At 32.6% G+C, this 256261-nt stretch overlaps 5 protein-coding genes across 6 annotated transcripts; 3 read left to right on the top strand and 2 right to left on the bottom strand.

Moving 5' to 3' along the window:
* Positions 1-9082: 9082 nt before the first annotated feature.
* LOC126883870 (uncharacterized) lies at positions 9083-93692 on the top strand. Its single transcript, XM_050649548.1, has 4 exons — positions 9083-9161; positions 60406-60693; positions 75697-76152; positions 80353-93692. The coding sequence occupies exons 2-4, from the start codon at positions 60412-60414 to the stop codon at positions 80581-80583; spliced, it is 969 nt and encodes a 322-aa protein (XP_050505505.1). The 5' UTR covers positions 9083-9161; positions 60406-60411; the 3' UTR covers positions 80584-93692.
* Positions 93693-100134: 6442 nt separating this feature from the next.
* Positions 100135-101442, bottom strand: LOC126883618 (uncharacterized). Its single transcript, XM_050649271.1, has one exon. It carries the CDS (start codon positions 101440-101442, stop codon positions 100135-100137), a length of 1308 nt encoding a protein of 435 aa, XP_050505228.1.
* Positions 101443-116283: 14841 nt separating this feature from the next.
* LOC126883869 (aldo-keto reductase family 1 member C15-like) lies at positions 116284-179330 on the top strand. 2 transcript variants are annotated; one of them, XM_050649547.1, is made up of 6 exons: positions 116284-116452; positions 152576-152920; positions 161436-161683; positions 166783-167046; positions 173839-173915; positions 179250-179330. In XM_050649547.1, exons 1-5 carry the CDS (start codon positions 116324-116326, stop codon positions 173894-173896), a joined length of 1044 nt encoding a protein of 347 aa, XP_050505504.1. In that variant the 5' UTR covers positions 116284-116323; the 3' UTR covers positions 173897-173915; positions 179250-179330. The 2 variants fall into 2 exon arrangements, with proteins under 2 accessions (XP_050505504.1, XP_050505503.1); XM_050649546.1 differs by lacking the exon at positions 179250-179330 and having other exon boundaries at positions 173839-173978.
* A 3701-nt stretch (positions 179331-183031) lies between these two features.
* On the top strand, positions 183032-223001 carry LOC126883871 (prostaglandin F synthase 1-like). Its single transcript, XM_050649549.1, has 5 exons — positions 183032-183274; positions 209951-210295; positions 220839-221086; positions 221432-221695; positions 222895-223001. Exons 1-5 carry the CDS (start codon positions 183245-183247, stop codon positions 222938-222940), a joined length of 933 nt encoding a protein of 310 aa, XP_050505506.1. The 5' UTR covers positions 183032-183244; the 3' UTR covers positions 222941-223001.
* An 8406-nt stretch (positions 223002-231407) lies between these two features.
* LOC126883868 (zinc finger MYM-type protein 1-like) lies at positions 231408-234343 on the bottom strand. The gene is made up of 2 exons (XM_050649545.1): positions 233695-234343; positions 231408-233193 (listed from the first exon to the last, which is right to left on the bottom strand). The coding sequence occupies exons 1-2, from the start codon at positions 233942-233944 to the stop codon at positions 232079-232081; spliced, it is 1365 nt and encodes a 454-aa protein (XP_050505502.1). The 5' UTR covers positions 233945-234343; the 3' UTR covers positions 231408-232078.
* Positions 234344-256261: the final 21918 nt, after the last annotated feature.

A 256261-nucleotide genomic window follows, 5' to 3' on the forward strand; every position in this document is an offset into this window, starting at 1 on the left:
AGTTGATCCAAGTGCATTAGCAGATCGAAGAGCTAAGTGGAAAGTAATTCTGTGTCTTTCTCTTGTTCTACACTCAACTGGAATTTGTTTATTTATTCTGTGAATATATTATTGAATCCTTGTATTATGTTAGATACATTCTTTTTATTTTATTTCTCAATATGTATTTTTATATTTTATTTTAAAATAAATGAGTATGAGTTTCCCTCCTTTTAAATAAATGTTTATTTGACAAACCTTTCCTGACCAATTATAAAGTTAATTATGCATGTAAACAGCAATATGCAATATACTATTTATGCAGATGACATTGTCTTAATAAGAAAAAACTGAAGTTGGTTAGGAACTTGAGTGAAGCAAGAAAAATGCACGTCTATAAACGAAACCAGAACAAAATATTATATTGAAATGTGTGGAGAGATAAAATAGAATAAATTTGTCACACTAAAAACAGGAACAAACGCATACATAATTCTGGACCTCTGAGGTAAACTACACTATGTCATTTCGAGCAACTGTGTTTGCAACAAAGTTTAGAACACTTAGGATGTTAATAAAGATCTGATATATCCCATAATTGGTTGAAAGTCAATATGACCATATTTTAATGATAATATATTACCAATTTGTATAATCCAACTAATAAAATAAGTGGAACTTGTTTAAAATAACACCATGTCGACATGGTGTAGTTTACCTCCGAGGTCCAGAATTGAAAATGCCAGTATTTGGCATTTCAATACAAGTATTTGGGAGTGACAATAATTGATAAATATAGAAGAAGAAATAGAAAAGATACTTCTAAACGGAAGCATGGCAGAGGAATATCAGAGATTGAACTAACCTCAGCGTTGAATAGATATTTCATATTGCAAAAGATAGAGAACCGTTTAAAGAAGTGATTGCCAACCTTTGTTAGAACACAGCACAATAAGAAGAAAAGGAAGCAGAACAATGGTATAAGATTGAAGTCAATCTTATACCATTGTCAAGTATGTAGGGCAGCTATAATTCAAATATGTAGGTATATGAAACAGGCATTTGACCAGTGGCTTCGTATGATTGTGACAATTGGACAATAAATAAGAAAGATGAAATGAAAGTAGACATCTAGAAAAGAAAAGTATTGTAAGAAATTTTTAGTGGATTAAGGCACCAGAGTTTTATTTGCTCAGTAAGAAATAAAGGAGGTCTCCCAGTGTTTTCTCTATGTACATACTTTGAATAATATTTCATTAGTACCCATTACTCCCCACCAAGAATAAAGTAATATCACAGTATTTTGTTATACTGGGGTAATATTTACAAATATATACTTTTGTGTTGTTATTTGGGTAAGATTGTTAATATTTTATATCAATATTGTTTTTGTTGCTTGGTACAAAATCCTTCTAATAATTTAAGTTTATCTGACTCATTCATATTGACAAAGGACGATTTTATTGAAAGATAGTTTATTCGATTACATAAAATCAAATTTAACTTAAGAATATCCGTCAGAAAAATCATAGCATGTGATTTGTCTTTAAAAATTTAAACATCAACGTGACTTATTCCCACGGAAATTGTAAATAACATTTTATATTAAGTTCCAATGTCATGGTTTGTTCGTTAGTTCTTTGTTTTGTAGTTTTAAGTCTGATGAAGTATATAAACAGAAGAAAGCTGACACTATTATAGGTTTGTTCTAGCAAACAGTCAAACTAGTCAGAAACCGTCAACAAACAGTTGGTCAGTGAGAAAACATAATACAATCACCAGTGCTATCCCCTCTACTCGCGGTGGTCCACTATTCACTGATGGTTTCAAATCGTTTGAAACTGATGCTAGAACAAACCTAATAAAACGGTAGGTACATACTATGAAGCACCCAAGTTTTTCCTTCCTTTCAGTGAGAAATAAAGGGTATCTCCTAGTGTTTTCTCTATGTTCTTTGAATATTTGATTAGTACCCATTACTCCCCAATAAAAATAAAGTAATATCACACTATTTTGTCATTTTTAGTGGGGTAATATTAATATCCACAAATAGCATTGACATTTAGAATTTAAAACAGTTTCATGTTTTCAATATCATAAATTTATCTTGAATACCTACATTAACTCAAAAATAAAAATAGATACATATTAGGTATATTTATATTAACATAAGTATAAACAGAACATTATTTACATGTAGGTACCTACATAAAACCATTGTTTTGTACAATAGATCCAAATGCACAATGTACATACAATGCAATCATTTATCACAAACACAAATAATAATGAAAACTTGAAAACTATAAGAGATTACGGATATACCGATTACCAATAACCTCTGAAATAATAGCACATTATTGAATTAGAAAAAATAAAAATGTTATCTTCCCACCCATATAATAAATTTTATTGATCTTGAGCATTTAAATAATTTATTTTTAAAAAACAAATTATGTAAATAAAAATATTGCAAAGATAATTGACGGAAAGACAGAATCTGCATTTTATTTGGTGTCCTATGTCAAATTTAACTAAAATTCCCTAGATTTCAATGCTTGAGCACAACCTTAGCCGAGAAAACCCGAAGTATCGTTTATGAAACAGAACGAAAACTTGAGTATGACGCTGCCGTAAGGTCGACTTGGCTGAGCACGGCCTCAAGTATGGCTTGAGTACCGACATAGCCACCTTTACTTTACAAGCCATGAAGTTGAAACTTGGCAACATCTAAGCGTAGACCGGTTAATTCTGACAGTTCTCATTTATTTTTAAATGTTTTTAAATAATATTCACTGTATTTACAGAAAAACTCAAACATTTTACAATATTTAGTGCTCCAAATTATAAAGCATATTAAAAGGTATGTATTAAGATGATTTTAGTTCAATATAATCTATTTTTATATAATATATTTTATAGTATAATATATTTTTATATAAACTTACGTGCATATAGAAATGCGTCCACTTAGAAGTGTATAAATTGGATGAACCAACCCAGTTATATATTTGTGGATATGTGGCTCATCAAATTCATAAAAGTAAAAACTATTGTGAACATTTCAAACAGCTTGTTTTCTGCAATAAAGGAGAGACAACTGGAGCAGATTACTACGATTATTTGCAGAGAGATGGTTTGTGCTTAGCAACAGACTCAGTAAAATTTATTTACCTATTATCATCTTTGCTCAACATTCGAATTTATTATAAATAGTCCCAATCTTGAAAAATTATTTTTGCAGCACAATTGTCACCTGAAGCTGTTATCATGTTTGGTAATGAAAAGTTTACAACATGAAGGCTTTCATTTAAATTTTGAATTTGAGTGTGAATGTGGGGAAAATGCCTTCAAAGTTTATTCTGCTATTATAAAAATTATGTGTAATATTGATTTAAATAATTATACAAAAAACAAAAATAGCAGCCATCAAAGTGATGAATTTTCAAAAAAGTATAAAAAGAAAAGTAATACTAAGGGGAATAACAAAAAAATAAAGTTATCGACTCTAAACCCCAACACTTCACATCAAACCATGTGAGAAATTGTTGTTATAGTTATTTCTAGCGATATTTGTATATCATTTAAAATAAGATATTATTTATTTAAAATAAAGTATTTTACACATATTCTTGTTATTGGTTTTTTTCGTATAATAATAATAATAATATATTAAAACCCAACTATAGACTCTGGTTTTCTTAATAACATTCTGTTTTTTTATTATTTCGCTTATGTTGGATAATAAAAAAAGTTAGCTACTTTAATAATTAGACTTTTTCTAAATAAGTGCGAAAAACTTTAAAGGGAAAGGAACAAAATGCAAAATTTTGACGCCTGTCAAAATTTTCAGTGTATTTTAAATGCAATCATTTTTTTCGAATCCTGAGAAAACTAATAAGTATTTTTGAAAAATTTAAACGCTGAATGAAAGATTACTTTATTACCGAGGGCCGAAAGTTCCTTAGAATGAATGAAAAGTTGTTTTTGAATGACATATTTGAAACTAAAAATTACACTAAATTTTCTTAATTTTTCGCCCCTGTAACTTATTAAAATAAACATAGAAGTTTTCAGTGACTTTCGGCCCTCGGTCCTAACGTACTCTTTCATTCTGCGTTTAAATTTTTGAAAAATACTCATTAGTTTTCTTAGGATTTGAAAAAAAATAATCCCATGTATATTCTTGTTATTGGTTTTTTTTTGTATAATAAACGTTACTTACAAGGAAGTACTTTTAATTTTATTTTGTACAAACTTCTAATTAATAATATTTTCTTGTTCGACTCAAAAAATACTATAAATTTTACCAGAATTTCTACTTTAAAATTGTGTTTTCAAAAGCGGTAGTCCGAAAGTCGGACTACGCACGTCATCAATTGCGATGTTGCCTTTTTCTCTTCATGGCTTGTTAAGTAAAGGTGGCTATGGTACCGACTATGAATACGGGCATAAACCAATATAACCTTAAAATGTTGATAATCGCTGATGAAATGTTCATTTGGTAGGTAATCGGGCAAGATCTTCGTGTGCATTCGGTGACTTTCGTCTCGATAGCGATGCGTTCTCACGTATTGTCGAAGCGAAGATCGGTGGAATATGCGCATTTTATCAATGAAATTCGATATTTTTAAGATATTCCAGAAGCCGCTATAGATAAAATGTTTTAACGACCTATTAATCATCCATAATTACTCAACGGATATTAGTACAGTTAAAATAATTAAGACGATAACCGGACAACATTGATTTAATGAGTAAAATTTAGTTTTTTTTTATTTTAATGACAAAAAAAGCAAGCCCATTAGCAGAACCCAATTAAAAATTATTTTGCACATCATATTTGAAACATTATTTGGTTGAAAAATCTCATTTCTGTTGGCAAAAAAAATATATTAATTTGTTTGGACTAAATTAACGTTGTGCTTATCTTAAAAAGGATATGTTAGTATCAACATTCGCACAGTGTTGCCAAACTGAATTTTGTTATTTTGGGTGTAAATTTTTTCCACGGATCTCCGAGGGTACTATACGTATCAGAACGTTACTTTAGGTAATACGCATCGAGATAGGGGAGTTCAACCATTAATGCGCAAGCGTACATGTCAAAAAGATGCGTTACGTTTACGTATTTGTGTGCACAAAAACTCCCTATTATTTTCTTACGTCTCCAGTCCGTTTCTTACGTCTCTGTTGCGTCTACGTCTACGCTACGTCAAACTATAAATCCAACTTTTTAAGATTTGTTGCTGGTAGCCTGGGCCCTGGGGCCTGATTCTAATTCATTTCGACAGTCGCAATTTCATTTCGACACCGCCATGACAGCCGGAGAGTATAGCGATTCTTGGGGATATTAACCTTATCATGTTGAGACTGCTCAGAATTTGGGTTGGCGCTTCGGTTTCTTGGATTTTGGATTTTGTTGATAGTCTGGGAAAATTATCGACAAAATACCATTTTTGGGAAAAATTATTTACCAGCTATTTTATTGCTAAAATCGAATCTTAAGATTGCATATATTAGTAATATGGGGTATGACAAGTCCGCAGAAAGTGTGTTATTTTATTTATAAACAAATTAGCACTCCTAAATCTTCTTTTTTTTTTTTCAATTAGTGGTCTGTAACTCCTATAATTTTTCCTTTGAGCCAAAAACACTCAAATAAAAATTCACCGTAATTTAGTTCTGCACAAAGTTATTTTTTTTCCGATTTCCTTCAACAAAAATTTTACTCAGAAAATCCGAGTTTTCCCAAAAAATCTGCCATTTTCAATTAAAATTTTAGGGAAGTAGCTAATTATTTATCAATAATTAAATAATTGAAGACATGAAAGATTTATTATAGTAGATTATACAGAGGGGCTAAATTATGGAATAAATTCATTTCTTTAAAACGGACGATTTTGGAGCAAAATCCCGAAAGAGGTCGATTTTTATTTTTAAATTACAATTTTTTGGCATATATTTCATACTAGTGACGTCATCCATCTGAGCGTGATGACGTAATCGATAATTTTGTTAATGGGAATAGGGGTCGTGTGGTAGGTCATTTGAAAGGGGTAGGTCATATTTATTTTTAAATTACAATTTTTTGGCATATATTTCATACTAGTGACGTCATCCATCTGAGCGTGATGACGTAATCGATAATTTTGTTAATGGGAATAGGGGTCGTGTGGTAGGTCATTTGAAAGGGCGTTTAATTCTCTATTCAGTAATATAAACATTAATATCATTAGGTATTTATACAGGGTTGCCAAAAAAAATTTTGAATTAAATTAATTGGCGCAAAAAGAAGAATGTATGTAATTTATTTAACTCAAAATACATTGTACTGCTGTCAGAAAATAGAAAAAAAGGTTTATTTCACAAATAAACATTTCTTTTCGCTTAACCCTTAAGTACTAACATCTTAAATCAATGGCGCAAACACTAACTAACCGCCTGACAGACGGGTTTCACATTTTACTGGTTATTTTTCTTTTGTTAAATATTATAATGCAAAAAAATATTTCGATGACTTACTGAAAGTATTACTTATCTAAAAAACACAGTAATTGATCTAGTTTTTCTGTATTTATTAAAATACAAAACATTATAACAAGAATGGAAGGATTGTCTGTGCGACTTTTTATTCCTGAAAAAAAGTGTGATAAAAATGAAACAAATTAAAGAATCTTGATAAAAATTTATAATCGAGTTAAACAAAGAGTAATAAACACGAAAATAAAAAAAAATTTTAAAAATATTAAAACAAAAAAAAACTGACATGCACTAAAATTTGTACAGTGTAGCAATGGTAGTCAGTGGCAACATTTTCATCACAAATTGATCCCACTTCGCTTACGTCGTCTTCTACAGTCGGAAAAATGAAAGAATACCCATGGACGAACATATAAAACACGCTGTATTTTCCTGTCACCGTGTCACAAAGAAAATTGTCCAGTGCAAGTACATGTAACAATAATTATTACATGTACTTGCGCTGGCCAATTTTTTGTGTGACACGGTGACAGGAAAATACAGCGTGTTTTATATGTTCGTTCATGGGTATTCTTTCATTTTTCCTACTGTACCTCATCAAGTCATTTCAAAAGAGTTTCCTCATAGTCTTTATCCCCTTATTTGAACTTTTTGACGAACTGGGGCACATTATGTTTAATGACGAACTGGGCACAAACACTAACACCCCGTCTATTAGACGGAAATCACACTTTGAGTCTAAATATCTTTCGAATAACAACCTGCAGCAAATTGCCGAATTCAATACTAGTAAATAATAACCCAACTTGAAAAGTCATAAACGGATGACCTTCAAATTTTTCTAGGAAGGGAAATATCCCACTTTCAACAAACGATGCCGTCTGAGAGACGGTGTGTTAGTACTTAAGGGTTAAATTAAATCACAAACAGCCTCCTTCCTACCTATTGGCAGTTTGAACTTTTAATTTAAGCTAAAAGCAATGTTTATTTGCAAAATAAACATTTTTTTCTATTTTCTGACAGCAATAGAATGTATTTTGAGTTAAATAAATTACATGCATTCTTCTTCTTGCGTCAATTAATTTAATTCAAAATTTTTTTTGGCCTCCCTGTATAAATAATGATATTAATGTTTATAATACTGAATAGAGCATTGAACGCCTTTGTAAATGAGCTACAACACGAACCCATATTCCTATTTAAAAAAATAATTACGTCATCACGCTCGGATGGATGACGTCACTAGTTTGAAATATATGCCAAAAAATTTAATTTAAAAATAAAAATCGACCTGTTTCGGGATTTTTCTCTAAAATCGTCCATTTTAGAGAAAATGAATTTATTCCATAATTTAGCCCCTCTCTGTATATCAGGAGACCGGCGACAATCTAACCAATAGTTTAGCAATAATTAAAATGTAATTAAAAAATTTCGGTCGAAATAATAACCAGAAAGATTATGATGCACCAGAATAACTATGATTTTCATATACAAAAGCACTATACCTATTCAACGTACCTTACAGGATTGAAATTGGACCATTTGAGCGGTCTCAAGAATGTTATAAAGAAACAATTTTTTGGCTTATAAACAAATAGAACCCCTCAGAAAATATTAGATTAAATTAAATTAAGTTAACGCTGTTGAAAAGAGCACGGCTTCTGTGTCCTTTTCGAAGAAAAACAAATTGAATTGCGAGGAGTGATTCCAGGTATAACCGGTCAAATTTGACCGGCATTTGCGACAGAGTTATAAACAACAGGATTTTAATCTTTGAACCATTAGATACCTTTTAATTCCGGTCCTCTTTGTACATACAAATTTTCATATCTTCAAGACACTCATAACAAAAAAGATTTATGTCACTGTCACCAAATTATTTAATTATTGATAAATAATTACTTCCCTCAAATTTTAGTTGAAAATTAAAGATTTTGTTTGGAAAACCCGAATTTTCCGAAGAAAATTTCCGTCGAAGGAAATTGGAATAAATTATCAATGTGCAGAATTAAATTACTGTCAATTTTTATGTGAGTGTTTTGGTTTAAAGTTAAAATTTTCGGAGTTATAGAGCAATAATAAAAAAAAAAGATTTCGGAGTGCTAATTTGTTTATAAACAAAATAGCACACTTTCTGTGGACTTTGCACAGCTATATTACTAATATAGGAAATCTTAAGATTTGATTTCAGCATGTCCAGCAATAAAATAGCTGGTAATTAATTTTCCTTGTTTTTTACTAATTTTCCCAGATTATTACCTCACATCTTTCATTGAGTTGATGATTCATGTTGTGGACATTCTCAATTATTATATTTCTAATTTAATACTATTCTATCTAATTCCTCAAAACAAGCAAATTTCAATTAAACCCAGCTATATTATAATACCTTTTGATTTAGTTTTCCTTGCAAGAAATAAACAAAACACATCTAAACTAAACCTAACCTCGCTTTTGGCCATTCATTCATCTCCGTGTCAAATAATTTCGACAGTCGCCATATTGAAAGCGACTTGTTTTTGGTCGAAATTTGATTTAGAATCAGTAGTTTTAGTTGGTAGCATGGTTGGTAGTAGTGAGTGACGAATGACAGTATGACTCATTGACAATTGACACTGACAGTTTGCCAGGTGCAGGGGAGAGGTGAACAGCCAGCACTCGCGCAGGAGAGAAATGAGAAGAAATCAAACTCAAAGAAAGTAAGTTCGTTAGTGTAAAGTGTCCCTTGAAGGTGCAGATTAATTGCAGGAAAATTAAATTTGGTGTAAGTAATTTTATTCTATAATTTGACCATTATTGAGAAAAGGAGGATTCTATTAATACAATATTGTTCTTTACGAATATTGCTGAATTGCAATAAATATCTTATTTCTTAATGTTTTAAAACTTTATGAATGTTCCTGGAGGGAGGGATAGAGTTCCTTTACAAAGAAATTATCATTTTCTATAACATTTAAGTTTTTTTTTGATATATAAACTTCAAATTTGGAAGATATAGGTAATTATTGAGCAAGACACAAGACAATGAAGCAGACATCCTTGATAAAAATTTCATGTCTGTAAAAATCCTATTATCCTCTTCTCTTGCCACACTAGTACCTACCAACTACAAAGTACCTATAATTGTTCCACTTTCACCTGCAAAATTAACCTTGAGACAGACAAGTGATACAACTAACAAAAAGCTGGGTAAATGTGCAAAACACTTAAATATCACTTTGTTTGATTCACTTTATATTTATTATATTTATATTATGGATGTGAAAGTTGTGCAATAAATAGGTACTTTTTAAATGGAAATAACCCAGGGTAATGGGTTTTCTCATATCAATGGCTTAGTGTGAAAACCTAGTATCTCAATTTTTTTTCGAAAATGACATTTTGGTGGTTTTAGTTTGAAAACCTTGTATCTCACCATTTACAACTGTTAGAAAAAATCCAAATACAGTAGACTATTTTCTACAGCCGAAAAAAGAAACCACATATATCAATTGCTCTCTTGATTTAGTGTGAATACCAGGTATATATAACCAAGAATTTTGTACTTAATTTGAAGTGTTTGTTTGAGAGATTCTACTTGGAGAAGTATTTTTTGTGAACAACAAAATGTAGTCCGGCATGTAGAAACATTTTATGAACCTTAAATCAAAAGATTTGTATTGTATCCACCTAATATCTGAAGGTGTGCAATAAGCTATGAAAAATGAAAACCTCGTAAATAATAATAAACAAAACCTCATTTAAGATGAAAAACACGTATATCAAGATATACGAGGTTATCATAGTTACTTGGGCAAAGACTCTATATACTGGAAGGATATTTACGTGTTTTTCATAGTTAATATTTGTATTTCCAATTTAATAGCGATATTTAACACTTTTAGCTCTGGGCCAATATCAGATATTTGTCTCAATGTGCTCGACTTAAAAATACATAACGTAATTTTTGTTTTTATATTATATTATGCTGAAAATCAGTTTTTTGCCTCTCCTGTAAAATTGTCATTTAATGAGATACGAGGTTTTCACACTAAGCCATCGATATGCATGTTTTTATCAATATTACTTTAAAAAATATGAATTGCTGCACTCTTGTAGTGTTTAAAATCAATGTCCAACAAATATTTTTTTTATTTTCAATAGCATGTTGAAGTAAAACTAACAATATATAAGAAAGTAAGGTAAAGAAACTAGTTTATAGATACATCAAAATTTTCAAAACTTTGAAAGTAAGTTGAAAAGTGACAGAATTGTTTCAATAAATAAAAAAAGAATGTGTATGTACTTTGTTGGCACATAGTCTGGGCTGATTATCAGAGAATAGGTCATTTTTGGGAAAAGTTTTTTACCAGCAATTTTATTGCTGGAATCGAAGCTTATGATTATATATATTAATAATATAGGTATGCAAAGTCCGCAGATAGTGTGCTACTTTTTTATTAACAAAATGGCGCCCCCAAATCGTGTTTTTTTTCAATTTTTGCTCCATAACTCCGAACATTTGAACTTTACACCAAAAACACGCTAATAAAAATTCACCGAAATTAAATTCTGCATAAAGACATGTTTTTCCTGATCTGCTCCGACGAAAATTTTCCTTGGAAAATGCGGGTTTTTTTTTCCCAACAAAATCTTTAAATTTCAAATAAAGTTTTAGATAAGTCATTATCTACCAATAATTAAATAACTTGGTGACATAAAAGCTTTCTTGGTTTAGATTATAGTTCCAGAAGCCGCTGAAAATTAAACGAATATTTTAGCAACAATTCAATTGTTAATTAATAATTTACAGTCGCAATAATAACCAAAATAATTGATACACTAATCAAACTTTGAAATCTGATAAAGATGAGATGCCTATTTAATATTTTGTCAACAAAATATAAATTTTTAATTTTTTTGAATAATCTTTAAATGTTAAAAAAAAATAGTTATAAACAAATTAACGTTTCTCAGAAAGTTTTTATTATATTCTAATTTTAAAAAATATGTAAAATCCGTATTTCGAAGATCTTGAAAATGAATGCTTTAAAACTTTTTTGCAACTATTTGCAAAAAAGTTATGAAACAGCAAAATAAACATATGATTCCTACGTTGTTTATAATGTTTTTTAATTCTTTCAAAGCGTAAAAGTGAGTTTAAAGTACAAGCTAATTACTTACAAAAAATATCGATTATTAGTTTAATATTTATATTTTAATTGAAGATAATAGATATTTTTTTTGTAATTTACACGCGTGAAAGTAGACTAATACAGTACTGTAGCAAAAATTTTCACTCGAAACGACGACCGCACGCGACGTGCACTAGTTAATAAATAAAATTATCTATTATAACCTGTCCACCGCTCTGTATCAAGCCTACTTTCGCGCTAAAAGTTACAAAAAAACATTTTTAATCTTTGATTAAAATATAAGCATTGAACTAATGTTTGGTATTTTTTGAGAGTAATTAGTTTGTACCATAAACTCACTTTTAAGCTTTGAAACAATTAAAACAAATTTTAAACAATGGAGTAATTGTATGTTTACTTTGCTGTTTCATAACTTTTTTGCAAATGGTTGGAAACAATTTTTAAAGCATTAATTTTCAAGTCCTGATCTTGCCATTGAATGTTCTTAATATTGACTTAAGAGCTGCCGTGAACAATTTTGGTGAAATATTGTCTCCTTGTCTTACTCCTCGACCTAAACCTGAATTTTTCTGTCTTTGTGTAGTTGTATAGGTGATGTAGTGTTCTCATATATGTTTTTGATTAGAGATGTGTACCTGTAATCTATTTGGCTTTGCTTTAGGACTTCCAGTACTGTTTCAAACTCTATAGAAGCAAAAGCATTCTTGTAATCGACAAATGCAAGAACCAGTGCTATGTTGTACTCGATGCATTTTTCAATTATTAATATCTTTATTGTATGCAAATGATCATCTGTGCCATATCCTGCTCTGAAACCTGCCTGTTCATTGGGTTGATAGAAATCAAGTTTAGGTATTAGTCTCTTCTTATTAGGTACTAGTATCTAGTAGTATATTAATTATTTCCCATTAAAAATAGTTAATTACAAAAATGCCACAAGAAAATAGCTTCAGAACAACATTAGAACACTTCAGAACCAGCCAATCACAAGAAGAGTTCCCAGATACAGTCAATCTTTTTTCCCAAAACACAGAACCTTCTAGATCAGTTAAGTTTCTTGGTCTTCATATTGACCAGAACTTGAATTGGGGAGAACAAATAAAAAATGCGACAAAAAAACTAAATAGAGCCTGCTACTCATTAAGAGTTTTGAAAAACTATCTAGACCAGGGAATCTTACTATCGGTATATTATGCAAACTTTTATTCTCTTATGCGATATGGAATAGTCTTCTGGGGTGCTTCGGTGGATAGCTCAACTGTCTTCATAGTCCAAAAAAAGGCAGTCAGGGTGATCCTAGGACTAAAGGCGAGAGAATCCTGTAGAGGCCGATTCAAATCACTCAATATACTCACTTTCTCAGCTATCTATATATATGAAAGTATTATGTTTCTCTTTAAAAATTTTACTTTATTTTATCACCTGCTACCAAATCATGAATATAACACAAGAAGCCTTAATTTGAATATTCCACTTCACAGATTGTCCCTAACAGAGAGAAGTCCTTTGTATGTGTGCGTTAAATTTTACAATAGTCTACCATCTGACATTCAACGGGAAACAAGCTATAAAGCTTTTAAAAAAACGTTAACACCTGGTTAACATTGAGCCGTATACTGTGGTGGAGTACCTGGCCGATCAGCCTTGATCAGCATATATGTAATTTATATTGTTTGTATATTTTAGTGTATTGTTAATATATCTTTTTAATATGTGATTGTTAGTAATGTGACGTTATTTGCTCAATTATGTTAAAAATTTATGCAAATAAAAATTTACTCTACTCTACTCTACTCTATTAGTCTCTTCGTTAACATTATGTGTAAATACAGTAGAACCCCGCAAATCCGAACCCCGCTAATCCGAACTTTCGGCAAATCTTAACCAACGGAAAGTGAACAAAATTTAAAAATTTAAGACAAAAACTTAAAAACATGTTTACTATACAGAGTAAAACCAGATAATTGAACAATGTAGGATTAATAGGACTCTGACATTTAAAATTTCATAAAAATAAATACGTACTTCAATATGTAGTGCATGCCTATAAAGGTTAAACATAAACCTACTTCGGTTCCCTCGTAGTCAATTTGAGTCCAAAAATATTGTCCACACTCTTGTGAGAACGTTTTGCGACTCAAAATCAATGACAATGAAAGATTGAATTACTGGGTTAGGCTAAATTTCGGATAATCTGAACTTTTCGGAATCCGAACAGGCTATCCCCCCAATTAGTTCGGATTTTCGGGGTTCTACTGTAGGCTATAATTTTCTAATTTAGTAATATCACCTTTTTGTCTAATGTAACTATCACTCCATTATTCCAGTCTTTTGGTGGTAGGCAGTTGCCTGCCACCTCTTATAACATAATGACCTAGTTACCTTTTGACCCACTTACCACATGTGGGAGTCATATGTTGCCCTAGGGCCGTGTCTTTAGGAATTTTATCCATCCTTTGGATTTTTCAATGTGTTCATTTATATGACTTGTCTGTTTTTTGAAAGGCTTTGACCTTTGTATTTTTTGGTTGGCTCACCATGTTCTTGTAACACTGATGATGCTCTTGTTACAGAACGAAAACGTTTTGTTTATATGTTTGTAGCCTTTAGGGCTTTTTAAACTAATATACCTTTTACCAAGAGGAAAATTTTTTATTAAATTTCATTTATATTTGGTATGTCATCAATAATTTTTTAATATTTAACATTAATCAGCCTTGAAGAATGTTTATAAGCAACATGCTCCAAACAATGCAGTTGTTTACCTCTACCTGTAAACAAGCCATATATTTATATCTTTAGAATGTATAGGTTTGATAAATCCTTGCCACATATTATGAATAACAACCTGATAATACTTATGATTTAACAACACTGTTAATCAAATTTGGTTTATTACCACTGATCTGTCTAAATAAAAACAAGATTATTGTTATTTTGATCATTTATACTTGAACATGGTCTCCTTCTTTGCTTAACCTTCATCGGACGGGCCTCAAAACACTACACAAAAGGCGGGCCGGGGCTTGAACGGACTCCATTCTTATAATGCGTGAACTATGCCTACATAAAAAAATTTTAACAATAACACATTATTTTTATGGAATTGAACATTTATTAGACTAAACATACACTACAAAATACATTATACTGATTGATACTAATAGAATAAATAACAATTATATACATGCACTCTATTGGGACCGTGCAAGTTCGGAAAAGCGACACCTATTTCTACGCTCTGCACTTTTATTCGCACTTTTGATTATATTTGCCAATCATACGGTCCTGGTTACTGGATAATTTTCAAGGCCATAGTCCAAAAAAAAATAATAAGAAAAAATAAGATGTAGGTTATGCTGTTTAAACGTAAACAATTGTATGTAGTAAATAAAATTAGTTATTAAAATGCAGAACTGCAAGCAAAATACAATTAATTAAATTTACCTTTATATAATAATTGCATATCATATCAATATTGTAAACAATATATAATTTTTCTTCTTAAATGACAATAGGTATGAAATGTACGTCAATTTGACAATTTCAATTGACAATATGAATTATTTAAGAAAGTTGCAATATTTCTCCGCTATTGGCGCACGATCGTTTCGCGTATCCGTTCCAAGTACTTGCACACCGCGAATACCTATACTATTTGTACAATGTATACAAACTGTCTCTGATTTCGCGTGTTTTCTTCTTATTACGCCGTCTCCTTTCGAAGGTTGTCGATCCAGTCCAAATGAAAATTGTAGTTTTGGAAACTGCAGCACGAAAAATGTCTGCAGAGGAGCGGTCAAACCATCTTCTGAGGTCTTTCAGCCACGTGTTTTGGCGTCTTTCTACTGATATTTTGCCCTGTACTTGGCATACAAATGTACGTTTATTGGTGCCTTTAAGAATACCTAACTTTTAGTTTTGGAAACGTTTAAGTGTAAACCAAACATTTCGCTATGACGATCTACCGCATTTATTATAGTTTGTAGTTCTTGTGCGTTGCTTGCTATTAGGACGGTGTCATCGGCGTACGCGATGTTGTCTATGCTGGTTCCGATAATCTTGATTCCATCTTGGACCTGGTGTAATGCTTCTCTGAATATAGACTCCGAATACAGATTAAATAATAACGGTGGTAAGACACAACCCTGTCGCACTCCTCGTCGTATTTGTATATCTTCGGATGTTGTGTGCTCTATTTCAATTGTTGCTGTTTGTAGCATGTTTTGGGCATACAAAATGATTACACTTTACGCACATTTTACTGGTTTTTCTGTAGTTGCATCTACAGCACAAATGGCACTGCCTTTTTGTATTTTTTTTTGTTCTAACTGAGCTCAGCACTCAGTAATGTCCAAAAGTTCTGGGAATACGTCTGCCATATGATGCTTTTTAATATTTTGGTTCTAGCACACAATAATTACGATACATAAGAATAACTTTGATATGTGTATAAAAAGACACTGTACCTATCTAATGTACTTTACGGAATTAAAATTGGACTATTTAACCGGCCTCAGGAATATTTTAAAATTATAAACAATTTTTTGGCTTATAAACAAATAGAATATCTCGGTAAATAATAAATTAAATTAAATCTTGAAAACGGTATTGGAAAAAAAGCTGCAAGACGGTTCTTTTAAAAGAAAAAACGTTTAATTGGGATGAGTGGTTCCTGAGATACAACCGGTCAAAGTTGACCGGCGTTTATGGCAAAGATATAAACAATAGGATCATAATTTTCGAACCATTACGTTTTTATTTTTGTCCTCTTTCTCCACACCAATTTTCATATCTTTAAAATACTCATAACTTATATTATTATAATAAAAACTATCGATATTACGAGTGAAAATTGCCAACAATAGCAAAATTCCAATCAAAAATTAGGTTGGAGAAAATTTAATCTCAAAGTTCAAAATCGGTATACGTTAAAAAATTGCATTTTCTCGGCTTCCCATGGAGCAATTTTCTTCATTCTTTTTTTGTTCCCAAGTAACTCGAGTAGAGACATCCAACTAACGCATTATTAAAATGTCAAAGTTGCTTTTGTTTTGTTATAATAAATTAATTTATTTATTATAACAAAATTGTTTAATTTGTTTAAATAAAGATTGTTTAAATAACTGTACAGCTTTCAAATGAGAATATTTGTGTTTTTAACGTTAAAAGGTACACTTGTAGTAAGTTTATCTAAAAAAAGTCTTCAACTGGAAAAAATATCTAGTTTTTTTTCTTATAAATAAATTAATTTATTATAATAAAACAAAATCAAGATTGACATTTAATAATGCGTTAGTTATATGGCTCTACTCGAGTTACTTGGAAACAAAAAAAGAATGAAGAAAATTGCTCCATGGGAAGCCGAGAAAATGCATTTTTGAAGTTACACTTCTTTAGGCGCGATTGAGATTGAGGGTGAATTTATATTGATCTGCGCGCATGCGCACACCGACAGTATGGTATTAGTCGTTATAAGGGCTCTGATTGGGTGTTGAAATGATCTGCTGTCAATAATAAATAATTGTTCAATATGAAGGTAAACAAATGTATAATATATTAGTTTTATTGTTGTGAGGACAGAAACAAAAAAGTTTATAATTGTAGTGACTTTTAAATAGTTTTTAAAGCAACAGGTACGTAATAATTGTAAATGTATCATAGGTACCTACCTATTTGAACCTACCAAAATACATAGTATGTAATACTTTTATTTACATAATTTGATTACCATCAAAATTTCTATCAATATTCACCTAATATATTGTTTTCTTACTCTATGTTTTGTTGTATTTTTTCAATTCTAAATCATTTCAATTCAAAATCAAAATAATTTGATTGATGTAATTCAAAAATGTCGAAAAGTTTAATCCGTTTAGTTAGTCGATCTTCGCACATAATGACACGTTGTCTCCGTGGCGAAGCGTTTAATGCGAATGAACCCCAATACAACGCCAATACCAACCGCGCTGGTGTTAAACAATCAGTTTAATATTTAAATAAAATATAAATAAAAAGTATATTAATTTCGTTTATAATCATATAATCATATAATAGAAGTATAACTTCTTACGTGTGTACAAAGTACACACACATTATTTTTTTTTAATGTATACCGATTTTGAACTTTGAGATAACATTTTCTTCAACCTAATTTTTGAGTGAAATTTTGCTATTTTTGGCAATTTTGACTCGTAATATCGATAGTTTTTATTATAATAATATATATGTTATGTGTATTTTAAAGATATGAAAATTGGTGTGGAGAAAGAGGACAAAAATAAAAAGGTAATGGTTCGAAAATTATGATCCTATTGTTTATATCTTTGCCATAAATGCCGGTCAACTTTGACCGGTTGTATCTCAGGAACCACTCACCCCAATTAAATGTTTTTTCTTTTAAAAGAAGCGTCTTGCAGCTTTTTTTCCAATATCGTTTTCATGATTTAATTTAATTTATTTTTTCCGTAGATATTCTATTTGTTTATAAGCCAAAAAATTGTTTATAATTTTAAAATATTCCTGAGGCCGCTCAAATAGTCCCATTTTAATTCCGTTAAGTACATTAGATAGGTACAGTGTCTTTTTATACAAAAATCAAAGTTATTCTTATGTATCATAATTATTGCGGTTATTATAGCGACCGTAAATTTTTAATTAACAATTCAATTGTTGCTAAACTGTTCATTCAATTTCGATCGGCTTGAATCTTGTATATTACTAAGTTATTTAATTATTGATAAACAATTACTTATTTAAATTTTTGGGTGGGTTGTGATTGCGCGCAGCGGTCAAATACCTCCTGGGGTACTCTACACTCTAATACCCGAAAGTTAGGTTTGGACCGAAGGGTTAGGTCTTCCTCCTTCCTGACCGCTGCGCGCAATTGCAATCTGCCCAAAATTTTAGTAGAAAAATAAAAATTTTGTTGGAAAAACCCGCATTTTCCGGGGAAAATCGGGAAAAACACGGCTCTATGTAGAATTTAATTACGGTGAATTTTTATTTGAGTGTTTTTGGGTGTAAAGTTAAAATATTTTGAGTTATAGAGCAAAAATTAATAAAAAAAATACGATTTTCGGGCGCCATTTTGTTTATAAATAAAGTAGCACACTATCTGCGGACTTTGTATACCTATATTATTAATATATACAGTCATAAGATTCGATTCCAGCAATAAAATTGCTGGTTTGTAAATAACTTTTCCTTGTATTTTGCTAATTAGCCCAGAGTATAAGTATTTATTCGTTTTGTGGGACAATCCGTATATACGAATCGGCTACTAATTCAGTGAGGTAAATTATTTATTTTAATCTTTTCGTGAAAAAACCTTGTTAAGTTTTTTGTTTTGTAACTACTTGCCTACTCGTATTATTTTTAAAAGACAATTAATAGTCGCTTACAACTCTCTCTTCGAAAAGTGTATAGAAAATACCGTTTCTCGCAAGTTAATTCCACATCCAACTCAGAAATAGCAGTACGAAGAATAGGCAGGCTTGCTGAAGATTCTGCAACGCAACGCGGCTTCTGCAACGCAACGCGACTGAGACTGAGAACGAGGTAGATTTGTTTTTTGCATTTCTGAATAACTCGATCGATGTTAGTTCAAACCATTGGCGTAAATTTTGAAGCCTTCTTCTTCCGGGTCTGCGTTTGCTCTCTATTTTACCCTGTATTATCAGTTGGGGTACATATGGTATTTATCGTGTCTCATAATATGAATGAGGTATTCTTCCGATTCTAATCGTAAAAAAGATTTCTTTTTGTTTTCCCATTCGGTGCAATACAAGCAAGCAATAGTGATTTAACCCAGCCTGAGACTTGCTCACCACTAGAGAATGACATTCTGGTGATACAATGGACGGCCGGAGTGATGACGTAGAAGTGTCATTTTTTATTGACATCATATGCAGGGCACAAAATATCCATGATATTTATATAAATATCAAAATATTGGATATATATGATATATATCCGATATATATCCAAAATGTGATATTTATATGATATGTTGGAAAACATTTCAATGGAGAAACTAAATTGATTAAAATAAGACCCTAACGGTAGAATGTATCAATATAAAAGATATATTTATACTTTAAATAAAAAATACAAAAATATAAACGTACGTATGGTACTATGTTACATAAACAGAAAACAAAATGATACGAGTATCCAAGTAACAACTAAATTAACTAAAGTATTGAAAACATTAACTTAAACATATAGGTATTTCTATTTTTCCAAAATAACTTAAAATTCTGAACATTTAAAAAACACAATCAAAATTTAGAAAATTAATTAAGATGATGCTTCAACATCGGAAGTGTCTGAATCAAAACCAGTAAACACCTAAACCAAGACTTGATTCTGCTTCTTCATTTTCCCTTCTTCCAGTTTCTTGTTCAGGCCAAATCCATTCCAAATTGTCATGTTTTTGGTATGAAGAACAGTTTAAATATTTAAACGTGAATACAAGTTTAGCAGCCTTTTCGGTTCCTAAATTATTTCGTAATTTGGAATGCACAAGTCCAAAGCTTGAAAAGCACCTTTCAATGCTTGCCGTTGAGGCTACTGCTGTAAGTAATTGGTTAATTCGTTCGAGAAATATGTTTTTTTCAGGCCAAACAGATTCAGCGATTGGAACAGACTTCCACCATAATAATGGAGATGTTTTTTTGAAATTGGGACCATACATGAAAGACGGAAACGGTTTAGACTTCGAAGTTAGGGCCATTACAAACGGAACAAAATCTGTGTTGATTGAATTTAAATATTCATAAGCCTGTTCTTTTTGTTCGGCAGTAAGTCTTTCTCCCAAAAAGCGATGGTCCAGTAAGTTTGCCAAAAAATGAGGCGAACCTAGAGCCATATTCCTCCTTTTGTTGTTCTTAATTTGAATTGGTTGATCTTGATTGATTTGAATTCCTGTTAGAAGGCAAGTCAACGCACTTGCGACGTTGCCGCTTTTTAACCTTCTTATGTAAAAATTAGTACGAAATTAAATACTGATATATATCACGATATATATAATATAAATATCATGATATATATCAGTGGATATATATCCTCGCGCCCTGATCATATGCCATGTCAGATTTTTCCAAACCTTTCCAAACAAACGTTGTTTAGTGTGGCAAATTTGTATTTTTTATTATTTTTTCAGTTTTTACAGAGAATATTTCCGTTTTTTGCAATATGTAACTATGGTTATAGTTACTACAACAATTTTACAAGGTTGTGTAAATAATAAAGCATGATGTTTTATATAAATATCAATAAAATGTATGTATGGGTGAAGTAAGGTTAGAATTTATTTGATTTTTAGAAATTTTAGATTCTATATTTTATTTTATTTTTTATAGATTTTATACTAATTTAAAAAGTCTTGAGATTCGGCAAAACCTTACTTTTCAACGTGTTTACAATCTTTGTTTGAAAGTGATCATAACACTGAATATAGCCGCAGTTGGCCGTGACGTCACACTCCGGCCGTCTATTCAGGCATATCCCATGTAAGCAGGAATCACTCCACCCCGCTCCAATGCTCCAGACCATCCACTTCTCCCCCGATAGCACTCTGATGCGCTATAGGGGCTCTCAATCAGAAAAGTGCTTATCATATGGTAGTCTTGGGTACACGGACTCCCACATGAAATCCTACCCCGGTCAATGCAGGCCAGCGTGAGGCGCTCTATTCCCGCTATCTCTAACGGCGCAATACCTCTACGTTGGTGGTGTGGCTCGTCCAAGATATTTTGAGGATTCGTCGGTACACCCACATTTCGAATGTTAACATTATAATTATTAAAAAAAAACTCTCAAACATGAAGTAAAAACCACTTCTATGTAATTGGTATATTTATTGAAAATTTTAAAAGTCCCAATGGATTGAAAAAATGTGTCCAATTCAGAACGTTTTCGGACCTATCGGTCCATCATCAATGAATCTAAAATAGCATAAGTAATCCCACTAATAAAATTGAAAGATGGTTGAAATTTTAAAAGTTGAAAAATGTGGTTATAATTACTTACTCACTTATAACCACATTTTTTAACTTTTAAAATTTAAACCATTACTTATTCTATTTTAGATTCACTGATGATGGACCGATAGGTCCGAAAACGTTCTGAATTGGACACATTTTTTCAATCCATTGGGACTTTTAAAATTTTCAATAAATATACCAATTACATAGAAGTGGTTTTTACTTCATGTTTGAGTTTTTTAACTATATGGTATACAGCCAACCTAGGGAACTACCCTTTTTAGATTATAATAATTATTAACATACTAAATTACATATCCAATAATTTTAATCCATTAAACAGACCAATGCAGTTCGACCTTATGTCAGATCCTCTATATTCTACACCTACACTCACCGGCACAAAATTCCGCCTCCCAAAATTTTTGATTAAGTTTGACAATCTATAACTTTATTATTTGTACTCCGATTTTCAACCACCCACATTTCGAATGTTCACATTATACTTATTGTTAACATACTAAATTACATATCCAATAATTTTAATCCATTAAACAGACCAGTGCATTTCGACCTTATATCGGATCCTCTATATTCTACACCTACACTCAACGGCACAAAATTCCGCTTCCCAAAATTTTTTATTAAGTTTGACAATCTATAACTTTATTATTATTTGCACTCCGATTTTCAAGATTCTTGCATCAGTTTGTAGGTACATGTCTGTATTGATGTCGTTTGTTATTATTCCGGTAACAAAACAGTTTTGCTTAGATGGCATTATAGTCTGGGCTGATTCTCGGAGAATAGGCCATTTTTGGGAAAAGTTGTTTACCAGCAATTTTATTGCTGGAATCGAATGTTATGATTGTATATATTAATAATATAGATATGCAAAGTCCGCAGATAGTGTGCTACTTTTTTTATAAACAAAATGGCGCCCGAAAATCGTGTTTTTTTCAGTTTTTGCTCTATAACTCCAAAGATTTTAACTTTAGACCAAAAACACTCAAATAAAAATTCACCGCAATTAAATTCTGCATAGAGACGTGTTTTTTCTGATTTACTTCGACGAAAACTTTCCCCGGAAAAAGCGGGTATTTCCAACAAAATCTTTAATTTTCAACTAAACTTTTAGATAAGTAGTTGTTAATCAATAATTAAATAACTAGGTAACGTAAAAGCCCTTTCCGTACATATTATAATTCCAGAAGCTAATGGAAATTGAATGAACAGTTTAGCAAGAATTGAAATGTTAATTGAAAATTTACGGTCGCTATAATAACGACAATAATTACGATGCGTAAGAATAACTATGATTTTTTCATAAAAAGACACTATACCTATCTAATGTACTTTACAGAATTGAAATAGGACTATTTAAGCGGCCTCAGTAATATTTTAAAATTATAAACAATTTTTTGGCTTATAAACAAATAGAATATCTCAGGAAATATTAAACTAAATTAAATTGTGAAAACGGTATTCGAAAGTCAGCGGCAGGACGCTTCTTTTAAAAGAAAAAACGTTTAACTATGACGAGTGGTTCCTGAGATACAATTGGTCAAAGTTGACCGAAATTTACGGCAAAGATATAAACAATAGGATCATAATTTTCAAACCATCACCTTTTTATTTTTGTCCCCTTTCTACACACCAATTTTCATACCTTTAAAATCCTCATAACATATATTATTATAATAAAAACTATCGATAATACGTGTGAAAATTGCCAAAAATAGCAAAATTCCAATCAAAAATTAGGTTGGAGAAAATGTAACCCTCAAAGTTCAAAATCGGTATACGTTAAAAAAAATGCATTTTCTCGGCTTCCCATGGAACAATTTCCTTCATTCTTTTTTTGTTCCCAAGTAACTCGAGTAGAGCCATCGAACTAACGCATTATTAAATGTCAAACTTGCTTTTGTTTTGTTATAATAAATTAATTTATTTATTATAACACAATATTCTAATTTGTTTAAATAAAAATTGTTTAAATAATTATACAGCTTTCAAATGAGAATATTTATGTTTTTAACTTTAAAAGGTACACTTGTAGTAAGTTTATCTAAAAAAAAGCCTACAACTGGAAAAATATGTAATTTTCTGTTCTTATAAATAAATTAATATATTATAACAAAACAAAAGCAAGTTTGACATTTAATAATGCGTTAGTTCGATGGCTCCACTCGAGTTATTAGGGAACAAAAAAAGAATGAAGGAAATTGCTTCATGGGAAGCCGAGAAAATGCATTTTGTTAACGTATACCGATTTTGAACTTTGAGGGTTACATTTTCTCCAACCTAATTTTTGATTGGAATTTTGCTATTTTTGGCAATTTTCACACGTATTATCGATAGTTTTTATTATAATAATATATGTTATGAGGATTTTAAAGATATGAAAATTGGTGTGGAGAAAGAGGACAAAAATAAAAAGGTGATGGTTTGAAAATTATGATCCTATTGTTTATATCTTTGCCGTAAATTCTGGTCAACTTTGACCGGTTGTATCTCAGGAATCACTTGTCAAAATTACGTTTTTTCTTTTAAAAGAAGCGTCCTGCTGCTGTCTTTCGAATACCGTTTTCACAATTTAATTTAGTTTAATATTTCCCGAGATATTCTATTTGTTTATAAACCAAAAAATTGTTTATAATTTTAAAATATTTCTGAGGCCGCCTAAATAGTCCAATTTGAATTCTGTAAAGTACATTAGATAGGTATAGTATCTTTTTATGAAAAAATCATAGTTATTCTTATACATCATAATTATTGTCGTTATTATAGCGACCGTAAATTTTTAATTAATATTTTAATTGTTGCTAAACTGTTCATTCAATTTCCATAGGCTTCTGGAATTATAATATATACGGAAAGTGCTTTTAAGTTACCAAGTTATTTAATTATTGATTAACAACTACTTATCTAAAAGTTTAGTTGAAAATTAAAGATTTTGTTGGAAAAACCCGCTTTTTCCGGGGAAAGTTTTCGTCGAAGTAATTCGGAAAAACACGTCTCTATGCAGAATTTAATTGCGGTGAATTTTTATTGGGCTGTTTTTGGTCTTAAGTTAAAATCTTTGGAGTTATAGAGCAAAAATTGAAAAAAACACGACTTTCGGGCGCCATTTTGTTTATAAAAAAAGTAGCACACTATCTGCGGACTTTGCATATCTATATTATTAATACATATAATAATAAGATTCGATTCCAGCAATAAAATTGCTGGTAAATAACTTTTCCTTGTATTTTGCTAATTAGTCCAGAGTATTATACGGAGGTGAATGGAAGCGTTGTTTTTTCTCCTAACTTAAAAAATTATGTGAAAAAATTAAGGGGATGATTTTGTTTCATACCCCTTTTGTATTATCCTGGAGGTATCACTAAGGTTTTGTTTTTTGAATTATCCGGATATCTCTTTTCTTGTAAGAGCTGTAAATAAAAACACTGCTTTGAAGGTTTATTTAATTAAACATATCAAACGCACTAAAATTAACAAAACAAAACAAAATTAACAACAAAACAAAACAATTCAATAGCGAGTATGTCCACCTCTTGCAGCAACGACTGCTCGCAATAGCAATTGCACTGCTAGCATCGAATAAAGATGTGTATCATTGCCTGGGGAATAGCCCGATATTCCTCTACTAGGGCCATAACTGTACCAAATTTTCTGGAGGCCTAGGATGACGGCGAATAGCTTTTTTAATTCATCCCATAAATGCTCAATATGATTGAGATCTGGGCTGCATGCGGGCCATTCTAATCTTATCAATCTAACCTCTACTTTATGGGTCAATCAGTGTTTTTATTTACAAAAAATGGTACAGCTCTTACAAGAAAAGCGATATTCGGATAATTCAAAAAACAAAATTTTATTGATGCCTCCGGGATAATTTGACAGGACTATGAAACAAAATCAGCTCTTCCATTTTTCCACAGAATTTTTTAAAATTAGGAGAAAATACAACGCTTTCATTCACTCCTGTATAATGCCATGCAAGCAAAATCTTTTTGTTACCGGAATAATACCAAACTATATCAATACATGTACCTACAAACTGGTGCACATGGAACTGGAAAAACGGAGCACAAATAATAAAGTTATACATTGTCAAATTTAATCAAAAATATTGGGTGTCGGAATTTTGTGCCGGTGAGTGTATATTATTATAAAAGTAGAAACGCATCTATTCAACGGCATAGTAATTTCACTGATAACATCCTTTTTTTACCAGCAAAGCTACTTGAGATAAGTAAAAAGGGCTCACAAGTGCCATTTTATCCTATGATTTATGATTTATCCTTTTGAGTTTTATTTGTAGGTTGACCTATTTTTTACCTACTTTTGAGTGATGACACATTAAATGCCTTTCTGCCTTTCCAACCGTTTTTAATTTTAATCCATGTTGTGAGGCCGATTTCGAATGAAAAAATTTCTCTTTTTCGGTTTCTTTGCGGATTCCTGTTCAAAAATGTCCCCTTTAAACAAATCTGAAGGGTGCCGGCCGGAATTTTTGGGCAGAAATTGTTTAAATAATTGTTTTAAACAAACTCAAAAGATAGCCGTTTTTGCTCCCGAAATTTTTTAGATTTTTTAGGTCATAAAAAAAAAGAATTTTTTGTGAGACAAACCCACATTTTTGTCTCGAAATCGGTGACGAAATTGCCAAATAAAGGCGCATAGTACAGGCCAGATATTATTGGTGCCCCCTTTTCAAGTAATGAGTGAATATCTGTTGCATCTTAAAAAAACACGTTATCACTGTTGAAATATCAACATAGGTACTTCTTTGTTTCTCCGCGTATACATACTTAAATTATACAAAAGCATATTTTGCTGACCACAATAATTTTGACCAACCAACTGTCAAACAACAGTTATTATTTTATATTATTTTATACAATGAACAATAGGTAATAGTATCCTTCTTTGATAATGCAATTTTTTGTCGGCATCTACGAAACCCACACACGAGTTGCTCGGTTAATTGCAAAGCAGATTATGTTTTACCTTTTCGGTAAGCTATCAGTGATAAAAGAAAAAATTTAAAATCTTTATTTTATCAATCGCCGAGCAGATAACACAAAATTCATAGTTAAATAATACACTTTCGCATTTTACACTTAAGATAAAGTCTCTATACCCTGTTTTTATACTATGGTTTGTTTTTTGAACCAGGAAGAGTAAACTAAGAAGACATATTCAATATTCACATCCAAGAAAGTCACTAGAAAAATCACCAAATACATCTTCTTTTTTGGTTGATCATATGGACGTTTGATATTCGGTGGTAATTCATACATACATTATAATTATTAGTGTGACAAACTCCAATTCAGTCCAATTCGGGACAAGGCTGAAAAAATACCAGAAATCCGGGACTTTTCAATAAAAACCGGGCCATTTTTTTTGTCAGAACTTCAATATCATCATTTTATTGATTATTTAACATTTTTATGTTGTCAATGATATTTTTGATAGGATTAAGCCACAATTGGCAGTAATAATTACATTTTTCTTAGTTTTTTTTTAAATCCGGAAATCGGTCTCAAAAAAGGAAAAATCAACTGATGTTCAATTTTCATGTAAATAGGTATTATAACCTTAGGTTAATATAAAAATGTAAGTGTCATACAATTGTGGCTTCTTCTTCTTTTGGTGCCTATCCGTATCGAATATTGGTGATCATTCTGCCTATAATTATTTTATTAACAGATGCTTTAAATAGATTAGTTGTTGTGGTGGAGAACCATTTCTTCTGGTTCTTTAACCATGATATTCTTCTTCTCGCTATACCTTGCTTTCCGACTACTTTGCCTTGAAGGATTATTTTCAGTAATCTGTATTTATTTACGTTTCTCGTTATGTGCCTGAGATATTCTATCTCTTTTTAAATGTAAACATCACTTCTCTTTCTTTCCCCATTCTCATTATTAATTTGCTTAACAATGAGAAAAAAACCTCTAATTCTTAGAAGAATACATAATGTACTAAAAATTTCAAAATAAAATTATTTTACCAAAACGTTGAAAATTCGGATGGCCCGGAAGCCTTGTCCGGGACGCCGGGACACTATCTACTTCGTAATTCGGGCCATGTCCCGGATTTTTCGGGCTAGTTGGTCACACTAATTATAATATATTATACTAATACGTCGCTAAAAAGTTCTAAAAACAACTGTTTTTTATACAAAAGTAGACTAAAAATCTAAAAATTAAAGGAATAACGCAGAAAACACAAAAAATCGTCGATATAACTTAATTAACCTGTGAAGTGCCAGTAGTCAAAATTTCACAAATGTCATTAGTGTCAATTTCATAACAGTGGAGTAAACTTGCCTGAGGTTGGACCAATTACAAACAAGCATTAGACGCGGTAAATTTGAATTACTCCTCTTGGTTTAGAAACAGACCATAGGAGGAGTAATTAAAATTTACTGCGGCGCTATGCTTGTTTGTAATTGGTCCAACATCAGGCAAGTTTACTCCACGGTTCTTAGACATTACTACGGTTGCCTAAATCGACTAACCAATAAACATTAAGGGTGAGATTACGTCACGAGAGTTTACTGTCATTTGAATCGTAATATGATTTTTTTCGAATCCTGAGAAAACCAAGTATTTTAGAAAAAATTAAACGCAGGATGCAAGATTACATTATTACCGAGAGCGGAAAGCCCCTTAGAATAAACAAGCAGATTCTATTGAATGAAATATTTGAAATTAAATATCACACTTCTCTTTTATTTTCAGCCCTGTAACTTATTAAAATAAACATTATAGAAGTTTTCAGGGACTTTCAGCCCTCGGTAATAATGTAGTCTTTCATTCTGAGTTTAAATTTTTTTAAAATATTTATTAGTTTTCTCAGGATTCGAAAAAAATGAATACAATTAAAACACATTGATTGAAATCTGTATTGGAAATCTGTATAACTGTTAAAAATGGTCTACGTAATTAAACATATTCCAAAATTTTGTAAAAATGTAATACATTTTAGTTTTCAGCCCAAACTTAGGCAACACACAATGCAATAATGTTCACATTTTTAAACTGTCAATATTTTTATTTTATCATCTATTGTTTAAAAACAATACAGTTGATAAGATACCCTCAGTTGCGGAGAAAGGATTAATAATAAAGATTTTTTTATTCAGTCAATGGTGTGAGCACTGTCAGTTAAATAGTAACGTGTGGCCTTACTTTTACACGCATACCTATTGTGGCAAATGTATCATATTTTTCAAAATTTTGGAATGCATTTAAATCGTAGAACAATTTTAACTTTTGATTTTAATACAGATTTTAATTCTCTACAAGTATTCTCTCATGACTTTTGATGTAAAATAATTAGGAAAGCAGGAATTCAACAATTCAGAATTTTACATTGAGTTTCCTATGGCCCTTTTTACGATTCACCACCCGGTATAAGATAAAATGTGTACTATTTGTCTAATTATTTCATAATAACACAAATAATACACATACAATAACACAGGTTCAATGATCGAAAATAATTTAAAAATATGGGAATGTAAACTCTTGTGACGTAAAGTCAAAAATATAAGTCTCCCCACCACCGTCGGACAAGACAACCGTAATAAAGTCTAATAACCGTGAGTTTACTCCACTGTTATGAAATTTTGACACTATTGGCATTTAATAGGTTAACCCTGGAATGCTACCTTACAAAATGGCGAATGGATTTAGTGTCCGCAGTCATATAAACCCAAACAAACAACAACAATACCTTACAAACAAGGTTGGAGTACAAGTATATCCCAACCTTGTTTGTAAGTTACACCAATTTGCAGTAGTGGGCGTGACAAATATGAAAATAAACTTGTGGATAATAATATTATCATAAAATATTTTTGTATACAAAATAAATTCCTAACATGTTATCTTAAGATTGTTTTTGTCATAACTTCTAAACCATACGTATATAAATATTTTAGGTCGAGGTCGATTTTATTTGTGGTACCAATGTACCCCGATGTAGCAGATTGAGTTTAGAAAATAAGTGTAGCAATCCAGGGTTAATTAAGTTATATCGGCGATTTTTTTTTGTTTTCTGCATTATTCCTTTAATTTTTGTATTTTTCTTCTTCTTAAGGTGCCATCTCCTCTAAGGAGGTTGGCAATCATCATAGCTATTTTAATTTTTGAGGCAGTAGCTCTAAATAGTTGTTTTGAGCTGCATCCAAACCATTCTCTCAGGTTCTTCAGCCATGAAATTCGTCTTCTTCCGATGCTTCTTCTGCCATCTATCTTTCCTTGCATTATGAGTCGCAGGATGCCATACTTCTCGCCCCGCATCACATGTCCGAGATACTGTAGTTTTCTTTCTTTAATTGTAAGTTCAACTTCCTTTTCTTTACCTATTCTTCTTAGTACCTCGTTGTTCGTAACTATCTACCAAGGAAACCCTCATAATTCTTCTATAGGTCCACATTTCAAAGGCGTTAAGTCGTCTCAAGATAAGTCCGGAAATAGATAAAATTACTAATTCTAAGCAACTTTTGTTCTATAAAGTTTTTTCACCAAGTTAATACCTACTTTTCGAGTTATTTGCGAGTGAATATGTTAATTTTTCAACAAAATAACCACGTTTTCAGACGTTTTTTCGCAAATAACTCAAAAAGTAAGTATTTGGTCGAAAAAAAATTCTTATCAAAAATATATAACACGAAAAAAAGTAAAAAACATGGTGTATATATTAGGTCACTATACCTAGCAGAAGCAGAGTTATAGCTAATGAAAAATAGGTTCATATTCGTCAAATTCCAAATCGAATATTTTAAAGTGCAAGTAATAACCAAAAAACGAAGCACTTATTTGGGGAAAACTTATTTTCACTTTTTAAAGTGTTTAAAAAAATGCTTATTTTTGTTTAAAAAAAATTTAGCATCAAAAGTAAACAAGTTACTCTCAAAATAAAGTTGGTCCCTTTTTTTGGTAAGAAATCGGGAACATCACCCCCTAATTAGCATTTCAAATGAACTTAATTGCTACCACTTCACAAGTTTTTTACTCGCGTATGTATTGTACATAATATGATCTGTAAGTTTCATTGGTTCAAAGTGCCTATTTTTGAAAGAGCTGTAGTTAAAAGGGCTTGAACGACTCACTTATCACGAGTGTATGCAAATTTAGAAACACCGAATCTTAACCAATTTTTGTCTTATAGAAAAACAAAAGAATACAAAATATTCAGAAAAGTAAAGCCGACTTTTTTTATTGTTTAAGATTTTTGATATATCATAACAATTTTTAAGTTATTTTGAAAAAAAGCATTTTTGTAACAAATGTAACAAGAATATAAGAACTTGTGTTGGAGTGGAAGTAAAGGGAAAGATAAACTCCAACAGAAGTAAGGAACAAGAAAATAAATTAAATATGTATAAATAATGATAATGATGATGAAGTTGAAGAAAGGGGAATTAAAAGGGATAGAAGTAGAAGTGGCAAGAGACAGAGGCAAACTGAATCTAGTGGCTAGCAAGAGATGCAAGAGAACGACAACTTGACACTCAAGGATGGATACGGCTCGTTTGCGTGCCTGTCGAAAAACCAAGGTCAAGGTAGATAATGATGATGACTAGAAAAGGTAAATATTAAGATAAGAATAATGTACTGAAAATGAATAAAGATGAATACCTGCTAAAGAAGAACAAATTGAATAAACCTAAAAAATCATGGGCGCCAAGAAAATGATCTTTGATCACTCTCCCAGGTATCTTACACTGCTGTCAAATATTAAATATAATAAATATAGGAGTAAATGTAAATATAAAGGAAATAAGAATAAATGATATGCAAAATAAATAAACATTTATTAAAATTAACTACCAGATTTTTAACAATCTCTGAGTTAAATCAAATTGAATATAATGTGACTCTAAAATGACAAAGTTATACAAACATTTAAAAAAATGCATTTTTTTCAAAATTAAATTTTTTAAAAATTTTACTTTAAAACCAAATTTTTTAAAAATTTTACTTTAAAACTAAATTTTTTCAAAAAAAGCACTTTGAATCGATGAAACTTACAGATCATATAAACACAACATAAGTAAAGTAACTTGTGAAGCGGTAATGATTAATTTCATTTAAGTTGCTAATTGGGGGGTGATCTTCCTGATTCTTTTTTGCCAAAACAAAAGGGACCAACTTTATTTTGAGCGTAACTTGGTTACATTTTATGCTTGAAATTTTGTTTATAAAAACAGAAATAAAGCTTTTTTTAAACACTTTAAAAAAGTTGAAATGTTTTTTCCTGAAGAATTCACATTGAATTATTCTATTTGGAATTTTTCGAATATGAACCTATTTTTCATTAGCTATAACTCTGCTCTTGCTAGGTAAAGAGACCTAATATATACACCGTTTTTTTTTCACTTTTTTATAGGCTATAGTTTTGCTAATGATGAACATATTCACTCGCAAATAACTCGAAATGTATTGATTTGGTGAAAAAACTCTATAGAACGAAAGTTGCTTAAAATTAGTCAGTTTATCCATTTCGGGACTTATCTTGGACATATATTTTTTCACCCCCGAGATGGGGTGAAACTCACCCCCCAGGGCAGAAGCACACATCGGCACCATATCACTTTTTTTCTTTGACATGTTAGCTATGCATACGCCAAATTTCATGTCAATCCAAGCGGTTCTTTAAAATTTACAGCAAAAACCGTGAAAGAATGTACTAAATAATAATTTTATATTTTCAAAATTAAAAATATGAAAAAACCTTGTTCTACAAGGAGAATATTCCAATACTTAGCGAATAAGGAATAATTTGTTTACTGATTTCAATTATTACATTTGGAAAATTACAATATTATTATTTGTGTCGAAAAACAATACTCTAAATAAGTTTATACAGAGTGAATAATAAGTTTTTAGTGCAAACAATATTAGATATATGTACAACAATATAATATACATATTTTAAAGATTCACTTATATATCGCCGTCCCGAAAAAACAATGACGTAACTGAAAATTTTGCCAATTCCTATTACTATTTATTGCGTAATTTTGACATTCAAGATAATGTGTACTGATAATACAAAAACGACAGAACTGTAACTATGTGCTGAGCCGCTATAGGGTAGTTACTAGGGTGGGTCGAAAAACAATAATGTTTCATTTTTTAATCGCTATACCGCGGAAAACTTGCCTTTGGGGTATATAAGTAAAATGCAAAATAAAATAAAGTTATATATTGAACCCCCAGCTAGCGCATCACACTTAAAATTTAGTTTTTTTCAGAAATCAAGACATTTTTCAATAATTTTTACAATTTTTAGCCAATAATATTTGAACGTGCTATAGTGAAAACTGTTTAGTTAATAGTTTAAAAAATAGGAAATAAATTTGAAACAGACAATATCTTTTAATTTGCCGTAGCGCAAAATACTCAAAAATTGTTAAAATTGACATATTAGCACCTTAAAAGAAGGTGTGGTCTAGTATGTTGTGTTGGGTGTTATTAGCACAATCCATTTTTTGTTCTTTTACTTTACACTCCATTTAATTGGAATATAATTATTATAGTGTGTTTAAAGTTATAAAGGATATAAATAAAACAACTTATAATTTTAATAACATATTTAATTGAAACAAAAAAGAAACCAAATTATAGCCAAACAATGTCAACAAATTAAATGAAATTTGACTTTAGAAATAGTCTTTTACTCACTATTTCTGAGTGGGTACGTTGACGCTGCGCTTGCTGTCAAACTTTGGCATTGAAGCTCTGGATGCTACGGCAGATCTTATGAAACCATCTCATTACTTAGCACCGACGACTTTTTAGATGCGTCAGTCACTAACTTGACGCAGCGTTTCAGCTTGAGTATGACATGGAAATTTTCCAAAGTTCCAATCCTGGGGTGTTTCACCAGCAGAGATTTTAGCCCAAACTTCATTATCAGGGGCTCTCCGTAACAGTGATGGTGTCAGTCGCATGAAAGGTTATTTTTGGAGGTGGAAAAACCCTAATTGTTTCTGTTTCTGTAGCTAACATCCTTGCTTTGATTATTCTTCGGAATCCTAATTGTCTTATGTGTTTCCTTTCATCCACTCTTATCCTCAGTAGCAAATTTTCTGGGTGGGAAAAATGTATTTCTTTCGATTACAGGATCAACTACTTTAATCAAATTCTCTGGTAGAAATCTGGCTGATTTGATAGCCTCAAAAACGTATTCAGATCCATCTGTTATGTGTTTGCTGTACTTTATTTTGAACCATACAGGCATGTATGATTTAAAAATAAAGGATACTAACAATTTATGTTCAACCGAAGACGTTTCCACACTTACATACAGTCTCAAAACTCTGTTAGCTGTAGTCAACTATCGAGAGTGGGAAAGTGGACCCGGTTCTCGAACAGATAAGTCCACAGGGCAGTTGCCTGACTTTATCGCACAACTTTTGCCTAGAAGATACTATTCATCTTTACTCAAAAGATTGCGATTAACTAGTCCTCCTAGTGGTTAGGAACGAGATGGTTTCATAAGATCTGCCGTAGCATCCAGAGTTTCGATGCCAAAGTTTGACAGCAAGTGCAGATTCAACGTACCCACTCAGAAATAATGAGTATAAGTCTCTTCCTAAAGTCCAAATTTCATTTAATTTGTGGACATTGTGTGGCTACAATTTGGTTTCTTTTTTGTTTCAATTAAACATGTTATTATTAAGTTGTTTTATTTATATCCTTTATAACTTTAAACATACTATAATAATTATATTTTAATTAAATGGGGTGTAAAATAAAAGAACAACAAATGGATTGTGCTATTAACACCCAACACAACATAGTAGACCACACCTTCTTTTAAGGTGCTAATATGTGAATTTTCACAATTTTTTAGTATTTTGCGCTACCGCAAATTAAAAGATATTGTCTATTTCAAATTTATTTTCTATTTTTTAAACTATCAACTAAATAGTTTTCACTATAGCACGTTTAAATATTATTGGCTAAAGATTGTAAAAATAATTGAAAAATGTCTTGATTTCTGAAAAAAACTAAATTTTAAGTATGATGCGCTAGCTGGGGGTTCAATATTTAACTTTATTTTACTTTGCATTTTACTTATATACCCCAAAGGCAAATTTTCCGCGGTATAGCGATTACAAAATGAAACATTATTGTTTTTCGACCCACCCTAGTAGTTACGTCGTTATTGAAATACGGGCCAATTTTGACCCTGTTTCAGATGCACAATGACGCAATTGTAGATGGGGTTGAAAATGGGGGATTAAATTAAGATAATGAAATTCGAACCGACAGGGATGAAAATAAAAGCTATCGCTGTGATAATAAATAAACGCAATACTAAATATTTAAAAATCGTTTTTTCGTACAGAATAATTTTAAGATTCATAATGGCGCATCAGTAGATAATGTTGAAAATGGGGGTATTAAATTAAGATAATGAAATTCGAATTAATAGGGATTATAAATTTAATAATATCACAAACGTAATATTGATTATCCCCCAGATCCGAAAGCAAACGTCGCCACCACTGGACCTGTCATAGGAAACATAACTGATTTGTTACTTATTTGTGTATAAAAAAGTTCCTAAATTCAGTGTTAAGTGGATCTTGAAGAAAGGGTGCCAAGTAATAAAATTTTACGACTTTTCGTCTGGGGTGTAAGATTTGAAATATTGTAGTATATAAAACTCACTATACACTTTTCAGAATTCTATAGTTTGAATCCTTTGAATATCTTTTTATTTAGCCTGGACTCCTGGACAACTAATGGCCATTGGCATGGTACAGTGGATTTCTTCAATGTGGTACCTAGGGTAATGTGTAGTGTCTGTCTTGAGTAAATGTCTTGTTACTTAGCAAACTCGACGTCATTGTCTTTGCAAAGAGACGCTAATTGTATCTGAACCTCTGCGGTCCCTCCGGTGAGTACCGATTCCACAAGGACGGAAACTATTTTCATTTATTGCTTTTTAATAAATGAAAAATTCTCCACCCAGGTGAGATTTGAACTCACGCAATGAAATTGTTTTAATGCAACTTTAAAAAGTAGATTAATAAAAACAGATAGATTCTTCTACTTGATGAGTTTTTCCATGAACATAATACAATATGTACATCATAATAATAATTATTGTATATTTTGAAGTTAATGAATTTGTCTCCATAAAGAAGTAAGACCTTGGGATATGAAAGAAATAAATAACAAAAAGTGAATTATAGTTCGAAATTTTACAACTAAAACAAATTATTTAACCTCTAACGCAATGAAAACTGCGAATTTACACAATAATTCTTTTAAATAATTGATGGATTCGACCGCTACTTGATGGAAGTTCATTTTATCTCACAATAAAACACTGAAAACTTTTGTTTTCTATACTTCCACAAAATTTATTATTTACAACTATGTGACTACAGCTGTTTCGGCAGAGTGCCTTTCTCAAGTGATATAATTTACAATGTGTTTGCCTTTTTAAGTCTCTAACTGAAGAGGTTGAGGAGTGGGGAGCTGTTTGTCTCGAGTTGGTCATTCAGAATTATATCTGTATTTTTCAGTTTATTAATTTCCATAGATTCTAAAAAAGATAGCTTAAGGCCTTTATTTTGGATATGCAGAATTTGAAACTCTTCATTGAAAGAATGATTATGATCTAGAAGGTGAAGTGCGTATGTAGAAGTGTCTGTTTTTCTATTGTTGAAAGCCCTTTTGTGTTCTGCTATCCGTTTGTCAAAAGTTCTGCCAGTTTGACCGATGTACGTTTTCGGACAGTCACCACAAGTTAGTTTGTACACACCACTCTGTAGTTGCTTTCTCTTTCGGCTTTTATTGTTCTTAATATATTTGCTTAAGTTGTTGTTAGTTCTGAAAGCTGGTATTATTCCTTTCTTTTTTATGTATCTGGCTATTTTTGTTGTTATCTTGCCAGTATATGTGAGAGAGCAGAAGGTACTGGGTTCTTTCTGTGGTGGTGGATACACTAATTTCAGGGCTTTCGTATGGAGTTTTTGATTTAAAATTTTGTTAACTGTTTGTTCGTTATAGCCGTTGTTTACTGCTATTTGTTTGTTTAATGATGTTTAGTTCTATCTCGAAGTTATTTTTTGTCATGGGAATTTCTGTCAGTCTATGTATCATGCTATGCTTATTTGTGTTGTGTAGGATGGGATGATGCATTGTGTATAGTTGTGTCAGTATGGGTAGGTTTATGATATACGGAGAACTCATGTTTGTTGTGTAGTAATCGTTACATCTAGAAAGTTTATGGAATTATTCTGTTCTGTTTCTATTGTAAACTCAATATTACTATGAAGTGAATTAATGTATGATAGAAATTGGTCAAGTTGTCTGTTAGTTCCTGTAAAGCATACTAATATATCATCCACGTATCTCCACCAATATAAGAACTGTTTAAATACGGGATGTTTAGAAATTGTTGTTTCAAGTTGGTTCATAAATACATCTGATAGTAATGGGCTTAGCTTAGAGGATTACCCATAATAAGTTCTGCACTGTTGTTTGTGTATATTTGATTATTGAATTCAAAATAGTCTTGATTTATGCAAATTTCAAGGAGGTGTAAAATTTCAGATGCAATGATCTAATTTGTACTATTATGGTCTAAAAGATTTTTAACTAAAACAAAAGTTTCTGTAGGAGGAACACTAGGAAAAAGATTTTTTACGTCAAATGACGTAACAATGACGTTCAATTGCCCAACAACTCCAGACTAATTTCATTTCACTAATTTTCATAACTCCAATTTTAACCAGTTTATTTATGTTCTTCAAGATTTTCAATTAGATACTTATATCAAACTTCAAAGTATAGATACCGTTGTGAAAGTGTACGATAGAAAAGTGATATTGAGAAAAACCTTAAAGATAATAATTTGAAATAACTACAAAATAACGACCTCACCAATTTTGAATTTATAAAAAATATATCAAATATGTTTTAAGAAAAGTAACGGGGCAGTTATAGCAATTACATATTTACTCTAATGTATGTATTCAATGGAATATGTATAACAACAATGAAATATAACATAACAATGAAACGGTGTTTTCTTGAATTATTACCACGTTGCATTTTTAAAAGTCATCCCAATTAGATGTAGATGTGCAAGAACGTCTAATAAGAAATATACTTTTAAACGAATGATTTGTCAACAGTGTCCAGATTTTAAGGTATAATAATTACTTATTTAATGACGGCTTAAAATCGCCTGGGAGTGAATTCAAACATTACCTTTTACGTAGTCAGGTAATATTCATATTTTGGGAGTGAACTCAACTCGTCCCAAAAGGATAGTACACTCACAGTCGGTACTAATAATTACTAATCCATAAAATCTATGGAATTTCCGCATTATTACAATTAGAATTCATTTTATATGACATAAAAGGCTGGCTGGGGTATTAGGACATCCCAGGTTATAAAACCAAAGTTTAATTTTAGGTCACATTGAACTTGTGATTTCATTGAGATTTTCGGTTCCCTCCCCCTAGAATAGAATAGAATAGAAATATGCTTTATTGTCACTGAAAATTATACAAATTTTATGGACAAAGTTCGATTTCTCCTTCTGGTTAGTAGACCAGTCTCCTCATAGTCCTCATAGCGCTGGTAAACATTTTAAACTGCACATAGACTTCTAACAATTCGGACATCTTGGATTTTAAATCACCCTATGTAACGCACAGCCGGCACAGCTGAATGTGGCTGAATTTTTATGTTTGTGCATCACAGTGTTGCCATGCTGTTTTCTATATATTTCTTTCATAATTTCAATCAATGTTAAATGTACCTACAAGAATAATAGAATAATAACATTTACTTCTTCGTCATTATACTAGGTATAATGACAAATGAGGTGTCAAATTAAAGCTTATAATCCAAGGATAGTACTAAAGGTAAGAAATTAGACCTAGGTTGTCTGTCCGTCTGTCTGTCTGACCGCGAATATAACTCCTCCGTTATTATACCAGGTAGAATGACAAATGAGGTGTCAAATGAAAGCTTATAATCCAAGGATGGTACTGAAGGTGAGAAATTTGACATAGGTTGTCTGTCCGCCTGTCCGTCCGACCGCGAATATAACTCCTTCGTCACTATACCAGGTAGAATGACAAATAAGGTGTCAAATGAAAGCTTATAATACAAGGATGGTACTAAAGGTGAGCAATTTGACATAGGCTGTCTGTCCGCCTGTCCGTCCAACCACGAATATAACTCATCCGTCACTATAGCAGGTAGAATGACAAATGATGTGTCAAATGAAAGCTTATAATACAAGGATCGTACTAAAGGTGAGAAATTTGACATAGGCTGTCTGTCCGTCTGTCCGTCCGACCGCGAGTATAACTCATCCGTCACTATACCAGGTAAAATGACAAATGAGGTGTCAACTGAAAGTTTATAATCCAAGGATAGTAGTAAAGGTAAGAAATTAGACCTAGGTTGTCTGTCCGTCTGTCTGTCTGTCCGCGAATATAACTCCTCCGTCACTATACCAGGTCGGACGAACAGGCGGACAGACAGCCTATGTCAAACTTCTCATCTTTAGTACCATCCTTGGATTATAAGCTTTTATTTGACACCTCATTTGTCATTATATCTGGTACAGTGACGAAGGAATCATGTACGCGGTCGGACAGACAGACGGTCAGACAGCCTAAGTTAAATTTCTCACCTTTAGTACCATCCTTGGATAAGCTTTCATTTGACACCTCATTTGTCATTCTACCTGGTATAATGACGGAGGAGTTGAGTTTGCAAACAGACGGACGGACGGACAGACGGACGTGGACAATTCAATGTTTTCACATTTTTTCAAAATTGGTGAAAACAACAAAATAATAAACTTTACTTAATTGGTGTTTCAAAACTACTTACTTTTAACACATTAGGTACACAATATTACAAGGTTTCTAGCAAGTTAAACGTCACAATGATTTAAAATAATCAAGTAAAAACCTATATATACATAACATATTAGAACATACCTAAAATACACAAAAATGATAAATTTCACACACAAATATAATATCACAAAAAATTGTAACGTGATAGTATGAAAAAATAGAGGATACGGCAACGATTCATTGCCAATATCTACACAGACATATTAGGGTGCTTTAATATCCAAGATGTCCAACAAGGACATCTTGTAGTTTCACGTTGTCTGCAGCCATTTTGTATTAATGGTACAATTCTTGCATTTTAGCTCGCTTAGTGCACATTATGCGTTTTGACCGGATGCGGTGGAAACCCATCCGTTTCCAACGCAACCGGACCGACCTGTCACACTATGAGTTAGTCTGGTGCAGTTTGTAACCGAGTAAAGGTACGATTCCGAAAGTGGCTGCAGACCGTAAACCGCAGACTGCAGCGACAGTGTCGTCTGCGCTCAGATCAATTCCGAGCAGAACTGCACTGCATCTACATAATAGCGACAACAGCATTGCACGATGGGAATTTATAATAGTATAATATTAAAAGTCGTATAAGTAGGATGTCAGACGCAATGAACAACGATGAATTAATGTTATATCTTTTGATGGAAGAAGAAGATGAGGACGATCTTTTACTTTTGCATTATAAAAGAAAAAGGAAGTCAATTAGGTCTCTGTTTAAAAATAGACAATTTGCAGGAAGCTTGCGTCGGAGATAACTGAATATTTTGCTACAAAATTAATTAAATGCTCTTCTTCTTCATTTGAAATACTCATTTTCAAAAGAAATTCAATTCTTTTCACTTTTCAGTCAATTTGGAAACACCAAAAATACATGTTGTCGCTCTGCGGTCGGCGACACTACTGGTTCTATTCTGGTGCAGTACTGCGGTCTGCGTGCAGTGGCGATGTTCTGCGTGCGGCGGCGACAGTGCCGCTCTACTCGACATACAGCTCATAAGAAACCACAAATACTATTGACTGTAATACATACAACTCTTGACATTACATTTGAGGAAGCAAACAATATAGCGCCATCTAGTGGTGTGCGGTGATAACCAGAGCAATCTAACCTTACATGTATAAAATTGCTTTATTATTGTTTTTGTATAAGTGTTTGAAGGTTGAACTATTTTTATTTTAAACAACTCTTGACATTACATTTGAGGAAGCAAACAATATAGCGCCATCTAGTGGTGTGCGGTGATAGCCAGAGCAATCTAACCTTACATGTATAAAATTGCTTTATTATTGTTTTTGTATAAGTGTTTGAAGGTTGAACTATTTTTATTTTAATTTAATTTGGCAAAATTAGCTCGTTATTCAAAAATTTATAAAATTAAATTTGAATGTTTACGTCAAATTTTACATTTTCAAAACGTAGTTTCACTTCAAGCCGACAGTGGCGCTAGCGCGCTAGTGGCAACGTGCTTCCAGATTTCTGTGGGAGTTAGATGTATTACAGTCAATAGTATGTATTTGGAAACCATATGAACCAGTAGGTCTGTCGCTGCGGTCTGCGATTTGCAGTTTGCGGTCTTGTTCGGAATCGTCCCTTTACGATGTCTTAAAACGCATCCGTTTCCAACGCAACCGGACCGACCTGTCACACTATGCGTTTTGACTGGATGCGGTGGAAACGCATCCGGTCAAAACGCATAATGTGGCATCGCACTTAGATCAGTGGCGACGCGTGACTTTTTCTGAAGTGTTACCAAAACCAGATGCAAAAAATCTTATTTAAAAAAATGAAGATATGGCTAAATGTATATATACACTCACCGGCGCAAAATTCCGCCACCCAAAATTTTTGATTAAGTTTGACAATCTATAACTTTATTATTTATACTTCGATTTTCAAGATTCTTGCACGAGTTTGTAGGTACATGTATTGATGTCAATTGCTATTATTCCGGTAACAAAAATTTTTTGCTTAGATGGCATTATACGGGGGTGAATATAAGCGTTGTTTTTTCTCCTAACTTTAAAAAATTCTGTGGAAAAATTGGAGGGCTGATTTTGTTTCATACTCCTTTTGTATTATCCTGGAGGTATCACTAAGGTCTTATTTTTTGAATTATCTGAATATCTCTTTTCTTGTAAGAGCTGAAATTAAAAACACTGCTTTGAAGGTTTATTTAATTAAAAATATCAAACGCACTAAAATTAAAAAAACAAAACAAATTTAACAGCAAAACAAAACAATTCAATAGCGGTTATGTCCACTTCTTGCAGCAACGACTGCTCGCAATCTGTTTAGCATCTAATAAAGATGTGTTTTCCTTGCCTGGGGAATAGCCCGATATTCCTGTACCAGGGCCATAACTGTACCAAATTTTCTGGAGGCCTAGGATGACCGAAAATAGCTTTTTTTATTCATCCCATAAATGCTCAATATGATTGAGATCTGGGCTGCATGCGGGCCATTCTAATCTTATCAATCCAACCTCAATTGTATGAGTCAATCAGTGTTTTTATTTACAACAAATGGTACAGCTCTTACAAGAAAAAAGATATTCGGATAATTCAAAAAACAGAATGTTGGTAATGCCTCCGGGAAAATATGACAGGACTATGAAACAAAATCAGCTATTCCATTTTTCCACAGAATTTTTTAAAATAAGGAGCAAATACAACGCTTCTTTTCACCCCTGTACAATGACATGCAAGCAAAATTTTTTGTTACCGGAATAATACCAAACAATATGAATACATGTACCTACAAATTGGTGCAAGAATCTTGAAAATCGGAGCACAAATAATAAAGTTATACATTTTCAAACTTATTCAAAAATTTTGGGTGGCGGAATTTTGTGCCGGTGAGTGTAGCTTCAATAATATCATTTTGTATATCACTTAAAACTCTCGAAAAAACAGATGTTTCTAGGTGTTGACAAAATTTTTGATCTTTTTTGGCAATTAATGTTAACAATTCCCTGTAATTGCCTCGATTGTCAGAGTCGTCGCACTCAAAATGACCACGAAACGCTAGTTCTTGTTTGGCCCAAAAACATACAGTATCTATTATAAGTAAGGACCTATCTATTTTTTAACAAACTCATTATGTTTAGCAATATTTGCTTTAAAAGCTTGGTTAGGAGAACTTTTGATTTTTGTTTTGCCAAACTGAATCAAATTGGGTATACACCTTACATGTAGGTAACGGAGAAATTTCATGTCTCCTTTTTAAAAATCTAACACTATTTAAATCGTGAACCTGGTCCAACCATTTTTCTGTAGAAACCAGAAGACATGGCCAACAATACAGTATATTTTTCTTGCAACCATAATATAACCAAGGATTTTCACTGTACCAACTAAATTTACTACTTTTGTTGATTCCTTTTTTAAATTGTTTAAAATAGGTCTTTTATTTTTAATCTTATTTTTTTCTTCAAAATTATACAAGGAGAATTATTTTCAAGTAGTTGATCGATTAAGAAGTGACACTCATCCATGGTTAACAGCACGCACACTTTTTATAGGTACCTACTGTCACCAATTTTAAATATGGTAACAGCGCTACTGATACACAGCGCGCTTAGGCCGTCGCTTCTTCAAAATTTTCAGTCACTAGCCGGTCCCGAGCGCCAGCGTGGGTATATAACCATTGTAACCGGAAATGAGTCTGGTAACAGAGTATAATAAAGTGCAACTGAGTCACATAAACTCGCCAATATTTTCGTGTTTACGAGTAGTTGGCTATTTACTGAGTTAGGTACTATTACCACATAATATAATAATTTTCTATTGGTAAAAATATTGGTAAATAGAATTATTCATCGTTATAAAATATTTATTTGCAAGATTTTTAACTGTTACCAATGGTAACAGTGGTTACATGGACGCTTCGCCAGTGACTTAGATAGATATACACGATCAACAATACACCGTATCCGATAGGTTTTACACCAAAAAAATAACACTTTATTTAAAAATTGGCAATTATTTGTAAAGGTTCCACTAAAGCAGTGGTTTTCAATGTTTTTGAGCCATGTACCACCAAAATGCTTATAATTATTTTTGGTACCACCTAACTGAAGTATCTATGGAGGTAGGTAATTTAATTAACTACAAATATGCTGGATTTTCACTGTGGTTTCGCGTTTTGTGTACCACCGCATCTAATGAAATGTACCACCAGTGGTACATGTACCACAGATTGAGAACCCCTGCACTAAAGGACTAGAGAGAGTGAATGTAGATTTTTCATAAAAAAGTCGTAAACGTCGTAAATACGGTCACAGTACGTGACTTAACTGATGCATAATAACAAATGATACATCATTTCTCGGAAAGCATATCAGCGCTTACTAAGAAACCGATACAACTGCAAACAAATTACTATTACCTCAAAACACAAAATGGGTCAAAACATACTCCAGCCAGTCAGATGAAGGTTAATCAACTTTCTATTTAATAAGAAATTTATGTGCGATTGAAAATTATTTTTTGTTAAATATTTGCGAACCTATACTAAAATCAAAATAAAGATGCACTACGACGGTTAAACTGCAAAACCTCGTAAGTCAATTTTATGTAAATTAGAGGAGAGACGAAAAACATTTTGCCTTCTTTAAGTAAGATTCAATTTATTCGTTTTGTGTGTGTAGGGTTCTTTTTAGGTAACGATTCCATTACCATTAAGTAAAATTCAGTAATATTGTTTTTTTTGTCTAATAGCGACTTACGAGGTTTTGTTACTTAAAATCTTACAAACTATCATTGAAATTACGAGGTTTTTTTTAGATGTTGCTAGTAAATACCATTAAATTTAAATATTGACTTACAAGCTTTCGTAGTTTAAAAGATATGTAAAAGCATAAACCAACAAAGTATAAAAGTAATAATGGACCAAAAATCGACTTCCGAGGTTTTGCAGTTTAACCGTCGACTAGTCACTAGAAATAAACAAACCAAGACACATTGCCAGTCAGCAGAAATCGGCTGAGTGGTTGTATCCAGCCGTGATAGGGAAAGCTTAGTAAATTTCTCAGCGGCTGGCTTCCAGCGGTGACGTCTGACAGCTACTGCTGGCTCAGCTGTCCAGCCGCTGTGGTCGTCCGAACGCACCCATTGAATGTTAAAAGGAGCACTCTCTCAAATCATGATTTACAATGAATAAATATGGTTCCATGACATCTCGCAACGCGACAGTTCGTAACCGGACAGTTGGTTACGGACAATTCGTAAAAGCGACAGTTCGTAACGGCGACACTTCGTAACGGCAATAGTTCGTAACTATACAAATTCGTAACGGACAATTTGTAACGTCCAAATGAAATTATTCTGTTTTTTGTATATGTCCAAAAAATGGAATTTTTATTTTATTTTTAAATTATTCTTGTTATTAACGTGGAAACTAAATGTTATTACAGTTACAGATGAAATTATGTTTATCAATTTAACGAATCAGCATCAGAATAAACATTTTTAAGGCATTTCATATTTCGTGTTTCAGAATATAATAAAAGTACTTAAACCAAGTATGTATTAAAGTATTACAAGCCATCCCTCTTATCAACTATAACCGTTGATTGAATGCCCCAAAGCTATTACCAACCACAAGGTTTATTGTAGTAACAGGTAATTATAATCATTCCTTTACAAAATGTTTATTTAAAAAGTTTGGAATGTCTAAAGACGGTTGTCAGATTAATGATTTCAAGAATTAAGTACTTCATTATTCCTTGGTCTAGGCATATGCAAATAAATAAGAGGAATAAACTTTTAAGAATATTGTTAAAAGTTTGTATGTATTTAAATATTTGTTTGTGTTTAAAGACTTTTACTTACTATACTCTGAAACATGAAATATAAAATGTGTTAAACATGTGTATCCCCGTACTGATTCGTTAAATTGATAAACATAATTTCAATTATAACTACTGTAATAACAGTTAGTTTCCACGTTAACAAAAATAAACAGAATAATTCAATTTGGACGTTACGAGTTGGTCGTTACGAATTTGTATAGTTACGAACTCTCGCCGTTACCAAGTGTCGCCGTTACGAACTGTCGCTGTTACGAATTGTCCGTTAGGCTACGGCTCCACGGGCGAGAAATTGACGCTAGCAGTAGCAGTAAAATGAACTTAAGGGTCCGCGGAACTGAATAGGAATAGCCGAACTGTACCGACTACAGAACTTGTGCGTAGTCGGTTCAGTTCGGCTATTCCCTTTCCGTTCCGTGGAACCTTAAGTTCATTTTACTGCACTGCTAGCGTCAATTTCTCGCCCGTGGAGCCGTAGCCTTACCAACTGTCCGGTTACGAACTGTTGCGTTACGAGGTGTCTGGTCACGAATAAATATACATTCTATAAATCATTTTTAAAACATTTTTTATTTTTGATTTTTGTAATTATTTATTCGTTTTGGGGGACAATCCGTATAGTATATTATACGAGTCTGCTACTAATTCAGTGAAGTAAATGATTCGTTTTTATCTTTTCGTGAAAGAACCTTACAAGTTTTTTGTTTTGTAACTACTTGTCTACTCGTATCATTTTAAAAAGACAATAATAATTAATAGTCTCCTTACAACTCTCTCCGAAATGTGTCCGGTTTCTCGAAAGTTAATTCGACATCCTCTCAGAAATAGCAGCAGGAGGAAAGAGCAGGCCTGCTGAAGATTTTGCACCGAGAATTGACGAGGTAGGAAATCGTTCATTGCAAATTACTTTAAGGTCCGTCTTTTTTTACTGTTATTTTGTTTAATTTTTCCTATTGTAATTACTTCATTTTAAAGCTTACTAAGTTAAACTTTCGTATAATATAGATTTATAGACCAGGGCGCATCTGTAAAAATATTAGTACATTTGGACGTTGAGAGGTGACTCAAATTTTTTTGCAGAAATTGATTGAAAATAACTCAAATAATTATATTTGAGTTATCCTCCCTCTCAAAAAGGTCCGGAACATTGTTTAAATAATCAAAATGTCAAAAAATGAAAGAAAAATTCGATTTTTTTCTTCGTTTTTTGATTATAACTTTAAAAGTATTCATTTCCGAGAAAAAAGTTGTACTGACATAAAAGTTGCGTAATTAAATTTCGTACAATATATAATTGGTTAAAAATTTAAAAAGTAGTCAACCTTGTTGCAAAATAGCAATAATTGCGAAAAAACCATACAAAAACAAGTATTCGCATTTTACGTTTTTCAACCATTTATTCTACACTTAGGACCTTCATATTTCACCCACAAAAACTTTATGATACAGTAAAACAATATTGTAAATTTCATTAAGATCGGTTCAATAGATTTTGCAAAATAAATTTTGCAATCCAGCTTTCGCAAAAAAATCATTTTTTGAAAATGTTACAGGACTGAAAACCAGATAGCAAGTTGAAATTTTTTTGCTTATAGAAGTGTACTGTACCTTTCATTTGCAATTTGCAAAACTCAAATCGATTAACTACCACGGCGTTAGGAATTTTTTTAAATAAACATTAATTATTGGTGCTACGCGCAGGACAGCGGATAGTTTGCTCTGATTGGGCATTCCAATGACCTTTGATAATGATTAAAACATTTTAATTTTTATTACATTTCGATATAAATAAATTTGTTTATTGCAAAATAAAAACACATACTCTATCTTTTGAAATAACACTTTTTTAGCAAAAACTTTCTTTGTTCGTATATTTTAACTTAGAGAATAAAAGTTTATTATTTTTAAACATATGCAATTGTTTAAACAATATTTCACAAACAATAATAAAATTAGTTTGATTTTTGTGGAATTATTAACCCTTAACTACAGACATCCCAATATTACCACGTAACTACAGATCCCCGGTATTTTTTGCCGGTCATTATAAAATAGAGTCAAAATATAAAGTTAGTAATAAAAAACAAAAAAATATGCATTATGTGTTTTTGTGGAGTCTCTAGATATGGGAAAAATGGTAAAATGAGTGATTTTAATAATATAATACAAGATTTTTAAAGAATAATTTGTTACATGAGAATTTTGGTGACATTTTTGGTTTATAGAAACAAACGGCCATAAATGCTATGGACAAAAATTTAGACTTTTTTTTTAACAAATAAACGTAACATAGAATGAATAGAAACGTAACATAGAATAGAAACGTAACAAAGGAAACATAAAAAAGCATTTACGAAAATTTTTACATCCATGAGAAAAAATCTGCAAGGGGTAAAATTATCACAGAATTAAATGGCAATTCCATTTTTGCAAAGTGGTCTCAAAATTTTTATCATCAAATTTAACCTTCATTGAAGGTCCAGGATGACTTCCACAGTCCATTTCTTTACTTTTTTCCTAAAAACACAAAAAAATAATATAAACATTTCAGATTTACAAATATAGTACTCATACAGTGCGGTGGAATAAGTGTTGCCCCCCCCCTGTTAACTTGTTTATTTTAAGAATATAAGCAAAACGCTCGGACAGGTCGATTTTTAAACTAACCACAGTATATTATAGCATCAACGTTTCGAACTTTACGCGATCCCTCTTCAGGTGACAGCCATAACTTTGATTTTTTTAAAAGGGAAAGTACATCATGTGACACCTCATTTAAAAACTCTTAAAATACTGATTTCAAAAATGTATAATACTTTATTCCTGTTTGAGAGCGTAGGCGCAAAATTTCGGTCGAATTCTTTCTAAATGCAATAATTTTTTTCAAATCCTGAAAAAACTAATAAATATTTTTGAAAAATTTAAACGCAGAATGAAATATTCTGCGAAGTATTCTCGATGGTCCAAAGTCCCTGAGAACTCCTATAATGTTTATTTTAATAAGTCACAGTGGTGAAAAAAAGAGAAAATTTAGTGTGATTTTTAATTCCAAATATATATCATTCAAAAGAAATTTTTTGTTTATTCTAAGGGACTGTCAGCCCTCGGTAATAATATAATCTTTCATTCTGCGTTTAAATTTTTCAAAAATACTTATTAGTTTTCTCAGAATTCGAAAAAAATTAATGCGTTTAAAAAGTGTTCGACCGAAATTTTGCGCCTACGATCTCAAAAAGGATTAAAGTATTATGCATTTTTGAAATCAGTATTTCAAAAGCAGTTAAATGAGGTGTCACATGATGTACTTTACCATTTAAAAAAATCAAAGTTATGGCTGTCACCTGAAGAGGGATCGCGTAAAGTTCGAAACGTTGATGCTATAATATACTGTGGTTAGTTTAAAAATCGACCTGTCCGAGCGTTTTGCTTATATTCTTAAAATAAACAAGTTAACAGGGAGGGGCAACACTTATTCCACCGCACTGTATAAAAATACTTACTTAAAACAGACATCCGGTAATTTTAATCCGGTTAAGATTTTTGATGTGTGATAGAAAAGAAAATATTGACAATACACACTACACGCTTTGACTAGCATTGTTATACAAACTACCCGAGAGGTACAGAGACACATGAACTTGTAAGTGGTGAGGTTACCATGAAATCCACATTTTGGGAATGCCCGCCGGTAAAAAATACCGGATTTCTGTAGTTAAGGGTTAAAATACAACAATATAGAGTAAGAAAATAATATATTAGATAGAGATTGGAAGACATTTTGGTGGAAATCAACTTGTGTGAATCGAACACCGCTGTCCTGCGCGTAACACCAAAAATTAATGTTTATTTAAAAAATTTCCTGACGCCGTGGTAATTAATCGATTTTAATTTTGCAAATTGCAAATGAAAGCACAAGCACATAAAAGTACACTTCTATAAGCAAAAAAAATTCAACTTGATATCTGCTTTATTTTCAGTCCTGCAACATTAAAAAAAATGAATTGTTTTGCGAATTGCAAAATTTATTTTGCAAAATCTATTAAACCGATCTTAATGAAATTTACAGTGTTGTTTTACTATATCATAAAGTTTTCCTGGGTAAAATATGAAGGTCCTAGGTGTAGTATAAATGGTTGAAAAACGTAAAATGCGAATACTTGTTTTTGTATGAATTTTTTCGCAATTATTGCTATTTTGCAACAAGGGTGACTATTTTTTAAATTTTTAACCAACTCTATATTGTAGGAAATTTAATTACGCAACTTTTATTTCAGTACAACTTTTCTCAGAAATTAATAGTTTTAAAGTTATAATCAAAAAACCAATAAAAAAGTCGAATTTTTCCTTCATATTTTGACATTTTAATTATTTAAACAATGTTCCGGACCATTTTGAGTGGGAGGATAACTCAAATATTATTATTTGAGTTATTTTCAAGCAATTTCTGCAAAAAAATTGAGTCACCTCTCAACGTCCATCTCAAAACAGATGCGCCCTGGACTATTATTGATCCGTTACGACCCGAATAGAACATCTTCTTCTTCCTTCTTGTACGTAGGCTTTAAAGCCAGTTTCTTCTTCAGTATTAGCCCCCTAAATTGTTTAAATTATCGCACCATCGTTTTCATGGTCTAACAACACTTTTTCGTCCATTTGGTGACTTATCTCGTGCTATTCGTACTATCCTATCGTCTACCATTCTACTAATGTGTTCGTTCCACTCCTGTTTCCGTTTTGTCACCCATCCATTTATGTCTTCTACATTGCATGATCTTATGTTTTCGCTTCTCTCTCTATCCAAAAAAGACTTTTCCCTGATATTCGTCGAAGTATTTTCATGTTTGTTGTTTCTAGTAGTCATCTCGTATTTAGTTGTCAGGTCTTGTCTCCGCCGTATATGTCAAATATGTAGGTCTAATTGCTGCTTTATAGATTCTTGCTTTTGTGTCCTGTCTTAGATGTTTGTTCTTCCAGATTGTGTCATTAAGAGATCCCGCCGCTTTAATTGCTTTTAAGCTTTGTTGTCGTCCTTCCTCTTCAACATCTCCGTAATTAGTTATAATCTATTCCCAGATATCTAAATTTTGCTTACTGTTTCATTATTTCCCCATCAATTTCGATTTTACATCGTAGTGGGTATTTAGATGTTGTCATACATTTGGTTTGTTCTGCTGAGATTATCATATTTATTTCTTGGCTGTTGTATTGAAGATGCGTGATCTTTGGAGATCGTCTTCTGTCTCGGGGATTAATGCGGCGTCGTCTGCATAACATAATATTTGGATTTCTTTGTTCCCCATTCTGTAACCATGACCTTTACGTACCTACTGCTTGTATTATTTTGATAATAATTTGACCCATTTTGAAAATTTTTTTTGTATTTTCCATTTTCTAAGAAGGTAATATAGTCAGGGAAAGTTTCTTTTAGACCTGAATTGTTTGAATTTATTGTCATACCTTGCTAATTTTTACAAAGATCAAAATCAAATTCAGGTCATTTAACCTTCCGATGACCAACCTTTTTTTTGTACGGATGACCAACGGGGGTAATAAATGACACCAAGTAAAAAATGACAATTGACAAAAAATTAAGTTGTTTTAAGAAATAAAATAATGTATTTGTAATGTACAACTGAACAAAAACAGGAATCATCATTCTGAACTTATAACATGACAAAATAAAAAAAATTCACGCTAGGAGCAACTGTCTATCAATACGCAATCTTCTTTTTCTTCTTTGATTTAGTAGAAATTTTGAGTTGGCATGGGACAAATACAACAACTAAACTTTTTTTCAACGACATTAAACTTTTTTCTCTTAGAGGCAACACGCAGGTTTGTCAAAATGACAGTGACTATTTCTCTATGTTGCCTAATCAGCTATTAGTTATAATCTCTTCGATTTGTTATAGATATAAGATATAATCAATTTTAGTATACAGTTCAAATGTGACAGAAAATCTAGGCATGGGATAAAAAAGTTTATTTGAAGAGAGTTTATTTTTTTCTTCTTAATGGCGGTAGAGGCTCGTTTTTGTAATATTTTATTTAATTATAGAGTAATTTCCACATGCTAACACATTTCTCAAATTGGGCTCTGTACCGCTATTCTTTACTATATTATGAATATGTGTGCCAAATATCCCAACAATATATTCAAAATTACAGCTGCAATCTTGGAATGCGTTTTCCGTTTTGAGGACGCGTTGATATAGCCTCTTAAGCAACTCGTGTATTTTTAATTGGAGTAATTTTCGTGCAATTGAAGGTTATGTTCTATTAAATATTTGCGAACCTAGAGATCTTTGCGTAAAAAAGAAACTCTCGGACAACCCATAAGTACAGGGCCCCCGTAAGGGCTCCTGGCGCCTGTGTGCAAAAAAGGATTTTGTCGCCCCTTAAGGCATTTTGGTTCATGTTTATTTATTTATTTCTTTGAAGGTATGTTATATTTTGGTAGGTGCTTGAAATAAGGCAAAAAACTGAACTTTAGAAGTCATAATAAGTTTTAATCGGTTTTCCCCGAAAAGTGCTTCATTTTTAAAATATTTCACTTAGAAATATTCGACTTGCAATTTAACGAATAAGAATGTACTTTTCATCAGCTTCAATTTTGAATTTACTAGATCTATAGACTTCATGAATATAGGTACAATATTTTTCGTTTTTTTATAAGCTACATTTTTGATAGCAATATTTTCCGATAAAATACTCAGTTTTTGAGTTATCTGCAAAAAAACCGCCTAAAAGGTGTTTTTTATTTTGTTGAAAACTAAATATTTTCACTCGCAAGTAACTCGGAAAAGTATTGATTTAGTTACAAAAAACTCTATATAGAACAAAAGTTGCTTAGAATTTTAGTCAGTTTTAGTAAATTTATCCATTTCCGGACTTATTTTAAACCTATATTTTTTCGCACCCCGAAAAGGGGTAACCTAAATCCAAATTTTCATACAATTACCTTGTGACCCTAAAAATTACACGGTATCGCCATATTTCACTGGGCTATAGGTACAACAGAAAAATAAAAAATAGCTCTTAATTGTAGTAGCGATATTTTCCGAGACTTTGCTTTTGCTTTTGCAAATGCATTAATTACATCGCTAAAATTTATACCATCAAAAATTTCTTATTCAATTGCTAATATTGCTAGCTCAGGCAATCTTTCTTGAAGAATTGCCGTTAAATGATTTTTAACATTGAAAAAGATCCCTCGCCAAAAGCTACAGATTAGGAAATGTCAAAAGAATTCTTAGTGAAATGCATACGTTTGAAACGGTGGAGATTAAAATTGTTTTCAAATATAATATATGGTAATATATTTAAATGGTCAGTATCACCAAGTAATGAAAATAACTTTAACGCTTTATTTTCAAAACAAATGATTGGAGTCTATATCCTTATTATCCTGATCTGTCAGTCGTTCTTCAAGAACAAAACAACGTTTTAAAAGATCGCTGTCACTTAATTTAAATATGTTTCATGTATATTTATAGATAATAGATACCTAATCCTATTTAATTCCTCAACTTTTGTTTTACAATGATTTTTTTGCAATTTTTTTTCTTCAATTTGTGACCCTGGGTTTTGACACCCCCAAAGGATGGCGCCCGTGTACATTGCACACTTTGCACATATGGTAGCGGGGGCCCTGCATAAGTAACACGTACTCTTGATTCTTGATTTCAACTTATTAACCTCCCCATTCCTCCGCCGTAAAGCGTCGTTTACAGTCGAGCCCCCACATGTCGACATCGCAATTGCATCACATGACCTCATCCGATTTTTTAAAATGTTCTTTCTGGATTTTTTTAAATTAACTATCTATATAAAACTGTATGTATGTATGTATGTATTATAATGTAGCTAATTATTATCTACATACTTTTTTAACTAATTCACTCCACAACTCAGCCTTATATTGACAAAAAAACAAGACTTATCAAAGTATATTTTCTTAACTGCATCAAATAGATCTTCCCTCCATCGTGAAGAGGAGAGGTCCAGGGCGCATCTGTGTTGAGATGGACGTTGAGAGGTGACTCAAATTTTTTTGCAGAAATTGCTTGAAAATAACTCAAATAATAATATTTGAGTTATCCTCCCTCTCCAAATTGTCCGGAACATTGTTTAAATAATCAAAATGTCAAAATATGAAGGAATAAATCGATTTTTTTCTTCGTTTTTTGATTATAACTTTAAAACTATTCATTTCTGAGAAAAGTTGTACTGAAATAAAAGTTGCGTAATTAAATTTCCTACGATATAGAATTGGTTAAAAATTTAAAAAATAGTCACCCTTGTTACAAAATAGCAATAATTGCGAAAAAAAAACCATACAAAAACAAGTATTCGCATTTTACGTTTTTCAACCATTTATGCTGTACTCTTGGTAAATATGGAGATTTAACACATATCTTATTAGAATGTGAAAACCAACAGAGAAATATTGCATATTTTTATGAAGACTTACGAAAACTAAATGTCTGTTTCCCATTTCACTTAAATGAACTAATTTTCTCTGGAAACGTAGAAATATTTAATTGTATTTATCGGTTAATTAAAAAATGTAAATATAAACTTTAAACAATATAATGTACTAACCATAGAATTAATATGAAACTTGTAAGCAATCTGCAAACACATCAATAATGTAATAAATCTTATAATACGAAAAAAAAAGAAACAAAAAAAGAAGAAAAAAAAATAAACAAAAAAAATTAACATAAAGAAGAAAAAAACAATAAAAATTTAAAATTTATATATCAAAAAATAATATAATGAAATTAAAAAAACGACCACAAATAAAAAATGAAAAAGAAAAAAAATCAAGTCAAACTTTTTAATTTAATTTACTACTAACTCGAACTCTGTTTGTAGATCTGTGAATACAAATTCCAAAATAGTCTGGTCAATTGGCTATGCCAAGGCCATAAAAAAACCATTTATGCTACACTTAGGGCCTTCATATTTTACCCAGAAAAACTTTATGATATAGTAAAACAACACTGTAAATTTCATTAAGATCGGTTTAATAGATTTTGCAATCCAGCTTTCGCAAAAAAAAATTATTTTTTTTAAATGTTGCAGGACTGAAAATAAAGCAGATAGCAAGTTGAATTTTTTTTGCTTATAGAAGTGTACTGTACCTTTTATTTGCAATTTGCAAAATTAAAATCGATTAATTACCACGGCGTCAGGAAATTTTTTAAATAAACAATAATTTTTGGTGCTAGGCGCAGGACAGCGGTGTTTGATTCACACAAGTTGATTTCCACCAAAATTTCTTCCAATCTTTATCTAATATATTATTGTCTTACTCTATATTTTGTTGTATTTTAATATTTTAATTCCACAAAAATCAAACTAATTTTATTATTGTTTATGAAATATTGTTTAAACAATTGCATATGTTTAAAAATAATAAACTTTTATTCTCTTAAGTTAAAATATATGAACAAAGAAAGTTTTTGCTAAAAAAAGTGTTATTTCAAAGGATAGAGTATGTGTTTTTATTTTGCAATAAACAAATTTATTTATTTATATCGAAATGTAATAAAAATTAAAATGTTTCAATCATTATCAAAGGTCATTGGAATGCCCAATCAGAGCAAACTATCCGCTGTCCTGCGCGTAGCACCAATAATTAATGTCCATTTAAAAAAATTCCTGACGCCGTGGTAGTTAATCGATTTTAATTTTGCAAATTGCAAATAAAAGGTACATTACACTTCTATACGCAAAAAAATTCAACTTGCTATCTGCTTTATTTTCAGTCCTGTAACATTTTGAAAAAATGAATTTTTTTTGCGAAAGCTGGATTGCAAAATTTATTTTGCAAAATCTATTGAACTGATCTTAATGAAATTTACAGTATTGTTTTACTGTATCATAAAGTTTTTCTGGGTGAAATATGAAGGTCCTAAGTGTAGCATAAATGGCTGAAAAACGTAAAATGCGAATACTTGTTTTTGTATGGTTTTTTTCGCAATTATTGCTATTTTGCAACAAGGGTGACTATTTTTTAAATTTTGAACCAATTCTATATCTATTGTAGGAAATTTAATTACGCAACTTTTATGTCAGTACAACTTTTCTCGGAAATGAATACCTTTAAAGTTATAATCAAAAACCGAAGAAAAAAATCGATTTTTTCCTTCATTTTTTGACATTTTGATTATTTAAACATGAATGAAAAATGAGCATGGAGAAAACTGAATACCTTGTAGTCGGAGGTGATACTGAAGACTTAGAATTAGAAGGGGAATACATAAAAGGATGTGATGAATTTAAATATCTAGGTTCAATTTTTGACAAAAACTCCACATGCGATCAAGATATAGAATATCGAATAAGCCAAGGAAGAAAAGCTATAAAACAGCTAAATGGCATTTGGTGGAGTACAGGACTGCAAAATCAGACAAAGAAAAAAATCTACCAAACTATCGTGGAAGGAATTGTCCTGTACAACTCGGAAGTGTGGGAAGTAAAAGACCGACAAAATAAAAGACTTCAAGCTTTAGAAATGGACGCGCTTAGAAGAAGCTGCAGAATATCTAAACTGCAGCATATCCCAAACGAAGAAATAAAAGAAAGAATGGAAGTAGAAAAGGATATTATAGACAGAATAGAACAAAAAAGATTAATATGGTACGGGCATGTCCAGAGAATGGGACCAACAAGATGGCCCAAGAAAATGATCCAGTATGTACCACCCGAGAGAAGAAAAAGAGGCAGACCGAAGAGAACATGGATACAAGATGTAGAGAAAGCAATGAACAGTAGACAACTCAACGAGGAAGATATTCGTGACCGAAAAGCATGGCGAATAGGATGCGGGAAACGGCGAATGCTGTAGAACACCCGATATATATATGATTATTTAAACAATGTTCCGGATCTTTTTGAGAGGGAGGATAACTCAAATATTATTATTTGAGATATTTTCAAGCAATTTCTGCAAAAAAATTTGAGTCACCTCTCAACGTCCAAATGTACTAATATTTTTACAGATGCGCCCTGGTCTACATTGAGTTGTAGAGACAAATGAAAAAAAAATCAAATTAATAGATCTTGATGCTTATTTTGTTTTGATTTCGATGCCATTTTTTTATTAAGTATAAACACGATGTATTTAAATACTAACTAATATACACAATATTTTATTTCTATTCCTTCTTCATAAAATTTTTTCACACAGTAAATTTAATGCAGTAAATAAATGAACTAAACTATAATAGTTTAATATTTATTGTTTCCAGAATGTAGAATTTGATACCTGTTGAAGTGTTCATGTTTAAAAAAGTCTCTTAATTCAGCGTGAAGTGGCTCTTGAAGAAACGAGGGTGTCAAGTTCGAGTTATTAAATTTTATGACTTTTCGTCTGGGATGTAAACAGTAACGTGTAGTTTGTAGATATTTTAAAAAATTAACATAAATCTTTGCATCGGTATCCAATTTTTTTTTGTGAATTAATTGAGACAAAAGAAGAATATATTATTTATTAAATTTAAAACACGTTTTACTGCTGTCAGAAAACAGAACGTAACAGAGAGTCAACTAAATGTAAGACCAAATACTTACCATGTTGGGATAATGTCATGAGGCTTTTTCCTGGTTTTTACTAATGATTTACTATGAGATCATTAGCCCGAGAATTTTACTGTCATCATTGCACGTGGTTGTCCTTTTGACAAATAACATGCTATGATTATCTTCAAATGAACTATCATGACTATCATCTTTAAATAAAATCGTCCCAGAAACGCAACTCATAGATATTAGGGTGGATCGAAAAAAACTTTTTTTCTTATTTCAGATCGCTATAGTGCGCAAAAGTTGCCATTGGTATAGACTTGAAAGAAGCACTAATTATTATTTTTTTATTAATTTGTCTTCCGGTCGCGCAATGCCATCGAAGTTAGCAAAAATTGTTAAAAACCTTAATTTTTCAAAATTTTTTTAAACAGGCCAGATGGTTTTAATTGCGTTCCTATTCGCGGTGTGCAAGTACTTGGAAAGGGAAACGAGAAACGACCGTGCGCGAGTCGCGGAGAAATATTGCAACTATCTTAAATAATTCATATTGTCAATTGAAATTGTCAAATTGACGTATATTTCATACCTTCTGTCATTGACTCAGAAAAATTATATATTGCTCCACAATATTGATATGATATGCAATTATTATATAAAGGTAAATTTAATTAATTGTATTTTGCTTGCAGTACTGCATTTTAATAACGGATTTTATTTACTACATACAATTGTTTACGTTTGCTAAACATAACCTGCATCTTATTTTTTTCTTCTTATTATTTTTTTGGACTATGGTCTTGACAATTATCCAGCAACCAGGACTAATATAATTGGCCAATATAATTAAAAGTGCGAATAAAAGTACAGAGCGTAGAAATAGAGGTCGCTTTGCCGAACTTGCACGGTCCCAATACCATGAATTAACTACTAAAAGTATGTAAAATCAATATAAATGCACTTATTATACATTTTTTTCATATCTTCCGGTCGCGCAACGTAATACAAAATGAGTAAAATTAGTAGTTTTTCCAAAATTTCAAAGTTTTACTGTTTAGTACAATTTAATCATACGACTTTTAGAGATGCTACAGTTTAATTCAATTACAATAATATATTTAAAATCCAAGCATCTAAGATACATTTTGATATTTAATTGGAATTAGGTCGCGCAGCTTCTTCAAAAACAGCAGACTACCGAGAGGCGAGGCGAAAGTGACGAATGCCAGCGAAGCTTGCGCAGCCACAAATAGAGATACATGTGGGAAGACCTCTACAATGGAGTATTTGTCTTCTCCATTACAACGAACTGCCATTCCGCCACTTTTTCCAACACTTAGATGGAAATACAACAGGCACTATAGGATATCCGGACCGATTGGAAAGGCCCTACCTGATTGTGAAAGACTACCAGTTGTTGTTGATTTTAATCGTTGGCATCGCTGAGCGGTGCAATAATGTGGTTCTAATATAGCCGTCTCTGGAACTGTGTCCACACACTTTACTTGAAGCTACGGTCACTAACTTAACGCATCTTTCAACTGCCTGTGTATGGTATGGCAAAGTATCTATATAAATGCCATTCCGCCACTTTTTACAACACTTAGATGGAAATACAACAGGCACTATAGGATATCCGGACCGATTGGAAAGGCCCTACCTGATTGTGAAAGACTACCAGTTGTTGTTGATTTTAATCGTTGGCATCGCTGAGCGGTGCAATAATACGGTTCTAATATAGCCGTCTCTGGAACTGTGTCCACACACTTTACTTGAAGCTACGGTCACTAACTTAACGCATCTTTCAACTGCCTGTGTGTGGCATGGCAAAGTATCTATACTCATAACAGGCTTGAAGTCATTGCTCACATACTGTTTTGACGTCATCATTAGTCAATGTTCTTAGCAGTAGAGGGGAGTCAGTGTACTGGTGTTCCATTTGATAATTTCGTAATACTATTTAGCTTCAAAGTTTAAGTTTGATGGTTTAAAGATTCTGATAGAATCACTTTCAGATATTGCTTGCTTTTCCTTCATGATACGCCTAAAGCCCAGCTCTCGGATATGGTTTCTGTCATCAGTTACCATAGCCAAAAGTAAATTTTCGGGATGGGCAAAGTAAGCATTCCGTTGTAAAACGGGATCAACAACTTGAAGAAGCTCTTCTGGTAAGTACCTTGAATATTCAATGATTTTGTAATCATGTCTAGGCCCATCTGTGAATTTGTGGTTTATTTTTGTGGCAAACCACATATGCATATTATAACATTTGAGAATGAATGTGACAATCTCTCTCAGATTTTCAGAAGGGTTGGACACACTGATGTAGAAACGCAAAACTCGGTTTGCAGTAGTAAGCCATCTTGAATGTGAGTTGGGATAGGTTCACGTACCCACTACGAAGTCTTCTGAACAATGTCTTGACTTGATGACTTCTGATATCTCAAGCAAGTACAATTATTGGTGCTTGCTAAGAATACGCTTATCAACTTTTGGAATATCACAATCAATAGGATTAAAATCAATAAGTGGTAGTCTTTCACAATCAGGTAGTGCCTTTCCAATTGGTCAGGAATATCCTATTGGGCCTGTTGTATTTTCATCTAAGTGTTGGAAAAGTTGGTGGAATGGCAGTTAGTTGTAATGGAGAAGACAAATACTCCATTGTAGAGGTATTCCAACATGTATCTTTATTTGTGGCAGCGCGCGCTTCGCTGGCATTCGTCACTTTCGCCTCGTCTCTCGGTAGTCTGCTGTTTTTGACGAAGCTGCGCAACCGAATTCCACTTGAATATCAAAATTTATCTTATATGCTTGGATTTTAAATATATTATTGTAATTAAATTAAACTAAAAGTCGTATGAATAAATTGTACCAAACAGTCAAACTTTGAAATTTTGCAAAAACTAGTAATTTTACTCATTTTGTATTATGTTGCGCGACCGGAAGATATGAAACATATGTATAATAAGTGCATTTATATTGATTTTACATACTTTTAGTAGTTAATTCATGGTATAGGAACGTAATTAAAACCATCTGGCCTATTAAAAAAATATATGAAAAATTAAGTTTTTTTACAATTTTTGCTAATGTCGATGGCATTGCGCGACCTGAAGACAAATTAATAAAAAAAATAATAATTCGTGCTTTTTTCAAGTCTATACCAATGGCAACTTTTGTGCACTATAGCGATCTGAAATAAAAAAAAAGTTTTTTTCTAACCACCCTAATAGATATACCTATCATTTTAAATTGATCTACTTGAAAATGTAAAATATATGTCTGAATAATTCTCAATAATTGTATGAATGACTCAGAAGATTAAATTATTAGAAGAATTTTGTTACCAAGTAACAAAAACAAAATTTGTTTAATTTATTAATGAAGTCGAAACGTCAAATAAATTTAATATCAAACTTAAATTGTGACATATTCCCAAATAAAATAGCAAATTTCAACTATTGTTGTTTGTTTGGGTTTATATGACTGCAGACATTAACAAATTTAAACTAAAACATTTTTTTTGCTTTTAGATAACCATGGCTGGCGACGATCTTGATGCAATCCTCCGCCAGTGTTCCGAAGTAACTTTGCCAGAAAACGATGTCGACATACGAACTCCACCTACACTACAACAGCACTTGAACCATTTTAGTGTTAAGCGTCCTACTAGTGTCTTTGAAGACGCAGAAAACATATATGATGGTGTTACTCGCTTTACTTCGGGCAGAGGCCGTGCGCAACGGACTATATATAACCCAGGCCTTAACGATAGAGTGAGTGTGGAAAGTGATGACTATTTGCGAGACTCCATAAGAAAGGTAATTATGCTTTTTAACATTATCAAATTTTTCAGTTCGAAAGTTGCATGTGACAAGTTTGACATTTCTGTATGCAATTCCAGACTTCTTCTTCTTTCTTCACTTTTGGCATGCTCACTAGGCATACTTTGGCATTTGGCAGGAATTCCAGACTTTTACAGATGGTTCTTTTAGTATGGTATAACTAGACCCAAACCCAGACATCCAAAGTGAAAGTTATCCTCCAACACCAAATTGTTCCACAATATGGTCCACATAATGTTCAGAAAAAAGTCACACCATTTTAAGCGTCGGGTTTGGGGGGGAGAGGGGGGAGAAATCGGTAAATTCGTAGTTTTTACGTTTATCGTAAATATTTCTAAAACTATACGATTTAGCATAAACAACCTTCTATACAAAAATGTTCTACATTAAATTTGAAACAAAAAAGGTTCTATGCATAATCCTTCTAAAATGAACGGTTTCAAAGTTACGGAGGTAGTATAATATAATTGGTCCAAAAAGAGGCCTAACCTAAACATCCAAAGTAAAAGTTTTCCTCCAACACCAAATTGTTCTATATGGTCCACATATTGTTCAGTAAAAAGTTACATCATTTTGAGCGTCCGGTTTGGGGGGGAGATGGGGGAGAAGTCAGTAAATTAGTAGTTTTTTTAAGTTTTTCGTCAATATTTCTAAAACTATGTTTTAGCGTAAACAATTTTCTATACAAAAATGTTCTACATAAAATTTAAAACAAAAGAGGTCCTATACATAATTGTTATAAAATCAACGGTTCCAGAGGTACGCATGGTGAAAAGTGGAGGTTTTCGATACGTTTTATATTTTTTGGGCAATTTCCTACTGATTTTCTTTAACAGGATTGGGTTTTATAAATCAAATTTGCTATTTCAGTGGCCGATGGTATGTTAGTGATAAGCCCTTGAAGACACGTTAACCTCGGCACCCAAAATCATCATCAATTGCACAAAAAATATAAAAAGTATCGAAAACCTCCACTTTTCACCCTCCGTAACTCTGGAACCGTTGATTTTATAGCAATTATGTATAGGACCTTTTTTGTTTTAAAATGTATGTATGACTTCTCCCCCATCTTCCCCCCAAACCGGATGCTCAAAATGGTGTAACTTTTTACTGAACAATATGTGGACCATATAGAACAATTTGGTGTTAAAGGAAAACTTTTATTTTTGATGTCTGGGTTAGGCCTTTTTGGGGACATCTTGGATTTTAAAGCACCCTATGTAACGCACAACCGGCACAGATGAATGTGGCTGTTTGTGCATCACAGTGTTGCCATGCTGTTTTCTATATATTTCTTAGAATAATAGAATAATAACATTTACTTCTCCGTCATTATACTAGGTATAATGACAAATGAGGTGTCAAATTAAAGCTTATAATCCAAGGATAGTACTAAAGGTAAGAAATTAGACCTAGGTTGTCTGTCTGTCTGACCGCGAATATAACTCCTCCGTTACTATACCAGGTAGAATGACAAATGAGGTGTCAAATGAAAGCTTATACTCCAAGGATGGTACTGAAGGTGAGAAATTTGACATAGGTTGTCTGTCCGCCTGTCCGTCCGACCGCGAATATAACGCCTTCGTCACTATACCAGGTAGAATGACAAATGAGGTGTCAAATGAAAGCTTATAATACAAGGATGGTACTAAAGGTGAGAAATTTGACATAGGCTGTCTGTCCGCCTGTCCGTCTAACCACGAATATAACTCATCCGTCACTATAGCTGGTCTGTCTGTCCGCGAATATAACTCCTTTGTCACTATACCAGGTCGGACGGACAGGCGGACAGACAGCCTTTGTCAAACTTCTCATCTTTAGTATCATCCTTGGATTATAAGCTTTCATTTGACACCTCATTTGTTTATCTACCTGGTACAGTGACGAAGGAATCATATACGGGGTCGGACAGACAGACGGACAGACAGCCTAGGTTAAATTTCTCACCTTTAGTACCACCCTTGGATAAGCTTTCATTTGACACCTCATTTGTCATTCTACCTGGTATAATGACGGAGGAGTTGAGTTTGCAAACAGACAGACAAGACGGACGGACGGACAGACGGACGTGGACAATTCAGTGTTTTCACATTTTTTCAAAATTGGTGAAAACAACAACATAATAAACTTTACTTAATTGGTGTTTCAAAACTACTTACTTTTAACACATTAGGTACACAATATTACAAGGTTTCTAGCAAGTTAAACGTCACAATGATTTAAAATAATCAAGTAAAAACCTATATATACATAACATATTAGAACATACCTAAAATACACAAAAATGATACATTTCACACACAAATATAATATCACAAAAAATTGTAACGTGATAGTATGAAAAAATAGAGGATCGGGTCGGATTCAATGCCAATATCTACACAGACATAATAGGGTGCTTTAATATCCAAGATGTACCTTTTTGGACCAATTATAGTAATTATACTATACTACCTCCATAACTTTGAAACCGTTCATTTTGGAAGGAATATGCATTGGACCTTTTTATTTCAAATTTAATGTAGAACATTTTTGTATAGAAGGTTGTTTATGCTAAACCGCATAGTTTTAGAAATATTGATGAAAAACGCAAAAAACTACGAATTTACCGATTTCTCCCCCCTCTCCCCCCAAACCCGACGCTCAAAATGGTGTGACTTTTTTCTGAACATTATGTGGACCATATAGAACAATTTGGTGTTGGAGGAGAACTTTCACTTTGGATGTCTGGGTTATGCCATCTTTTGGATCAATCTTATCATACTATTTAGATCCCGAGTCAAGGACAGTAGGTTTGGGGGTACACATACCTTTAATCCTTTAATCATTTATAACTATGCATCCAGATTACATGAGCACACTCAAATATGCACTGCAGAAATTATTGCAATTAGGCAGTATCTGTTTGTATTGAAAAAAATATTAAAGAAACAATAATTTTTTCAGATGCTAAAAGTGCTATCCAAAAATTACATAACACCACCTGGGGGACAAACAACCATATTGTAAACCTAACTAAAAGACTCATTATTGAGTCAATGGAAGCAGGATTTAATATAATCTTAGCTTGGATCCCAGGCCATACTGGAGTAAAGGGGAATACAGAGGCTGAATAGATTGGCAAATATAGGCAAGACTTTAAATGTTCCTACAGACATTAAAATAGATAAATTTGACCTTTTGCCTTTTATTAAACAAAAAATTGTAAATGAGTTTAAAGTTGAATGGACAAAACAGTTTAAAACTAAAGGGAAATGGTATCAACAATGCCAAAGTGATTTTTCTATAAACCCTTGGTTTCACAAATTCACATTTGTGGATCGAAGGCACTTGACATCAATTATTAGAATGCGAACGGGCCATTATTGCCACACACCAGACCATTTGTTTAAAATCAATTGTAGTGATACTCCTTTTTGTGAATGTGGACAAATAGGAAGTATAACGTATAACTCATATGTTACTTGAATGCCCAATTAACAAAACAAATCAATTTGACCTGTATCAGGAACTTAATAATATAGGAAGTCCAACCCCTATTTCAATACAAAATCTCCTACATAATATTAATGACCAAACCTTAAAAAAGATCAATCAATTTTTAACAATATTTCAAATTAAAATATAAAATAATTTTTTGAAAATCATATCACAATGAATTTAAAAACGGGAATATGGAAAAATTCAGACCCTTTGAAAAGAGGATTCCCTTCCAATTACAGTCTAAATACGAGGACTGGCCAAGTACCTAAGAGGTGGAGGCCTTCTTCTTCTTAACGTGCCCTATCAAGTCCCCTTGACGTTGGCGATTAACATGGCGAAACTGTTTCTGTCTCGAGCTATTCTAAATAGGTGTTCTGCTTTCTTTATTCCTGTCAACTCCCGGATATTCTTCAACCAAGAGGCCTGCTTTCTACCAATTCCTCTGCGTCCTTCGATTTTACCCATCATAATAAGTTGAAGAATATTATACCGGTCTCCCCTTACTACATGTCCAAAATAGGCCATCTTTCTATATTTTATGTTATCAAGCAGCTCGCGGGTAGCATTTGCTCTCTTAAGGACTGCCACATTTGTCAGCATAGCCGTCCATGGTATTTTCAGTATATGTCTGTGCAGCCACATTTCAAAGGCCTCCAAACGGTTAATGGTGGATATTTCTAATGTCCATGCTTCGACACCATACAAGAGGACTGACCAAATGTAGCATTTAATCATGCGCTTTCGAAGGTGAAGTTGCAAGGTATCATTACAGAAGAATGACCTACCTCATTTTTAAAAATGTCGTGCGTGCTATCTCGATTCTACATTTTATCTCTTTATCTGGATCTAGTTGTTCAGTAATATGGCAACCAAGATATTTAAAACTGGGTACTCTTTGAATTATATGACCATCAACATATAGGTCTGGATCCCGCGTATGAAAAAAAAGTTGATTAATAGCAAGCTCAAAATTTGTTAATAGCTTAAGGGTGTCTAGTCGGATAAACTTTGATATATTGGAACACTGAAACAGGGGCAGTTTTAATTGTGGAACAGGTTAAAAATTTGGAACGGTCACACCACGAAAACGGCACATTTATTTTGTCCGACACAACAGACTTAAACTCTCCGAACAGAGATTAAACTCTCATGCAAAAGTCAGACTGCTATTTATCACCTGTCATAATTCCTGTCATTTGACATATTCTACATGTTCCACTCATTAAAACGCCCATCTGGTGATAAATAGCAGTCTAATTTTTGCATGAGAGTTTAATCTCTGTTCGGAGAGTTTAAGTCTGTTCTGTCGGACAAAATACATGTGCCGTTTTCGTAGTGTGACCGTTCCAAATTTTGAACCTGTTCCACAACTAAAACTGCCCCTGTTCCAGTGTTCCCATATGTCTGTTCTGTCGGACAAAATACATGTGCCGTTTTCGTGGTGTGACCGTTCCAAATTTTGAACCTGTTCCACAACTAAAACTGCCCCTGTTCCAGTGTTCCCATATATCAAAGTTTATCCGACTAGACACCCTTAAGCTATTAACAAATTTTCAGCTTGCTATTAATCAACTTTTTTTTCATACGCGGGATCCAGACCTAATATAACCGTGAATCTTGATGGGCCAAACGGCTAAATACCATGTATTTTGTTTTTGAACAGTTTATATTTAGACCAAACTCTCTTCCCACTGTGTCAATGGCATTTAAAAGGTGTTGTAATTCATTCATATCATCACTTAAAATAACTGTATCGGTACTGTATAGGTGGAGGTCATGAAACTAAAAGAAGAAGAAGAAGACTTTTTAAGTAAACTAAAAGTCAAACAATTAGGCATGCTCGTCATAGATTTAATGACATCATAACCCACCTGTACAAACTTGACGGCAAACAAATTTAACAAATTTTTCCTCATACAGAGTGATTGATTAGTAGGGTAAAGCTCAATAGCTCCGCTATAGTAATAGATAGCAATAAAAGTTAATAACAAAAATTTTAGCCACTTTTGAGCTTCACATTACAAAATTAGTTAGAATGTTACAGGGTGTTAGATAACACACTGGCAGACCAAACATATGTTTTTTTAAATGGAACACCCTATATTTTATTTTAAATTCTAAATCCTGTTAACTTCTCCATCACAAAAATATAAAGGTTTGTTATGTTATTCAGGGTATTTACAAAGTTACATATAACCAATTTTATATGAAAATCGTAACAAGTTCAACTCCCTGTATAAATAAAAATAAGCAAAACAACAATGGTTTATTAATGCCATATTTTTTAACGTATTGTCAAAATTTTCAAGAATGGTCGATATTGCTAATTTTCTTTATATCAAATACAGGGTGAGTCAAAACGCAAGTACATTATTTTCTCAGTAATTTTAAATGGAACACCCTGTATTTTATATCACTATTGAAAAGTACCATTACCGTACTTTAATTTTTAGATAACATTCCCTATGTCTAAATTTATTAGTTTTTGAGATATTTTCATTTTTCAATGGACCAGTAGCAGCATGGCCACCCAAATCACCAGAATTTAATAAACTGGACTGATTTTTTTGGGGTTACGTTAATAATTAAGTTTATAAAATACCTCCAATAACAAGGGATGAGATGAAAAATAGAATACAAAGTGTATTTCGATGTGTTAATTTACAAATGCTCCGTAGAGTAAGTAGCTCATTCAATGATCGTTTTTAGGCGTACATAAATGTGTTAGGAGATAATTTTGAACACCTTATGTAATTAAATATTAAAAATATTTTATTAAAGTAGCTGCTAATTTTTTCAAACATGTTTTTTGCAAAATGTATTACTGATAAATTATGTTTCGTTCTTTATTTGTTACATTGTTACATTTACATACAAAAGTAGTGTTTAATTGTCTTCACAAAATATTGTATTTTGTGTTTGTGTGTTTTTTTGTAAAATTTATTACTAATTTTCTTTGTTTATTTGTTGCATTTACATAAAAAGATAGTTTTTAATTGTTTCAAAAATGTTGCATGTAGTGGTTGTGTTTTTGTTTGTAAAATGTATTACTAATAAATTATTTTTATTTCTTTATTTGCTACAGTGTTACATTGATTATCGTATTGATAATCGGTAATCTTCAATTGTCAGTTGAGTCATGGCTTACTTAAAATTTAGATAAATTTAAACATCTAAAATAATTTGCTCTGAAAAATGAAAATATCTCGAAAACGGGATAAATTTGGGCATAGGGAATGTTATATAAAAATTAAAGTACGTTAATTTTACGTTTTAATAATGATATAAAATACAGGGTGTTCCATTTAACATTACTGAGAAAATAATGTACTTGCGTTTTGACTCACCCTGTATTTGATATAAAGAAAATTAGCAATATCAATAATTCTTAAAAATTTTGACAATAAATAAAAAAATATGGCATTAATAAACCATTGCTGTTGTGCTTATTTTTATTTATACAGGGAGTTGAACTTGTTACGATTTTCATACAAAATTGGTTATAACTTTGTAAATACCCTGTATAACATTACAAACCTTTATATTTTTGTGATCGAGAAGTTAACAGGATTTCGAATATAAAATAAAATGTAGGGTGTTCCATTTAAAAAAACATATGTTTGGTCTGCCACTATGTTATCGAACACCCTGTAACATTCTAACTAATTTTGTAATGTGAAGCTCAAAGGTGGCTAAAATTTTTGATATTCATGCCTATTCTGTAACTCATTTCGATGATAGAAGTCAGTAAAATCGAATAGAAGTGACCAAGTCGAATAGAAATAGTCCAAATCCGTATTCCATAACTACTTCGGAATCTCTACAATCGTAATGTGAATAGAAATCACTTCGACAGCATTTACCCTGTCGAGATGAGATTTCGAATATCGGAGTTGTGGTTGACGCAAGCGCATTTTGTTTTGTTTTGACGTTTATATTTTATATATAAAAATAATTAATTACATACTACTTATTTATAATTATTTATAGTATTTGTACCTTTTTTAGCTGCTTAATTTTTAGTCTGTGGTGTTATTTGTTTAGAGAACTATATATATTTCATTTAGACATGTTGTACGAGTATGAATAATTGGACCTAACCTTATTTATTTGCTACTTGGCGTCTGATGAATGTTTCCCATTCACATTGTTGCCATATTTTGTTCGCATATTTCTTGTACAATTGCAATCAATGGTATAATGCACAAGAATAGCATACGATAGACTTCTTATGCGTTAATTGATAAATAAATATTATACCAGTATACTTGTATATTTATCAGTCAACGCTCATAGTCTGAACAAATTATAGAAAAGATGCCATTTTTGGGAAAAGCTGTTTAGCAGTTATTTCAACTGGAATCGAATCTTAAAGATTGCATATTATTAGTAATATCAATTTTAAATAATTTATTAATAATAATGAATTAATAACATCAATTTAAATATCTTTGATTTAAAAGCATTTATACTTCTTATCTTCACTTATCTTTTTATTTATCAGTTTATCTTCTTTTTTATATCAATTTTAATTAACTTTAATTTAAAACCATTTATCCTCTTTTGAGCTTTTTGCATCCAGTATTTACACGAATATTTTATTTACTTCTCAAAACTTTGAGGATAGTATGAAGAAAGTATGAAAACATTGAGGAAATGGCAACGGTGTCATATTTCAAATAACAAAATAGGTCACAGAACACAATTTCGCTGGTTACTGCGCGGTTGCCACCTCCTCAGAACCGCGTGAAATAGAAGTCAGAGATTTCGATTACGATATGAGTTACAGAATACCGATCCAAACACAAAAATGACGCGATAGATATCAAACATTCCGATTTTGGGTAATTACGATTCGACTTGGTCATTTCTATTCGATTTGTTAAAAGTTACAGAATAGGGCTGATTAACTTTTATTGCTATCTATTACTATAGCGGAGCTATTGAGCTTTACTCTACTAATCAATCACCCTGTATATTAGTTTATATAGTACGCATGGGCACGATCTGATCAAGAAATAGCTGAAACTCTAGCAGTTCACTTATCTGACATGTTCAAAGCTGATCCTAGAACTACAGAGGACGAGATAAATGATATTACGATTCACCCTATTAAATGTACTCTCCAATAAAAACACTTCCTCCAAACGAAAAAACGAGATACAGCAACTAAATCCACGTAAAGCACCTGGGTACGAACTAATAACAGGAGAAGTATTAAAACACCTTCCCCATAAAGCTATAGTCCTACTTACAACACTATTCAATTGCATCCTAGTACTATCCTATTTTCCTATTATCTGGAAACATGCAGAAATCATGATATATACTAAAACCTACCAAGCCCCCTCAAGAACTCTCTTCCTACCGACACATCAGTCTACTACCCATCCCGGTTAAATTCTTTGAAAGGCTGTTATTAAGCAGAATCAAGAACATCTGCTGCCAGAACATATTCCAACTCACCAATTTGGCTTTCGTGAGAACCATTCGACAACACAAGTTCATAGGATAGGTAATGAAATTGCAAGAAACCTCGAAGAAAATAAATGTGGCAACGCCGTATTTCTCGACATCTCCCAGGCTTTCGATATAGTATGGCACCCTGGACTGCTCTTTAAATTAAAAAATACTCTATCAAGTAACTACTACCTCATACTCAGATCATATCTATCCAATAGAAACTTCTCCGTTAGAGATGGTAGTGCTGAATCCACCATTTGTAGCATCGAATCGGGGGTCCCACAAGGCAGCGTTTTGGGTCCTCTACTTTTCATAATTTTCACAGCGGATTTACGAGAAACACACAATACTACAATTGCATCCTTTGCAACTGACGTAGCTGTATTATCAACTAGTGAGAATCCAGTAGATGTCTCTTCTCATCTCCAAACCCACGTGAACCTAGTCGCAATACGTTACAATCAATGGAGAATTAAAATAAATGAACGAAAGTCAGTAAAAGTAACATTTATCACCCGCCGGGAAATCTGTCCTCCACTCACACTTAACAATACACATCCCCGGCAGCACAGAAGTGAAATACCTTGGATTGTATATCGACCAAAGGCTAACATGGAATAAACACATCCAAATGAAACGCAGGCAGTTGGATCTCAAGTTCAGACAAATGTACTGGTTCCTTGGTAAGACATCCAAATTGTCATTAAATAACAAATTACTTTTATACAAAACCATATTAGTCCAAGTAATGAAGCTTAAAATAGGACAAAACCTCTCAATTTTTACAGAATGGATCGATTTGCGTGAAAATTTAAGAATAAGTAGTGGATAGTCCAAGGATCAAAATCTATATGATGCCGAAAGGCGCTTTTACCATGGGGGTGGTTGCCACCCCATCTCGGAGGTGGAAATGTTTTATTATATTTCGACCACAAAAGTTGGTAAAAACATTAATTATAAACAAAAACGTTCTATACATTTTTTTGATAAAATCAATAGTTCAATCGAAAGTGTTAGTTTTATATCTTAAAAGTCAATGTTTTTAATAAGTTTTCTGCTAACAACTCCAAAAGTTTTCGTTTTATCAAAACAACTTTACCTAACAAAAATGTACCTTTTAAAAAAATAAACAACCGTATTTTTTAATTGTCTTTAAGACCAATAGTAATCGAGCTATAGTTTATTATATGTTGGCTCTTCTTCGTCAAATGCTAAATATTTTAGTTTCAATGTCAAAAGCCGGGAAAACTATGCATTTTTCGAGGATAAAAAGTCTAGCGGAAAAATTAAGTGATTTACTTATAACGAAAATAATGTTTCCAGCAAAGTGATCGGAAGCACCCTCCTAATCACCACCCTAATTAAAATCAGTCATTGACCTTATTTGGTCTTCTTTATTTATGTATTATTAATAGGTTCTAGAAGTTTGACCGGCTGAGAATAATTAGTTTTAAAAAAATGGAGTTAAAAGCGAATAACGAATTTTTTTAATTTTGAAAAAAATGGCATTTTCTTCAGAATAGAAAGATTAGCATCGGAGATACGAAACAAATGTTTAAATATGAAATTATATCTTATTTAATTCCCAAGAACCTGGTTTGCAAAAATTTTTCTACGGCAAAAATTGCGTGAGCTATTGACAATTAAAACTGGTAATAACATGCAAAAACCACATTTACCATCCCTTTCAAAGTCACCTCTTTTTGCGAATGGGGATTTTAAAAAGACTTAGTATTAATAAGCTTATAGATCTTGTAAAAACCTACAAAATTCTTTTTTACCAAACTTTCTAAGATAAAAAATAAAAAGTTACGGTTAAAAAATCAATATATATTTTTGAAAAAAAAAAAGAAGAAATCTAATTGTAAGCATAATAATGTAAGTTAGCGGAGTTTTTAGTCATTGGCCTTATTCATTCTTCTTTATTTATGTATTATTAATAGATTCTAGAAGTTTGACTGGCTTAGAATGATTAGTTCTAAAAAAACCTGGAGTTAAAAGCGAATAACGAATTTTTGTAGTTTGGTAAAGAAAGATTTTTTCTTCAGAATAGAAAGATTAGCATCAGAGATACGAAAAAATGTTTAAATATGAAATTGTAGGTTATTTTATTCCCAAGAACTTGGTTTGATAAAATTTGTTCTACGACAAAAATTGAGTGAATGGTAATTGAGTATTATCGACAAACATTGATTTTTTCGATATAAACGTAACACTTTCGATAGCGAATAAATCAAAAACTATTAATTTTATCAAAAATATGTATAGAACATTTTTTGCTTAGAATTAACGTTTTTATCAACTTTTGCTGTCAAAATATAATAAAAAATTTCAGGATTACCATGGAGGTGGCAACCACCCCCATGGTAAAAGCCACTTTCGGCATCATATAGATTTTGATCCTTGGACTATCCACTACTTATTCTCAAATTTTCAAGCAACTCGATCCGTTCTGTAAAAATTGCGAGGTGAAAAGCTCGCTTCCCAGTCCTGTCGCCAGTAGGGGTACAACGGCCTCCTTAATTCAGATGGACTTACCCAAGTTTTCTTTATGTATTTTGACCCGTAGAACACGAATATTTTGGGTAACAGTCGATCCGGATGTCGATAAGATTGTTATAAACAAAGAACTTGAGGAATCAAATAACAGCGATTTTTCGCAAAACAAAACATTTTTTTGTATATTTTGAGTCATTCTAAGCAAAAAATGTTTTTACAAGTTTTTTCGTAGGATGCATAGTTTTCGACATAAACGCGCTTGAACTTTCAAAAAATCGAAAAATTGCAATTTTTGAACCCGAATAACTTTTAATTGAAAAACAAAATAGCAATTCTGCTTACTGCATTTGAAAGTTCAAGTCAAATTCTATCGGCTTTGATTATTTTCATTGCTAAAAAATATTTTTGAAGTTATACTTCTTTAGGCACGATTGAGATTGAGGGTGAATTTATATTGATCTGCGCACATGCGCACACCGACAGTATGGTATTAGTCGTTATACGGGTTCTGATTGGGTGTTGAAATGATCTGTCAATAATAAATAATTGTTCAATATGAAGGTAAACAAATGTATAATATATTAGTTTTATTGTGAGGACAGAAACAAAAAAATTTATAATTGTAGTGACTTTTAAATAGTTTTTAAAGCAACAGGTACGTAATAATTTTAAATGTATTATAGGTATCTACCTAATTGGGTGTTGAAATGATCTGTCAATAATAAATAATTGTTCAATATGAAGGTAAACAAATGTATAATATATTAGTTTTATTGTGAGGACAGAAACAAAAAAATTTATAATTGTAGTGACTTTTAAATAGTTTTTAAAGCAACAGGTACGTAATAATTTTAAATGTATTATAGGTATCTACCTATTTGAACCTACCAAAATACATAGTATGTAATACTTTTATTTACATAATTTGATTACCATCAAAATTTCTATCAATATTCACCTAATATATTGTTTTCTTACTCTATGTTTTGTTGTATTTTTTCAATTCTAAATCATTTCAATTCAAAATTCAAAAATGTCAAAAGTTTAATCCTTTTAGTTAGTCGATCTTCGCACATAATGACACGTTGTCTCCGTGGCGAAGCGTTTAATGCAAATGAACCCCAATACAACGCCAATACCAACCGCGCTGATAAGTTGGTTCGAATCCCAATAGAAACTTTTATCTTTTTATTTTTTTTTATACATTTTATGATTGTAAGTATATTTATTATATAATTTTATTTTCAGAAAATACGTATTTAGTTAAAAAGAATTCCGATAATTAATGTTCAGAAATCATTTGTGGCATTTTTAATGTGTTTGTGTGTGTTTTATTCTTTTATTATTTTAATTTTTGGCACTGTTTTAATAAAAATGTTCGAGAAGTAGTAAGTATAAATTAGTTTAATATTTAAATAAAATATAAATAAAAAGTATATTAATTTCGTTTATAATCATATAATCATATAATAGAAGTATAACTTCTTACAGGCGTACAAAGTACACACACATTCTTTTTTTTATTGTTAAACAAAGCTATAAACACATAGTGATTGAATGATGTTTTCAATGTATTTTTAATTTGAAATCGAATGAGTAGGCGCGCATACAGAATTTCTACGTATATTACTTACATTAAAACGCATGCATTTGGCACGGGAAACACTATGTGTTTATAGCTTTGCTTGACAAATAAAAACTTAATTTTTGGCAATGCAAATAATCAAAACCGATAGAATTTGACTTGAACTTTCAAATGCAGTAAGCATAGTTGCTATTTTATTTTTTAATCAAAAGTTATTCCGGTTCAAAAATTGCACTTTTTCGATTTTTTGAAAGTTCAACCGCGTTTATCTCGAAAACGATGCATACGAAAAAACTTGTAAGACCATTTTTGCTGAGAATCGCCCAAAAAATACAAAAAAATGTTTTGTTTTGCGAAAAATCGCTGCTATGTAATTCCTCAAGTTCTTTGTTTATAACAATCTTATCTACATCCGGATCAACTGTTACCCAAAAAATTCGTGTTCTACGGATCAAAATACATAAAAAAAACTTGGGTAAGTCCATCTGAATTAAGGAGGCCGTTGTACCCCCCCTGGCGACAGGACTATCCTGGACCATATTGAAATCAATTTGGATGTACGGTATCCATATCTGGGGAGGCGCTAAATTAAGTTTTAAAATCCTGCCCATGTTAGTCTTGCTCTCCTAGTAATTTCCGCACTTTGGTTCCCTTTGTCAAATTTCAGGATTTGGCCTAGTGATAGGCCCAAGCGGGGATTTTTGCAGTTACTCGAGCGCGTCATATCACATGAGGAGAAACCTTGTACCCTGAAAGTGTACGTCTACCATATATTGGCTCTTAATGCAGAGGAGTTCGTTAAGGGGGGGCCGAAAGAAAAATCTATCCTTAGAAATACTCGAAATCGTCAGATTAAGATAAGGTAAGTTAAGTAGATGCAAAATAGTGTATATTTGAAAAATCTGACGATTTGAGCCACTTGGCACAAGGAAATGGGTTTCACCAAAGTTTCACCAGAAAAAAGCGAATATTTCGCGAAATGAATGATAGATCAAAAAACTAAAAAATACGTACTCAATATTTTTCAAAAATCTATCGAATGATACCAAACAAGACTTCCCACGGAGAGGGGTGGGTGTAAATTTAATATTTTAAATACGAATCCCGCGATATTTCGCGAAATGAACATCAGATCGAAAAACTGAAAAATAGACTTATTCAATATTTTTGAAAAATCTATCGATTCGGTGTTACTTTAAAATCTTAAATGGGAGCCCCTATTTTTTATTGCAGTTTTGGATTTCTTACGTACAAATAAGTAACTTTTTTTTTCGAGACATTTTTTCGAATTATGGATAGATGGCGCTATAATCTAAAAAAACGATTGTTGGAAATGAAAAATTAAATTAAAAATGCAAAGTCCTCACTAAAATGGAAAACTTTACTTAACTTTTTTTGGTTTTAGGACCTACTCTTCACAACCCAATAGGTTCTCAAAGCGCTCGAGTGACTGCACATTTAGCATACTTGGCTCCCTTACCATAGGTAGATATATTCCTGGACTTTTTATATCTCACTGCCATTTATAGTTATACGTCTGGGGTCATCTGTGTTTGTCATCATTTTTGTTTTTCTGATATTCATTTTTAGGCCGACAGGGAGCTGCCTGCGAGTTCCTCCATCATAATTTGAAGTTCCTCGAATGAGCTCGCTATAGTCACAATTTTGTCAGCGAATCTGCGGTGGGTGGTGTAGCTTGTTGCCATTAACGTTAATGCCATATGTTGACCAAGTTGTAGTTTTGAAGACGTCTTCTAGGGCTAAGTTAAAAAGCTTTGGCGATATTACGTCTTATTGTCTCACTCCTCTCTTAATGGGGATGGGATTTGTATTTTCGTCTAGTTGTACTATCATAGTTGCATTTTCATATATATCTATTATTTATTATAAATTATAAATTAAACTAATAAAAAAAGGTTATTAGCATTCACCAACGAATTTCATTTCAGGCTTTTCCACTTGGCTATTCAAACGAGTTTATAGAAAAAAAATGGAACAAGCAATCCAATCAAACACCATCCCCTGTTTTACCCGTTGACGTACAATTTTGTGATATTCAAGGGGAAGATTCTGAGAGTTCTGAAAAATCCGTAAGTCCTGTAAAACGAAATGTCTCGAGTCCCATCAAGAGTCCTATCAAACAGGCGGCCGAGGAGAAGAAACCTCCACCTCTTAGTGTTATTCTTGGTAAAAAAAATAAGTCGGATAAGTCAGAAGTTAAGGAGAAGGAGGTAGATCAGAAGAAAGAAGAAAAAAATAAGTCGGAAGTTAAGAAGGTAGACAAGAAGAAAAAAGAAAAAAATAAATCAGATAAGTCAGAAGTGAAAAAGGTAGATCAGAAGAAGAAAGAAGAACATGGACAGGATGTGAACTCTAATCTTAATCCTGATGCGCCAGAATTTAAGGTCAGTACTTTTTTTCTAGAGTACATATTTTAACATTCTTCCATGGTACCAATCTTTCTAATATAGTACCTACCTACCAAAATATTGCAGTAAACTTTAATCTTAAACTTATTACAAAGTCATTTGTGTTTGAATGGTATGGTTAAGTTTTCGGCCCAGGTAAAAATTAACAAATTTTAATCTATTCTACTTTTACTTATTATACTTTCTATTCAGTATTTCCACCTCTTCAAATTTTGGCCCGATCAAGGAACACAAAATTTTACGAAAACCTCCAAAAAAATAAAGGAAGGATGAAAATTTGGGAATAGGTAGTTGAAATTGTCTATTATTATATAAGAAAAAGTTTACAATTCTATATCCCCTCCATTTTACAAAATTTGGGAAATACGGGGTGAAAAATATTTTCTCAGGAGTGAAAAAATGTACGTTCAAAATAGGCCCGGAATTGGATAAACTGACTAATTCTAAGCAACTTTTGTTCTGTAGAGTTTTTTCACTAAGTTAATACTTTTCGAGTTATTTGCGAGTGAATATGTTCATTTTTAACGTTGTTCTGAAGCTATTTCCTTGTGGCATTTTTATAATTAAGTATTTTCTATGGGAAATAAGCCACAATTTTACTAAAAAATGAATTTATTAACGTTTCGAAGCCCAAATCGGGTTTCGTTGTCAAAATACAAAATACTATTAAAATAAACAAAAATGTTGTTGCTAAGTAAAAAAATTCTTCTAATAATTTATTTAATCTGACTCATTTATATTGGCATTCAGACGTATATTATACATTTTAAAGTAGAAGACTTTAAAATGATATCGCCAATATTTATAAGTTGCGTTCCTGGGACTACTTTTTTAAAAGATAGTTCATTCGATTACATGAAATCAATCCCAACTCAAGAATATCCGTCGCAAAAAAATCATAGCATGTGATCTGTCTTTAAAAAGACAACCAAATGTAACGATGACAGTAAAATTCTCGCGTTAGAGATTCCATAGTAACTCACGAGGGAAAACCAGGAAAAAAACCTCGTGATACTATCCCGATAAGTCAATAACATATCGAGTTAGTACAAATTTTATATTTTAGTATTACTTATTGTATATCTATGTATTATTAATATTATTTATAATTTATTAAAGTCAGAATTTGGTATTAGTTTTTTGAAGGTAGGTAAATTAAATGTAAGACTTAACGAAAAGTACTTACGATGTTGGGATAGTATCACGAGGTTTTTTTTCCTGGTTTTCCCTCGTGATTTACTATGGAATCTCTAACGCGAGAATTTTACTGTCATCGTTACATTTGGTTGTCTTTTTAAAGACAGATCACATGCTATGATTTTTTTGCGACGGATATTCTTGAGTTGGGATTGATTTCATGTAATCGAATGAACTATCTTTTAGTAAAGTCGTCCCAGGAACACAACTCATAAATATTGGCGATATCATTTTAAAGCCTTCTACTTTAAAATGTATAATATGCGTCTGAATTGCCAATATAAATGAGTCAGATTAAATAAATTCTTAGAAGAATTTTTTTACTTAGCAACAACATTTTTGTTTATTTTAATAGTATTTTGTATTTTGACAACGAAACCCGATTTGGGCTTCGAAACTTTAATAAATTCATTTTTTAGTAAAATTGTGGCTTACTTCCCATAGAAAATACTTTATTCCTTTTTAACAAAAAAAAAACATGTTTTTGGACGGTTATTCGCAGATAATTCAAAAAGTAAGTATTCTAGCGAAAAAATATTCTTAGTAAAAATATAGCTTATAAAAATTTGAAAAAAAAAGGTGTACGCGTGAGGTTTGCAGACCCAGTATAAGCAGAGTTGTAGCTAATCAAAAGTAGGTTCTTCTTCGTCAAATTCCAAATCGAATATTCCAATGTGAAATAACCAAAAAAACAGAGCATTTTAAAAAAGGTTTATTTTTGTTTTTTAAAAAAACTTCTAACAATAAAAATAAGTAAGTTACAAGTTACACTCCGCTCAAAATATTGTTGGTCTCTTTTATTTTTTGGTACAAAAATCGCGAAAATCACCCCCTAATTAGCTTCCCAAATAAAATTAATCGTTACCGCTTCACAAGTTACTTTACTTATCTATTGTTGATATTATCTATAAGTTTCATTGGTTCAAGTGCTCACTTTTAAAAAAATGGGTTTAAAATAAAACATTTTTTTTAAATTTGAAAAAAAAATGGAATTGTTCATGGAATTAACTTAAAAATTATTAGTAACACCAAAAATCTTAATGTACGTTTTGCTTTTCTGAATATTTTTGCTGTTTTGTTTTCTTGTTAGACAAAAATTGTGACATAGACAAATAACTTGTGAAGTGGTAATGTTAAAATGTATATGTGATGCTAATTAGGGGGTGATTTTCGCGATTTTTTTACCAAAAAATAAAAGGAACCAACAATATTTTGAGCGTAATTCACTTACTTTTAATGGTACAAGTTTTTTTACAAAATAAAAATAAAACACTTTAAAAAAGTTAAAATGAATTTTCCCCTAAAAGTGCTCCGTTTTTGGGTTATTTCACGAAGAAGAACCTACTTTTCAGTAGCTGCAACTCTGCTTCTACTGGGTCTACAGACTCATGTATACACCATTTTTTTCATTTTTTTATGGGCTATATTTTTGCTAAGAATATTTTTTTCGCTAAAATACTTACTTTTTGATTTATCTCCGAAAAACCGTCCAAAAACATGTTTTATTTTGTTAAACATGAACATATTCACTCGGAAATAACTCGAAAAGTATTGACTTAGTGAAAAAACTATAGAAGAAAAGTTTTTTAGAATTATCCATTTTATTCAATTCCGGTCTTATTTTGAATGTTTTTTTTTTCATCTTCAAGAGGGGGTATTCCCTCCATTTTTGTAAAATGGAGGGGATGTAGAATTGTAAACTTTTTCTTATATAATAATAGACAATTTCAACTATCTATTCCCAAATTTTCATCCTTCCTTTATTTTTTTTTTTTGGTCAGATTGTTCTTTGATCGGGCTAATATGGTTCCGTTTATGGTTATATTTAGGTATATTCTTCTTCTTCTTCTTCTTTAGTTTATTGGCCTCCACCTACTTTTTGTCGTATGTCATTATAATAATATATACCAGTTTGTTGAGATTGGAGTTTGATATAGTTATTGAAGGAAAGGAAAGAAGGCTTACTATGGAAAATAAAACCATTTTGTAAAAGTACAAATTTTCTATGAATAGTTCAAACTCAAAAACACTTGTAACGTCACATAACTGTACTTTCTACTGACGTTTATAATGTCTAATTTAAAATTATATATAATTTTGTTTACTTTGTTGGTTAAGAATGTAAACATATAACCCGATGACGTCATCTACACGTTTTGGGCTGGCTGGTATAATTTGAATTTTTAATCGTCTTTAGGGGCCAAACGAAAGACAAACAAAACTTTTTTATCTTTGATACATGTTTTAAATTATGTTCAGTTGTGATTTATAACATTTTTTTCAAATTTAAAATTTTATGCAAGTTCCCTATTGAAACAGTCACCAGATCACCACCAGTTCTGTCAGGGTTACAATGTCACGCCTAACTACGATAAATCCAAAATGCATAGACACCAAGTTGGATACAACCCTATTCATAACACACCAACTCGCATACAGTCGGAAAAATGAAAGAATACCCATGAACGATCACATCAATCACTTATTTTGTATTTGCTGTCTTTTTCTATAATAAACGTTTGTTATTTATAGAAAAAGACAGCAAATACAAAATAAGTGATTGATGTGATCGTTCATGGGTATTCTTTCATTTTTCCGACTGTACATATTAAGAAAAATAAATATACATATTGAAGAATATATTTAGAAATTGAATTAATGATGTTATGCTACTATACATCATACATAATATAATAGCATGGCATCATTAAATCAATTTCTAAATATATTCTTCCATATATTTATTTTTCTTAATATGTATGCGAGTTGGTGTGTTAAGAATAGGATCGTATCCAACTTGGTGTCTATGCATTTTGGATTTATAGTTACGCGTGACGTTACGACCCTGACAGAAATGGTGGTGACGTCTGGTGACTGTCTCAACTAGAATCAAACAAATTTATTCATTGCGATGACCAACTATTCTTTTTTAAAAAATGCTAATACGGTCGCTCTTTCTTATATTGTATTTGTTTTTAGTTCAATTTTTGTAGCAGTCCAATAAAGATTAATGGGACATCACCTACTCATCAACGTCATTCTCCCGCCAAAAGTGGAAGTGACAAAGAGAATGGCGAAATTGCGCGTAATTATATAGTCAAGCATGACTTTTATGGGGACTGCGACCCTTACAGATTTTTTGCGTACGACATAGATGAACCGCCTTTTAATATAAGCTCGGATGAAGATTTCCCGGCGTTAAATTCCTAACGAGATTTTATCTTTTGACTCAAATTGTTATAGAAGCTATGATTTCCTAACAAAAAATGGGGGGATATAAAATTTTGACGCTTATCAGAGCTGTTAAGTTGGCAAATAATTTTGGCACCTGTGTACTTCACAAAAAGTCTATGTGTCTAGTGCTATTCAAACCATACTGTATGAAGGTTTTAATCAAAAGCATTGAGCATTTCTTTATTGTGAAATTCAAGACGTTCAAAACTTGCCTGTATCACTTGACAGTTATTCTGCGATTTTTCAGTAATTTGTCTGCGATGCTCACTGCACTTGTGGGAAGCAGATACTTGATTGCGATACAATTTCTTTAGGGAATCATAGCTTTGTGGCCCTTTTAAATAGTGAAAGAGTATTATGTCACATATAAAACACCTACCAATGATCTTGCCGTTCACACCAGAATTTACTTTTACTGGTGTTTGTGATATTCGCCATGTGATTATTAAATTGTATAATATACAATACGTTAAGTTTTCGATTAGATATAAACCACTGAAGAAAGCGCTAAAATCGGCAACATTGCTTATTTCACTAGCGTTGATTAATCGCCGAATGACGGCGGAGGACTGAGTGACGCATGCAGTGTTTCCATTTATGTTCATATTTCTCTGGCTGCTGTGATTAACGTTTTCTCATTTTGTCTCCTAGTCTTGTACATTTTATGTGTAGGTAGAGTTGCCAAATCCTGCTTAAGGTGTGCTGGCTATAAACATGACTACATTGAAGAAGTAGTAGAAATAATCTACATACAGTTGAGTCCAGGGTTTTTTACCCGTGCGTCATCATTTAAAGCGTACGAAATAAGTCAGAAATTTACTAAACGCAACAGCAAGTGACAGTAAGTAGCTACTGCTCCGATCACGGGTTAAAATTTGACGTTAACAAATAAATAGAATGTCAAATGTAAGTTTTGATTTAAAATTTTGTGCAGAATTACAACTAAATTTGAAGTAGCTTAATAAATCTAACAATAAAACACTGAAGACGTTTGTTTTCTATACTTCCACAAAATTTATTACAACTATGTGACTACAGGTGTTTCGGCAGAGTGCCTTTCTCAAGTGATTTAGTTTACAATGGTTTGCCTATTTAAAGTGTTTAACTGAAGAGGTTGAGGAGTGGGGAGCTGTTTGTCTCGAGTTGGTCATTCAGAATTATATCTGTATTTTTCAATTTATTAGTTTCCATAGATTCCAATAAAGATAGCTTAAGGCCTTTATTTTGAATATGCAGAATTTGAAACTGTTCATTCAGTGCAGGACTTATTATGGGTAATCCTCTAAGCCCATTGCTCTCATATACAGTACGTAAATCGTTCTGCTGGACATAGGGAATATACATTGAGATCATTGTGGCAACTGCGCTAACCTGTTAGTTGAAACTTCTGTTCGAGTACGAGTTTCTGGTGCAATAGAGCTGTTAGAACGAATATAATGAGTGATTTTGAATGCAAGGCAGTCCATAAATAAATCAAAAACAAAGATTATGACTGATGAATTAATAATTTTACTTTAATTTTTAAAATATCTTTTATTTAAAAATTAATTTCCAAATTAAACAGACACAGTTTTCCCATTAGGTCAAAAACAGTTCTACTACAATGTCATGTTTTGACATTTATTTGTGTCACCCGAAATTAATTGTCAATTTTGAGGTTAATGCCCCTTAATGCTAACAACTATATTGTCATTGAGAGAGCGAAGTTGCCACAATTATCTTAATATAATACAATGTGTGTATTTAGGTATCTAAATATATACAATGTATGTTCCCTATGTCTAGCTGAACGATTTACGCACTGTATATTTATGAACCATCTTGAAACAACAATTTCTAAACATCCCGTATTTAAACAGTTCTTATATTGGTGGAGATACGTGGATGATATACTAGTATGCTTTACAGGAACTAACAGGCAACTTGACCAATTTCTATCATACATTAATTCACTTCATAGTAACATTTGAGTTCACAATAGAAACAGAACAGAATAAGTCCATAAACTTTCTAGACGTAACAATTACCAGACTACACAAACAAACATGAGTTCACCGTATATCATAAACCTACCCATACCGACACAACTATACACAATTCATCATCCCATCCTACACAACACAAACTAGCAGCCTACCATAGCATGATACATAGACTGACAGAAATTCCCATGTCAAAAAGTAACTTCGAGATAGAACTGAACATCATTAAACAAATAGCAGTAAACAATGGCTATAACGAACAAACAATTAACAAAATTTTAAACCAAAAACTCCTTAAGAAAGCCCTGAAATTAGTTTATCCACCACCACAGAAAGAACCCAGTACCTTCTGCTCTATCACATATACTGGCAAGATAACAACAAAAATAGCCAGATACATAAAAAAGACAGGAATAACACCAGCTTTCAGAACTAACAACAACTTAAGCAAATATATTAAGAACAATAATGAGCCGAAAGAGAAAACAACTACAGAGTACAACTACAGAGTGTTTACAAACTAACTTGTGGTGACTGTCCGAAAACTTACATCGGTCAAACTGGCAGAACTTTTGACAAACGGATAGCAGAACACAAAAGGGCTTTCAACAATAGAAAAACAGACACTTCTACATACGCACTTCACCTTCTAGATCATAATCATTCTTTTAATGAACAGTTTCAAATTCTGATAGAACTCAAATCAAATTCAGAAATTAATAAATTGAAAAATACAGATATAATTCTGAATGACCAACTCGAGACAAACAGCTCCCCACTCCTCAACCTTTTCAGTTAAAGACTTTTAAATAGGCAAACCATTGTAAACTAAATCACTTGAGAAAGGCACTCTGCCGAAACAGCTGTAGTCACATAGTTGTAATAAATTTTGTGGAAGTATAGAAAACAAACGTTTTCAGTGTTTTATTGTTAGATAAAATGAACTTCCATCAAGTAACGGTCGAATCCATCAATAGCTTAATAAATGCTTTTAATATCATTAGTGATTAATAAATAAATAAAAAATTTATAAAAAAAGTTGAATAACATATTTTCTTTTTGTCATTTCATTCACTTAACGAAAACTTAACACAACCATTCCTTAACTACTGTCACTTAACTAAACTTAACAACATAAATTACACTTACCATAAAATTTCAAACTCCAATATAAAATTAGTTTTGAAAAAATTTTTTTGTGCAATACAAAGAACTTCAAAATGCAAAAATTCGACAAAAAAAACAAGCAAAAAATTCAACAGACTGACAGCCACAAACGTAAACAAACCAGAAACGTCACAAATTGTACTTAAAATCTGAAAACATTCCTAATCGTCTTTTTTGTACCTATCTCTTTTCAATATACTGAGTCTAGAGCGTTCATAAAAATAACATGTCTTTTTACTTAATAACAGGCGGTAGCTGGTTTGTCATTAGTTTCATGCGTGGAAGAGAATGATGCTAGATAAAAAGTATATGTTTTATCTCGCCAGGTATTAATGACGGACGGGTAAAAAACCACGGACTCAAGTGTAGAAATAATCTGCGTGCAGTGATGATTGAATGAACTTAGTATTGTCAAGACCTGAGTCTCCTACAAAATGATTGTTTAAGAAAATACAAAAAGTAAGTTAAAATATTTTGTAAATGTTTGTTTAACAATCCAGCGACCAGAGAAAATTATTATTAACAATGAGTTTTAGATTAGAAAAAGTTTATTTCTAAGTATTTCTATGTTTATGATATGAAGTATTCAATATATTTTATTCAAAATCTTTATATTCATTTTTTAAAATGATTTGAAATAGTTTACGCGGTTTATAAAGTAAGGTAAGGTTAGGTAGGAAACCAGAACGTTGAGCCAGTGTTCCCAACCTTTGAAAGTGGGATTATTTTGTCAGGGCCATAAAATTGTAAATATGAAAAAAATATAGTAGATGAGAAAAAATAATGGTCTTCAAATTGGTTTGAAAAAATTTAAATTACTATTAATTTGAGTTTTTACCGGTACACAAGTATGTAATTTAAAAACATAATATCAAATATATAGTTCACTAGTTACCATCACATTATCACAGTCGAGGTTTATATACACTACTCAACAATTGAAGTGGATAATTTTAAAATTCCTAAAATTAACATAAAACTATTTTTAAAATAATTGCCTGTACTATACTCTATATGCTATCTTTATTGCCAATATTTTTTGCATGTGGTTTTTTCTCCCTATTCTTATCGGCCCTTATCTAGTACAAAGAGAGAAATGTTGTTCCAAACATGAATATATCATTCGTATAAAAGTGCTTGTATTGGCTTTACCAGTTGTCAATAAGTCAAGAAATCTATTTATCACAAAAACATTATGCCGCAAAGACGTTTAGAACTAGTGCAGCTCGAGCAATTAGTTCGTTGGATCCAACAAGGCATAACTCAACAAGAGGTTGCTATGAGGCTAAATGTGTCGCAAAGTGTGATAAGTCGTGCATGGAATCGGTATGTAGCAAGTGGATCTGCAACATACAGGCATGGAGGAGGAAGAGAACGATCTAAAACTCGTCGGCAAGACCGTTTTGTAGTTCTGACGGCAAGAAGAAACCCAACATTCACGGCTTCCAGAATTAACAGTATCTTCAGGCATGCTACTGGACGAGCGATTTCCAGTCAAACTGTCAGAAGACAGTTACATGCATCCAATTTAAGGGCTAGACGGCGCGCTACCCATCCACGACTAACTAGGGAGCAGCGTGCATGCAGATATAGCTGGGCGATGGAACACTATCAGTGGAATTTCGAAAATTTGAGGAATTGTCTCTTTACTGACGAGTCCAGATTTCGTTTGTATACTAATGATGGCCGAATATTGGTGTGGAGGGAAAGAGGACAGCGTTACAATGAAAATCTGAGAGTCCCAACCACTCTTTTTGGAGGTGGATCCGTTTGCGTGTGGGGAGGCATATGTTTTGACGGTCGCACGGACTTAGTCGTCTTAATTAATGAGACAACGACTGCTAGACGATATCGAGTTCCATTTTTTGGTGCAATAGGCGAACAATTTGTTCTGATTGATGATAATGCTCGCCCTCACCGTGCGAGAATTGTCAACGAGTGTATAGAAGCTCATGGCATTACAAGAATGGAGTGGCCACCGTGTTCACCTGATATGAATTGCATTGAACATGTTTGGGCCGAAATGTCTAGGCAACAAAACAGGCTCCTTCAACCGCCCCAAACCTTAGATCAGTTGGCCAATACATTACGCGCGATTTGGGAACGTATACCGCAGCAGTTCATCAATAATTTAATAAGAGATCTTCCAAATAGAGTTAGAGCGCTAAGGCGACACAGAGGTGGACCCACACACTATTAATTTTTCTTTTCGGGATATTAGAAATTGAGCAGGAATAGAAATTTTAGGTTGTTAATTTTACAATTTTTGTTTATTTTCTATTTTTTTTTTCTTAAAGAATTTCTTTCTTTCGGTTCATCTGTATGAAAATACGAAGTAAAAATAAATCTTTATTTATATCACTCCATTTTTCTATTTGACCTTATGAACAAAAAATAAAATACACATTTTCTTAATATCCACTTCAATTTTTGAGAAGTGTACTTTAGTTTTATGGGAAGTGCTGAGTATATGTAGAGGATGAATTACTGTTACAAACAAAATCTGACGTCCACAATTTCAGCGACGTCGATATTTCATTATTTTTTGTTTTGGATTGAATGGATTGAATTATGCGAATATTATTGGAAATATTTACGAACATGCGACAATTGTGAACCTTCTGTGCATTACTGAGAAGGTAAAAATTGGAGATACCTTGTCGCTAAAACTATTTATAACAGTCATGGAGTACGCATTAAACGATTAGAGTAAGACTCAAAGGGTATTAGCATCGATGGAAAGATATTAAATGATCTCCGATATGCTTATGACATTGTTCTCATAATAGACGATTTAGGAGAAGCTGAGTTATGTTACAACTACCCACAATAACCCGTAAGGTATAGCAGGAAACCATAATAATCTGCACAGACAGCAGACAGGCGCTAGTAACCATGAATAGACCACGTGTCATATCAGGGCTAGTAATGAAATGTCATGAGTCACTAGCCCAAGCTTCGGATGGTAACAACATGATCCTGAGGTGGGTTAAAGGACACAACGGAAATAAAGGCAACCGCATTGCTGACCAGCTAGCTAAGAAGGCAGCAAGCCTAAGAATCTTAGGACTTGGTGGTCTTTTTGGCTGGTCAACTGCAACAGTCGCGGAACAATCGACACAAATGTCACTCCCACACGCAAACCGTGAAAAGATGGGAAGAAGGGCCAGGCTGTAGACTTGCCAAGGTAACACTAAGGAACCTTGGGAAGACTCAAAGATATAATCCATTTTCTGTATAATAGAGAACTCTCCCTAGATATCAAAACTACTGAAAATATCTACCAAAACAACAAAATAGAAGTCACAATAGATGGATAACTTACAGAACCTATAGATAAGGTAGCGGAATAAGACAGGGAGACTCTAACAATAAAACACTGAAAACGTTTGTTTTCTATACTTCCAGAGGTTGAGGAGTGGGGAGCTGTTTGTCTCGAATTGGTCATTCAGAATTATCAAGCTCGAGACAAACAGCTCCCCACTCCTCAACCTCTTCAGTTAAAGACTTTAAATAGGCAAACACATAGTAAACTAAATCACTTGAGAAAGGCACTCTGTCGAAACAGCTGTAGTCACATAGTTGTAATAAATTTTGTGGAAGTATAGAAAACAAACGTTTTCAGTGTTTTATTGTTAGATAAAATGAACTTCCATCAAGTAGCGGTCGAATCCATCAATTTTACAGGGAGACTCATTTGAGTTCTATGCTCTTTAATTTAATCATGGATGAGATCATCAAAAACGTCAACAAAGGAAGAGGATATAGAATGGGAAACAAAGAAGTAAACATACTCTGCTATGCCGATGACGCAATATTGATAGCCCAAGATGAAGATACTGCAAAGATTAGTCTATAGATTTAACATAAGAGCAAAAGAATTCAATATGAATATTTCATCTCAGAAAACTAAAACAATAGTAATCAATAAAGAACCAATCAGATGTAAAATAGAAATTGATGGTATCAGTATTGGACAAGTAATAGAAGTAAAATACCTTGGAATTACATTGTCAAGTTACGGAGACCTGGACAAAGAAGTGAGAAATCAAGTACATAAAGCAAACCGACATATTAACACTGAGATGAAGTCAAGAATTTATAAAGCCAGTGTAAGACCAATAATGCATATGCATCAGAAACAAGACCCGATACAGCCACAACGCAAAGACTACTGGAAACGGCAGAGATGAGAGTACTGAGAAGAATTACAGGAAATACGCTGAGAGATCGAAAGAGGAGTGAAGACATTAGAAGACAATGTAACGTACAGTGTATAAACGGATGGACACTATATTGTAAATAGAAAAAAATAATTGAATAACCACCTAACCAGAATGGGGGAAATACGTGTGGTCAAAATCATCATATCATGCAACCTCTTCTGTCCACTGCTCGACATAGGTATCTCCGATTTTTCGCCACACTCATGGGCTCTGTGCGTCTTGCTGCCATTTCTTGGATATTCGTTTAATGTCGTCCATCCAGCGTGTTGGTGGCCGTCCTCTGCTGCGTTTGTCTTCTCTTGGGCGCCAGTCAATTAGTTTTCTGGTTCATCGTGAGTCTTTTAGTCTCGCTATGTGACCTGCCCACTCCCATTTCAGCTTGGCTTTACGTTCGACGACATCAGTGATACAAAATAGCAAGAGATAAATCACCAATCGGTAGAAGAAGTATCGGCCGGCCGCGCAAAAGATAGAGTGACAAACTTCCATAGAGATATCAATTCCCCAATGAACAAGCAGAATTGCTTAAAAAGAGGAAGAAGAGGGAGAAGAAGAAAAATTAAGAAGAACACAACGAAAGATGGAGAGGTCAATGCTTGGAATAAGCTTAAGAAATAGAGTAAGAAACGAGGAAGTTCGTAGACGAACCGGAGTCGAAGATATTATCGAACGTATTACAAGGCAAAAAGGGAGATGGGCGGGATATCTTGCAAGAATGAAGGACGACAGATGGACAAAACAATTGCTTAAGTGGAGACCACGGGCAGACAAGCGAAGCCGAGAAAGACCCCCAACGCGATGGAACGACGACCTCGAAAGAATTGTGGCCAATTGGATGAAATTGATTATTCAATAATTGATTACACGTTTTACTCAACCAACATTTTTGTCTTGAATTTAGCAAATATTTCAATAGCTATTTACTATAACCTTTTTTTAAGAAAAGTCTAGGGGGTTATAATATATGGAATTATTTAATAATTTTTAAACCTTTTTATTTAATAATATTACATAGTCATATAGTTCTGAGGTATATTTCAAATGCGTGGTTGTGCAGGAAGTGTATAAAACAAATGTAAATATGTAATAGGCCCTTTTTTGACAATAATATCCACTGGTTTGACTCTGGTTCGCCTATTATGAATTTAGTTTAAAGCAGTTTAAAAATCATTTTAATAAGCACCTCAATAATACTGGAAACAAGTTAGTTAAAATAAACTTTTTAGTGTATATAGAGGTAAAATAAGTTATTTAAAAAATGAGAGAATAAGTTACATTTTTTTATATATATTATAAATTATTGCAAACAGAACGGCCGGATTACAATAAATTTGAAACTTTACCAAACTCCTAACATTGTCATTAGATATGGTTGGTGAAAATTCTCGAAGCATACCTTACATATGTGACATATACTTTTTCACTCATAATTTTTGCTATTATTTTATGTAAACGCTTTCACTCCTGATCATAACCTTAAAATATTTTAAAATTGAACCAGTTAGATTCCCATGAGAAATCATTCTATAGTTAGCACCAAAATGCGGGAGATCTGTTAATTTAAATTTGTTCATAGTATATTTGTCCGCAATACCTGAGGACTATGTTTGTCCGCAACAGTTGCGGACTATATTTGTCCGCAATAGTGTTGACATGACATCAGGAGTGAACGGGTCAACAAACTTGTTAATTACTACCATAAACCATTTATCAAAACAATTATACATTATAGATTTCTTTTAACGTCCGGAAAAATGAGATTTATTCTAGAGTCCATCTAAGTTTTCTTTATACTACTCCTAGTCTGAGGCAGCCAAAGATTTTTTTGTTAATATATTTAAATTATTTATATTTTTTTGTATTTTTCTGAGCTTATAGCTCAATTGTTTGAAGATTTGTAGCATGAGGCTGGGAATACAAATGCCAGTACCTATATATTGGAAGAGTAACTTACTGGCGGCGCATTTGTAATTTTTTTATTGTTTCTGAGGCCTTTCTTCAAAAACAGTCAAAAGAGACTAGTCAAACTAAGACTGAAAATATTCCTAACGCAATAATATTGTTCTGAAGCTATTGCCTTGTGGCATCGTATGCAATTTACTATTTTATTCAGGAATACACAATTTAAGTTTGAACTCAAATTTATTTGACGTTTCGATTTCTATTTCGGAAATCGTTGTTTTGTATCAAAATACAAAACAATAAATTAACAAATTTTGCTTTTGTTGCTTGGTAAATATTGGCAATATTATTCCAAAGTCATCTACTTTAAAATAAATTAAAAAAATTAAAATAGATGTCTGAACTATCAATATGAATGAGTCAGATAAAATTAAATTAGAAAAATTTGTTTACCAAGCAAATAAAAATTGTTTAATTTATTAAGGTTTTGCATTTTGATAATGACTTCTGAATTGGAAATTGAACCGTCAAAAACATGAAACTAATGGAAATCATAGAGAGTTCTCAATATACAAGAATAGCAATGAAAACAATGAGGAAATACGGAATATGGAAGAGAGATGGAAAACATTGAGAGATACGTTATGGAACACTGCAAAACAAGTATGGGGAATAAGAAAGACTCGGGAAGAATAATAAAAGAACTGGTTGGTGGAATAAGGAAATAAAGCAAGCAGTAAAATAGAAGAAAGAAATGTGGAAACGATACATAAACACAAATGAAGAATGAGACAGAAACGAGTACAAAAGACAAAGAAATATAGTGAAAGAACTAGTAAAGGACGCAAAGATGAAGAGCTGGAAGGAATTCGGTGAAGAATTGAACCAAGGTTTTGGAAATAACAATAATCAGTTTTGGAATAAAATAAGAAGCATGAAAGGAACAAAAAGGAAACAAATAAATGGGATTAGAAATGAGCGAAATGAATTGAAAACAAACATACAAGACATACTAACCATATGGAATAAGCACTATAAAGAAAAAGTCGAGGCAAGGAACCAACAAAATGTGGAGAAAGGACAGCAAGATAGAGAACAGGATAGGGAAATGATTATCGAAAGATATTGAAGAATGATTGGCAAGAATAAAGATTGGAAAAGCGGGAGGTGCCGATGACATAGATCCGGAGATGATAGATCACGGAGACGTGGGAGAAAAAGGCAAAGCGGAATGTGATAACTATAGGGTCATATGCTTATCATCAGTGAAGAAGAAAAAGCAGTTTTTAGGAAGGAAAGAGGAACAACAGATAATATGTACATACTGAGAAATATAATTGAAAGAAAAAACGAAATAGGAGAAGACTGCTTTTGATTCTATAAATAGAGAAATAATATGGCCAGTAATGGAAGACCTGCAAATCCCGCAAAAGATAATAAGCATGGCAAAAAGTACAATTAGAAACGTACTCGCGAAAGTACAAATAAACGGAAACATATCGCCAATAATTAACTTACGGAGGGGAATAAAACAAGGACACAGTCTCAGCCCAGTTTTATTCATATTAGTAATGGATAGAGTAATGGAGAGCGCCAAAAGAACTTCAAGGCAATTACAGTCAACAATAGGGTATAGGAATTTAGTACCAGTGAGAATGGAGGTTTTATTCTATGCAGATGATCTAGTAATAACATCAGAAATTGTGGCTTATTCCCAAATAAAATAGTAAACTATAATAAATTGAAGTATTCATAATAAATATGGGTACTACACAAGAAGCAATTATATGGACCAGTTAAGTACATGTTTACAGATTGTATAATAGAGAAAGAAATCAGTAAATTATAGCCGAAGAGCAAATTGGAGACATTTCTAAACTTTAAAAACTGTTTAGTTAATTTATCTTGATTTAAACGTGTTTAAAGTAGAGACTACAAAATTATTAATGCATGGTTGCACTAACAAATCTTAAGTTCCAGTTTAGCCCAGCTCAGCTTGTAGATTAATTTTTGATTTTTATCTAAGCACGTCTTAACTGAGACGAAGTTTAAGATGCAATCCACGTAAAAATCCATTTTGGCAAGCTCAAAATTGATCTAAGACTCGATGGTGCAACGCGTAAGTTTAGTAATCTGAGCTTAAGGCACGTCTCAAGCTTAAGATCTGTTCATGCAACCAGGCATTAGTCGCATTAAATATTTAATATTTAATAATGAAATATGTACTATCGTAATTTATAACAAAAACGTTATTTAAAAAAAATAACTTAACTGAATTCATCATTGACATCACACGAATTGTCTTAGAATATAAGGAGCATACTCTCAATATTTCAGATAATCTGTTAATCAGATTGACATTTATTTAGTTATTGACAATATTTGCAAATAGAAGTTAACTGCAAGTTAATCAAAACAACTCAAATTTTATCAGCATAGCCAAAAATTATTTCTTGATACTGTTTACAAAAATTAAAGAATATAACAATTGTACAAGATGTAATAATGAGTTTTGGACATGCTACAACTGCTGCCTACTCCTCACAGCACATATTCGATAAGGTGTTCCCTAATGACACTTTTTAGTGTATTTAACAAAATGTAATACTAACTATGATATTACTTATGCCTGGTTGCATCAACAAATCTTAAGCTCCGGCTTAGTCCAGCTCAGCTTATAGATCTATAATTTTCGCACGTCTTAACTGAGACGAAGTTTAAGATGCAATCCATTGTGGCAAGCTGAAAATTGATATAAGACTAACGCCTGGTTGCACCAACATATCTTAAATTTAAGACGTGCCTTAAGTCAGCTTACGAAACATACTCGTTACACCATTGAGTCTTTGAGCAATTTTCAGCTTGCGAAAATGGATTGCCACGTGGATTTCACCTTAAACTTCTTCTCAGTTAAGACGTGCTTGGATAAAAATGGAAAATTATATATCTATAAGCTGAGCTGGGCTAAGCTGGAGCTTAAGATTTGTTGGTGGAACCAGGCATTAATGGTTCAACGCATATGTTTAGTAAGCTGAGCTTAAAGCACGTTTTAAGCTTAAGATATGTTGGTGCAACCAGGCATTAGACTTTTAAAATTATTTGCTTTTCGAATCCTGCAAACCGATTTAAGTATTTTCTTTACAATTATGAAATACTTGCCTATAATGTGTTTCAAACGTTAGAATCAGTGTGCAAGCGGGTTTGCCATATGTCGCCCATTCTGTGAATTATCATAAATAAATCCTCCTTTTGTATTTCACAGCAGTTAACAGCGATAATCCTCTACAAGGCCCTGCCTAATTCTACCTTTCAAGGCCGCTGCCGTGAAGGGCGGCAACGGGTGTCAGGAAAATTGTCATTTGGTTTGCATGGCCCTATCCTTCGTACACTGAATCGCATGTCTGAAATACGCTGTAGAATTGAGTAGTTATTGTATAGTTTTAAGGCATTCTTTTTATTGCTATGTAAATGCTAAACGCTAAATCGGTAAAACACTTTCTTAATCGAGTATTATAATGAGGGTGTTGTTTTAACATCTTGTACGAGTCACTTCTTTTTATTGTCGCGGTGTTTACTGTGTTGTTTTAGTCAATATAAACACATGGTAGATATGTCAGTTTACCACAACTTTTGATAAATGGTTCAATTTAATTTTATTAGGGCCAAATTTGTAGTCAAATACAAAATGCCATAATCGTCACACTATCAACTACCTTTAATGACAAAGGTTTAGACATAAGTAATTTAGATAGGAAACTTAGATTATAGTTTTGTAATTTGGGATTTGAATAAATTTGATTTTTTAATATTTCTTTTGTTTTTTTTTCGTCTATCAAACTGTATCGGCATATGCCGATGACGTGGACCTAGTTGCCCGCACAACACGCAAACTAGAAGAAATGTATACCACCTTCTCAAATGCCTCAAAAAATATGGGCCTGACAGTAAACGAGGAGAAAACTAAGATGGTGGCACCCAACAATAGAGCCATAAACATCGGTCACCAATTCTCTGTTGATAACTCTACCTTTGAAGTGGTGGACAAATTCACATACTTAGGCTCCCTGATCACCAAGGAAAACGTCATGACAGAAGAAATCAAGCGAAGGATAATCCTAGCGAACAAATGCTATTTTGGACTGCGTAGACATATGAGAAGCAGAAACTTAAGCCAACAAACAAAAATAACCATATACAAAACCCTTATACAACCAGTGTTGACATATGGATCGGAGACATGGACCATCTCCAAGGCAGATGAAAACCTTCTGCTTATATTTGAACGAAGGATCCTGAGAGGCATATTCGGTGGCATCTGTGAAAATGGTATTTGGAGGAGGAGGTACAACTACGAGGTATACCACAGATATAAACATATATTTGGTGGAAAAGACGTGTATCTCTTATAAGAATAGGACGACTAAGATATGCAGGACATCTAGCAAGATCACAGCATAACAACCCTCCTAGAAGAATCCTTATGTCACAACCTGTGGGAAGTAGAAATAGGGGTAGGCCAAAACTTAGATGGAAAGATGGTGTATATGAGGATGGGAGAAAAATAGGCGCAGCAAACTGGCAATGGATAGGACTGACTGGCGTAATAGACTTGGGAAGGTCGAGGCTCTTTCATAGGGCTGTAGCACCATTGATGATGATGATCAAACTGTACTATAGCCATACTGAAATTGAACAAATGTGGATTTCATGTGACGAGATACTGGACTACTAGGAAAACACAAAAGGATTTAACCAGATTATTACTATTAACTATTACTCAAATGACCAGATTATTACTAAGGTTCTCCCTCAGTCTAAAGAAGTAAAGGACGTTTGTAAATTACTAAAGAACGAAAAGCGCCAGGTCCAAATCTAGTAGAACTAATAAAAAACGAAATAGATACGCCATAAGCTCGTAGATAGAGGGGATAATTAAAAATTCGCGAGCGCCAGTAGTGACAAGTATGTAAGCTTTTACTGGAAATTTGACATAAATGTCAAAGTGATTAATTGAAAACATTAAAATTAAAAACAATAGCTTATAGATCTATAATTATATTAATAGGAGATAATATTAGTTGGTCAAAGCTGTGGTGTATATGTTTACCTTTAATATACTTACGTTTTAAATACTGAATTTAAGTTTTTTTGATATTTCGTAATATGTAATTATAAATTAATCTAAGCGCCATCTACACGATAATTGTGAAAGTATCCGAAGTAAGAAATTAATATTTCATTATTAATATGTAGAACGTTAAAATGATTAGCAAAATCTTTAAAAAATCGATTACAATTTAATTACTTTTTTGCGCTGTAAATATTAAGCGATACCAAATAAATAATAAATTTAAAAATTACCGGTGAAAGTTGCATTAGTAATCCGCTAGGAGCGACACCAGCGAAGCTCAGAGCGTATACTCTCAAAGATCTGGTTGATTTTGTCAGAATGGGAAATCTAATAACACCAGAATTTGAGATATCAAAAGGACTAAAACAAAGATGTCTGTGACCAAAATTGTTCAAAATATAATTGGAAAGAACACTATCTTGGAAAAGGACATGCCCAAATATGGGCACACCTTTGGAAGACGACGAGCCAATTTTATATACAATATCATTTGCAGACGATTATTGTAGCATACGATATAGACGATCTAGGTTAAATAGTATACAGAGTGATTGATTAGTGGGGCTCAATAGATCCGCTTTAGTAATAGATAGCAATAAAAGTTATTAACAAAAATTGTAGCCAACTTTGAGCTTCACGTTACAAAATTAGGATGTTCGATAAACCATAAGTAAAACATAAGTGGCAAACCAAACTTATGTTTTTTTAAATGGAACACCCAATATTTTATTTGATATTCGAAATCTTGTTAAATTTTCAATCGCAAAAATATAAAGGTTTGTTATATTATACAGGGTATTTACAAAGTTATAACCAATTTTATATGAAAATCGTAACAAGTTCGACTACCTGTATAAATAAGAATTACCACAACAGCAATGGTTTATTGATGCCATATTTTTTTATGTATTGTCAAAATTTTCAAAAATAATTGATATTGCTAATTTTATTTATATCAAATACAGGGTGAGTCAAAACGCAAGTACATTATTTTCTCAGTAAATTTAAATGGAACACCCTGTATTTTATATCACTATTGAAAAGTACCATTATCGTACTTTAATTTTTAGACAAGAATAAAAAACCGCTAAACGCCGTAAAAATGAGTGGCGCATACAATATTCCAGCTACAAAACAGCTAATATGAATATTACCTGGCGCGAAAATGTATTTCATTTTGTTGGAAAATAAAATTATAGTTTTATTTTAAAAGATGTTTCCATAATATTTGCTAAATTTGAAGTAAAACACACTGTGCGATCTTTGATGTTACGATCTCAAATAGGGGCTGATTCTTTGTTTTCTAAAGGAGTTTTGACACCGGTTCAATAAAAAAACTTAAACATGAGCAAAAAAGGAATAAAATGATGAATTAAATGAGGCGCAAAGAGGTCCACTTACCAATTCAATCCCTGCATTTGGTCTTCAAGAGGGCCCTCACCTGCATTTACCACTGCACCAAGTCCGTACACAAAAAAAGCCTTACAAGCTAGGCTGTTACACCGGCAAACTAGCGAGCCGTTGGTTGAGTGGCAACTTACGAGCTGTTGATTGTAGAACAACTTGCGAGCCATTGATTGTAGAGGCACTAGCTTCTCTTACTTTTGACGAACACTACTAGGCTCCAGTTTTTGCACTCATTAAAGCAAACCTCTTTTCTATCGCGATAAAAGGCAAAATAACTAGAGTTGGGACTATTTGCCTTCCTCGTGTAAATAAGTTAATTCAAATTTAAATGAAAATACGACAAATACAAGCTAATAAACAAAAAAAAATAACTTAAATCATGGCACTTTGGAATAAATCCCAAAAAAAAATTAAACAATATCATACTAATAACAAGATCAACAAAAAAACTAAGGAATTATTTAGATAGGCAGAGGACACAGCTTGACCAGGGGGCGTCGAAGAATTCCTTTTGTGGTCTTAACATCCGCAACTCTTATAATTTTATCCTGTCCCGGAAATACTTGGGATATTCGTCCCAAACGCCATTGCGACGGAGGGATATTATCATCCTTTATAAGGACCATCGTTCCTAGTTCGATAGGTTTTAAATTATCGGATGAAGTCCATTTACTGCGCTGATGCAAAGTATGCAAATATTCTTTGCTCCAGCGTTCCCAAAAAGTTTTATGCATTTGATTTATTAACTTCCATCTCATCAAATGAGATGCAGGAATATACGCTCCATCAAGAGGTTCAAACACAGCCGAAAGAGGTTCTAGATTTAAAAAATGACCCGGCGTTAGAACTGACAAATCATTAGGATCAGAACTTATAGGGGTCAAGGGCCTAGAATTAAGATACGATTCAATCTGAATTACGACCGTGTTTAGTTCCTCATATGACAAGATCTGATCGCCTATAACGCGAGCTAGGTGCGTCTTTACTGACTTTATTCCCGCCTCCCATAAACCGCCAAAGTGGGCAGCAGATGCAGCATTAAAATGGAAGGAAATATTTTCATTTGAAGCAGCATTTTTCATGAGGTTAAGGTATTTAGCAGCGCCAACAAAATTACTGCCACGATCAGAATATAAATTATCAACCCTACCACGACGAGCTATGAAACGCTGCAAAGCAGAGAGAAAAGTCTCACTCGATAAATCACTAGCTAACTCTAAATGAAGAGCTTTGGTGGCCATGCAAACAAAGAGGCAAAGATACACCTTACAAGATTTAGCTCCTCGATAGCGATTCATCACAACATAAAACGGTCCACCAAAATCCATACCTGAATTCAGGAAGGGTTTAACCTGGGAAATTCTAACTAGGGGTAAGTTACCCATTGGAGGTTGGTAATTTCTAGGATTGGGCCTCCAACACTGTATACATTTTGACAAAACCGAGCGTATAGCACGCTTAGGAGACAAAATCCAAAATGACTGGGCAAGCAAAAAACTAACTGTACGCAGGCCAGCATGACAGTATCGTTTATGGTAATAATCAATCAGCAAATAAGTTAATGGACTTTCGCGAGGTAGGATGTAAGGAAATTTCTTATCAATCGAAACAGACAAATATCTAAGACGACTGCCAACCCGTAATACTCCTTGATCATCGATAAAGCAGGACAACTTTCGCAAAGGTTTGGAAAAAACATTTCCCTCGAACTCCCTTTCAAAATATCGATGTTGAGTATATTTAACTAGCATAATCAACGACGTATAAAGTTCCTTTGAACTTAAGGGACCTTCTCTCTTATCATTGGGGAATTTTGAATTCCAAGCAAACCTCAAGATCCAAGCTATAGGTCGTCGTATAAACGAGAAATCGGAAATGTCATTCAATAGATTCTCAAGAAGATTATCATCATTAACACAAGCCAAAGTTACCGTACGCTCCTCATCAAGCATTTCAGCACACTCAGAAAAGCAACAGGAAGCGTCTGGAATGGGATCGGTGTTATACAAAAACTCAGGACCTGCAAACCAATGAGATTGCTCCAACATTAGAGCAGGTAAAACACCTCTGGAAGCCAAATCAGCGGGATTCTGAGCAGAAGGAACATAAAACCAACTATTAGGAGAAAGGCGTTCCTGTATATATGAAACCCGGTTAGAAACAAAAGTTTTCCAACGATGAGGAGAGGATTTTATCCAACTTAGAGCTACCTGAGAATCGGACCAAGCTACAAATTTTGCGATTTTAAGTTTAGGATCTAATACTCTGACTACAAACTGCATGAGTTTAGATAGTAGAACTGCAGCGGACAGCTCCAAACGTGGAATGCTTACAGTTCTTACGGGAGCCACTTTTGACTTCGCGCAAACAAAAAAGACACAAACCTGACCATCTGGTAGAACAAAACGGAAATAAATAACAGCGGCATAACCCTTTTCACTACTGTCACAAAACCCATGTACCTCACAACAAATATACCTGGACACGAACATGCACCTAGGTATTTCAAGCTGTGCAAGGGATAACAGTTGTTCCTTATACTGGTTCCAAACTTTACAAATTGAGTCTGGAGGAGAGTCATCCCAGTCGATTCCGGACAACCATAAACGTTGGATAAGGTGCTTCGTGAACAAAGTCATGGGAGCTAGAAACCCTACAGGATCAAACACTCGGGCCAATTCAGACAACATACTTCTCTTAGTACAAGATTTGTCCAGAGCGGTCACTTCAAAAGAAAAACAATCCAACTGTGCATTCCATACAAGTCCAAGGATTTTTAGAGGTGACGAACAACTAGTATCATCAAAAGAAATAGGTTTCTTACCAATATGCGACTCCGGTAAACCTTCTAATAATCGCATATCATTGCTCGACCACTTACGCAATTCAAACTGACCTCGAGATAACAAGGATATCAACTCATTCCGAAGATCTAGCGCAATTTCTAAGGTATCACCACCACAAACTATATCGTCAACATAAGTACTCGTACGCAAAACTTCAGCGGCAAGGGGAAACTCTCTACCTTCATCTTCACTCAGCTGCAACAAAGTCCTTAAAGCAAGAAAAGGAGCTGATGATACACCATAAGTAACTGTTAATAACCGAAATTCCTGTAACTCTTCATTAGGAGAGAATCTAAAAACAATCCTCTGATAATCACAATGACTTTTCTCAAGTCGTATCTGCCTATACATCTGCTTAATATCTGTGGATAAGACATATTTATGAAGTCGAAAACCCAATAAAATAGTTAAAATATCTTGTTGTAGTTTCTTTCCAGTAAACAAGCACTGATTAAGAGAATTCTGATTTCCAATTCGAGCAGAAGCATTAAATACAACTCGCAACTTGGTAGTCAAACTATCAGGTTTTAATACAGCATGGTGAGGAATATAGTAACAAGATAATGGACGAGAAGTTTCTGACACAAGCTCCATATGATGCAAATCCAAATAATCTTTCATAAAGGTACAATATTCCTGATAAACACTAGGATTTTTCAAAAGCCTTTTTTCTAAGGAAAGAAAACGATTTACAGCTAACTCAAACATTCCTGGAAAAATAGGAGATAATTCCCTGAAAGGTAGAGCAACGGTATAACGACCAGAGCCGTCTCGACAAACATTCTCAACAAAATTTTTCTCACAAAGAATATCTTCAGGAGCTGAACATTCTACTTCAGGAACAGTTTCTAAACTCCAAAACTGCTTTACAGACTCCTCCAACGAAACCATTTGATCCACACGTGACAAAACAACGAGGTGGCAGATGTCATAGCAACCGAACTACAGGGACCCATAAGGACATAGCCAAAAACGGTATTAAGAGCATCAGGCATACCTCTAGGAGTTTGAACTTTACCTTCTAATAATAACTGAGAAAAGATATCAGCTCCAAGCAATAAGTCCACCTTACCAGATAGATGAAACAGAGGATCTGCCAACTTTAAATTAGCAATATAAGACCAATGCTCACCATCCAAACTGACAACGGGTAGGTCCTCACAAATTTTTGGCAACACAAACGCCTCACAATTAAAAATAGGATCCACTCTATCCACAGGTTTTATCTGAAGATCAACTCGACCAACCACTGTACTTTTTATAGCACCAATACCTTGTACCGATAAGGTAGCAGAAGAATGTCTAATACCTAACTGACGAATACAAGACTGAGATACAAAAGAGGTCATGCTGCCCCCATCAATTAAAGCTCGAACAGGTTGATACAATCCACAACCATCCATAATTTCTACCACAGCAGTAGCTAACAAAACGCTCGAGTTTTTTGAGGCAATACTACCTAATGATGCAGCGTGTGAGCTCAATGTTCCAGTATTAACCTGAGCATCAGAAGAAGCAGTAGTCGGAGCGGCAGCAACAAAAGTAGCGCCGTGAGTGGCAATTTCAGAACTTTTAAAATGTAAAAGACTATGGTGGGATGAATTACAATGACCACAACGAGAGGTGACACTACAACTACGAGAATCGTGTTTTTCTAAACATTTAAAACAAAGACGCATTCTCTTACAAGCGTTGTACCGTTCATAAGGAGATTTATTTAAAAATAAAGAACAATCTTTTAAATGGTGATCGGCAGAACATAACAAACAAGTCGTCGCATTAGGCTTCGAAAAAAAACTATAGCGATTATTGACTTTAGAACCATTTTTATTTGCATTGTGTTTAGAAGGCGATTTATTTTTTCTATTAGAATCCTTGGGAGAACAAGGCGACAACAAGGATGAGTCAAACGAAATGCATTGACTTTCTAGGAAATCAGATAATTGAATAAACGTAGGCATTTCACTAGACCCATGTAATAATTCAAAACGTTGGTGAGTCTCCTCGTCAAGCTTGGTGAGAATTTTGTAAGCTAACACAAAATCCGAAATTTTATAACCCAAATTTTCTAAAGCTGATAAATTTTCCAAAAAGGTATCAATTAAATTACTATAACTATCAGAATTCCTAAACATAGTTGCGGGAGCTTCTTCAATTTTGCACCGATGTGCCATTGCACGCAAACGTTTATTTAAATACCTATTTTTTAATTTATCATAAATCCTAACATAATTTTCTCTAGCTAAAGGCAAGGATTTAGCTAACCTTAAAGGAGGCCCTTCTAAACTTTGAATCCACTACGTTAATTTTTCCGTATCATCAACGTTAGGTCTACGGTGCACAAGCGCATCGAACAAGTCAAAAAAAGTAATTGCTGACGTAAAATCACCGGAAAATTTAACTAATTCTAACTACGGCAAGCGAACATTACTAGGAGGTTTTACTGCATTCGAAGCGGCGATATTTTGCTCATTTTTTTGACTATTATCATCATTTTCAAAGAGATCCGCGAAATTAGCCTTGATCTGATAATAATCATTCAAAAATTGGGAACGAATAATGTCCTCAGAATCTAATTGAGCATCCCTAGGTTCAGAGTTCAAAAGATTTGTAACGATGTTTTGATGATTTTTATTAAAACTCTCCAAAACATCGTCTAACTCTGAGTACCGAACACGAAAAAGCGACTGCTTATGAACCTCTGTAAGAGAAGAATTGGATAAACGCAATAACGTTTCTAAATCGTTCATTGCCATTCTCCTTTGAAACGTATATTTTTTCAATTTATCAGCCATTATGGAGAAAAAAGAATAAAAATTTATTTAACGTAATCAACGATAAAATTAAAAATACAAATAATCAACGATCCCCTGGTCAAGCTGCCACTGGCATAAAGAGAACGCAATTTTAACTATAAATAAATTCAAATAGCTAATATTTTACAAGTTTAATGACCTAAACAATTAAACTTAATAAATTTATCAAAAAACAAGAATCCTTATCAAGCTGCCGTAAAGGCGAGGACTTTAAAATTTGAAAACTCACAAAATTCTGTGTATTGAATACCTGAAAACCATTCAAGGTCAACCAATTGACATTACCTGCTAGAAAAGAAAAGAAGCAAAAACTGTACGCAATGTTTTTTGTGCGTTATTTCAAAATGCAAATTTTATTATCTTATTCAAAATTAATTGTTAACAAGCAATTTTGTATACAAGCGAGGAAAAACAAGCCACCCCAACAATAATTGAACAATTAATTATAAAAGCAATAAAGTTTAAATTCTTTAAAAAACCGACTATCAAAACACAATATCCACGTTCGAAGTGACCAAAATGTGCGATCTTTGATGTTACGATCTCAAATAGGGGCTGATTCTTTGTTTTCTAAAGGAGTTTTGACACCGGTTCAATAAAAAAACTTAAACATGAGCAAAAAAGGAATAAAATGATGAATTAAATGAGGCGCAAAGAGGTCCACTTACCAATTCAATCCCTGCATTTGGTCTTCAAGAGGGCCCTCACCTGCATTTACCACTGCAATAAGTCCGTACACAAAAAAAGCCTTACAAGCTAGGCTGTTACACCGGCAAACTAGCGAGCCGTTGGTTGAGTGGCAACTTACGAGCTGTTGATTGTAGAACAACTTGCGAGCCATTGATTGTAGAGGCACTAGCTTCTCTTACTTTTGACGAACACTACTAGGCTCCAGTTTTTGCACTCATTAAAGCAAACCTCTTTTCTATCGCGATAAAAGGCAAAATAACTAGAGTTGGGACTATTTGCCTTCCTCGTGTAAATAAGTTAATTCAAATTTAAATGAAAATACAACACACACAGTCCGTTTTAAGCATCGATCGAGTGTAGGTCTTATCAGTGCGAGAACGGTAATTAAGTTTTGTTTATAGTTTTTTCGATTGCGACGAATGGTGATTCGGATGGGAAATGTTACCCCCCTGATAGGGGGAAAACTATTGTCATAAGTGAAGTGGATATGGAATGTAGCGGAAATGGAAAAAGCGACGAAACAGGTGGTATTGAAAAAATAATAAATCAAAAAAATAAATATAGTTCAACGGATCGAGGTCCATATTTTGTGTTTGTGCAAAGTCGAGATATGAACATTGGTAAGTATCACAAAACTTCTACAGCTAGGGTGATTTTACAGGCAGAACCGGATATTAAGGATAACATTCTAAATATTTCTGTAACTGGTAAAAATAAGGTTAAAGTCGAATTAAATTCATATTGTAGTGCCAATAAATTAGTTGAATCTAAAGTATTTGAGGAAAAAAATTACGAGGCTTATATACCCACTTTCTTTACATACAAAAAAGGTGTAATAAAAAGTATTGACAAAGATATCGAAGACGATGATTTATTAAACATAATTAAACCTAAATATGGAAAAAGCTTTAAAATTTATGAAGTAAGAAGAATAAAACGGAAGATAAATGGTGAGTTGCATCCTAAAACGGCAGTTATTGTTACTTTTAAGGGACAGATGATTCCTAAACAGGTAGTAATAGAAAAAATTATCTACGATGTAGACATATATGTTCCAAGGGTAATTCAATGCAGACAGTGCATGATGTACGGCCACGTAAATTTTCAATGTAGGGGTAAAATTCGCTGCGGGAAATGCGGCAATGAGCACGAAACAAATTCTTGTAATTCTCAGCTGATATCATGCATTTTATGCAAAGGAAATCATGATGCAACAGATAGGAAAAATTGTGAAGAATTTCACGTTACTATGGGCGTTACTTCAAAATGCAAATTTTATTATCTTATTCAAAATTAATTGTTAACAAGCAATTTTGTATACAAGCGAGGAAAAACAAGCCACCCCAACAATAATTGAACAATTAATTATAAAAGCAATAAAGTTTAAATTCTTTAAAAAACCGACTATCAAAACACAATATCCACGTTCGAAGTGACCAAAATGTGCGATCTTTGATGTTACGATCTCAAATAGGGGCTGATTCTTTGTTTTCTAAAGGAGTTTTGACACCGGTTCAATAAAAAAACTTAAACATGAGCAAAAAAGGAATAAAATGATGAATTAAATGAGGCGCAAAGAGGTCCACTTACCAATTCAATCCCTGCATTTGGTCTTCAAGAGGGCCCTCACCTGCATTTACCACTGCAATAAGTCCGTACACAAAAAAAGCCTTACAAGCTAGGCTGTTACACCGGCAAACTAGCGAGCCGTTGGTTGAGTGGCAACTTACGAGCTGTTGATTGTAGAACAACTTGCGAGCCATTGATTGTAGAGGCACTAGCTTCTCTTACTTTTGACGAACACTACTAGGCTCCAGTTTTTGCACTCATTAAAGCAAACCTCTTTTCTATCGCGATAAAAGGCAAAATAACTAGAGTTGGGACTATTTGCCTTCCTCGTGTAAATAAGTTAATTCAAATTTAAATGAAAATACAACACACACAGTCCGTTTTAAGCATCGATCGAGTGTAGGTCTTATCAGTGCGAGAACGGTAATTAAGTTTTGTTTATAGTTTTTTCGATTGCGACGAATGGTGATTCGGATGGGAAATGTTACCCCCCTGATAGGGGGAAAACTATTGTCATAAGTGAAGTGGATATGGAATGTAGCGGAAATGGAAAAAGCGACGAAACAGGTGGTATTGAAAAAATAATAAATCAAAAAAATAAATATAGTTCAACGGATCGAGGTCCATATTTTGTGTTTGTGCAAAGTCGAGATATGAACATTGGTACGTATCACAAAACTTCTACAGCTAGGGTGATTTTACAGGCAGAACCGGATATTAAGGATAACATTCTAAATATTTCTGTAACTGGTAAAAATAAGGTTAAAGTCGAATTAAATTCATATTGTAGTGCCAATAAATTAGTTGAATCTAAAGTATTTGAGGAAAAAAATTACGAGGCTTATATACCCACTTTCTTTACATACAAAAAAGGTGTAATAAAAAGTATTGACAAAGATATCGAAGACGATGATTTATTAAACATAATTAAACCTAAATATGGAAAAAGCTTTAAAATTTATGAAGTAAGAAGAATAAAACGGAAGATAAATGGTGAGTTGCATCCTAAAACGGCAGTTATTGTTACTTTTAAGGGACAGATGATTCCTAAACAGGTAGTAATAGAAAAAATTATCTACGATGTAGACATATATGTTCCAAGGGTAATTCAATGCAGACAGTGCATGATGTACGGCCACGTAAATTTTCAATGTAGGGGTAAAATTCGCTGCGGGAAATGCGGCAATGAGCACGAAACAAATTCTTGTAATTCTCAGCTGATATCATGCATTTTATGCAAAGGAAATCATGATGCAACAGATAGGAAAAATTGTGAAGAATTTCATCGTCATAAACAAACCAAAACATATATGGCCACAGAAAATTTATCCTATAGTGAGGCTAATAAAAAATTTGATCACAGTTACGCAACGGTGACAAAGAATGTAAATAAAAGCACTCATTACTCAGTACCAGTTAAACGTAGAAAAAATCTAGAAAGTTATCCTAATTATCCCCGTTCAGGATATTCTGACGAGCATAAGGAGATTCTTTCATCTCCGTCAACTAGTAGTCAACCGGTATATCAAAATTATAGAAATATTCCCAACTATTCCCAACCAACAATTAGCTTAAGTTCAAATAACTCTAAAATAAACTCTGTTTGTGATATGATTATAAGCACTTTTAAAACTGTATTGAGGAATAACTCAATTACTTTGGACAATATAAAAATGTTTGACGATTTTAAAAATAATTTAAGTCGTATTCTCGCAGACAATGAATAAGTTCAAAATTGTACAGTGGAACGCTAGGTCCATTATACACAATAAATGTCATTTTGGTTAAACGTGGTTAAAAAAAAATAATATTAATTTCAGTGGTTATAATAATATATATTTCGGAGAGATCGCGGGGACGGTTATGGAGGTTTAGCTATTTTAACAAAAAATTATACTCAGTTTACAGGACATCCCAATCCTCATAAAATCCATCAGGTTATGAGTATGTCAATACCAGTCAAATTAAAATCAAATAAAGTGCTTAATATATATTCAGTGTATGCAAAACCCAATTTAAATGTATCAGAGAGCGAATGGATTTTTTTAAGAGTTTAAGCACATCATTTTTGGTTGCAGGAGACTTTAATTGTCATCATAATGCATGGGGTTGTGATCAGAATGATAGGGCTGGGCTCAATCTCTTAACAGCAATAGAAGACTGTGGGTTATGTTTTTTAAATAATGGGGCCGAAACTATAATATCTGGGTTACACACTAGAAATAAATCAGCTGTGGACATAACTATAACTTCCAGCGACATATCTTCTGGTTTTGATTGGAACGTAAAAAATGTATCTCTAGGTTCTGACCATTTTCCTATAATAATTGAAAGCGATCTTGATAATATAACAATAGTTAATGAGAGAACCCGATGGAACGTGAACGAGGAGACTTTAATTGTCATCATAATGCATGGGGTTGTGATCAGAATGATAGGGCTGGGCTCAATCTCTTAACAGCAATAGAAGACTGTGGGTTATGTTTTTTAAATAATGGGGCCGAAACTATAATATCTGGGTTACACACTAGAAATAAATCAGCTGTGGACATAACTATAACTTCCAGCGACATATCTTCTTGTTTTGATTGGAACGTAAAAAATGTATCTCTAGGTTCTGACCATTTTCCTATAATAACTGAAAGCGATCTTGATAATATAGCAATAGTTAATGAGAGAACCCGATGGAACGTGAACAGAGCAGATTGGTCGTTATTTTCTTCTATTCTTGAAACTACTGAAATTAAAGATATAAATACGGATGATAATATTAATTATATATTTATATAATACATTAATTAATATAATGAATGATGCTTGTGAATTATCAATACCTAAGAAAAAAAATTACGATCAATAGTAAATTTAATAAAAAATGGTGGAACCTAGAATGTGCACAAACTATAAAACTTCAACAAGAAGCTTTTTTAGAATTTAAACGAAATAGTACATATGAAAATTATATAAAATATCAAAAAGCAGAGGCAATTAAGAAAAAACAATATTGAAAAGTAAAAAAGCTTCTTGGCGAGAATTTTGTAGTAAATTAAATAAAAATACTCCAGTCCAAGAAATTTGGAAAGAAATTTAAAAAATCAAAAAAACTTATAATCTCCCAAAGAATCAAGTAAAGAAAGATAATTGGACTGAAGAATTTTTAAACAAATTAGCTCCTTACATATAAATGATGTAAACCTTCCTAAAAAAATTAAAAATAATAATTCAAGTTTGTTAAATGAATTTACCCTAAAAGAATTAGAATATAGTTTAAAGTGTCATAAGAATACTGCTCCTGGCTTAGACAATGTCCATTATATTATGCTGTACTATTTACCAAGGTGCCAGAAAATGAGATTGTTAAATATAATTAATTTAATATGGATAAAATCTGAATTTTCCGGATTCGTGGAAAAATTTTGTAATTATACCTATTTTAAAACTAAATAGAGATATACATAGACTCTGCGGATTAATATGGAGGAATTTCGTTAGGATCGTGTATTTTAAAAACATTCGAACGGATGGTAAAGAGAAGACTCGAATTCTGGTTAGAGAAAAATAACAAAATTAGTGATACACAATATGGGTTTCGTAAACTAAGATCAACATTAGAAAATATAGCTAACCTTATTCTAGATATTAATATATCCTTTTCTGAACGTAAATCCCTGGTATCTGTATTCATAGATGTAGAAGCGGCATATGATATTATCAAATTAAATATCCTTTACCAACAAATGGAGAGAATAGGAATACCCAGTGAATTTGGTAAAAAAATAATACAATTATACTCAAATAGGAATCTACAACTTCAAATCAACAATTAATTATTGGATCCAAGAGTTTCTAATGTTGGATTACCGGAAGGAAGCATCCTTAGTCCTCTACTAATACTAAGACTACATGTATACCTCAGACTTACATAAAAAAATTAATAAAAGAGGAAACGTTCTACAGTTTGCTGACGATGTGTGTATGTATATATCTAAAGTTGAAATCGATCAAGGTATCAACATAATGAGTGAAATGTTTTCAACAATAGAAGATTATTACTTTAACATAGGACTCAACATCTCTACAAAAAAACTCAAGCATGTATATTCTCCAAAAAACAGAGACTATAATACCACAATTTATAGTGTTCGATAACGTTAATTTTGAGGTCAATCATCCATTAATTATTTGGGTATGGTAATAGATAGGAAGTTATTATGGAAAGAACACATAGACCGCTTACTAACAAAAACAGAAAAAGGACTAAATGCAATAAGATCAGTGTGTCATACAAGTTGGGGTTCTGATCCTAATGTTACGCTTACCTTTTATAAAGCTTATATTCGATCAATAATATACTATGGGTCAATTTTTTATAGTCAAGCAGCGAATACTCACCTGCAAAAATTAGATACGCTAGTAAATAAAGTCTTAAGAATCAGTATAGGTGCACTTAAGAGTACACCCATTTCAAATTTAAATGTAGAATGTAATGAACCTCCACTAAATTTTAGAAGAGAATACTTAACTGAGAAGTTTTTATTAAAAATGTTTGCAAAAAAAAGTCCTATAGTACAAATATGCTTTGACCTCAGTATTTGTGATCTAGTCAAGGAATATTGGCAAAAAAGCCTACAATACCTATTATCGAATCATACAAATACGTAAGCATACAACATAGTAAGGACATTTCCAGTTCGAGAGAATTACCATGTAGGACACTTGGACACTAGTAGGACACTAGTAACACTTGGACAACATAAAGGTAGGTTATCTTAGAGACTACTCAGAATTTCCACAATGTATCCGGAATAGCATGTTCCAAGCTGACAAAAAATATATGTTTCCTAATTATTCATATATTTATTCGGATGCATCTAAATCAGATCTAAAGGTTACATCTGCCTTTTACGATCCAGATCGGAAATTTAGTACAGTAGGTAGTAGATCTAGAAATTAACACTTCGATATACACCGCTGAATTAATAGCAATATTAGAAGCACTTAAATATTTTATACTAGTAATTTGACAGGAACTAAAGCTAATTACGTCATATTCTCTGATAGTAAAAGTTCAATACAAAAAATTTAAAATAGCTTTTACTATAATAATATTGGATTTAACTATGTATTGTCTGAAATTATAAATCTGGTGGGTACAATAAAATTAAGAGGATCTAATATAATGTTTTGTTGGATAAAAGCTCATTGTGGATTCTTAAACAATGAAATAGTAGACAAAATTGCCAAATATAATGAAACATCTAAAGAATCAGAATATAAATGTGTAATTGAGGATCTAATTTCTCATTTAAGGAAAAAATGATCAATTCATGGCAAACAATGTACAATTTGTCCAACAAGGGATTATATTATAAAGGCGTGAAACCAAGAATACAGTTCTCTACGTGGTTTAAAAACTCAAATTTCAATAAAGACATGATTAGGATACTATCTAGAATAAGATTCAACCATGCTCTGTCTCCGTTACATAAATTTAAAATTAATTTAGCTGAAACTCCACTTTGCAAATGTGGCGAAGAAGGCTCAATTAAGCATTTAGTTTTAAATTGCTCATTAAATACACGTTGCATAAACCAATTTATAAAAAAATATATGAGTATATCAATAGTGAAATAATTCCTATTATGCTACCTTTTTATATTTATAAAATTTAATAAAATCCAACAACTTGCATATATATGAAATAATTTTTCGCCACATACGTGAAATGAAATTGAATTTGTAAATGGAAAAATTTATTTAAATTGTAAAACGTTAGTGATATAAGTCCTTTAATAACCCAACCTTATGCTATCCTTTTCTTTCCCGTAATAAAAAATATTAAAAAAAAAATAAAATAAAAATAAAAAAAATAATATATAATAAATAAAAAAAAATATATCGCTACCTACATTCTAATACCACGTATGAGGATTTTTAGGCGAAACGAGTTAGAGGTTGATTCTGAGTATATTGTTCCGCTCTACGGCTCTACTGAATAATTCTAATCCCAAATACGAGAAAACATTATTTCTCGTACTTGGGATTAGAATGATTTTAAAAAGTAAAAAGATTAGTTTTAAAAAAAGATGTTTAAAAGAAAATAATTTTTTCCTAACTGTAATGAAAATTAAGAAGAAACTCCTGCGGCAATTAATCACAAATAAGCGGCTGATTTTTTGGTATAGGTTTTATTTAAGGGCAATTGCCCATTTTTTAATTACATGGTGTTACATTTTAAAAAACCCCTTTTTATACCATCTGAACTGCTTATGCTAGGCTAGAGTAGCCTAGAGAGTAGATTATCCATGTACTGGTGTTATTTACAAATTTTTTATAATGCACCCCCATTTTTTTCCGGAACCACCACCAAAAAAGAAGAATTAAGAAAGAAAGTGATTTTCTTTAATAAATTCCTTTTTATATATCATTTTGTGCACGTTCTTATTACCCATGCATGGACACCAAAAGCGATTTCTTAATGCAACCCCTGTAGCCAAAAAAAAATAAATAAAGGGGGGTTGAAAACATTTTTTTTTGCTTTTTGACCCATATGGGCATATGCTCCATCAATAGGGTTTTTCATAAATCTATATGATTATTGCAACATCCCTGCGGAAACTACCCCTATCCATTTTGACGATTTTCTCATTACATATGCATTTTTTTAAAACAAAACGTATACAGAATTAAAGACCACTATTTTTTCTACAAATAAGGTTCTATGCATTTTTTTCGTATAAGCAACCGTTACGACACAGTGGCGGCGTAAACCTCAGAAATGTTTTGGCGGGCTCCAGTTTTTGGTTTTTTTTTTCGTCACGTATTCATTTTATGGATAAAGTACTTATGGAAAATAAAAGAACACATTGTCTGCTACACATTATGACGTATGCATATTTTATTTTCTTTGCACCCTTATGCCACAGTGGTGGCCCAAAATCAATTTTTGATTATTTTCTTTAATAATTCTCCTTTTTTTTTGGGGTGGTTCCGGGGAAAATATGGGGGTGCATTATACAAATTTGTAAATAACTCTAGTACGTGGATAATCGCTGAAAGTTTTTTTACTCTAGCATAGGCGGTTCAGATGGTATAAAAAGGGGTTTTTTAAAATGTAACACCCTGTAATTAAAAAATTTGCAATTGCCCTTAAATGAAACGTATACCAAAAAATCAGGCACTTATTTGTGAATAATTGCCGCAGGGTTTCTTCTTAATTTTCATTACAGTTAGGGACAAATAATTTTTTTTAAAAACATCTTTTTTAAAAATGTGTCAACCCCTGCTAAACGCTGGGTGATAGACATATGCTGTCGGGAAATAAATAGTAGGAAATATAGTCCTCTTCATTTTACTATTAAGTAAATTTTTTGCAAAAAGCACAGGAAGGGCTACGTTTCGCAAAAACCACAAATTACCCCCTTTAAAGGGATGAAAATGGGGGTTCCGGGGCGAAATTTGTTAAGAAAAAGTTAGTCTCATAATAAGCACCCCTTGATATACCAGAAAAAAAAATAAAACCGGACTTGTGTCCATTTTGCGAGGTTCAACCTATGGGTCCTACACTAGAAGCCCGACTCAGGACATTCGAAAGAAAGATACCTATTGAGAAAAGTATATGGCCCGGTGCAAGAGGAATACGACACATGGAGAATCAGGACGTAAGTTAATGTTAAGTTAACATGACGACGAGGTTAATGAGTTGAATGAAGGGTATAATATTGTATAATTTGTGAAAAATCAAAGACTGTCATAGCTAGGACATGTCCAGAGACAAGAAGATGCAAAACAGCAAAGAACATATCGTCGTTGTGCGGGTAAAATCTGCTATGTACATTTTTTGGTGAAATTGAGTTATGAGCACAGAAATTCTCAAAATTGAATTCTTAACACATTAGTATAATCTGCTGTAGGCTATGAATATAATTAACCAAGTTATAAACATTTGGTTAAAATCTGCTATGTGTTCAGGTGAGGTAAAATCTGCTATGTGCTAAAATTGCATATAACCGAAATTGCTCTTTGTAAAAGTTGAGCGACTACGTGCACTTAACAGATTTTAACTTTATTAAATTCTCCGCTGTAACTATATTTTAGGCACTTTTATATTAAAAATATGACTATACTGATCCAAATTGGACGCCAATCATAGCCACTTCTGCCCAAGTACACTCGCGTCCAAATTCTGCTTCTATATACATGGGGGAAACAACTTCGGTCAATGAGCCCCCAGACACACCAGCTGTCGACAAGCTTGAGAATACAATTGCGGTCTATCAGTCCCAGGACACGACTGCTGTCAATCAACCTAAACACACGCTTACGGTAAACCAACCCCTGGACACAGCTGTGGTCGAACAGCCCCAGGACACACCTACGGTCGACCAACCCCATGACATAGCTGCGGTCGACCAAACTGAGGAATCCATTACTAGGTTATCCAGGAAAAAAGCACCAGCTTATAAAAGACGGACAGCTAAAAAGAATCTATTGATGGGAAAAACGTACATTGGTTTCGAGAAAAATGAAGAAGGAAAGATAACTCAGGCAGTAGAAAGACAGGAGAGAGGTGTACTGCCAAGATGTAAACATGACGATGTTCAACAGAAAACAAAAAGAACTCATTTATGTGTCCAAATAACAGACGACAAAAGAAAACAGATTAACATTATGTTTTGGAATTTAACAAGTTGGGAGGCAAAAAGAGTTTTCGTACAAAGTAATGTTGACATACACTCTCCGAAACAAATAAAAATAGGTAATCAAAACAATGTTGAACCGAAGAAAGCCTGTTCACGTGATTTCCATTTAAAATCACCTTCGTCAGGCAATCGAATCTTTGTGTGTCGAACGTTTTTTCTAAACACACTTAATCTTGGTCGTGATACATTTTTAAGATGGACGGCACCAGCAAACACTACAGGCACAAACGATGTAACAGACCCAGCTGTAGAAGAAGAAAGTAATCCTGTATCAAAATCAGAAATTAATCATAAAAATGTTGAGAGATGGATTGAACTCTTACCGATAGTTCCAAGTCATTATTGCAGGAGACAGACAGAATATCAGTATGTTGAAAGTAATTTTAAATCATACAATAATATGCACAAAATCTACAAACACTGGTGTGTAGAAAATAATATTAATTCAGTGTCACATAAGATTATGTGCCAAATATTAAAAAAAAAAGAAAATCTCCATACATCTTCCTCGCAAAGACCGATGCAACAAGTGTGTTGAGTTTGAAAATGTAAATGTAAGCAAGTCCAAGTATGACCTTCACATTGTAATGAGGAATGAAGCACGTGAAGCCAAGGCAGCTGCAAAAGAGTCGGCTTCAGAAACAAGACTTGTAGTAACGATGGATTTGCAGTGTGTTCTATTGAGTCCAAAACTGCTCGCATCTCTTGCTTACTATAGGCATAAACTTTAGTTGCATAATTTTACATTATATAACCTAAAATCAAGAGATGTATTCATGTACGTATGGCACGAAGCCGATGGCCAGGTATCATCAAACGAATTTACGCCATATATTGTGGACTTCATTCGTAACTGTCCGCGTAGTTATACAGAGTTCGTTTTGGTATCCGATCGTTGCAATTATCAGAACCGAAACAAAGTTTTGTGCAGTGCTCTAAGTGATCTGGCCAAAGAATTAAAAGTCACAATTGAGCAGCTCATACTTGACTATGATGGAAGTAGACTCGACTCACTCGACACTGGAATCTGTGTTCATAGCTTCAATATGGACGCCATCTCGCTATGTAAAACTAATGAATTCAGCACGACCGCGTCAGACTTATGTTGTGAATCAAGTACATTACGAATTTTTTTTAAACTATGAAAGTGTCCCATCAAATTTCAACAGCATAAGACCGGGGAAGTCTGTAGGAGATCCACGAGTTGTCGACATACGAGCACTCAAATGCACTCCTGATGGGTGTGTATACTTTAAACTTCGACATCCTGAGGACTATGCTTTGGCGCCACAAAGACGCCCTAACACACTCTTCAACCCTATTCCTAAGCTTTATGATAGTCCACGAACTATTGACAAGCAAAAATATGATAATTTGCAAGATCTCAAAAGATTTATAGACCGGGAAAGTCATGCATTCTATGACAGTTTGACACACAAATAAGTTCAAACTAAACTACAAAATGTTTCAGTAAATTTAATGTTTCGTTTAGAAGCTTCCATTTTTGTTTCTGTTTTTTTTTTAATTCACAATAAACATAGTTGAATATTCATTTGTTTTATTTGTAAATCGATAATAAAAGAAAAAATTATTTGAACATGTTAGGCAAAATCTGCTATTTACTAAAATCTCCCAAGTAAAATCTGCTATGTAATTTTTTTTTCACAAAAACAAAAATAACTCTCAGTGCCTATTTCAGACTTAGTAAAATACGTTTTTCTACAACCACTATTCAAAGTGCACTTTTCTGCACGGTTTTATGTTAGCAAACTTGATATTTTCTCACAGTATAAGATATTTGACATTAGTGTGCAGAAAAGTGACGTTTCTATGCCGCAAAGTGACGTTTCTGTGCCGCAAAGTTCTTTTCTGCACAGTTGACTACCTCATTCTGAGTAACGTTATATTCTGTTTACATCCGTGGACTACCGCATTCTGAGTAACGTTATATTCTGTTTACATCCGTGGTTAAACTTTAGACAAATATATAACCTATAAGACAATTATTATATTTAACTATAGCATAGAAACTAAATTATGGATGTTACAACTGTTTTATTTTACAATTTTATTCTTATTAAACATTTTATAATTATCAAATAACCAATAAGGATTTAGCAACCTGTGCAAGAGACGTCGAATGAAGTAGGTTTTGTTTAAATCCGTGACTGCATAAATATAATGTCAATAATGTGTAATAATTGTTTAAATTTAAACAAATTAAGGCAGTGCATTAATTTTTTAACTGATTTCTGTGCAATTTATTTAGGTATAATAAATTTAAATTGATTAGTAGGTATTAATTAAATACAGTTTAAAATTTATCACATAGGTACCTATTATAATTAATCGTCGTTTGGAAATTGTGATTTTTATTTTTAGGAAAAACTGTGCTTGTAGAAAAAGTATAGTGTGAAACACGTGCAGAAAGGTAATTTCTCACTCGTTTGAATTGCGGCACTCGCTTGCGCTCGTACCGCAACTTTTCAAACTCGTGAGAAATTAGTACCTTTCTGCACTTGTTGCACAATATACTATTTTACATTAACCATATGATTATTTTACATATATCTTCCATAAACAACTATCTTACACAACGTACCATTTTCAAACAAAACAGTTTTATGTCTCCCCTGTAAAATTTAGTTTTCTACACATAGCAGATTTTGCTCGCGCAAGGACGATATTCCAATGGAAGACGAAAAAAAAGGAAGACCCAGAACGAGATGGTTGGATGACGTGGAAGACAACCTCAAAACCATGAATATAAGACAATGGAGAAGAAGGGCACAAGAGTGATCTGAATAAAAGGACATAGCTAGACTATAGACAGGCAAAGATCCATCCAGGGCTATGATGCCAAAAGAAGAAGAAGAAGAAGAAATGAATAGGTACAATAAATATAACTCACAGGTGCATATCATATCCTATAATCATTTAACCACTTCATTTCTCTCAAAATATCACTAACAAAAGGTTTTTACGCATTACTGGTTATATTACATATTCAAAACAATTATCTAGTTATTTTTACAAGAAATTAATCTGTTTAAAATTGTACCATTGCGTACGGTTTGTTCTGTAAGTAACATTTAGGTGATATTTAATATATTATTATCCAAAATAATGATACGATTAAAGTGATATCCTCAATCGTTCCGAAAATTAATAGCTTTGCAATCTAGCCTTGATCAAGTCGTTTATAAAAGAACAAATAAATAGAAAAAGGAACATTCTAATTTGTAGGTACTATTAAATCTTTGATCGAATCTACAAAAATGAAGATCCGCTTATTTTGTTATTTTGTACCATGTTTCTTATATGTCGGAATGGTACATTCATCGGTCCCATATATGACCATGACCGGAGGAGTTAAGATGCCGGCCATTGGCTATGGAACATTTTTGGTAAGTTCTACAATTTCAGTTTATGTTTTTTTAAATATTTATTCATAAAACTTTTTTTTAATTTATTTTTTATTTATTTGTAAAGCTCTGCAGATCACGTAGGGTTAGGGTAGTATTACATACAGGGTGTTAGTAAATAAGTATGAAAAACTTTAAGGGATAAATCTATATGAAAAAATAATGGCAGTTTGCTCTATAAGCGTATGTCCGCAAATGCTTTGTTTCCGAGATACAGGGTGTTGAAATTTTTATTGCAAACTGCCAATTTTTTTATTGCTCTAAGACCGGTTGAGATATGAAAATTACGTTTGGTGGGTTTCAAGAGGTAGTTCATTTTTTTGCAAACAAATAACAATTTCATATTCATCATTGGCGCGCCTACGGGTAATGGTCTGAATTTAAAAGAAAATGAGATATTTCAAATTAAAAATTATTTTTGTATTCCACGTTTAATTTATGAAAAAGAACCTTTCTTGTATTTTTTTCCTATGGTGCACCGTTTTTATGCGAAAAAATAAAACATCTTCGAGCGTATTTTTCATTTCTTAATATTTATACATTATCAAGAACTCTCCAATATAATAATACCAAAGTAGAACAAATCACTTTTGACTTTTGTAGACGTCAAATACAGTCATCTAAAAAACAGCTCCTGAAAATTACTATTTAAATAGCGAAATAACATATTTTGGGCTTGTAAAACTCGATCTATTACATCCTTAATAGTTTTTTATTGCCAGTGACCAAGAAAAACCTAGAAGTTAATTGTATTTGAATCTATTTTACCCCATTTGGTGTTTCCGTTTGGAGACGTCAATTAGAAGCGACAAAGTGTTCAATTATTAAAAACTTTAAAATTTAATATGGACTATGCAGGGAGACCTCCAGATAAACCTCCAGATATTAACAGGATGGATCAAGATGATAATATAGAGAAAAGTGACATCAATATAAATAACACATGGGACGGTAAATCAAAAAATAAAGGAGAAACTGTAAGTAATAAATCTGATAATTCTACAGACAATATAAGAGAACATTTCCTATATCAGAGCAGTGACGTAGGACCTTTCCATGCATATATAGAAAATAATACTCCGAACTTTAAAGGTCAGCTTAATGCTATCAAAATTGGCGACATTATACTCTCTAAATTTTCGAATTTAGATAACAAAATTACTAGTATTGATTCAATAGGCAAGAATAGAATTAGAATTAAATTTAAAGATTACCAATCAGCCAATTTTTTAATCAATCAAAAAGCTTGCTCATTGTTTACAAACAACAATTTAGATGTTTACGTTCCGAAGTTTATACTCCATAGACAGGGTATAATTAGGGACATAGATATAGAATTTTCAGAAGAATATATCAAAAATAAAATTAAACAATATGATATGCACTGTAAGTTCGAAGTAGTTTCGGTTAGAAGAATAAATAGAAAGGTAGAGAAACATATCGAAGAAAAAACAATAATAGACAAAGTTCCAACAAAATCATGTATTGTTAATTTTAAAGCACAAACTCTTCCTAAATATATCACAATTAACAAAGTGATCAAAGACGTTGAACCCTATGTTCAAAAAGTTCTATTATGTTTCTCTTGTCTCCGTTTTGGACACCTTGGATTTAATTGTAAAGCACGTCCCAGGTGCAACAAATGTCATGATTTCCATAATACAAAAGATTGTACAGTAAATGAATATACTCCAACTTGTTTCAGCTGTCAAGGTAATCATTTGACTACACACCTAAGTTCATGTCCTGAATTTTCTAGACAGAAACAAATTAAGAATACGATGTCATCATTAAATCTAAATTTCTTTGATGCATGTAAACAAATTCCGAAAGTTTCATATGCCAATATTGCTGCCAGAAATAGCAGTTCTTCCTTACCAACCAATTCTAATCAGAATGAGCAATCTTATCAAGTAATTCCAAATCAATCAGCTTCATCATCAAAGAAATTCTCCTCACAAATGTTCTTCAGCAGTAATAACCCAGAAAAAATAAATTTTAAGCGACACCGGCCAAGTTCTCCCAATCCTTTGGAATCAGCTAGAAAAGAAATACTTTCTCAAGAAAATATTCCTAGACAAAAAGGTGGTATTTATAATACGTCTAAATATACAGAGCATACAAATACAACAAACTTGCAAACACAAGGAGTACCATCACAATTAAATAATGTAATTTTAGAATTGGTTCTTAATATAATTAGTTCATTAAAACTCACTGAAAATTTAGACAAATCAAAAACAGAGATTACACAACATATTAATAAATATTTAAGTACGGCAGCGATCTCACAAGAAGACTTACTATTTCAAACATCATGTCAGACACAACTAACCCTATAAACTTTTTACAATGGAACTGTCGCTCAGCAGTTTCTAATAAACCAAATTTAGAAGCCTTACTTATTCAAAAAAATGTATATGTGGCCATGTTATCAGAAACATGGTTTAAACCAGAAAAATTTTATAACTTCTCAGGATATAATTGTTTTAGATCTGATCGCCCTGATGGGTACGGAGGCACAGCAATTTTAATTAAAAATAAAATAATTACAGAAGAGATAAATTTATTGGATAATTATAATTTTACTTATAATTGCATAGCTGTTAAACTTTCATGTATCAAGAAACCTATACATATAATATCCGTATATAAAGAACCAGGTATTAGAGTAACGGTTGAAGAATTGGTCAATTTTTTTCAACACATTCCTTCTCCATTCATCATTGGTGGAGACTTCAACGCTCACAACATGGCATGGGGTTACGAAAATAATGATACTCACGGTAAAGTTTTTTTTTAAATGATGGTTCTCCAACTCTTGCACTAACTTCCAGCCCATCAGCAATCGATATAACAATATGTACCCAGGACATTGTATCTAAATTAACTTGGTCTGTTATTCAAGATCCACATGGTTCTGATCATCTACCCTTGATCATCGCCTTGGAAAACTCGGAACAAGCAATACAACCTGGTGACAATACACACAAAAGATGGAATTTGCATAAAGCAGATTGGAATTTGTATTCATCGAACTTTTATTCGGGAAAACAACCACAAACTTATGAAGAATTAGTTGCCGAAATAAACCGATGCGCAACCATTTCAATTCCAAAATCATACAACAATAACAAATATCCTACAAACAAGCTACCAAAACCATGGTGGGATAATAACTGCGAATCAGCTGCAAATAACCGCAAAACAGCATATAGACGTTATAAAACAAATCCTAATCTTCACAATATAATTTAATACAAAAAATTAGATGCCTTAGCAAAGAAAACTTTTAAAATTAGAAAAAAACAAACTTGGATAAATTACTGCGAAAGCTTAAACTCCAACACTCTAATCAGCGACGTCTGGAAGAAAGTAAATCGCTACAAAAACCGAAAGCAGTCCAATCAACTTCCGATAAACACCGAAGCTGCATGGATAGAAGATTTCCATTTCAAGATTTCACCTCCTTGGGTTCCAAGTCAAATAAATGAAGCTACAGTTACCGTACCCAGAGAAAACTTCAATCTAGAGAAACCATTTGAATTATGGGAATTAAATCATGGACTCAAGCAAAATAATAGTTCATCTCCAGGGATGGACTGTATATCATATTCTATGCTATATTTTCTACCTACAGAACACAAACTATCATTACTACAAATTTTTAACACTATATGGCAAAACAAAAATTTAATTCCCAAAGCATGGAAGGACTATATTGTATTACCTATAAAAAAACCAGGAAAGCCAGATAACAAAGTTGAATCTTACAGACCTATATCTTTAAGTTCCTGTATACTAAAAACTCTAGAGAGATTAATCAAAAATCGGCTTGAATACTGGCTTGAGTCCGAAGATATCCTTCCCAAATCTCAGTACGGCTTTCGAAAATCCAGATCTACACAAGATGCTCTCACTTCCCTAGTCTCTTCTTTGCAGGTCAATTTTACAAATCAGGCGTCGACAGCTGCAGCATTTATAGATGTAACTTCAGCGTTTGATAACATCAATTTAGACATTCTTTATAAAAAATTAGTAGATCTTGGAATGCCAGTTAAAATTTCAAATTTCATTGTATCCGTACAAGAATAGATGGACTTACTTAAAAATAAACGAGAACCTTTTACCACCAAGGTTAACGAGTATAGGTATACCACAGGGTAGTATTTTAAGTCCACTTCTTTTTTCATTGTACAATATAGATTTAGAACACATAGTACCTCCACACTCTAATATTTTACAATTTGCAGATGATGTTGTGTTGTACACCTCGCATTCTTCTCTAGACATTTGTAGACGTCAACATTGTGAATTTACATTAGATTGTGTAAAAAATGATTACCATTCTCTAGGTTTATCCATATCAACGACAAAGACTGAAATTTGTTTTTTCTCCAAAAAACGCCAAATTCCTCAAGGCACCTTCAAATTAGGTAGAATAGAATTTCCGATAAAAAATTGTGTTAAATATCTTGGGACGTATTTGGATCGTAAATTGTTATGGAAGGATCAAATTCATTATATTATAAAGAAATCAGAAAATTCTATGAATATCCTTAGAGCTTTTTGTAGAACCGGTTGGGGAGCTGACCCCAATATTGCATTGCTATTCTATCGCTCAATGATTCGACCAATTTTCGACTATAGTTGTCATTTATATGGGTCTGCGTCAACAGGATATCTTAATAAAGTTGAAATCCAAAGGAATAAATGTTTGAGACTCTGTCTCGGTTACTTAAAATCTACTCCTATTACTATTATTGAGATTGAAGCTAAGGAACCACCACTTACTCTACGTAGACAGTTTTGTACAGATAAGTTTGTAGCTAGAGCTATTTCAAAAAACGTCAGCTACTTAAGGACTATTCGTAACTTGAATATATTAGATTTAAGCCACAAATATTGGTGTACTAAAAAAACCCCCATATACGTTGAAAGCTATAGAAAATTGACAATGTATGAACACCAAATATACAAAAATAAAATACCTCCAATTTACACTAAACCTCCTGAAACTCTCTTTTCCAAGATAACACAAACAAATTACATGGATTCAAACCTTCCAGGCAGTATTATCAATAAAATAATTAAAGACAAGTGGCCTATGTTTCAATATATTTTTACTGACGGCTCCAAAATTCAAAATAGAACCGGAAGTGCAATATATCACTGGAATTCTGAATACAAAGAATCATGCCGATTGCCTAATGAAGCTTCAATATATACTGCCGAATTATCAGCTTTATTACTTGCGCTAAAATATATAGCCTCTGTTGGTATGGACAATTATATCATTTTCACCGATTGTAGAAGTATTGTGGACAAACTCACTTCTATCCAATCGACAAAGAGTCTAAACCACATTGAGATATAAATTAAGAGTCTATATTTTGATATTACTTCCTCGGGCAGTTCAATTATTATTTGTTGGGTTAAAGGACATTCTGGAATATTTGGAAATGAAGAAGTCGACAAATTAGCTAAATCTGCAGCTTTAACCAAACGAAACATAAACAACATACTTCTACCAGTAACCGATATAGATAATATCAGTAAAAACCATTGCAAACAAAATTGGCAACGTGTATATAACCAAAGTACAACGGGAATAAATTTTAGAAATTGCCAACCACTAATTCCCAATGAGAGATGGTTTAAACAAGAATCAAATAGGCTATTTATAAAAACAATAAACAGAATGAGGTCAAATCACGCACTCACCCCAGCATACAAACACAGCATAGGTATCAGTGATAACCCATATTGCGCCTGTGGTGGAATGGGAGATCTACAGCACCTAATATTGGAGTGTGGACAGTACAGACAAAATATTAAAGTGATGTATGAAAAGTTAATTGATCTAAATTGTCCTTTACCTGTCAATTTAAACGAAATTCTTTTTCCAAAAAATAAGCAGACGTTAAAATGTCTTTACGAATATGTAACGTCCTGTAATTTTAAATTTTAAATAGGCTTAGATAATAAAATTATAAAATTGTAAAAATATCACACAAAATTGAAAAACGTATTCATTAATATATTATAACACCCTGTAAATTTAGATAATAAGTAGGCTTAGATATTAACTTAAAATTGTTATTGTAATACCATACAAAAAAAAAAACAAATAGTCTGGCTAATTGGCTATGTCAAAGCCATTAATAAAAAAAAAGTAGAACAATAACAGAAAATATTACTAAAAAGATTTTAACTAGGTGCAAAACTACAACAAATGTTCAAAATTACCATCAAATTAAAAATCGTTTTTGAATTCCTCGTTCAATTTACGACAAAAAATCATTCCTATCTTTTTTTAATATGCGGTGCCCTTTTTAGAGAAAAAAATAAAACATCTTAACGTTTACAAATTATTTGAGGTAGATTCCATATGCATAGAAACTTATTTCAAATACTTTGTAAACGTTAAGATATTTTATTTTTTTGCATAAAAACGGCGCCTCATATGAAAAAAGACAAAAACGATTTTCTGTCGTAAATTGAACGAGGAATTCAAAAAAGATTTTTAATTTGACATATCTCAGTGGCGTACTATTTTTTTCTTTAAAAAATTCGGACCATTACCCGTACGCGCGCCAATGGTGAATATAAAATTACTCTGTTACCTTTAAAGGAGGTCATTTTGAACATTTGTTGTAGCCTTGCACATACAGTAGAACCCTGCAAATCCTAACCCCGATAATCCGAACGTTCGGCAAATCCGAACCAACAGAAAGTGAAAAAAATTTAAAAATTCAAGAGAAATACTTAAAAACATGTTTATTATACAGAGTAAAACCAGAATATTGAATAATGTAGGATTAATAGGACTTCAACATTTAGAACTTAAAAATGAATACATACTTTATATATAGTGCTTAAAACGGTTAAACAGAAACTTACGTTGATTTTCTTGTAGTCAACTTGAGTCCAAAAATATTGTTCTAACTTTTGCGAGATGCACTGTACGCATTTCATTGACCCTGAACGCAGCACAGTTCTGCTCCACGTAAGGTAGATCCACATCCAAAGCTTTAGTGACATCTGCATGTGACACTGGATCTGGCAGGGAAACTTCTTCCTCGCTTTCTTCATGTTTATTAGGATTGCCTTCAGGTTGAACCAAGTTTACAATCTCTTCATTCATAAATTCTTGGTGTCCATTTAGTCCATTCGTTCACGGTTTTTGCTCTAAATTTTAAAGAACCGCTTGGATTGACATGAAATTTGGCATACATATAGCTTACATGTCAAAGAAAAAAAGTGATATTGTGCCGATGTGTGCTTTTGGCCTGGGGGTGACTTTCACCCCCTCTTTGGGGTGAAAAAATATATGTCCAAAATAAGTCCGGAAATGGGTAAACTGACTAATTTTAAGTAACTTTTGTTCTATAGAGCTTTTTCGCCAAGTCAACACTTCGAGTTATTTGCGAGTGAATATGTTCATTTTTCAACAAAATAACCACATTTTTAGACGGTTTTTCGCAAATAACTCAAAAAGTAAGTATTATGTAGAAAAAAACGTTCTTAGTAAAAATATAGCCTATAAAAAAGTAAAAAAAATGGTGTATGCGTTAAGTTTCTGGATCTCATAGAACCAGAGTTATAGCCAATGAAAAATAGATTCATATTCACCAAATTTCAAATAGAATATTTCGACTTGAAATATCCACAAAATTAAGCACTTTTTGGGGAAAACCTATTATAACTTTTTTAAAGTGTTTAAAAAGGGCTTTATTTCTGTTTTTACAAAAAATTTCTAGCAATAAATTTAAGCAAGGTACGCTCAAAATAAAGTTGGTCCCTTTTGTTTTTGCAAAAAAAATCGGGAAGACCACCCCCTAATTAGCAACTTAAATGAAATTAATCGTTACCGCTCCACAAGTTATTTTACTTATGTTGTGTTTATATAATCTGTAAGTTTCATCGATTCAAAATGCTTATTTTTGAAAAAATTTGGTTTCAAAGTAAAATTTTTAAAAGTTTAAATTTTGAAAAATATGCTTTTTTTCAAAATAACTTAAAAATTGTTACAGATACCAAAAATCTCGAAAAACAAAAAAAGTCAGATTTGCTTTTCTGAATATCATGTGTTTTTTTGTTTTTCTGTTAGACAAAAATTGATTAAGATTTGGTGTTTCTAAATGTGCATACATTCGTGATCATTGACTCGTTCAACCCCTTTTAACTACAGCCCTTTCAATAATAAGGACTTTAAACCGATGAAACTTACAGATCATATAAACAATATATACACGAGTCAAGAAACTTGTGAAGTCGATTAAGTTCATTTAAGATACTAATTAGGGGGTGATTTTCTCGATTTCTTTACCAAAACCAAAAGGGACTAACTTTATTTTGAGCGTAACTTTTGATGCTAGAAATTTTTTTTATAAAACAAAAATGAAGCTTTTTTTAAACTCTTTAAATAAGTTCTAATGAGTTTTCCCCGAAATGTGCTTCATTTTTGGTTATTTCACGTTAAAGTATTCCATTTGGAATTTGACGAATATGAACCTATTTTTCATTAGCTATAACTCTGCTTCTACTAGGTGTAGAGACGTGATATATACACCATTTTTTAAAAAATTTTACAGGCTATATTTTTGCTAAGAATGTTTTTTCGACAAAATACTTACTATTTGAGTTATTGGCGAAAAACCGTCTAAAAGCGTGGTTATTTTGTTGAAAAAATGAACATATTCACTGCCAAATAACTCGAAAAGTATTGACTTAGTGAAAAAACTCTATAGAGCAAAAGTTACTTAAAATAAGCCAGTTTATCCATTTCCTGACTTTTTTTGGACGAATATTTTTCCACCTCCAAGAGGGGGTGAAAACCACCCCGAAGCAAAAGCACATATCGGCACAATATCACTTTTTTTCTTTGACTTGTTAGCTATGTGTCAAATTTCATGGCAATCCAAGAGTTTCTTTAAAATTTAGAGGTTTTGCAATATTTTACCGTTAAAGAACGGACTAATTGTCGTCAGCTTAAATCCATTCTGTAATTGCACTTTCTTCTTCGTTTTCACATCCTGGAAGTTATTATACAACTTCTACGAGGTCATCTTGCAATGGAGCTTGGAAAAATAGAGAGTAAGACAAGTGCAGCGACTCAAAATCAATGACAACTAAAGATTTGAATTAATAGTTAGACTAACTTTCGGATAATCCGAACTTTTCGGAATCAGAACAGGCTGTCCCCCCAATTAGTTCGGATTTGCGGGGTTCTATTGTATTTAAAATCTTTTTAGAAATATTTTCTGTTATTGTTCTAGTTTGGCATTATTATATTGTAGAGGTCTTGATAATGTATTACGAAATGAAAAATACGCGCGAAGATGTTTTATTTTTTTTGCATAAAAACGGTGCACCATATGAAAAAAGATAAAGGTTTTTTATCATAAATTAAACGTCGAATACAAAACTAATTTTTAATTTGAAATATCTCAGTGGCGTACTATTTTTTCTTTAAAAAACTTCAGACCATTACCCGTAGGCGCGCCAATGATGAATATAAAATTGTTATTTAATAAAATAAAAATGTATACCATTTTTATTCAGTTGCAATGCGAAGGCAAAACAATCTTATTTTTCACTTAGAATACGGAGCGCAGTCCAGCACTCTGAATCGACGATTTTCGACTCTTATTGGAGTCATCATCGGAGAAGCGTAGGCCTGCTGCTCTCTGCTCGAAGTGACCAAACCATGAAAGTTTATCCCCACATTGCAACTGACCTGTATGGATTAGGTGATTAGCGTCATCTGGCGATTGAAAGGTAAAGTTTTCAATCCTAATAGCAACATTAATAATATTGAAAAATATTAAAAATATTACTAAAAGATTTTTAAATTGAAAACTTATAAACCAATCTTTACCTTTTAAAATTGTTATTTGTTTGTCAAAAAATGCACAATACTACCTCTTAAAACACACCAAATTTAATTTTCGTAGCTTAAAAGGTCTTAGAGCAATAAAAAATTAGCAGTTTGAAAGAAAAAATTTCAACACCCCGTATCTTGGAAACAAAGCATTTGCGGACATACGTTTATAGAGCAAACTGTCATTATTTTTTTATGTAGAACCCCTTAAAGTTTTTCATACTTATCTACTATCACCCTGTAGGTATATTGAATACAATTACACTTTTTACTTCTACCTCATTTTGTTTCCTTTTCAGGAGTCATTTCGGGAGTCATTTCGCCATTCATTCCTGCCCATCCTGTCTTCTTTACACAACCCTTTCTCTCTCAAGTCCTATGCCTAACAGTCTCTCCATCTTCTCGGGTTTCCTCTACTTCTCTTTCCATAAATTTCTAGTCATGTCGCTCTATTCTTTGTTCCACATACTTTTCATTTGTATGTCTGACGTAACCAAACCATCGCAGTCTCTGGTATTGTGTATTTAATCTTTTTTAAAACTTTAGTCACTCCGGCTCTTCACCTAATCAAGTCGTTACTGATCTTTTCCCTTTGACTCTTACCTAACATCCACCGTAACATTTTCATTTCAGCTACCTCCATCTTCTTTTCCCGAGTCTTCTTTCTTTCTGAGTCCACCTCCTTACAATAACGCTGGCCTCACCACACAGTTGTAATATCTCTCCTTTCAGCCTTTCCCCGATTTTTCGATCCTAGAACACCCTGCTCACTCGCGTCCAGTTAAAACAACCAGCCTGTACAGGGTTTCTAATTATATTTTCCTTAATTATTTATTTAACCTACTTATTTTCCTTAATTTCGGGAATACAAAAAAAGTTTCAAATAAAAGTTGTATTATTTTATCTGTATCGACCAACAGTGTAGCAACAGACCAAATTTTGTATACAGGGAGTGCCCAATAAAATGCATCTTCAATATTTCAAATGGGACACCCTGTATTTTTTTATAGTTTTGAGTAGCCCTGCATTTCCTGATTACAAATATATAACATAGTGTAGCATTAGTTTTGTTCTATAATGGCGTATGGTACTATTAAAAAAAATCTCTTGCCTTAATGGCGCGTTTATTAATTAGTCCAGAAAGCCACTGCGCATCTGCTAGGAAAAATATTCTAATTCGGATTTTTTGCACAATCTTACTAAAAAAGGACTCCTTTTAACAAATTTGCATGTTGCCAGGACCAAAAGGTGGTCAAAAATTTTTTAAACGTTTTTTTTTTTGTTTTTTTCCTATAATTATTTTTTTTTGCATGGAAAAAAGTTTTTTTTAGGTTTTTTGGATCATTCCAAACAGAAAAGGTCTTTAGTGACTTTTCTCTAAAGATGATAGTTTTTGACATATAAGCGATTAAAAATTGAAAAATTGCGAAATCGGCCATTTTTAACCCTCAAAAAATATGTGAAAAACTGAAAATTTTATTGTTACCAAGGTAGGTAGATATTCTTTAAACATCGATTGATGAAATCCCGAAGAGTTTTTTTCAATACAATATTCAAAACTAGTTTGTTTTTTAATTCATAATCAAGCGTGCGCGACACTATTTTCCACCGACAGTATGGTGCAAATGAAAACAATTAATTTGTTATTTCGTAAACTTTAAGGAAAAATCCCGAAACAGGTCGATTTTTATTTTTAAGTTATGATATTGTGGCGTATATTGTATACTAGTGACGTCATCCGTCTGGGCGTGATGACGTCATCGATGATATTTTTAAATGAGAATAGGGGTCGTGTGGTAGCTCATTTGAAAGGTTCTTCAATTCTCTATTCAGTAATGTAAACATTTACATAATTATTTATACAGGGTGTCCTTCTACTTCTTTTTTTGTCAAATAATTTAATTTAATAAAAATTTTTTGGACACCCTTTATAAATAATTATGTAAATGTTTCTATTACTGAATAGAGAATTGAAGAACCTTTCAAATGAGCTACCACACGACCCCTATTCTTATTTAAAAAAATCATCGATTACGTCATCACGCCCAGATGGATGACGTCACTAGTATACCATATATGCCACAATATCATAACTTAAAAATAAAAATCGACCTGTTTCGGGATTTTTCCTTAAAGTCGCCGGTTTACGAAATAACGAATTTATTCCTTTCATTTGCACCATACTGTCGGTGGAAAATAGTGTCGCGCACGCTTGATTAGCAATTAAAAAACAAAGGAGTTTTGAATATTGTATTGCAAAAAACTCTTCGGGATTTCATCAATCGATGTTTAAAGAATATCTAGCTACCTTGGCAACATTAAAGTTTTCAGTTTTTCATATAGTTTTTGAGGGTTAAAAATGGCCGATTTCGCAATTTTTCAATTTTTAATCGCTTATATGTCAAAAACTATCATTTTTAGAGAAAAGTCACTAAAGACCTTTTCTGTTTGGAATGATCCAAAAAACCTAAAAAAACTTTTTTCCATGCAAAAAAAATAATTTTAGGCAAAAAACAAAAAAAAAAAACGTTTAAAAAATTTTTGACCACCTTTTGGTACTGGCAACATGCAAATTTGTTAAAAGGAGTCCTTTTTGAGTAAGATTGTGCAAAAAATTCGAATTAGAATATTTTTCCTAGCGGATGCGCAGTGGCTTTCTGGACTAAATACATTATTAATAATGTATTAATACATGTATCCAGAACTGGTGCCAGTCGCACTGGAACGACAGTGCTGGCATGGTAGTGGCATCATGTAAACGCTATTTTGTTCCAGTCCAGCGCTGTCTGCCAGCGCTGTCTCAAATAGAAAGGTGCTCTATTTTTCATGCCACTGGCATTCCAGTGAGACTGGCGCCAGTTACTGGATACGTGTACGTGTAAACGTTACTTGATTGTGTGTTTTTGAACTTTAAAAATCATCATTTTTTGTTTTTTTTTCATTTTTAAATTGTTTATAAGTTGAAAACGATAAACTTTAGAGAAAAATTACAATAAACCTTTTTTATTCAGAATGATTAAAAAAACCGAAAAAAAATTTGTCCGGGCAGATGAAATTTATTTATACAATTTGTTTAAAAACAATTGTTGTTTAAATAAATTAGAACCACTTCTGCTGGTATTATGTTTTAAGGCGAAATAAGTTAAATACAAAGTTATCAATTAATAATCACAAAAAAAAAATAAAAATATTAAAGCTATTTCACTAACGCAAAAACTAGTTCATCTCTGTCTCGCTACGATAACGCACTGAAGATAACTACATGTTTTTAGCAATGCCCGATATCATTGTTTCGTTCGTAGATCGACGTCACTAGATTACGTCAGGTCCACGACATCATGAATTACCAATACTATACTATACTAAGATAAGAAAATATATATATATATATATATATATATATATATATATATATATATATATATATATATATATATATATATATATATATATATATATATATATATACAGTGATGAGCTTGCTAATAACCGGCAGAATAGCACAAAAGATGGAAAACGTATGAGACGTTGTGAGATAAAAAGGAATGAAACTAGTCGAGCTGGGAAATTTAGCGATATTAACCTATTAATTTACATTCTATTGATTGTTTCCCACCTTTAGACGTATAAGAGGAGTATGTCAACTGCAGTTGTCACTGTCAGAGTGGCAGTTGCCAAACTCGTTCGATACGTGTAAAGGTGGGAAACAATAAATATAATGTAAATTTAAAGGTTAATATCGCTAAATTTCCCAGCTCGTCTAGTTTCATTTCTCTTTATCACACAACGTAATACGTTTTCCATCTTTTGTGCTATTTTGCCGGTTATTAGCGCGCTCATCACTGTATATATATATATATATATATATATATATATATATATATATATATATATATATATATATATATTAAATAAGCGAGTACAACTATAAACATAGAAAAGAAAAATCATTGGCAAATAACTCGCAATGTGAATGTGAATACAAAATTAACAATATAAAAAGATGTAATGCAACTGCAGACACGTGTTTCTGACTCATTAGTCGTCATCAGTACAGTATACCCAAGTTAGAAGAATAATAGTTTAACTTGGAAAAAGATCACTACAGGAGCAATACTACCATTTGTGACAACAATGTCAGAAGACCCTGCCTTTCAGGGCGACGACCAACACAGTCACGGAGGTAAAGCTACCTGAGGAAAGAAAAGCCAAAACTTTATAAAATAAAGGATGTTAAGTAAGCGAGTACAACTATAAACATAGAAAAGAAAAATTATTGGCAAATAACTCGCAATGTGAATGTGAATACAAAATTAACAATATAAAAAGATGTAATGCAACTGCAGACACGTGTTTCTGACTCATTAGTCATCATCAGTACAGTATACCCAAGTTAGAAGAATAATAGTTTAACTTGGAAAAAGATCACTACAGGAGCAATACTACCATTTGTGACAACAATGTCAGAAGACCCTGCCTTTCAGGGCGACGACCAACACAGTCACGGAGGTAAAGCTACCTGAGGAAAGAAAAGCCAAAACTTTATAAAATAAAGGATGTTAAGTAAGCGAGTACAACTATAAACATAGAAAAGAAAAATTATTGGCAAATAACTCGCAATGTGAATGTGAATACAAAATTAACAATATAAAAAGATGTAATGCAACTGCAGACACGTGTTTCTGACTCATTAGTCGTCATCAGTACAATATAGCCAAGTTAGAAGAATAATAGTTTAACTTGGAAAAAGATCACTACAGGAGCAATATTACCATTTGTGACAACAATGTCAGAAGACCCTGCCTTTCAGGGCGACGACCAACACAGTCACGGAGGTAAAGCTACCTGAGGAAAGAAAAGCCAAAACTTTATAAAATAAAGAATGTTAAGTAAGCGAGTACAACTATAAACATAGAAAAGAAAAATCATTGGCAAATAACTCGCAATGTGAATGTGAATACAACATTAACAATATAAAAAGATGTAATGCAACTGCAGACACGTGTTTCTGACTCATTAGTCGTCATCAGTACAGTATAGCCAAGTTAGAAGAATAATAGTTTAACTTGGAAAAAGATCACTACAGGAGCAATATTACCATTTGTGACAACAATGTCAGAAGACCCTGCCTTTCAGGGCGACGACCAACACAGTCACGGAGGTAAAGCTACCTGAGGAAAGAAAAGCCAAAACTTTATAAAATAAAGGATGTTAAGTAAGCGAGTACAACTATAAACATAGAAAAGAAAAATCATTGGCAAATAACTCGCAATGTGAATGTGAATACAAAATTAACAATATAAAAAGATGTAATGCAACTGCAGACACGTGTTTCTGACTCATTAGTCGTCATCAGTACAGTATAGCCAAGTTAGAAGAATAATAGTTTAACTTGGAAAAAGATCACTACAGGAGCAATATTACCATTTGTGACAACAATGTCAGAAGACCCTGCCTTTCAGGGCGACGACCAACACAGTCACGGAGGTAAAGCTACCTGAGGAAGAAAACTATAGTTGTACTCGCTTACTTAACATCCTTTATTTTATAAAGTTTTGGCTTTTCTTTCCTCAGGTAGCTTTACCTCCGTGACTGTGTTGGTCGTCGCCCTGAAAGGCAGGGTCTTCTGACATTGTTGTCGCAAATGGTAATATTGCTCCTGTAGTGATCTTTTTCCAAGTTAAACTATTATTCTTCTAACTTGGCTATACTGTACTGATGACGACTAATGAGTCAGAAACACGTGTCTGCAGTTGCATTACATCTTTTTATATTGTTAATTTTGTATTCACATTCACATTGTAAGTTATTTGCCAATGATTTTTCTTTTCTATGTTTATAGTTGTACTCGCTTACTTAACATTCTTTATTTTATAAAGTTTTGGCTTTTCTTTCCTCAGGTAGCTTTACCTCCGTGACTGTGTTGGTCGTCGCCCTGAAAGGCAGGGTCTTCTGACATTGTTGTCACAAATGGTAATATTGCTCCTGTAGTGATCTTTTTCCAAGTTAAACTATTATTCTTCTAACTTGGCTATACTGTACTGATGACGACTAATGAGTCAGAAACACGTGTCTGCAGTTGCATTACATCTTTTTATATTGTTAATTTTGTATTCACATTCACATTGCGAGTTATTTGCCAATGATTTTTCTTTTCTATGTTTATAGTTGTACTCGCTTACTTAACATCCTTTATTTTATAAAGTTTTGGCTTTTCTTTCCTCAGGTAGCTTTACCTCCGTGACTGTGTTGGTCGTCGCCCTGAAAGGCAGGGTCTTCTGACATTGTTGTCACAAATGGTAATATTGTTCCTGTAGTGATCTTTTTCCAAGTTAAACTATTATTCTACTAACTTGGCTATACTGTACTGATGACGACTAATGAGTCAGAAACACGTGTCTGCAGTTGCATTACATCTTTTTATATTGTTAATTTTGTATTCACATTCACATTACGAGTTATTTGCCAATGATTTTTCTTTTCTATGTTTATAGTTGTACTCGCTTACTTAACATCCTTTATTTTATAAAGTTTTGGCTTTTCTTTCCTCAGGTAGCTTTACTTCCGTGACTGTGTTGGTCGTCGCCCTGAAAGGCAGGGTCTTCTGACATTGTTGTCACAAATGGTAATATTGCTCCTGTAGTGATCTTTTTCTAAGTTAAACTATTATTCTTTTAACTTGGCTATACTGTACTGATGACGACTAATGAGTCAGAAACACGTGTCTGCAGTTGCATTACATCTTTTTATATTGTTAATTTTGTATTCACATTCACATTGCGAGTTATTTGCCAATGATTTTTCTTTTCTATATATATATATATATATATATATATATATATATATATATATATATATATATATATATATATATATATATATATATATATATATATATTGATGTGATCTTGATTATTGATATGAGATAATATTCTTATATGTCATTTAATTTAATCAATGCTTTAATAATAATCTAATTAATTTACCAGATCACATATCAATATGTTTTCAATCTCAGGGCGAATTATAAAATTAATTACTTACTCTCGTGGCTTCTAAGTATTTCTCAATAGTTCCTAATCGGGATAGGAAAGAAAAGAGTAAAATAATACACACATACGGGTTACAATTATAATCAAAATATTGTTTATTTTATTTAAATGGCAATCACTGCTTACTATTGGCTAGATCTTATTTTTCTTAAACATAACATTTACAAATGGGAATCTTATTTCCTTTTGGTTTCCAATTGAAAGTTTTTATTAACATTTAACTATTAGGATTTATTAGCAACATTTCTATTTAAGTTTGATGAAGCTTTTCTGATATTATTTATCATGTTCTTCAATTTATAATGTGGTATTTAATACGAAAAACCCATACATTCATATCCAAACAAATGAGACTGACCTTTTTCTGGTGAACTGAGAATGTCTTCACACAAGACCCGTTTCCTGCTATCCTTGGCTGCGATCAAAACCTCGTCCTGGCTTTCAGTAATGTTCTCCTTTGAAAACTAGCTCGTATAGCTCTCGTACCTGCTTCTGTCGTGATGCTGTATTCTACCTTTTTCGAAACTGCAATCAGCTACCGGGACACTCTTGGCTCAAGGAGGTTCTTTTACTCTCAACCTGGCCTACCTCTCGTTCCACGATAGATACTCCACACTCACGGAACTACACCGGCTTTCTCACTCTCCGTACACTACCGTCTACTACTGGACTTCACTTCTCGACAGCTCAAAACATTCTGATCTCTATTTGTCATTCATTCCCCTACTTTCTAAATATCCCTTCCAGATTCACAAATCAACCTTCCACCACCAACTCTCATTCGCAGTCTTCCTCAAAACCAATTTTTAATCTTTCTAAATATGCTTAATGGATTTCAAAGAAAATAGTTAATTCCCATTCTAAAATTACTTTCTACTATTTACAAAATTTAATGACCTATTCTCTATTTCCACTAAGTCTTATTTAGCATCGGCTAATGATCGAACCTTCCGCGAACAACGATAATGACCTATTATCGATTTCACTTGAGTTTTATTTAGCATAGACTAATGATCGAACCTTCCGCGAACAACGATAATGGTACGCGCCATTCACTTTGTTATTTTTCTAATCACTTCTTAAAATTAAATATAACAATTTGTTGTATACAGGTTGTTCTAAATTTATATGCCCGTGGTTGAGAAAATTGAAAATATTTTATATTAAATTGAATTCTGTTTATAATTATCAAAATTTAATCTTCATATCAAATAGACATATAACAATATATATATATATATATATATATATATATATATATATATATATATATATATATATATATATATATATATATATATATATATACATCCTTCGTACAAAGTCAGTCCATTAGACAAAACAGTTATCCCGAGCCATCGATTTCTGATAGAGTTAGAGGAGTATATCTTTCAAATTTAAACTTAGGTGATATGTGACGTAATGAATTATGAAATATATACTTGACATAGTTTGCAAATAAAAGATTTGTAGAAAAAAAATATATCACCTAAAAATTTCTAACAATCCTGAGCCGATAGCAGATTCATACAAACCCAGTCCATCTTTATACTCCAATAGGTATCCATACGGTAATTCCCGAGCCAGGCAGTGTTGCCGTAATATTAAAACGCGTAAAAAGTGCAGACTTTTAAATCATTTTACATTTGGCCGTTTTCGTCTACAAAATCAACTTCACAGTCTCGTCTACAAATTTCACGCCTAGAAATTTTAAATACAACGTACTTAGTTGAAATGGGAAGTAAAAGTTACGAGATTTAAATTAGAACTTGTTCGAGTTACGAGATTTAAATCATAAATTTACTTTTATATACGGGTCATTCCATTTCAAATCACTCAATTTTGGAGCAAAAAAAATTTTGGACCTCCGATTTGTCTGGAAATTGGTATATAGCTTCTGCGGGACGTAAAAATAAGATATTTAAGGTCAAAAAATCTTCTTATTTTTTTCTCAAAATGTTATTTTATGCGATTTTACAGTGATTTGATGTTAATTTATACAAATTTGCATTTTTTATCGTAAAGTATCAATGGAAAACATAATATTTTTGATATATTGATTTTCCATATCAATGGAAAACATTATATGGCATTATAACAAGTTACTTTGATTCAAAACAAGCTTTTGATCAAATTTTATAGCGTAGAAAACGTTAGAATACCGTTTTTTACATTTTTATCCATTCCCAAAATACATCATAATCGATTTGGCTGAAAATTTGCCAACAGATAGACAAAGCATGAAACTTTAGGTGATGAGAAGGATTTGAATTATATTACAATACCAAAAAAGGCACATGCAATATTATAGTCAAAAATATAGGCTTCTACTGTAAGTACAATTAACTCAAAAATATCGACCTGACGACAAAAATTGTTAAAAAGAAATTGTAATAATTGTAAATACGATTTATTTGGAACAATTTCAGGTCCTCCCATTTTTGTCGAAAAGTTAAAAATGGCGGAGATATTGAGCAAAACAGGTTCTCCTTTAAAATCAAGATGGCGGCTAACGTAACAGAAGAATTCATTCGTGATTTAAATTTAGGCTACTATTGACTCTCCTAAAGATCAGAAAAATAAAATTTTGGGCAGCTCGGCATTCAAGGTCAAATGCTATCCCGACTAGACTAATATATACTTTTGAATCTGATATTACTGCATGTAACTTTTTTGGTATTGTAATATAATTCAAATCCTTCTAACCACTTAAAGTCCTATCTTTTGGCTATCCGTGGGCAAATTTTCAGCCAAATTGATGATGATGTATTTTGGAAATGGAGGAAAATGTAAAAACCGGTATTTTACCGTTTTTTACACTATAAAATTTGATCAAAAACTTGTTTTGATTCAAAATAACTTGTTATAATGCCATATAATGACATTTTTGAGTCCTTTCTATTAAAATATTATGTTTTTCATTGATACTTTACGACAGAAAATGCAAATTTGTTTAAATAAACACCAAATCACTGTAAAATCGCATAAAATAACATTTTGAGAAAAAAGAAGAAGAAGATTTTTTGACCTTAAATATCTTATGTTTACGTCCCGCAGAAGCTATATACCAATTTTCAGACAAATCGGAGATCCAAAATTTTTTGCCTGAGTGATTTGACATGGAATGTACCATACTGATTTTGTGAAGCATACATCTATATTCGTTTAAATACATGGTTTTCTTACTTTTTGCAGGAAAAGTACGACTTTGCTCACTACAATCAGGTCAGAAAAAGTATACTTTCGGTAAAGGTTGAGGGACAATTTTTTTTCATATATTATGTAAAGTTTGCTACCTACTAAATAAACTTAAAAAACACCCTGCTAGTTTTCACAATCATAAACTTGTCAGGATGATAAGTTTCACAATTAAAACTTCCCCTGTTCCAGTGTTCCCATACATCAAAGTTTGTCCGACTAAACACCGTTAAGCTATTAACAAATGTTCAGCATGTTATTAATCAACTTTTTTTTGGCACGCGGGATCCAGTCCTAAAAATTTATTTAAATATAAACAAATACAAGAAAGTCTAACATTGTGGATATTTAAACATCTCGGAAATTATGAAACGTAAGAACAACTGTTTCAATAAATTTTTGTGAATTGTAAATAAGATATGTACCTCCTACCTACAGTTATTTGCTTATTCACATTTTCACAATGGGATTTGTCGGACTTCATTCACTTAAAATTTCACAATAGGTATTATTACCCATGTTTACGATCCCGACTTAGCCATAAAAAATATCGGTACCTATCCTATGAATCACTTCCTTTAGTTTAGTCCTTTAATAATTTCATAGTTGGAATTATTATACATATTGTGTTATTTTGTACCTAAATAGTTTGTTTTTACAATTGGAATAATAAACAAAAGATCAGCATTTCTTATGTTAAATAATGTTAGTATAAGAATACATAAAATACAACCATGAATATCTGAATAAGTCATTCAATAACTTCTAAAAAATTTAATATAATGTGACTAAATATAGTTTTGTCCAATAAATATCTCCCATTATCGTCAAAAGGTACTTTTAAATGTTTTAACTTTATTCTGCGATTTTGCTTCTTCTTCTTTAAGTGCCGTCTACCAATCGGTGCGGTGGTTTTGATATCATCATCATTCTCTTTACTCTATCTACCGCTGCGCTGAAGAGTTCTACAGAACTGCATTTAAACCAGTTCCTTAAAAATTCTTCAACCATGACACTTCCGTTCTTCCAATACTCATTCTGCCTCTTATCTTTTCCTGTAATATCAGTCTTAGCATTTCATATCGCTGTCTCTTCATTACCTGTCCCAGATATTATAAATTTCTTATTTTTATTGTGTACATTATTTCGCATTATTTGCCAAATTCTCGCAATACTTCCGTGTTCGTTTTCTTCTGTGTCCATGCTATTCTAGGCATCCTTCTGTAACACCACATTTCAAATGACTGTAGCTTATTTATATGTTCTTGCTTTAATGTTCAACTTTTAAGTCCATATTGCTGTATCGAGAACACGTAGCATCTCAAAGCTCCTACTCTCAGTTCCAATCCAAGGTCTTTGTTGCAGAAAACTGTTTTCATTTTTACAAACGCACTTCTTGCTATTTCTATCCTGGTCCTTATTTCTGTTGTTTGTTGTTTTGTCATTATTCTATAAAATCCAGGTTCCTAGGTATTTGTATGTATCGACCATTTCTTCTTCTTCTAAAAGTGCCTATCTTCTGGAGATGTTGGCGACCACATTGACCCATCGTATTCTATTTACGGCAGCTCGAAATAGATCAGTTGACATTAGACCAGTCCACTTCCTAAGATTGGCCAGCCAGGATATACGTCTACGTCCAGGGCCTCTCCTGCCCTCAATCTTGCCTTGTAGAATCAACTGCAGCAGTCGGTATTTTTCATTACGCATAATGTGACCGAAGTAAGCCAATTTTCTGTTCTTTACGGTGTTAATTATTTCTTTGTCTTTTCCTAGCCTCTGGAGAATAGTTATATTAGTTGTGTGGTGTATATATGAGACCCTCAACATACGTCGGTAACACCACATTTCAAACGCCTCTAACCGTTTTATGGTATCTTCTGTCAGGCTCCAGCTTTCAACTCCGTATAGGAGGACACTAAAGACGTAACATCTAAGAATTCTTATGCGTATATTGATACTTAAAGACAAGTTGCAGAGAACTTTCTTAAGACTGTTAAAAGAGCTTCTGGCTTTTTCAATACGAGTTTTTATTTCGTAGCTATGATCCCAAGTATCCTTAATGTTGCAGCCCAGGTAGCATATTTTCTGTACTCTCTCTAGGGGTGTATTGTTTACTGTAATTTGGGCGTTTATGTTGGTGTTTTTACTAATGATCATTATTTTTGTCTTCTTACAGTTTAATTTTAGGCCGTATTTGTTACATGCTTCTACAACATTATCCATGATCCTTTGGAGCCCCTGCGCACTATCTGCCAGCAATACTGTATCGTCTGCATATCTAATATTATTTATAAGTTGTCCATTTACTGCAATACCATCTTCGGATTCGTCCAAGGCCTCTCTAAAGATGTTTTCAGAGTGTATGTTAAATAATGTTGGTAACAGTATGCAACCCTGTCTGACTCCTTTTTCAACCGTGAAGATTTCGGACAGTTCATTTTCGAATCGAACTGTTGCTTTTTGTTGGAAATATAAGTTTGAAACGAGTCTTATATCCTTACCATCGAGTCCTGATGTTTTTAGGATATCGATTAGTTTTCCATGTGGGACTTTATCAAATGCCTTCTCGAAATCTATGAAACATGCATACACATCGCAATTGACATCCCTGGCTCTCTGTATTAGAACTTGCAAGCTGAAAAGTGCTTCCCTCGTTCCGAGTCCTGATCTAAATCCAAATTGAACTTCACTCAGCTGTTCTTCTAATTTGGTGTATATGCGCGAGTGAATGATACTAAGGAGTACTTTAAGTACAAGGCTCATCAAACTAATTAATCTATGTTCTTCACATTTTCTAGCGTTGGCTTTTTTGGGAAGTGGAATGAATATTGATAGTAGCCAGTCTTTTGGTAAGTAACCAATCTGTATGTTGTTGAATAACTTCGTAAGAGCTGTAATTTGTTGTGCCTCTAATAGCTTTAAAATTTCACCATGCACCTCATCAGGTCCTGGTGATTTCCCATCTTTAATCCGCTTAATGGCCATAGTTACTTCTTCGTTTGTTATTTCTGGGCCGTAGGGATTGTCTATTTTATACGGACTTCGTGCAGCATCTTCGAATAATTCTTGCATATATTCTTTCCACCTTCTTAATTTATCTTCAATTGTAGTCAAAATTTGACCTTAAACGTCTACGACTATGTATATTTGGGATATGCACCATTTCTATCGGCGCATCTCCCAAATGAATGTTTGGTTGTATGTTTTCTTAGTTAGTATCATGTATTTTGTCTTTTTTGTATTCATTTTTAGTCCATTTTCTTCACAGAAACTGTTTGTTTTGTTTAGTAGTAGTTGGAGTTGTTCAGCAGAGCTTGCTATGATAATTACAGTATCATCTGCAAATCTTATGTTGTTAATAGATCTCCCGTTTGGTATTATTCCTTCACTATGAGAAAGTAATGCTTTTTCAAAAATGGCTTCACTATATACATTAAAGAGTAATGGAGACATAACACATCCCTGCTTAACTTCTCTCCTGATTTCAATTTCTGGACCGGGTTTGTATCTATTACAATTTATGCTCTTTGATTCCTGTAAAGGTTTGTTACTATTCGGAAGTCCCTTTGGTCTATGTTTTTTGTCTTTATAATTTGTACTAATTGTTCATGTCTTACTTTTTCAAATGCTTTCTCAAAATCAACGTAACAAACATGCACATCCACATTCATATCTATACATCTTTGAGCTAACACATTAAAAGCAAATAACACCTCTCTGATTCTAGTCATTATTAGATTATTTATTTTAGATTATTATTTTTAAAAAGACAGCCCTTTATCGAATGTTAATTTGGTTTTACCGATATTTTTGAAAGTAAAAGTAATATCTTGAGTTAAATATGGGTGAGCACAAAAAATACACCCTTGATAAAACTTGCTACTAAAGGTCTCTATATAATTTCTCGTTAGTAGGAACATAAAACTTAAAGCCTTCGAGATGTGGCTATACAGGCGAATCCTAAGGATATCATGGACTGACAAAATAACCAACGAGACCGTATTACGAAGAGTGGGCAAAGAAAGAGAACTGATGTATACCATTAAAAGGAGAAAGTTAGAATATCTCGGACACATAATGAGAAAGGGCACCAAATACAGATTACTGAAGGTAATCCTTCAAGATAAAGTATTCGGAAAGCGAGGAATTGGGAGAAGAAGAATATCATGGTTAAAGAACCTGAGGAAATGGTTCTCCACAACAACAACTAATCTATTTAAAGCATCAGTTAATAAAATAATTATAGCCAGAATGATCGCCAATATTCGAAACGAATAGGCACTAAAAGAAGAAGAAGGAACATAATCCATATAATTAACTACGTATAATTACATAATCGACATAATTATCCGCCAATGAGGAGGCTGAAAAGAAGAATGTGGAGAAAATCGACAAATCTGAATTACTGGTTTTTACTCGTATTTTAATTTTGATGTACATTGTAATTTTGTTGTAAGGTTTGTAAATTGTTTATATTAATATTTTAGAAGATGGTGTGTTAATTAAGCATAACATAAGATTCTTAAGTTTAATCCATTTGCAACAACTCTCAATAAATATATTAGCTATTTTCGAGGTGAACATTTTTTACCCCCCCCCCTTGGGCATACATGGAACCTAAAAAATGTTGGGCGTTGAAGGGTTAGAGCAAATGCCGTATTGGAGAGTATTGTGTACAAAACGAGCACAGAAACACTCCTCGCATAATATTACACTATCTTCACATTACATATTATAACACAAGGGCTTCACACTATACTGGTTTTGGCCGATAGTAGAAAATACAACGATAGGTATCAAGGAAGACTTTATTAGACTGTAAAATACCGCAAAACAAATAGGCCTCCGAATAAATAAGAATAATACAAAATTTATGGCTATAATACGAACGGAACAGTGAGACAGAATATTAGAGTAAAACGTTACAATGGACCAGTACAACTTTAAAAGGGTTCATTAGTTTAAACATTTGGGAGCTACGATCAGCTCTATCAACATCATTACTCATAAACAGATATTAAAGACAAGATACAAAGTGCAAATCGTTGCTGGTTTGCGTTACAAAAAATAATAAAATCCAAAAATGTATCCGGCTGTACAAAATAAGAATCTACCGTTCGGGCCTATAATGACGTATGCCTGTGAAACATGGACAATGACAAAACAATACGAGAACTGCTTAAAAATCACAGAAAGAAGAATTCTTACAGGAATATATGGAGCAGTTAAAGATGACACCAGAGAACTGTACAAAGTGGGAACCTACCAGCACTTATATGACTAACCAGATATAGTTAAAATAATAAAGTCACAAAGATCGGTCGGACATGACAAGAGACGAGAGCATTGTATCGCCACATTCTCAACATTTTACAAGAATTAATTACTTTTCCAAACTATAATCTACGTTAAAATTAAGACAGCCAATTTGTCTGTAAAAAAGTGACAAAAAACAAAAGAAAATATACCTTATACGACATTATAAAACAAAATAAAAATATCTCAAAATATCTCTACATTAGTTTCTTAATTTTGTTCTCTTTAAAATTTGGAACTCAATTAAAGAATATTGTTCTTTCTACTATAATTTACAATAAATATACATTTTATGAAAATCTGTTATGTATTCCAAATAACCAGAATCCATTTAAAATTAAGAACGACAAATTTATCATTGTATTGTCACTCCCTCGGGTCGACCGTTTCAATAATATCCTTTTTTTACCTGAGGTGACACGAAACGATATACTGTATTGATAGTTACAACCAACGCTGTTGCCACTTCTGTTGGTTCGGAATTGCTAATTTTAAGACATATATACAAATAGATGCAACAGCGCTTGTATATAATTTTAGGCGGAATTAGTTGGAACTAACAAAACAATCCTTCGTACAATGTGGAGCCACTTGACTTCAGTTTTGCCTTGCACTTTTTGACTATATGTGGCTCAAATATAGGCATGTTGGTATCATTTACAGTAGATAATGCCATACTCTTTCATTTTCTTCCGCAATAGTCAACAAAATATGCAAATTGATGTAGAAAACTGCGAGAAACAATCCGGAGCCACGTATATGGTCTCACATTGTTTCACTGGTCTGACATTGTTCATTCATTTACCTATTACTGGACTGACTTTGTATGGAAGCGGAATATATATATATATATATATATATATATATATATATATATATATATATATATATATATATATATATATATATAGCAATTCTATTTGTTCAACCATTCCCACTGCTCCCAACCAAATATACTCTTTTTAAACCTGCTAACATTTAGTCCTCTCTCTTCAATAGCCCTCCTCCAACCAACCCTCCAACATCTCCTCCAACATTTCTTTGCTCTCATCCACCAACACGATCAGCAAAGAGTATTGACCAGGGAGCCCCCTCAATTACCTTCTCTGTCAGTACATCCATAACAAGATTAAACAGGTAGGAAATAGTCCGACACAAGGCCTTACTTTTTGTATGCTCCCTCAAAGATACATATCATTCACGAGCCTTGCGTACTCCTCAGGAACCCTTCTCTTTCAGACATCTCCATTGCTCTTGCGTAAAAACTGTATCGTAAGCCTTCTCAAGTTCTATAAAAATACCAAATGTGACATATGTTCTTTAATTCAATATCAATATAGTACCTACCTAACTTTCTTTATTCTATATAAATAATTCTATATAAATATAATTCTATATAAACAATTTCTATGGCTTTAATACAAATAAATGCTAAATGCCCTAATAAATTAAGAGTCAAGGAACTCTCAAAAATCCAGGGCAGGATAAGTGTAGGAAGAAGAAGAATCTCATGGTTGCGTAACTTGAGGGAGTGGTACGGATGCACATCATCCGGACTAATCAGAGCAGCAGCATCTAAGATCAGAATAGCCATGATGATTACCAACCTCCGTCGCGGAGATGGCACGTAAAGAAGACGAACTCTCAAACAAAGATAATATGGCAACTTAGGAGATCGGATTTGAGAGGCGACACCACAAATACCAAGGATGCGTTACCCCCACGCAGTGGCGGATCTATCATTGTTAAAATTGGCTAAATTTCTATAAATGAATGTTTTTATAATCTTTATATATAATTAAAAAAAAATGAAATCACTTGGTTTGAGAAGCGGGGCCGATCGCCCCCCCCCCCATCGCCCCTCCCTGGATCCGCCACTGCCCCCTCGGTCGTGACAGTACTATGGGAATTGAAGAGTAGAATGCGGGCACGATGATTAGATGTGCAAAAAAAACCCTTTAACAATAGAAAAATATTTTAATAGAATGTTTAAATGCATTAGGACAATATGCATTCAAGACTTACCAACGCGTGATTTTTGTTTTTCATTACTCAATACAGTTAAATTGACATCACACCGTCCATTTCGACGATAATCTTAGAAATGACTTAAAATCGTAGGTATTTGACAATTTATAGGTTCAGATAGTAATTGAAAAGTATTCCAAATGGGTGCTTAAAAAATGATTGTAGTTCGAGATAATAATTACAACCAGACGTTTTCAATTATAAGAGAGAAATTTGAAAATAGTGTGTGTCTAGGCAATAAAAACTGTCTATATACTTGAAACTCTCAAACTAAACATAATTTATTTATTTAGCGTATGGCTTATGTACATCACAGAATATATTTAGATTTATGCATTATACAATGCATCACAAACAGATGTCCAGTTTTTTATATATTCGATTGACCCTTCGGTTGCCATTACAAAGTCTATAGGGTCGCCTGTATATGCTCTGCGTGGGCAGTTCTGAACAATGTGACTGATCGTCTGTCTTGCAGCGCCGCAGTGACAAGAAGGCGAGGGGAGTTTACCCCATCTGTAGAGGGAGTCTGCGTATCTTCCACAGTTTGTTCGAATTCGATTAAGGGCTGCCCAAATCTTACGGGGACGTTCAAATTCTCCAGGTTTTCCTATGATGTCCGGTAAACTATGGTAATGCGGATCTGTCCTACTTTCCCAATCTTCTCTCCATCGGGCATTTAAGTCAAAGTTGGATTGCTGCAGCGCTTGAGCAGATTGTAGAGGGGGTAACCTGGATCGGAGACGGTTTCCAAGAATATCGGGGATGTTGTTGTGGACTAGAAGCTGGCGGCTGTCCATTATTTTGTTATATTCTTTAACCAATGCATGTTCGCGACGTAGGTTGGGTGGTGCTATATTACTAAGGGTAGGTAGCCACATTGTAGGGGTGGGCTTAATTGTGCCTGTTATCATACTCATAGCACGGTTTAGTTGGGTGTCGACCAGGTGGGTATGCCTGCTATTTAGCCACACTGGTACACAGTATTCTGCCACCGGATATATCAGGCCAAGAGCAGAGGATCTTACAGTTGATGTTGTGGACCATCATGTAGTGCCGCAGAGTTTTTGTATTATATTGTTGCGTGTTTTCAATTTTGCTGCTGTTTTCGTCAGGTGTTCTCTGAATGTGAGCGTTCTATCTAGAGTAACCCCAAGGTATTTCGAGTATTTATTGTGTTTTAACAGCTTGTTATTAAAATACACTCGCAATTCTCTGTTTGCCAGCTTGTTGTTGAGATGAAAAGCTGATACTTCAGTTTTTGTAGTACTTGGTTGTAGTCTCCACTTCTTAAGGTATTCGCTAAGGATGGATAAGTCATTCGTGAGAGTGATTTCTGTAGTTTCTAAAGATTGGTGGCTCGTTGCAAGGGTCCAGTCGTCAGCATATCCAAACTTCCGAGATTCGGTTTCAGGCATGTCAGCAATATAGAGGCTGAAAAGTAAAGGGACAAGGACAGAACCCTGTGGAAGACCATTGCTAACTTTCATCTGTCTACTCGTCTCCTTTCCCATTATACCTGGAAGGCTCTGTTTGTCAGCATGTTGTCAATGAGGTTTATTATCTTTCTGCAGGGGATAATACGGGCCAGTTTATATATTAATCCCTGTCTCCAAACAGTATCATAGCCTGCTGGTAGATCTATAAATACTGTTGCTGTCTTTTGTTTATTTTGAAAACTACCTTCTATAAAAGTTGTTCATGACAGCACTTGGTCCGTACAGCTTCGATGAGGGCGGAAGCCAGCTTGTTCAATGGTGACATTTTCTAGTATCCTGTGACTAATTCTGTTGAGGAGAAGCTTTTCTAATAGTTTTTATACCATGCTGAGTAGAGCTATGGGGCGGTAGTTTTCTGGCTTATCGTTTGATTTGCCCGGTTTCGGAATTGCAATTATCTTTGTTCGCTTAAGTGAGAAAGGAATGTTACCTGACTGAAGTATATCATTAAAGAACATTGCAAGCCACTGTTTTGTGTATGCACCACTGTGTATCAAGAACTCTGCATGGATACCATCCCATCAAACCCAGGTGCTTTATCTGATTTCATTTCTTTCAGCGCATGTGTGATTTCAGAAATAAGTATTCTTGCTGAATATTCGGAGTTCGTTCTGTTCATTTGTTTTAATGCCCTTAAGTCTCTTTTCACGTTGGTAGTATGTGTTCGATCTCGTGGAGCTCTGGATAGAGATACTATATGGGATGCAACCTTGTTAGGAGACATTTTAGACTCTCTGGATTCCAGCTGGTTAGCTCCTCCAATTTTCCGCAGCAGGGACCATGCCTGCCGGCTTGATTTTTTGAAGTCAAGGTTTTCGACAGTCTTTATCCATTTTTGGCGTCTAGCTGTATCGATGTTGTGTAAAAGCTCGTCGGCTATTTCTCGGTCACCACTTTCGAGAAACTTAGCGTATAAGTCTTCACATGTTTCAGTCCATCCGGGCACATATTCTTTGCGATACCCCCTAGGAATGGTTTCCTTGGCAGCGCTTATTACTGCACCCACAAACCTCTCATAATGTTTGCTGGTTGGAGGGACCCAGCTCAAGGTCCGGTCTAGTTGTTCAGAAAACTTCTTCCAGTTTGCTTTTCTAAGATTCCACCTGGGTCGAGGATATGATCTAATTATTGGAATTGATATTCCGATGGTGATAAGCACAGGGCAATGTTGAGTATGTGGGAAGTCTGCAAGGACACTTCTCGCAGTTGTTAGTGGTCTGTCATTGGTATCTTTTGAGACAAAACATAGGCCTGGGTTATATTCTTTTCTCCATGCAGCTGATTTAAATGTTCCTCTATCTTTGGCATCAAAAACTAGATATGTGTTTTGCTCTTCGGACCATTCTACTAGTGCCTCCCCATTTTCATCGTTTGTGGTGTACTTCCACATTTAGTGGTGGCTGTTGAAGTCGCCGATGTATATAGTAGGAAGTGGATGAGTCTTTAGCACTTCTGGGTTCCATGTAGTGGCTGGAGGTTTGTATATGTTAACTACGGTAATCTCTCCAATTTTGGTGACTACTTCATGTATATTATTTTCATTGGAAGCAGAAAGCAGGAAACCATTTTCTATATTGCAGCGAATGTAGGTTGCGACGCCGTAATGCTTATCATAAGTGGCTCCCGGTAAATCGTAGCCAGGTATCTTTCCCCTTAAATCAAGCTGGACTTTGTCTTCAGTATGGGTCTCTTGTATGGCAACCAGGTCAATGTCGTTATCGTGTAGGATTTTTTGCAACACTTGGAATTTTGCCTTGCTTATGCCCTCGATGTTAAGGTGACAGACTCGAATACACGGTCCGAGATCTCTAGTCAGTTGGTTATGAGAAGAACCTTTATTTGTTCCCATCGTATGTTTACGTATAGATAAGATTTCTGTTTGTGATCTGTGATGTTGGCAGGATTTTTTTTTTGTTTTTCGTTCGTCTGCCGCCAAATTTTGCTAGTTAATTTAGCGTTACTCAGGGTGCACCACATGGAGGCGAACTAGCATTACACCCCAACCATTACACCCGAACTACCATTACACTAAATATAAAACTTAAAGAGTTGTGTATAGGTCTGAGTTGTGTATAAAGAGCACAGCTGTGTATAGGTCTGACCAAAATTTTAAATTTAAGAAAAATATAATGCTTATCATCATCATCATCATCATCATTGGCTCTACACTGCATGGTGGGCTTTGGTCTGTTCTAGAATCAGGTTCCATTCTTTCCTATCCGTGGCCTTAGTTTTACAATTTCGTACTCTTAACACTCGTAAGTCGTCTTCAACCTGGTCCTTACATCATGCTCCGGGCTTGCCTCTTCTCCTCACTCAATGTGGGATTTGGTTATAAGTAAATGTGTTTCGACGGCTCCATCTCGTTCATTCTAAGTGCCCAAGCCACCGCAGACTGTTTATTTTGATGGACTTACTAATACTAGGTTCACCATAAAAGCGGTAAAACTCAAAATTATAGAGTCTACGCCATAATCCGTTTCCCTGTACTAGGCCTGGATCCCGCGTACCAAAGAAAAGTTTATTAATATCAAGCTGAAAATTTGTTAATAGCTTAACGGTGTCTAGTCGGACAAACTTTGATGTACGGGAACACTGGAACAGGGGAAGTTTTAATTGTGGAACAGGTTACAGGTTTTGAACGTCAGACTACGAAAACGTTCCCTGTATTTTGTCGGACAGAACTTCCAATTGATTTATTACCCTTTCATTAAACTCTCATGCAAAAATTAGACTGCTATTTACCACCTATATAATTCCTGTCATTTGACATGTTCTACGTGTCGGACTTATTAAAATGCCCAATGTATTTGTCGGACAAACATTTTTTCATATGTATTATATAAAGTTTGCTATTTAATGAATTTAAAAACAACCTGCTAGTTTTCACAATCATAAACTTGTCAGGATGACACATTCGACAATTAAAACTTCCCTTGTTCCAGTGTTCCCATACATCACAGTTTGTCCGACTAGACAACGTTAAGCTATTAACAAATTTTCAGCTTGATATTAATTACCTTTTTTTGGTACGCGGCATCCAGGCCTATACGTCTTTATAAATATTATGTCTGATGATTTTACGTTCAAAAGAGCCTAATAGTCGAGGAAATAAAGCATTTTGGCTCGCAATTTTTTCGTCCAGCATGGATTTACTTGAAATTTTCACAGAAGGTAGGGAATAGTCCAAGGATCATTTTCTATATCATGCTGCTGTACGCTAAAACCTTGGGGCAGTTGCCACCCCATCTCGGGGGTGGGAATTTTTATTACATTTTAACCATGTAAATCGATGTAAAAAGTAATTTTAAGAAAAAAATGTTTTTTACATTTTTTTTCGTAAAACTAATATTTTTCGAGATATTCGTGGTTGAAAGTAACAGTTTTTCAACGGAACAATCGACTTTTTTAAAGGTTTTTTTGAGAATAACTCGAAAAATAAGCATTTAATCAAAAAAACTATAGATATCAAAATTGTATCTTTTAGTAACACAAACATAACTGTTTTTCTACAATATTTTTACGACCAATACAAACCGAGATACGGCATGTTAAAGGTTAGCTTTTTTCGTAAAACGCATAATTTGAAATAATGAAAGCCAAATAACGGGAAAACTTTGCATTTTACAGGAAAACTTACATGATATTTTTTCAAGCATACAATAAGATCTTTCAAAAAAAATAATAAAAAGTTTCTAGCATAAATATTGAGCAACTTATGATAAAAAAAAAGTCGGTACCTATTTTTCTCTACGAAAAAAACAGTCAAAACAACCCCCTAACTACCCTCGTAACTAAAAATTGGTCTTCGCCTTTCTGTAATTCCTTTTATATGTATATTATGAATACACTCAAGAAGTGTGACCTATTTAAAAGGCCTAATTTTAGAAAAATTGGAGCTTAAAGAAAAATTGATTTTTTGCAATTTTGCATTTTTTATCATTTTCTTCAAAATATCTCGGAAAATACTGGAGATACGAAAAAAATGATAGATTACTAAATTGTAGCTTTTTTAATAGATAAAATTTTCTTATGAGTAGATTTTCATTACAGTGAATAGTTAGCGAGATATAGCTGTTTAAAACATCTATTTACGAACAAGCACCCCCTTATTCGAGCCCTTTAAACCCACCTCAATTAAAGATTAAGGAATCTTACTAAATTTAATTTACACAGTCTTATTACTCTTCAAAAATCCTACAAAACTATTATTGAAAAAACTTTTTATCGCCAAAAATGAAGGAGCTATATTTATAAAACTAATTTTTTTTTCGAAAAATTCGATATCTATTAAATTGTCTACTTATAAAAATTGCAATGTTATTACGGGTGGTTTTTAAGGGTTGAAATATTATGATATTATATCCTAAAGCATAAAACAATCATTATTTAACCAGTCAAAACCAAATTTTACCTATATTAAAGTTTACAATGTTTTTATATAATTTTTGACAATCAGGGTAGTTTACACCCCTAAAAATAATCAACGCCCTTGAGCATGATATAGAAAATGAAGTACAGGGTAAGATGATCCTAACCCCAAATTTTTATGTAAATTGATGCAAGCCGAAATTATTCTTTTAGGATAAGTAAACTTTTCATATATAGCTCCAACAAGGGTGGTTTTAAGGGTTGAAATATTGTGATATTATATCTTAAAGTACAAAACAATCATTATGTAACTAATAAGAAGCAAATGTTGACAATATTAAAGTTTAAAATGTTATTTTATATTTTTTTACAATAGGGATGTTCACTAATTTTTAAATATAGTTAAATTCAATAGATTACAAGGTATATAAAAACGTAACAATCATAAAACTGTTTAAAAATGTATATTTTTTAAGATAAATGAGTTCATAATGTTGATTTTCTTGGAGGCTAGAAAAACGGTACCCTGCAGCGAGGCTACGGTCTGTGACGTCAGCAGTCGTAACGTCTTTGATCGACGACTAGTTTTGTATACTTATTTACTCAGTGTATTTGAATGTGCGCAATTTATTACGTATTTAATTATTAAAAATAAAGCCAAATAAGTGGTGTTTTGGTCCTGGGTGTGTAAATACATCAAAAAACAGTTCTGACAAGATTTTTATTACCGTTCCAGCCAATTTAAAACAGAAAAAGAAATGGTTTGTTGCAGCTAGAACTTAAAATAACTAACTTAAAGAACTAACTTAATAAAATAAACATTATAGAAGTTTTCCAGAGACTTTCGGCCCTTGGTAATAATGTAATTGTTCTTTCTGCATTTACATTTTTCAAAAATACTTATTAGTTTTCTCAGGATTCGAAAAAAATGAATGAATTTAAATAGCATTGGACCAAGATTTTTCACTTACCCCCTTAAAGAGTAAATGAAAAAGTTTCGGGACCTCAAATTTGTATTCCTTAAACTGGGATATTTCTAAAAACGGGATTCTAATAATACATACAGTAAAAGTAAACCTTGAAATAACTACATGTGGATGTAGGTATGACTTTATATTATATTAAAATCATTAATAATTTAGTGAAAAGATTGGTTGAAATGAAAATGTATAATACCCAAGTTCAAAAATATTTTTTACCTTGGAACAGTTGTCAACTCGAAATACGAAACAACCGAAATAAGATCTAGAGTTGAAAAGGACATAGCAACATTTAACAACATGCATGAGAAATATTTTCACCCATTGCGACATAATATCTCTCCCACTAAAAATGCGGCTGCTAAAATGTTATTATTTCCGGTCTTGCTATATGGCGCAGAGGCCTGGACAATAATGGAAACATTAATGAAAAAGCTAGAGGCATTCGAGATGTGGGTGTACCCACGTATCCTCAAAATATCCTGGGCGACCCACACCAACGTACAGGTATTGCGTCGAATGGGAAAACAAAAAGAAATCTCTTTTTACAATTAAGAAACGAAATCTTAAATATTTCGGTCATATCATGAGGCATGATAAATATCGTATACTCCAACTGATAACGCAAGGTAAAATAGAGAGCAAACGCGGACCCGGAAGAAAAGACACTCATGACTTAAAAACTTACGCCAATGATTTGGACAAAAATCGATCGAGTTATTCAGAAACGCCTCAAATGAAATTAAAATTGCCATGATGATAGCCAACGTCCACAACGGACAAGGCACATGAAGAAGAATGAAAATATTTTTAATACACCTAACCAAGGTAAAGTAATAACCAGCCAATGTATGTATACAATATGCATGCGTACAATGCATGCATACAACTTTCTCTATTTTTTTTTGTGGAGTATTAAGCATTTATTTTTTTAGCTTAAAGAAGACATGGAAAATTATATGGTATATACACTCAGTAAAGCTGTGGTAGATTTATTTTTTTACAAGATGCCAATAAATCATACACCATTGTTACATCTACACTACAGTCGGTAGTTTATACGAATCGGCTTTCTGAAAACCTTCTTCCATTTTATTTGTTTATTTTTGTAAAACCCAAAATATGTCCTTACAAACAGTCTATCCACTTTAAACTAAACAAATTCACTATAAAACTCCACTTTAACCCTGATAAAACAAGAAGAGAACAAAATAAAATGATCTGAAACGTCAAACAGATAATCAGTAACACTATGAGAATGGCGAGCGCTTGGGGTATGCAACTAGTGACGTCAGGCCAATAGAGAAGCGTTCTTGAAATTTAAAATAATGCTAGATTTCTAATAAAGATTTTTTATAGAAAGGCTTTTTCAATTTTGTTGAAATTTTGGACAATTATTCCTAGGGTGTTTCTTAATCGTTTTACATGTTTGAAATGACTTTTTAATTTTTTGTGAACATCCCTATTAAGGGTTGTTCTCACTCTTAAAAAACCAAAAGCGTACAACGGCTCAATATAGAAAATGAACTAGAGGGTGAAATGAGCCTAATCCCAAATTTTTGTACAAATCGATACTGGACGAAAAAATTGCGAGGTTTTGCCATTTTTCCAGCTTCATTTCCTCGACTATAACCGTTCTTCATCACTTTTTGTCATAGTCCACTTTTATGATTTGTAAGTGAGTTTGATTAGAGTTCTGCATATCAAATATAATGCTACAATTGTATGTAATTAATAGAATTCTTAATGATATAATGTGTATGTGATTGCAGATGATGAACGAAACAGTGTTAATAAACGCTCTAAACGAAGCGTTGAAAGTAGGCTACCGTCATATCGACACGGCACAATTTTATATGAACGAACATGTGGTTGGGAAAGTCCTCAAGGAATGGTTAACTTCAGGGAAGTTGAAAAGGGAAGAGTTATTTGTCACGACGAAACTGCATATAATTAATGAGTTTCCCAATAAAGTAGAATCTTCTTTAAAGGAATCTTTACAAAAGCTGAATCTAGATTATGTTGATCTCTTTCTGATTCATTTTCCAATCGCTGTGGATCTAACGAAAGAAGGAGGTTTTAATCCCAGGCCGACCGATCTAGTTGGAGTGTGGAAGGTAAGTGATAGTTTATTAGTCTATATTATTCAGTAGCAGATCTAAACATTTGCCTTAGGGGGGAACTTCCAATAAAACACCCAACGAAAAGACGTATAAAAGATAAACGCAAAGACATAAACAATAACAAAAATTTCGTTAATTTTCCTAACGTGTTTATTGGATTGACATTTGTCTGTCTATGGTTTAAGTGGATGTAAGTAGATATAGAACAGGGGACCAACCGCGAAATTTTGAAATACATATTAGTTTCTGTCCTTAAATAGATTTACACAATACCCCTGCACCCAGGTCCAGAATATAAATCTTAAATAATACCCCTAGCGCCATCTATTGACGAAAGGTCTATGTTCTTGTACAGTTTCGCGAAATAGTAATTTTAGAACAAAGATCCACAGTTTTTAGACCACGTTTTAGTGATTTCGAAATAATCTGAAAGTTTATAAGAATGTCTCGTAGAAAACAAATATGTATTAAATCTTTTAAAAGCCTCTGATAGTACGTTCTTTAACGGTAAAATATTGCAAAACCTCTAAGTTTTAAAGAACCGCTTGGATTGACATGAAATTTGGCATACACATAGCTAACAAGTCAAAGAAAAAAAGTGATATTGTGCCGATATGTGCTTCTGCCTCGGGGGTGGTGTTCACCCCCTCTTGGGGGTGAAAAAATATTCGTCCAAAGTAAGTTCGGAAATAAATAAACTGACTAATTTTAAGTAACTTTTGTTCTATAGAGTTTTTTCACTAAGTCAATACTTTTCGAGTTATTTGCCACTTAGTCCAGAAAGCCACTGCGCATCCGCTAGGAAAAATATTCTAATTCGGATTTGTTGCACAATCTTACTCAAAAAGGACTCCTTTTAACAAATTTGCATGTTGCCAGGACCAAAGGTGGTCAAAAATTTTTTAAACGTTTTTTTTTGTTTTTTTCCTAAAATTATTTTTTTTGCATGGAACAAAGTTTTTTTAGGTTTTTTGGATCATTCCAAACAGAAAAGGTCTTTAGTGATTTTTCGCTAAAAATGATACCTAGTTTTTGACATATAAGCGATTAAAAATTGAAAAATTGCGAAATTGGCCATTTTTAACGCTCAAAAACTATGTGAAAAACTGAAAATTTGAATGTTGCCAAGGTAGGTAGATATTATTTAAATATCGATTGATGAAATCCCGAAGAGTTTTTTGCAATATAATATTCAAAACTCCTTTGTTTTTAATTTCTAATCACGCGTGCGCGACACTATTTTCCACCGTTGCATGTGTATACAGTATGGTGCAAATGAAAGGAATAAATTCGTTATTTCGTAAACCGGCTACTTTAAGAAAAAAACCCGAAACAGGTCGATTTTTATTTTTAAGTTATGATATTGTGGCATGTATGGTATACTAGTGACGTCATCCGTCTGGGCGTGATGACGTAATCGATTATTTTTTTAAATCAGAATAGGGTTCGTGTGGTAGCTCATTTGAAAGGTTCTTCAATTCTCTATTCAGTAATGTAAACATTTACATAATTATTTATACAGGGTGTCCAAAAAATTTTTATTCAATTAAATTATTTGACAAAAAAGAATTAGAAGGACACCCTGTATAAATAATTATATAAATGTTTATATTACTAAATAGAGAATTGAAGAACCTTTCAAATGAGCTAGCACACGACCCCTATTCTCATTTAAAAAAATCATCGATTACGTCATCACGGCCAGATGGATGACGTCACTAGTATATCATATATGCCATAATATCGTAACTTAAAAATACAAATCGACCTGTTTCGGGATTTTTCCTTAAAGTCGCCGGTTTACGAAATAACGAATTTATTCCTTTTATTTGCACCATACTGTCGGTAGAAAATAGTGTCGCGCACGCTTGATTATCAATTAAAAAACAAAGGAGTTTTGAATATTGTATTGCAAAAAACTCTTCGGGATTTCATGAATCGATGTTTAAAGAATATCTACTTACTTTGGCAACATTCAAATTTTAACTTTTTCACATAGTTTTTGAGGGTTAAAAATGGCCGATTTCGCAATTTTTCAATTTTTAATCGCTTATATGTCAGAAACTATCATTTTTAGAGAAAAGTCACTAAAGACCTTTTCTGTTTGGAATGATCCAAAAAATCTAAAAAACTTTGTTCCATGCAAAAAAAATAATTTTAGGAAAAAAACAAAAAAAAAAAAACGTTTAAAAAATTTTTCACCACCTTTTGGCCCTGGCAACATGCAAATTTGTTAAAAGGAGTCCTTATTGAGTAAGATTGTGCAACAAATCCGAATTAAAATATTTTTCCTAGCGGATGCGCAGTGGCTTTCTGGACTAACTGAATATGTTCTTTTTTTCAACAAAATAACTAGGTACGCTTTTAGACGATTTTTCGCAAATAACTCAAATAGTAAGTATTTTGTCGAGTCGATAAAATATTCTTAACAAAAATATAGCCTGTAAACATTAAAAAAAAATGGTGTATATGTCACGTCTCTATATCTAGTGGAAGCAGAGTTATATCTAATGAAAAATAGGATCATATTCGTCAAATTCCAAATGGAGTACTTTAACGCGAAATAACTATAAATGAAGCACATTTAGGGGAAAACTAATTAGAACTTATTTAAAGTGTTTAAAAAAAGCTTCATTTTTGTTTTACAAAAAAAATTTCTAGCATCAAAAGTAAAGAATTTACGCTCAAAATAAAGTTAGTCCTTTTTTTTTTGGTAAAAAAATCGGGAAAATCACCCCCTAATTAGTATCTCAAATGAACTTAATCGTTACGACTTCACAAGTTTCTTGACTCGTGTATGTATTGTTTATATGATCTGTAAGTTTCATCGGTTCAAAGTCCTTATTTTTGAAAGGGCTGTAGTTAAAAGGGGTTGAACGAGTCACTGATCACGATTGTATGCAAAACACCAAATCTTAATCAAGTTTTGTCTAACAGAAAAACAAAAAAATACGTGATATTCAGAAAAGCAATGCTGACTTTTTTGTTTTTCGAGATTTTTGGTATCTCTAACAATTTTTAAGTTATTTTGAAAAACAACATATTTTTCAAAATTAACATTTTTAAGAATTTTACTTTAAAACCAAATTTTTTCAAAAATAAGCACTTTGAATCGATGAAACTTACAGATCATATAAACACAACATAAGTAAAATAATTTGTGAAGCGGTAACGATTAATTTCATTTAAGTTGCTAATTAGGGGGTGATGGTCTTCCCGACTTTTTATTACAAAAACAAAAGGGACCAACCTTATTTTGAGCGTAACTTGCTTAAATTTAATGCCAGAAACTTTTTATAAAAACAGAAATAAAGCTTTTTTAAATATTTTAAAAAAGTTATAATGAGTTTTCCCCAAAAAGTGCTTAATTTTTTGGATATTTCACGTCGAAATATTCTATTTGAAATTTGGTGAATCTGAATCTATTTTTCATTGGCTATAACTCTGGTTCTACGAGTTCCAGAGACCTAACGCGTACACCATTTTTTTACTTTTTTACAGGCTATATTTTTGCTAAGAACGTTTTTTTCGAGAAAATACTTACTTTTTGAGTTATTTGCGAAAAACCGTATAAAAATGTGGTTATTTTGTTGAAAAATGAACATATTCACTCGCAAATTACTCGAAAAGTATTGTCTTGGCGAAAAAGCTCTATGGAACAAAAGTTACTTAAAATTAGTCAGTTTACCCATTTCCGGACTTATTTTGGATATATAGTTTTTGGACCCCTTTTTGGGGTGAAAGTCATATCACTTTTTTCTTTGACATGTAAGCTATGCGTATGCCAAATTTCATGTCAATCCAAGCCGTTTTTTAAAATTTAGAGCAAAATCCGTGAAAGAATGTACTATGAAGTATTGCCAGGACCATCCAATGCACATAATAAACAGCAGGTAAGTTTACAAATTATTACATTTTTATATGGATTTTATAACCTCAAATATGTTACGTGGTTCCTTTTTCAATAATGAAGTTAAGTGAAATGTTGGGGGTTTGGTACTATTTATTGTTGTTTGGTTCCATGTTCTAAAATGTCTAGTAGGAATAATATGGATTCTCTTCTTATTGGTTCTTTGTTCAGAAATATGATATTTATGGAATCCGAAGTGATGTGCACAGAAGTACCTAGAGGTTTTCGTATTTTGATAAGATGTTTTTTGAAGTAGGATTTGCACGATAATATTCCTAATCATCTTATTCGATGAACACAAATTAAGTAGTCAGACATAATTACTTTGGTGTTTTGTAATAAATCAAAATATATGTAGATACCATTTTTTTTATAGTCAGTTTGGAAAAATACTGGTTACCGTATAAATACGCCATTTACCTATTATAACTTTGTTTCAGGATAATCATAGCTTATAGCTCATAGCTTAGATAATCAACAGCAAAGATAGTTATCCAAATGGTAAGCAAAATGGTGCAAGTGAGAACAGTAGTACAGCTGAGACTCCTAATCAGTGCCGGATTTACCACTAGGCCGACTAGGCCTCGGCCTAGGGCCGCAAGAAAAAAGGGGCTGCAGCGTTTTGTAAAAAAAAACTTTTTTGGTAAAAAATTTTTTACTGATTGAATTGAAATCAGTAAACAATTTTTCAAATTAGAGAAAGGTATTCTACTAAACACGTGGTACGATATTTTACAACGTTTTTACAAGAGTAGCAAAACATTAGAAAAACTGCTACAGACTTGAATGTGACTTTCAACATACAAATCTCTAAAGGAGTACGCATTGAGTCTGAGAGACAACTTTAATTCCTATGAAAAAAGAAGAAAAGAGTTGTCTAAAAATGAAACCTATATTCTTGAAATAAAAAGACGCCCGAAAAGAAAAGTTCTCTCTGGCGAAGACAAAGGAGATGAACCCACTGAACCCCACTTTAATTGCAAAGAAGACTTAAAGATTAATACATTCAATGTTGTAATTGACAGGCTTTATTCAGAATTAAATGAAGGTTCCGAAGTTTATTTCAGTCTTAATGAAGAATTTGGATTTTAAAACAACTTATCGTCAATTTCCAATGAAGAAATCAGGGGAAAAGTTTTTGGCTAAAAAGTATCGAATCGACATAGATGGTGACTTTGGAGAAGAGTGTGTACAGTTCAAAGGCTTTGTTGAATGTGTATTTGATGAAGAAAGAGAACCTCATGATAACAAGATTACCAAGCCTCCGAGGAATAAACTTCTGGAGTATCTGAAACTCATTCATGAAAAACAGTTAACAACATTATTTCCGAATACGGACACGTCTTTGCGCATTCTACTATGCATGATGACATCTAATGCATCTGGAGAAATATCATTCAGCTGTTGAAAAGAATCAAAAACTACTTGCGGAACTCGACTTCTGACGAAGATTCTAGATTATCTAGTTCGGCTAGTTTTGTTTCAAATGCTGAGCTTTTTCAAGCCTTAGACTTTAACGATTTGATTAAACCTTTTGAAACCAAAAAGCTAGGAAAGTGAGTGTTTGAATTTAGATATGAGATTTATTATGAGTATGGAGTGGAGTGAGTGTTAATGTTAATCACTAATCCAACTTAATCCAAATTAAGAACATGTCAGTATAAGAGAATAATGTGAAAATTGAACGATCTAGAAGTTTATTTGTTGTATTCTTAATCTTTTTTAGGTTGGCTATAACTACAGTAAATTGCTCTCTATCTTGAGCGGTTCTTAGTATCAAGTGTGTGTCCATGCCTGTCCAGTCTCTTACGTTCTTCAGCCAGGAGCATTTTTTTCTTCCTGGACGTCTTCTTCCTTCCACTTTCCCTTCCATTATGAGTCGTAAAAAGTTATATCTTTCTCCTTTGTAAATATGTCCTAGATAACTCGTTTTTCTGTTTTTTACAATATTTAGGAGTTCTCTCTCAGTCCCCATTCTTCTCAGCACCTCGACCTCGTTGTTGGTCACATGCTCTGTCCAAGAGATCTTCAGCATCCTTCGAAAAACAGCTTCTATAAATCTCAAGAGCTTCTATAAATATAGAAATCGTTTTATACATTTTCTTTTTAGAAATTTCTATAAATATAGAAATTGTTGTTTGAGCTGTTTTGGGGTTTTAGCCGTAAACCAAGATTATTTAATTAATGAATATAACATTTCAACCTATGTATTTATGTACCGTATTTAAATAGAACATTAGTGGCATTTCTATTCATTTATGTTATGCTTTGTATGTTATGTATTAATATGAAATGTGCTTTATGCTTTAATTACATAATTGTGAAGTTCTCGGGGGCCGGGCCGCTCGGGGTGATTTGGCCTAGGGCCGCAAGTACCCTAAATCCGTCACTGCTCCTAATACAACTATGGAATGCCTGAACACCGATTTATCTGAGGAGAGTGACTTTGACGACAATATTGCAGATCCTGATTTTCAAAATTATGAAGCCTCATATCCAGAAAGTACCGATGATTCATCAGACAGCGCTGCTAAAATACGGGACACGATTCTAACAACGAAAATTATCATCAACAAGTAAACCAAGACGAGCATTGGAAAGGAAGACCAAGAAAAGGAAGAAAACGGAAGTACATTGGATAAACAGAAGCAATTCGGAGAACTTTAAAAAACATTAATAAACCATATATTTTCTAAAAGAGGGTTACACGCAGATTCTAAACAAAATTTTTGAGAAATATTGGAATGTTGGTAGTTATGATCTTCAAACATCACTTATTATCGCCTTGGTTCAAGAAAATGCAGTTAAAAGACGAAGAAACCATATTCAAAGTAGTCATCTAAGATTGCATTCAAGAACATGCACGATGAATAGGTTTACGGTGTGCCGCGATATGTTCGTAAAAACCCTAGGAATATCCACTAAACGCATAAATACGGCACTTAAAAAATCAAGAGTCGTCATTCTCTTTGCTTTATCTCTATGCGGGGTCGGCTTCCCTAATTGCATTTCTCCACACAATTCTATCTTGGGTCATATCAATGTTAATCCCCTTTACCAACATGTCGTGCCTTATCGTCTCCCCCCAAGTCTTCTTTGGTCTTCCTCTCCTACTCCTTCCAGGAATCTGCATTTCAGCTATTTTTCGTATTGGGTGATTAACGTCTCGACGTTGAACATGACCAAACCATCTTAACCTATGCTCTCTCATTTTGGCATCAATTGGTGCCACACCTAGACTTCCCCTAATATACTCATTTCTAATTTTATCCTTATTTGTCACTCCACTCATCCATCTAAGCATTCTCATTTCCGCCACATGCATTCGTTGTTCCTCTTTCCTTTTCACTGCCCAACATTCAGTTCCGTACATCATAGCCGGTCTTATGGCTGTTTTATAGAATTATCCCTTCAGCTTCATTGGAATTTTTCTGTCGCACAACACACCACTCGCTTCTTTCCACTCCATCCATCCAGCCCTAATTCTACTGCATGCATCTCCATCTATTTCTCCATTACTCTGTAATACCGATCCTAGGTACTTAAAACAATTGCTTTTCACAATATTCACTTAAAGAATCAAGAGTATTAGACTTAAAAGATAACCGCGGTAAGCATCAACATCATAAAAGGTTGTCTGAAATGAAAAAGGAAGAGGTTATGGCACATATTAACAAAATTCCAAGGTATAAATCTCATTACCGACGAACTCAAACAGAGAGAGAATATTTACCTACTGACATGACACTTGAAAAAATGTATAACCTCTATAAATCAGAAAACAATAGTCCTGTAAGCTTCTCATATCGAGTTTAACATTACACGTAAAACTTTAAAAAAGGATACATGTAATAAATGTTATACTTTTTCTGCAAAATCAGCGGCTTCAAATATCGTTAGTGATGTAGAAAATTTTAACCAACGACATTATGAATACTTGGAAGCAGCCGAACAAGCTAGAAAGTAAATGAAAGAAGATTTTAATGAAGCAAAATCTAATCAACGTGTGTAAACTATAACATTTGATCTTGAGAAAACGTTACCAATGCCAAAACTTCCAACCAAGATTATTTTCTACAAGCGACAGATTTGGTTCTACAACCTCGAGATACATAAGTACAGTCACCACCAACAAAGTTCACTGTTTTATTTGGCCAGAAGGTGTCGCCGGACGAGGATCGCAGGAGGTTTGATCTTGTTTAAAAAAGTTTATAGATCTACATCTAGGCCCCGAGATAAAAAAAATTCGTTTTTGGTGCGATTCATGTGGCGGCCAAAACCGCAACATTAAAATATGTTCTATATCTACATCCAAGTTTCATGTCAGCTAATATATTTAAAAAGAAACTAAAAGGTACAGAAGTAACAACTTCAATTTGTATCTTGGTATAAAAACGTTTATTAAAACTTTTTAAAATGTCGTCCAAATGGATTGCAAGACGTTTTCGATCTGACTCAGATCATGGGACTTTTACGTGCCAGATCCCTCGTACCCTGTATCTTTCCTTCGAGTATCAGTTGCTGAAAAGTGTAGGTATCGTTCTCCTCGCAACTTTCACCTAAATTTCTTCACTAGATATCTAAAAAGTGTTGTTTTAGAAAATGGAAGAACAAGTTGATTCGGGAAGAACAAGAACCATAGGAGTTTCCAACTTCAACTTAACCCAGATGGAAAAAATCATGTCAAACGCTAGGATTAGGCCAGCAAACCATCAAATTGAGCTTCATCCCTATTACCAGCAGAAAGAAATGCGCCGATATTGCAAGAAACACGACATTGTCGTTGTTGCTTATTCGTCCTTGGGTGCTCCAGGATTCTATGAGTTCGTAAAAGCTATTGGACTGGAGTAAGTAACTTTTTTTCACAATCGATCTATTTTACACAAAACAATAAATAATACATGTGAATGCGCTGTTTAGAGGTGACCCAGTCAGTGTTCACACAGTGGCGAGTACGTAAAAGAGTACCTACAATAATAATTTAATTAACTTTGTCTTTCACTTTAGTTTCTAGTGTTAAGGCCAATAGTGTCTGTTCTTTTTTAGTCTTCTGTTCTCTATGGGTGTCAGCGTGTCAGGAGATTGGTGACCAATATGTTTGGGTGATCCTTCAGTCTATTGTGGTACTCGGAGCACAGAGAAATATTTTTTTCTTTAACGATTTGGACTTGGAGATCCCTATGTATAGTATTGTTGGAAATGTACGAAGGAGCTTTGCAGAGTTGCCTTAGAATGTTTGATTAAAAGTGCTGAAATTTGTGTAGATTAGTTTCGCTGGCAGTTCCCCAGATTTGGCTACCATACGTCCAGATGGGTTTCAGTACACGTAGTAGTTTGTTGTCTAGGCTTGCTCTTTTTTAATCTTCTTTTCTGTAGAGATGTTAATACTCCGGTCAACTTACACATTCGAGTTTACAAAAATTACCATCAAGCTGAAAATTGGCAGGATTGTTCAAAATACCATCATAAATGAAATCTAAAAAGTCCTCATAAATCCGACCCGAGCTAAAAAATTTACACGGGGTCAAAGGTCACCAAATATAGTTTTTAGCGATTTTCAGCGAAGCGGTAAGTTTTATCATAAAATTAGTTTTAACAAAAAATGTAGATTAGATAATTATCTATAAAAAATGTCTTATTACTTTTTTTTCTAAGAGCCACCGTTTTTGAGATACAACGATTCAAAAAGTTGTAATCGTCATAATATGCGCACACGTTTCTCGTTTCCACACCACCTTTGACGTAGTGTACTTAGTGAGTACACGGATCTGTTATGATTATGTTTAATTTGAAGCTATTGAATAATTGATATTGGTAAGGGTTAAACATGATAAAAGTTATAAAAAGCGGTATAAATTAAAAAAAAAGGGAAATTTATCCAACTGTTTCATAATTTTCTAATACTTCTGCTACCTCTTCTCCTTGTTCTCGTTCTTCTCGTTCTTCTTCATCTTCTATTTCTTCTTCTTGTTCATCCTGGGTGCAAGTAAATTGCCCCAATCATGACACATCGCATGGCTCCTCGATAGAATCAAATGAACCCTCAATTGTTGGTGATTCAACGTTGGAGCATGACCGGTTTTGACAATCAGTGCATGCTACCGAACAAAATAGTCTAACTTTTTTGCAACCACATTTAGCGCTACATCCCTTTTTACAGTTGCAAAAAATTGTGTTCAGGAGTTTTTCCCGCGCAGGTGGAAGTAAAGTTTGAATAGGTTTTAAAGAACTGTCGACTAATTTCTATCCCCAGTCTTTTGGATTTAGCTGATAACCAAGCCACACTTGAACTTGGTAATATACCCGAAAAAGATGTTGATGAGCAGCCGCCGAGGTTGGAGGAAGACAAGATAATTGCACTTGTTTTTTATTTCGAGTATTTTTAAAGAAACATGCATATCGAAACTTATCTAAGCACTTAGTTTTTTTAGGCGCTCCATACATAGAAAGAAGAAAGCTAATTCCGTTAGAAATAACTTCTTGTGGAATTGAATTAGTTTTTTAAAAGCTTCAGCACATTCAAGTAATAACACGTATTTTCACTCCGGAGTAGTACTCAAGACTAATTAATACCTCGAGGGGGTCATCTACCTGAAGGATTTCGCCACCCAGGAAGATAACGGTGTAATTTGCATAATACATAGTAAACAAACTAAATTTGCATAAAGTTTATTGTATATTGTAAGCAATAAATATTTTTCCTAGAAAGTTGGCTTTCATTATTATGTTCAAACCCTTCGGAGAAAGGAATAGGTAGGGTGATTAGATTAGCCGACGTACCGATATAACGTGTTTATTCCGACAAAACTTATCTTTACAAATTGAATAAGACGCATAATTAAGAAGAATTATTATAAGTTAATACTTTGTCATATCAATTTACTATTTTTGTTGTGAATAAGCCGTAAAATTGAAATAATAATGCTTATTATTTTCGCGTTAGATTCACTTTGTAAAGATTTTTTTGTTGGCACTGTAATATAATAAAACTTATACATTGCATCCCTCGGTAGATCGCAAGCTGTATAGTAGAAACATATAATATAAACATGTATCATATTTATAATATCTTATATTATTATGTGTAATATAAGTTAAGTTGACCGATAGAATATTATGTTTACTTGTATTACAGCTTCAGTGATGTATATACGTGGTGTACTAATACATATTATGACGATTAGAACTCTTCCAACTCTCCAACTCTTTGAATCGTTCGTTGTATCTCAAAAACGTTTTATAGATAATTATGTAATCTACATTTTTTGTTAGAACTAATTTTATGATAAAACTTACCGTTTCGCTGAAAATCGCTAAAAACCATATTTGGTGACCTTTGACCCGCGTAAATTTTTTAGCTCGGGTCGGATTTATGAGGACTTTTTAGATTTCTGCCATATTTCCTGCCAATTTTCAGCTTGATGGTAATTATTGTAACCTCACTCCTATTATTGAGTCTAACTAGACCGGTCTATAAGAGATTGATGACCAATATGTTTGGGTGATGTCTGCAGTCGATTGTGGTACTTGGAACACAGAGAAATAATTTCTTCTTTGACGATTTGGACTTGGAGATCCTTAAGTATAGTATTGTTGGAAATGTACGAAGGAGCTTTGCAGAGTTAGCTTAGAACTTTTGAAGCGCTGAATTTTGTGTAGGTTTATGTCGCTGGCAGTTCCCCAGATTTGAATGCCATAAGTCCAGATAGGTTTCAGTACACAGTAGTTTGTTTAAGAGACTAGACTTTAACGTGATTTTTTATTCATGAAACAGTACATATTTCTGTATAATATGAGTCCCAGTCAGTTGCATTTGTTTGTTCCAAATATGCTTATGCCATGTTAGGCGGCTGTCTAGGCAAATCTTCAAGTAGTTGACGTTAGTCTTTAAGTTTTTATTGGCAGTGGAGTGTTGTTAAAGGTCACAGCTGGATCGATCTCCTTTCTTAGTGTAAACGTAATGTGTGTTGACTTGGAGCTATTAACTTTAACTCTCCAAAGATTGAACCATATTTAAAGTATATTTACGTGACTTTGTAGTATCTGAGAGGATAGGTTCGGATTTTTCGTGGCCATTCTATTAGGACAGTGTCATCAGCATATGTTGCAATTGTTGTACAACCTGAAGTTGGTATATCTGCTGTAAACGGGAGGTACAATGTGGATCCAAAGACACTTCCTTAGGATACGCTAGAGTGGATGGAATATTACGCTAGAGTAGTGAGACCTCTCCCAAGTTTTATCTGGAATGATCTGATTTTGATATTAGACCTTTATGCCAGATATTTACATTCAATTGTTATGTGGTCTATTTGGTTGTTATAGGTACTTCCCTTCTGGCGATTTCTATGTTATGTTGTCTTATGTACCTGCTTATGTTTAAGGATACTTCCATTCATTACAAGTTCATTTAGTTCGTAAAATTCGATAAATTGATTTCCATTGTCATTTCTCTCCCCTATTCCTTCCTTTCCCGATTATTGTTTTCATATGTCTTCTATAAGTATTTATTATTAATCCGATTACACGTTTGTTATCTTGCCTTTAATCTCGCCCAAATAATCCTTTCTGATACTGGCTACCACTCTCTTAGAGCCTTTCTTCCCTTTTGGACTAATAGTATTGCCACTCACTTTTCGTGTCTATCATTTACGTTTGTGTCCCAGAATATATCATTATCATTATCATTGTTGGTCTCCTACTCCACCGCCATTCCATCGGAGTCCTACAATGTCTAACTTGTACTTATCAATCTCTTGGCTCCTTCCTCTTCTTATTGCGTCATCTCCTTTCGAAGGTTGGCGATCCAAATGCAACTGTAGCTTTGGAAGCTGGTGCATGAAAATTTCTGCGGATGAGCGGTCAAACCATCTTCTCAGGTCCTTCAGCCACGAGTTCTGGGGTCTTCCTACTGATCTTTTGCCCTTTACTTCACTTTCCAATATTATTTGAAGTGGTTCATATCTTTCCCCTCTCAACACATGACTCAAGTATTATATTTTTCTTTCTTGGATTATTCTTTGTAATTCTTTTTGTTTGTTCATGCGCCGAAGTACCTCATTGTTAGAAACTATTTGTACCCATTAAATTCTCAGCATCCGTCTGTATGTATAATACATCTCAAATGCATCTATTCTCTTTTCTGTTTCAGAATCCATTGTCCAACTTTCACAGCCATATAGCAAGACAGAAAACACATAACATCTGACCATTCGAATTCTGAGCTCCAGACTAAGATCTAATCTTGTAAATAATGTTTTCATGTTCATGAGTGTTTTCTTCGCTTGGTCGATTCTTGATAGTATTTCTTTTTTTTTTTTTGGTTACACTGACTATTGACATTTGCTCCCAAATATTTTATGGACGTTACCTGTTGTATTATTTGTCCCTAGGCATACAAATCTACGTTTATTGATGTCTTGGAGAACACTAAAATTTTAATTTTGGAAACGTTTAAGTGTCAACCAAACATTTCGCTATGACGAACTACCGCATTGCGCAGTACCATGGAACGTATTATTTCGTTCCCTTGGAACCCATGGAACGGTAATTGTCTAGTAACGAAACGGTAATCTGACGGTTCTTGGTCGTGTTGGAACAAACCTATTATATTTTGTAGTTCTTGTACGTTGTTTGCTATTAATACGGTATCCTCGGCTTCTCTATCATCGGTATCTCTTCTTGGCTTAGTTGCTCCAATTTGCCAGTTTCATGAAGGGTTCTTACATCCAGTGCACCTATGAATATCATCTCTCATTTGCTCATTTCCTTTTTCTTTGCTATGTCTGTCATCATTTATCGTTCCATTTGTTTATTTTCATCTTTTGTTAGTTTTGTTTTGGTTTCCCAGGTTTACTTCTATAGCCAGTAACTATTTTTATTCCATTTGTATCCTACATATATTTGTGATAAAACGATATAGGTAAATAGAAATAATAATTTTTAGTCCAATAAAAGTGCCACCTGTATTGGAAAATCCAGAAATAAAAAGGATAGCTGCGAAACATAAAAGAAGTGCTGCTCAAGTTGTTCTGAGATTCGTGTATCAGTTGGGTGTAATTGTCATACCAAAAAGTGATCGCAAAAATAGAATCAAAGAAAATTTCCAAATATTCGATTTTTCTTTGGACAGAAATGATATGAAGCAAATGAAGAAACTAGATCTAGGACCAAAGGGCAAAATTTTCGATTTCACATTTTTGGACCCGAAGTAAGTACATTTTATTACGTTTCTTTATTTTCAAATAGGTTATAGGTTCATAGAAAGAAAAGAAAAAAAATACTCATAATCCATTTAATAGTACCTACAGACCTACATACTTTAGCCGATCGATTTTAAACACTAGGTACAATTTTCTGCTCATATTTTGCCTTTTTGTTAGACTACATAATCCGATGTCTAAATTAATCAGTTGCATTATGAGCGATCCCACTAATTTGTTTAGAAATTTCTTAGCGCTATGAAGAGAATAGTAGTATATAATATAATGTGTAAAATTTCTTTAATACCTTTCACTCTTACAAAAAAAGTTGTACGCCACTGGAAGATCAATGGTCATCACATCACTTTAGGGCTTTTCATCGATTGTCATTTGTTTCGAGCTTCTGTCATATGTTATGTTGAATAATCTGTGTATAATATTAATATACACGGATTATACGACATATTATGACAGAAGCTCGAAACAAATGACTGTGAATGAAAAGCTCTATTACCTGCAGTGGCGTAACAAACTCCGTCGGGGCCCCCCCGCAGAATTGGAAATGGCGGGACCTCCCTTTAAAAAATTACACAATGCGACATGTGTAACAAATACCTATATGTGTTACAGCCTAGTAAATCAACGTAAAATATGGCGATACCGTGTAATTTTCAGTGTCACCACCGAAGTGGTCAACTCAAGACTTTTCGAGTTATTTATGAGTAAAAATGTTTATTGTTCAACAAAAAAACCCCGTTTTTAGGCGATTTTTCGCAAATAGTTCAAAGAGTAAGTATTCGATCGAAAAGAATATTGTTAGCAAAAATGTATCTAGCTTATAAAAAAAAGTGAAACAAAAATGAAGTCTATCGACTCAGTAAAAGAAAGCTCATGAAAAGTTTTTCTTATTCGTCAAATTCCAAATCGAATACTTCAACGTGAAATAACCAAAAAATGAAATACTGTTCGGGGAAACTCATTAGAACTTTTTGAAAGTGTTTAAAAGAAGCTTTATTTTTTACAAAAGTTTATAGCATCAAAACTAAGCCAGTTACGCTCAAAATACAGTTAATCCCATTTTTTTAGTAAAAAATTGTGAAAATCTCCCCATATTTAGCACCCCAAATGAAACTAATCAGTATTGCCTTACAAATTACCTAACTTTTTTATACGACCTGTCTCACCGGTTCAAAGTGCTTATTTTTAAAAGGGTTCTAGTTTAAGGGCTTGAACGAGTCACTAATCACGAGTATATGCAAATTTTAAACAGCCATGTCTTAACCAATTTTTGTCTTACAGAAAAACAAAATAAAGCCAAAATATTTATAAAAGCAAGACCTACCTACATTTCTTTACTCTTTGAGATTTTTCGTATCACTAATACTTTTTAAGTTATTTTGAAAAAAGGCATTTTACCAAAATAAAAAAACTTTTTTTCAAAAATAAGAACTTCGAAGCGGTCAAACTTACAAAAAAATCATATAATAACAATAAATATTTAAAGTAAATGGTAAAGCGCTAATGATACATTTTATTTTTAGATGCGAAATAGGAGCAGATTTTCACGATTTTTTGGGGCCAACTTTGTTTTGAGCGTAACTCGTATAGTTTTGGTGCTAGAAACTTATATAAAAAATAAAAATAAAGGTTTTTTTGAAACATTTAAAAAAGTTTTAAGAGTATAGTTCCCGAAAATTGCTTCATTTTTTGGTTATTTCAGGTTGAAATATTCGATTTGGAATTGGACAAATAAGAATAATTTTTCATGAGCTTCATCTGTGCTTTTACTGTGTCGATAGACTTCATAAATAAGTACACCATTTTCTAAATCTTATAAGCTACATTTTTGCTACAAATATTTTTTCGATATCTAATATTTAATTCGATAAATACTTATTTTTGAGTTCTTTGCGAAAACCCCGTCTGAAAACGTTGTTTTTTTTAAAAAACATTTTCACTCGCAAATGACTTGAAAAGTATTAGCATAGATAAAGTAACCCTATAGAAAAACAAAAGTTGCTTATAATTAGTCAATTTATACATTTCCGGACTTATTTTAAACGTATGTTTTTCACCCCAAGGAGGGGTGTCACCCCCCGAAGTAAAAGCAACCAACGGCATAAATCCAACTTTGAAGTGTAGTGTAACTAGAACCTAAATCCAAATTGTCAAGCAAATACGTCCGCCGTGACGCTGATAATTTCACTCCAAAACTGTCATTTACTGAGCTATTGGTGTATTCATGCATTGTTTATGACGACTTACATTTTTCATCTTTATTGGTTTAGAATAAAATAGAACAAAAATTTTATGATTACATTAGTATTATTCTATGAGATGAACAACTTTCTTCGTGCACTATCTACTATCAGCGAATATATCTACAATTTTATTAATTCGGATGGACAACTTCATTTTCAATACTGCACTGCTTAAAAAACGTGTGTATGCAAATAATATAAAAACACAATTTTACATAATATATTAGACAACAATATGGGGCCCTTGACATATTGGGGCTTCATGCTGCGGGGCCTCTATCTAGGTAAAGATTAAAGAGAAAACCCATGTCGGCAAATTGCAATTCTCAAATATTTCAATAGTCACGTACAAAGCATTATAGTTTATTGTTGTTACCATAAAATTTCGGTAGGCCGGAAGGGATTAAGTTTCTAGATATTATCAGATGATTCACTTGGCAAATACCTACGTCTATTTAGAAATTTACGTTTTTAATTTTAAACATACAACGTAAAATAATATAACAATAACAGATTTTTACATAATATCAGATGACAAGATGGGGCCCCTAAGCGATTGGGCCCCCCCCGCAAGCTACACGCTGCGGGGCCCTCTGTTACGCCCCTGATTACCTGGTTTTAGTATCTATATCTATAATTTTGAAAATATTCGCTCCGAGCGTTATCAAAGTGTCAAAGCAAAATCGAACTGTTACGCCCCTGATTACCTGGTTTTAGTATCTATATCTATAATTTTGAAAATATTCGCTCCGAGCGTTATCAAAGTGTCAAAGCAAAATCGAACGACCTGCTTATGGTGGCGGTTTTTTTGAAAGTTTGTAAGGACGCTTTGTGTATGTTTAAATGGGATATTTAAAAAAATGCCGTGTTACGCTAGTAATATTATGTATTAATATAAACAGAAAATAAAAATGCACCTAATCTGATATAAATTCTTCATTATTGATTATCCATTATTGATTATTAGTTTGATTATGTATACATAACCTCACTATCGCTGTTTATGTCAATAAATCTTTATTAACGAAAAAGAAAATATTTTGTTGCACTGTAAATTACACTATAAATTAATACCTAATGAATTCTAACAATTGCATTCCGTTATTATCACTACAAAATAAAATGTTCAAGTTTAACAAAATAATCCCATAAGACTGAATGTTAAAACGTCCTTAGTCCTTACAAAATTTGATCGCGTGTCACGTGACTGTAAATAGAGGGGAGACGCACGGTGCGAATTCGCTGTGAGCCGATGAGTAGAGGGGATTTGACAATTTTCGCCAGCGCTGTTAGTGGCAGTTTTGTGCATTGAATTTGAACAATTTTATCAGAAAAGTACAAGTTTCACACCGCGAGAGAGCGCTACCGACGAAACTCACAGCCAATTAAAACAGAGGTAACCTCTAAATTTCACATAAACTTCTTCTTTTTCTCAATGGTCTCTTGCGTAAGCAGTCATCCAGTCGCACGAATTTATATATTAAATATTAAAATTATAATGAATAAAATAAAAAAAAAACATAGGTAATTACTTTTACTATTAATTCTGTGTATTCGTTCAGTAATCAGGTTACAATAATATTTCAGTTCATAATTTGTGTTTTTCTAGATAAATATCTATTTTTCTCGTTTTGTATACAGGGTGATTGATTAGTGGGGTAAAGCTCAATAGATCCGCTATAGTAATAGATAGCAATAAAAGTTAATAACAAAAATTTTAGCCACCTTTGAGTTTCACATTACAAAATTAGTTAGAATGTTACAGGGTGTTCTATAACACAGGGGCAGACCAAACTTATGTTTTTTTAAATAGAACACCCTATATTTTATTTTAAATTCGAAATCCTCTTAACTTCTCCATCACAAAAATATAAAGGTTTGTTATGTTATACACGGTATTTACAAAGTTATAACCAATTTTATATGAAAATCGTAACAAGTTAAACTCCCTGTATAAATAAAAAAGCAAAACAGCAATGGTTTATTAATGCCATATTTTTTTAAGTATTGTCGAAATTTTAAAGAAGTATTGATATTGCTAATTTTCTTTATATCAAATACAGGGTGAGTCAAAACGCAAGTACATTATTTTCTTAGTAATTTTAAATGGAACACCCTATATTTTATATCACTATTGAAAAGTAACATTACTGTACTTTAATTTTTAGATAACATTCCCTATGTCTAAATTTATTAGTTTTCGAGATATTTTCATTTTTCAATGGACCAGTAGCGTGGCCACCCAAATCACCAGAATTTAATAAACTGGACTGATTTTTTTGGGGTTACGTTAATAATGAAGTTTATAAAATACCTCCTACAACAAGGGATGAGATGAAAAATAGAATACAAAGTGTATTTTGATGTGTTAATTTACAAAAACTTCGTAGAGTAAGTAGCTCATTCAATGATGGTTTTTAGGCGTGCATAAATGTGTTAGGATGTAATTTTGAACACCTTAATTATGTAATTAAATATTAAAAATATTTTAATAAAACTATGTAGCTTTTAATTTTTTCAAACATGTTTTTTTGCAAAATGTATTACTGATAAATTATTTTTCGTTTTTTATTTGCTACATTGTTACATTTACATACAAAAGTAGTGTTTAATTGTCTTCACAAAATGTTGTATTTTGTGTTTGTGTGTTTTTTGTAAAATTTATTACTAATTTTCTTTCTTTATTTGTTGCATTTACATAAAAAAGTAGTTTTTAATTGTTTCAAAAATGTTGCATGTTGTGGTTGTGTTTTTTTTTGTAAAATGTATTACTAATAAATTATTTTTATTTCTTTATTGAAAATATCCAGATTGATAATCAGTAATCGTCAATTGTCAAGTCAGTCATGGCTTACTTAAAATTTAAATAAATTTAGACACCTAAAATAATTTGCTCTGAAAAATGAAAATATCTCGAAAACTAATAAATTTGGACATAGGGAATGGTATATAAAAATTAAAGTACGGTAATGTTACTTTTTAATCATGATATAAAATAAAGGGTGTTCCATTTAACATTATTGAGAAAATAATGTACTTGCATTTTGACTCACCCTGCATTTGATATAAAGACAATTAGCAATGTCAATATTTCTTGAAAATTTTGCCAATAAATAAAAAATACGGCATGAATAAACCATTGCTGTTGTGCTTATTTTTATTTATACAGGGAGTTGAACTTGTTATGATTTTCATACAAAATTGGTTATAACTTTGTAAATACCCTATATACCATAACAGACCTTAATATTTTTGTGATGAAGAAGTTAACAGGATTTTGAATATGAAATAAAATATAGGGTTTTTCGTTTAAAAAAAAAACAAAAGTTTCGTCTGCCACTGTGTTATTGAACACCCTGTAACATTCTAACTAATTTTGTAATGTCAAGATCAAAGGTGGCTAAAATTTTTGTTATTAACTTTTATTGCTATCTATTACTATAGCGGATCTATTGAGCTTTACCCCACTAATCAATCACCCTGTATTTCACATACACTAATTTTATCAGAAAAGTATAAGTTTCAAACCGTGTGAGAGCGCTACCGTCGAAACTCACAGCCAATAATCCTAGTCCTTATAGGTCCTTTCTTAAACAATGCTGTAGGTAATACGAAATAATTATTTATACCTAGTAGGGGAGTAAAGTATGTTAAATTTGTAGTTACTCGAGCATTATGGGGACTTATTGGGTTGTGGAGATTAGCTCCTAAAACCAAAAAAAGTTACGTTAAGTTTTCCATTTTAGTGGGGACTTTCCATTTTTAATATAATTTTCCATTTCCAACAATCGTTTTTTTCGGTTATACCGCCATCTATCCATAATTCGGAAGTATTTAAGATTTTAAAGTAACCCCCAACCCCACCTCCGTAGGGGATCGTGTTTGGTGTCAGTCGATAGATTTTTCAAAAATATTGAATACGTGTATTTTTCAGTTTTTCGTTCTGATGTTCATTTCGCGAAATATCACGGGGTTCGTATTTAAAATTTTAAATTTACTCCCCACCCCTCTCCGTGGTAGGTCGTATCTGGTATCATTCGATAGACTTTTCAAAAATATTGAAGAACATAAAACAATATTTTTAAGTTTTTTGATCTTACGTTCATTTTGCGAAATATTCGCTTTTTTTGAGAAACTTTGTGACACTCTTATTTCCTTAAACCCCTCTCAAATCGTCAAATTTTTAAAATATGCAGTATTCTGCATGTACTTAAGTACATAATACCTGATCTTAATGTGACGATTTGGAGTTTTTCGAACGATAATTTTTTTTCCGGATTTCCCTTAACTAACTCGTCAGTATTAAGAGCCAATATATGGTAGGAGTACATAAACAGGGTACAAGGTTTTTCCTCATGGGATATTTTGACGCGCTCGAGTAACTGCAAAAATCCCCGCTTGGGCTCCCCTACCATTATGGTTGTATTTGTAATTGATGTTTGTTATTCTAATATAAATTTATTTCCGTTATATTGTCAGATCTTGTGCTTTGTTCAAATCATTTACCAGAACTATTATTAATATATTTTTTTGTTTTAGTATATTCGACCACCCTGAGTACCCATTTGCAGATCTAAAATACCGACAGACAGCATAAATATTTGAATTTTGTAAATGTATGTAGACGTAACTATTTTTATTTAAATATATGTATAGGTAGGTATACAAAACATAACTTTTTATTGTGGTTTTCCTACTCGAAAAAGTCCAGCCTTAAATTTTAAATACGATTGCAATATTTATGCTTTATTGTCTAATAGTCTAATTTATTACACACACTTTACTACAAAATATAATTTAAAAATATTTATTTACAATTTTCCCCGATAAAATCGAACAAACCGTTCACTTAAAAACTCGAAAAAGGAATGAATGCAAGTTTAAAATTCATCATCATTATCATCATCATGCAACCTCTTCTGTCCACTGCTGGACATAGGTATCTCCGATTTTTCGCCACTCTCCAGGGCTCTGTGCGTCTTGCTGCCATTTCTTGGATATTCGTTTAATGTCGTCCATCCAGCGTGTTGGTGGCCGTCCTCAGCTGCGTTTGTCTTCTCTTGGGCGCCAGTCAATTAGTTTTCTGGTTCATCGTGAGTCTTTTAGTCTCGCTATGTGACCTGCCCAATCCCATTTCAGCTTGGCTATACGTTCGACGACATCAGTGATACCTGATACCTGTTCTTTTCCTTAGGTATTGGTTACTTATTTTGTCTTTTTTGTCACGCCAAGAATCTATCTTTCCATGCGCATTTATGCCACTCGCATTTTTAGTGCCTTTGTTTTTGTGAGCGTGAGAGTTTATGCTCCGTACGTCATAATAAAAAGAACGCATTGGTCAAATCAAAGAATACTAACACACGTGTAAGTATTCTTTGTGGGTGTGTTAGTATTCTGTGGTCAAATGTTTCATAGCTAACGGGATGTTGCTCTCTCTTAGCAGTGGCGGCTCGTATAACTTTAGGAAGGTAGTGCCAGAATCCGGGCAGCTGCCTAAATTTTTAGTGACGGTTTCACGATATTGTCAAAAAGGATATAAAACAGATATTTTTATCTTATATGACTGTTTTTGGGATGCCAAGAAATTGACCAAAATTTATCAAAACAGTTCCGTAAATTAAGTAATTAACAATAAAAAAACTCAACTTACCACCAGTATTTACTGCTGATGTACTTTTTTTTTCATCACTAGGTGGGGAACCTGCAAACAGACGTCGGAAGTAAACATTTCCAACAGTGCTGGGTTCCTGAGCTGAAACCTCATCAGTGTCACGTCGACCAGTTTGGCCCTAAATCGGACCTCCCTGCCCTCCGTAACTCCGATGTGGCCGGGGCCAGCTAAACCTCACCCCTCTCATACTAGGGCATCAGTCTCATACCGATGTCCTTCTTTTGCCCGATTCTCAGTCGCTCGTCATCACGCATCAGCTTCCGTCTCTCGCACTCATCCGACCACCACGTCCTTTAATCCTATGCTGTCAATCTTTCATTCTTCCTACCACTGCTGATATACTTGAAGTTTGTTGTTACGATTTGGTCTCTAGAGCCTATTTAGAAAATTATAAAAATAACACTATTCTCTTATTTACACACACTCACAAAGTTATTTAATATCACTGTTAAAGTTTACGATATGTGAAGTCCATCCTTCTTTCTTTTTTGGTGGCAAAGTTTTCAATGACTTTATTATTAAAATTGTTAATGCCATTTACAAAATGTCTTTCTGCAGACAGCATACCTAAAGTACTTAGTCGTTCTTCCTTCATGGTATTTCTGAGTAATGTCTTAATTCGTTTTAGCGTTGAAAAACAGCGTTCTGCTTCAGATGTTGACATGGGAATGGTTATTAATATACTTAAAAGTTTAACAGTTTCTTCAAATGTACATTTTAAACCTTCATCATTTAATAAAACTGATAACGGAACAGCCCCAGAGGTAGTACTTAATTCGTCTCGCTGATACAATACTTGTATTAAGTTTTAAGCCGAGTTTTGTTTAAAAATAAAAATTGTGTGCATGTTTCATTAAGAAATGATTCGGGGAACTTATACTTATAAGCAGAAAACTTCTCTGACATAAATAAATGAGAAGCAACTAAATGTCTGGAGAAGGTAAACCTTGTTTTTATTCGCAACGAAACTGCATCGCATATCTCGTCACCTCCAAACAAAACGCATACAAAACAGAACAGTTTATTAGTTTGTTCGCAACCACACAACCAGCTATTTTTATCATAAATAGTTTTATTAAACTTACGACAGCGAAGTTTTTGTCCATTTCCACTTTGTTTTTCAATTTTTAAATCGGGTAAAGGCCGACCGAGTTCTTTATTTTGAAGTTTTTTTTCTAACGAAAAACCACCAAAAGAGTTTTTTAATATACTAATTTGATTCATTGTCAATAAATAAATTAAACGTAGAAAATAATCAAAATATTATTTATATACCTACGACACCCACGACCACGACGCACTAATAATTACAAATTAAAAAATATAGTAGAGTATAAACACAAATATACAATACAGTAGTAGATAATAAACACAATAGCGTCAAGCGAACGCGTAAAGAAACTAGAAATAGATCTAAAACATTGTATCTTAAGATCTACTTTTCGAGATTTCGAGCCTGTCACGGAGAGTCCAATTTAAACGTACATATATTAAAAGTGCAATACCGCTCTATCTCTGTCACTTACATAGGATGCTCATACAATCTTTCTCTTTTCTGGCGTGCCACTATACCTTTCGGCACCGGGATTTTCATGATCTTCATCCCTTATCCGGTCAGCTGTGGGTGGCCAGAGTCGGTGGTTAGATGTGCATTGCGCTACATATAAATAATCACAAAAATAATTAACAGGCATTAAGATGTTTTTAAGATAAAAAATATGTTTCTGCATAGTTAGCAAGGTAGTGCCATGGCTCTATGGCACTACTTCACGGGCCGCCACTGTCTCTTAGTGAACCATAGATGTCTCTTAGTGAACCATACGCCACCCAAGCAAGTGGCTTTTTGGTACAATGTTTGTACTAACTTTGTAAACCGGTAGTGTATTGTACTATTGTTCAGAGCACTTATAATGCTGTCTAATTCCACCGTGTCGAAGGCTTAATGAAAGTCTACGAAGATAGGTACCAGTGATCCAGGGGCGGTTTCTCCATTGGTTCACTTGTGCAGTGAACACCCAATCAAATTTCATTAAAATACATATTTTTAAAAATCTCATAAATATCATTAAAATATTTTTTCTTAAATCTCATAAATATCATAGTATCATTAAAATATAACTGTATTTATTAATCACATAATTTGTTTGCACAACACCGCTACGCTAGATGCACGTGGTAAGTGCAGAATTCAAATTGAACCCAGCCACTATACAGTAACCCTATAGAAGAACGAGAGCTCTTAAATCCGTGAACCAGGGATTCTCCTATCTTAAAACATTGACTATTTGTGCACTGCACACAGAGACCGGGGCGAAGCGTTTCGATTCACAGTTTGGCATTTTCTGTTGTGGGATTTTATTAAATACAATAATGGTAGGTAGTTTTTTTAGGATGGTGGAGCCTTATTCAGTGAAGTTTATAAAAGAAAATGCAAATAGTTTTGAAAATCGACTTCTTATAAAAAGAATGGACTAACTTGGCCGGAGATAAACTTGGTACAAGAATGTGCAATAAGAAACAAAAAGTTTAAACATTGTTTTAAAGTTGAACAATATAGAAAAACTTAGTGATTATGTGAGTGTGATAAACTACATTCTTTATTTTGTTTTCCATGTTTAGTATTTTCAAAGAATAAAACTATAATTTCAATCTCGGTCTTTGGATGCCGTTAAAATAAACGGATTTTTAAACAGTTTTGACAAAGCCTTTCATTATTCGTAACTTCTGCCTCCACCTTCACCACCGAAGAAGCGCCATCATTCAGTAGGTATCATATTCTGCACAAAACAAAAAAAGTGTGTGACATCCTGACTAATCGGGTCAAAGATAGGTTTCATTTTACAGAACATTTTTTGGCGAGGCCCCAAAAATTTTTCGCCTGTGGCGCTTATTCACCGTTTGTATAATTACATTCTTTAATTGAACACCCTCCTTAAATTACCACGAGCCGCCACTGCAGTGATCTGATATATTCTGACGATTTTTCTATTAAGTTTTTAACTGTTTGTAGGTGATCGTTTGTCCTGAATTTTGAGCAGAAGCCAGCTTGTTCTCGGGGCTGGTAGAAACTCTACCAGTCCTGCGTTTAAAATTACCCATTTTTATATGCTACGAAAGTGCAGGATGAATATTTTGGTCTTTCCCAAGTTCAATGGACCGGCCAATCTCTAGACTTTAAAATGTGGAAAAACTATGGATGGTATAAGAACGAGGGTCGCTCTAGTAAAATCAAACATGGCAAAATGGGAGAAAATAAACAAAGATATTGTAAACTGTGACTGGGATAAATACAAAATATGGAAAATCGTCTTACATGCAGAGACTGCCCTCATCGGTGTATGCTCGAAGATTTGTGGCTGGCTAACAAAGATGGAACTGACGTAGCCCGATTCTACTTCTTCTTTTGGCATCATAGCCCCTGGATTGGTCTTTGCCTGTCTGGTTATGTACTTCGTTTCATTCACTCTCTTGTGCCTTTCTCCTCATTGTCTTACATTCATAGTTTTTCAGATCGTCTTCCAACCATCTCGTTCTGGACCTACCTTTTTTCGTCTTTCTATTATTGGGTTACATTGTAATATTTTCTTTGATACTTTTGTATCTTCTTGTCTCTGGACATATCCCAGCCATGACAGTCTTTGACTTTGAACAAATCTTGCAATATCGTAGCCTTCAGGTAATTAATTAATTCGTCGTTTCTCATGATTCTCCATGTGCTGTCTTCTTCTTACACCTATACCTATTGGGACCGTGCAAGTTCGGCAAAGCGACCTCTATTTCTACGCTCTGTACTTTTATTCGCACTTTTAATTATATTGGCCAATTATATTAGTCCTGGTTGCTGGATAATTGTCAAGGCCATAGTCCAAAAAAATAATAAGAAGAAAAAATAAGATGCAGGTTATGCTATGCAAACGTAAACAATTGTATGTAGTAAATAAAATTAGTTATTAAAATGCAGTACTGCAAGCAAAATACAATTAATTAAATTTACCTTTATATAATAATTGCATATCATATCAATATTGTGGAGCAATATATAATGTTTCTGCTTCAATGACAGAAGGTATGAAATATACGTCAATTTGACAATTTCAATTGACAATATGAATTATTTAAGATAGTTGCAATATTCTCCGCGACTCGCGCACGGTCGTTTCTCGTTTCCCTTCCAAGTACTTGCACACCGCGAATAGGGCCGTACCTATAATTTTCTCAGTATCTTTCTCTCGAATGTCGTAAGTTTAGCTTCATGGGCTATATTTTTGTCTTTTTCCAGGTCTCACAACCGATTCTACCCCAAAATCTCGACACGCCAGAATCTGGACACGCCAAAATCCCGACAAATCAAAAATCCCGCCAGATTTTTAAAACTATATTACATACATAGTATCTATATATTATTGTTACGTTATTGTTTTGTTGTTTTGTTTAGTTTACCATTTAATATGAACTAATTTTCTAAATAAAATTTCTAACATAGGTATATGAATTAAATTATTTTTCTTTTTTGCCAATATAAAGTTCAATATACCCGGTGGTGAATTGGAAAACGGGCCATAGGAAAATCAATGTAAAATTCTAAACTGTTGAATTCCTGCTTACCTAATTATTTTACATCAAAATACATTAGAAACTAGTTGTAGAGGATAGAAATCTGTATTGAAAATAACTGTTAGAATTGTTCTACGAATTAAACATATTCCAATATTTTGTAAAAATGTAATATTTTTCAGTTTGTAGCCCAAAATTAGGCCACACACAGTGCAATAATGTGTCACAGTGAAGTTATTATTTTCACATTTTTGAACTGTCAATATTTTTATTTTATCATTAATTGTTTAAAAACAATACAGTTGATAAGATACCCTCAGTTGCGGAGAAAGTATTGTTAATAAAGATTTTTTATTCAGTCAATGGTGTGAGCACTGTCAGTTAAATAGTAACGTGTGGCCTAACATTTACACACATACCTACTGTGGCAAATGTATTATATTTCAATTCTCTACAAATATTCTCTCATGACTTTTGATGTAAAATAATTAGGGAAGCAGGAATTTAACACTTTAGAATTTTACATTGAGTTTCCTATGGCCCGTTTTACGAGTCACCACCCGGTATAATCAAATCCTCAATAATTCAAGATTAGTTTCGTATAATATATTATGTACAGTGCGTCCATAAAGTAAAGCATAAATTCGTTATTTCGTAAACCGGCGACTTTAAGGAAAAATCCCGAAACAGGTCGATTTTTATTTTTAAATTACGATTTTGTGGCATATATATCTTACTAGTGACATCATCCATCTGGGCGTAATGACGTAATCGATGATTTTTTAAATGGGAATAGGGGTCATGTGATAGCTCATTTAAAAGGGTATATAATTCTCTATCCAATAATATAAACAATAACATAATTATTTATACAGGGTGTTCAAAAAACATTTTTTAAATTAAAATAAGTGAGACAAAAAGAAGAATATATGTAATTTATTTAATTCAAAATACATTTTACTACTATCAGTAAATAGAAAAAAAAATTATTTGACAAATAAACATTGATTTTTGTTTATATGAAATGTTCAAACTGCCAAGAGACAGGTGGGTGGCAGCTTTAACATTGAATTTAAGCGAAAATTGTTATTTATGATATAAGTGTTAAAAGTACAATTTTAAGGCACGAAGCGAATTCTGCAATTCACATGAGTGGCTTAAAAATGTATATTTTAACACGTATATCATACAATATTTTTTCTACAAACGTTATATAAATTTATAAAATACAATATTTTTGTTAATGGCTGAAACCATGAAGCCTGACCCGTAAAAGGTAGAACTGGTTGTCTACACTCGAGGGGAATGTCTAAAAATTCTTAGCGAAAATATTATACTGTTACATTAACTTGTTTTTTCTACAAACGTGTTAAAAATGCAATAATACAGTTTAAATTAAATTTTAAAAACCTTTTAAACCACCTTTTTCAAATTGCGCAAGTTGTACTATTAATATTACTGTTAATAAATAAAATATAAATATTTTGACGTTTCACAATTTGACAATTCACTTTTAACTGCAGTGCCTTAAAAATTGTAAATCACTATTGCTTTAAAGTAGCATTTTTAACGCTCCTTAACACGGTTGTAAAAAACAATATTTATTTCTCAAATAGACATTTTTTTCCTGTTTTTCGACAACAGCAAAACGTATTTTGAATTAAATAAATTGCATACTTACATTCTTCTTTTTGTCTCAATTATTTTAATTAAAAAAATATTTTTCTGAACACCTTGTATAAATAAATATGTTAATGTTTATTTTAGTGAATAGAGAATTGAATAATACCCTTTCAAGTGAGCTATCACATGACCCCTATTCTCATTTAAAAAAATCATCGATTACCTCATCATGCCCAGATGGATGACGTCACTAGCATGATATATATGCCAAAAAATCGGAATTTAAAAATAAAAATCGACCTGCTTCGGGATTTTTCCTTAGTATCGCTGGTTTACGAAATAATGAATTTATGAGTTACTTTATGGACGCATTGTATATTATCAAGTCACTTACAACCGTCCATTTCAGTAAATATAGCTTTTACATTATAAAATGAAGTGTTTAATAATTATTTTTTCTTTTAAAATACATAATAATTAGTAAGTACTCGTACTTATTAGTAAGTAAGTAATTAATTTTTCAATTTCAATACTGTATACATACAGTGATGAGCGTGCTAATAACCGGCAAAATAGCGTAAAAGATGGAAAACATATTAAATTGTGAGATAAATAGAAATAAAACTAGTAGAGTTGTTAAATTTAGCGATAGTAACATATCAATTGACATTATATTGATTGTTTCCCACCTTTAGACGTATCAGAGGAGTATGTCGACTAAAACTGTCACTGTGACAGTGGCATTTCTCAAATTCGTTCGATACGTCTAAAGGTGGGAAACAATCAATATAATGTCAATCTATAAGTTACTATCCCTAAATTTAACACCTCCACTATGTTCATCTCTTTTTATCTCACAACTTAATTATGTTTTCCATCTTTTGCGTTATTTTGCCGGTTATTAGTGCGCTCATCACTGTATATGCTTATTCTCATGAGGATCTTTCAGTGCGTCACAGTTTTTCGATTTCTTTCTAACGCATTAAATTGTATGTGACAGAAAAAAACGCACGTCGGTGATTACATTTCGTCGGTGACATTTATAACATTTATTCTAGTTGTCAATAGATGTCGCTATAATCGAAAATAAAATAATTTGCGAATTATATAATATATCTACGAATATAATCTGAATAATTTAAAAGACTATACAAATCAAAGAAAATCCATTTTATAAATGCAATAAACAAAATTGATTTGTTTTTATGCCAAATTCTAAATAAAATGTGACAACTGTCAGATTTAACTAAAATGTCATGTCACTAAAATGTATATTATCACGGACTCACCTTTTTTTTTCTATCATTTGTGACGCACTGAAAAATGCTCATGAAAAGAAGCATATGATTATTGCATTTGAAAAGAAAAACATTAAATATTCAAAATGTAGTGGTCGGTCGGGATTTTTACTTATGCGAGGATTGTGGCATGTCGAGATTTTGGTATGTCGGGATTTTGGCGTGTCTGGATTTTGGCCGTCGGGATTTTAGCTGTCGGGATTTTGGATGCCACCGCTCACAACCATAGGTTTAGTGACCCTATTCTAGTCTTAATTAGACCCCTACGAGTCTAATTAATGTTATGTAGAGAGTCATTTTGATTCTTGGTGGCCCGATCCTGGGCTGAAATTTTACGAATGACATGTCCGGACACGATAAAGTAAATAATTTGATTCGGTGATTATACTTTTCTCCCGGCTTAGTAATACATACAGGTAAGATTTTTATATTCGTTAATAACATACTTAATTTTAATTCTACAGAATTAATTGAAGCTACTTTATGCTTCGTCAAGCGCAAAATTCAAAGGAAGAACCAACATTAAGTAATTACTGATCACACGAATAAAACACAGTATTCTAAGGGTTTTAATATTTGTTTTTAGAAAACCAAAGTTTAAGTAATAACACCCTTGCTTTCCTATAAAATCCTTGACAAAATTTTATTATACATTTTTTGTCTTGTGCCAGTACTAAAATCCATCCATATAAGATGTGCCCAAAATTCTGTAGTTTTCTTCTGTTATGCTGCACGTTTATTTCTTTGGAATCCATGAGAGTTCCTCAGCTTATTATGCGAGGAGGTATAAACATTAAACATGCCTTCGATTGGATATGGAACTTATACAGTAAGTATCTTTGTTTTATAAAATCGATGTTTTACTTAGAATTAGGTACCTATACAGGGTGTTTCATTAATAATTGTCCATATAGTAACTGGAGAAACCTTAGAATAAAATACGAAGATTTAACCTAAAACAATTAAATAAAATGTGGTTCCTTACTGAGTTACAGGGTGTTTTATCTAAAAATTTAAAAACTAATTTTGCTCAGCATTTTAAAACTATTCGACGCATCCTTTTCATACTTAGCATGAAGAATAGGTACTGTACAAACTACTAAATTATGTTAAACAAACGTTTCTGGCTATTACCAGAGGCGTACGACGGGGGAAAGTGAATAGTTGACCCTTTCCAAATTCTACGCCACTGGCGGAATTGCTATTTTAGTTTAATTTTTGAATTCTCCAATACTTTTTATGAAAATAATATACTCGTCATTCGTAACGATAAAATCATTAGTTTTCGAGATCTTTGAAGTTAAAAATGAAACGACACGGTTATTTATATTAATGTATTGTGTCGCTTCATTTTTAATTTCAAAATCTCGAAAACTAATCATTTTATTGTTACGAATGAAGAATATATATATATATATATATATATATATATATATATATATATATATATATATATATATAACAAGGCTGAAATATTGGGGTAGCAGCAATCTCAAAGAAAACTCTTTATAATAGTTCCAAGCTTTCGAAAATGTTTATTTTCATCATCAGGGAAACTACAATCATAAATAGACAGTATTTAACAAATAGGCTAACTGAAATCAATAATAATTGCTATCTTTGTGTTACCAAAAATCCAGAACACCATAGTTTCCTCTCACTAAACCAGGTGTCGAGGATCCCCAAAAACACAAAAACAACAAAAAATTGTTTTGAGAAATGCAGAGTCAATACTTTCACTAAAAACACTGCACATCACAAAACAATCTTACTAAAGAGTTACTTATATGTTTGTACTTACATTATTTGAGGATGTTGAGCCTAGTTGTTAAACACTGACATATAAAACGAAATTTTGTCCTGGTACAAATGGTTTAGTGAGAGGAAACTATGGTGTTCTGGATTTTTGGTAACACAAAGATAGCAATTATTATTGATTTCAGTTAGCCTATTTGTTAAATACTGTCTATTTATGATTGTAGTTTCCCTGATGATGAAAATAAACATTTTCGAAAGCTTGGAACTATTATAAAGAGTTTTCTTTGAGATTGCTGCTACCCCAATATTTCAGCCTTGTTTCCTAACTGTTCAGCAAATATTATATACCTGTTAACTACAGAGACAATGGGGTTTTACCAGAACATCGGTATTGAATTTGGTGACATTGCAGTCCAGAAATTGAAGTCTTGGTCAAAGAGTAAAATGAAATTGGCAAATGAATACAACAGAAGATGTTTTCTTTTAAAATGCCGAAAAACGGGCACACTTCCACCACACATTATACATAGTACGAAACCGATCCTATCACTGATCCATAGACAAAATACCTACACTGAAGAATCTATAAGATTATGTGATAAAATGGGATCTAAAGTTCTAAATATTGAAATTACATCTAACCATAAACTTATTAATAAATTAGAATCAGATTTAACAAAATTTAAAATAGACATTATTAACTTAACATCAGAATTAATTTTTTTAAATTTCCAATCAAAACAACAACGAGTATATAACCGTAAATTTCACATAATTAAGAATAATAACTTAAAGAAATTTGATAAGCTGTATAAAGATAATGTTGATATTTTGTTAAATATTAAACCAAACTGGATAAAAAATCTAACAGAGGTTGTGATACCAGATGATATTTTTCGTTTTTTGGCTCTTGGCCCCAAATTTAGTATTGAACCTATACTAGGAATACACATTCCTATTAAAAATATGTTATCTTGTATCGACAACATAACCTCGTCTATATCTGATACACTTGTAAGGAATGTACTGATAGCTAAATCTACAAATATTATTACTAATCAAATTCACAATTATGGGAGGTACCAAAGTAACACATCTGTCTTTTACCATAAACTACTAGTTAAAACTAAATCTTTTCTAAAAAATAATCCTAATATTGTTGTTACAAAATCTGATAAAGGTAATGTAACAGTAATTTTATATAAAGAACAATATTTAGAATTATCTTCAAATATACTAAATAATAGAGAGGCCTATTCTATTTTACCAAAGGACCCAACTTCTTCTATTCAACAGAAATGTAATAAATTAATAAAATCACTAGTAGATACAAACCAAATAGATCCTAATACAAAAAAGAAACTTATGTGTTATAGTGGTATTTCACCAAAATTTTATGCTCTCCCTAAAATACATAAACCTACACTATCAGTACGTCCTATAGTAGCTTGTATTAATGCTCCTACACAGTTTTTGGCTTCTTTTTTAACTGATATATTGACTAAAGCTTATGACACTAATAATGATTACTACGTAAAAGATTCTTTTGAAGTTACTAACAAATTCAATAACTTTAAACTTCCACCTAATTATGTTATTGCAAGCTTAGATGTCGTGTCCCTTTTTAGTAATGTTTACTTAGATGCAGCTCTAAGAGCTATTAATAAAAAATGGTCTTCTATTCGTAACTTCTGTAACATTGAGAAAGACACCTTCTTAAATTTAATTAGCTTTTTATTTAATAACACATATTTTTCTTTTAATAATCAATATTATTCACAAAAATTTGGTACTCCTATGGGAGCGACAATTTCACCTATTATTGCATGTTATGTGATGGACGATTTGTTAGACGTAGTAATACCAGTACTACCTTTTGACCTTTGTTTTATTAAGAAATATGTTGATGACATAATACTTAGCCTACCTTCCAATGCCTTGGATGAAATCTTATTCATCTTCAACAGTTATGATCCTTACATTCAATTTACCTTAGAAAGAGAAGATGAAAATGGTACTCTACCCTTCTTAGATACTAAATTTATTCGTAATACTACTACAAACACCTTAATGATTGACTGGTACCAAAAACCAATAAGCTCAGGTAGGTATATGAATTATTGGTCATACCATAAATTTTCTCAAAAAGTTAATTTAATAAAACAAATGAAATCAAGGGTTTTAAAAATATCAGACAGCTCATTTCATAATACAAATCTAAAAATATTATTTAATATATTCACTGACAATTCCTATCCAAAAACCCTTATAAAGAAATTACTTTTTAACACATCTGACATCTCATACACAAATAATAATAGTATTAACAACCAAAATTTAAATAATCTTCCTAATGTTACAGAAAACCAGGAACCCATTAACTTTAAATATTTTTCACTCCCTTACATTAAAAACATCACACCAAAGCTATGCAGAATCTTTAATCAAATTAGTGGCATAAAAATAGCTAATAGTATCACATTATCTATAAACTCAATTTTTACTAGACTGAAAGATAAAACTCCTGCATTATCTTGTTCCAATGTAGTTTATAGTATACCTTGTCATAGTTGTAATATGAACTATATAGGTATCACCTCGAGAACTTTATCATCTCGAATAATATCACATAAAAGTGATTCTAGACTACATCCTGAACGTTGTGCTTTAGCAGAACACGTTTCCAAAGAGGGTCATACAATGGATTATCAATATACTAAAGTACTAGCTTCTGAGAACTCATATAACAAAATACTCTTTTTGGAAATGGCTTTTATCTTTCAAGAAGAAAATTCAATAAACAAAAAATCAGATGTAAGACATCTCAGTGAAATTTATTCTTATTTACTCACCTTAGATAAAAATAACCAATTTAAATTTAATAATTCAAATTCTTCTTTCATTTAATATATAATTTATAGATTTTTTCAATATAAATCACATAATAAAAAAGTCATCTACTTTTAAAAAAACTTTGCATTGATTAAAACTGTTTTATTCTCATTTCGGAATTTTCCTATTTCAAAATTTAAAAAACATTTATTAAATAATTATAATTGGTTCAGTGGTAGTGACGTTTCCGTATGAATTCAAACAAAATTTAATAAAAATCGATATAACATTTGTTAGACATTTTCAAAAATGCCATTTGACATACATAATTTTTTAAAATATTTTACCATTTTTCAATTTATACTCGATTTTTAGAACAATTTTTTATATATAGTTTTTAATTTTAATTTTTATATACGATTTGTACCAGGACAAAATTTCGTTTTATATGTCAGTGTTTAACAACTAGGCTCAACATCCTCAAATAATGTAAGTACAAACATATAAGTAACTCTTTAGTAAGATTGTTTTGTGATGTGCAGTGTTTTTAGTGAAAGTATTGACTCTGCATTTCTCAAAACAATTTTTTGTTGTTTTTGTGTTTTTGGGGATCCTCGACACCTGGTTTAGTGAGAGGAAACTATGGTGTTCTGGATTTTTGGTAACACAAAGATAGCAATTATTATTGATTTCAGTTAGCCTATTTGTTAAATACTGTCTATTTATGATTGTAGTTTCCCTGATGATGAAAATAAACATTTTCGAAAGCTTGGAACTATTATAAAGAGTTTTCTTTGAGATTGCTGCTACCCCAATATTTCAGCCTTGTTTCCTAACTGTTCAGCAAATATTATATACCTGTTATATATATATATATATATATATATATATATATATATATATATATATATATATATATATTGTTATATTTCTATTTGATATGAAAATTAAATTTTGATAATTATAAACAGAATTCAATTTAATATAAAATATTTTCAATTTTCTCAACCACGGGCATATAAATTTAAAACAACCTGTATACAACAAATTGTTATATTTAATTTTAAGAAGTGATTAGAATAAGCGTACGAAACTCGGAACAATGTGCTTAGATAAACAAAGTGAATGACGCGTACCATTATCGTTCTTCTCGGAAGGTCGATCGTTAGCCTATGCTAAATAAAACTCAGTGAAATAGATGATAGTTCATTATCGTTTTTCGCGGAAGGTTTCGATCATTAGCCTATGCTAAATAAGACTCATTTGAAAGAGAGAATAGGTCATTAAAATTTGTAAATAGTTAGAAAGTATTTTAGAATGGGAATTAAATATTTTCTTTTGAAATCCATTAAGCATATTTAGAAAGATTAAAAATTGGTTTTGAGGAATATTACGAATGAGAGTTGGTGGTGGAAGATTGATTTGTGAATCTGGAAGGGATATTTAGAAAGTAGGGGAATGGATGACAAAGTGAGAGCAGAATGTTTTGAGCTGTCGAGAAATGAAGTCGAGTAGTAGACGGTAGTGTACGGAGAGTGAGAAAGCCGATGTAGTTCCGTGAGTGTGGAGTATCTATCGTGGAACGAGAAGTAGGCCAGGTCGAGAGTAAAAGAACCTCCTTGAGCCAAGAGTGTCCCGGTAGCTGATAGCAGTTTCGAGAAAGGTAGAACACAGCATCACGACAGACGCAGGAACGAGAGCTATACGAGCTAGTTTTTCAAAGGAGAACATCACTGGAAGCCAGGACGAGGTTTGATCGCAGCCAAGGATAGCAGGAAAGGGTTTTGTGTGAGGACATTTTCAGTTCACCAGGAAAAGGTCAGTCTCATTTGTTTGGACATGAATGTATGGGTTTTTCGTATTAAATTCCACATAAAAAATTGAATAACATAATCAATAATATCAGAAAAGCTTCATCAAACTTAAATAGAGTTGTTCCTAATAACTCCTAATAGTTAAATGTTAATAAAAACTTTCAATTGAAAACCAAAAGGAAATAAGATTCCCATTTGTAAATGTTATGTTTAAGAATAATAAGAAATAGCAAATATTAAGCATTGATTGCCTTTTAAATAAAATAAAAAATATTTTGATTATAATTGTAACCCATATGTGTATTTTTTTTACTCTTTTCTTTTCTATCCCGATTAGGAACCATTAAGAAATATTTAGAAGCCACGGAAGTAAGTAATTAATTTATAATTCGTCCTGAGATTGAAAACATATTGATATGTGATCTGGTTAATTAATTGGATTAGTATTAATACATTGATTAAATTAAGTAACATATAAGAATATTATCTCATATCAATAATCAAGATCACATCAACTGTCGTCCAACGTGGAAAGCATTGTAAAGTATTTCTAGTGGCAAATTTGAAGGATAGAAAGAGTAAAGCCGGTATTTGAAAATTTATATGCCTGTGGTAAAAAGTGAGATACTTACATTTGATAACATAAAATTTTAGATCTCTTTAGGTACAAATTTTACATAACTGATTTAATATTTTATTTTTACGATATTTACATTTGATATATTTATTGACAATTTATAATATTTGGGTAAAAAAAAGCCGTATTGGTAACATACTAGTAAAATTTCATATTTGGCGGGGATAATACTTCTTGAAAACAAATGTCTGTGACAAGAAGCCAAAGCAAGGATAACAAAAAACAAAAAGAACATTCAGACCAAGAAGATATTTTAGACACGACAATCATGGCATCAGAACAGCAAGAATTATCAGGAATAGATAAACTATTACAACTGATGCAACTCCAGTCACAAAAACTGGATGACAATCAAAGAGAAACAAAACAAGCAATGGATGAAGCAAAAAGGACGATGGATGAAAATCAACGTGAAACGAAACAAGCCATGGAAGAAACATCAAAGAAAATGGATAAAGTGGATCAAAAAATGGATGAAACACAGCAAAAAATGGATGACAATCAAAAAGAAACAAAACAAGCAATAGAAGAGAACAATAAGAAAATAGAGGAACGCATAGAAAAGTATGAAAAGGAAATAAAAGGATGTTTGACAACAATGAAAAACGAGATAGAACAGCAAGAAATGAAAATTAAAGATCACATGCAAGAACAAGAAATAAAAATGAAGGAGTTAACGAATTGCCAGAAAAAAGAAATGGAAAGTTTGGAAAACAAGTTGGAAAATGCTATTCAAGTAGACAGAGAAGAAGTGGAAAAAAGAATCACAGAAATAGAAAAACAAGTCACGGAAAACAGGACGCAACAGAATGTCGGAGAAAGAAGAGAAATGGTTATACATAGCACAGATGACGTGAAGATAAGGTTTGGCGGGGATGTAAGAAGATTACACCCAGTGCCGTTCATAAATAGCCTGAAAAAGAAAATACAGCACATCGGAAATTTCGATACAGCAAAAGAAACTATCAGAAACCATCTCAAAAATGAAGCAAGCCTATGGTTCGATTGCAAAGAAGAAGAATTTGACAGTTGGCAAGAATTTGAACAAAAATTTTTGAATTATTTCTGGGGAAAAGTCCAACAATTGGAAATTAACAAGGAATTGCAAAATGGGAAATACAATGATAGGATGGGTATATCAGAAAGGACATATGCATTACAAATTTACTATAACGCAAAACATTTACAATATAATTACTCATCGGAACAATTAGTCGAACTGATTGCAAGACATTTCGAAGAAACGCTGGAAGACCATATCACATTGCAAAACTACAAAGACATAGATAGTTTATGCCAATTCCTACAAATAAGAGAATTGCGTTTAAGAGAAAGAAAATCAAGAAGGTCGCGAGAAGATTACAGGCCCCGAGAAACACAGGAGTACAGAGATAGAAATGAAAATAGGAGGGACGATACAAGACGAGATTTTAATCCCAGAAGGGAAAACGAAAATAGAGACAACGGAAGAGGAAATTATGAACAAAGAAATAGGCAATGGAATGAGGACAGAAATCGAGAATACCAGAATAGAAACACCACACGCTCAAATCAAGAAAACAGAAATAATGGTAGACAAAATGAACAGGGATATCGAGAAAACCGAAACAGATCCGACAGACCAAGAGAAAATAGAAGAGAAGTAAATAATACCCAGACAGATGAATATGACGGAGAGAGACATTATGACGAAAATATAAACAACGATGAGCAACCGGCGTTTTTTCACGACGGCGCTCACTAAAAACCAAAAATCAAACAGGAATTTTTTGTAACCCCAAGGAGTTTATTAAATTGGCAAGAAACAACGAAAAGAAAAATGGAGTTAATTTAAAATTTGTGGATGGATTTATCAACGAGAAACCAATTAAAATTATGATAGACACTGGATCTGAAATAACATTGGTCAACAGAAAACTAATAGAAGAAGTTAACTTAACAAATTTAATTTACAAAATACCTAGGGTAAATTTAGTGGGCGCAAACAAACGGACATTGGCAACTATAAATGAAGGCATACGAGTAATGGTACGACTGGGTAAGAAGATGTATGCACTACAATGTGTAATAATGCCAAACATGTCACATGACATGATAGTAGGAGTTGACGAATTGGCAGAAAAACATGTAGTGATAGATTTTAAAAATAATACGATGAATCTAACAGAAGAAAAAGAAGAAGAACAGGACAAGGAACAGGAGAAACAAAATACGGACGAATCAGGTAAAGAACAAACAGTGGAAATGAATTTGGCAACGAAGCAAGGACAAAGAAGAAAAGGGAGAAAAAGTCAGAAAAAGACAAAAGAAAATGAAACCTGTGGCTCCTCAAAAGAAGAGTTGAGCCCAGAAGAAGAAAATTTGAGAGTATCAGAAACAAAGGAAACCTGGGATTCCTCAAAAGAAGAGACGAGCTCAGGAGAAGAAGAAATAAAGCAAAAAAATGAAAGCGAAAAAGATATGATCGAAACAGTGGCATTTGAAGAGGAGGCATATGAAAACGTGGATGCAGAATACACGGTAAAAGTATGTGAAAAATCTGAGGAAAAAGACAGAAGATTAATATGGGAAAAAGGGAAAGACAACATAATAGCCGACACTCTAACACAGGATGAGGACACTGAAAATAAGGAAACAATTACTCTACAGGTGGGACTAATTAGAGTAATACAAGAAGAAGGGGTATAAGACGTAGATTAAAGTAAGGAAATATACAGGGAGTTGGTTTTGCCTCGAGAAAATTTATTTAAAAATGCAGATAAATTTTATCGAATACAAGGCGGGGATTTGTTATATTTCTATTTGATATGAAAATTAAATTTTGATAATTATAAACAGAATTCAATTTAATATAAAATATTTTCAATTTTCTCAACCACGGGCATATAAATTTAAAACAACCTGTATACAACAAATTGTTATATTTAATTTTAAGAAGTGATTAGAATAAGCGTACGAAACTCGGAACAATGTGCTTAGATAAACAAAGTGAATGACGCGTACCATTATCGTTCTTCTCGGAAGGTCGATCGTTAGCCTATGCTAAATAAAACTCAGTGAAATAGATGATAGTTCATTATCGTTTTTCGCGGAAGGTTTCGATCATTAGCCTATGCTAAATAAGACTCATTTGAAAGAGAGAATAGGTCATTAAAATTTGTAAATAGTTAGAAAGTATTTTAGAATGGGAATTAAATATTTTCTTTTGAAATCCATTAAGCATATTTAGAAAGATTAAAAATTGGTTTTGAGGAATATTACGAATGAGAGTTGGTGGTGGAAGATTGATTTGTGAATCTGGAAGGGATATTTAGAAAGTAGGGGAATGGATGACAAAGTGAGAGCAGAATGTTTTGAGCTGTCGAGAAATGAAGTCGAGTAGTAGACGGTAGTGTACGCAGAGTGAGAAAGCCGATGTAGTTCCGTGAGTGTGGAGTATCTATCGTGGAACGAGAAGTAGGCCATGTCGAGAGTAAAAGAACCTCCTTGAGCCAAGAGTGTCCCGGTAGCTGATAGCAGTTTCGAGAAAGGTAGAACACAGCATCACGACAGACGCAGGAACGAGAGCTATACGAGCTAGTTTTTCAAAGGAGAACATCACTGGAAGCCAGGACGAGGTTTGATCGCAGCCAAGGATAGCAGGAAAGGGTTTTGTGTGAGGACATTTTCAGTTCACCAGGAAAAGGTCAGTCTCATTTGTTTGGACATGAATGTATGGGTTTTTCGTATTAAATTCCACATAAAAAATTGAATAACATAATCAATAATATCAGAAAAGCTTCATCAAACTTAAATAGAGTTGTTCCTAATAACTCCTAATAGTTAAATGTTAATAAAAACTTTCAATTGAAAACCAAAAGGAAATAAGATTCCCATTTGTAAATGTTATGTTTAAGAATAATAAGAAATAGCAAATATTAAGCATTGATTGCCTTTTAAATAAAATAAAAAATATTTTGATTATAATTGTAACCCATATGTGTATTTTTTTACTCTTTTCTTTTCTATCCCGATTAGGAACCATTAAGAAATATTTAGAAGCCACGGAAGTAAGTAATTAATTTATAATTCGCCCTGAGATTGAAAACATATTGATATGTGATCTGGTTAATTAATTGGATTAGTATTAATACATTGATTAAATTAAGTAACATATAAGAATATTATCTCATATCAATAATCAAGATCACATCAATATATCGGTTTTAAAACGTTCTCCTACGTCTTCCGATGCCTAGTCGCCATTCACTTCGGTCCATCCAAAGGTCTTCATCCAATTCTCTTTCTCTCATTTCTCGATTTATGCCTTCTCTCCAACTCAGGCGGGGTCTTCCTCTTTTTCGTCTACCATGAGGGGTCCACGTTAGGATTTGTTTCGGGAGTCGTTCTTCGGACATTCTTTGTACGTGTCCATACCATCTAAGCTGTTTGGTACTAATGTCATCTACTATTGTGTGTTTCACATTCATTATTTCCCTAATTCTGTTGTTGGTTACCCTTTCTAATCTTGATTTTCCTGCTGAGCGCCTCCAGAAATCCATTTCTGTTGCTTCAAGTTTTCTCTTGTATCTTTCTTTTATTTGCCATACTTCACTGCTGTAAGTGATTATACTCTTAACAATTGTATTGTATATTCTATGTTTGTTGTTGTTTGATATTGACTGGTCCCAGAGGATGCTATTGAGAAGGGTAATTGCTTTTCTTCCCTGGTTGTTTCTTTCTTCTATCGTCCGGTCTACGCTTCCTTCTTGTGTGATGGTCATACCAAGGTATTTATATGCGTCGCAATGTTTAATAATTTCGCCATTCCCCAGTGTAAGGTCCTGCTGTGTCCCACCGATACACATATATTCGGTCTTCTTTATGTTTATTTCCAAACCACCTTTTTTGTACTCCTCTATTAATTTCCTTGTCATATATTCTATATCATCGTAGTCTTGCGCTAGTACAAGTTGGTCGTCTGCAAATGACAAAGTGTATATTGTATTGTTGCTGATCGGTAATCCCATGTTTTTGCATTTGCGTTTCCAAAGTTTTAGAGTTTGTTCGAGGTAGATCTTAAATAATGTCGGTGAAAGGCAGCACCCTTGTTTTAGGCCTTTGCTAATTTGGAATCCTCTCGATAGCCTGCTTCCAACTTTCTGAGAATGATATATTAAAAACTGAAGAATATATTATTTACATAAAAAGCATTGGAAAATAAAAAAATTACACTAAAATAGCAATTTCGTCAGTGGCGTAGAATTTGGGAAGGGTCAACCAGACACTATCCCCTGTCGTACGCCTCTGGTAGTAGCTCTAGAAACGTTTATTTATCTTAATTTAGTAGGGTGTACAGTACTTACACTTTCTGCCAAGTATGATAAGGATAGGCCAAATAATTTTAAAGTACTGGATACAAATAATTTTTAAATTTTAAAATCATATGAATCATATCATAAATTAATCAAAATAACTGTGCCGTTTCATATTTAACTTCAAATATCTCGAAAAATAATGACTTTATCGTTACCAATGAAGAGTATATTATTTACGTAGAAAGTATTGGAGAATCTAAAAATGGCACTAGAATAGTAATTCCTCCAGTGGCGTAGAATTTGAGAAGGGTCAACCATTCACTATACCCTGTCACACGCCGCTGGTAGTAGCTAGGTACGTTTGTTTATCATAATTTAGTAGGGTGTATAGTATTCGCACTTTCTGCCAAGTATGAAAAGGATACGTCGAATAGTTTTAAAATGCTGAGCAAAAATAATTTTTAAATTTTTAGATAAAACACCCTGTAACTCGGTAAGGAACCACATTTTATTTAATTGTTTTAGGTTAAATCTTCGTATTTTGTTCTAAGGTTTCTCCAGTTACTATATGGACAATTATTAATGAAACATCCTGTATAGTCTAAGATCCGATATAAGAACCACCTTCACCGATCTGTTTGATGGATAATAATTGTTGGATATGTAATTTAGTATGTTAAAATACATAACAAACAAACGGTGCCCGATATAATTTTATCCAGATTATAATTAATTAATAGGTATTTAAAAAATTACTTTTTTTATAAATTCTATTAAAAATTTTTCGGCCTGAATAGATATTATTTTAGATTTTTTGTATCATTTTAAACAGAAATGGTCTTTCGTAATTTTTCTCTTAAGTTAATCGTTTTCGAGTTATAAACAATTTAAAACTGAAAAAAATAATGAAAGATGACGATTTTTAAGGCTCAAAAACAAGTAATAAATATCATTTTTGAAATTACGAAGTACCTAAATTCAAGTTCAAACCTTATTCTTGATAACTTATTTTGGGCTTATTTCATTTTAAAACATTGTTTTTGAGTTGTTCATGTAGTCCGATCGCCGTCTTCACATAAGGAAACTTCCTCATTAACAATTAATATATTGTTATATTCCTATTTGAAATGAGAAATAAAAGACTATATTTGAGGCGCTCAGAGCAACAGTGGCCTAACCCACATTACACAATTTTACCAAAACACTTTTACTACAATAAAGTTATGCATTAGTTAAGTATTTTCAGATGTAGATTGGTTCAAGCAACTATTATTTGATCTACTCTGCATCTGAAAATATTTAAATAAGGGATAACTTTAATGTAATTAAAGCGTTTTAGTAAAATTGTAGGATCTGGGTTAGGCCACTGTTGCTCTGAGTGCCTCATTTATATTTAAAATTCAAATTAAAATAAAAATTTTCATATTTCTCAACCACGAGCATATAAATTTTGAACACCTTGTATACGACAAATTTCGGGACGAGTTTCTTTGGATCGCAACACCAGAAAAGAAGGAAACGTGTTTTGTGTGAAGACATTGTCGAATCATCAGCAAAGGTCAGTTTTATTATTTTTGTTGAGACATGAATGTATGGTTTTGCGTATTAAATACCACAGTGCATATTGAACTACACATTTCACTATTATAAAATCATCAAACCTCAATTAATTTTGTTACTTATAAATCAATATAGTTGATTATTTTTATACAATAATATTGATAAAATAAAATTTTTTATATCAACAAAATTTGAACAGGTATAACATCCTGTATAACTGTATAGCAGAAGTAGAGAGATTCATAGTTAATTATTAAAAAAAAAAACACATTTGGAGACAAAAAGAAATAAGATTCCTATTTTCATAATTGTTAGATAAAATAAAGATACCTAGAAGAATAAATAAAATTTGCAATAATAAACATTTATTTCCGTTTGATAAAATAAACGACTTTTATAATTTCTAATTGAAATTCATAATATGTGTATTATTTTATTCTCTTTTATCTATCCCTATTAGGAAGCCACTGAGAAATATTTTGAAGCCACGAAAGTAAGTATTGATAGCATAATTTAGCCCTGAGATTTACAATTTATTTATGTTTTGATTTGTTTGATTAATGAGATAATTAATTGATTAATTAATCAAAGTAGATCACAACAATATGTATTAATATATTTTGGAATTGGATTTGATATTTGAAATTTGAATTTTGATTTTGGAATTTAGGTTTGTTAAATTTATTATTTAAATTTTGATTACAAAAATAATATTTTTTGCTTGTGTTTTTAAGCCTTGAGAATCGTCATTTTTCATTATTTTTTCAGTTGTGGGTAAATTGTTTATAACTCAAACATATACATATGGAAAGAATGGAAAGAGCTGAGGCAGTAGCGTAACTAGTCTGACTGTGCCCCAATGCAAGTATTCCCCGTGTTCCCCTATTCGTAGACTCATTTTCCAGAATATCAGTTTTTTGCGAACCCCCCCCCCCTAAGGCCTGCGCCCCAATGCACTGCATTGGTTGCATTGGCGTTAATTACGCCACTGATCTGAGGGAAACCTATGTCCAGCAGTGGACGCGTACGGGTTAATGATCATGAACTAGAAAAAGATCAACTTAAACAAAGAATTACAAAAGACCTTTTTTAATTCGAATGATCCAAAAAATCTAAAATAATATCTCCCCGTGCCGAAAAAATTTTAGTAGAATTTATAAAAAAAAAAGTCATTTTTTAATTATTAATTAATTATAATTATTAATTAATTATAGTCAGAACTCAGAACAAAATTATATCGGGCTCCCCTTGTTTTTGTTTTATAATTTTTAACATACTAAGGGCCGGTTGTTCGAACGCTAATCAACAATGATCATTATCAAATATTTAATTACTGTCACCAACTGTCAATGTCAACTTTGATTATGTTGCTGAAATCATAATTATTGATTACAATTATGAAATTACTTAATCAATTATGTTAATAATTGTTATGTTAATTGATTAACTAGTCTCTAATTATAATCAATTATGTTTTCAGCAACCCAATAAAAGTTGACATTGACAGTTGGTGACAGTAATTAAATATTTGATAGTGATCATTGTTGATTAGCGTTCGAACAACCGGCCCTAAGGGCCCTAAGGGCCGGTTGTTCGAACGCTAATCAACAATGATCACTATCAAATATTTAATTACTGTCACAACTGTCAATGTCAACTTTGGTTGGGTTGCTCAAAACATAATTGATTATGATTATGAGACTAGTTAATCAATTAACATAACAATTATTAACATAATTGATTAACTAATTTCATAATTGTAATCAATAATTATGTTTTCAGCAACAAAAGAAAAGTTGACATTGACAGTTGTGACAGTAATTAAATATTTGATAATGATCATCTTTGATTAGCGTTCGAACAACCGGCCCTTAATTATTACATATCAAATAATTTTTGTCAATTAAACAGATCGGGTTACCTACACTATTTTTAATGTGAAGATGTTTTATCCTGTATTTGCTTATTTCTGAGCTTGGCAAATTTTAATGGCATCATCTAATTTTTAAGTCTACCATTCTCAATAGTTTCTCTTCCAAACTCATACCAAACTTAACTCATAACCAAAAAACGAAGCACTTTTTTGAGGAAAACTCATCTTTTTTAAAGTGTTTAAAAAATGCTTATTTTTGTTTTAAAAAAATTTTTCAGCATCAGAAGTAAACAAGTTACGCTCAAAATAAAGTTGGCCCCTTTTTTGGTAAGAAATCGAGAAAATCACTCCCTCATTAGCATTTCAAATGAACTTAATAATTGTTACCACTTCACAAGTTTTTTACTCGCGTATGTATTGATCATAATATGATCTGTAAGTTTCATCGGTTCAAAGTCCTTATTTTTGAAAGAGCTGTAGTTAAAAGGGCTTGAACGAGTCACTTATCACAAGTGTATGCAAATTTAGAAACACCGAATCTTAACCATTTTTTGTCTTACAGAAAAACAAAAAAATACAAAATATTCAGAAAAGTAAGGCCGACTTTTTTTATTGTTTAAGATTTTTGGTATCTCTAACAATTTTTAAGATATTTTGAAAAAAAGCATTTCTTTCAAAATTAAAATTTTTAAAAATTTTACTTTAAAACCAAATTTTTTCAAAAATAAGCACTTTGAATCGATGAAACTTACAGATCATATACACACAACATAACTAAAGTAACTTGTGAAGCGGTAACGATTAATTTCATTTAAGTTGCTAATTGGGGGGTGATCTTACTGATTTTTTTTTTGTCAAAACAAAAGGGACCAACTTTATTTTGAGCGTAACTTGCTTACATTTGGTGCTAGAATTTTTTTTATAAAAACAGAAATAAAACGTTTTTTAAACACTTTAAAAAAGTTTTAATGTGTTTTCCCCAAGAATGCTTCATTATTTGGATATTTCACATTGAATTATTCTATTTGGAATTTTTAGAATATGAACCTATTTTTCATTAGCTATAACTCTGCTTTTGCTAGGTATAGAGACCTAATATATACATCGTTTTTTTCACTTTTTTATAGGCTATAGTTTTGCTAAGAATATTTTTTTCGACAAAATGCTTACGGTTTGAGTTATTTGCTATAAACTGTCTAAAAACGTGGTTATTTTGTTGAAAAATGAACATATGTATTTACTTGCAAATAACTCCAAAAGTATTGATTTGGTGAAAAAACTGTATAAAACAAAAGTTGCTTAAAATTAGTCAGTTTATCCATTTCGGGACTTATCTTGGACATATATTTTTTCACCCCCGAGATGGGGTGAAATTCACCCCCAGGGTAAAAGCACACATCGGCACCATATCACTTTTTTTCTTTGACATGTTATCTATGTGTATGCCAAATTTCATGTCAATCCAAGCGGTTCTTTAAAATATACAGCAAACACCGTGAAAGAATGTACTATGACGGATTTGAACGTCCTCGTAAGATTCGAACAGCCTTTAACCGAACCAGAACAAATTTCGGATGATGCGCCAGCTCCCTCTACAAATGGGGTAAATTTGCCTGGCCTACTTCTGATTGTGAAGCTGCAAGGTACAAAACAGACGATAAGGCACATAGTATAGGACTGCCCACGAGGAGCATACACGGGCGACCATACAAACATCGTAATGGCAATCGAAGAGTCAAAAGCGATGAAGAACGTTTAGGCTGCTTTGCACGTAAAATACTCAGACATATTTATAAAAGTGTGCAAAAGAACGGATGATGGTTTACACGCTATAATTTTGAGCGTTAGCGCATTTGTAGTAAACCTAGTATAGGTAGGCCCATCAAAATAAAAAGGCTGCGCCACTGGGCCAGCCTGGGCCACTTAGGGAGAATTAATGAGATGAAGTTGTCAAAATTATGACGATGATATAGTTTTGACGGTTATAATTTTAAGATATAAAAGACGAAACGGAAAGCCATTTGATCATTCTCGGTGTGCTGAACGGAGAATAATCAAGAAGATATAATAGGTGAGTTAAGTATATCCCGACCGTATTCCGAACCCCGTCGACTTGGCGTCCTGAGCGATTTCGACGTTTCATTTACCCCATCCTATACGAGAGGTGATCGTAATTCCTTGCATGTCTTTCCCCCCTGGCGAGTTGAGCGGGATATCCTCTCCTTATATGTCCATTTTACATTAATAAATAAATGCAATTCCTATCGTCGTTTATTATCATTCATTCATGTATCAAATATCGTCACATCGGCCCGAGGTTTACGAAAGTCCGATATGTAGATTGTAATTAACTAGCAAATTAACGAGTAATTAACGCTAATTATTTTATCTTTTGTATGTTTTGGTTCTAAAATAAATATCTCAAAAACGAATACTGCTTTCGACTGAATTTGCTACCCGATATCATCACAAAATGCATTTATTTATAACTAAAGAGAGGATGGAGTGAGGCATATAAGTAAACGCAGAGTCCGATTTATCGACCAGATGGAAGAAGACTTACGAGTCTTCATTACTTTCCATTCTTTCCTAGAACTAAGGCCAAGGATAGGAAAGAATGGAACCTGATTCTAGAACAGGCCAAGACACCGGGAATTGTAGAGCCAATGATGATGACGAATAAAAAGAAAAAGGAATAACAAAAACCTGAGTATACTGTAAAAATAATTACACTTTTATAAAAAAGAACTTTTTTTGTAATAAAACCTTTTTATTATTTATAGGAAAATAATAGTTATTTATGATATACAGAGAGGGGCTAAATTATGGAATAAATTAATTTTATCTAAAATGGACGACTTTGGAGAAAAATCGCGAAACAGGTCGATTTTTATTTTTAAATTACAATTTTTTTGCATATATTTCATACTAGTGACGTCATCCATCTGGGCGTGATGACGTAATCAATGATTTTTTTAAATGGGAATAGGGGTCGTGTGGCACCTCATTTGAAACGGTGTTCAATTCTCTATTCAGTAATATAAATAATAATATCATTATTTATAGAGGGTGACCAAAAAAATAATTTTTGAATTAAATTAATTGACGCAAAAAGAAGAATGTATGTAATTTATTTAACTAAAAATACATTGTATTGCTGTCAGTAAATAGAAAAAAATGCTTATTTCAGAAATAAACATTTCTTTTCGCTTAAATTAAATCACAAACAGCCTCCCACCTACCACTTGGCAGTTTGAACATTTAATTTAAGCGAAAAGCAATGTTTATTTGCCAAATAAACATTATTTCCTATTTTCTGACAGTGATAGAATGTATTTTGAGTTAAATAAATTGCATACATTCTTCTTTTTTCGTCAATTAATTTAATTTAAAAATTTGTTTTTTGGCCACCCTGTATAAATAATGATATTAATGTTTATATTATTGAATAGAGAATTGAACACCTTTTCAAATGAGGTGCCACACGGCACCTATTCTCATTTAAAAAAATCATCGATTACGTCATCACGCCCAGATGAATGACGTCACTAGTATGAAATATATGCCAAAAAATTGTAATTTAAACATCAAAATCGACCTGTTTCGGGATTTTTCTCTAAAGTCGTCCATTTTAGAGAAAATTAATTTATTCCATAATTTAGCCCTTCTCTGTATGTAAGTGTTAAAAGTACCTACACGTTTAAGGCACGCATGTGAAAGTTTGCAAAATGAGCGATAGCGAGTTCTGCAATTCACATGAGTGCCTTAAAAATGTACTTTTTAACACGCATATCATACAATATTTTTTCTACAAACGTAATTACAGGACAATATCTACAAAAACTTTTACTTGAACTTGACTGACATTCCATTTTTATATTTTTTTGACATTACATTAAAATTGTCTATACGGTAAATACGAATTGCAGTGCCATAAAATTTTTTTAAAGCACTAGTGCCTTAAAGTAGTATAATGGGATTTATCTCATTATTTAGATATTTTAGAAATCCTTAAATTACCTTAAAGTATTCGTTAGATGTTTATTTATAAAACAATAAATATTACGCATATTTGTTATAATAATTGCAAAGTAGAACACCTCAGTTAAAGTCCACGTTTTGCTTACTCAACAAGGTTGTGATTATTCATTTTGACACACTAACGAGAATATATACAAACATATTTACATAACGAAGTATTTGATAAATATGGGAACACGATCAGATTTGAGTGATTAGTGGGTCAGTCGAATTAGTTAGTTAGGTTTGAGAGGTTGCTGCCGTTAGAGCAGAATAATGTCACCTATCAACTGAATACATTTATACGGTATTAGTTTAACCAAATACAGAAGTTATGAGTACATAGTGCCTTCCTGTTAAACAAACCCCATTCCAGTATAGTAAATATCCAGTTACCACCATATGGCGACCTGAGAGACGGACTGGACTTCTGAGGCAGTAGACAACAGGAACAAAGATGGCAAAAAACTGGAGGAAACGAAGAAAATTTGGGGTAAAGTACCAATCCTCATACTAATTGGTATCGTTAGATGGAATGGGACGAACTATATGGAGCTGGAGAGACCAACGACAAGGGAGTCCAAATGGTAGACGTCGACATGGACGAAGGTTTGGAGACATGGGGTCACGCCCAAACGTCAAGAGGACAAATGGAAAGAAATGGACAATGCCTAGTGGACAAATGTGTACCTAATCGTGAGTAACTTTTTAGCTATTTTTTTTTTAAATTGCATATACAGTCTCACAGATATGAATTTTTTTTATTAATATAATATAAATATAATCCTTTTAGAAGAACTAGAATTATTAATTTTCGCTTTAATATAATTAAATTAAGTAAATTTTTTTTCGTATATTATTAAGTTTTAGAAGTATTTCACTAATTTAGAAGATTTTTTTTGAGAATTACATATCATAGATAATCTTAATCGATAGTTTTGTTTTAATAGAAATATAACAATTCTTATATATTATATCGTAAGAAATAATATAATTATTTTTAACCATACGGGTACGTAAATAAGTTTATTTTGATTGATGTATTTCTGCACTTTTTGCATAAGGAAGTTAATTTGTTTATAACAGTATTTACTATTTTTAAACTAAGTACTTCGAGTATAATATTATGATGATATGACGTGTTTGACATTGAAAATTGAAACGAATGAACTACATAGGAATTCGCTAAAACCACAAATTTTTTCGAAGAAAGTTTATTATGATAAATAAAATTAGCCTGAAAAATATATTAGTTTTCGAACAATATGTTTATAAGGAAAGATAAAAGAAAATATTTTAAGATGTTGGAAAGAAATTGGAAAATCCAGCATAAAGGACTTATTATATTAGGGACGGAAATGTCTCAATCAATGAAAATTTTTGTTGAGAAATGCACGTAAATACAAAGAAATGCAAAGATTTTTACTTATGATAAATATGACAATACCAAGAAATGAATCCTAAAAAGGAAAAATTAAAAATGACTATGGAAAAGAAATTATTTTTTTTTAAATGAATAATCATTGTCAATTTTTTTATATACAAGGAGTATTATTATTCCACGTACATAGGACTAATAAAATTCGTCCTCGTGAGAGAGCCCACAACTACTACCATAATGGCATATGGAATTTTTATTGAGTAAACGAATTTCCTCGTGAGAGAGTGAATTATTTTTATACAATGATTTGTGACGAAAAGAAAGTCAGTTAAGAAATTATGATGAACTGATATAAGAAGAAAAATAAAAACAAAACAAGTTATATAAATACACTGAAGTAACGGAGTTATATTAAAGGAAAAGAAAATCCCATTTGAGGAAAAAGACAAAAGAAGATTAAATATTAAGACTTGAAAAGTTGCCCTAGAGAAAGACAAGTATTAAGGATAATTTGAAGAAGATTAATGTCAAAAGATCTGGAAAAATAGAATAATTGAAGAGAATTTTGTACCTACAGTACAAAAAGTTACAGTACCTACAGTAAAAAGTACTATTTAAGAAGAATACTTTGTATGGCTTCAAGTAACATAATTATTAGTATAATATATAAAATAACTTTAAATTTATATAATATAGACGATATACTTACTTTATTCGAATGAGGTCATGTAAGACTGTATTTCAATTAGAGAAATAGAGATTATTTTTGTGACGTAAAAGTGACTATTCGCGTGAAGAAACTGAACTTCTATTTAGCTAGTAAAAAAAAATTAGATTAACTATTTAGCTCTTGTAGGTTTTTCTCATTAGTAGTTTTTATGTAAATATTTTAATGGACGTCCAGACTTAATATTAATTACTCAGCAATTGCAAGCTGAAATTTTCTTTATGTAAGGAGATTTTCATGATATTTCAGGAGATTTTCATTAGTAGGAGATTTTCATGATATTTTTTTAACAGAATATGGTCTATTTTTATTCACACTTTCTTTCGATTTTTTTTCATAATTGAATGCTGAATTTTTTTTTGATACCGACTTTTTTTTTAATTTTTTAAATATCGGTCGAATTTTAGTATAAATATTTTATAATAAAGTACAATTAAAGACAATTTAGACAATTAAAACCAACTCTTGTCAAATAAAAGGTACAAAATGAAAATTAGAAGATATTAGCATACCCATTTCGTGTTTTGAAACTAACTGGATCTCACCTAGACTGAGTATATCAGATCAGACAGGAATTTAGGGATGCAAGATATAGAACTATTTTTGTAAGCGCACAACTATCCATTTTGTCTTTTTGGAACAAACCTTCTCACGACTAAGGACGTGCAAAAGGACCGGAAGCAAATGCAAGGATATAAAGTTGCGAAAAACTACCCACCAAGTAGGTAAGGGTTAGAAAATGAAGAATTTATGAAGCAAATGATATATAAATGAAGAACTATGAAAATAATACAAATATAGGAAGGAAGATATATGAAATATAAAGTAAATGATAAAGAAATAATGAAGAAACATGAAGAAGAAGATTTTTGTTTAATAGTACACGATGAAGAAAGTACTAAGTATAAAGAAAATGAAGAAATATGTAATTATTGTGAAGTACCAGACAAGAAGAAGAAAAAAAGAGATAATTTCTAATAGAAGAATATGTAAAATTTGAGAACATCAAAAGATTTGTCTTAAGGGTCTAGTAAAGAAGTAGAATTAACAAGTAAGTTCAAATGAAGGAGTTGTAATTTTTTTTAAACCTCTGAAATTAAAGTAAAGTATAAAATACAATTTCTAAGTATAGATTTTCGCGAGTCATAAGAAAAGATTTAACTAAGAATAGACGATGTTTGATAATTAGTAAAATAAATTGTATATATATGTAAATTTTGTTTATATATTTTTTTTTGTAAAAATTTGTATAAATCTATACATATAACGTAGACAGTTGATGATGATAGTAAGAAAATTTTTTTCTCTTCGGGGAGGAAAAAGGAAGCACGGTACATGGCTCAGAAAATTTTCTTTCCTAAGGGGGATGATATAATGGGATTTATCTCATTATTTAGATATTTTAGAAATCCTTAAATTACCTTAAAGTATTCGTTAGATGTTTATTTATAAAACAATAAATATTACGCATATTTGTTATAATAATTGCAAAGTAGAACACCTCAGTTAAAGTCCACGTTTTGCTTACTCAACAAGGTTGTGATTATTCATTTTGACACACTAACGAGAATATATACAAACATATTTACATAACGAAGTATTTGATAGATATGGGAACACGATCAGATTTGAGTGATTAGTGGGTCAGTCGAATTAGTTAGTTAGGTTTGAGAGGTTGCTGCCGTTAGAGCAGAATAATGTCACCTATCAACTGAATACATTTATACGGTATTAGTTTAACCAAATAAAGGAGTTATGAGTATATAGTGGATTCCTGATAGTCAACCCCATCACCAAGGAAGTTAAATATCCACTTACCACCATAGTAGCATTTTTAACGCTCGTATGGAGTGCTAAAAATTGCATTTTTAACACGGTTGTAGAAAAAATAATTTAACGATAAACGATTTAACGATAAAATGCTTAAAATTCCAAAAATTACACTCTAATAAAAATAGTTATTTATGAAACAGTTCGTGAAGTATGCTTTTTGCGAACGCACGCGATATTTAGAGCACGAGCGACAACGGAGCGAGTGCTATACATCGCGTAAGTTCGCAAACAGTACTTCACGCACAGTTTTATACAATATTTTATCTACGATAAACAAATATAAAAACTGTATTTCTTCGTCACGGGAATTCATTTCTATTCTACAATTTTTAAAACTTTGACATTTAAAAATCCTAACTACTTTCAAACCACAAAACTGTCAAAAATTGCTCATATTGTCATCACCATGACAACGTGAAAGTTAATGATATTTGATTATATGAAAGTGTGCCAAAAAACCCATTGAAAGTATGCGAAAAAGTAAATCCCATTTAAAATACATTGTTACTTCACGCACACTTTAAACTCTTCACGCGCTGCTATCTATAATGGCAGTTTTCACAAACTAAAAACTTAGTAGGTGGGGGCAAAGGTACGCATTTTCTAAATTTTCATCTCTAGTGAATCTCCTAATGCTTGAATTGGCACAGGGTATAGATGAAAGTGAAATTGATACATTTTGTAATCATATTAGGCAAATGGAAATTCTTCAATATTATTTTTGTAGTGTTGATAACTTTTTGAAAAAAAAAATGTAAATGCGTACCTTTGCCCCACCCAATGGGGCAAAAGTACGCACGTGCGTACTTTTGCGGATTTGAGACATTTTGCAATTGAGACAAAATTAGCTGATAGAATATCAAGCTCAATTTGATATTCACTTTGAAGATTGACTTGAAACATGCATTTGCCAAGTCTATCTCACTGGGGGCAAAGGTACGCACTGCGAACGTTTGCCACATTTCAACGTTCGCAGTGCGTACCTTTGCCCCATTTGTGTGAGTACTTTTGCCCCATCCGGCAACCAATAATATATCTAACCTCAATATGAAACTATGCACATATGAACTTCGAACTGTCATGTAGAAGAAGACTTCTAACAATAAACTTTCAACATGCCTAACCAATAATAATCTGAGTTTGAAAGATTAAGAATTACAATCAATCAATTTTTAAAAAAAAATAGATCAAAAGGTACAAAAATAATTTTTATCTCATTTTTGTTGTTGTGTTCGCCCTGATTGCGCCAAAGTTTCTCATCCAATGCTACTGAGTAGTACAAACATATGCCACAAGATGTTGTCGCCAACATATAAGAAGTTACTGAAAAATGTAAGTGCGTACCTTTGTCCCGTGCGTACTTTTGCCCCCACCTCCTATACATAATATGACATAGAGTAGATAGAGTACTTTTTATAATATCACTGTTTTGTTATTGTACATGTACTAGGACAACATGTTTGGAAAGAACAATTAACTTAAAAAATATGAATTTTTAGTTGGTGTATTAACTGTTATTTATAATTACGATTCCAAAAATTACACTAGTATAAAATAGTATTTTTTTATAATACCATTAATACCACGGTTGTTTAAAATGGTATATATAATTTTAAGTATATAAACTTTTAATTATTTATTAAAACAACTAAAAAAAGATACGCAACACTTTAAAGCATCATTGCATCAGTCACATTTTTAAAATAGTTTGAAATTAAAAAAAAATCGATTTATCCATACAGTGTGATTGGTCAGTGGGGTAAAGCTTTGTAGATCCGTTATAAGTAGTAGATAGTAATAAAAGTTAATAACAAAAATTGTAGCCAACTTTGATTACAGATTGATAATCAGTAATCGTAAATTGTAAGTTTTAGACAATTATTCAGTCATTGTTTACTTAAAATTTGGAAAGATTTAGACCCGTAATTATTAATAATTTTGCACTGAAAAATAAAAATATCTCGAAAACTAATAAATTTACACATAGAGAATGTTATAAAAAAATTATAGTATGGTAATGGTACTTTTCGATAATGATATAAAATATTACTTACCTATTACTATTATTTAAAATTACTGAGAAAATAATGTACTTGCGTTTTGACTCACCCTGTATTCAATATAAAGAAAATTAGCAAAACAAACATTTACGAAAATTTTGACAATAAATAAAAAAATATGACGTCAATAAACCATTGACTTTGTGCTTGCTTTTATTTATACAGGTAGTTAAACTTGCTACGATTTTCATTCAAAATCGGTTATAACTTTGTAAATACCCCGTATAACATACCAAACCTTTATATTTTTGTAATCGAAAAGTTACGAAGATTTCGAATATAAAATAAAATACAGGGTGTTCTATTTAAAAAAAACATAAGTTTGGTCTGCCACTATGTTATCGAACCACTATGTTATCCTGTAACATTCTAACTAATTTTGTAATGTGAAGTTCAAAGTTCGCTACAATTCTTGTTAAGTTTTATCGCTATACATTACTATAACGGATCTACGGAGCTTCACCCCACTAATTAATCACCCTGTATAATAACAGTTAAATATTGCATTGTTAGCGAGTTCTAAAAAAGGTTCATAGTTTCTTTTATAAAAGAAACTATGAACCAAGCTACAGCTACATACTACCTAAATGAAAATGAATACACGAACCCTGTACCATTAAACAGGGGAGTCAAACAGGGAGACACTCTATCACCCAAACTGTTCACCTTAGTTTTGGAGGACGTTTTTAAAAATCTAAATTGGAAATATAAGGGAATAAACATCAATGGCCGCTACCTCAGTAATCTACGATTTGCGGATGACATAATCCTGATAGCTACTCACCTACAAGAACTGCAAACCATGCTTTCAGAACTACACACAGAATCTTCTAAAATAGGACTGAAAATGAATTTAAACAAAACAAAAGTCATGCACTCCGAAGAAACGATGACAATAATAAACAACAAAGTTATAGAAAAAGTTGAAGAATATATATACTTAGGACAAAAAATAATACTAAATAGGGAAATTCAAACGGAAGAAATAAAAAGAAGAAGAAAGTTAGCATGGGCAGCATTCGGCAAACTGAACTATATACTCAGAAATCAACAAATTCAACTACATCTTAGATCTAAAGTTTTTGATGCATGCATTATTCCGATATTAACATATGGGGCACAAACATGGACAGTCGCAAAAAAGAATATGAACATACTCAGAGTCACTCAACACACGATGGAAAGAGCAATGCTTGGCATATCACTTAAGGACAGAAAAACAAACACACGGGTAAGACAGAAAACCAAAGTCACCGATGTGGTAAAAAAATCACTAAAATTGAAATGGGAATACGCTGGACATGTAGCTAGGAGCGATCTTAACAAATGGCACAGAACAATTCTAACCTGGAGACCACTCGAACACAAAATACCGAGAGGCAGACCTCCTATGAGATGGACAGATGATCTGAAACGAACTGCCGGGAAAAATTGGCTACAAGTAGCGTACAACAAAAAACAATGGAAAGGAAGACTTGAAGAAGCTTATGTTCAGATGTGGACGTGAATGGCTAGACGAAGAAGAAGAAGAAGAAGCTAGTTCTAAGCTATCCTGAAAATTTCAGGTGTCTAGGTAGCCTAGAACTATTTTTAAAATGGATTACAAAATTTGCGGTTGTCCGTGACAACCAAGCCAAGTATATAAAAAGGTTTTAATTTATTTATGTTTGAATTCCTTGCATACTCTATCCTTACAAATCATTTTTATTGTAGGTACAAAATGAAGTCGAGGCCTTTAAAGCACTAGACAAAGCTCTAGAAGTTGGATACCGTCACATTGACACAGCTACCGTCTACGCAAATGAACACATCATCGGAAAGGTTCTCCAAAAGTGGTTTTCAGAGAAAAAACTTAAACGAGAGGATATTTTTGTAACAACTAAACTGAATTTGTTTAATAGCTTTCCCGACAGCGTAGAATCTAGTATAAAGGAATCATTAATGAAATTACAACTGGATTATGTAGATATGTTTCTTATACACGCGCCAGTGGCACTCAAAGTTTTTGAGAACAACACCATACTAGCTGTGCCAAATGACCATTTGGCTCTCTGGAAGGTAGTACACATATATCGTGGGCGTACTGGGAAAATCCACTAACTCACAAAAGTAAAGTTTTGAGAAAAACGCATTTAAACATTATTATACCTTATGGCTTACCTCCTAAAATTCGGGTACAGTGGCTGTTCAAGTTTTGGTACCTGGATATGATTTTGAAGGATATTAACCACAGGTGGTGTGCACATACATGTACAAAAAAAATTGGCAAATCATTACTTTTTTCATGAAAACTTAGAAAAAGATGGAGCTAGTTGATTTTCTTTGTCATTGAATGTACCGATTTAAGCACGGTGGATGACGAATTTGGAGATATACGATTTTTCCTGTTAACATATTGATGTTTGTGGATTTAATGGTATTAAAATGTCAAAATTGAAAAAATGGAGTTAGTGGATTTTCCCAGTACGCCCACGATATTTTAATTTCGTAAATTTTTCCATCTATTTTCCGTCTTGAGCTTCTCTCATCCAATTTGTGATAATACGGTTTATACCATACGTCCTTTTATACAGGGTGAGTCATGAGGAACTGTACATACTCCTACATCGTATAGAGGGTCCTATGGGGAATACCAAATGACCATTAAAAAGTGTCTGCTCCAATTGTTTAATAATATACAGGGCGTGTTTCGCATTTTGACAGAAATTTGTATTCGTCATAATTTTTGAACGGTCAGATCGATGTGTCTCTTATTTTGGTCAATCGTTACACTATTACCACCTAATCAACTGATTTATTCAAACTAGAAAAAAATCAGGCCGGGCTTTAAAAAATTAGTTCGTTTGGGTCTTAGAAAAAATTTCACCCGTATACGTTTTTTGAAAACTCTAATATGAATTTTACAAATTAGACAAATAGGCTATTAAAATGGCATATTAATTTTTTTCCCCACAGGATTACTTAATTTTTTATAAAAAATCAAATTTAACCATGAATAATTAAAAGTTTGGTAAAGTGAACCATATATTTAAAAAAATTAACTTTTATTACAAAAATTAATTTTTTTGAACAAATATTTCATTTATGTTATTACCCAATCAACTGATTTATTCAAACTAGAAAAAATCAGGTCCGGCTTTAAAAAATTAGTTCGTTTGGGTCTTAGAAAAAATTTGACCCTGTATACACTTTTTGAAAACTCTAATATGAATTTTATAAATTAGAGAAGTAGACAATTAAAATGGCTTATTTATTTTTTCCCCACACGATTACTTAATTTTTTATAAAAAATCAAATTTGACTATATATGAATAATTAAAAGTTTGGTAAAGTGAACCTTAGACTTAAAAATATTAACTGTTATTACAAAAATTAATTTTTTTTGAACAAATATTTAATTTATGTTACCACCTAATCAACTGATTTATTCAAACTAGAAAAAATCAGGCCCGGATTTAAAAAAGTAGTTCGTTTTGGTCTTAGAAAAAATTTCACCCTGTATACGCTTTTTGAAAACTCTAATATGAATTTTACAAATTAGAAAAAATGACATATTTATTTTTCCCCCACACAATTAATTAATTTTTCATTAAAAAATAAAATTTGTCAAAATCGGAATTTTAACCTAAAAATGAAAAAAAAAAAATGAAATCACGGTTTAACTCGCTACAACTCTGTTCCATTTTAATATTTTTTTTTCTGAAATTTTTACAGCACATATCTCTTACCATTGTGAAGACTATGAAAATTGTTGTAGACTTTCAGTTTTCTTCTCGTAAGTTATGAATTAAAAAAAAATTTAAGTCGCAAAAATTAAGTGAAAAAATTTAAAATTTATCTATTTGATCACGTCTATGTTAAACTATAGAGTCCAAAGAGAAGTGTTATGGGGAGTTTTAGATCTAGACGTGTTATAGAAAAAAAAATGGTGAAACTTTTAATTTTAAGAAAAACGTTTAATTTTTTTTATTTTTATGGTAAAATCGCGATTTTGACAAATTTGATTTTTTAATAAAAAATTAAGTAATCGTGTGTGGGGAAAATGAATAGGCCATTTTAATTGCCTGTTTGTCTAATTTGTAAAATTCATATTAGAGTTTTCAAAAAGCGTATACAGGTTGAAATTTTTTCTAAGACCCAAACGAACTATTTTTTTAAAGCAGGACCTGATTTTTTTCTAGTTTGAATAACTCAGTTGATCGGGTGGTAACATAAATTAAATATTTGTTTAAAAAAAAATTAATTTTTGTAATAAAAGTTAATTTTTTTAAATCTATGGTTCACTTTACCAAACTTTTAATTCATAGTCAAATTTGATTTTTTTATAAAAAATTAAGTAATCGTGTGGGGAAAAATAAATACGCCGTTTTAATTGCCTATTTGTCTCATTTGTAAAATTCATATTAGAGTTTTCAAAAAGCGTATACAGGGTGAAATTTTTTCCAAGACCAAAACGAACTAATTTTTTAAAGCCGGACCTGATTTTTTTCTAGTTTGAATAAATCAGTTGATTAGGTGGTAATAGTATAACGATTGATCAAAATAAGATACTAGTCCAGAAAGCCACTGCGCATCCGCTAGGAAAAATATTCTAATTCGGATTTTTTGCACAATCTTACTCAAAAAGAATGATGAATTCCCGAAGAGTTTTTTGCAATACAGTATTCAAAACTCCTTTGTTTTTTAATTGATAATCAAGTGTGCGCGACACTATTTTCCACCGACAGTATGGTGCAAATGAAAGGAATAAATTCGTTATTTCGTAAACAGGCGACTTTAAGGAAAAATTCTGAAACAGGTCGATTTGTATTTTTAAGTTACGATATTATGGCATATATGGTATACTAGTGACGTCATCCATCTGGGCGTGATGACGTAATCGATGATTTTTTAAATGAGAATAGGGGTCGTGTGCTAGCTCATTTGAAAGGCTCTTCAATTCTCTATTCATTAATATAAATATTTATATAATTAATTATACAGGGTGTCCTTCTACTTCATTTTTTGTCAAATAATTTAATTTAATAAAAATTTTTTGGACACCCTGTTAAATAATTATGTAAATGTTTACATTACTGAATAGAGAATTGAAGAACCTTTCAAATGAGCTACCACACGACCCCTATTCTCATTTAAAAAAATAATCGATTACGTCATCACGCCCAGACGGATGACGTCACTAATATACCATACATGGCACAATATCATAACTTAAAAATAAAAATCGACCTGTTTCGGGTTTTTTTCTTAAAGTAGCCGGTTTACGAAATAACGAATTTATTCCTTTCATTTGCACCATACTGTATACACATGCAACGGTGGAAAATAGTGTCGCGCACGCGTGATTAGAAATTAAAAACAAAGGAGTTTTGAATATTATATTGCAAAAAACACTTCGGGATTTCATCAATCGATGTTTAAAGAATATCCACCTACCTTGGCAACATTCAAATTTTCAGTTTTTCACATAGTTTTTGAGGGTTACAAATGGCCGATTTCGCAATTTTTCAATTTTTAATCGCTTATATGTCAAAAACTATCATTTTTAGAGAAAAGTCACTAAAGACCTTTTCTGTTTGGAATGGTCCAAAAAACCTAAAAAAACTTTGTTCCATGCAAAAAAAATAATTTTAGGAAAAAACAAAAAAAAAACGTTTAAAAAATTTTTGACCACCTTTTGGTTCTGGCAACATGCAAATTTGTTAAAAGGAGTCTTTTTTGAGTAAGATTGTGCAAAAAATCCGAATTAGAATATTTTTCCTAGCGGATGCGCAGTGGCTTTCTGGACTATACACATAGATCTGACCGTTCAAAAATTATGACGAATACAAATTTTTGTCAAAATGCGAAACTCGCCCTGTATATTATTAAACAATGGGAGCAGACACTTTTTAATGGTCATTTGTTATTCCCCCTAGGGGCCTCTATACGAGGTAGGAGTATGTACAGTTCCTCATGACTCACCCTGTATGTAGTCGGTGGTCGTTCTCTGCTTCGATATACCTCTTGTTTTGATCGCCATTCCATAATCTTTCTAGTCCATCTAACCGTCAAGCTGCAACATGTCCGGCCCAAGCCCATTTAGCCATGGTTATTCTTTCAACTGCATCCGTGACTCATGTTCTTCTTCATATTTTTATGTTTGGTACTTAATCTCTGATGGTAATAACTAACACTGATCTTTCCATAGCGTGCTGTGTAACTCTTGTTTTATTTATTGTTCCTTTTGTCAGAGTTAGTCTTTCCGCACCATATGTAAGAACCAGTAAAACACATTGGTCAAAAACCTTCCTTTTCAAACAAACTGGAATATTAGGCTTGAAATTGTTGTTCAAGCTACCAAAGGCAGCCCATGTGAGAACTATCCTTCTTTGAATTTCAGTTGTCTGATTATCGCGTCCTAAGTGAATCCCACGCCCTAGATATTTGTAAACTATCACTTGGTCGATGCTATGGCTTTCAATTTGAATTTTATCGCTGACTACAAGGTTGGTCATAAATTTTGGTTTTGGGGTGTTAATTTTAAGACCAATTATTTTTGATGGGTGCTTCATAGAAGGTTTCCAGTATTTTTGTAGCTTTATCAACTCTTCTTCTTCTTCTTCTTCTTCTTCTTCTTCTTCTTCTTCTTCTTCTTATTCTTCTTCTTCTTCTTCTTTTTCTTCTTCTTTTTCTTCTTCTTCTTCTTCTTCTTCTTCTTCTTCTTCTTCTTCTTCTTCTTCTTCTTCTTCAAGTGCCATCTCCGCGACGGAGATCGGCAACCGTCATAGCTATTCGGGTTTTAGAGCCGTCTGCTCTGAAAAGTTCATTTGATGTATATCCGTAACATTCTCTCAGGTTGCACAGCCACGATATTGTGCGTCTCCCTATGCTTCTTTTTCTTTGAATCTTTCCCTGCTTAATGAATTGGAGCAAGTTGTATCTCTCTCCACGTGTAATATGTCCGAGATACTCCAATTTTCTGGTTTTGATTGTATTTAGCCAGCGGCGGATAAAGGGGCGGGCGAGCCGGGCGACCGCCCGGGGCGCCGAACTGTGAGGGGCGACAAATTTTGAGGGATGCTGATATAAAAATAAAATATTTTTTACATTATTTTTTTTATAACTTTGAGCATTATTCCTAATACATAATTGAATAATAATTTTAATAATAAGAAAACTATTGCTAGCTATAATCAGAATCAATAACTCAAAAAAAGAATAATAGACAAAAACAAAAATTTTCTAATCAATGTAATACAACCTAAGAATTTTTATCGGCCATACAATATTAATGCAGACTAAAAATGTTTTTTACGATCTAAAAAGTTTGTTCAGTTTTTAAAAGGACATTTTTGTCACGTACCTATTACTTATGGTAACAATGTAATACATACATACATAATTCATACATACTAAAAATTGACAAAGATCAAATTTATGAATAGTCAGGGATATTATAATACTGGCGCTTGTATATTATGTCAGAGATGTTACATACGCCTCAATGGTTAAAGTTAAATAATTTTGTCTTTCTGTTCTATAAACTTCCGTTAACAAGACTGGTGTGTGCTGGGTGTGTAATAATTAAAGTGAAATAAAACAAAGATTTGTCAGATATTGAGAATTTGTGGTATTGTGGTATTAATTAGGTATTTTTTTATTTTTACGTTATATAAATTTCGGTAAGTGGGTATCGACGTAAAAAAATATATAAAATTTATGGTAGGAAACATAATATTAAATTGCACATTGTCAGGAGGTAAACAGAATTTTGAACATTTGATGTGATTTTTTAAAATTAATATTCTCATCCGTGTTAGTAAATAAATTTACCTATTCTTTCATAAAAGTGATTTATTTCTTCTTTTGACAATTTTTTCTGCCAATAAACTGGGTATGAACGAATTACAAATGACAAGTTCTTTTTCATATGAATATATTATAGAAACTTATTTCGAATACTTTGTAAGGTTAAGATGTTTTATTTTTTGCTTAAAAACGGCGCGTTGCATGAAAAAAGGAAAGATCAATTTTTGTATCTCAAATTGAACGAAGAATTCCAAAATGATATTTTATTTGAAATATCTCAGTGGCGTACTTTTTTTTCTTTAAAAATTTCAGACCATTACCCGCATTCGCGCCAAACGGTAGATATAAAATTCTTAATTTTATGTCAAAAAATGCGCAATAATTATTCATCAAAACCCATCAAATTTCATTTGCATATCTCAACCGGTTTTAGAGCACTAAATAAATCGTCAGTTTGTAAGAAAAAATTCAACAGCCTTTATCTCGGAAACGAAGCATTTGCGGACCTACGTTTATGGAAACTGTCATTATTTTTTTATGCAGCCTTTAAACTTTGTCGCACTTATTTAGAAATATGTACCCTGCATATTACTAAAGATTTACGCAGTTTTCACTGTATTGGATTAAATGGACTGCATATTCTATTATCCATTTGGGTAGCTACTTTTTTATTCTTGTAGACTCTTATTAATATTAGTGGAATTTCGATGTCTTCCATTGCTTTCCATAGTTTGATTCTGAGTATCGAATGATAGTCCTACTCATTATATGAGATAAATAAAAAATTAATTAATTATTTTAATTGAATTTAAATTTAGATGATTGTAAGGCCAAGGATATGACAGTGGCTCTAACGTGAATGGATAAAATAAAGGTGTACAAGCTAGTGTTTGCAAAGACTATCGTTCTGCTTTTTTTATACCATATGGATGCCACTCCCTCAATTTAGTTATTGGGAATGCAGCTATATCTTGCGCACAATCAACATATTTTTTGGTATTAACATTATTAACATTTTTATCTGCTTGTTGACAATGTGCATTTATCTTTATCTTGTATCTAGCCCCTTCGTCGTTTGAACTTCCTTATGCTATGTCATATGTTGGATCAGTTATAAATAATAACTAGTGTACTATTTTTTAAATAAATATATTTTCACATAGTTCTTTATATTGAAATTTTGATTTTCTTGCCTTTTCTTCTATTTTTTTATATTTGCCGAAAATTTGTAGGTATATTCTTGTATGAAATGGCGCCAAATTTTATTTTGCCCGGGGCGCTCAAAACCCTAGAACCGGCCCTGTATTTAGCTAATACGACGCGTAATAATCCTACAGTACGGAACAATCTTTGGCGGTTTCATACAGTAAGTCAATACAATAATGTACGGCTTATATTGACGTCCGGTTCAGAATTACAGGTTGGCTATAGCTGTTATTGGAGATACAGGCAATGTGACCCATGGGCCCAATGACTAATGTACTAAAGAAAAAAGGGAAGGCCGAGGAAGACATGGATGGACCAGATCCAGGATATAGGTGAAAGAAGACACATCAGTATGAGGGATATGAAGAACCTGGCCACCAATAGAAGCAATTGGAAGAAATGGATAAAAGGCGGAACCCGACATCCAACGCCCTGAAGGGCACTAAGGATTATGAGAAAGAAGAAGAGGAAGATTGTATTTAAGACTTCCATTTCTTTATTCATCTTTCTCAGCACATCTTTGTTTGTTACGTGTTCTGTCCATGATATTTTTAGAATTCTTCTATACACCTACACCTCGAATGATTCCAGTTTGTTTATTGATGCAACATTCAAAGTCCAAGCTTCCATTCCGTAAACCAAAGTCGAGAAAACGTAGCACTTAGCCAACTTTACTCTTAGTTCTAACTTCAGATCTCTTGTGCAGGGCACTTTCCTAATTTTGTTAAACTTCGCTCTAGCCTTTTCTATTCTAATTTTCACTTCCTGGAAGTAATCATTTATGCAGTTGATCATTGTTCCAAGATATGCATATTGGTTAACTCGTTCGAAATTGGTTCCGTTTATGAGGAGGTTCTCGATATGTCTTTGCGTTTTAGATATTCTAATAAATTTTGTCTTCATGATAATAATAATAATAATAATAATAATAATAAATGTCTTTATTAGTATTCCAAAAATTATACAACAAAACAAAAATATTAATTGGTCTGTAGGGCGAGGTTCAGCTTGTACATCATTGAAGGACAGCAATGTACAGCTGCTCTTCCACCTAACCCCCATTTCCTAATAGAAGGGCGAAAAACTATATTTTGTATATAAATATACTTACATATACTGATACTACTAGATAGTATGCAAATTAGGTACTCTAAAAATCGTAGGCTTGGCATTACTGCTCAGATAACAAATATTTAAACATTTTTTCCTTAAAACTATGTCCGGATAATGTACGAATATCATAATCAAAATTATTCAAATGACTCGCAATTGAAAAAGAAAATGAGCGTTTGATGTTCATTGTTAGACCGTATTCTTGGCTATATATCGTCATTTTGTTCACCAGTCTTTGAAGATCTTCAGTATTTTCGGCTAAGATGACAGTGTCATCCGCATATCTAATGTTGTTAATGGGAACTCCGTTCACTTTTATTCCAGCTGTTTCACCCTCAAAGGCTCTTTTTATGATCTCTTCCGAGTAGGCATTAAAAAGAACTGGCGACCCTGGCACTGTCTCACCCAACGTCTGATTTCAATTTCTTCTGACACCTCTTCGTTAACACATACTTTTGCTCGCTGCTTATAGTATAAATTAGATATGATCTTGAGGTCATTGTAGTCATAATTAGGCTATTAAGTGAGAAAAGAGCTTCACGCGTTCCTAGGCCTTTGCGAAACCCAAATTGTGTATCATTAATGTCTATATCAAGTTTATGATATTTTCGGTTATGGATGACTTTCAGCAGCAACTTTAGCACATGGGACATCAAGCTAATGGTACAGTAATCGGCGCATTCTCTTGCGTTTTTCTTTTTGGGGAGACAAACAAAGATCGACGTTAACCATTCTTTGGGTAATACGCATGAGCTATAAATTTAGTTCAAGAGTATCACTAGAAGATCAATGTGCTGCTCATCTATAATTTTTAATAATTCGATAGGAAGCATGTCATGTCCAGGGTTTCTTCCATTCTTCATTGTTTTTATTACGTGTGCTATTTCTTCTCTTGTGATATCTGGACCTATTTCTTCCGAAGTAGGTTCTATGTTTCCAGGTCTCCTCTTTCATCATCGAACAGTTTGTCTATGTATTCTGACCAGCGTTGTACTTTCTCATCGGTATGTGTTATAGTAATTCTGTGTGTATCCAGAAGTGCACCAGTGAGATTTGGTTTTCTTAGCGCTGCTCATATCAACTCTCTCAGATATTAAAACGATGTCATCGGCAAATCTTAGGTGGTGAGTTACTATTTTTTTAAATATATATAAATTCGGGTTAAAAACGTCCTCCGACGTTGTCCGATGCCTTGTTGCCAATATCTTCTATCATTGCAGTTTTCATCTTCTAATCCTCGTACACTCATTGATCGTCTTACTCCTTGTATCCATGTCGTTCTTGACCTTCCTCTTTTTCTGTTTTCTGTGGTTATCCATTTCATAATTTTCTTTGGCAGTCGTTCATCCCCCATTCTCTGAACATCTCCGTACGACGTTAATTGTTTCTTCTCAATGCATTCTACAACCGTTTCCTGTAAATTCATTCTTCGCTTTACTTCCTCATTTCTAACCCGGTCCAATCTCGATGTTCTACTTGCTCTTCTTAGGGCGTCCATCTCAGTAGCTTCTATTTTTCGTTTTAGGTGTTCCTTTATTCTCCATGTTTCGGATCCGTATACCAATGTGCTCTTAATCATGGTGTTGTATATTCGCATTTTTCTTTGTTTCCCTATCTCGGTACTCCACAAAACTCCGTTCAATGATTTAATTGTCGTTCTTGCTTTATTTATTCTGCTCTTAATTTCTGCATCGTCAGTACCTTCCTTGTTGAAATTAATGCCCAAATACTTATATTTATCACAGCTAGTTATTTTCTGATTATTGTCCAATATCATATCAGTTGAATCCTCACCTAGGCATAAATATTGTGTTTTTTCTACATTCATCTGCAATCCCCATTTTTCGTATTCTTCCTTCAATTTGCGAGTCATATATTCCAAATCTTCTTTATCGTTTGCACATATTATCTGATCGTCTGCAAACTGAAGGGTGTACAGGCAGGTGTTGTCGTCGATTTGGATGCCCATTCCACTGCATTTTCTTTTCCATATTGCAAGGGCTTTGGCGATATAAATCTTAAACAGACTCGGTGATATGCAACATCCTTGTCGTAGACCTTTGTTGACTGTAAACAAATCTGTTATTTTGTTTCCTAATTTTACTGCAGATTTCATGTCACTGTATAAATTTTGGACAGCTTTTATGAGAGTAAAGTTAATGTTGGAGTTTTGCAGTACTTTCCATAGTTTCGGTATCGGTATATTGTCATATGCTTTTTGTAAATCTATAAAAACTAGGTGTATTGGCCTATTCCGTTCTATTTTTTTTTCGATGATTTGTTTTAACGAAAATACATTATCCGTACAGGACCTTCCAGCTCTAAACCCCTATTGTTCTTCTTCGTATCCTGAGTATTCTTGTTCGATCAGTTCTCTTAAAATTTTTGTATATACTCTGCTTATTGTATTTGTTACTGATATTCCGCGATAATTGCTACATTTTAGTTTATTGCCCTTTTTTTACATATATAACTACCGATATTATTTTAGAAAATGGAAGAACAAGTCGATGCCGGCAGGACGAGATCCATAGGATTGTCAAACTTTAACGTATCGCAAATAGAAAAGATTATGAAATCTTCTAGAATTAAACCTGCCAATCTTCAGATAGAAATGCACGTGTACGATCAAGAAAAGGCAACCAGGCAATTCTGTAAGAAGACCGATATTGTCATTGTTGCTTATGCTCCTCTTGGTGCTGTTAAAGCTGATGTTTATCTAGCTGATCTCGGATTTAAGTGAGTATTATTCTGTAGATAGTTCGATTAATTCTCAATAACCCTACATAAGCTTCAATAATGATAATAGTGTGTTAAATTTGGCATTTATCTGTCCTCTTGGGTGTCACCTATCACTGTTTGTTTCGTTGATGACCATTAGAGTAGATGACACTTTTGTAGCTATCCACTTGAAGTGGGAAATAGCAAGAGACATTTTTCATCCAGCTGGGTGTGAGTTTGTATCAGCACGAGTCTCTGACGATGAAGGGATATGTTGAAACAACGTTGTAAGACTCTATTGATAGTACTCTAAGGTTTCGTTTTATATGTCTATGGGATTAATTTACTGTTTATTTGTTTTAGGACCAAAGCTCCTCTAAATATGCTTGAAGATGAACAGCTAATAAAAATAGCTGCGGCTCATAATAAAACCACAGCTCAAGTTGCGCTCAGGTTTCTACATCAACTGGGTGTAGTAGTTATTCCCAAAAGCATTAACCCAAAAAGAATAGAAGAAAATTACGACATATTTAACTTTATATTAAGTCCCAACGAAATGAAAACGCTCAAACAATTAGATAAAGGAATTAAATACAAAGTCTACGATTTTAAGTATCTCGGTAACAAGTAAGTGCTGATTTAATTATGTCATTAATTTGTTTAAAGGAGCATATTGTCAATATTTTTAATATTTTCTCCTGGCGTATGGTATCGAATGCATTCTCATAGTCCACGAATATCAGTGCCAATGGCATTCTGCAGACTTCATTATCACTAGATAATTTTTTGTATTTTGACAACGGCATCCGATTTGGACGTCGAAACGGTAATAAAATCATTTTTTTAGTAAAACTGTGGCTTATTTCCCATTACAAATAGTTAATTACAAAAATGCCACAAGAAAATAGCTTCAGAACAACATTCTTTATCACTAGTAAATGGTGATTAGTGCTATGTCCAGACCTAAATCTAGCTTGTTTTCTGAGCTGACAGTAGTCTAACTTAACCTCCAGTCTTTTTATATATAAGCATTGTTTGATAAAACTATAAGAAAACATAAGTGGCATTAATCGAGGAACAAAGTCTTGTTCTTGATAATTTTTATAAAGCAAACTGATAGCACGCTGGTTTTGTTAGTCTGCTATGTCTCCTTTCCTGTGTAATAAAACAAATGACTTAATTATGTTCCATTGAGAAGGTCTTAATTCTTAGTAGATCCATTCATTCCAATTGCATTTTTTTTGCAATTCTCTTGTATTGTTTTCGTCAGATGTCTTCTTTTATTTAGGAGCTTTCTGGTGTTTTGGCTTCGTATCTTTTTATGGGTCACGACGGTCGGGCAGCTCAAGAGTAAAGTACCTTTATTTCTCACAATATTGACAATTTTTATTATGAAAAGTTGTTTGGAATTAAAATTATGTTCTAATAATATATGCAATTACCTACATCCTTCTAATGAAAAAAAAAATTGAATTTTTTTCTCAAATTACAGATACCTACCTTTAAATCATTTTCATTTATAACTCTTTTATTGGTAATTTTACGAAGAAAAGTTATTCTTCATAAAAAGATCTTCATTGTCTAAAACCAAAGATGCATCCATCATATAATAAATTTTATAAATTTTATTCAATGTATGTCAAAAAATATGAATTTCGCTCAAGAGTAAAGTTCCTTTATAATTCACAATATTTCAATTAGAGGGATATAATCGCACATTAAAACATAGTTTTTAATTCTAACAACTTTTCATAATAGCGATTTTCCATTTTTCGTTATAATAATGCTCGCATTTTCAGCTTGTTTTAATTATACATTTTTTTTAGCATTGCTGACAACCCAGAATATCCTTGGTCTGATCTTAGGGAATAACTTTAACCCAAAAAATATGTTTGTACTTAATATTTATAAATAAATGTTAATTATATTTTTAGTATATTGTTTTAAAAAATGTATTTGCCATTTTGGCAACATTTTTCCCTTTTCTTACAATAAGAGTGACATTTTGCTACCACCAAATCTACAGTAAATATCAAACAATATCTAAATGACATCGAAGGCTTTGTAACCTTCTAAACACCCTATCCGTTTGGTCTCCCGAAAGGGATAGAATAGAAGGAATAGAAAAGAGTTTGTCAGTAGATTTTGTCATGATTTAACGTTTATATAGCGATGACCAATCTATTTCATTGTCTGTCATAAATTTTCATTGGCCACTATATGAGAATTTCCCCATATTATAGGATCTACATATACAGGTATGGGAAGGGGTTTGTATAGATCAGTAAAAACACAATATTTTAAAAATGTTTATTATAAATTAAAATTTGCTACAAAATTGTTGTCAGTAAAATATAAGAGGATAAAGTGAAATGGCTAATTTCCAATTTTTAAAAAGACGTTAAAATGGATACTCAGGATGTTCTTTTAATCTGAAACAATAACTATATTAGAATTTAAGAATTTTATATACAATTTCATAACTAACAAATATTTTGCACATTTGTTGACATAGAAGCAAACGGACATAGAAATGGGCAAAGAATACGAAATAATAAACACAATAAAAATAAGAAAGTTACAATATCTGTGACAAATAATGAGGGAACGGCGATATGAAATGCTAAGAATGATAATACAGGAAAAGATAAGAGGAGGAAGGAATATATGAAGAAGGAGAGTATCATGGCCGAAACATTTGATGGGCTAGATTGGGAGAAAGTCATTAAAACACTCTTAATAGATACAAACATCTTAGATCAAACATCAAAAGATCTTCCGAATAATAGTTAATGGAAGATCTATTAACAACATAAAATATGCAGATGACACCGTGATTATGGCAAGCTCTGCTAAACAACTCCAATTACTATTAAACGAAACAAACAGTTTCTGTTAGGGATGGCGGTTTTTGATAAACACCGGTTTTCGGTTATACCGGTTTTTTTACTTACGGTTTAACCTGGCAGTTATAACCGGCCAAAAAAACCGGTTTTTGGAAAAACCGGTTTTCGGTTTTTTAAATCCAATAGGTTACAATGTTACATTTACAATGCACTTTAGTTTGCGATACTCCACTCGACTCGATACTCCATATCAATATGATCAAAATTAGTACTATCGAAAGAACATCAATATCAATATAAATAAAACACAATTTTTAATAAAACCATTTATTCTATTAATTATTATATTTATTTATTATTTTATTATTATTATATATTTATTGATTATTATTATATATAATATAGCGTAAGATTAATATATACATATTGCAATAATATACAATTTAACCCAACCATTTCAACTTAATAAAAAATTTCCCAAACTCTTTCAAATGGGATTTAAAAAAACTAATATCAACATAAATATTTTACTTAACAATAAATTGGATAATGCAATTTATCTTTTATTTTTACTATCATCAAAAAAAATTTATCATGTATTTCTTTTAACACGTTTGTATATTTGTATAATAGGTACATTTTAACTCATTTAATACTTCTTGTATGGGTGTATCGTTTTGAAAACGTAGGAAAATGCTTGGAGATTCATATTCATAATCGGTAATTCGATATTCATAGTCAGAACATTATTTTTGGTAATATGAAAAAGTCATTCACCCACTTTCAATGTCAAGAGTCAAGTGTGAAACATAGATGATGTTTGGGTCAACTTCAACCAGATCACGTCTTATGTAAATATTATTATTACAAATATCTTTTCAACGAAATATTATAATAAAATCAAAAATAAATAACCATTTTCAATTTCGTTGCAAAACGAAAATACAGCCGCATCATATTCTAGTCCAATCAGAGAGTGCAGCAAGCACCTCTACCGGTTTCGAGACTTATTAGTCTTATATAATAATATTTTTATTATAATAAAACTTAATTGTTTCTGGCTGATGTGAGTTTGCACTTTCAGTTTGCTTCTGTATTTATAAAATAAAATTTGAATTATGGTTTTGTTTGGAATAATTACTTGTGAATAATAAAATTATGATTGGGATCCAAAATAATACCTAACCTAATCCTAATCACCGTAAAAACCTAATAATCGGTTTTTACTTTAAAAAGAAAAAACCGGTTATAACCGGGACAAAAAACAACCGATAAAACCGGTTATTGCAAAGTAAAAAAACCGGTTTTAGGTTAAAACCGGTAGGTTTTTCCCATCCCTAGTTTCTGTGAAGAATATGGACTAAAAATGAATATAAAAAATACCAAATACATGATAATAACTAAGAAAACCAATATACAAACAAACCTATGTACAATTTGAGAAATGTACCGATAGAAAGGGTAGCTATTTAAATACAAATACCTAGAAACCGGGATTTCAGACAATAATGATCAAATAACAGAAATAAGGGCCAGGATAGAAATAGCAAGAAATGCGTTTGTAAAAATAAAAACCAATAAAGATAGAAGCAACTGTTTTGCTTTCATGTAGTGTTATTTTTTTATTTGCTTATATTTCATATAAAAACTACTTTATTTAATTATGGTTTTTATTAATTTTTATCTTCAAAGTACAAATTTTTATTACATCGTGACTGTCATTTTATATTCAGTGTCGTCAACATCAAAATATCAAAATAACCTATAAAAGATAACAGTAGGTACCAACTTAAAATTACAAAGAACAAATCAGAGATATAACTAAAAAGGAGAACAACTTACCAACTAATACAACACGTTTTTTTTATTTATTTTATATATATATATATATATATATATATATATATATATATATATATATATATATATATATATATATATATATATAAAACAGATGAAATAGAGAATGTGGAAAAATCCCCTTACGAACAATTCACACATCCATATATATATATATATATATATATATATATATATATATATATATATATATATATATATATATATATATATTATAAAGAGTTTTCTTTGAGATTGCTGCTACCCCAATATTTCAACCTTGTTTCCTAACTGTTCAGCAAATATTATATACCTGTTATATATATATATATATATATATATATATATTATATACAAATTTTTTTATATATATTTTTTATTATATATTTATACAAATATATATATATATATATATATTGTTGTGATCTTATTTATTTATATGTGATGATATTCTTATATGTAATTTAATTTAATTAATGCATTAGTGATAATCTAATTAATCAACCAGATCACATATCAATATGTTTTCAATCTCAGGGCGAATTATAAAATTACTTACTTACTTTCGTGACTTCTAAGTATTTCTCAGTGGTACCTAATCGGGATAGGAAAAAATTAAAATAATACACACATATGGATTACAATTATAAATCAAAATTTTGTTTATTTTATATAAATGGCAATTACTGCTTAATATTTGTTAGATCTTATATTCATTTAATACAAACATTTAAAAATGGGAATCTTATTTCCTTTTGGTTTCCAATTTAAAATTTTTATTAATAATGAACTATTAGGATTTATTAGCAACAAATTTATTTAAGTTTGATGAAAATCTTCTGATATTAGCGATTATGTTCTTCAATTTTTAATGTGGTATTTAATACAAAAACCCATACATTCATGTCCTGACAAATGAGACTGACCTTTATCTGGTGAACTGCGAATGTCCTCACACAAAACCCGTTTCCTCCTACCCTTGGTTGCGATGAAAATCTCGTCCTGGCCTCCAGTAATGTTCTCCTTTGAAAACTACCTCGTACAGCTCTCGTACCTGCTTTTCTCGTGATGCCGTGTTCTACCTTTTTCGAACCACTTCAATCAGCTACCGGGACACTCTTTGCTCAAGGAGATTCTTTTCTCTCGACTCGGCCTACTTTTATAAAAACTACTTTATTTAATTATGGTTTTTATTAATTTTTATCTTCAAAGTACAAATTTTTATTACATCGTGACTGTCATTTTATATTCAACCTATAAAAGATAACAGTAGGTACCAACTTAAAATTACAAAGAACAAATCAGAGATATAACTAAAAAGGAGAACAACTTACTAACTAATACAACAGCAACAACTAAACTTAGATTAGAACTGAGAGTAAGAGCTCTGAGATGCTACGTGATTTCGGTACTGCAATATGGACTTGAAAGCTGGACATTGAAGCAAGAATACATAAATAAAAAATAAGCTACCTACAGTCATTTGAAATGTGGTGTTACTGGAGGATGCTTAGAATAGGATGGACACATAAGAAAATGAACACGGAAGTATTGCGAAAAATGGGATAGAATACGGAGGTACACGCGAAACTTCATCAAGTCAGTGACGTCACTATTTAGCGTGCATTGTTATTTACTGGTTTTTTACATACACGCAGTGGCGGTCTCAGAGTCAGATTTTGGGAGGGGCGATGGTCTGTTGCAGGGAGGTCTGGGGGGTGCAACCCCCAGCCGGAAAGGGGGTCCGGAAAATTTTTAAAAATATGGCAAGATTTTGAGAGTTTTACAGGCATTTTATTCATTTGAACAGTTGATGGACCGAATATGGACTGACTGTCACTTAGTGGTTGTGACGAATGGAGAAAAAGGAAAATCACTTATTATTATTACAATTAGTATGAGTGGAAACAGTTTTACACTATCATTAAAAATAAAAAACTAGCCTCTAAAGCTTGTTGTAAATATTGTTCGGCTAACTTACAAATAAAATATTCAAAATATATTTTGTATTCTTGTGATTGTATCAAAAACCAATTTAGAACTATTGAAAACAACTCAAAGTCTAATAGAAAAGGTTTGTGGGTGATAGTATTTTTCAATGGCAAGCCTCTGAAGCAAATCTTATCTTTCTAAACCTTTGACGATTTAGATGGTTTTACTTTATCACGAACAAACGTCAAACTTCAGAGGTTTGGTCTGACAATGTTAGTTTTACGCTTGAATTGAAAGAGCTCAAAACACATTTTACCTTTTAAAATGTTAAAATTTACAATAAATATACAATACAAATTAGTCTATTAGAATGGAAAAAAGGAGGTTCACATTATACATTGTAATAGTTTTATTAGGTTATAAGTAATAAAATAACAAGTTATAAGGTTTTAAAAAGAATGTAATTACAAATCGAATTCAAGTCTTCGATGGCCACTTTTGGCAAATCGTTCTAAAACTTTTGTTGGGTCTACAGGGATGTCTCGATGGGCATGGAGTAGAGCAAGTCCAGCCAACCTGTCTTGACGCATCCGTGTTCTTAGCCACGACTTTATTCTCTTTAGAGATTGAAAGCTACGCTCTGCAGAAGCATTGATGATGGGAAGTGTAGCTAAGACTAGAAGTAGCTTGCTGACTGTAGGGAACAAATCTCTGTTACAACTGTCTAACGCGTCCAGCGCTGTTTTTTGAAATTCGTCCGTGTCTTTCCATTGCATTTCCCAAAGCTGTAGTTCACCTTTCAATAAGCATTTCATTTCAGCTTGAGACATATCAAAAAGTTCACTGTACCTCCTTACTAAACACTCAATTTTTTCAGACATGTCCTGAACAGAGTTGGTTATCAGGTATTCAGGCATGCATACGTGAAGATTGTACAACTCCAATGTTTCTTCAGGAAAACGAGACTTTGTGTCTTCTATTACAGAGTCTAGAATGGGAAGGAACACTGATACTCTAAAGTATGTCTCTGGGTCTTTAGTTGCGTGGTTGGCTCGATTCTTCTGCACTTGTGATATTCTTGGAATACTAATATCTACTTGCCTCTTTTAGTATGCAAATCGCAATATTTTACGATAAATACAAAATAATGAAGGTAAATTTGATAGGCTGTACATAATACGTTGTACTCCGTACCCTCAAAAGGCACTCAGTTTTCTTAAAATGTTACGTTTGTTTGTGAGTTAATAGCCTAAGCGGTAGGCCTGTGAATAATTCTCTATAGCCTACGGTACACCAAAACTACAGGTTTTCTTTTAAACCCTTAAGTTAAACCCAAGGCAGCTAAAGTAATAAATACGAATGATTTAAGGACATAATTAAAACAAACTTACCATGTCGATGTCGTCTTTTGTAGTTGCACATGGAAAAGGAAACGCTTGAGCAAACTGACACTTATAGCCCTTTGACTTTGCCAGGCATTGATACACGGCCAATATGTAGCAACTAGCAGGCAACGTCTGACTGAAGAAGATTTGTTCTATTCTCTGTGATTTATACAGTGTTGCCACTGCCAGTGTGACTTCAACGACAACATTACAGAAACGTCACTGTACCGTATTTGATGTTGTTACAATTATATCAAAACTAACCGTAGGCTATTAAAATAATCTGTCTACGGACGTTTTCACACTGTTAGATTATTTTGTCCAATAATAGCAATGCATTAGTTCGATCTCACACTTCGGATTAATATGTATATTAACTTCTCAATTTTTCAGGAAACTAAGGTTTCTGGGGGGGGGGGGCAATCGCCCCCGTCGCCCCCCCCCCTTGAGACCGCCACTGCATACACGCTAACTTGAGAATATCGCGAGTGTCAGAGTGAGTTTAGAATTTGTCTAATCGTGTTGTGTTACATTTTAATATTGATTAGTAAAGAGATTTCTTATTTTTTATTTATTTAGTGCTTGTTTTTATATTAATAATGGAGTGTGGAAAATTATTTAGTTCTTTTAATGAGTTTAACAACATTTTAAAACAGTATGAAAAAGATAAGAGCCAAAAATTCGTAGGGTAGCAGAAGAATTAAGATAAAGTACACAGGGCGATTGATTTAGTGGCAGACCAAACTTATGGTTTTTTAAATGGAACACCCTATAATTTATTTTATGTTCGAAATCTTCTTAACGTCCCCATCACAAAAATATAAAGGTTTATTATGTTATACAGGGTATTTACAAAGTTATAACCAATTTTCTATGAAAATCGTAACAAGTTCAACTTCCCTGTATAAATAGAAATAAACACAACAACATTGGTTTATCAGTATTTTGTACATGTCATGTCAACTATAATAAATATTTATTTTGCTAACCTGAATATATAATTTTATACTATACACATTGATTTATTACAGTTAAGTTTGAAACATCCGAATAGTTCTGCTTCCCTTCCCCTTCCCTTAATAACAAACATTTTTCTATCAAATAAACACTAAACATATCAAAATAGCGTGCCAAAATATACAGTCACTGCGCACGCTAAATAATGACGTCACTGGCTTGATGAAGTTTAAATTCGCATGTACCTAACTTTTTTATTTGCGTACACGTTAGCGTGTACCTAGAGACAGCGATAAAATAAACATATAAAAGGACAAGATGTAACTGTAATTGGTTTACAAAAAAAAAAATAAAATGAAAAGCCAATCCGATCAAGTTGAATTTAAAAAACAAATAGTTTCTAATCCCTTCTAATCTTGTTTCGGTATCAATTTTAAAACTATGGTAACTTGTGAAACATGGAAATCTATACAGGATCTTGTTCATACAGAAAAGCAGAGTTTTGTCTTCAGAACTGCATCAATCGGGCAAATTTGATTATCTGTGATGGGGACTAAATTTTGGTTCTGCCGGGGTACAATAATAATCATAACTATTGTTACTTTTTAATTTTTTTAATAAAGTTTTACTTGAACTCTGAATTAATTATTTGTGATCTCTTTTATTACTTTTTCATAAAAATGCACACTGCTTGAAAATAATTATTTAAACTAAAATGCACTTATTTCGCACAATCATTGAAAATGTATAATGTAAATGCAGCCAGTGCCGGATTTACCAATTTTCCGCCCTACGCCAGTTAAAAAATGCCGCCCTTAGGTTAGCTAGGTAAAAACAGCAATAAAACCAGAATTTTAAATTTAAATATTTATTTTCACAACTATATGAACTATAATAATATTATATTAGTTTTCGCCGGGATTTCATAGCCGCAAACGAGTTTATAATATTATCAAAATCTAAGCTTGTTGTCAAATCAGATTCTATCGTCAAAATTGTCAATGCATTTAATCGCTCTTGTTCCATTGTTGATCTTAAATACGTCTTTAATCGTTTGAGGGTAGAAAATGAGCGCTCCGCCGAACAAAATATGACAGCCATAGCAACAAATATACGTAGGGCGATTTCAACGTTGGGGAAAACTGCTTCCAAATTGTATTGTCGAATGTGCGAGAGCATATTTGATAAAGTGAATTTTTCGTATTTTATGTGTGTTTCTTTTAACAGTTCCGAGAAATGCAAACATTCTGTTGGAAACGCATCCTCCAGATCGTCCTTATAACATTCCTGTAGGTACCTGGCACTTTTGATTAACTGTTCTTGCGAACTTTCTTTTATAACGTAAAAGAATCCAAATTTTTTGAAAACACTGTCATATGCTTCATATCTTTTGTTCAGTTCCATTGAAACCCTATCAAGTATAGAAAAATATGTGTCCACTTTTAGCTGTTCCCTTCCTGTCAGAATTGTGTCACCATCCCTATTTTCATCTAAGAAAAGTTTACGTCTCCGATTTCTTTGATGGTCATCATCGTATCTTTCATCCATAATATTTTTGGCTTTGTCAATGTACGTTTCAAACATGGCAGTATTTCGCAAAGATTTGACAAAATTTATCAATGATAAAAAGAGTCTAGTTACGTCGCCAGTATCGATATCGACGCCCTGAAGAGTTTTGTTGGTTTTATGGAAACGCTCTAATATCATTTCCCAAAAAACCGACATGAAGGCACATTCGAAACGGTTTAAGCGACGTTTAATCCCAGCTGCCTCCGTTCGAACCGTTGGTTTTTCTGAAACCGCTTCTTCAATTGTTGTCAAAGCATTTAAATAATTGCTCCAGCTCCCGCGTAAGCTCATTAAAGCATCATGGCGTGCAGACCATCTTGTTCCGTCGACCCGTTTTGGAACTTTAGCGCCGGGTTTTAAATTGGAAAGTAGAATTTCCCAACGACGAGTAGACGCCGAGAAAAAAGTATATAGGCTCTACACCGTTTCAAAAAACCTTACAGCCTCTCCGGCACATTCGGCAGCGCAGACGCCAACCAAATTCAATGAATGGGCGGCACAGGTAGGTAATCAGCGAGCGGGTTGCGTTTCAAAATCCTTGCTTGTAAACCACTGTAACAGCCGCACATATTACTAGCGTTGTCGTAGGACTGACCTCGACAATGTTTTAATTCCAAATTGTGCTTCTCCAATTTAGAAATTACAGCATTTTCCATATCTTCAGATTTATGTCCCAAATTTGGCAAAAAGCCAACGAAGCGCTCTACTGGTTTTCCATTTTCTGTAACATATCTGATGATTACGGATAATTGATCAATATGTGCCATGTCGGGTGTTGAGTCAATTATAATTGAATAGTATTTTGACTTTACAATTTCGGACATAATGTGATTCAGAACCTCAGTCGACATTAAGTCGATAAATTCTTCACATACTGTAGATGAGAGGTATGACGTTTTACCACTTCCCGGATTTCCATGCTGAGATACATGCGTGGCTAAAAACGGATCAAATTCCGCTATGAGCTCCAGACACATCATGAAGTTTCCGTTGTTTGGATTGCCGAATTTTTCAACTGTTCCTCTAAACGGTAAACCTCTGGAAGCCAATTTTTTAGTCACTGCAACCACCCGCTTTAACACTTTTCGCCAGTAATCTTCTTCGAGTCTTATTTGCTGACACAGCAATGAATCAATTTGGTTTTGCTTTTGTTGACGCCGCAATAAGGTTACTTGGGATTTGGCGTGTTCGTGGGAGTTTTCATGTAAATTCAAAATTTTATTTACATTACTCCAATCATTTACGCCATCAGTGGCCATTTTTGAGGTTCCTCCGAAAAGACGACATGGAATGCAAAACAGGGATTTCTTTGATGGTGAATATATTAAGTATCTACGAGGTTGTTCTTCCTCATTGGCAAGTTTACGACGGAAAACGTTCTTAGTAAGATACCGTGTCTTATTGCCAATAACAGTTTTTGTTAGTGAAAAATCCTCATCTGTATTTTGGCATATTTCATTTGGTAAGGACAACAAATAATCGATAGTAGCATCGTTGGCCTTCCATTCGGCAGGGTCGTTACTGATAACTGCTTGTAAACATTGTGGATTTACTGAAGCTGATGCACATGCAGATGCTTCTATTTTAGATTCTGACCCTAGAACAATAAAATATGCGAATATGCGAATATACCTCTAAACTAAAAATTTGCATTTTGATAAACGAAGATGGTATAATATTGTAAAACTTTCATAAATAAAATTTTACATCAAACATTTTTTTGTAACTCTACTAATTAAGGATTTATGAAGTCATTTCAAAATTGTAATTTTTTTATTTTCCCCCATATCTTAAACGAGATGGTAATTTTAAAATTTGTGTTTACCGTTTTAAAGTTACCCCCAATGATTTTTTTTGATAGGACTAACAATTATTAACAGTTACGTACGAAGAAACGAAGATACCATATAAGTGTCGAAAATTGAGAAAATGATGTTTCATTTCAGCCCAAAATATACAGGGCAATCAGAATCAGGGCATTCCATTTAAATGAAAATTTAAAGTATGCCAAAGAGCCAAAGAGATGCCCAAAGAGTCAAAGAGTAGCAATGTAGTTAAAAAACACATTTATTCACATAATGACATAATCGATACTCACTCTCACTTGGCTCCGTGTCCATCGCTTCCGCATTATCTGGTGGTATAGGTATAGCAGACACAGCAGTAACAGTCTCCGATTCCGAATCCGAATCATGTGTTTGCGCTTTGGAAGTTGTAGTTGTAGGTTTAATTAAAAAATAGTTGTTTAATTTTTTTGTTTTGTCTAAAACTGCATGAAGTTTTCTCCGCTTTTCCTCAGCAAGCGTCTTGTATTGCGCTCCACTTAATCGTTTTCGGCCGTCACTCATAGTGTTGAAAATTTTGCGACACTGGACTCGACACTTTAAACAGTTTAAACTAACTGACTGGGATGAACAATATTGAATATTGTTACGACTTTTACCCGTCGTATTTTCCGTGGGTTCTTCGTTCTTCAATAAACCAACAACTCACTTTAAAACTTTAAACTACTACTTTATTTCAACAAGTCCACTTATAAGTATAACAATACTTGCACTATTTACCTACTAATATTTACAGATTTCTAATACTCAATACTCTTCACTCTTCTACTTCTTTACAAATAATAACTAATAACACTTACTTAACACTATCTCACTACTAAAACCACTCTGTCTAGCCAATCTGTCTGCTAGTCACTCTCTCACTCATATCTTCAACTGTCTGGTGATAGCACACAGCTGTAACTGTTCGCTTTATATACCTACCGGTAGGGTTTCCTGAATGTTCTAGTAATTTCCAGTAGTTAAGTAGTTTACTAGAAAAATCGAGACGTTCACTTACGACTTCCTTTGACTACTATCAGTAGCGCGGCTCTTATCTAAAGCGGCTTCTTTGCGGCAATCGCGCGGCAGATAAGCGGTATCCTTTTGTTACAGTCAGATAAAATAATCATTCCCAACAATTGTACTTCTGCCCGACCATGTTACGGCGGGGCGGAGACTTTAGATTTCATTGGAAACCTACCAAACATTCATTCATTTTTAGCTGTATTATACGTAAAATAGATTTTGGGTGATGGCCCCGTATATAATTTCAGTTTAAGAGTTTTCCTGATAATTGTTTGAAATTTTTGCCGCCTCCCCAGTTTTGCCGCCTTACGCCTAGGCGTAATTTGCGTAATGGGAAATACGGCACTGAATGCAGCTATTTTGTATAATTTTCGTAAGTAATAGGTACACATGCACATGCTAATACATCATTACCTAATGTATTGACGGTACCGGTACCCCCGGCCCGGCAACCAACTCTTTGACCGGTAGTTCCGCATGGTTCCGCCCACTTAATTGCTTAACCAATAAAAGCCAACTACCGGCTACGGAAGAAGTCACCGGTACCCAGGGACGCGCCGTCCATATGGGCAAGGTCGTGCGGCGCACGACGGCGCCAAGGCGTTAAAGGCGCCCTTTGAGTCGGCAAAGTTAAATAAATATCCAATTTAAAACTAACTATTTTTTTAAGTAAAAAAAAAACATTGCAAAAAATAACTTACCCCACTCATTCCCAAATATTACTATTGCGTTACGTATATCTATTAACTATAACGATTTCTTTAGCTTCAGCCGAGAGATCATTTTCTAAACTAAAACTACCTAATTAAGAATTACTTAAGATCTAGAATAGGTTAGGAGCGGCTAGAAAATCTTGCTTTCTACAGATTTCTACAGAAATGTCTAAAGAGAGTTTTTAAAGGACGTGAATATTGAAAATCAAATTAATGAATTTGTCAAAGATAAAGCACGAAAAGTTCAATTTCTATAAGAAATTTCCGTTGGTTTTCATCATAATAATTGTATTTGTTTAAAAAAAATTGCAATATAAATATGTTTTATTTTTTGATCTTCAGTTTTTTAATAATTTTAGGTAATGATTTATAACTTTCACATAGGTAGTTTTTATTCTGTTCTGTTTTATTGTGCAATATATTTCATATAGTGTGAATATAGTATTTTATATATATTATTTATAATAACTACTACACAGAGTGTCCAGAAATTCTACCGACAAATGAAGACAGGAGTTTCGTCAGATAATTTTAAGACAATTTAGCTCAATTCCCCTAGTCCAAAAATGTTTCCTAAGGGAGCTAAAGGGGTAGAGCTCTTTGAAAATGGCGTCTTGTAATTAGTTTTTCTTAAATACCTCCAGAACGCTTCAATTTAGAAAAACGAAAATCGGTGCGTATATTTATCTTCCAGAGATAAATCGATCCCATCCATTGCGAATTTCTAGTACTGATCATAGGCGTCCGTTTAGGGCAGGGCAACGGTTATTTTATCACATAACTTTTTTGTCTTTAACTTTTAAGCTGTTTTGACACTGGATTACTAAATTGGTGAGGTATTCTAGTACTAAAAGGTACACTTGTTTTAAGTAAGTAGGACACACGATTTTCTAGAAAAATCGATTTGAAAATTTTTCGTTTTTTGAATTTGAAAAAAGAATTAAAAAAAATTTTCAAAAAAAAACGGTGTATTTTACCGACTTAAAGCAAGAAAAACTTTTAGTACTAGAATACCTCATAACTTAATAATCTAGAGTCAAAAATGCTTAAAAATTAAAGCCAAAAATGTTATGCGATAAAATAACCGTTGACCTCAGTGGCGTGCTGGCCATATAAATGAAACGGTGCAATCACCGAGAGGCCGCGGCCTCTTGAGGCCGGTCAAATAAGTTTTTTTCACAAACAATTTTAGATATACCAAAAAAATTGTTTAATTTCTAATCGAATGATATTAACAAAACATTTCAAAAACAATTTTAATCTTTGTTAATTATAAAATACAGTTTAAGTAAATGAATAAGACTCTATGTACATAAATGATTGCTACAGATAATATTTATTTTCATTCATGCAAGTATATTTCTGGTTTTCCAATTTCCTTCGAACATCTAATAAATACGTAGGTACACTGCAGAATATAAAAATGGAAAAAAATTTTGCACAAGAGTTTTCCAAAAATATGAGAAACATAATGATAAACTACCAGGAAGAACTCGTTGATTTTGCTGATAAATAAATTGTATTAAAAATAGGATTTTGCAAAATACTGAAATTATAGATAGAAGATCGAGTTAATGATGAATATGTTCAGTCTACAGAAAATATGAAGAATGATATTATTAATCTAAGTGATAATGAACATGAAGTAACAAATGACAATATTGTTGATACCGTGAAAGCTTCACCTCCGTGTGGTACTGAAAAGTGTAAAGATTATATAGCTTGCTGTCACGCTGTCTTTCATAAGCAAAACTTCCAACTACTTTGGATCTGAAGTTTTTAACCTGATGATGGACTGATTAGTCCGAAAACGTTTGTTTTGTACTAGTGATGTACCCACTTTAAGTCCAACTTGGATCTTTTTTAGAAAATTTTAATAAATTATACCTATAATACCATCTACCTACAAAAGACGATTTTTACTTCCTTAGTAATCAAAGTTTTATGTTTGATTTACAAATACAGTCAAACCTGCCATATCCGGATCAATGTGGCGACAGACCGATCCGGATATGAAAAAATCCGGATATCAAGACCACTACTTCTTTTACAATCTCTGAAACGTTTTCTCCTTCATACATTCCAGTAATCAACGCCGTCAATAACTTTCGTCGATAGACACGTTTTATAGATTCTAAAATACATTATTTCGCCATCTTTTAGTTCTTCTTTTAGTGCATTGTCCAACAGCAGGACTGCCTTTCTCGGTAGATTTCGGTAGATCCGGATATGACAGGTCCGGATATGGCAGGTTGTACTGTAATTTATATTTTTGTATTTCTGTTTTTGTTTTATCAATAACGAGTAAAATATTCTTATAAATGGAAGGTAAAATGAGGATGAGACGTCGCTTTTCTATAAATTCACCGGGCCGCTTGAAAAGTTCCAGCACGCCACTGGTTGACCTACCCAAAACGGACGCATATGACCCGTACTAGAAATTCGCAATTAATGAAATCGATTCATCTCTGAAATATAAATAAACGTGCCAATTGTCGGATTTCTAAATAGTTTTTTTTTTTATTTTTTTTTTTGGAAATTCATAACAAGACAAATTTTCAAATCGATTTTTCTAGAAAACGGTGTATCCTATCGACTTAAAACAAGAGTACCTTTTAGTTGTAGAATACCTTACAATTTAATAATCCAGAGTCAAAAATGCTTAAAAATAAAAGATAAAAAAGTTATGCGATAAAATATATGTTGCCCTATCCAGAACGGACGCCTATGACCGGTACTAGAAATTCGAAATACATGGAGTCGATTTATCTCTAGAAGATAAATATGTGTACCAATTTTCGTTTCTTTCAATGGAAGCGTTCTGGAGTTATTTAAGAAAAACTAATTACAAGATGCCATCTTCAAAGAGCGCTAGCTGAGCGGTTCTCAACCTTTTTGAGTGATGTACCACCTACAGTTATTTTTATTATTTTTGGTACCACCTATATTTTTAAATTGTAGTATCAATACTTACTAAGTAGTACTATTTTAATTTTTTCTGTGTTTTGTGTACCACCGCCAATAATGATATGTACCTACCACCAGTGGTACATGTAGCTCTAGCTCCCTTAGGAAGCATTTTCGGACTAGGTGAATTGGGTTAAAATATCTTGAAAATTATCTGAGGAATCTCGTGTCTTCGTTTGTCGGTAGAGTTTCTGGACGCCCTGTAGTTTATTTTTATACCAGGAGGAGTAGGAGTAAACTAAAAAGTCAGATTCACACCAAAGAAAGTCACTAGAAAATCACCAAATACATCTTCTTTTTTGGTTGATCATATTTTTTATATAAAAGCAGACTAAAAATCTAAAAGTTAAAGGAATAACGCAGAAAACACAAAAATCGCCGATATAACGTAATTAACCTATGAAATGCCAGTAGTATCAAAATTTGATAAATGTCATTAGTGTCAAAATTTGATAACAGTGGAGTAAACTTGCATCACTCCTCTTGGTTTAAAAACAGATCGTAGACTACTAGAAAAAACAGAGATGAAAATACTTCGACAAAAAACAGGGAAAAGTCTGTTGGATAGGGAGAGAAGCGAACACATAAGAAGAGCATGAAATGTATAAGATATAAATGGATGGGTGACAAAATGAAAGCAAGAGTGGAACGAACACATTAGTAGAATGGCGGAGGATAGTACGAATAGCACGAGAAAAGTCACCAAATGGACGAAGAAGTATTGGAAGACCCAGAAAAAGATGGTACGATAATCTAAACAATTTAGGAGGCTAATATTGAAGAAGAAGCAGGCTTTAAAACCTACAGACAAGAAGGAAGAAGAAGAAGAATATATTATTTTTTCTAAGTGTACTTGTGTTCTGTGGTCTTATTGTTTCCTTCAAAAAAACCTAGGTAGATGTAGAAAAAAAAATCATAGTTTTCCACGTTGAAATGTGAAGGAGTGATTGATTATATTATTTCTACCCTGGTAATTTTGATAAAGGCGCTTATCAATATTTTGCACGACGGCGCCGAAGAAGTACTTATAGTTTTCTCAGATCTACATTCAGCAAAAATTATATAACTAGGGGGTAGAAAATTAAATACTATAATTTATACTTATAAAAGAGATAATATTATATTTATTTGTGTGTTAAAAATGTATGATTAACTTTCAGACTAATACTAAATTGGCTCCGAGACTAACAAAGTATTAACATATCAAAGTTTAAGGGTTGTAAGAACTTCAGAAGGAAATTTTAATACGAGAGTGGCTATTCCCCTGCCTAAACTGCAATACATATTTAATTTAATTAAATGAATTGCCATAAAATAAATAGTCGTACTAACTTTTATGATGGAATTAATGGTAGGTATAGAGAAAAAAAAACAAATAGAACGTTTTTTAAATTGTTTATTAGTGAGCTGTTCTTTAAATCATACATAAGGTCGATCATAGACTATGCCAGCATCTTATATGCATCTACAGGCACCAATTTATTAAAGAAAATAAATGTAACGATCAATTGCTGAATTCAATTGATTGTTTGTCTAGGTGCCATGAGATCCACTCCTGTTGAAGCGTTATTTGGAGAAGCCATTAAATTACCACCACAGTTTAGAAGAACCTATCTGAGTGACAACATTCTTCTTTCTCGAAACTCCTTATGCCCCTCAGGGGTGTCGGAGGTCTTTTCATCCTCTATCCATCTCTTCCGTTTCTTGTGGTCCTTTGCTAACTCTTTCATTTGTGTATGTGTTTTTCCTGCCCAATTTCTATAATCTGATCGATCAGCTTTTTCTTGGCCTCCCTTTCCTTCTTTTACCATACCTTTTTGATTCCATCACCTGCTTTGGTAGTCTTCCCTGGTCCATTCGGTTAATGTGTCCATACCAATTTAATTTCTTTTTTTGGATCTTCGTTATTATCGATTGCTGTTTTAGCCTTTGTCTAATATCCTCATTTCTTATTCTGGCCAATTTTGTTTTTCCTGCTATTTTTCTCAACTGCTTCATCTCCGCTGCGCTTATTGTACTGTCTATTTTTGCATTGTTTACCCATGTTTCACTTGCATAATATTAAAGTTGGTACGTATATTGCATTGTATACCTTTAGTTTTATTTCTTTCTCTATTTCTTCCTTTCCAAATATTGTTTTATTTAGTGCATAGTAGATCTTATTTGCTTTTTTCGCCCTGTATGGGATTTCTTTGTCTTCCTGTCCATCCTCTGATATTATTACTCCCAGGTATTCAAATGTCGAGATTTATTCCATTATTTCATTTTTGCGACTAAATAACGTTTGGTTTATTTCTTCCCTTTTCTTTTGGGTTACTATCATGGTCTTGATTTTCTTTACATTTACCTCCATTTTCAAATTTTCTATTTCTTCCACCCATATATTCATTAATTTTTGCATTTTTTCTTTTTCGTCTGCTACTATTTCTAGGTCATCTGCATATAGTAATCCTTCCATTTTCACTGGTACTAAATTCCTATACCCTATTGTTGACTGTTTGCCTTGACCTTCTTTTAGCACTCTTCATTACTCGATCCATTACTATAATATGAATGAAACTATGCTGAGACTGTCCCCTTGTTTTATTCCTCTTCTTAGGTTTATTATTGGCGATCTGTTTCCGTTTATTTGTACTTTGGCCAGTACATTTCTATATACTTTTATATGTACTTTTTGCCACGCTTATTATCTTTTGTGGGCTTTGCAGGTCTTCCATTACTGACCATATTATTTCTCTATTTATAGAATCAAAAGCAGCTTTAATATCTATAATCGTAATATATGTGTTGTCTTTACAACACAAAAATTCCTACCCAATACTATTAACTGCTCAAATCAACTTAATCTTTCACTAAAAAAAATAATTGTTGGAAATAATGGGGGTGTATACTAAACTCACAAAATTTTGTGGAATTTATTTCTATAAAATATTTTTATTTTGTACAATAAATACTTTTCTCATCTGTTATCAAGGTGTAAATAAATAATTATTGATTGGTGTATGGTGTAATGTTATTTATGCCTGTTTACTGTTAATAATAATATTGGCTACTAGTAGTTATGTTCGGTTGTGTAGTCTTTTCCAGTTACGTCTAGCAACCTAACTTCTCAAAAAAAATACCAACGTCACTAGACAGTAGTTGTGTCTCAGATTAGCAAATAGACTTTACCTTTTCATACTTGATTGTTTCACTGTAATTCTTAAAAATGCCTGACAGTTAACATATTTAGATGACGGATTTTTTGTCTTTGATGAAGGCAAATTAGCCTGAGTATGGTGATGGCATCGCGATAGTCTTTCTGTAATAAAAAAAATCTATTTAATATCTTACAATATATGAATATATGTTTTGAACTTTAAATCAAAATGAACACAAAATTTGTTGCTTAGCAAAATACTTAAAAATTCTCTCCAATGTTAATTATTCATCCCTACAAAATATAAAACCCATAAAGTTAGAAAGTGAATATATTAACATCAATATTTACATACCTTGAAAACAAGCTTCATAAAATCATTTGGATAAGTTCTTAGAACTCTAAAATTTACTTTATTAACATTTTCATATTCTTTTTGACAATTTTGAGCATCTTCTTGTGTTGTTATATTAGCTCAAATCACTGCATTAAATGCGCCATCCTTTCCATTTATTTCGGAAAAATTAGCCACCTTATAATACTCAAATGAGTCTGGGAGGAAGCTTTAAAAATTTACAAAATATAGGAAGCAAATAGAAAGTAATTTGTTTTTTTTTTATAAATATTACTACAGTCGAACCCGCTTATTAGAATCCCTGTTATAGGAATATCCCGGTTTATGGAATATAAATTCGAGTTCCCGAAACGTTTCCATTTACTCCTTAATAAATTTATCCTTCTATTGGAATAGGTTCTAATTAGATAATACCGCTTATTAGCATATTTTGCAGGTCGTTAGCCCTATTATCCATTGAAAAAGAATGCATTTATTAAACAATTATCGGAAATTCCAAAATTTTACGACGATGTTATCGACAAAAAATTTGCATTGGTTGATAAGAGAATAGGACTCTAGTATAAGTAAATAAGTGTCATATTGTTGAAAGTCGTGTGTTATGGAAGGTGATTCGAAATCGGAATATAAAAACAATTTTGAATAGAACTCTTCTTTTTAAGTTTAAAGAAACCAAGCCTGAAGCAGGGACTCGACCCTGAGCAAGCAGTACAGATCGATGATAAGTCACTAGATATACGATATACTAGTCACTAACCTGCATTGATCGGGGTAGGATTTCGTTTGTGAGTCCTTGTATCCAGGACTCCCACATAATAAGCACTTTGCTGATAGAGAGCCCATATAGCGCATCAGAGTGCTATCGGAGGGGAAGTGGATAGTATGAAGCATTGGGGCGGGATGGAGTGACGCCCGCTTATAAGAGTAACTCCTTCTTGCCTCAATGAATTTGTATCACCCGAATCTCATTCTCAAGGCGTGTGCATGTCTCTCAGACTGGGTTAAACACTATACCTAATTTTTTGTAGTTCTTGTTTTTAGTCGATATAAGTTAACAGGTAATACATTAGGTATACACCTATTAAGTAGGTATATATTTTGATCTCGACCCTCGTAAGAAAATATTTGTTAAACCCTTATTGAATCGCTTCCTCTTCCGAAAATGTCACCGCACGCCACTGGTTTTTAATCCAAAAAGATGTATGTGTTACACCAGAAAGTTCTTATCCAACTAGATTAATGGGAATCTTTCAAGTATTTAATTTTAAACTCGATAACGAGGATATGAATATGCTGGGGAAACTCAATAAAGGAGAAGAAGGAAGACATGAAAATAATTATGGCCATCCTCTTTCCTCAGTAAGTACTTTATGTGAGAATGTGTGTTTTGTGGGTATGTTTGTATCACCTTCTTCTTTAAGTGCCATCTCACAATCGGTGGATGGATATCATCATCACTATATTTACTCTATATACCGCTTCTTAAATTCTTCAACCATGACAACTCTCCTTCTTCCTATACTCCTTCCTCATCGTCTTATTTTTCCCTGTATTATCAGTCTCAGCATTTCATATCGCTGTCCCTTATTACGTGTCCCAGATATTGTAATTTTTGAAGTGAAAACTTCTTTAGGGACGTTGTGCACTTTTTGGATAGGGGAAAAAGCATTGAATTCGCGACCGTCATCGCGACCGTCATCGCGACCGTCATTGCGACCGTCATCGCTTATGCTATATATTAAGTATATGTATATATAAATTGTGTAGAGGTATTTAAATTTAAAATAAATGAAAACATATTTTAAGATGGGGAAAAAGGATTTATTTTGCCACCGTTATCGCGACCGTCATCTCTTCGGCTAAATAAATTTTGTACGTATATACAATATGTGTATGTATATATAAATTGTATAGAAGTACCTATTTAAATTTAAAATAAATGTTAAACCAATTTTTGGATGGGGAAAAAACATTTATTTGGCGACCGTCATCGCGACCGTCATCTCTTCGGCGAAATAAATTTTGTACGTATATACATATTATGTGTATGTATATATAAATTGTATAGAAGTATTTAAATTTAAAATAAATGTAAAACCTATTTTAAGATGGGGAAAAAGGATTTATTTGGCGACCGTCATTTCTTCGGCGAAATAAATTTTGTACGTATATATATATATATATATATATATATATATATATATATATATATATTATGTGTATGTATATATAAATTGTGTAGAAGTATTTAAATTTAAAATAAATGTAAAATCTATTTTAGGATGGGGAGAAAGGATTGATTTCGCGACTATCATCGTGATTGTCATCGCTTAGACGAAATAAATTTTGTACGTATATTATTATAATGTACGTATAATAATAGTAATATTATTGAAGTGAAAACTTCTTTAAGGACGTTGTGCACTTTTTAGATGGGAAAAAAGCATTGAATTCGTGGCCTTCATTGCTTCGGCGAAATAAATTTTGTACGTATACATATATATTATGATGTGTATGTATATATAAATAGTGTAGAAAGCACGCAACGCGTATATAATATTGGTATAACACCTATTTTTGAATGGGGATAAAGAATTGATTTCGCGACAGTCATCGTTTAGTCGAAATAAATTTTATATGTATATATATATATATATATATATATATATATATATATATATATATATATATATATATATATATATATATATATTATTTTCTTCTTCAGCCTGTTTGCATCCACTCCTGGACAAAGGCCTCCCCATATGTTCTCCATTCTTCTCTGTTTTGTGCTATTTGGTGCCAGTTTCTCCCCATTTTTGCATTAATGTGTCTAGCCGTCGTTTTTGTGGTCTTCCTCTACTACGACTGTGCTCACGTGGTCTCCAATGTACTATGACAATGTACTTGTACAATGTTTCTCGTCCACATTTCGATGTTTTGTCGTGCCACGTGTCCCAGTCAGGTCCGTTTAATTTGCATTTCAATTCTTCCAATTACATATTCCACTTTCGTCCTGCTTCGCACGTCCTCATTTTTGTATATGTTCCCTCAGAGCAGGGCCGGACTGGCTCCTAAAAAAGACGCCAACCCAAATCCTAAAAAAGGCGCCAACCTAATCTCCAAACAAAGGCGCCAGACCCCCCTTCTTTACATCAAACTTTTTTCAAATCCTAGCGCATGTAAAGTAAATAAGTAAATATTACTTGTGATTTTTTTTTAAATTTAATTTTAATTTAAATCCATAAAGTAATTTCCTATTTTTGTTGGGAATAGTAAATTATATTAAGATACCCTAAAAATATAGCTTCAGTTTCCCAGTATCCCTTTAACTCCGTTGCATTTATTGGTGCTCTCTGGAGACTCCCAACAAATTTTTGAAAAGTTTGAGTAATTTTTCAACCGCTTCTACAGAGGAATTTACTGGTTCAAAAACATTTAACAAAAATCATGATTGGTGTTCAATAGAAGTCACTTTTTGAAATTTTTCAAATTTTTATAGCGCTATGAAACTCTATATAATAGAAGAGTAAACCTCGATAAAAAATGACCCCTTTGAAATTCAAGCCTTAGCGTGGGCAAGGGCGCACTGCCCCGCCGGACAGTATAATTCGCCCCTACTCGTGGGAACTATATGGATAAGTATTTAATCACGTAGGAAAAAATAAAACAAAACGAAGGGACAATTAAGCGAGTCACCAGTGATGATGCAGCTGGAACAAGCTATGAAGGAGATGATAATATGGTGTTCATAAGTAGTGAAGGGGACAAAGGGTAAGTACTCAGCGAAGAAGAAAAGAGGAAGGAGCAGACTTCGGAAAAAGGGGATATGTTGAAATAATTCCGGTCAGGGACCTGAAAAAGACGGATCATTCAGCGGAGGCAACCTTGCAAAGGAGCTGAAAGGATCATTAGTGAAACTATTGTTCGACCATACAAATGCGAAAGTCAAAATCAAGAATGAGGTAAAAACCTTAAAAGAGTCACCGAAGACATGGAGGGCACTTTCAGAGAAGTCGCCTCACACAGAAGAGAAGTCGCCTGTGTGTCCACACAGAAGAAGAGTTCTTCCCCCAATAACTTGTGAAAGAAAGAGACAAATGATCGCAACGGTCCTGAACTCAGGGGAAAGAGGCTTTGAAAAAATTAACACACTATAAAGTCGAGTTGGAAGATGATCACTTTACTCTACGGCCGCCAAACCGGGAAGAGGAAATAAACCTGCAGGCGACTTAGTAGTGGTCTTGGAACCTGGATTTTTTGTGAGGGGGAAAGGTCCCACGACCTGATCAGGAAAAACCGAAATTGGTTGTATGTACAGGATATACATACAGACCAGGAGAGATACCTCCAACTTAATTATATGATCACAATTACAAGGTAGAGTCAGAAAAAAGAGAACCGGTGAAATCGTCAGAATATTTTTATGGTCCCTGTAGAGAAAGGGGTGACGGAAATGGAAAGGAGCAAGACACTACTGGCAATTATTTCTAAATTAAGGGAAGACATGGAGATACTGGAGACTAGAGAGGCGTCCCTAAGAGTATAGAGGAGGCTACAGAGGTAGGAACCTCAGGAAGCTCCTGGAAGTCGTCTTTATGGGTATGGACCTTCATCTCGCGCTGAGGAGTATGAACGTAGTGACGCAGAAGGTGATCGTGAAGGGAAGTGGAAAATCCTGCGCAGAGTAATCCTCCAGCTAAACTAAAGTAGTGCAAACACGAGGAAGAGTCCAATTGGCGTCAAAAGCGCTAAGAAGACTAGGAACGGGACCTAAACCTCGAAGTGGCATGGAAAGAACAGGCCGAGCGTCTAAAGAAGACAATCGTGGCCCGCACGAAGGGAAACGTAATAGAGAACGTCCGGGACTGTCAGGACCAGGGGGACATATTTGATATAGACAGGGATATCACAAAGGAAGAAATCCTGAGACAGGTTCGAAGGTATACCGGCAGCAGAAAATCTCACACATCAAACCTACATTCGAAGAGAAGTAATCGTGAATCCTTTCTGGACATCTCGCTGGTTTCAACGTGACTTCTAAATACGGTCATAATTTGGACTGTTTTTGAAGAAGAATCGCTCAGTTTGCAAAAGTATGTGAGTTTTGAACTAACGAGCAAAAGGAAGAAACGGGAAGATACGGATATTGATCTAAAGAGGTTTTTAAATGAGGAGGTTTTTTAGAAGGATGCTTTCGGCTTGATTGGTCAGAGATGCGAGGATGTGAGTAACATAAACCGTGCTATTTTCGAGCTATGTGTGTTAAATTTTGTTGTATAGTCGGCTCTGAAATTCGCTAAAAAATTTAAACCGAATATAACAAAATTCAGTTTGGCAACGTTGTGTGAATACCAAGTCCTCTGATATCAACAAAACCGTAATTTAGTCCAGACAAATTAATATTTTTGTTACCAACAATTATGAGATATTTTAACTAAATAGCGTTTCAAAAATGATGTGTATAATAATTTTGAATTCGGTTTCGCTAATGAAATTGGGAAATGAAATTTTTGTCCTTAAAAGTAGAAAAAAAGTTAAATTTCTCTTGCTTAATAATTTACTCTTTAATAATTTTAACTGTACTAATATGCAAGTTGACTACTAATGATTAATGGGATGTTACATTATCGACAAGCTCTTATTTTTAAAGGCGGCGTATCGAATTTCTTAAACATTTATACCAAACATTGAAATGGCCACTTTTTGCACATTCTGACAAAGTTGCGTTTCTACTATGCCCACTGGCTTCATTGTGTAGAATTGTAGGGCGCACCAATCCTATATGTATTAATGTAGTTTATGGAGCGTAGAAGACTGCACTCAGATTTTAGGCAAATTATGAGATGTAACACTCTTATATTGTAATAGAAAGTGCGGACCTACGAAAGGCGCCTGAATCGTAAAATTGGTCTTCGAGGGCGCCGCGCGTCGCATCTAAGCTATTTGATTATGTATTATCTAATACCTGATACAAGGTTACAAGTTGTATTTTGTTGTACCCACTGGCTTCATTACTTAGGATTCTGGGGCACAACAATTCTATATGTATAATGTAGTTATGGAGCGCAGAAAACTACACATATCTATTATAGGCCAATTGTGGGATGTAACATTGTTTGTATCAAGTACCGGATAATCAAATGGCTTAGATTCGACGCGCAGCTCCCTCGAAGATCATTTTTATAAGTAGGTAATATAAACAGCGGAAATTGATACCTACGAAAGGCGCCCATCACGTAAAAATTATCTTCGAGGGCGCTGCGCGTCGTATCTAAGTTATTTATTATAACAGAAACAGCGGAAATTGATGCCTACGAAAGGCGTCCAAATCGTAGGAATGGTCTTCGAGGACTATCTTCGAGGTCTATGTATTATAATAAAAACAGCGAATATTGATACATACGAAAGGCGCCCGAATCGTAAAAATGGTCTTCGAGGGCGCCTCGCGTCGTATCTGTGCTATTTGATTATCTGATACCTGATACAAGTTATATTTTGTTGTACCCACTGGCTTTATTATGTAGGTTTCTGTAGCAGTTTCTGTTTCTTCATTAAGTAAAAACAGTTTTTAGGGGAATTTTTCCGCCTAATCTTTGTGTAAAGATTAAAAAAAAATTTCAGCGTTTAATTTTTTTAATGGATAGATACTAACGGAGGCAAAAGGCGCACCGGCCCGCGGGCCGGTGGGCCGGCGGCCCAGTCCGGGCCTGCCTCAGAGATACCCCTAACATAGCTCGTTTGAACGCCCTCTGTGTCGTTCTCAATCTATTGGCTGATACCTTTGTAAGTGTCATCGTCTCCATATTCTATACGTCATAATTGGTAGAATACAACTGCTGAATGCCTTTCCTTTAGATTTATTGGTATCTTTTTGTTCTTCTACACATCACTGAGTCTTGCTACTGCTGCCCAAGTCATTTGGATTCTTTTAGTTATTTCTGCCGTTTGATTCTGTTTGCCTAGTTTGATCATGTGACCTAGGTATATATATATATATATATATATATATATATATATATATATATATATATATATATATATATATATATATATATATATCAATTTACAAATTATTGGGTTAACAGCTGAAATGGAAGACTCAGTGTACTCTTTTCTACGATTCCAATATTTCGTTAACAGTCGTTAACATCATCAGGGACGCTGAAATAATATTAAAGGTATAATAGTGAAACTGGGTATTAAAAAATAACTCACCAGTTTGAGATTTTAGTCAACGATGTTATAAATGTGTAAAAAAGCGGCATTAACAAAAAGAATTGCAGTGAATGTTATTAAAAATTAAAAATATAACAATAAAAAAGATAAAAAATGGAACTATAATATAAATAACTATGTTAAAAACCACTAATTATTAAAATCTTTTAAATTCGTCGCACAGAAAGGTATTAGAGAAAATTATGTCAATATACTGTCAATTATGACAGAAATAGGTAGTATATTATGAACTAGAATCTAAACTAAAATCTTTATTGACATTTAAGTTTTTATCAAGTTCAAGAAGGAAAGAATAGATCTCTGTTAATTGTTTAATATCTGTTCTTTTATTAATTGTCTGTTCATTCTGATAAATAAATGCCATTTCAAGAAAAGTTCTTTTGTGATAGTTCTTTTCATTTGTTAAAATTTTTACAGATTCAAAGTCCATATTATGGCTTTCATTTACAACATGTGTAGCTAAAGAGCAACTGTCTGGATATAATCTACAATCACTTTTATGACTTGTCATACGATCTTTTACTCGTCTAGTTGTCTGGCCTATGTACTGTTTGTCACAATCAATACATGGTATACTGTAAACTACATCAGTTAATAGCCCTTTTGGAGATCTATCTTTCATCTTTGAAAATAAGCTATTAATAGTTAAAACTGGTTTACTAGCTATTTTGATGTTTAGCTCGTTTTTTACAATTCGTGTGAGTTTTGGTGTAATCTCTCTAATGAAAGGTAAAGAGATGAATGAAACTACTTCCGGAATAACAACACTATTATTGTTAGCTGTATTATGATTATCTACAATAGTTGGTGTGATAGATGGAGTGTTAAATAATAACTGTTTTAACATTACAGGAGGATAAGAATTGTCTAAAAACATGTTATATAGTTTTTTTAGATTAGTTTGATGGAATGATTTATCAGCAATTCGTTCAATCCTAGTTCGCATTTGTTTTACTAAGTTAAATTTTATTGAGTGTTTATGGTAAGACCAATAATTCAGGTATCTACCTGAACTTATTGGTTTCATGTACCAATCAACTAAGATAGTATTATTTTTTGTGCGATATAATTTGGTGTCTAAAAAAGGAATGGAACAATGGTCATCCTCTACTTCAACTGTAAATTGTATATGAGGATCAAAGGTATTAAAAATAAATAACAATTCATCTGTACTATTAGTAGGTATAGCTAAAATTAGGTCATCTACATATTTTTTGACAAAGAAAGGTGTAAAAGGTAGTACAGGAATAACTATATCTAACAAATCATCCATCATATAAGCAGCCAATATAGGACTCATTTTAGCTCCCATAGGGGTACCAAAAGTTTGTTTATATATTGTGTTGTCGAATGTAAAATAATTATTTTCAAATAAGAAAATTATCAGTTCTAGGAAAGTATTTTCATTAATTTTACAATGGTTGGAGATATCATTCCAGTGTTTTGTTATAGAACGTAAACAAGCCTCTAAGTAAACATTACTAAAGAGAGAAACCACATCTAAACTTACGATCACAAAATCATTTGGTAGTTTTAAACCATTAAATTTGTCTTTTACTTCAAAAGAATCCTTAATATAGTATTCATTTTGATAATTGTAAGCATTAGTTAAGATTTCTGTAACAAGAGTGGCAATTCCTTCAGTGGGTGTTCCTATAGAGGACACAATAGGTCTTACTGATAATATAGGTTTATGTATCTTGGGCAATGCATAAAATTTTGGTATGACACTTTTATAAGATGTTAAACGTTTTTTAGCATGAAGGTCAATAAACTTTCTATTATGTAAAGATTTAACTAAGTCATTACATTTACGTTCTAAAGATAATGTAGGGTCTGTATTTATGACTCTGTAAGAAGTGTTATTTTGAAGTAATTCTTTGGAAAGGTCCATATACTGACTTTTCTTCATAATAACTGTTACATTGCCATTATCAGATTGAGTTACCATTAACTCTGGATTAGATTTCAGAAATTTCTTAGTCTTACAATAAAGATGATGGAAAAAAGTGTCTGTTTTATAGTTATTAGTGACATAATTTGTGATAATATTAGTAGATCTGGCTGTTAGTACACTTCTTTTTATATCATCTCTCATGTAAGACGAGATCAATTGAACATCTGCTAAAAGGTGTTTTATGGAAATATCATGACCAACCTTAGGTTCGATACCAAATTTAGGACCCAACGATAAAAACTTTACAATGTCTGAAGGAATGTCAATATCACTCAAGTTTTTTAACCAAGTACCATTAACTTTTAAATGGTTTTCGCAATACTCAGATTTTAGTTTGTCTATCTTTCTTTGTTGTACATTTTTAGTGTCATGAAATATTTTATTATAAATTCTTAACTGTCTACTTAAAAAATTAGTAAAGATAAGTTCATTACTGTTTGTGACAATAGTTGTTAATGTGACAATGTGCTAAAACTAAAAGGAAATTGGCAGTTGAATATAATCGTAGACAATTTTTATTAAACTGTAGAAAAATGGGATTACTACCTAAACATTTGCAAGGAGCCACTAAGCCAGTAGATAATTTGATTCTAAGACAAGAACCAATTAAGAAAACGGATCTTCACAGAGACACAAAAAGGTTATGTACAAAATTATTAAATTATGAAATTAACTCCAATCATAAAACTATTCATAATTTTGAACGTTACTTAGAGAAATTGAAAACAACTATTGTCACAAACAGTAATGAACTTATCTTTACTAATTTTTTAAGTAGACAGTTAAGAATTTATAATAAAATATTTCATGACACTAAAAATGTACAACAAAGAAAGATAGACAAACTAAAATCTGAGTATTGCGAAAACCATTTAAAAGTTAATGGTACTTGGTTAAAAAACTTGAGTGATATTGACATTCCTTCAGACATTGTAAAGTTTTTATCGTTGGGTCCTAAATTTAGTATCGAACCTAAGGTTGGTCATGATATTTCCATAAAACACCTTTTAGCAGATGTTCATTTGATCTCGTCTTACATGAGAGATGATATAAAAAGAAGTGTACTAACAGCCAGATCTACTAATATTATCACAAATTATGTCACTAATAACTATAAAACAGACACTTTTTTCCATCATCTTTATTGTAAGACTAAGAAATTTCTGAAATCTAATCCAGAGTTAATGGTAACTCAATCTGATAAAGGCATTGTAACAGTTATTATGAAGAAAAGTCAGTATATGGACCTTTCCAAAGAATTACTTCAAAATAACACTTCTTACAGAGTCATAAATACAGACCCTACATTATCTTTAGAACGTAAATGTAATGACTTAGTTAAATCTTTACATAATAGAAAGTTTATTGACCTTCATGCTAAAAAACGTTTAACATCTTATAAAAGTGTCATACCAAAATTTTATGCATTGCCCAAGATACATAAACCTATATTATCAGTAAGACCTATTGTGTCCTCTATAGGAACACCCACTGAAGGAATTGCCACTCTTGTTACAGAAATCTTAACTAATGCTTACAATTATCAAAATGAATACTATATTAAGGATTCTTTTGAAGTAAAAGACAAATTTAATGGTTTAAAACTACCAAATGATTTTGTGATTGTAAGTTTAGATGTGGTTTCTTTCTTTAGTAATGTTTACTTAGAGGCTTGTTTACGTTCTATAACAAAACACTGGAATGATATCTCCAACCATTGTAAAATTAATGAAAATACTTTCCTAGAACTGATAATTTTCTTATTTGAAAATAATTATTTTACATTCGACAACACAATATATAAACAAACTTTTGGTACCCCTATGGGAGCTAAAATGAGTCCTATATTGGCTGCTTATATGATGGATGATTTGTTAGATATAGTTATTCCTGTACTACCTTTTACACCTTTCTTTGTCAAAAAATATGTAGATGACCTAATTTTAGCTATACCTACTAATAATACAGATGAATTGTTATTTATTTTTAATACCTTTGATCCTCATATACAATTTACAGTTGAAGTAGAGGATGACCATTGTTCCATTCCTTTTTTAGACACCAAATTATATCGCAAAAAAATTATACTATCTTAGTTGATTGGTACATGAAACCAATAAGTTCAGGTAGATACCTGAATTATTGGTCTTACCATAAACACTCAATAAAATTTAACTTAGTAAAACAAATGCGAACTAGGATTGAACGAATTGCTGATAAATCATTCCATCAAACTAATCTAAAAAAACTATATAACATGTTTTTAGACAATTCTTATCCTCCTGTAATGTTAAAACAGTTATTATTTAACACTCCATCTATCACACCAACTATTGTAGATAATCATAATACAGCTAACAATAATAGTGTTGTTATTCCGGAAGTAGTTTCATTCATCTCTTTACCTTTCATTAGAGAGATTACACCAAAACTCACACGAATTGTAAAAAACGAGCTAAACATCAAAATAGCTAGTAAACCAGTTTTAACTATTAATAGCTTATTTTCAAAGATGAAAGATAGATCTCCAAAAGAGCTATTAACTGATGTAGTTTACAGTATACCATGTATTGATTGTGACAAACAGTACATAGGCCAGACAACTAGACGAGTAAAAGATCGTATGACAAGTCATAAAAGTGATTGTAGATTGTATCCAGACAGGTGCTCTTTAGCTACACATGTTGTAAATGAAAGCCATAATATGGACTTTGAATCTGTAAAAATTTTAACAAATGAAAAGAACTATCACAAAAGAACTTTTCTTGAAATGGCATTTATTTATCAGAATGAACAGACAATTAATAAAAGAACAGATATTAAACAATTAACAGAGATCTATTCTTTCCTTCTTGAACTTGATAAAAACTTAAATGTCAATAAAGATTTTAGTTTAGATTCTAGTTCATAATATACTACCTATTTCTGTCATAGTTGACAGTATATTGACATAATTTTCTCTAATACCTTTCTGTGCGACGAATTTAAAAGATTTTAATAATTAGTGGTTTTTAACATAGTTATTTATATTATAGTTCCATTTTTTATCTTTTTTATTGTTATATTTTTAATTTTTAATAACATTCACTGCAATTCTTTTTGTTAATGCCGCTTTTTTACACATTTATAACATCGTTGACTAAAATCTCAAACTGGTGAGTTATTTTTTAATACCCAGTTTCACTATTATACCTTTAATATTATTTCAGCGTCCCTGATGATGTTAACGACTGTTATCGAAATATTGGAATCGTAGAAAAGAGTACACTGAGTCTTCCATTTCAGCTGTTAACCCAATAATTTGTAAATTGATAATTACTAATCAGCTGTGATCATTTCTAGTTTATATATATATATATATATATATATATATATATATATATATATATATATATATATATATATATATATATATATATTGTTGTGATCTTGATTATTGATATGAGATAATATTTTTATATGTCATTTAATTTAATCAATGCTTTAATACTAATCTAATTAATTTACCAGATCACATATCAATGTGTTTTCAATCTCAGGGCTTTTTATAAAATTAAGTACTTACATACGTGGCTTCTAAGTATTTCTTAATGGTTCCTAATCGGGATAGGAAAGAAAAGAGTAAAATAATAACACATATGGGTTACAATTGTAATCAAAATATTGTTTATTTTATTTAAATGGCAATCACTGCTTAATATTTGCTATATCTTATTATTCTTAAACATAACATTTACACATGGGAATCTTATTTCCTTTTTGTTTCCAATTGAAAGTTTTTATTAACATTTAACTATTATGATTTATTAGCAACAATTCTATTTAAGTTTGATGAAGCTTTTCTGATATTATTGATTATGTTTCTTCAATTTTAAATGTGGTATTTAATACGAAAAACCCATACATTCATGTCCAAACAAATGAGACTGACCTTTTTCTGGTGCACTGAGAATGTCTTCACACAAAACCCGTTTCCTGCTATCCTTGGCTGCAATCAAAACCTCGTCCTGGCTTCCAGTAATGTTCTCCTCTGAAACTAGCTCGTATAGCTCTCGTTTCCTGCTTCTGTCGTGATGCTGTGTTCTACCTTTTTCGAAACTGCAATCAGCTACCGGGAACTCTTGGCTCAAGGAGGTTCTTTTACTCTCAACCTGGCCTACCTCTCGTTCTACGATAGATAATCCACACTCACGGAACTACACCGGCTTTCTCACTCTCCGTACACTACCGTCTACTACTCGACTTCACTTCTCGACAGCTCAAAACATTCTGATCTCTATTTGTCATTCATTCCCCTACTTTCTAAATATCCCTTCCAGATTCACAAATCAAAATTCCACCACCAACTCTCATTCGCAGTATTCCTCAAAACCAATTTTTAAACTTTCTAAATATGCTTAATGGATTTCAAAGAAAATAGTTAATTCCCATTCTAAAATTACTTTCTACTATATACAAATTTTAATGACCTATTCTCTATTTCCACTTAGTCTTATTTAGCATCGGCTAATGATCTATCCTTCCGCGAACAAACGATAATGACTTATTAACGATTTCACTTGAGTCTTATTTAATCACTTCTTAAAATTAAATATAACAATTTGTTGTATACAGGTTGTTCTAAATTTATATACCCGTGGTTGAGAAAATTGAAAATATTTTATATTAAATTGAATTTTGTCTATAATTATCAAATTTTAATTTTCATATCAAATAGAAATATAACAAATCCCCGCCTTGTATTCGATAAAATTTATCTGCATTTTTAAATAAATTTTCTCGAGGCAAAACCAACTCCCTGTATATTTCCTTACTTTAATCTACGTCTTATATCCTAACTTACTATCTACTTCATGTAATTCTGTCTTTTATTCGTGATATTTGTATACATCGTGAATATTATAAATTCCTCGGATCTTTTCCGAGTTCCTGTGCCTCAACTCATAACTATTTATCCCATTTTCATTATTCACGATATACGGGCCTTCGAAAACAGGCATCAACTTTGCGCAAATGCCCCCAGGAAGATTTGATACCCGTAATGCCCTCACGAGTACTTTTTCACCCTTTTGGAAAGTCACTGGTCTTCTTTTTCTATTTTGTCCCTGTCTTTGGATATATTTTTCGTTGCTTCGCCGTAATCTTCTCTGTACGGTTTCAATCACCTGTTGATATTCTTTTGGCTCTTGGTCTTCCCATGGCCTTATCGGCAGTACACCCTTCATGATGTATTCTGGGGTCTCTTTTGTTACTGTGCTCGGAATTGTATTTAGATACCTTTCTATTTCCGCCATTTTCCTGTCCCAGTGGCGATGTTGACCATCTGTTGCAATGCGGAGAAATTTCGTCACTTCCTGTATGAATCGTTCCGAAGGATTACTCTGTGGATGCCTGATGCTGACAAAATTTGTCTCTATTCCTCGTTCTCGAAGTTGTCCCTTGA

Source organism: Diabrotica virgifera, chromosome 4, assembly GCF_917563875.1.
Source record: "Diabrotica virgifera virgifera chromosome 4, PGI_DIABVI_V3a".
Taxonomy (NCBI): domain Eukaryota; kingdom Metazoa; phylum Arthropoda; class Insecta; order Coleoptera; family Chrysomelidae; genus Diabrotica; species Diabrotica virgifera.

Bases quoted from the DNA above. Each gene is read 5' to 3' on its own strand.
- LOC126883870 (XM_050649548.1), top strand. From the start codon at position 60,412: ATGGCTGGCGACGATCTTGATGCAATCCTCCGCCAGTGTTCCGAAGTA. The intron at 60,694-75,696 runs GTAATTATGCTT...ATTTCATTTCAG, and splicing joins TGCGAGACTCCATAAGAAAG to GCTTTTCCACTTGGCTATTC. The intron at 76,153-80,352 runs GTCAGTACTTTT...ATTTGTTTTTAG, and splicing joins CTGATGCGCCAGAATTTAAG to TTCAATTTTTGTAGCAGTCC.
- LOC126883618 (XM_050649271.1), bottom strand. From the start codon at position 101,442: ATGGCACATCGGTGCAAAATTGAAGAAGCTCCCGCAACTATGTTTAGG.
- LOC126883869 (XM_050649547.1), top strand. From the start codon at position 116,324: ATGAAGATCCGCTTATTTTGTTATTTTGTACCATGTTTCTTATATGTC. The intron at 152,921-161,435 runs GTAAGTGATAGT...GTGTTGTTTTAG, and splicing joins ATCTAGTTGGAGTGTGGAAG to AAAATGGAAGAACAAGTTGA. The intron at 161,684-166,782 runs GTAAGTAACTTT...AATAATTTTTAG, and splicing joins GTAAAAGCTATTGGACTGGA to TCCAATAAAAGTGCCACCTG.
- LOC126883868 (XM_050649545.1), bottom strand. From the start codon at position 233,944: ATGAGTGACGGCCGAAAACGATTAAGTGGAGCGCAATACAAGACGCTT. The intron at 233,194-233,694 runs GTGAGTATCGAT...TTATTGTTCTAG, and splicing joins GGACACGGAGCCAAGTGAGA to GGTCAGAATCTAAAATAGAA.
- LOC126883871 (XM_050649549.1), top strand. From the start codon at position 183,245: ATGCCTTCGATTGGATATGGAACTTATACA. The intron at 183,275-209,950 runs GTAAGTATCTTT...TTTTTATTGTAG, and splicing joins TTGGATATGGAACTTATACA to GTACAAAATGAAGTCGAGGC. The intron at 221,087-221,431 runs GTGAGTATTATT...TATTTGTTTTAG, and splicing joins CTAGCTGATCTCGGATTTAA to GACCAAAGCTCCTCTAAATA.